Source organism: Typopeltis vanoorti, chromosome 2, assembly GCF_054136105.1.
Source record: "Typopeltis vanoorti isolate ZY-2024b chromosome 2, IOZ_Tvanoo_1.0, whole genome shotgun sequence".
Lineage (NCBI taxonomy): Eukaryota > Metazoa > Arthropoda > Arachnida > Uropygi > Thelyphonidae > Typopeltis > Typopeltis vanoorti.
In genome coordinates, this window is record NC_143550.1 from 37200798 (window position 1) to 37489155 (window position 288358).

Consider the following 288358-nt stretch of genomic DNA (forward strand, 5'->3'; position numbering starts at 1 on the left):
AAATGTAGCACAGGAATTCTACTTCAGGATGCTATTGATATATAGACCTAGGTATCTTATCCTTCCCTCTCCCCCCTTCTTGTTAATGATTCTGCGGTGATTCTTGTAATCGCAAGTTAAGTAGTTCCATTTTAATGTTAGCTTGCGATCTATTTTATTTGTTAAGCTGAACTACGTATATTTTGGCTATTGTAACTTTATTTTTAAGCTGTTGTTAGGAAAACTATTTATGAAGCTCACCTTAGAAGAAATAGAAAAATTGCATCACTTTGCTTTATTACTAATCGACTCATTGGCGCCACATAAATGAGTGGCCTCAAGGACTCCACTATTTAACAAGCAAATTTATGATGCAAACATGAATACATTTTACTCAAACTGGAACTTATTATCCTCCTTTGCCAGTCCGTTACTTCTTACTTTCTTCCTCGAATTTCATTCTGGACATCTAGGAGTGCTAAGTTACATTCATTTCTATTTCTGATAGGATGACACCAAGGAAGTAACGATCCTATATGCTTCTAATGACACTGATCCGACCTTGGTGGTTGCGTGCTTAGAAACACTCAGCCACCGTTCAAAGGTTATTGTAGATTATATGTTAGTAAAACCGTAAGAAGTGGGTGAGGCCCACTTGTGGAATTGTTGGGAGAACGGGGGGGCGTTTATCATATTTAAGGGAAGGAGCTGAAAACTAATGCATATGTTACCTTATAGCAATCTTAATTTGCTCCTAGCGACTTCTGTTATGATCTCTTAAAAAAAAGCTGTCTCAGATTTACTACCACGTATTTTTCCAAAGTCTTCGTTTAATGTTTGAAAATACATCTCCGTTATGAATAAAGAGAAGACAGTATAAGTAACTAGTACCCGCTAATATTTAGTATATAAACTTTAACTTCTTTTCTGTTTTTGTCAAACTACCCACGAAAGATTAAACTCCTAACAAATTGAATATCCTGAATAGGTTAAGAGCTCTGGAATCTCTACTGCAGAGACTAAATATAGACTTTTTTTTAACTATTTCAGGGTTTCGATAAGCTGGGTGGTGGTGGTGGTAGTCTCATATCCAAAAATGTTAAGTATTTTTTATTTTATTTCCAAACAGGCCCTCCCTAGGAACATAAAATATATGCTTCTCTATTTCTAAAAAGTAATAATAATGTTGTTCTTATTTTAAGAGCGTCCATAGTTCAGCAGATGCCGACGATGTCCTGGGTTCAAATCCCATTTGGGACACAAAGAACTTTATAAGGGTGTTTTCGACTGAATTGGATGCAATAGATAAACGTAGCAAACTGTGTAAATATGATTAACCATCCTGAGCCTATCATAGCAATAAATTTATTTTAATTTTTATAAAGGCAGATTAATTGATCGTAATAAATTGTTGAGCCTAACGCGCTTATTGGAATGATGAAGCTATTCGTATTTTATGATTACTTTTGCTTTATAGTTCATACTGAAATAAATCCTAATAATCAATGCAATGTTGTTCAGGTAACAACATTGCATTGATAAACGTAGATAAATGATTCTGACATTAAGAATGATTAATTTTGTACTAATTGAGTTTTGGATTTACCCAAGGTACGGAAATTTGTTGTTAGATACAACGTAGATACAAATTAAAGTTTTGCAAAGATTTTTGAAAAGCTGTTTCTCAGGTATAGAGACCGTTTTTTTCCCTCCTTTTTCAAAAAAAACAAAAGAGAAATAATATGTAGTTTTCGATTTATTTTGTAGGATGTAAAAATGAACTGAATAGCACTAAAGTAACAGATTGGATATTGCATCTCTATTGCAGATTAATATACTGTCAGTGCATGTGACAGAATATTTAAATATTAACTTCTCTTACATTTGTATTATGATGAATGATGTGCAACTGGAGTTTCAAATGCTTTAATTATTATGTAAACCTGAACTGTAAATATTTAATAATTGGCACGAAAGTATTAGAAATGAAAAATGGAACGTGTTTCTATAAAATTGAATTTGCTTCCAGAAATGAGCTGAAAACTATATAAACATAAGGAACATTACTTTTTTTTATTACTTTCTAATCAAGACCGAGTTAATATTTTGCAGCGACTGTGCTTGTTCTACCCGATGTTAGTCCCCCCCCCCCCATTATTTATCCTAGAAATAGGCAAACTGGTTGGGAAACACACGCAATTGACAGATATAACAGATAAAAACAGGCCGTAGTAGCAGGAGTGCCCATCGCCGCCTTTGGGTAAGTTGTCATAATGCATTGCACATTAACAAATCCTGGTTGACCACTTATGTGTAATTAACATAACTCTGTACCATCCAAAGTTTTTTTTTTTCTTTTTAGATTAGATCCCACTCAGTTTGTTCTAAGTAGTCTTTCAAATTTTTCTGTTGTTACATATTTCCTATCAGAAAAAAACTCAGAGAAACAGACCTCTTTCATCATCTTTAAAATACTCTTATTTTCATAAAAAAAAAAGAGAAGAAATAAACAAATAGATTATTTGCGCCGACTTGGTCTTGAGTTCAGAGGTTAATTACTTTATAATGATTTGCTAAGTCAGGTTTCAGATCCATCTACTTGAAAGTTTTTGAAAATTTCCATTTTCAATTATTTGTTAACTTCTGAGTTTTTCTCCCCCCTGTTTTATCTCAAGAAGATAGGACAAGTTTACTGAGACGTTAAAGATACCAAGCAATTTTATTAACTTGGTTTTAATCCTTTTTCCCAAGTAAACAAACAGGCGGGTAAGTTAAGTTTGAGCCTGAAGTATTTTCTATAAACCTGGTTTTAATCCTTTTTCCCAAGTAAATACTTCAGGCGCAAACTTGACACCTGTCTGTTTGTTTACTTGGGGAAAAGGATTAAAACCAAGTTTACAAAATTGCTTGGTATCTTTAACGTATAGTATACCCAAGGGGAAAAAAAACTTTCTACGGGTTTACTGAGAGTCTAAGAGACCGAGTGTTGGAAAGATTTTTCGTGCCTTCCAGCGAAAATATGCTAAATGATCTAATAATGCTAGCTCATTTATTCCATAGTTGTATCTTGACCTCCCATCGCGCTGCACTCAAGTTAGCTTTCCCACTAGCTCCGCCCTAGTTCCGCCTCAACTTGTGATAAGTATTTATTTATTTATTATTTTCCTCTTTGAAAGCAAGGGTATCGCAGACAAAAACGAATTTCTTTTTTCTCGCTTTGGTGATGTTTGAGCCAGATTTCAACGAAGTATTTAATCGAGTTTACGATATTAATGGAAGATTTCAAATGAGATGAAATGACTTCAACCCCCCCCCCCCCTTCGTTTGTAGTTTTCCTTGAATGCGCTCATAAATAATATTATGTATTATTATGTATTATAAATCTCATTACATATTATCAGTTACCTTCGTGGATGTATATATGTGAAACTGGGGAGCTGCCCCTTGGATATCTCCATCCAGTTTTTATTATTATTATTCCATAGCAGTTCGTCATGTTATTATTATTATTATTTCATAGACAGCAGTTCGTCATGTGTTATCACAAACTCTTGAGGCAGTTATCAAGTCAGGGCAGTGACAAGTTGTCCATACAAGACAACCTGCGTTTCTAATGACACTATGATGTGTTTGCATATTTTAAGATTTTTAAAAATCGCCGGGCTCTACAGGAGAAGGTATAAGGGCATTTGCCTCGATCTCTTCAAGAAAACATAGCGTAAAATATTGTGAATTTCAATAACAAGAAAGAAACATGCTGTATTATTTTTAGAAATTGAATAAACATTTAAATAAATTATATAAGTTAAATTTGAGGCAAGCTACTTTTTTTTTAAAGGCCTGTGTGGATATGACGTTTGGATTCATGGCACTATGTCTCCGGAAAATTAAAGCATTTTAAAGATGATTCTATTCGGTTCGATTCTAGTCGCTGACTGAGGAATTTTTTCTAAGCCTTTCTTCGACTGGTTCCAGAGTTAGTCGGGCAAGTATGTATAACTTACACTATTTCAGACAATACTCTATAGTGTTAGAGTGAGAGACCACGAGATGGCGGCAGTTGTTTGCGTACTCTCATCCCCGAATGCGTATTAAAATCATTGGTAATCTTGGGCCAATCATCTTTAATTTCTTACGGGTGGAGTTGGCTTCCCCTAGTTTCCGAACCTTAGGTCAAACGGCCTCTCCTATTTGCGGAATAATAGGCTTTAGCGGATTTATATTAAAAAAAAAAAAAGTCAATAAAACAAGCGTCCTTTTCACTCGCTTAGTCCTGCTTTTACTGACCCACACACACACACACACACACACACACACACACACACACACACACACACACACACACACACACACACAAAAACTAAAGTGGTTGAGGACAGTTATCTGTTTTATTGAACTAAAAATTACAAATTTCTAAATCCAATTGAAATAGCAAGGAACCTTATATCGTTTACTTTTTTATTTTATTTTTGTTAGAATAGAATATTACTTGAGCATTTTAATTAACTAACGCTATTTCCTTGAGTGTTAGAATTGTGACACCCTCATGCAACAGCTGCGACACTCCTGCATACTGCAGTAACTAGTATGAATCTTGTTGAAATCACGGATTCAGAAACTACTTTCATTTCTGTCTTTTAGTTTTACATCTTATATTTTCAAGGTTAAATGATGAATAAGCAGCTTTTACGAAAGGCATAGAACGTGTGGCAAATGTTTTTCACGATCTGGAATTTCATAAATTTAATGTTTTGCAAGAAGCAGAAATTCTGCAAGAACCTGTTTTAACGTCTGACAAGTACCAACAACTTTGCAAGAACGAATTTAAATATAAATATATCCGTTAACTATTAAGCTACGTATTTAAATTCTGTAGCTTAATAGTTAACGGAATTCATTGCACGAATCAAAACAAGGTTTATGTAATTCCTTTACAATAGGAGTGCCAGTAACATGTTTGTAGAATGAATATTATGCATTTGATTCTGTCACTTTAATTTCTGCAATGTTAGCTGCACTCACTGCTTATGAAAGTACATAGTGAGAATTGCTTTTATTTTTCACGTTTTAGTTCTTCAGGTTTAATCCATCTTAAGTGGGGAAAAAAATTAATTAAAAAAAAATACAAATCTCAAAGCACGTTCTCACCTATCGGTTTGAGTACAAGTGAATCATTATAAATCACCTCCCTTTTAAAGCAGAAACAGTGAGGAGAAGTTTTGTTTGTGTTGTTTTCAATCACTAAGCAAGACCCGAAGCTACGATTAAGGCAAATAATGATCAACTTAATTATGTAGTACAAATGCGAAACTTTAGCCTCAGGTTGTCGGCGACAGATCTACTAAACACCGGTCATCAGTTTTATGATGCGAAGGAAAATTGGAAGAAGAAGAAAGGGTGGGAAAAGGTTTTCAGGCATCGTTGATTAACTGCTTTATCAAATGAATTTATCAGTCGTAAATGGATAAGAATTACTTTGCCAAAAAAAAAGTGAAAATTAAAATGCATTCAGAAAACTAATTTTTATCGTTACAATTTCATAGTATTATTGACTTGTTATTTAGTTAGTTTTCAAAGGAATGCTATTTATTTAGGAACGTGAAGCAATTTAAAACCGGTCTTGTAGACAGAAAACATTAGAAATGCAAACGAAATCTTGTTTTAGCCATTGTGTTACATAAGAAATATAAATACGTAAATGCGTTGTTTAATGGAGTTAGATATTCACATAAATATTTGTGGTTACTTATCTTTTTTTTTTTTTCTACAACTGATACACTGCCTATCCCTTAAAAAAAGTCTTACATCATTTACAGAATGAAGCACAATTAACCTAAAATTTCTCGGTAGATTACATTAAGGTCACCAAATAACGATAAACTAACATACAAACGAACATTATTTCGTGTTATCTTTTGTCTTTCCACTTTGTTGTGGCTAAATGATAAGTATCAATACAGAAGAATGTAGGTACGATAAATTTCATGCATTCGCGAACAAGACAATTCAAACCAAATGAAAGTGGTAAAGATGACGAGTGTGACCCTTTGCCACTTCATAAATGCATCAAGCTGTGGTACCGTAGGAACTGCTATCTACAGATCGCCGCAGCGAGCATTAAGAAATATTAATGAAGGGGATCATAAATTGCTTGTGACTAGCGTAACCTGTTGCTTATTTATCTACTTTTCTTTTTTTTTGGGTCTGTAATGAGGGTTAATATCCGCCAACTATAGGAATTTTTTCAAGGCTTTTTTTTCAGCCAGTTCCTGGGTTATTTGGAAAATGTCTGTAGGGTTTTTTTACCTCTCAGAAAATCGGGGTTTTGATCCCGCAACTCATAAAAATCGACCGTAAATCTCATAGTATTTAACAGAATAATATCATTTAGGGTGAGGAACACGAAGTAGTAAGAGCTGTCTACTGCACTTTCTTGTCATCTGTGAGTCCACAAATCTTCGGTTAGAATGAACTCGGCTATCAGTAATAATAATAGTGGGGAAACGAGAGATCAGGTGCTGACTGATTTCCAACAGTTATGGATACAAGAGTACCCTGCTCCCTTTTACACAATGGAAAGGTGTTAGATAATTTATTTTTATTTATTTTAAAGGGGGGGGGTATCGTTAGCATCAAAATATGCAACCCACTATGCTACTGGACAAATAAAAAATTGCATTTGCAGATTTAAAGCATAGTGTAATCCTAGTGTAAACCTTCAAAAAGAAGATATTTTATTAAACATTATTGTAGACAGTGTCGGCTCGAGCATATGTGGCGCCCCTAGACCAGTTTGTGCCCCCCCCCCCCCCTCGGTCAGATTGTGACGCCCCTAGGCCAGTTTTATCAACGCATTGTAAGACAAGACAGGCATCATAAAATTCTGTATTGTTAAAAGCAGTTTATAGTTATTGTCAAAAAAGTGCGTATAGAGCATTTTGAGGAGCACTGCTCGTACCACCAACGCTTCGACTCTCTGGTCCTCTTTAATACTATCACTTTTTTTACGATGTTCTTATAAGAATCAATATGATTCTTATAAGTAAATTATAAGAATCAATATAAGTAAATTCTTATAAGTAAATTATAAGAATCAATATGAAAGACAGAAAGTGTTATTAAATTTGGTCATACAAATAATAAAAATGGCATTATTATTCTGATCTACGTAATATTGCTAGTTGCTTAATTGCTTATGTATAGCAGTAATTCTGATTATAAAAACAAATAAAGTCGGTGCCTAGTTGATGTACACCAGAGAGTACAATGCAGCCGTTGTCTTACGGACGGTTAGAAACGACTTCATGCATACTAACAGGGATTGTAAACAAGATAGAAACTGGATATGCAGTTTGAAATACGAAAGGCTCAGTTAATAGTCGTATGAAGGAAGTTATCCATTGACCTCGCGATACGCACAACGCACAGCTGAGCTTGCCAGTTAAAGATACAGAAACAGTCATAAAAAAGCAATCAAATTATCTTTGTGTCGTAAAAGCACTCGGGAAATGTACAGTCTAATGACCGATTCTACAAACAGTTCGAGTACAAGGAGACTGACTTGACCAGGTCCCGACTCCACGATTCTCGTCCATCAAATCTTCGCACACTATAAACTATTAACTTCAGCCATCATAAATGTGAAGATCGAATGTTTAGCTTAAAAGAAAGAGTAAAAATCTATCCTTCGCCGATAACTGAATTATGTTAACTTCCTAAATATTTTATTTACCAAGGATAATCATTTTGAAGGTTTTTAATATTCATGAAAATAAAGTGATACGATATTCATGCCTCTCTCGCAATTTTCGATGTTAAGGTCTCATTGCTCAAGTAATAATGTTCCTACGCTTTGGCTGAAAATACATAACTAAAACTTCCCAAGGTTTACTTGTCCGAACTAAAACTTCCCAAGGTTTACAAATTCAGCCATCCGCAATCAATCTATTCGTTTCCTGCTGCAGTTATTGTGAAACGTGCGTTGTATTGTAATGTTGTATCAAAGATATTGCATTCGTGATCAGAGAAGCTTCATGCAACATCACGTAAGTCCATTCTTGCAAAATGTACCAAAAAAAAAAAAAAACCTCCGAGAGGGAACATGTATTTAAAAGAAGGAAATAATCGGTGATAGAAAACATCAGAACAGAAGTATCCGGAAGTTTTTTTGTTAGGTGCTGTAATTAACAGGCCTATAAAGACCTTTTTTTATAGGCATAGATTAAATTAAAATTAATATAAAAAAAACGAATATTTGACACTGTAAATTTTGATAGTGTCCTTTACTATTGACTTTACAGTCTAATACCTAACATTCAAAGAAAACTCTTTTTTTTGATTTTGTTTCATTTTAGCTCACCGATGTCGAAAAAGAGCCCATATTTGTGCAAAGAGCAGAGGTATGGATAAAGGATATGGATATGTTACGTAATCTTTTTATACTGCTTGTTTATAAAACACAATAAAAATCAACATAACCGAAAAAGAAAAAATAATTAAAACCTAACACTTTCAACGATCATATGTCCGCTGTTATAAAATTATCATAAGCTATCTTTTTTTTTTTTACTTCTTGACCAGGTAATTTACATAAGGATATAATATAAAAATGATTAGATACGTCAACGACATTAAATCACCTAGCTTGAGGAAGGATGGGAAGAGTTCCGTGGATCTAAGTTCCATGCTATCCGTTGCTATGGAAACGTGGAATTAATATGTCATACCAATCTTAGTCACCAAACAAACAGAAGTAATTTTATATTATAATAAAACTATAATTCGAAATGTTTTAAGCTTACTAAAGGGGTAGGTGTATATTTGGGGGGGGGGAAGAGGGGGACATTAGCTTTCATGCAGTGATTCCATTTACTATACTTCGATATTTATTTCAGAAGTTTTATCTGAAACAATCGGAATATTGTTAATATAATGGTTTGTGAACAAAATATGTTTTTTATCAGTTGAACTACCGTTTGTTAACCTAAAAATAAATCTTAAATTGTAGATTAGAGTTTAAATGGTGACATCGATGGTATGTTTTTATTACACGTGGTCGATTCGGTACTCTGTTTCATAAATAATACATTCAATGTGCCTTTCATTTTAATCAGATTGTTAAACTATAGCCTGCAGGGATTGTCAGTCGTGTTGGGCTAATTACTTCACTAGCATACATGTATTACTGTGACAGCAATCGAATGCTTCTAATCAGTGCAACATGTGATAATATATTTCTATTCGTTAATAGGACTGAGCTGTTACTTTTCATTTAGAGTGTAACATCTAGCAACCAAACTGCAAATTACCAGCAGAGCAAACTTAATCGATAAAATGCAAAAGAAAAAAAAATAGTAACAACAATAATCTGGTTTGCATGCGCGTATTTTCCTGATATCTTTCAATACATTAGTATATTGAACTGATGGCAGCCAGTTAAGTCTCGCATTAGACTTTAAATTTTCTAAACACTTTAAATAACCATGCAAGGTTATTTAAAGTGTTTAGAACCAACTCCAATTACCGTAAAAAATGATGTGCAACAAAGTATAGATCTCATTAATCAACAAACAGTTATAATATATCTTGTAAAATTTATTGACGATAACTTCTCCTGTTGAAGAAGGTTTTCTGGTCAGTTAAACATGATTTAGTAGGTGATCCTTTAACAGTATGAAAATATATGCGAGAACTGGAAGCGGCGCAAATAATACAGGATTAAGGCCAATGGACGCCCAGGGCTGAAAATGAAGATCTTCCTAGGACAATTGTCATATTTCAGTATTTTTGACTCCTTGTGGTGCTAAGATGCAACAGCTATTTTTCTTCCAGTTAATATCTTTCAAGACAAACGCAGATGTATTCTCTTAACTATCCCCCAATAATCATTCTCAAATACGAGGGGTTCTGATAGTCACCTAGAACAAAGATGATATTAAAGCAACTGATATAATCACAAAAAAGAACATACGAGGATATGAGAATATAAGTAACCTTCATAACTCTGCTACTAGTATGTCCTTTCTTGTGGTTATATCAATTGCTTTAATGTCGTTTGTGTTCTAGGTGTTTATCAGAACTTTCCAGAGGACCCCCCCCCTCGTATTTAGAGTAATCAAATATAAACAAACTGGAAACAAAATTAAGCCCAATTGCAATCTTAATCATCTGATCATATATTTGGATTATTTATTCTTAGAGACAGTAATCTTCTAGTGATAAAATGTCGAATTTTTCTCACAGATCAAGTTTGGCTAGACAATGTAGCGAAATCATGTAGATGCATGTGAAAAATCTCAAGAATGTAGAATACGATTAATATTATTCCTATTGGGGTGGGAATCACGTAGTCCAACTAAGCAAACAGCTTAAAATGCAGTAATGTTCACTTCACTGCCTTTTCAATGTATTCAGAGGGGGAAAGAATAATGCCTAAGGCTAGTTTTATAAATGAGCCTCAAGGTTTCAATATTTGAAGGGCACATTCTTGCTTGTGTAGAAACTCTGCTGAACCTATTTTGAAATAAATTGCGTGCAATGGATTTTCTTGAAGTAGTCTCAGAAACTGTCCCTCAAAAAATAAGAATCCATTTTCATGAATATGGCGACTAAGATGTTCGTACGAGCATAAACTATTGTTCTACAAAGTTTTTTTTCCAGTGTCTATAACCTTGCATTTTGTTTGCTGACATCTTTCTAAGAGTTAACTTCCCACTTGCGAATCCATCAACATCCCATTCCCCTTACAACGATAGGATACACGATCTGTTATAATTAGATAAAGCTGATATCGATTTGTTCATATAGGGTTGGAATCACGTAACACAGTCCAATTAAACAAACAGCTTAAAATGCAGAAATGTTCACTTCACTGTCTTTTCAATGTATACAGGGGGGGGGGAATAATGCCTAAGGTAGAATTGATGTTGTAGGAGCGCGCTGTTAGGATTGATTTGGAACTTGACACGATTTTTTATTTGATAGCCTACTGAATCCAAAATTTCCCGGTATCCAAAAAAAGTCTCACATAGATTTCTGTATCCTTACAATGGTAAATAATTCACTATCTTGTTTGCTTTCATCCTTATGAACCGGTTAACAATCCCCAAATTACTTTACGGGCTAAATTAGGGTTCTTTAAGTTTTGCCACTAATTTTATCGACATTATTTTGGAAACTTGCAGGCGGATTTAATTTTTCTGTACTTTTTTTTCCAGTTTTAATATTGACATAGTATAGCTTGTATATGAATAAGTTTCTTTGTATAGCTATTGAGTGAAATCATTCATAATAATAAAGTATTTGCGGCAAAACAGTACTTGAGTGATAGAAGAAAGAAAAACGGAAGGTAGAGGGGTGAGTTCCAGTAAAAGTAACTTGCATCATAGGATTGTTAGTGTTGACATTTGAGTTTACCAACTAGTCAATGAAAAAGGCTTATCAAGGTAGTCAGCGGTCAATTGCTACTATTAAAAATGACAAATATATATATTTTTTAAAAAATCTATTTTTAAAAAATATTTATTTAACTGTGTAAAGAATCGAAACAACAATTAACTACCACCGTTAGCTTATACAATACTTCTCTTATTTCTTTTATTTTTCTTACTTTATCGATCAAAGTAAGAAAGTAGAATTCGAATAATATGCTCGACATCAGCACGATACGTAAGGTAGTCTTAAAAAGACAGAAGAAAAAAAAACGTTAGCTGATCTAGGATAGCCGCAGGCACCACGTTGGACACATTCTTATGCTAAATTTTCATAAAGGGTGTACCAAATTTACAGCAGCAGTCAGTCAAAATTACTGACCTCCATTATATATATTCTAGTACACAGACTTTTGCATATGCAACAGTAACGTCAGTATTGCTAATACGAGAAATAAAATGGATAGGGCAAAGGTGTCATTTGTATCACAAACGCAGTATTTCATCCAGAGACATGCATAGCAAGGAGTTTCGGAGGTCACTCCTCCTATGGACGTCTGAGAAATTATGGTTTCTTTCTAAGCCAATAAATCCGCTCTGTTTCCTGAGTAGCTGGTCACCGACCGGTTCCGCCTCTATGCCCTGAATTTACTCATACCCTTAATCGCGGTTTAAAGGAAGTACCACACAATCCCCTGAGGAGGTTACTCCCCTTTATCACTCAATTTTTTGTTGATTTTCTTGGGTAGCTACGTATGATTCGTATGTTGTGATGCTGGTGTTTTTACCGACTTTAAGAAAACTGCCATGTTTTTGTTATTATAGAAGATTATATATCAAATAAGATATTTTATAGTTCAAAATGCTTGTGAAGAACGTTTTCGAATACCATCTAACAAAGAGTTTTAAATCTATATTAAGAAAAAAATTGATAAATGCGGTGTGAGATTTCTTTGAAAGAAATATAATTACAGCGCAAGCGATTATTATCTCATTGATCATCCGCTTTAAAACTACGATACACGAGGACAAAAGTGACTTTATGAATAAATGTTAGAAACAAATTATTAGTTTCAAGAAACATAAAAACTTCCATTGGATTAGATGAGTCTACTCAATTTCGAAGAAAAGCATAGTAACAAGGAGTGCAAACAACTAACTTCCCAGAGAGGTCCGAACAGTGAGACGTGAAAGGTTGTCTAGGTATACGAAGTTTTGTGTGTGGACATGGATTTCATACGAGGTTAATGGTGCCAAAAATATGGGACTAACTTATCTTAGGTTGAAATTACCTTATAAATGTGCCTTTCGCACTCCAAAGATTCCAATTGATGTCTTACTAATCAAAAGGAGAAATGAGATCCAATAACTCGCAAATTCCCACATACTGTACGGAATTCATCTCGTAATCACACTGTCAAATCTACGTGAGCAATTTCTTGATTTTGCAGCCTTCTTCAGAGGTTGTTTTTATGGAAAGGCATTGTTTATAACACGCACGTTTTTCCGATTACAGTGTTACACCTGCTTCTCAGATCTTTCAGTGTTCTCATTCGAACAACTGGAGGTCACTGAGCCTGTTCTACAAAAATTCTTGCCAATATATGATTCTTGATTCTAAAAGTAATCCTGTCGACAATGTATCAGGCATGATTCAATCTAGTGTTCCTCGAACTCAGAACACTTTTGAAATCGTGCGGAAAGCCAGACTAGATTAAGTTAATATTACTGTCCTCTCTTGATAGTATGTGATGTGTCAGTCTGCACAAGACTACCATATGCAATCCTTTAATTACTGTTCAGGCTTCGATTTGTGAAGAACTAAATCTTAGATGGTGGGTGCTGCTATCTTGTCATTACCATTTGCATCTAGGGATGGTTGCTAATATGTGTATTAGAAAAGACCAGATCTTTAAGACATAAATTAATCTTTGGTTGAGTAGAGATCTGAAGACTTTCTAATACAGATTCACGAAGCTGGATATCAGAAGTTTTGGAAACCAACAATATCTATGATAGTTATCCTTTGTCTTTTCTATCTCATTTTCTCTCATTGACAGGCATATACACGTCATTGGAATTTACATGTAAACGTACACATATGAAATATTAAGTTTAAATTTTATTTCATTCGAATAATAAAGAATTGCAAAAATTTTATTATTTCTTTACTATAGAAAATCGTAAAATAAACAAAAATTTGGCAAAATTATTAATAAAAATATAAAAATGTGAAGAAAATGAATGTGAAGTATACCAAAAGAAATTAAAAGTTTATAAAAGAATTGGTTGTAATTTGATTAGGGGTAATTTGTTTAGAATGAAATATTTGCTGCACATTTGTTGCCGTAAATAGGCTAAGCGTTAGGTAATCTTTACCAGTCAGGTTGGCTGAGTAGATAGTCCGTTCTTCAGCCTACAGACTGTGAATTCATTTCCTATAGAATGTACGGATGTTTATCGCCAAAATTAATTAATTTTGGCGATAGATTATTTTCATTGGCAGGTGTGAGACAATCTCCTGTTTATTGGAAGTTGTCTCACACCTTTGAAATGTTCTTGATAATCAACATGAATCTTCTCAAATACTTTGAAAAGATTCATGTTGATTATCTGAAGAAGAATTTATGGAACATCTTTTACTTAACGCACGCAAGTAATAAATAAAATAATTTATTCCACTAGAGTGAGATTCACATAAAACATACTGTTCAAGCCATCTTAGGCCTCTCATAAGTAGAGTAGTGATCTCACACCGAACGATGAAAATCATCGACGACTAAAAGTCATTCAGGAACATCACATTGGAACTCGAATTTGCAGCCTGTCAGTTAGAGAATAGAGATGTTAACCAAACGGCGAACCAGACTTGCTAATTTACCACATAAAAAATCGTACAAAAATTATAATAGAATTCTTTGAGAATCTTAAAAAGGACACCTTCGTGTCTAACACAGGCTTAAATTGCCACATGTATATAAAATTGAAATCTAACAAATAATAGTCTCGCAAATACCAACCTTCAATCTAAGTAAATATCCATGATTTTTTAAAATACTGTATTGCTAGTATTTAATAGGTATTACCTGTATTATCATGTATACCTTTTTTCGTGTAGAATTTCGTGTAGCCTATATTGCAGAGTAGGCTACACGAAAAAAAGGTATACATGATGATATTTTTGTATTATATATACGTTACTCATTCTGTTACAAAAGCCTAAGTTATATAGCTTTACCAATCTATGAATTGGAAAAACCCGTTCACAAATTCTTATAATTCATATCTAAAATAAGCCTTTATTCTCACGTGCAGTCGGACATAAAATACTCAGTGGAAAAAATTAAATTAAATTAAAATTGTGCAGTGAGAAATTTAAAATTTATGCACTTAAAATATTAGACAGAATATAAAAATATCTGATTGGTTAATGAACTATGTTTAATACAAAATAAATAATTTATTAATATTATTATTATCATTACACTGGCTCTTTCATGGATTCCGAGATTCATCGTGGACGGTTCACTCGACACATAACTGATATCATGTGTCGTTTTTATTTTTGTGTATTTTTTATCTTAATTTCGTCTTTGTTTCAGTCTTCTTATCATCTTATTTGAAAATTCCTATGTACCATGCGCACCAACAGCTCTGATTCATGTCGAAACTGGTGTTCATAGAGTGCAACACTGCATATAATAGCTTGAATGGAACTTAGACATACTTTGCGGTCTGATTTGGAATTTGGGGAGGAAAAAAAGAAAAAAGAAAACTTATAATGTACCCCTAAATCGATTATAACTATATGAGAGAAATTATTTGAATAAAAACTCTTAGAAATAATATCTCAATTAATAAAAACAAGTCGCCTCTCACCCCGTCTTACTTAGTAGATCATTATACAAAGTGGTCGCTAAGTCACGAAGGGGATTTAAATATTTAATACTTTTTTACTTATTAATTATTTTTATTCGTTTTTGTTATAATGAAATACAAAATCTCACGATTTTTGTATTAGTTATAAAAAACAGCATCACGTAAATGCCTTCCATTTTCCGCTTCATAAAGACGATCCCTTTCTACCACGTATTCCATGACAGCTGTTAATGTTTCTGGCTGCAGCACTCTAATATGGAACTTCTTTACCTATATCTTTTCCTTCAGGTAATCCCATAAAAATAAGAATTCGGGAGGCGTCAGATCTAAAGAACGTGATGGCCAATTAATTGCAGATATTCGCGAAATTATGCGAATGGTGATTTTCAAAATAAAATTACCCGATTTGGGTTCGTTGTTAGGTTGTAAACTTTTTCAATTATTTCCCAAATGTTTCTTAGAATACCTGACAAAAATAAAATGGAAAAATATTAATAATAATTAAAATTCACATTTTAAATCCCTTCGTGATTTATGGGTTACCCTGGACTAGATCCAATGTCACTAGATCAAATTGGCATTTCATAAACCTAATTTATGCTATTCTGACTGGCTAATCCTGTCTGCAGAATGTGTACTGTCTGCTTATATTCTCTGGAGTTTTGGTTATTTTTCAGGAATAAAACCTCGACGAAGAGCAGTCTTGCCACCTTCGGAAATTTACTTGCAGTTGAAAATCTCTAATAAATGTTTCTCGCGTTCTAGAAGGGATTCGAACCCAGATCTTTCCAACTAAAGGGGGTTATCACTACTCACTGCACTATGGAGGCACTTAAATGCCTAATATTAATAATTTAAGTTTTTAGCGTAAAGAAAATTTTTTTTCCTCTCTCTCTCTCTCTAGCGCGCGCGTGCACACACACACACACACCGCTTCAGAATCTTTCCTACTTTTGATGCTTTACTTCTTCTACAGAGCCTTTATATCCATAAGCCAGAAGAATGACCATTCTCCTAGAGAAAAGCCCAGCATAGAACTTCATCTTTATAAAAGCATTTCAAGTGAAGGTAAGTTAGCCTATATCATCAGTAGTGATTTTATCCTTACGGAAACTTGGGTGTTTCATCCCGCAAAACAGGCAAAGTGGCAGAAGAACGCACACTTAAGAGACTCGATGTACCCCTTTGTGGCATAAGTAGCTTTGGTGTTATCATAATCAAAAGCATTCCTTTTCTTCTAATAATATAATAAAGTTTCTCCATAGTGCACGTGAAGCAACCACATCATACGCTCTTGGATTTGGGTGAACCCCCTCGTAATATAGGAACCGCTGGAATAGGAGAAAGTTGTTCGAGGTAAATTTTTCTTATATTTTGAGCAGAATGTACTACTTCCATTAGGTCATGCTTATAATTAAAAATATCGTTCTCTTATATTTGCTGATGAGTTAAATTCCTTCCTTGCTGAACACTCACGTGTACCTGTATTATTCTGTGAATGTGGTCACATCTGAACTAATTTTAACTTGTTTTCATACAATGCATTTAATTTTTATTGTGATTTGATAACACATTTTTAGAATATGCATTTAATGTATGAGAATATCATGATATTTTATTGTAAATTGAACAAATACCTGGGGAAAACGTCTTTATTAAGCAAAAGACTTAAGAGCATATTTCATCTTGTACTCGTTTCACGCAAAAACGTTTATAAATTATTATTATTATTATTACATGACACCTTCAAGGAGTCCAAAGAGCCCTCAGTTACTGAGATAAGATTCTTGTTCATGACTAAGCCAGTGCCTATACAATGTAGACAAATTCACGGATGACCACTCGAATCTAGAAAGTAGCCACAGCTCAAGGACTAAAATTCAAACTATTGGATTTTTTATTGACGAATTTTAAAAAGAATATTTCGAACTTCTATAATCTTATACGCAGCCGAGTTCTTTATTTCACATAAATTATACTGTTTTGTAAGCACAGATTATTTAAATCCCATTTCATCTTCCATTCGTGTTAGGCTCAATGGCCTGTCACGGCCAAGTAACTTGGCTTCTTGGAACCCTAATAGAATTGCAAGTCGAATTACTAGTAAAATAATTCTTCTTGTAATTTTATTTCGGAACATATTTTCTTACGAAGCCTAAGGATTTGTCCATGCAGCCTAACATCCAGACGCCATTCTGAATTAGTCTCAGTTAGGCAGAGGAAAGCATGAAGTTAAAATAATAAGAAAAGTGAAGAACATATGCATTGAGCTTATAAAGGTTCTTTTAATTTAATATAACAGTCTAAATACAGTTTGATAAAGAATATTATCGCATATTTGGAAAACTGGTGAGAAGCATTCCGCAATCAGGAGAATCAAGTCATATGAAGTTTAAATGGTAAAACTTTAAAAGAAGAGATTCGTAAAAAAGGATAATGTTATGGAGCCACTACGGGAGAAATACATGGTGTTTCAAAAAGAATGACCCGATTTCAAATAATTATATTTAATAATGAAAATGTGGTACAGTTACAAAATAAATTACCGAGTATAACGTAAGGCCTAATGTTTCACTCACCACAATTACAAATGCTCAATGTGTCCTCCACCTGCTGCACGGACAACATCAAGCCGATAACTGAATTCATCCCAAACGCGTCTGAGAGTGTCTTCTGTCACATAATTTACTGCAGCCGTGATTCTGGTTCTGAGCTCATTCAAGTCAACAGGTAATGGAGGAACATAAACAGTCTTTTACGTATCCCCATAAAAAGAAGTCACAAGGTGTGATGTCTGAAGATCTTGGAGGCCAAGAGTGTAGTGCCAAGTCGTAGGGTCCCGTGCGTCCAATCCAACGCTGAGGCAATGTTTCGTTTAGAAATCGACGAACTTGGAGGTTCCAATGTGGCAGTGCTCCGTCTTGCTGAAAAATGCAATTTTCAGATTCTTCATTCAGCTGTGGAAGTAGCCATTTTCAAATCGGGACATTCTCTTTGAAACACCCTGTACTATGAGCAGACACATGTGCAGTAATACAGAAGCGGAATAGGCGAGGAGAGTGGTAACCAGGGTGAGGAAGGTGAAGTCCAAGAGAATTCATTCGCTGTGAGATGGGTAAAAGGAAGAATTACCTCAAAAGGATATGTTCAGTGAATTCGAGTAGTAGAAAAAGTGTCAAATGCACAGAAAGTAGCTGAATTGTTAAGTAATCACTTTCATAAGCTATATATTTCTGACAGACACATTAGCTCCCTGAAAGCTGAGGTGGAACCAGACGAAAGTATAGAGATGAAAGAGGGAGAAGTAAAAATATTGGAAGAATATGATGCAACACAGTAGTGGGATCAGATGGGATATCGACATGGTGCTGAAGGATGCGCCTGAGAATTAGCAATGTTCCTAATTGTTTAACAACCTAACCTGGTCGTTTAACTTGAAGAGCTTCCCTAGCTCATTCGGTATTAACGATACTCCTTGAGTGAAAAGACGAGTCTTCGAATTCTGTGTGTAGGGTGCGAAGAAACCTTCTGTGGGATGTGGGTAGTTAGACGGTCTTATATGAAGATCGTTGCACAGAAACTCGAGTTTTTTTTATCCAGCAAACCATGCAAACGGCTAAAAAACACATAATTAACAGACAAGTGCCTCATAGCTTTGATTACTTCGGTCGTAAATTCAAAACAACAAGAAAAATTAACAAGGCTGGAACTAGATCCAACAGCAGAGATTTGGATGACGGCAGTGGATATACCATAATACTATTAAATTTTATGAAAGAATTAGAATCGTCTTGGAAGATAAGCGAGGATGTAGTCAGGAAACATGTGGAGTTCACCAGTCAAATTGTTGTTTTAAATAATATTTGTTGTTTAAATAATATTATTTAAATCTTGTTTTTTGACTGTGTATCAATTATATGAATAAATAAATAAATAAATAAAATAATAATAATATATTTGTCCATGCCAGCCAAACATCCAGCCCGGAGCCTGAATGAGATTATAAATATAGTGTTCTACTTGATTTAATATTTCCAGTTTTTTTTTTCATAACATTATGTTTGTTATCGAATATGATTACATTTTTGCAAACTGGAAAAAACTAAATATTTGTGAAATTCCTAAATTTATTTAAATTGATTATTTGCCAATTCAGAAGAAATGTTATATTTCTAGCATTCAAACAAGATAGTATATGAATATTTCCTTTTTTTAAAATATATAAACAAATTGGCCTATGTATTGCCTGCTTATATTTTGTTTGAGTTAAATACAGCATTTATTTTATTATTTATGATTTCTTTCATTATCTGTATTTGATTTTAATTTATGTTTACGATTTTAAATTAATTATTAATAGCGCCACCATGTGGTATTGATTTTAGCGAACGATCAACTTGCGACATATTTTTTAATAATAGTTACTATTTATGGTTTTAAAAGTATCTTACGTAACCAGTTAGTCCATGGATGGAAATAAATTGCTAAGTATATATATAATAAATAGTACAATATAATCGTTATGATCGACTAAATGGAAATAGCATTAGCATATTTATTGAATGTTTGCTTGCGGTTATTTACTCTTGTATCAATTATCGTTATTGCGCTTATTAGACTGGGAAAAATAAAAATCACATTAATAACGAGCAAGTTCCCCTGTTTTTAGGTTTGTAGAACACTCTAATTACTGTCTAAAAATTCTTGCTAGTTATTGTATGTTTTAAAGCAATATTTTAAAATACTATTACAACATTTTAGTAGTTTTTCTTTTTATATCACAGGTCATAATTAAGCCTTATAGATCATCCTCTTTATGGTCTGAGTTACATGTTAAGCTATTTTATTATGCAACGGAGCACTCACCTATCGTGGATTATAAAAGTAGGAAGCGGTACTTCTTAAGATGATAATTAATAGTCTTCTGTAATGAGAATTATAATTAGGTAAACAAAAAGAGGCGTAACCGTAACCTGTTTCGTATTTATTACATGATTTTTCATAAGAAATTAGCTCCCTCCAGTGGCGCACTCAGGATTTAATCTTGGAGGGGGCCCGAGCACTCAAGATTTAATCTTGGGGGGGAGAGGAGAGTTGAGTAGACGATTTACGAATACACACTACGCATTGCATACGACCTATGACTCAGCATCTGCAGTGATCGCCAATACATGACAAATAGTATAGAAATAGAAGACACAACATAAATTTAAAAAAATCAATTTTAATTAGGAAAAGATTTTTGGAAAATTTTCTAGTGTTTATTTCCTTTTTCTTTTTTTTGGGGGGGGGGGGAAGCCGGGGCCCCTTGTCCCCCTCCCTGGGTGCGCCACTGGCTCTCTCTTTCTGTGTCACACACTCAATCTGATTTCAAGTTTACTCGCTTAACATTCCTTTGTTTAAGGTTATAAACCTATAATTCTTAACAAGAGCTTTCAGAGAATTAGTAGGCTAAATATAGAAATTTTACTCAGCTATTTCTGGCAATAAGACCAGAGGGAAAGAAGAATTAATTACACAAAGCGAGGGGTGCTGTAATAGCAGTTAAATTTCTTTACCATTACTCTTGTTAAAAATACAGTGACCAAAAATAGGACAACAAGCATGATCTTGGATGTTGTCCAGTACTAGATAAGTAGCCAATTTCGTAAACGGCCACTTTATAACGTGTCGAATACAAGAAGTATACTTCCGCTATGCTAGTTCAAAGGAATATGATTAGGTAATGATACGATTCATACAGACAATGTGGTAATCTAGGGCCTCGTAATATTTCGCAATCTTACAGTCAATAAATTGTATTATCTGATTTAGAGATTTTTTATATTATTGTTGGTCATTTGCGAATTCCTCTTGAATAAGAACGATAAAAACTTTGACAAATAAATTAAGTATTTCCAAAATGTATATGTTTGTCACTGACAAACAGGATTATTTAACCTGAAAGTTAGTCACAGATGCAGGATGACGTATTATACATATTATTCATGAAATAAACAACTCTGAATCAACAAACGGGGGAAGAGAGAAAAATTGTAGCAATAGGCCATGCTTCGTTGCTTGGAGCGTGGCGCCACCTATTGCCAGTAATAAGCAACATGCAAGTATATAAGTAATCAATTTTTACGTTACACCTTAAACAATTACACCAAGTAGTCAGTTCACTTGTCATACCTAATTAATACTAGACATCCTCTTTGGTCCGCAAAACAGCCTCAATTCATCTCAGAACATATCTTCCTCTCCCTCAGCTGGAAAATGCTTTTCCTAGAGATATTAGTACATGCAAATTCGATGAGTTTCCGCATCCCCCTTCAAAATTGGATTATGACTGATCCATGTGGCGAATTCATTCCACTTCATCTTACAGATGTTCAATTAAGTCATGGCCAGGTGACCGAATAGACTAACGAAGTATAAAGTCATCTGCATGTTGTTTCCACTTGATTTCTGCCTTAGATAATGGTTAATTAACCACCATTATCTAATTAATTAATTAGATAATGCTGGAAGTAACCAGATGGATGAAGTATCCGTAAAACGATGGATAAACCGAGCCTGGTCTTGTAAATGGATATAAGACAGTGCCTGAATATTTGCTATACTTGGACAAAATCCATCCCTACATTTTTTTTATAAAAATATTTTTAACGAATAAAGACGTAATGATAATAAATCCTCTAACATATTTTATTTTATAAAGGGAGTAGGCGAGGCTGTTTAGACCTAACTTTTGTAGACAGGGGAAGAGGTAATCTTCCCTGTAGCTGTCACTGATAACTGGCTCAAAACTTTCAATGAATTTGATAGGTATCCAGGAAGTAGAAAGCAGAAAACAACTGCCACCATCGCGTGTACTACCATTATATTATTTTAAATATGGCATATATACAAATGATATTGCACTGAGAACTATGATATGCAGCATATATACTATGTAACTAAAACGAAATGCACTGATTTCCATAAATTAAAGAATAAAGAGAAAAATATTGAGGAGGGGAAGGAAAAAAACATGAAAGTCAGATACTTTATGTAAAAACTGTTGCTGAGTCTGGTTATTGCGATGGCATAAAAGCGAACGTTTTGATGTAGTTTTCCTTTTGGTGTCTGGAGTGAGAACATGACATTTCATGATGGAAAAGTTCTTGGATATGGCTGTAAGACAATATTCAACCGTTGAATTCAGGTGGCAAGCCACCAGAAGACTAGAGACCAGCCAAAGTAAGGCGGAGGTAGCAGATAGTTGCATGTGAGACGTTCCGTGGTTCGTAGTCTGATGAATTCCAACAATTACAAAAAGCATCCTGGAAGTTCATTGAAGGAACACCATCGTCTACAACTGCAATGGGTGACCAATATCTCCGATTATCTGCTCGCCGAAACAGGACTGTCATCCCGAATCAGTTATGATCTGACCTCGCATTGCTTTCATTGTGCGTAGAAGGTTTCATGAAGCGAGTCTATATGTTAGGTAACCGGTAGTCTGCGTTTCCCTATCCCCACGCCACAGATGAGAACATTTGAAATCGGCCAGACACGAGTCTAGGTTTGCTTTGATCTGGAGAGAACCAGAGATACGTTATCACCATTCCTTTAATATCTGTGAAAGGTACACTTGTGGTGGAGGTAGAACGATGGTTTGGGGAGGAAGCTCGTGGGGTGAACGCATTGGTCTGTATGTGCTTCCTAGCGGAATCATGAATGCTGCAACTTATAGAGACCAGGGACATCCCCCCCTATGTTCGTCCGTATGCGGGTGCAATAAGGGAGACATTTATCCTACAAGAGGGTAATGCTCGTCCTCATCGAGCGAAGCTCGTAGGCCAATATCCCCAAGAAGAGACTACTGTGCGCATGGGCTTGCCAGGCAAACTGATTTCCAAGACCACACGCAAGTGGACGGAGTGCCCACTCTCAGGTTGTGGATTGGAAAAACGCTGTATCATGGATGTGTTTATGAATACCTCTTTAGGTTGTAAATAAATTTTATCGTTTCATTGCGTCGTGTGAGACGACTATCTTGCTTGGTGGAGACCTGAAGTGACTTGGAAAATATTGTTTATTTTCTAAAGCAGCTTTTCTGGATTATCTAATCCTCGAGTATGTGTACAGTACTAATGCCAGTGTACCGTAATTGACAGCCATTCATCAATGACATTCATATAAAAAATGGTATTTAGTAATGGTTATATTACTGTAATTGGTGATGAGAAGAGAAAATTATAATAAGGGCTTTTCAAGTGAAAGCCAATCCTATACTATAAATTATGGCCAACTGAGGAGTATACTGAGTTCATTGGAATGGGATTGGTTGCTGGATGGAAAGGATATCGACAGTGTATGGGAAGCATTTAAACAATATTTAAATGATACGATATCAGAATGTGTCCCGAGAGTTCGAAGAATAAATAGAGTAGGAGTCAAATGGATGTGTAATCTTATTAAGCAAGAGATTCGTAAAAAAAGGACGATGTGGAAGGAATACCGTTTGCATAAGGATGAAGTCCGTTATGAACGTTATAAGCAGCAGGCTAGAATAGTCACAACTGTTGTACGGAAAGCAAAGTCTGATTATTAAAAGAAACTGGCTCTGCGTAAGAAAGACAACCAACAAGAATTCTATCAATATGCTGCAAGTAAGAGAAAGAATGAATATGAAAGAATAGCTCTTCTAAATCCAAATGAAGTGAGGGTTATTGATGCAGAAGAGGTTGTTCAGTAATGAGTGCCCATTTCGTTAAAAGCTATCAACCTAGTGAACGCAACATTGAGCTCACTGTTACCTCTTTACTAGATGAAGGAACGCAGGTGTGTGAAGCCGAGGTATTAGAGCTGTTGCACAAACTGAATAAGAATTCAGCAATAGGGAGTGATGTAATATCAGCATGTGTGCTAAAAGAGTGTTCAGCTGAAATGATCATTCCTTTGACCAGGATGTTTAATATGAGTCTTAGAACAGGGAAGATTCCACAGGAATGGAAGGAATGTATGGTAATTTCATTGCATAAGGGTGGCGCAAAGACCGATGTATCAAACTATCGACCAATTAGTATCTCAGGAGTGGTGGTGAAGATTTTAGAAAAATTAGTTAGGACCCATATTCAGAAATGGGTTGACAGTGAATCTTTACTTTGCAATGAACAACATGGGTTTACTAAGGGAAGGTCATGTTTTTCAACTTTCTCACATTCATTGACAATGTTACCATTGAACTAGACAAGGGGAATGGAAACACCATGATACTTTTGGATTTTGCTAAGGCTTTTGAAAGAATACAACATGACAGACTGCTGCATAAATTGGAGAAAATGGGCTTGGGTTATACAACAGCATGGATAAGAGGATGGCTGACTGACAGATATCAAAAAGTGGTATACGGGGGATCTGAATCTGCGAGGTTTAAGGTAACAAGTGGTGTACCACAAGGATCAGTACTTGGTTCACTGTTATTCAATCTGTACATTAATGATATTGGGAAGGATTTGACAAGCGACATACAGTTATTTGCTGATGATGCAAAGATAGGCAGGGTAATCATGAATGCTGCTGATATGCAGTCCTTGCGGAATGATTTGAATAAGCTGGAATTGTGGGCATGGGAAAATGGGTGTCAGTTCAATGTCAGTAAATGTAAAGTCATTCACTTCGGCATGATTACCTATCCAATGTCGTATTATATTGGTGGGATTAGGTTAGAAGAAACTGATGAGGCTAGGGATCGTGGAGTGTTAATAGATAGGAAGTTGAAGTTCAGGTGCCATGTGGCAAAGATTGCGAATACAACTCAAAAGATAATTGCAATGCTCAAACGAACGTTCACATGTAAAGATAAGAATGTTATTTTGCCTCTTTACAAGGCCTTGATAAGACCTCACTTGGACTATTGTGCGCAGGTCTGGTCTCCTGGTTTCCGATGTGATTCTGATATATTGGAGAAAGTACAAAGGCGAGTGTTAAAAATGATATCAGGATTGTAGAATACAGATTATGAAGACAGGTTGAGAATTTGTAGATTGCAAACACTAGCAAATAGGAGAAACAGGGATGATATGATTGAGACTTTCAAACTGCTGAAAGGGTCATACAAGATTTCAATTGATGGGATTTTTCAATTTATGGAGGGTGGGGAAAGGACTAGAGGGCATCCTTGGAAGCTGAGAATGAAGGCTACCAAGAAAGTTGTAAGGGCCAGAGTTTTCTCTCAGAGGGTAGTGCGTGATTGGAATGGATTGCCATTGGATGTTGTGAGTGCAAGCAGTGTGAATGAATTCAAGAATAAGTATGATAGCTGGTGTGTGTGGTATGTGGCCTCCCTCGATGAGTCTCTGACTCCCTGGAGGTCTCTCTTAATCATCATAATAATAATAATATACTTGAGTGGTAAGGTTCTTCTGTTTCCTGTAGACAGTTTCATGCTCCTAAACAAACAAAGCGGCTACAAGAACACACACACACACACAAATAGATATACAACACTGCCCCTCAGCAGTGGCTGATTTGTTTGTAATTCAAATTAAAACTCCAATCCAACCAATCCTTTATCTTTACTCTGAAAGTTCAGTTTCCAAAAAATAATAAAATAAAATAAAAATTACTTATATTCAAAAGATTATATAAATATATTTAAAAATGTATTATCATTTTTAATACAAAATATTACGCATCATAAATAAAAGTATTTATACGAAGGGGGAGGCACGAAAAATTGTCTTTAGATTCGAATGCGGACAGAAAGCTTTGCGCATCACTTGAGTGGTGTGCAAAGTTTCAAAGCTTGCTGGTTCTATTTTTTTTTTTTTGTTTAATAAAAATAACTAGTTCAGAAAATGTTTAAGAAAATTAACAACCAATCTGAGAACTGCCCCGATCTCACAACTGTTATTAAATATTTGCTGTTGCTATGCACCTATTTGAATAAACCATACTTGTCAACATCTGTTAACCATTTCAGATGAAATCATAAATATGTATCAGTCATTTTAAATGGTGGTCTTCTGAAATAACGAGCGACTTATTAATTCTGAACCACTTTACACATCGGTTATTTTTGTAGTTACCCCTTCATATATTGCAAAAAAAAAAAAATCAATGTTGGATAGCATTATGAAGACTGCTCTTGAATGCACGTGAGGGAAAGAAAAAAAAAGAAAAAAAAAACTTAAGCAGGCTATCGGAAGTCGGAAATTAACATTCAGAAATAGAAAAATAAATATACTATTTTAAACGAGTTTGTCATGATTCAAAATCAGAAAAAAAACAAACAAACAAGTTTATGATTCCCCGAAGAGCAAATTATTTATTCCGCTTTTACAAAAATAAATAATTTTTTATGTTTCTGAAAAACATGTTTGTTTTTCTAAGTTCCTCCTGATAAGATACGTTTCGAGGAGGGGGGGGGTTTGCAATAGTGGAAAATTATCAACGGGAAAAACACAACAAGAGAATTTCAGAAATCACGTGTTACAGGATAAGGGTAAACGGTGCTCCTTAGTCTTTTCAAAAAAAAAAAAAAAAGATAATAGGCAAAGCATTGTTATCAGCACTGAAATTAGAATTCAGCTCTATAGTAGAACTTTATATTATAATATAATTCTACACTATATTATAGTAGAACTCTATTATAATATAGTAAAGAATGCTTTCCATTGCTCTTATGATGTTGCGTAACCAATGCCATCTAGTGTAAATAAAACAAAGTAGTACGGAGACATCGTTAATTTCCTCTTTTAATAAACCGCATTGCTAAGCTTGAAACAAAGTTATTCATTCATTGATTTCGGTGTAGTAAGCATACAAATATAAGCTGTTTGAATGTAATTCTAAATTAAAAAAAATGGCTGTCAAACAAACTCATGCTTTTCTATAAAAGCATTTAATATATATTAATAACAGATAAATTAAAGATGCCAAGAAATTATATTCTTGGTTTAATAGTTTCTCTAAACAATGTTTGTGCTTGAAGTATCTTCACGGCTGGGCTACTCGTATGCAGAGGCTCATGACTTCACATCAATTGCCTTAGTGGCCCATAATACAAAAACACACCCTTTCAGAAATGTATAATGCTGCACATTATGGGAAAGGCCACTACTCAGACTGTGTTTCGATCTTTATTGAGATATGTACAAGTGCGGGGATACACTCCAAAAACTCTGGGTGATCTACAAGATCACTCTAAATGTCACTGAGTGATCCGAAGGGATCACTGCTAAGCTCAATAAATTCTCATTGGTGGCACCACTCAGTGACAGGCAAAGGCCTTACTAAATTACTCTACCGCATTGCCATCTGTTACCCTGAGTTAATCATCCCAATTCAAAGATTTTTAACTTTAACTTTGCTGACTTAAAGGGTGAAGCAGATGCTTTTCATATTCCCTACTATCTGATGAGGGAAAACTGTGAGTGGGAAAAAATTTGTGAGCCTGTTGCTTGCCCTGAGTGGGCCTGGGGATTATTCATTGGGGTTGCAGTTTAGGATAGCTTTTGGTCTTTTATGCTTAAAGTAATCTTTTGCGTCGTAATTTGACGCTAGTTGAATTAGTTTATTAGAGTGCACAGATGCTTTTGAGAAGAACTTAGCTGCTGTAGTCTGCATGAAGGTATAGATATAGGGGACATTTGTGTCCCGGTGAAGTTGCACAGTATGTACAAACCATGGTGCGTTGAGGATCATTCTGAGAATTTATTTTGCACACGTTGTAGTTTGAGTATATTGGTATTGACAGTATGGCTCCAGGCCGGAGAAGCACAGGTGAGTATAGGATGAATCATCAATTTATATATGAGTAGCTTGATTCTGGTGCTCAATTTACTGTTCCTATTGATTAAAGGATAGAGGTGATTTTTGAAAGTCTTTAGACAGATAGTCTTGACATGGGAGCTGAAAGTCAGTTTTTTGTCCATCAGTACGCTAAGATATTTGATCTCAGTAAACCATGGAATTTTTGTGTAAAATTGGAGGATGTTTCCAGTCGGTAGCATTGGTCTTTTGGCGAATAGCACTGCTACACTCTTTTGAGGATTTACTTGGAGTCGCCATTTGGCGAAATATTGTTCGATTAGCAGTAGATTTTCCTGCAGTTTCTTGATTGCTAGATGTGGTTTTGAAGATCTGGCCAGTATCATAGTATCATCTGCATATAAGGCTTTGATAGATGACAGTGGGATATCACACATATATATGGAAAATAGAGTCGGTGCCAGTAGAAATCCTTGTGGGACTCCAGCCAGGATGCACTTTTGTATTGAGAGTGCACCATTTAACTTAACTCGCTTGCGCCTATTGTAGAGGTATGACCTGATCAGTTGGACCATTCCCAATTGTGTACCAAAAGATATCATTTTGTGTAGTAAGCCATAATGCCAAACCTTGTCAAATGCACTGGACCAGGAAAACAGCTCCAGTGCATTGACGCCAATTAAATCCTATGGTAACATCCCACCAATCTATGTATCTGTTGTGTGGTACTGTGAGATTGTCGGAATGCAAACTGCTCCTCAGCAATAATGTTTAGCCTGTGCGCTAATTCTTGGAGTCTAGTGAGAATAACTTTCTCGGCGATTTTGCCTAGGTTTGAGATAAGGCTAATTAGTCTGTAACTTTGAGGTAATCGCAGGTCTTTTCCAGGATTTATGGATTGGGATTATATCTGCTAACTTCCAGTGGGAAGGGAAATATTTGTAGCGTAATATGGAGCTTATTATGTTAGTCAGATGAACAATAGCTGTGTGGGGTAGTAGTTTTCTCACCTTATTGGTGATTTCATCAGGTCCAGGAGCCTTTCTGTTTTTTAGCTTCTTAATTATGTCATATATTTCTGCAGGTGAAGTGGATGAAATTTGGCTAGAGTATGGAATAGAAGATTTGAGTGTAGATCTGACATGTTGGTTGATCTTGTATATGTGATTGAAGTCGAGGTGGTCGTAAGAGAGTTTACATTGGCTCTCTAGATTTCTTGCTATTGCCTCGGCTTTATCTGCATCAGTATGGATGAAGCCAACATTTGTTTAGAGAGGCGGAAGAGGTTTGTTCTTGCTCTTGATCTTCCTGCTTAGATTCCATATGGAGTGGTTATCAGGAGAGATAACCATTGATAGAAGTCAATTTTTCCTCCCAAACTTGACTTCTATCACTGTGCAGGCATCTCTTACTGCGGAGTTGAATCTATTCAAGATTCGTTTATCTTGAGGTGCTCGGGTGTTGTGATATCTCTTTCTTGCCCTGTTCTTCTCTCTGATCAAGTTCATGATGTCTTCTGGCAAGTGATTTGGTCTGCGGGTAGTTGTGGAAGCAGTAACTACTGCAACGGCTGTGTTAATTTGTTTAGTTAGATCCTTTACAGCTATTTCAATTTCATCTGTTGATTTTATTATCGGCACAGGACCAATATATTTTGCAAGTACCTTGGATAGCTTGTCCCAGGGTGTGAATGAATCGCGGGGGGGGAACAAATTCTCTTGGTTTCCCAGCTTTAATAGAATGGGATTGTGATCGGATGATAGACCATTGAGTGTCATTATACTGTACTGTAGTCTTACATTTTGTGGGATAGCTATGTCCAAAACATCAGCGCGACCGTATGTGTTATGATGGGTTGGCTTGGTGGGGGCCTGCCACAACCACGTTGTTGGATCCTGAGTAGTTTGCTAGTATTTGTCCATTTTTGTTGACAGAACGGCTGTTCCAGTCAGGATGCTTAGAGTTAAAGTCGCTGGCCATGATGACAGGCTCCCAGTTGTCGAGTACAGCGTTCAGATCTCCGAACAGTAATGTTTTTTGCAGAGGATTGTAAATTGCGAAGATTTTTAGATTACCCTCCGAACACGTAGGAATTTCAATGCCTGTAATCTCAAGATTAATGGTGGATGGATTTGTAGAGTGATGATTGATGTGATTCTTTATGAAAATAGCAGTGCCTCTGCAGGATAATCTATCTGTTCTGTACAGTTGATATCCCCTAATTTTGGAGTTATCTGAAGGTTGCAGTTGGGTCTCGTTCAGTAAGAGTACACCCGGCTGTTGCCTATGGGTGAACTCTTGAAGCTCCAAGGTCTTTCAGCTTAAGCCATTCGCATTCCATGCGATGATATGTAGAGAATCTGGATTTATTTTGTTTTTATTCGTGAGCGAGCACTGAGATAATGGCTAGTGTATCCTTTAGAAATCTTGTAGTAGAACATGGTGAGGGGTTGGATCTGCTAAAATCTAATAACACATTTGCCAGAGAAGAGGTAATGATAGCTGTCAGACTTGTATGTGGTTGGTTGCTGAGTTGTTCTTTTGAGAACCTCTGGCTTCGTCAGATGGGCTTCTAAACCTTTATGATAATCTTTGAGAGGCTGTGAGTCAGTAATCTCTGATGCAGATCTGCTGAAGGAGGAAGAGTGTGTTTCTATCTCTAATTTTCTATTTTCTAGGATTATGAGTGCATCCTCTGTAGTTGACAGTGTGAGGACCGCCACAGTTGGCACATTTAGCAGGAGTAGTTTTTGGCTTAGTGCATGTATTTGTTGGGTGGCTGTCCCCACATTTTAAACATTTAAATTCACCCTTGCATATTTTCTGGGCGTGGCCAAACTTCTGACATCTGTGGCACTGCCCTGTTGAAGCGCTTTTCCTTAATGGTTCTAGGATGATTTTCAGTCCACAGATAGACGTCAGGTTGTATATGTGTTTATAAGTTGGACTGATCTCTACTAGTACCAGTGGCATCGGAGTCTTGTCTTTTTCGGTCATTCTACTGACCTCAATGGGTCAGTAGAATGATCGAAAGTCCTGTTGGTGCAGTTCCATAACCACTTCTTCTATGGATACATCCTCAGATACACCTCTGAACACTATCTTAAGGTTTTTCTCCGATCTAAGTGAATAGGTATGGTACTGGATGCCTCTAGCATCCAATTCACCTGTTAGCCTTCGATAATACAACACTGTCCTGGGTTGAATTTTGATACCATCTGCGACATTCTTTGCATGGCTATATGAGATCTGGAAATTGGACATCGTAGTCCTCACTGACATCCATTTCTGCTTCTCATGCAGAATAATCGGAGGTATCCTTCATCTAGTGGAGGCAGAAGAGTCAGGAACAGGACCGTCTTCTTCCATTCCATCCTCTTTGGGTGGTTCTGAGGCTGCAGTTTTGCACTTCTTGCGTGCGTGGACCTCCTGGTAATCACTACGGTCTGTGAGGGGATAGTCATCAGCTGTCGTTGCTAGTTCGCTGGCGCTGTCTTGAGGAATACTAGGGAGCTGTTCTAAGAGTTGAGGGTCATCTGTATCAACTTCTTTTATCTGGTGAATTACGACTTTTCCTGGCCACTTGGTATGGAGTAGATTACCTACATGTTTGAATATTGCCAAAAGTTCTTTGAAATTAAGTTCTTAATATAGCGTATCCATGGCCGGAACCAGACTCTGTTCCATGGACCAGGACTTGCCTTGTCCTCAACACATTAATAAATCGACAGCTGCTTATCAAGTATATAAAACAACAATGGCGATACTAGTGGCAGTAGGCCTAGCATATCACCCTTGTAAATTCAGTTGACTTACCTGTGTAGCTGTTCTTCAATATATAAATATAAACCGTTTGTTTTTAGTAGCAAAGACTATTTACTACTAGTAAATTAACTAATCAAAAATCTCCAGAAATCACATTTTTCTCAAACTCATACACGAACTCGTGCTAACACAAAAATCTTAAAACTCTTCATTCCCAATACCAAGGTAGGACATATATGGCGCAGAAGGTGAAGCTTGATGCTTTTCATATTCCCTGTTGTCTGTTTCGGCAGCGGTGATGGGAGAGATTTGTGAGCTATTTTAGTTCGCCCTAAGTGGGCAGACGTGGTTATTCGTCGTTGAGTGTTAGGATGGCTTTCGGTCTTTTGTGTTTCCAGTCATCATTACCGTCATAGTTTCTGGCTTGTTGTATTAGTTGGTTTGGATGCGTAGATGTATTCATAAAGAATTTTTCTGCTAGGGAGCGTAGTAGTGGAGAGATGTAGGGGATACAAAGGTTGAAGTAATGCAGAAATCATATATTATCCATATGCAAGTAGTCAAAAGGTGTCACACCTTATTACTAAAATACTCTGGATTAGGGACAAATGTTGAAAGTTTTTTTACTAGCTATAAATATATTAAAGATGCCAAGAAATTATATTCTTGGTTTTTCTCCAAACAATGTTTGCACGTGAAGTATCTTCACGACTGTTCTATTTGCATATAGAGGCTAATGATTTCACACTTGATTTAGTATCCCAGAACACAAATCACACGCCCAGCTTTTCAGATGTATATAATGCTTGCATTATTGACCCAAAATCGTCTAATCCAGTTTTTTTTCCTTTTTAAAGTAATAAGCTCTTTTATCTCTAAGTCACTTTCGGAAATCAGTGGACAGGCAGTCCACTGATTTCACAGTCAACCACTAGCCGTCACTAATAGTAGTTGCGCTGACGACTATTTTATGAGTTTCTGAGATGAAAAAAACGTTTCCACGACGGGGAAAAATTATTTCGTTCTGCCAGTGATACTGGCTATAAAACGTCTAGAAAAATTCCCTCTATTTGCTACTAGATTTGAACCAATTCGAGGGCTAATATTTGTAGACTTACGGGTGCCATTGTTACTCGTGAGTCTACCAAATCTTCTGTAGAAATGAACTCTACCATGATGGCGAGCAATATTCTGTCTAATACTGTATTTTGCTGGTCTGTGTGCAAGTTTCCATTCTGAAACTATGCAATACCCTGTGCTTACAATTGTGAATGTCACAAGCCACAAACTCTTAATTGGTTACGCCTAAAATTGGTGATAACATCTTTGTTAAAATATCATATATTGCACGCCAATATTACTATAAGAGCAACCTAAATGCTTACTCCCAAGCTACTTAATTACTTGCATATACATGTAGTTTATAAACAAATTCGGTTACATTTCTCAAGCCACTCAGATATAAACCAATCGCAGTTCTTTTCCACCTTAATTTTGACAGTGATATTTTGTGGACTATTTTGCTCTATTATATGATTAACTTATAAAGTTGAGAGCATTACGTTAATTCGCTTAAAGTCGTGTAGCTATAAAAATTCATTACTGTTTGCATGGAGTCAAGTGATTTACTTTCTGGCAGTAAACACCCTAAATAAATATGGCTCTGCAACTTCTGACGTCATCGTTTCAAATTGCCCAAACTTTTCTTTATTATTATTATTATTCCTCCAGTCGATTTGGTTTCATTAATCTTTGAAGCAGAAAAGTATATATTTTTCTTATGAAAAGAAAAACAAACAAAAAAACTTTTTAGTTCTTCAACTCCTCCGAAGAATCCACTGTAAAACACTCAGAAGATAGAGACCAACTTCCAACTGAATTTTTAAAAAAAGTTCTAAAGATAAAACAATATCACCCATTTCTGCTGATAAACGGAAATGTGTGTGTGTGTGTGTGTGTGAGTGTGTGGTGTGTGGTCATAATGAAAGAGGTGTTCAGAGCACTCTAGCGAAAACTGTATTAGACGAAATTCAAACCAAACTCTGGAACTTGGGGTTTTGATTTACAGAAGATATAAATAGTACAAAATTCTGCCACCAGTAGACATTTGGCGCTAGAATCGCGTGATATTTGCATAATCTGTTTCTACTGATGGGATGATTATAAGGAAGATCGAAACGGATTCGCGTCATTCTGAAAAGAGCGAAGTGCTATAGATCTCACCTTACTGGAACGTGTATTGCTAATCACGCTTTACTATCAACATTAACGCTAATGCTACGCTTCAAAAATTCCAGAGTTTGAAGGATAAGGGAAAAGTTCCAATGACAATAACAAATCTTAGAAAAATGATTTTGATTTGAAAATAGCGGATCCTGGCCTCAGATCCCTCCTTCTACTCTTGGCCTCACTCCTATAGGAGTGAGGCCAGGAACGAGGTTGAAAACGAATTATTCCTCAACAAGTTGACGAATTTAGAACCTCCGTCGTGGAAAACGGAATGAATAACTCACAAGGGAGGGTCCAGCAGTGCTCTGGCAATATCAAGGCAACTGCTGCTTGAGGAAGTTGTCTCCTAACTGCTCAATAAATTCATTCTTCTCATGAGATTTTACTGCTACCCTATGAGTCTTCAGAAAATTAAAATCCTCCCATTATTAATTATATGAAGAGCCAAAGGCTTTAAAACAATATGGGATGTAATATCCCTTAACTTTAATAATCCTCCCAATATGATTACTCGTTTCAACCCTTCCGATTTTTTTGGTAATGCATTTCTCCATTACTATTAACCGATCTACTAGGTCTGCAGCAACATCCCACTATGTATTTGATCTTGTTAAATCACATCATACTCTTACTAGACCTATGACTGTATTACTAGTAACAGTATGATGTGATTTAACAAGATCAACCCGATACCAACCAGTATATCTGCCTTTGATAGCGAAGTCTTGCAAGTGTCTGCACTCTAAGATCTCAACATGTTCACCAAAGGCATATAGAGACATAATCAGTTATCTGCATTCTTTTCTGTATATTCTTCTCTCTGACACAGGCAAATTACAGACGTGTGTTCTTATACAGTGCTTTACTTATGTAGACATCACTGCAGATGCTTGATTTGTCCGAACTGGACGAAAACAAAATCTTTTTCTCCTCATAATCATGTCCACGATAATGTCCATTCCCCCATCGTTAACACTGTTACTTAGCATTGTTGTCTTTACACACAGATTCTCTACATTTTTTCACCATAATTTAGTCTCCCTGACTCTGTTTGTTATGTCACTTACCAATTAATAATTTTTTAGGACTCTTGATGCCAAACGCATCGTGTGTAGGCCATCGCTCCCTCTTATACAAATTCATTCTTCCCTCAAACTCACTCCACACATCCAAAAACTTGATGGATGGGCTAGTATAGGTCTTTCAGTTTAGAAATATTCTTTATAAAAAAATCATTCAGTTTTTTACGATATTGACGATGATTTGAGGTAATCGAGATGCGAACATGGCAGGCCAATGCGCTATCTCGTGATTCTAAATGAACTCATACTGTAGTCAGAAATAATATATGTTCTGTAGAATTTTCTTGGGATTCCTTGACTAAAAGACTAATTTCTGGGAGAAAAATACCTCATACTTTTCTGCACAGATTGTCTATCTCAGATATCAGCTGAAGATAGACCTGCTGACCATCGACAACTACTCTTAGATTCGAATTTGTGACGGTCTTTTTTTTTTTCCGGTTATCTATCATTATTGAACAAGAAGCATTTCCCCAATAGGCACTTATAATTCTGCAGTAATATTACTTTATTACTTCAATCTATCTTTCTATGATGAAATTATACTTATAGAATAAGTCTAATATATGTTTTCTGACTACTGAGTTTATTTTATTTTTAAACACCTCTGTTAATTTTTTTGTGGGGTAAGCATATTAATGTTTTAGAATACCCTAAATGAGCACAATGTAAAATTTTAAAAGTTGAAAATATGAAGGAACTAACGTTTGTACTTGAGCTCCAGCATCGAGGTGTAGGATATATAGATTATAAAAGGAGATAGGGAAGTTTTGTAGAAATGTGTTGCAGTGACCTAGGAAGGGAATTGACCGAGAAGAATGTTCATTCTTCCAAATTCTTCGAAAAGAAGGCTCATTCTTTCCTAATATAGTGTTCAAGTAAGCTCATACAAGCACACTACTTGTATCAGCTTAGCTGTCCTCAAATTATTTAACAGAGCAATTACTTGCACGAAAAGGATCCTTGATGTTTCTTTTGCATTTAACGGTCTCATCTAGCAGCTTCCATGAATACGCTCATATGATGATATAAAATAAATACATAAAAGATATAGTAATCTCAGATTCAAAGTTTCCAATGAACATCCCACTCTGTTGTCGATATTTGTGGAATCTGGTGGATGATAGACGAAAAGCAGCATGATGAGTTTCAAGTAAATTCACCACTCTGCTTTTAGGATCCCTGAGGTGAGGTGAGGTGGCTTAAAAATTGTTATGCTCTCTCTCTCTCTCTCTCTGGAGTTACCTTTCTTGATTATTTAATATTTAACTACATCCTCGCTAGTGCTAAAATCGCTGTACTAACTGATCTTTCGTAAATGGGACTGATTTAAAAAATAATCATAACTTGTGACTGATTCAAACCCAGAAGTTCACGAAATGACTCGTTACTGTTTCGAAATGTCCAGCGGGTAGAATAGAAATGAAATCAAGAGAAAAGATTATTGAATATTTACATAAATTTTGGTAATGAATTTATTATTATTTCAATAATAAAAGAATCAATAAAATCAAAAGATATTTAAATTATGATATAGGTGGAAATTGACCCCCCCCCCCCTCAATGGAAAAAGACTCCACTCAATTGAGTCTAAAATAAAATAGATTTTTTAAAATTAATTTATTTAACTACTGTTAAAGGGAATGTTAGATCCAACAGGGAAATTTAAAACGGCGGGTGGCGACACCGTGTAGGAGGTTGAGGATCTACTCTTGCTGGTGTCTGAAGGAGACTTGAGGATTTTTTTGTCGTGTGGTAAAGAAGATTTTTGAAAAATTTTCTCTGCCCTTTAGGTGGTTATTTTCGAAAATGGCTACCAAGAGATTTCAGAAATCGGCTATTGATTGGATAACTTTTGCTGAACGGGTACCTAAGAATCAGGTATCGATGTTTAAAGCATTTAAAGCCCGTTCCGATGCATATTATCAAAGGTAAATTGAAATATTCATGCCTCACTTAAATGACTACTATAAATGGTTATGGAATATTTCAGAAAGGTTTTGCATTGTCTTTTTTCTTCAACTTCGATTTGTTTTCAATAGGTAAATATGTGGATGCGTGAAGACATATTTTTTCAAAGCTATTAAAATTTGGCATGCATCTTTTTAGTAGTAATTCTGAAACCTTTAGTCTCTTAGAACCCCAAGTAGTTTTTCTGCCCATCACAGTTATTATAAACAATCAATATATCAAGTAGCAAACTTTTCAGGAATACCTTATAATCAAGAGAAATCAAGCACACTTGTTAGCATAATGCTATATTTAAGATTCACAGATGCAGATAACATTAGCACACCAAGAGTAGCTTATTTCTTACATTGCCTGCCATTCCTTTAAAGAGTGTTCATTTCCTGTTTGTTGTCCAAGGATTAATTAATACTTGAAGAAATTATATTGAAGATGCTGTTAATATTAGATGCAAGGACAATACAACATATATCCTTTGAGTTTGAATCCCATCTGGGATACAGGAAACCTCTATAAGGGATTTTTAATTAAGGTGAATTTAGCTGGCCTTGAATGAAACCCCCTTTTCGAGTCATCAGAATTCAAGGAGAACCGGCCTACCAGTCCGGAACTTGGGGGGGGGGGAGATTAGCCGCCGTGGGCATCAGGGGGGCAGAGCCCCCTAGTAAGATATAATACTATATAAGATATTATTATCATTATGTGACACCTTCAGGGAGTCTAAAGACTCATCGAGGGAGGGCACCTGCTCTACAACTCTGTCTCCACCACTCAGTCCATCAGCTACCATCATCATGTACACTGATGCCATCTACCCACCACCAACACTAGTATTTTTACAGACAATCACATCCATGCCCACAGTGGGATTCAAACCTATAGCCTTTTGATTGGAGAGCAGATATGCTAACCGCTCTGCCTCCTACCAGGCCGGCATGTTAACTAAGCACCTCTGTAGAGCAATAGAAAGAATGATGGTACATTGTGCTCTTTGATTGGAAAAGGCCGGAGTTTGAATCTTGAACTATTGAAAATGCCCATATAAAGATTTCTCTCATCATCATGAGGAGAGGAATCTTTATATGAGATTTTCCAATTGTTAGTTTGGTTAGCTGATTTCATATGGAGGTAGCAGAATTTTTCATCCTGTGTACAGGCAAATTGACCATTAGAACACACAAAGAAATACTGTTGCAGGTGATGATGGGCAGTAGATAGCATTGATTATAGTTGTGTGCATAGTAGGGGAGACAGTGAGATGTATAAGGTGCCTTCCTACGATGAGTCCTTGGACTTCTTGGATGTGTCACATAATAATGATAATAATTTACTTTTTTTTTGTGTGTGTGTGTACAAGAGGAAAAAAAAAACTTTTGCTGCATGGCAAATTGACTTTCATATTGGAACAAAAACATGTACATTTGTAAAGTAATTATTTAGGAATTATTAATTAAAGGAATTATTTTTTTCTTTCAGTTTTAATGATTGCTTAAGGTAAGTTGAAATTTAGAAACACACTGTATGTGGTAATTGCTGCCATTTCTAAATTGAACATGCTATTTAACATCAGCTTAAATAATTATAATTACAATATACAGTAGACAAGAAATTGAATAGAATGTCTTATCTATTGTTCATTGAAGTGCATTACTGATTTGAGCATGTAAATGCTTAAAAGCATGATGAGAGAGAGAATACTGACAACATCTTATTTAATTTGAATATGCTATCTTCATAATTTTTTATAACACTTACTCATAGTCCCATTTTTCCGTTGATCTTGCCAGTCATCTGAGATATTCATGCTTTTGATGATGTATTCTGAAATAAGTAATATTGCTTAATAATAATATTAAACAAGAGGAATTGGTACACCGTGATACTTTTGGACTCCTAAAGCTTTTGAAAGTATTCAGCATGGAAGGCTGTTGCATAAGTTGAAAGATATAGGACTGAATTATAAATTACTAGTTTAGATAAAAGGGGGAGGGTGCTTAAGGATCAAAGCTGTATAACTGAGATGAGACCTCCACATAGCCTTTAAAGGAATGTGGAGAACCGACCAGGGCTTCTGACCTAATATCCATTCCTCACCTTCTTGTGGTGCACCCTGTTAGATATCTACCAGGATACTGAATGAACGAGGATGGGCTGGAAATTTGGGATTTAGCCAACCAAATTGTATTCTTATTGGCTTAAACCACAATGTAAAATAATGGCAAAGCAATGAGAGAATTTCATGCCGGGTGGGGGCATGAAAACATCTGGTTAAACAAGGCTTCCATTGTTTTCGCCAGGGAATCAGGGTGAACAGCGAAAAGTCAGCTGCTGGAAACAAATCCTGAAGCACATCCCAAGTCATCATCACCACTACCACCAGAGTTCAAGATTGGTACTATTGACATAAGCCTGAATAGCAAAGAAATGGAACTAGCAGAAGAATTGGATAAGTACCAGATCGACATAATTGGGGTGACTGAAACAAAATCTGGTGAAATCTTTCTAAGCAATAAATACAAAATATTTATATTCAGGCAATAACAATCAGGGAAAAGGGATAGCAGCTATAGAATTCAACACTAAATATGAGGCTAATCTTCTTGAATGGCAGGCTATATCAAGTAGAATGATGTGGGCAAATATCAGAATGGGGAACTGGACAGTGATACTTATTTGTGCCTATGGTGGTCCTGCAGAAGGTTCTACTAAGGTAGAAGTGGAGGAATTTTTTGAGGCTTTCTAAAGCCTCAAAAAATTCCTCCACTGTGTCAGTTGCTTTCTCAAAAAGCAACTGACACAGTGAAAAAGAAAAGTTGGTCCTTGTTGGAGATCTAAATAGCAGAGTAGGAAATGATTGTCAGATATACAGACATATTTTTGGAAAATTTGGAGAAAAGAGCAAAGCTAATAATAGCAATACCTGTTGGATTTCTGCTCAGGACATGGACTGGTTATTATTAACACAATGTTCCAACATAAAAATGTGCACAAATTCACTTGGAGAGAACAGGCAAGGAATAACAAGAGTCTCATTGACTATGTTGTTATTGATAGTGATGCTTTCTCACTGGTGTAGGCACTACAGTGTACAAAGGATTTGAAATTGGAAGTGATCACCATGTAGTCTTGATCAGGATAAAATTGAATTTCATATTGAAAAGAAGAACATGCAAGCAATTTTTAAAGTGAATGAAAATTGAGCACCTCTCAGGTATGTGAACTGTGGACTGAAATACACAAACATTATTCAAGAAAAAATGAAAGAGTTTGAGAATAGGAACCACATCTTGGAGATTCATTGGCAAGCCCTGAAGAAAACATTGATTGATTCAGCCAGCGAGGCATATTGTGACTACAAGGATAGAAGAATCAGAACTCCATGGTGGATACAGGAAGTTAAAGAAACAGTGAAGAAAAAGAAGAAAGCATATCAAAAATTCCTGGCAAATAAGTCAGCTTGTGCTATGAGATAATACAGGGACAAATGTAAGAAAGATAAACACTGTAAAACTGGCTAAACAAAAGTCATGGCAAGAACATAGAAAATGAATATCAGAAAAGTGGCAAAATATTATGGAGGCTGTTGAAAAAGCTCAGAAATGGAGGAAAGAGTGCTGTAAAAGGAATTAAAGATTATAAAAGTGACATGAAAACTGGAGAAAAAAAAATTCTTGATGTATGAAGTAATTACTTCGAAAAATTGCTAAATGAAATGATCAGTGACAGCACAGTGGTAAAAACCACTCAATAGGCATGCAGTCTGGAATACATTTCTATCCTTGAAGTAGAAAAACACATCAAAAGCCTAAAATGTGTAAAGGCAGGAAGCGTAGATGATATTCAACCAGAAATGCTGAAGAATGAGATATAAAATGTCCATGCTTGAGCAGTATTGCTGTACTGTATAGTTCAGAAGACCTGGACAGAGGGATAAATTTCAGATGATTGGAGTAGAGCACTCATAGTACTCGTATATAAAAAGAGAAATAAAACAATGTGAGAATTACAGAGTTATTTCCCTACTGAGTGTTCCTGGTAAGATTTATGCAAGTACAGTAAACCCTAGATTTAACTGACAAAATTTCCGGTCCATATGTCACATGAAAATTAATGCCTATTAATTTTAAAATGCTTTTAACCAAGATTTGCTTATAATTAAATTAACAGGTTATTTTTTTGTTATTAATTTCCTGTTATTTTTAACAAATTTTGGCAAATAGGCTATCATATGTTGGAAAAACACTAGTAATTTAGCCGACATAAATGAGTCACCGCTCATAAAACATGTTCGCCGAATGATTAGGATGTGATCACACCAGTTGCACTGTAATTCTTTCTTTTGTTGCATGGCGTGACTTTCTGCAGTGATTTTATTACACGTTTTTCTAATTTTAGTTAGTTAATTATAAAAAAAACAGCAGAATTCAAAAGTTCAAAAAAAAAGCTTGATAGTTTTTTCAAAGCAGGATTACCTAAACCAAGCATCTCAACATCGAGTATTAACTTCACATTAACTTATCTAAAAGTGTGAAAAGTGTGTTAAAAATTGCGTGTAAAACATTTTTTTTTTATTACATTGCTAATAGTGATGAAATTGCAGTATAATGTTACAGATATTTTTATTTTAAAAAAATTCGTGATATAACTGACTTTTGATTTAATGGACACCCCTTAGCCCCTATTAGTCCATTAAATATAAGGTTTACTGTATACTTGAAAAATGGTTGAAAAGGATTGTGGAAAGGAAGCTTAGTGAAGAACAAGTGGATTCAAGCAAAATGGAGGCTGTCAGGATCAGATTTTCACTTTACGACAAAGAGTTGAGAAATCATGAGAATATAACAAAGATCTGTATTTAAGTTTTATAGCCCTGCAAAAGTACCATCATTTGAAATTTAAAGCAAATAAAAGTTGAGCAGCTCTCAGATGTGAACTGTAGAAGCTTGGTGAAGAACAAGCAGAATACACAAACATGATTGAAGAAAAACTGAAAGAGTTTGAGAACACGAACCAAACCTTGGAGATTCAGTGGCAAGCTCTTGAAGAAAATACTGATTGATTCAGCCAGAGAGGCATGTGGTGAGGTTGTCTGCAAGGATAGAAAAATCAGAGCTCCATGATGGACTCAGGAAGTTAAAGAGGCAGTGAAGGAAAAGAAGAAAGCATATCAAAAGTTCCTGGCAAATGAGTCAGCTTGTGGTCTTAGAGAATACAGAGACAAATGTAAGAAAGCTAAACACTGTGTAAAACTGGCTTAATTGAAGTCATGGGAGGACTTTGGTAAGAACATAGAAAATAAATATCAAGAAGGTGGCAAGATATTCTGGAGGTTATTGAAGAAACTCAGAAATGGAGGAAAGAATGTTGTAAAAGGAATTAGAGATGATAAAGGTGACATGAAAACAGAAGAAAAAGATATCCTTGAAGTATGGAGTAATTACTTCAAAAAATTGCTAAATGAAACAAGCAGTGATGATAGCATAGTGGTAAAAAAACATTGACCAGCCATGCAGTGAAGAATACATATCTATACTTGATTGAAGTAGAAAAAGTCATCAAAAGCCTGAAATGTGTAAAGGCAGCAGGAGTAGATGATATTCGACTAGAAATGCTCAAGTATGTAGGTATAAAAGTCTTACAGTGGCTGCACTGCATAATTCAGAAGGCCTGGACAGAGGGATGAATTCCTGATGATTTGAGTAGAGCTCTCACAGTACCCATATATAAAAAGGGAAATAAAACTGAATATGAGAATCACAGAGGTATTTCATTATAAGTGTTCCTGGTAAGATATTATGCAGGTATACTTGAGAAATGGTTGTGAAGGATTGTGGAAGAGAAGCTTGGTGAAGAACAAGTTGGATTCAGGCCAAATAGGGACAAATGTAAAACAAATTCATATCACATTTTCACTTTACGACAGATAGTTTAGAAATCATGGGAATATAAAAAAAAACTGTATTTAAGTTTTGTAAATCTGGAAAAAGGCATATGACATGGTGCCAAGAGAGAAGCTATTCAAAATGCTACAGTTATATTGTGTTAATGGGGCATTATATCAAGCAATACTTAGTCTTTGTTCGAGTTATAAGTCAACAGAATTGAAGGCAATACAGGAAGGTGGTTTAATGTTAAATCTGGTGTCAGACAAGGATGCACATTATCCCCTCTGTTATTCATTATCTATATGGATCACATTATGAAGAAAAGCGGTATATTCAACCTGATATCAAAATTGGATACGTTATAATCTCAGCTCTTTGCTTTATGTGGATGATGATATACTTCTAAATAAATCAGCTGTCACAATTCCCTGACTAAATTGAATAACTGTTGTAATAGGTATGGTATGAAGGTCAGCATTAAAAAGACAATGAAAATAGGCAGAAACATTGAAAATATCAACTACATTGTGAATGGAGAACCTATAGAACAAGTAAAACATTTCAGCTACTTAGGCACAATTTTTAGTGAAGATGGTAAATTAAATATGAAAATTGACAAAAGAATCAACAAAGCTGGTATGGTAGGAAGTCAGCTGAATAAATTTATATGGAATAAGAGAGAAATTAGCCAAAACATTAAATTAGCTGTATACAGGACAGTGTTCAAACTAATTTTAACTTATTATCCATATACAAGTAGTCGAAAGGTGTCACACCTTATCAAATACTCTGATTAGAGATGTTGAAAGTTTTTTCACTCGGTTATACTATAAATTAAAGATACCAAGAAATTATATCCTTGGTTTAATCCTTTCTCCAAGTGTAAACAACTAATGTTTGCATGTGAAGTATGAGCGCCTCTGTAGCGCAATTGGAAGAACGACGGTTCATTGCGCCCTTCGATTGGAATAGGCCTAAGTTTGATTCTCGTCGCAACGGGAGGAATCTTTATTTGGACGATTTTCAATCGAAGGTGAGTTAGCCGATCTCATATGGAGGTAGCAGGGGTTTTTTCTCCTGGAAACTCAGGTTTTTCATCCCGCATACAGACAAATCAGCCCTTCAGAACACATGCAATTTTCAGACAAAAAATACTAGTTGTAGTGGTGGTGGAGGTGGGCGGTAGATGGCGTTGATGGAAATGATTCGTAGTAGATGTTCGGTGTAGTGGTTGAGAAAGTTGTATCAATTGAGACAGTTGTAGGTGTCCTCCCGCGATGAGTCTTCGGACTCCTTGGAGGTGTCAGGAATAATAATAATAATGTTCATGTCTACTTCATGGGCTACTTGTATATAGAGACTCATGACTTCACATCAATTGCTTTAGTATAATGCAAAATGCAAAATTTTCTGTTTGTTAGATCTAATCTTTGATGGACATTATCCAATTTCCAGTTTATAAAAACAAAATTTTGTAATTCATCAGCTAGATTATCTTCTCTGTTAATGCATTGACTATTTCTATCTTCAGTTCTCTTGAAGTGGATATTATCCTATTCTGTTTATTGTTATTATTAATTATAATCACTAATTATAGAGATATGCCACATCTAACAAGAAATCAGTTGTTTTAAAACGTTTTTAAAGATTAACTAAGGTTTTTAAAAATAATAAAAAATCATTTGGTGGTTGATGTGCATCATGGTTTGAGAGTCATCTATATTTAGCACAAGACTGCAAATATTTGATCCAAATTTATACATCAGTTCTCTTTCAGGTAAAATAAATAAAATTCAGATATGTGTTTTATAATGCTCTTCTAGAACTGCATTTCTGATTTACTTAGACACAGTGAACATATTCAGAAGTCAATGATTTTTGTATTGTATTTACAAAATTTAATATTTACTGAAATATCATAATATAATTACTTGTATATGATAATAGGGTTCTAAGTTATCCAGAAAATCCTCCATCCATTGATTGGACTTATTATCGAAAACGGATCGCAAAGCCCGCTTTAGTTGATGAATTTGAAAAACGGGTAAGTGTTTAAGTACTGATTGACAAAGCAAAAATAATTGATATTGTGTTTTGCATTATGCTTCATTATTGAGCATTATGCTTCACAGATATACTTGGATGAATAATAACTTGATATATTTTTTTTATTAATTGAAACATTCATTTATGAATTCTGAAAACTCATCTTTGCTTGGTTTGATGAAAAATTTCATCAAGACTTTAAAATAAGAATGGTGATAGTTTCTTGTATTTAAAGAGGACAAGTTCCTAAGAATAAGTGATACAGGAGTTAAAGAAGCATTTTTTTATTATGAAATTTTAATAAAAAATATATTTTTAATGTTGCATTTAATATTATATAACAATAATACTGAAAAAGAAGAATGGAATGTTTCAAACTGTCAATGCAGGTATTTTAGTCTTTAATATATCTTTATTACTTCATATTAAAATTATATGTAGTAATAGAGATATGTTAGTTTTGGTAACAATTCTACAAATGTGATAATTAGAAATTATCAGCTTCTGGAGATTGACAATTAGAATTCAAGTTATTAGAAATTATATGCATTTCTGAAGATTTTGACAGGTTCAATGCATTTTTAGTTTTGTAGCACATATTTGGTGAGAGTCGTGCTATGTAAAGGCCAAAAAGAGTTGAATATACCAGAAGAATAAAGAAGTGAGTGAAATGGCATATGAGGTATTGAATAGACTTGAGTTAATATGGACATGGAGGGGAGGGGGGATTGGATGATATATTGCCACATATTATTAGGGAATGTGTAGAGCTGTTTCTGCCTTTGACTTAATTTAATGATTCTTGCAAAGGAAGTCAAAATAGTGCCATGCCACAAGGTTTGTGCAATTTCAATTGGGGTTAAGGTATGGAAGAAATTGTTGGTTAGCACTTGGATTTGATTGGATAAGTATAGTATCCTCTGTAAAGGTTAGCATGGCATGGTTTGTCTTGCTTTAGAACTATTTTTGATAGATTGAGAGATGCACTTGATGAGAGGGCTCATGTGCAGTGATGTTTGGATTTTGTAAAGGCATTTGATAGATAAATACATATACAAGTTATGGGAGAAGAAATGGATAATAGATTAATGAGTCAGATTGTCTGATTGATGATACCTCTGATAAAACATTAAAGGGTGGACACTGTTCTAGAAAAGAGTAACTAAAAGGCATGAGCAGGATTACATCCCATGTGTTTGTATCACGGCATTGCATTCATCTATTTCTTAATAATAATTCATGTTTTGACAGAAGATGTTCCATTATTGCTGGCCTGGTTGACCGAGCGGTTAGCGTATCCGCTCTCCAGCCAAAAGGCTATGGGTTCGAATCCCGCCGTGGGCATGGATGTTTGTGATTGCCTGTGGAAATATAAATGGTAGTGATCTGCAGTAGACGCATTGGTGTAGTTGTATTCATTTGGTGGATTGAGTGGTGGAGATAGGTGTAGAGCAAGTGCCCTCCCTCGAGGAGTCCTTTGGACTCCCTGGAGGTGTCTAATAATAATAATAATTCTTGTAGAAAGGCTTATACGCTGGTTAAACATGCTAATTAAATACTTAAGGAATTGACAGTGTACACTAGAAATATAAATTAAATCAACTTTAATATATACTTTCCGATTTTTCAGTAACGCCACGTTGCCATCTTCATGGGAATTTAGATAAAGACACGTGCACGCAAGTACTACATAACAGCAAATGTGAAACGGAGCGAGGAAGCTATCGTTTTCCTAAAGTCATGATGGTGCCCCGTGGTGGGCTATATTAGGTGTTCTTGGCCTTTGGGCTGATGTTCTTCTAATATATGTTTCCCAAATTTGGGGCAGTCTCATGCATCGAAATTTGTTAAGGTTTGGCATGTTCCTAAAGGCTGAGGCTGATTCCATGCATAGTCTTTCATATTTGAACTTGCTGCAGTGTATTACTGTGGCTTTCTTCCACCTTATTCTGTGGCGAGTATCCAGAGCATGATCTGCAAGCCCAGAGTGGCTGTACTGGTGAAATCGGATGTAGTCCTTGTGTTCTGAGATTCTGATATTTGCTTTCCTGCCTGTTTGGCCAAAGTAAGACAATTTACAGCTGCAAGGGACCTGGTATACACCAGGTAGGTCTAGGGGAAGTGGTTGGTCTTTAGTGGAGCAGATAAGGGATGCCAATTTTCTATATGGTCTGTAACAAGAGGTCAAGTCATGTTTTTTTTAGGATTTTGTTGATTTTTTCTGAGGCGCTTCAAATGTAGGGAATGGTGATGGATTTAGAGGAATCCTTTTTGTGAAGGGGGAAAGGTGGGTTGTGGATAACTGGTTTTAGTATTTTTTGGATTTTATGGGAAGGGGGTAGCCATTGGCTGAGAAAGTGTTAAGGGTGTGATTTAGTTCAGTAGTTAGGGCTTGGTTATTTGAACAGATTAGTTTTGCCTTGTTGAATAGCGTCTTAATAACTCCATATTGTTGTGAGGTGGGGTGGTGGGATTATTGTTGAATGTGTCTGCTTGTATGGGTGGGTTTTCTATAAACTGAGAAAACCAAGGTTCCATCAGGTTGGCGGGTGACTAGTGTGTCTAGGAAGGGGAGGCTATTGTTTTTCTCTTTTTTCCATGGTGAAGTTGATTCTAAGGTGTTGGTTGTTTAAGTGTGTCAGGTAGGAGAGGAGTGTATCCAGGAAATGTGGCCAAATAGCGAACTGACCATCAACGTAGCGAAGTCATATGGTAGGTTTTTGTGGGGCAAAGTTTAAGGCTTTCTCTTCAAAAGTCTCCATAAAGAAGTTGGCCAAGGGCGGGGAAAGTGGTGAACCCATGGCTGTTCCCTCTATCTGTTTGTAGAATTTTTCCTGCCAAACGAAATGGCCTGAGTTCATTGTGAACTGAAATAGGGCTGAGATATCGGTAGGAAATTTAGCTTGAATTAGGTTTCTTTGAGGGGACGTTTGTGAATAAGGAGGAGACGTCAAAACTGACCATTATGTCATTATGTTGGAGTGTAAAGTTTTCTATACTGGCTTTGAAGTGGGCTGAGTTTTTTATGTGTGATGGTGTGTTTCCAGTATAGTGTGAGAGCACTTTGGCAAAATATTTAGCTAGTTTGTTAAGTAGGGGAATCAATGCCATCCACTATGGGACGTAATGGCACATTTTCTTTATATTTTTGGGAGCCCATATATACAGGGGGGGTCTAGAGTTATATGGTTTTAGTCTGTTAGTAATCTCCACAGGCCAAGAACTGACCTTAAGGAGTCTATGGAGTTTTCTAATTTGTGAGCTGGAACTTCAGCCCAAAGGCCGAGAACACGTAATATAGCCCACTAGGGGGCACCATCATGACTTTAGGAAAACGGCAGCTTCCTCGCTCCGTTTCTCATTTGCTGTTACGTAGTACTTGCGTGCACGTGTCTTTATCATAAGTTCCCATGAAGATGGCAACGTGCCGTTACCGAAAAATCGGAAAGTATATATTAAAGTTAATTTATATTTCTAGTGTACGCTGTCATTTCCTTAAATATTTAGTTATCATGTTTAACCAGCGTATAAGCCTTTCTACAAGAATTACTATCATCCATGGAGATTTCTTCGCATGCAAGGCCCGCCATTACGGCAAGCTGAAGTTATCTAGACCAGTGCTTCCCAAACTTCTGGATGTCAGGGCCCCCTTTGTAAAAATTAAAATATTTCACGGCCCCCCTCGAAAAAAAATCGTAATAGAGAGATATATTATTATAATATTTATTGTATTTATATTCAATACAAAACATACACAGTAAATATTGCAAAAATCAAATGCATATATTACATTTTTTGCCTCTTATCGTTTGGTTCTGAAGACGATGTAGGCTGTTCTAGTAAAATATGAAATACTGTCCTTTTTTTTTTTAATCTGTTTCTGCTTCTACTGATTGTTCGCGGGAATTTTTTTAAAATTTTTTTATCAGCCACTTATCCATCTCAGGATTAAATTTTTTAACGTAGAATAGATCAAATAATAGATCAAATAATAATAGTAGATCAAATAATAATAATAGAATAGATCAAAAAAATGTCCAGAGAGAATCACAATAAATGGAAAGATTGTTAACAACCTGTGATATTTTGGAGATCCATAACATTATGGATCTCCAAAAACTCGTTGACAGTATGCATAGAAAGCCAAAGAATGGGAATAAATATAAACATCAACAAGACAAAATACATGATCATCAGCAAACATCCAGCCTCATCAATGAAACTGACACTCAATGGGAAAAATATTGATCAAGTGTCAAGATATAAATATCTTGGTTGCTGGCTTAATGAACGGTAGGATCCAGAAATAGATATAAAGACAAGGATTGAAGTTGCACGGTAGTCCTTCATGAAAATGAGAACACTATTCTGCAATAAAGACCTAAACATGGAAGTCAGATGCCGAATGCTGAAATGTTACGTGTGGTCTATTCTGCTCTATGGAGTTGAAACATGGACATTGAAGGCGACAACCATCAAGAAAATCGAAGCCTTTGAGATGTGGCTATACAGAAGAATGCTAAAGATATCATGGACAGAAAAAATTACTAATGAAGATGTCTTAAAATCCATTGGCATAGCTAAACATCTTGTACAAATAATCAAGAAACGAAAAACATCATATCTTGGACACATCACGAGAAACAGCAAATACCAACTTCTACAAACTATTTTGGTAGGAAGAATTGATGGCAAAGGAACTAGAGGAAGAAAAAGAATATCATGGTTTGACAACATCAAGACGTGGACAGGAAAGAGCAGTGCGCAACTGCTCAGATTAGCACAAGAGCGCAGTTTGTTCGCCAAGATGGTCGCTGACCTTTGATAGAAGATAGCACAATAAGAAGAAGAAGATCAAATAATATCACCACTTACCGATACTGGCACACCACAGACTGATAACATGAAATTAGTGAATATTACCTGAATAAGGGAATCCCCAGAGACCAGGAACATTTTTCTCTTTTGTGACTTTTCTACCTTTACGATAATTAAACCTAACGCGAAACACAGCAAAGGCAGATTATTAAAACGTGCATATGATTGGTGCGGTATTAACAAAAGATCATGCAACCGAAAGATAAAAGCATAGCTGACAATTGAGTTGAAATGCTAACCCTCCTCAACCGAATTCCATATCTGAAACTGCCATAACATTCATTATATATATATACATATATTACTTAGTTTTAACACTTTTATGAATTTTAACACGTTCGGTTGAATTTTATTGCTGCCTTGGGAAATCGAACTCACACACATCTAATTAATAACAATAGTTTTTAGTTAGATACTGAGTTTGCCCATGCAACATATGGTTTTGTTTCAGTCTGTACAGCATAGTTTCTGTATGAGGTGACATGTGATTCATTAATTAGTGTGTTTTTGTCCCAGTTGTCTCTAATTGCACTATTTGTTGAGAAGTGGCTGTGCGCTTCGCAATGCCTGGGGAAGGAGTGTCCTAGGTTCGATTCCCGTCGGTGACGTGAGGAGCTGAAGGATCTTCCTCAGCCATAGCCAAGTTAGCCAGTCTTGGGCGTGGACAGCAGGGTTTTTCCCCAGTTTATTCTGGGATTTTTCATCCTGCAATGCAGGCAAACTGACCTTGAGAACTCAACACTACAGGCCATAGGATACACCGGGGCATAAGGCTGACCACCTTATCCTGTAAACGGAGTGAGGTCCGATGATCAATGGACCCTCGACACCGCAAGGTAAAAGAGGGTATAAGGAAGATGAAGATGAATGATATATTACACAGACTCCTCATACCTTATTCACTGGCATAATAAAAGTACTTGTTTTTATTGCCTCTGCAGTATAGTGGCTGTTAGGGAGGGTGTATTGTTTACCACTGCAAGCGAGTTACTATCTCCCCACATGAACTTGTTTAAGCTTTTTTTCATGTGTGAAGTATATGCGAAACTTTTATTGGTAACAGAAAACTAGCTCGGATGACAGCCATAATATAAAACGAGTTTTGATATGTATATAAAGTCAATATCAACAGTCCCTGCTTATGAAAGCGTGATGAAAGGGACAGGAAGATTTGGAGCTTCCCTGGAGAGCATTTGAAGTAAATACAATTAACTATCATCATCAAATTCCTGTCATGTACCCTCAAGGGGTGTACAGGATATGATAGTACTACATGAAAATAATTACATCATTACTAACTTCCTGTCTACAATTTTCCTCCAAATCAGTCTGTTACTTGTCAAGACTCCAACATTATCAGCTCTTATATTTCTATCATCTAAGGCACTTTGTACCGCCTCAATCCACCTATATCTTGATCTTCCTCTGGGTCGTTTTGCTGCAAACTTGGCAGAGAACACTTGTTTTGCTAATCTTTCCTCGCCCATTCTGTTTAAGTGACCATACCACCTGAGATTAGCTCTGCTAACGCATTCCTGGATGCTGACAATGTCAAGTTCTTTCCTAATATCCTCATTTTTAATATGATATTGCCATTGATGCCATCTGTTCACGCCTATAATCTTTATCAGGACTCTCATATCTGTGGTCTCTAGTCTTTGGTCAAGTGCTTTACTTCTGACCCAGCTCTCAGATCCATAAGTTAAAACTGGTTTGAACACTGTCTTGTATACAGCTAATTTCGCATTCCTACTAATTTCTCTCTTATTCCATATGAATTTATTCAATTGACTTCCCACCATATCAACTTTGCTGATTCTGTTGTCTATTTCTATATTTAATTTACCATCTTCAGTAAAAATCGTGCCTAAGTAGCTGAAATGTTTTACTTGTTCCACAGGTTCTCCATTCACAACACAGTTGACATTTTCAACGATTCTACCTATTTTCATTATCTTTGTCTTTTTAATGCTGACCTTCATACCATATCTATTACAACAGCTATTCAATTTAGTCAGAGAATCTTGCAGACTTGTAGCGGATTTATTTAGAAGTATAACATCTTCCGCATAAAGCAAAGAGCTGACATTAACATCTCCAATTTTGATATCATGTTTAATACCACTTTCCTTCATAATGTGATCCATATAGATAATGAATAACAGAGAGGATATTGTACATCCTTGTCTCACACCAGATTTAACATTAAACCATCTTCCTGTACTTCCTTCAATTCTAACTGCTGACTTAAACTCAAATAAAGACTAAGTATGGCTTGATATAATGCCCCATCGACACCATATAACTGTAGCGTATTGAATAGCTTGTCTCTTGGCACCTTGTCATATGCCTTTTCCAAATCGACAAAACTTAAATACAGATCTTTGTTATATTCCCATGCTTTCTCGACTATTTGTCGTAAAGTGAAGATCTGATCCTGACAGCCTCTATTTGGCTTGAATCCAGTTTGTTCTTCACCACGCTTTTCTTCCACAATTCTTCTCAACCGTTTTTCAAGTATACTTGCATAGATCTTGCCAGGAACACTCAGTAGGGAAATACCTCTGTAATTCTCACATTCAGTTTTATTTCCCTTTTTATATATTGGTACTATGAGAGCTCTACTCCAATCATTGGGAATTCGTTCCACTCTCCAGGCTTTCTGAACCATGCAGTGCAACCACTGCGAGACTCTTATACCACCATAGAATTTCTGGTCGAATATCATCTACTCCTATTGCCTTTCCACATTTCAAGCCTTTGATGGATTTTTCTACTTCAAGTATGGATATGTATTCCTGACCGCATGCCTGGTCAGTGTTTTTTACCACTGTGCTATCATCACTGCTTGTTTCATTTAGCAGTTTTTCAAAGTAATTACTCCATACTTCAAGGATATCTTTTTTTCCCGTTTTCATATCAACTTTATCATCTCTAACTCCTTTTACAGCAATCTTTCCTCCATTCCCAAGCTTCTTCAACAACCTCCAGAATATTTTGCCAACTTCTTTATATTTATTTGCTATATTCTTGCCAAAGTGTCTTCCCATGACTTTTGTTTAGCTAGTTTTACACAGTGTTTAGCATTCTTGCATTTGTCTCTATATTCTCTAAGAGCACAAGCTGACTTATTTGACAGGAACTTTTGGTATGCTTTCTTCTTTTCCTTCACTGCCTCTTTAACTTCCTGTGTCCACCATGGAGTCCTGAGTTTTCTATCCTTGCAGACAACCTCATCACATGCCTCTCTGGCAGAATCAATTAATGTTTTCTTCAGAGTTTGCCACTGAAACTCCAAGGTTTGATTCCTGTTCTCAAACTCTTTCATTTTTTCTTCAATAATCTTTGTGTATGTTAGTCTACAGTTCACATCTGAGAGCTGCTCAACTTTTATTCGCTTTAAAACTTTCTTACATGTTATTCTTTTCAATATGAAATTCAATTTTATCCTGCGCAAGACTAATTAGCGATCACTTCCAATTTCAAATCCTTTGTACACTCTGGTGTCCTGCACCAGGGAAAAAACATCACTATCAACAATAACATAGTCAATGAGACTTTTTTTATTCCTTGCCGCTTCTCTCCATGTGAATTTATGCACATTTTAATGTTGGGACATGGTGATAGTAATAACCAGTCCATGTCCTGAGCAGAAATCCAACAGATATTTGCCATTATTATTAGCTTTGTTCTTTTCTCCAAATTTTCCCAAAATATTTTTGTATATCTCATTATCATTTCCTACTCTGCTATTTAGATCACCAACAAGGTACAACTTTTCCTTTTTGTATTGTGTCAGTTGCTTTTTTTAAAGTCTCAAAAAATTACTCCACTTCTACCTTAGTAGAACCTTCTGTGGCACCATAGGCACAAATAAGTCTCATTGTCCAGTTCCCCATTCTCATATTTGCCCACATTACTCTACTTGAGACTGACTGCCATTCAAGAAGATTAGCCTCGTATTTTGTGTTGAATACTATGGCTACTCCTTCTTTTCCTTGATTGTCATTTCCTGAGTATAACATTTTGTATTTATTGCTCAGAAAGATCTCACCAGTTTTTGTCTTTTTTGTTTCAGTCATCCCTATTATGTCGATGTGGTACTCATCTAATTCTTCAGCCAGCTCCATTTCTTTGCCATTCAGGCTTCTTATGTTGATAGTACCGATCTTTGACTCTAGTGATGTTGAGTTGGGGTGTGCTTTCAGATTTGTTTTGGTAGCTGACTTTTCGCTGTTTGCCCTGGTTCCCTGGCGAAAACAACGGGGGCCTTGTTTAACCGGGTGACTCCCCAGCCGGCATGAAATTTTGTCATGTTGTATCATCATTTTCTATATTGGTTTAAGCCAATAAGAATACAATTCGGTCGGCTAAATCCCAAATTTCCAGCTCATCCTCGTTCGTTCAGTATCCAGGTAGATACCCAACAAGGTGCACCACGAGAAGGTGAGGATTGGACATTAGTTTAGAAGCCCTGGTTGGTTCTCCGCATTCCTTTAAAGGCTATGTGGAGCTCTCCTATCACTTATACAGCTTTGACCCTTAAGCACCCTATTTAAATTCTTAAGTGGATTCATATAATATACTTGAAAATTTAATAATAATAATTGAATGTGAAATACTAAACATGCAGCACAAGATAAAATTGACTATTTCTTATTTCACAATTTTCCATCATGGCTTGGTTAAATATTTATTTATTTATTTATTTTTTTTTTTATGTGACTCCTACCCATAAAAGTTGATTTGCAAAGTTGTACATTTGTACTGTGGATAGGTTAAGGATTTTTCTGATTTATTTTTTTTCTAATTTTTTATGTGGTTCAGAAAACCTGCTCTAGAAATCAAAGATTGAACTTTTTCAAGCTACTTCAAGCCTCCAATAAGCAGGGTGGTGGACTCACACTGGGTAAGGAAATTCATCTCCCATCATGACAGGATTTGAATCCACAGCCTGTTGGTTGGAGAACATACCATGCTAAAGAATTAACATGGATTGTCTGTGATACCAAAAAAAATAAGAATTATTCAACCACTTAAGGTAGTTAGCACATAGTTAGCACATTTTCATTTGTTTGGTCTTTTTGAAGAAATTGTTCACAATATGTGCTCATAATATTTGTCAGTATATGGTTTTGCATGTTAATGAGTGTTTCTTATCACCCTCTTTGTTAAAAAGAGCATGTACCTAGCATTTAAATTTAGCAATAATTATCAGATTCCTAATACTTATCCTTAAAAGATATATAGGATACTATGATAATGCTACATAAAAAATTTCCATATTATTAACTTTCTATTGATAGTTTTAATTCAGATTAATTCAGTGTAATTAGATCTTATATTTTGGTCTTCTAAGGCACCTCTTATTGCTTGAAACCACTTAGATCTTGATTTCCCCTGGGTCTTTTATCTGCCATCTTGGCATCCAACATTTGTTTTGATAACCTTTCTCATTCTCTTTAAACTGCCATATCATCTGAGATTAGTTCTGTTCAAATATTCTTGAATGCTAACAATATCAAGTTCCTTCCTAATATCTCCCTGATTAATATGATTGATGCCATCTATTCACTCTCCTAATTTTTCTTAAAACTCTCATATCTGTGGTCTCCAGTGATCAACTGATTTGTTTTTAATGAGCTCTCAAGTTACATAAGTTAACATACCAGTTTGAACACTGTCTATTATACATATACTTCAGTGTTTTGAGTAATTCCTCTTATTCTGTACAAATTTATTCAGGATTCCCTACCATATCAGCTTTTCTAATTCTGTTGTTTATTTCAATATTTAATTTGCCATCTTTACGAAAAGTTGTGCTATAATATCTGAAATGCTTTGTTTTATAGCAGTGGTTCCCAAACTTTTTTTTTTTTTTTTTTTGACACCAGAATCCAAGTGATTTTATTCAACTGCTTTAAAAAAAATTGTTTAATAATAATGGTCATACATTTTAATGTTGACACTTCTTGGTGCTTCTTCATCAGGTTACTAATTTCTGATCAAACTGTGAATAAACATCCTCTTAATTCTTCGACAGACAGCATCTTTTCTGTCTTCTTTCTTTCTTCTAATATTTGTAAGAATCTGTCTGGCAGCTTCACTTACAGAGAGGCAGTGGCAAGCTATGCACCTTGTTTTGGGACTACTGTTTTATAGGTTTGCCATTCAGGACGAAGCTGGTGTGTTTCAGTGTTCCTGCCTATTATTTTATTACGAGCTACTTCGTGGAGTCTTTAGACTCATCACGGGAGGCCCTAAATATCATGTCATGCACTATTCAACATTTGAACAGTATCTATCATACTTAGCTTTGAATTCATTCACAATCATGGCACCCACAACAGATTTGACAACCTATTCCACTCATTCACCACTCTCCAAGCAAAAAAATCTAGTTTGCTTGCTCAGTTTGCAAGAATTACCTCTAGTTTTCCCACTGCCAGACTTGTTGTGAAAAATTTCCTCTGTATTAATCTTGAAAAAAAACCCTTCGGTACTTTGTTTGTCTCAATCTTATCATCCGTTTTCTGCTTATCAACCAATTTCTGTAACCCACAAATCTTAAATGTTGTTTTCGGCATTGTTTTTGCCAGGGAACCAGGGAACCAGGGCTAACAGCGAAAAGTCAGCTACTGGAACAAATCTGAAAACACACCCAAACTCAACATTACCAGAGTTAAAGATCGGTACTATCATAAGAAGCCTGAATGGCAAAGAAATGGAGCTGGCTGAAGAATTAGATAAGTACCACATCGACATAATAGGGGTGACTGAAACAGAAAAGACAAAAACTGGTGAAATCTTTCTGAGCAATAAATACAAAATGTTATATTCAGGCAATGACAATCAAGGAAAAATAGGAGCAGCCATAGTATTCAACACAAAATACAAGGCTAATCTTCTTGAATGGCAGTCAGTCTCAAGTAGAGTAATGTGGGCAAATATGAGAATGGGGAACTGGATAATGAGACTTATTTGTGCCTATGGTCCCACAGAAGGTTCTACTAAGGTAGAAATCGAGGAATTTTTTTGAGGTTTTAGAAAAAGCAACTGACACAATGAAAAAGGAAAAGTTGATCCTTGTTGGGTATCTGAATAGCAGAGTAGGAAATGATAATGAGATATACAAAAATATTTTGGGAAAATTTGGAGAAAAGAACAAAGCTAATAATAATGGCAAATATCTGTTGGATTTCTGCTCAGGACATGGACTGGTTATTACTATCACCATGTCCCAACATTAAAATGTGCATAAATTCACATGGAGAGAAGCGGCAAGGAATAAAAAAAGTCTCATTGACTATGTTATTGTTGATAGTGATGTTTTTTCCCTGGTGCAGGACACCAGAGTGTACAAAGGATTTGAAATTGGAAGTGATCGCTAATTAGTCTTGCGCAGGATAAAATTGAATTTCATATTGAAAAGAATAACATGTAAGAAAGTTTTAAAGCGAATAAAAGTTGAGCAGCTCTCAGATGTGAACTGTAGACTAACATACACAAAGATTATTGAAGAAAAAATGAAAGAGTTTGAGAACAGGAATCAAACCTTGGAGTTTCAGTGGCAAACTCTGAAGAAAACATTAATTGATTCTGCCAGAGAGGCATTAAAAAGAGGCACTAAAAAAATCAAAACTCCCTGGTGGACACAGGAAGTTAAAGAGGCAGTGAAGGAAAAGAAGAAAGCATATCAAAAGTTCCTGGCAAATAAATCAGCTTGTGCTCTTAGAGAATACAGGGACAAATGCAAGAATGCTAAACGCTGTGTAAAACTAGCTAAATAAAAGTCATGGGAGGACACTTTGGCAAGAATATAGAAAATAAATATAAAGAAGTTGGCTTGGCAAAATATTCTGGAGGTTGTTGAAGAAGCTTAGGAATGGAGGAAAGAGTGCTGTAAAAGGCATTAGAAATGATAAAGGTGACATGAAAACGGGAAAAAAAGATATCCTTGAAGTATGGAGTAATTATTTTGAAAAACTGCTAAATGAAACAAACAGTGATGACAGCACAGTGGTAAAAAACACTGACCAGGCATGCAGTCAGGAATACATATCCATACTTGAAGTAGAAAAAGCCATCAAAGGCTTGAAATGTGGAAAGGCAGCTGGAGTAGATGATATTCGACCAGAAATGCTGAAGTATGGTGGTGTAAGAGTCTTGCAGTAGCTGCACTGCATAGTTCAGAAAGCCTGGACAGAGGGACGAATTCCTGATGATTGGAGTAGAGCTCTCATAGTACCAATATATAAAAAGGGAAATTAAACTGAATGTGAGAATTACAGAGGTATTTCCCTACTGAGTGTTCCTGGCAAGATCTATGCAAGTATACTTGAGAAACGGTTGAGAAGAATTGTGGAAGAAAAGCTTGGTGAAGAATAAACTGGATTCAGGCCAAATTGTTGAGAAGAATTGTGGAAAAAATGCTTGGTGAAGAACAAACTGGATTCAGGCCAAATAGAGGCTGTCAGGATCAGATCTTCACTTTACGACAAATAGTCGAGAAAGCATGGGAATATAACAAAGATCTGTATTTAAGTTTTGTCGATTTGGATAAGGCATATGACAAGGTGCCAAGAGACAAGCTATTCAATACGCTACAGTTATATGGTGTCGATGGGGCATTATATCAAGCCATACTTAGTCTTTATTTGAGTTGTAAGTCAGCAGTTAGAATTGAAGGAAGTACAGGAAGATAGTTTAATGCTAAATCTGGTGTGAGACAAGGATGTACATTATCCCCTCTGTTATTCATTATCTATGTGGATCACATTATGATGGAAAGTGGTATTAAACATGATATCAAAATTGGAGATGTTATGTCAGCTCTTTGCTTTATGGGGATGATGTTATACTTCTAAATAATTCCGCTACAAGTCTGCAAGATTCTCTGACTAAATTGAATAACTGTTGTAATAGATATGGTATGAAGGTCAGCAATAAAAAGACAAAGACAATGAAAATAGGCAGAATCATTGAAAATGTCAGCTGTGTTGTGAATGGAGAACCTGTGGATCAAGTAAAATATTTCAGCTACTTTGGCATGATTTTTAGTAAAGATGGTAAATTAAATATACAAGATGTCCCAAAATTCACGCATGAAGTAATTTTGATAGAAAACACAGGTTTTTAATTAAAAATTGTAATTTCTTTTTGATTCATAAAGTATACAGTATAGGGTTATGAATGGAATAGCATATTGGGTAAATGGCTTCCACGGCTTTGCTGGTACATACGCTCTCTTTTGTCGAAATTTTCCATGACCGTTTTGCATAAATGTGGCTGAATTTCGTTGATACAGCACTCAATTTCTTCCTTCAAGGCATGGGTGGTTGTGGGCTTGTTGGCATAAACCTTAGACTTCAAAAAACCCCAAAGAAAAAAGTCCAATGCCGTTAAATCACATGATCTGGGCGGCTAATGCTGATCACCAAAACGGGAAATTACACGACCAGGTAACAACTCATACAGTACTTGAATTGTTTCTCGGGCTGTATAGCATGTGGCACCGTCTTGTTGAAACCACATGTCGTCCACATCCATATCTTGCAATTTAGGCACAATAGACTGGATTATCATGTTGCGATAGCGAGCACCATTAACTGTTATTGCCTTACCAGCCGCATTTTCGAAGAAGAATGGACCGATGATGTCTCCAGCCCAAAATCTGCACCAAGCAGTGACACGTTGTGGATGCATTTGTTTCTCAACAATTACTCGTGGATTTTTTCTGAACCCCAAATGCAACAATTTTGTCAATTAACGAAGCCATCAAGATGAAAATGAGTCTCATCGCTGAAGATGATTTTGTTTGAAAAATAAGCATCCACTTGTTGTTGTTCCATAATCCATTTAACTAACTCTCTTCGCGTGTGGTCAGTAGGCTTCATTTCTTGAGTCAGTTGAACTTTGTAAGCATAAAGATGCAAATCTTTCATGAGAATACGCTGTAGAGAGCTTCTCGAAATGCCCAATTCAAGACCACGGTGCCGAATTGATGTTCCTGTACTCTCAGCAACACTCTCACGAACTGCTTCGATGTTTTCTGTTGAACGACTTGTTGAAGGATGGCCAGAGTGTATAAGATCACTAATTAATCCAGTTTTCTTGAATTTTTTAATTAATCTTTTCACAGTTCGATGAAGTTAAATCACTATTCTGACCATATTTTGTACGAAAATTGCAAACTGTAGCTGCCAAACCTTCATTATTTTTAAAATATTGCTCAACAATGAAAATGCTTTGTTGTTTCGTGTAGCACTCCATTTTTAATAACCCTGAATTGTCAGCTGTCACGCTGTCTTTTTTTTCTCAATGCCAACACTTTACAGCACAAATACCACTAAATTTAAATCTTGCGTGAATTTTGGGACACCCTGTAGAAATAGACAACAGAATCAGCAAAGCTGGTATGGTGGGAAGTCAATTGAATAAATTCATATGGAATAAGAGAGAAATTAGTCAGAACAGTAAATTAGCTATATACAAGACAGTGTTCAAACCAGTTTGAACTTGTGGATCTGAGAGCTGGATCAGAAGTAAAACACTTGACCAAAGACTAGAGACTGCAGATATGATAGTCCTGAGAAAGATTACAGGTGTGAACAGATGGCATCAATGGCAATATCATATTAAAAATGAGGATATTAGGAAATAACTTGACATTGTCAGCATCCAGGAATGCATTAGCAGAGCTAATCTCAGGTGGTATGGTCACTTAAACAGAATGGGCGAAGAAAGATTAACAAAACAAGTGTTCTCTGCCAGGTTGGCAGCAAAACGACCCAGAGGAAGACCAAGATAAAAGTGGATTGATACGGTACAAAGTGCCTTAGAGGATAGAAATATAAGATCTGATAATGTTGGAGTCTTGACAAGTAACAGACTGATTTGGAGGAAAATTGTAGATAGGAAGTTAGTAATGATGTAATTTTTTTCATGTAGTATTATCATATCCTGTACACCCCTTGAGGGTACATGGCAGGAATTTGATGATGATGACAAATCTTATACCTGTTCTTATAAGGTTCTTTCCATAGATCTGCTACCATCTTGATCACTTGCCTCTGGATAATCTACACCTCTTCCTCATCAACAAGAAACCCAGGTGACCAAATCTGAGTGCAGTAGTCACGATTGAGTCTTATCAAGGCTTGATAAAGAGGAATAATAACATGTTTGTCTTTACTTGTCAAAGTATTCTTCAGTAACTAAGTAATCTGATGAGCTGATTTAGCCGCTTTTGTTATGTGCCCTCTAAACTTCAACCACCTATCCACCAACTTTCTCAAATCTCTGGCTTCGTCAATTTCCTGTAGTCTAGTTTCATCGTGGTATACAGCTGGTAATCTTTTCACTCCAAAATGCATAACCTTACACTTTGTCATATTAAACTGACATCCATTCTCCTTTGCCCAGACTGCTTGTCTATTCAAATCATCCTGCAAAATTTAACATCATCTGTATTAACTATTGCCCTACCCAATTTTGCATCGTCAGCAAACAACTGAACAGTTCCTCTCAGATCCATATCATTAATGTACAAATTAAACAGTAGCAACCCAAGAACAGAGCCCTGTGGCACACCACTAGTCACCGGCCTTCTTCTGGACTGTACTCTTGAATAAACTACTCTCGGATATGTCTCCATCAATCATCCTCTTATTCACCTCACCAACACTATATCCATCCCCATGTGATACGGTTTATTGATTAGAATTCCATGTGGTATCGTGTCAAAGGCTTTTGCAAAGAACAGCAGTACCACTGTAAACCCATTACCTTTATTCAGCTCAGCTGTCACTGTATTATAAAACATGAGCAGTTTCTGAGGCATGAACTACCCTTCAAAACCATGTTGCTCTCCATCCAGTATTCTATTTCTGTCTATCCATGCCTGTATTTTGCTCGACCAACTTCTGAAATTCCTTCACAACAACTCCTAATATGTTAATCGGTCAGTAATTTGCTACATCACCTTGGAGCCTCCTTTATGCAATGGAACTATTTTCCCCCTCTTTCCATCCCCTCAGGACTAACCCGGAGCCAAGACTTAGGTTGAACAGCGTAGTCAAAGGCATCAACAATTCTCTAGTACCTTCATGTAAAACTTGAACCGGTATACCATCTAATCACATAGTTGTATTCAAATCATGGTTCTGTAATATGCTATCCCCCTCCATTTCATTCACTTCAGTTCTCATATAAGTCTTTGCCTCTTCTCTCGTTACTGCAATGTCTCCATCTGGATGATATACTCTTGCAAAGTGTTCCTTTAGCAATTATACTATTGTGACTGATTCAGTTATCTGCCTGCTATCGGCATTCTGTAAAATCATTCTGCCATAACCATTTTTCCTTTTACTTGCAACATATTGAAAGAACTGTTTGGGATTATCTTTGACCTGCACTGCTAATTTCCATTCATACTCATCATGTCATCTTCCTTATACCCTCTTTTACTTTGCAGTGTCGAGGGTCCAGTGATCATCGGACCTCACCCCGTTTACAGGATAAGGTGGTCAGCCTTATGCCCCGGTGTATCCTATGGCCTGTAGTGTTGAGTTCTTAAACCCAGTTTGCCTGCTTTGCGGGATGAAAAACCCCAGAATAAACTGGGGAAAAAACCCTGCTGTCCACGCCCAAGACTGGCTAACCTGGCTATGGCTGAGGAAGATCCTTCAGCTCCTCACGTCACCGATGGGAATCGAACCTAGGACACTCCTTCCCCAGGCATATGGTTACGAAGCACATAGCCACTAGGCTAACCACGCAGACCCTTTCATACTCTACATTTGCAATTCTTACCATACTGGTTAACCTTCTGGCCTGTGTCTTGTACTGTTCATGTGTCTGTTGGTCACCATTCTCCTTAAATTCCCTCCATTACTTTATTTGCAGCTCCTGCTTATTGATGATATTCATCCATTTAACTACCACTTCATTTACTCTCTTGACTCTCGGTATGCAGTCTGCAATTATCTTCTTCAAACACTCCTTTACCACTTCCCATGTACTATCAACATCCAGCCCTTGCAGTTTTACATGCTATGACACTGATTCAAGCACTCTCCTGAGGTTGTCATACTAACCAGCTCCGTAATTCCACATGTATCCCTTAACTGAAAATTCCACACATTTAACCACTTCCCTGGTCAAGACCATATGATCACTCTCATTAATTGGCACCAATGTGATCACATTGGTTATAGTCAAATTCTTGATGCAATTACTAGGGCTAGCATGCTCAAACTCCTTGTATATTCCATCACATGCCATTTCAGGTAATTATCCCTTAGTAACTGCATAAATTCAGTTTCTTTCATCCCATGTGTCCTCTCCTCCTTCCGGTCTATGTTCCCACAATTGAAATCCCCTATAATAATTACCCACCTTCCACTCATTGAGCTTATTTGCTGATGCATACTGTCTCCCTGTCATCTTTTCCACCCCTGGTCTATAGAAGCATCCAACTGTATATTTTGTTCTGCTGCACACTATCTCACTCCAGATAGCCTCATGGGTGCTATTTTCACTGGCCTGCAATTGAACTTCAGTTCATTGGCTATCATCAATACTTCCCCCCTCCCTCCATTCATTCTTTTCTCTCCATCCTCCTGAACACACACTATACCCTTCACATTCTATCCTACTGACTACATCATCTTCTGCCAGCCATGTCTCACTAATGCAAATGATTTTTGGCCAGGATGAACTAACCAATGCCAAAACTCCTCATCCTTGTTCCGAATGTTCCGGGCATTAGTGTACATGAAGTGCAAAAGTCCTTTAGGTCCATTGCTATACTACTATCCCATTCTGGTTTACCAGTGGTGCTAACTTAGTTTTTTTATGCACATTCTTACACTCATTGATATCTGCATACTCAACAGCTTCCACTCTAAAAGTTCTAGTTTCTCTGATTTTGCACATTCATTTTGCACATTCACTTCATTCAGTAACTCTTTTTCCAGACTCTGAACACCAAATCCGTTCGGATGCAAACCATCCTTCTTGTATAAGTCCTTTTGCCCATCAAACTCACTCTTCCACGTTATTCCTCTTGCATAATCAATGCATCAGTTCATTTTCATAGTCTGTCATACTGATTTCCATACTATATTTGCTGCAGTTGTTATTCAGTTTAGTTAAGGAATTCTGCAGACTTGTACTAGATTTAAGAGTACAACACTACCTGTATAAAGTAAAGAGCAGACAGTCTTCTATTTTCATGAGGGAAATGCCACTTATCTTCATAATGTGATCCATGTAGATGATGAATAACAGTGGAGATATAGTGTACCCATGTCTTCACACCAGTTTTGCATCAATTATCATCAAACTGCTAACTTACAACTCAGATTTTGACTACATATTGCTCGATATAAAGTCCCATTTACATATAATTGTTATTGTTTTGAAGAGCTTTTTTGTTGGTACTTTGACATCTGTTTTCCAGATCTACTAAATTTAAATGCAGATCCTTGTTATGTTCCTCTGACATCTTAAAATGAAAATCTGATCCTAATGATCCTTATTTGGCCTAAACCCAGTTTGTTCTTCATATTTCCCTTTCACAGTTTTTATTGGCTGTTTCTCAGGTATGCTTGCATAAATCTTGACCACAGAAATTCCTCTGTAATTCTCAAATTGTTTTATTTTCCTTTTCTAGGTGGGTGCTACAAAATCTAACTCCAGTCATCTAGAATTTGATTTTTCGTCTAGGCCTTCTGAGTTATGCAAAAGAATAATTTCTACTTTTATATGACTGCCTCCTACTTAATAGGTGCTTATAAAATTTTTATACTGGCTGCCGAGTTTAAACGTGGCCATCTCAGCCTTGATGATCCATGTGAAGGACGATACGGAAGATAAATTGAAGAGTATGGGATTGGAATATAAACCATTCACTGAGATAAACAGGTGACTGACAAATAGTATTCAGAAAGACAGATACTATCTGTCAGATAGTATCAGAACGACAGATAAATATGTGGGGGAGGGACAGTGAAATTACCAGATTTAAGATAACTAGTGGAGGTACTACCCCAGGGATCAATCCTTCGATAGTTGTTGTTCAATCTGTACATTAATGATATTGGGAAGGATCTGATAGAATATACTCAGCTGTTTGCTAATGATGCAAAGATAGGAAGTGCAATCAGGGATAATGCTAATATACACTTACAGAATGATTTGAATAGGCTAGAAACGTGGAAACATGATAATGGCTGGCACTTCAATGTTAATAAGTTAAAGTAATACACTTTGGCATGATGACATTCAGAAATTCAATTCCTCCCTTCCCCATCACACTTTTACATTAGATTTAGTTGACTGATAGACTTGCCATATAGTTACCAAAGCCATCCCCCCTCTCCCGGGCATCCCCTTCCTTTATATATATATATATATATATAAAATAAAATAAAAAAAATATTCATTTCAAAGCTATGTTAAAAAAAAAAAAAAACTCATCCTTAGGCATTAATCATTGATTACCTTCATTATTACATCTCTATTTATTAATGTGCCAGGGGTCCTTGATTTTGATTTCCATGTTCCCTGGTGACATTTTTGTATTATATAAGTACATTGATATCGGGAAGGATCTGACAGGATATGTTCAGATGTTTGCTGATGATGCTAGATAGGTAGGGCAATCAGGGATGCTTCTAATATACAGCACTTAGAGAATTACCGTATATTATCGCGTATAATGCGAAAAATTTATGGTAAAAAATACTACTTAAAGTTAGGGGTTCGCATTATATGTGGATCCTAAAAAATATAACATCTTATTAGACTTGCACACACAATATGTACTACCTAATGCCAATGCAACCAAATCTACTTGACCCACTTGCATTCGGCGACCGAGCACGCATCGTATCTGCACATAAAGCTACTTACATTACTGGCTTTATGCGCAGATACAATGCGCACTCCGTCGCCGAATGATAGAGCACAGTGAGATAGATAGAGCACAGTTAGGTATATCGGTTTAACCACAGTTCATTTTAAATATTATTCGTTAAACAAACCTAGCCTGAAAATGAGCCAACAGAAACATAAACGTTCATCTTTTGAAGCAGGATTTAAATTGTGTGTCATGCAGTTTACAGAAGAACATAATAACAGTGTTGCTATGAGAGAATTTGGTGTAGCAGAGAGTAATATTAGACCTTGGTGTAAGCAAAAAGACAGTCTTGAAAAAACCCCAAAACGAAATATGCCCATCGTGGAGGTGTAGCATCCTTTCCAGAACTCAAAGAATAGCTAAATGAATGGATTTTGACGCAATGACAAGATGGCATTATAGTAACAAGAAATGCAATTCGTTTTCGAGCTCTACCACTCAAGAATGGTAAATTCAAGGATGCACTAGGTATTTCATCTTTTCTAGCTTTGCCTGGGTGGTGCAACAGATTTATGGAACGCCAAGCATTAACATTACGACACCGAACAAAAATTGCGCAGAAGTTACCAAAGCAGCTTGAAGAAAAAGTGCAGTCCTTCCGTTGTTCTAGCGTGCATGGCAAACGGAACCAAATTAATGCCAACGGTGATATTTAAAAGGAAGAAAATTCTGAAGCATATGAAATTTCCACCAGGTGTAATTGTTCGTGCCAGTCAGAAAGGTTGGATGGATGAAGAAGGTGTACAATTGTGGCTGGATCAAGTATGGAACATACGTCCAGGTAGCTTGTTACGTCAATAAAGCATGCTATCTGGGATATGTTCTGGGCGCATTTAACAGAGGCAAGCAAAGAGAAAGCACGTGAGCTACGTATAGACCTAGCAGTCATACCAGGTGGTCTAACTTCCGTTTTGCAGCCGCTTGATGTCAGCTTGAATAAGCCATTTAAAGATCACTTACATGAAAAATGGAGAGAATGGATGTCATCTGGTTTGGTGAAGATGACAAGCCTGAGATCACCCTAGTCACCAGCTGGGTTAAAAAAGCATGGGATTCGATACCATCCGAAATGATTCAACGCTCATTTCTTAAATGTGGAATAAGTAATTCAATGGATGGATCCGAAGATCATGTCATATACGAAAGCGAGGATGACGCACAACAAAATGGAGAGCATGAAGACGATGACGACAACTGCTACACTGATGATGCAATCCCTACAGATGAATTTATAAATGAAATGTTTGATGACTCAAAAGATGAAGAATTTAAAGGATTTTGACATTTTGTTTTAAAATAAATTATTATTATTATTATTATTATTATTATTATTGTTCCGGGAAACTCCAAGGAGTCGACAGACTCATCGAGGGAGGCCCTAACATCATGTCAAGAACAACTATTCAACATTCACACAGTATCTATCATACCTCGCCTTGAACTCATTCACGGTCGTAGCACCCACAACAGACTCTGGAAGCTTATTCCACTCATTTACCACTCTCCAAGTAAAGAACCTAGCTCTAACACCCTTGTCAACCACGCTCTTGCCCAGCTTCCATGCATGGCCCCTAGTCCTCCCACCACCAGTCATATTTTCAAAAATATCTTCTGGATCAATCTTATAAATATTTCTTTCGTTAATTCGTATTGTATTATTTATAATGTTATGGAACAAGATTAACAGATCACATTATACGTGGACATGGCATTTTAGAGCTAGTTTTCAAACAAAATTTCTAGTTCGCATTATACGTAGATCGCATTATACGCGATAATATACGGTATTTAAATAGGCTGTGAAGTCAGGCAAATGATAATGGTTGTCAGTTCATTGTCAATAAATGTCAAATTATGAATTTTGGCTGGATGAGATTTCCAGAGGATATTATATTGGTGAGGTTATGCTACAAGAAACTGATGAGACTAAGGATCTCAGAATTATGGTGGATAGAAATTTGAAGTTCAGAGGTTGCATAGCAAAAATTACGAATACAACTCAGAGGATAATTGCAATGCTGAAACAAACAAAATATAAGGATAAGGAAGTTATTTTTAGCCTCTTTACAAAATATGACCACACCTGGACACTGTGCACAAATTTAGTCTCCTGGGTTCCAAGGCAATAAAGATTCTCTGGAAAGGGTGCAAAAAGAAAGAGTTACAAAGATGATATTAGGAATAGAATATAGATTATGAGGGCACTGTGAGAGAATTTGGACTGCAGGCACTGATGAATAGGAGAAAAAGGTGTGATGTGATAGATGCTTATAAACTTCTGAAAGGATTGTGATATCACTTGATGAAGTTTTTCATTATATGGAAGGTGGAGGAGAGAATGGAGGAGGAGGGGACATTGGTGGAAGTTGAGTTTGTGTGGAGGTAAGAAAGTGATGTGAGCTAAATTGCTCTTACAGAGCAGGAAGTGAGTGGAACAGTATACTTATTGAAGTGGTGAGTCCAGCTGGTGTGAATGAGTTTAATAGAATGTATTGACAGCTGGTGTTGAGTGATGTATGGCCTCCCTCGAGGTCTGTGATGATAATATTTGAGCACATCTAGTCAAATATTATCTATTCTTGCTGGCTTTCTGCATTTCAGGTTTTCAGTGGCTTTTTGAATCTGAAATATTGATATGTACTCTTGATTGCATTCGTTTTTATACCATTCTTTCTGTTTTTGTTTTATTTAGCAATCTTTCAAAGTGATTACTCCAGGCATTTAGGATACCTGTTTTATTCATGTCACTTTTATTATCTGCGATTCTTTAAAATGCTTTTCCTCCTTTCTGAATAATTTCCAGCATGTTTTGTGCCATTTTGATATTTAACCTCTAACTTCAGAATCTTCCCATGACTTTTGTTTAGCTATACTTTTGCACATTGTTTTGTTTTCTTATATTTTTCTCTGTATTCACTCAGATCTCATTACAAAGGAACGAAGACCATACTGATTACTTATTAGGAACTTTCAGTATACTTTTCTTTTCTATGACTGCCTTCTCAAATTCCTGAGCCAGTTATCTAATTTTTCTATTTTTGTAGACAACTTCACCACATGCCTCTTTGGCTGAATCAATGTTTTCTTTGGTGACTCTTCAAGATTTGGTTCTTGTTTACAAACTTTCATTTTTCTCTGGAATAATATTTGTATGTTTACATCTACAGTTCATTTATGAAAATTTCTTGACTTTGATTCATTTTAAAAACTTGCTTACACTTTTTTTTTTTTCAATATGATATTTTGTTTCATCCTGTTCAAAACTAAATGGGGCTCACTTCCTGCTTCAAATCCCCTGTACATTCTCGTAAAGTGAGCCAGCATGAGGATATTGCTATTGACAGCAACATAGACAGTGAGATTATCTTATATGTGGATTTGCATACATCTTCTTGTTGGAACATGGTATTTGTAATGACTAGTCTGTATCCTGAACAGAACAGGCACTTATCATTATTATTAGTTGTGCTCTTTCTCCAATATTTCCCAAAACATTACTATATGTCTTTTACTCATTTCCCACTCAGCTGTTTAGACCTTGAACAAGGGCCAGTTTTTTCCTTTGTTAGCTCTAAAGATTTGAGAAATTCCTCCACTTTTTTCTTAGTGGAAACGTCTGAGGGACCATAGGCACAATTAAGTCTCATTTTTCAATTTCCCATTTTTGTGTTTGGCCACTTCACTGTAGTGATCGTGGGCAACATCACTTCATTATTGCCTGCCATTCAAAAAGATTATCACCTTGTTTAGTGTTGAATGCTATAGAAACTCCTTCCTCTGTCTGGTACTCATTCCCTCTACTTTCCCTGATCTGTTTTGCCTGAATATAACATCTTTTATTTACTATTTAAAAGAATACCATGTGTTTTTTCGACTTGGCTTCTCTAATTCTTCTGCCAGTTCCACTTTTTTTTTCCCATTGATACTTCTTACAATGATGGTGTCTGTCTTGAATTCTGCTGATATAAGTTGGAGTTTATTCCAGTAGCTGACTTTTCATTGTTACCTATTTTTCCCTGATGGAAACAGCAGGGCCTTGTTTAACCAGTCGACACCCTAGCCAACATGAAATTCCATAATGTAATGGTTTAAGCCATTAAGAATACATTTCGGTGGCTAAATTCCAAATTGTCTAACCCATCCTAATTCATTCGGTATCGAAGTAGATATTTACTAATGGGATGCACCATGAGAAGGTAAGGATTAGACATTAGGTCAGATACCCCTATCAGTTCTCTACATTCTTTAAAAGGCTATGTGAAGGTTTCCTTCCAGAACTAGCTTTGGACCCTTAAGCAACTGTGTGTGTGTGTGTGTGTGTGTGTTTGGACAACAGGTAATGAGACAGAAAGTACTAGTATGTTTTGTGTTTTTTGAACAACCAAAGATTGTAGTCTTGAGGAGAACAAAGTGAGGGGGTTTCATAGAACAGAAGTAGATGGCTTTTTTTTGATAGTACATAATTATACTTCAAACCAAACTAAAAGTAAAATAGCACACAGATATTTAAAAATTATAACTTTTTAATTTATAACTTAGTAAATTGGTAAGTATTTTTAATGCTGTATTATATTGAAATAAATGAACAAGTACTGTGAAAGTTCTGCTCAAAAATGAACAACAATATTGACCATTGCTTTGCACCCTACCTTAAAAGTATCGGGTGGTACACCCCACAGTTCAGTTCGAAAAACCACTGAACTGTTGGGTGCAGAAATTCTGAACACAACAGAAATTCAAGTATTTACAAATATTCTTAGGTATATCCTTTTCTTCAATTTTTCTCCAAACGTTTCAGTTAACTTTGGATATATTTCTTACTTGGCTATTTCGATCTCCAACAAAAACTAATTTTTCCTTTTTTTTTTTTGTTATTTCAGTTGCTCTTTAATAAATAATAATCAGCAGACAGCTTTTATTCCCTTATAGGGAGTAGGCAAGGTCTTTTAACCCTATCTAGATTTTGGAGACCGAGTGGATATTTCAGTCTCCATTAGCCATTCATAGATAGCTTGCCCAAGATATCTTGCAGACTAAAATGGATAAATCTAGTTATTAACAAATACCTGATTTTCTTTGTTTTAATATTATTTAATGTATATTATTTTTTAATGTTCTTATGTGCTTATTCTCGGATTATATCATTTTTTCCCCCTCCATGTAGTATAAAGAATTCAAGATACCTTATCCACCTGATGCCAGAACTTCTGAAGTGGATACTCAAGAAAAACTTGGTGTATGTAATTTATGAAAATTTTGTTATTTAGACTAGTTTTTCAAACCAAGCATTGCAAAGATTGTATAGTATAATGGTCCTCTCTGTGTATATTATATATGGTATTTTCCAGAAAATATACTGATTAAATGGCACTTATTATTTTTAATAACAACTGGGTATCTCCACAGAATCCCAAGACTAATCACAGGAAGTTGCTTATACCCAACCATTATTCACACAATGCCTATAATATTTTTTAAATGCTTTTATTTAGTTAAGGGATATTACATCCCATATTGTTTCATAGCCGAATAAGAAACTCAAAGCATTTCATGCCGAATATAGAAACTATATAAAGTTCGCCGAGTCCAAGTGTAAGCAAATACCTGGATAGTGCAACACATATTATCCCTTAACTTAAATAATTCCACGTCACTGAATTGAAGCCTTTGGCTCTTCATATAATTAGTTTTTTAAATGCATTTGGTGAGTGTGCACGCACACTCACCTCCAGTAGCCTGTTCTACACCTCCACAAGCAAAAAACCTAGTTAGTTAGTTATCATATTCCTTTTAATCATGCTTTCCCCTCCTGCCATGTATTTTAAAATAATAAGGATAGAGATCATTTTCCACTACCCCAATCTAAACAATAATGATAGTCTAAAAATCCCATACATATGGAAGGCATATATTCGTCCCACAAATCCTTCCTCTCTAAGAACAACTATAAACAGGACTATAAAAAATCCAGGATCCTAAATCCATAATAACAACTTTAATACTGAAAAATAGAACATCACTGTTAAAATCTATAAGAAAATTTATTCATGTTGTAATTTTTTTTTTTTTGTAAATCAAAAATAACAATTGTAATAATAGAAATAGGACATCACTGTTACTGGAAGGAAAATACAAGAATATTTATTCATGTAACTAAAAATTAAATTAGCTGGATGTATTTTTTTATTTTATTTTATTATTTTTTTTTTTTTACTAGAGGTCATGCCAGTGAGTAGCATGTGATCAAATCATTGTTTTTCTAGCTTACAGTTTGAAATGTAATGCAGCTTGTCTTGTATATTTATGTATGCTCCAGATGATGATCTTGATATGAAGATCGAAACGTCGGGATAATAAAAAAAAGTTATTCTAACACGGTTGTAGAATCCATAATTTCAAAAATGAATGCTGATCACCGTGTAACACTAAAAGAAAGGATTAGAAAGTCAGCAAACTACTATATGACCTACCTTCACAAAGCTGTGCCATCTCACTAGAGAAGTATATTTCTATCCACCTATTCCTGAATTCTGCTGCAACCAACTTTTCCAGTATTTTAGCCACCATTCCTGAGATACTATCATGTCTGTGATTTGAGGTCTCATCTTAGTAATTTACTCACTTTCTATAATAATTACAGTTGTCACTTTATTATAGAAAAGGGAATGGCTATGCCAAGATATATTAAAAATGACTGGAAGCAATAACTTTGCATAAACATTGCACAATTATTCTCTCTAGTTATTTTTATTCCATATCCTGAACTGGAGTTGCTTGGGATATTAGAACATCCCAATTGGTTTAGATGAGACATCAGCTCATGCTGTCATGAAATTGTGCAAATGAATTGCCAGTGCCTTTGTTCTGATTCTTTAAATCTTAGGAAACTCTTCTAGATAATTCATGAAACCATGACCAAACATTGAACTTTTTAAGCCACTTCAGGCTTAATAAGCAGGGTGAGTCTTACACCAGGCAATAAAATTTATCTAGCAGCTAAAGTCATTCACCAACATCCATTCCCACATTGGAATTCCAATCCTGGACAATTTCTTTAGCTGGGAGATGAATTTCATTGCATGGTGTGAGACTCACCCTGCTTATTGGAGGCCTGAAATGGCTTAAAAAGTTAGTCTAGTTAGTGATTTTTGAAGTATCTAACCTACCCATTACAAAGGTATTGAAGCTTACCCATGTTATTTATGTAGAATAGGTTTACAGCCTTTTGTGGATGAGATTCACATAATGATGACTGTTAAAAACAGAGGTGGTAAATTATGAGCCTGTTAATATCTCAAGAGTTGTGGTTAAGTTTGTGAAAAACTTGGTAAAGGTTGAAATTCAGGAACGGATACAATGGATAGAGACAAGACCCTCTTGTCTCTATCCATTGTTTACTTATTTACTAATGTCTTGTTTGCTAATTTCTGGCCAATGCAAGTGTGAATTTATTGACAGTAGGGTATTGCTAATGATAGCAGATGAATTGCAGCCAGTAAGAGTAGGAGTGAGTTGGGCAGATGGCAGTTCTTTTGAGTCAGTGTGGCATGAGATTGATGCCAATAGAACAAATATAAAATTGATTGCTGCTATAGGCCTAGAGGTGCCAGAGATGATAATAGTAGACATGCATCAGCAGACTAGTATACAGTGAGTGCAAGTTGAGTAATTATTATGGGCAACTCAAGCTTTGGAGACATAGATTGGAAGGAGGAAAGATCACATGGTAGGAAGGAAATGAAATTTATACACTTACTTAGAGATAATTACTTGAAGAAGAATGTGACTGAGGGGACTTGGGATTTGAAACTGTTGGATATTGTTATAGGATCAGAATACATGTCCATAACCAAGGTGGCTACATTGTCTCCAATTTGGGAAAGTGATCTTGACTTGGGAGATAGCAAAACGTGGAAATTCCGGTTAAGGTTTATATGTGGAAGTACACTGCAGGTGATTTTGATACACTTAGGAGGAAGCTTGAAGCAGTACCATGGCCTAAAGATATGCAAGGGAAGGATGTTCATAGTGCATGGGGAATAGTCAAGGGGGTATCTGGAGGAAGCAGAATCACATTGTATACCCATGGTCAAGAGGGTAAATGAGGTGGAAGTTAGATGAGTATTATCATTAAGCATGAGCTGCAAGCAAAGAAAATGTTGGGTGTGAGTATATAAGGAGAAAGGTGACCAGCTACCTCATGAACAGTACTAGGATCAGACAAGAAAGGTGACCAGCATAGTGAGGAAGGCAAAATCAGATTATGAGAAGAAATTAGCTGAATGGATGAAAGAAAATTCCAAAGGATTTTTTTGTTATGTGGCAAGCAGGAGGATGAATGACTATGGAAGGATAACTTTAATGAGTGAAAATGGTAGAGAAGTAATGGAGGCAGATGCAATTGTTGAGCTACTGGGTGATCATTTTGCAAGGGGTATATCATCCAAGTGAAGATATTGTTATGACAGGTGACAAGGACTAATGTGAGAACAGAGGTTGAAGAATTGGAGGTACTTAGTATATTTCAGAATCTGAATTCAAATACAACTGTGGGATTGGATGGGATATTGGCTTGTGTTTTACGAGAATGTGCAGGGGAAACTGCCTCTTTGATTGTGCTGTTTAAGTCTCAGCTGTAGCAAAGTCCCATAAGAGCAGGTAAGATAAAATAATTCCGCTGCATAAGGGATAAGATAAAATAATTCCATTGCATAAGGGAGTATCTGAGTATGTGGTAGCAAATTATAGACCAGTTAGTATCTCGGGAGTGGTGGTAAAAGTACTGGAAAAGTTGGCCAGAAAGAGAATTCAGGAATGGATAATATGATACTTTGAAGGGCATCATGGCTTTGTGAAAGGTCGGTCATGTCTTAGTAGTGTGTTTATAATAGAGTGACAGCTGAGTTGAATAAAGGGAATGGCTACATGATAATACTGCTGGATTTTACAAAGGTGTTCAACAGGACATCACGTGGAACTCTGTTATGCAAACCACAACAAATGGTGATGGATAAGAAACTAGTAATATGGATAAAAAGGTGACTGATGGATAGATACCAAAAAGTGGAATATGAAAAAGCAGAAGCCAGGTGACTAGTGATATGCTGCAGGGCTCTATACTTGGACCACTGCTGTTTAATTTGTAGATAAATTATATAGGAACTAATTTGAAGGGGAATATTCAATTGTTTGCTGATGATGATGCAAAGTTGGGTACAGTAATAATTAAGATAATCATAGAGAGAACTTTGCATGATGATTTAATAGGCTGACAGGGTGGGCAGAATATAATGGATGTCAATTTAATGTGGAAAAGTATAAAGTTATGCATTTTGGGATACAAGGATTACAAGCTGTGTATTACATTGAGGGGACTGTACTCCAAGAAATTATGAAGCCAGGGATTTGGGGAGTAGAGAGCTTAGAGGGCATATTGCTGAAGTTGCCAGGGTAGCTCACAGGATTACCTGGTTATTGAAGAACAAACTAACAGGCAGAGATAAGGGTGTTATCATTCCTCTTTATAAAGCCTTAATATACCACTACATCCAGATTAATGTACTCAGATCTGGTCGCCTGGGTTTCTTAAGAGAAAGATATGATAGAAGGCATTAATCCCAAAGAAGCCTTTAAGTAACTTAAAGGCTTTTATGGGATTGATGCAGGAGAAATGTTTCTACACTTAGCTAGAGGGGGTACAGGTGAGGTGGGGGGCAGAACAAGAGGACATCCCTGGAAGTTTGGTAAGATGTGGTTAATAAGGATATGAGAACTAGATTTTAAACTTGGAGAGTGGTGAATGAAATGGAATGGGCTGCTTGAGTCAGTTTTGAGTGCTTTGTTAATGGTTTCAAGGAGAGGTATGATAGATATTTTGTTCGTAGTTTAGGACTCCTTGGAGGTGCCCATGCAATAATAATAATAACAACTTACTCTCCTTAACCCTTCAACAATATCATGGCATAGCAATGCTACTGTTGGATGTTTTAAAAGCATTCAACAGGAAAGTAACACGTTCGCTGCCACGCTCCTCGGGTATAGTTTGTTCCCACACGCCAAGCGCTTTTGCGTCTTCAATGTCACTATGAGTAATCTCGTATCCAGCTTATCAGACAGAATTTTGTTTCGTATGCCAACTACGAGTAATCTCGTATCACCTCCACCCATATATTACATGCGCTGACGAATGTGTTTGTTGCGTCTAGTCTTTAAAAGCCTTGAGTTTCGCCATGACCAGTAAAAGAAAACTTACTGATAAAGAATTAGAAGTTTACGCTAATATGAGCGATGATGAATTTAATGAATTCATCATTGCAAATGGAAGGATAAGAGGGAAGTTTTTTCCATTTCGAATATGCAAATTTTAAATGGTTGAAGCAAAACATCGGAATGGTAAAATTCAATTAAAATCAAATATCATTAGGGACTATAATTTGGGTATGCCAGGCATCGATCTTTCTGATCAAATGCTTTCTTACTATTCCCCCTTACGAAAGACAATTAGATGGCCAAAGAAATTGGCAATACGCATTCTTGATATATACATTCAAAGTGCGCATAAATTTTATAATATAATTATTGGAAACGCAATGACTTCGTTAAAATTTAGAGATCAATTTATCTCAGTTTTTGTTGGAATGGATAAGCTTACGGTATCACAGATTATCAGCAGGATTTGGGATCTTCATTGTTTGGAAATTTTCGCCAAAAAAAATATTCGCTGACAAAGCCATGCCGAGTATGTACACGAAACAAACAACAATGCAAAACTTGTTATTATTGTCCTGTTTGCCAGAAAAAAACACCATTGTGCATGGAATCATTCATAATTTGAATAAATTGGTTTTTATTTTATTGATTTCATTTTATTAATTTTATTGATTTTTATCAGTTTTAAATTGATTTGCAAATTATGTGTTATACTACGGATTAGCTCACGCTTGGCATAGGAGGTTGGTAATCGACATACGAGTATATTCGTAGTTGGCTTCTGAGGCACACACATAATATACTATATTTTAGTTGAAATTATTTCCCTTCTATCAAGCCCCCAGACGTGCTCTCCACTTTATTCAGAATCCAAGGGTCCAAATTAAGGTAATTATACTAAGGGTTAACTCGTGTTTGGCATAGGAGGTTGGTAAATCGACACACGAGTATACTCGTAGTTGGCTTGTGAAGCTCATATACGAACTACAAGTATACTCGTAGTTGGCAGCGAACATGTTAAGTAATCTTTCAAACAAACTGGATTAAACAATGATGCAAATGAACTTGGCATTGGAAAGAGAGAGTTGACAGGCAGACATTGAAGAAGTTGTGTATGCTGAAGCAGAATTAAAAAGACAAATCACCAGTAGTGTTCCACGCCACAAAGCTCTGTATTCTATCCACTGCTATTCAATTTGTACATTAATAATATTGGAAATATGATTTGAAGAATAATATCCAGTTGTTTCCTGATTATAAATTAATCAAGGCATTAGTAAATAAGTGATGTGGATATCCTGCTGGATGACTTAAATAAACCAATGTGGGCAGAGTGCGTTTTTTGTTAAAAATTCAGTGCTGTGTATTATGTAAATAAAACTCAATTGCAAGAAATTTGAGAGGCTGGGGATGATTTGTGAATGATGGTGGACAGAGTTGAAGTACAGAGGACATATTGCTAAAGTGAGCAAAATAGCCAAAAGGATTATTTGATGTTATGAAACACATTGACGAGTATGTTTCTTAATAATTAGTATCCATCTTTTTGAAGCTTACTGTTCACCTGACTTTCTTGGAGAAAGTGGTGAAGTGGGACCTGGAGGTAATCTGTTGATATGATAATAATATGTTGATTACACACATATATATATATATGTTTGTGTGTGTGTGTAATGTTCCTTGGGAAGGTAGACCGGTAAGAATTAACAGTGGCATGAGGCTTGAAGAGTGGATTTGAGTTAATATTTGTAAGTGCTTTGTCAGTAAATGGGTTCAGTGAGAGATGTAATAAGCATGGTATGAATAATGGTTAGTGTGGGCATCTAGCAATAAGTCTTCAGGGTCCATGAAGATACTTTTGTAATAATAATACTGCATTGTTCTCTGTAACATCCTGTTTATATTTGTAATTGTTTTGAACAGCATTTCTCTTGGCATTATATAGAAATAAGAGTTTTGTGTTTTTAAATATGTATTTGTAATCTAGATCTGTCTTGTATTAAGGAATTGAATGAGTTGGAATATGTACAGCAAAATTTAGTTGCGATTATCACACTAAAATTTGCAAAACATATTTATGAATTCTTGCAACAAACTCTGGTAACAGATATTGTAATATGTGAAACTAATATACTGATGATAATCTGTATGGAATGTTTCTTTTAATGACTGTAGGAATTTTGAGGTTATTGCTAATTTGTTGAGGTGAGCATTAAAAAAAAAAATATTGAAAAAAGTTACTTCCTTGGATATTTTAAAGTTTTCATTACAAAGTTGAGCACAGATCCCATCTGATCTAAACTGGTCTGGTTGGTGAGCATTTCTCATAATGCACGGCAGTATGTATATATATATACACACACACACACCGGCCTGGTTGGCCGAGTGGTTAGCGTATCTGCTGTCCAGCCAAGAGGCTGCGGGTTCGAATCCCGCATAGGCATGGATGTTTGTGACACTCTCCCAATATGGACTGGGTCACCATGGGAGTAGTAGACCCAAAACCTCCCCCAATGGGAGAGGCCTTCACTTTGCAGTGGATAGAAATATAGGCTGTTCATTTATATATATATATATATATATATATCCAAAAGGCATGCCATGAAGTGTAGTATACTGAATAATTTGATGTGAAGTTAACATTCTCTATATATGAGTAGTGTAGTCATAGTCATGAAGATACATCACCTCTTTTGTTTGCTCACACTTGGATAAAGGATAAAAACAAGAATAATTTCTTGTCAAGTGTTTGCTTTCTCACCAAGTTAAAAAAAAAATATCATCATCATCAAATTCCTGCCATGTACCCACAAGAGGTGTACAGGATATGATATTACTTCTTGAAAAAATTATATCATTACTAACTTCATATCTACAATTTTCCTCCAAATCAGTCTGTTACTTGTCAAGACTCGAACATTACCCGATCTTATATTTCTATCATCTAAGGCACTTTGTACCGTATCAATCCACCTATATCTCGGTCTTCCTCTGGGTCGCTTTCCTGCCAACCTGACAGAGAACACTTGTTTTGCTAATCTTTCCTCACCATTCTGTTTAGGTGACCATACCACCTGAGATTAGCTCTGCTAACGCATTCCTGGATGCTGACAATGTCAAGTTCTTTCCTAATATCCTCATTTTTAATATGATATTGCCATTGATGCCATCTGTTCATGCTTATAATCTTTCTCAGGACTCTCATATCTGCGGTCTCTAGTCTTTGGTCAAGTGTTTTACTTCTGACCCAGCTCTCAGATCCATAAGTTAAAACTGGTTTGAACACTGTCTTGTATACAGCTAATTTAGTGTTCTGACTAATTTCTCTCTAATTCCATATGAATTTATTCAATTGACTTCCCACCATACCAGCTTTGCTGATTCTGTAGTCTATTTCTATATTTAATTTACCATCTTCAGTAAAAATCGTGCCTAAGTCGCTGAAATGTTTTACTTGTTCCACAGGTTCTCCATTCACAACACAGTTGACATTTTCAATGATTCTGCCTATTTTCATTGTCTTTGTCTTTTTATTGCTGATCTTCATACCATATCTATTACAACAGCTATTCAATTTAGTCAGAGAATCTTGCAGAGGATTTATTTAGAAGTATAACATCATCCGCAAAAAGCAAAGAGCTGACATTAACATCTCCAATTTTGATATCATGTTTAATACCACTTTACTTCATAATGTGATCCATATAGTAATGAATAACAGAGGGGATAATGTACATCCTTGTCTCACACCAGATTTAACATTAAACCATCTTCCTGTACTTCAATTCTAACTGCTGACTTACAACTCAAATAAAGACTAAGTATTGCTTGATATAATGCCCCACTGACACCATATAACTGCAGCGTATTGAATAGCTTCTCTCTTGGAACCTTATGATATGCCTTTTCCAAATCGACAAAATACAGATCTTTGTTATATTCCCATGCTTTCTCGACTATTTGTTGTAAAGTGAAGATCTGATCCTGACAGCCTCTGTTTGGCCTGAATCCAGCTTGTTCTTCACCAAGCTTTTCTTCCACAATTCTTCTCAACTGTTTCTCAAGTATACTTGCATAGATCTTGCTAGGAACACTCAGTAGTGAAATACCTCTGTAATTCTCACATTCAGTTTTATTTCCCTTTTTATATATGGGTACTATGAGAGCTCTACTCCAATCATCAGGAATTCGTCCCTCTGTCCAGGCTTTCTGAACTGTGCAGTGCAGCTACTGTAAGACTCTTACACCACCATACTACAGCATTTCTGGTCGAATATCATCTACTCCAGCTGCCTTTCCACATTTCAAGCCTTTGATGGCTTTTTCTACTTCAAGTATGGATATGTATTCCTGCCTGCATGCCTGATCAGTGTTTTTTACCACTGTGCTGTCATCACTGCTTGTTTCATTTAGCAGTTTTTCAAAGTAATTACTCCATACTTCAAGGATATCTTTTTCTCCACTTTTCATGTCACCTTTATCATCTCTAACTCCTTTTACAGCACTCTTTCCCCCATTCCTAAGCTTCTTCAACAACCTCCAGAATGTTTTGCCACCTTCTTAATATTTATTTTCTATATTCTTGCCAAAGTCCTCCCATGACTTTTGTTTAGCTAGTTTTACACAGTGTTTAGCTTTCTTACATTTGTCTCTGTATTCTCTAAGAGCACAAGCTGACTTATTTGCCAGGAACTTTTGATATGCTTTGTTCTTTTCCTTCAGTGCCTCTTTAACTTCCTGTGTCCACCAGGGAGTTGTGATTTTTTTATCCTTGCAGACAACCTCACCATATGCCTCCCTGGCCGAATCAATTAATGTTTTATTCAGAGTTTGCCACTGAAACTCCAAGGTTTGATTCCTGTTCTGAAACTCTTTCATTTTTTCTTCAATAATCTTTGTGTATTTTAGTCTACAGTTCACATCTGAGAGCTGCTCAACTTTTATTCACTTTAAAACTTTCTTGCATCTTATTCCTTTCAATATGAAATTCAATTTTATCCTGCTCAAGACTAAATAGTGATCACTTCCAATTTCAAATCCTCTGTACACTCTGGTGTCCTGCACCAGGGGGAAAACATCACTATCAGCAATAACATAGTCAGTGAGACTTTTCTTTTTCCTAACCTCTTCTCTCCATGTGAATTTGTGCGCATTTTTATGTTGGAACATGGTGTTAGTAATAACCAGTCCATGTCCTGAGCAGAAATCCAACAGATATTTGCCATTATTATTAGCTTTGCTCTTTTCTCCAAATTTTCCAAAAATATTTTTGTATGTCTCACAATCATTTCCTACTCTGCTATTTAGATCCCCAACAAGGACCACTTTTTCCTTTTTCATTGTGTCAGTTGCTTTTTCTAAAGTCTCAAAAAATTACTCCACTTCTACCTTAGTAGAACCTTCTGTGGGACCATAGGCACAAATAAGTCTCATTGTCCAGTTCCCCATTCTCATATTTGCCCACATTACTCTACTTGAGACTGACTGCCATTCAAGAAGATTAGCCTTGTATTTTGTGTTGAATACTATGGCTACTCCTTCTTTTCCTTGATTGTCATTGCCTCAATATAACATTTTGTATTTATTGCTCAGAAAGATCTTACCAGTTTTTGTTTTTTTTTGTTTCACTCACCCCTATTATGTCGATCTGGTACTTATCTAATTCCTCAGCTAGCTCCATTTCTTTGCCATTCAGGCTTCTTATGTTGATAGTACCGATCTTTAACTCTGGTGATGTTGAGTTGGGGTTTGTTTTCAGATTTTTTCCAGTAGCTGACTTTTCGCTGTTCGCCCTGGTTCCCTGGCAAAAACAATGGGGGCCATGTTTAACCGGGCGACGTCCCAGCCGGCATGAAATTTTGTCATGTTGTACCATCATTTTTTATTTTGGTTTAACCAATAAGAATACAATTTGGTCGGCTAAATCCCAAATTGCCAGCCCATCCTCGTTTGTTCAGTATCCAAGTAGATACCCAACAGGGTGCACCACGAGAAGGTGAGGATTGGATATTAGGTCAGAAGCCCTGGTCGGTTCTCCGCATTCCTTTAAAGGCTATGTGGAGGTGGCCTCTCAGTTATACAGCTTTGACCCCTAAGCACCCCTAAAAAAAATATTGCTATGACAAATATTTGCTTCTAAGATTACTTTGTTTTATTAATGTAATTTAATTTGATTTTTCCTTAATACTATTTTTGAAATTTTTTGACTTTAACCAACATTCAAACTCTGTGCTGCTTTTTTTTTCTGTTCAGAAAAATATCCTTAAAATATCAGTCATGGAGATACATCAAATGCCTCTTTTGTTTGCTCATACTTGGATAAAGGATAAAAATAATAATAATTTCTTGTCAAATGTTTGCTTTCTGACCAAGTTAAAAAAATATTGCTATGACAAATATTTGCTTCTAAGATTACTTTGTTTTATTAAATATAATTTAGTTTGATTTTTCATTAATATTATTTTTGAAATTTTTTGACTTTAACTAACATTCAAACTCTGTGCTGCTTTTTTTTTTCTGTTCAGAAAAATATCCTTAAAATATCCTTATTAAGTCTGAAAAATAATCAGAAGCATTTTTTTGTCATGCTTTTTACCAAAGAAGCTTTGCACCGTCAGCATTATTAAGACATCAAAGTAACTGAATACAAGAACATCTATGGTAATGGCATTGTTCATATTTGATTATTTCAGATGTCAGCAATTAGACATACTATAGATTTCTTTTATTTTAGTGATAAAATATCATCAAATTCCTGACACTTATCTTTATGGGATGTGCAGAATATTATGATAGTGCTATATGAAAAAGTTATGTCATTACTAACTACTGACAGTTTTCCTCTGAATTAGCGTGCTATCATTGAACATTCCAGTATTATTAGATCTTATATTTCTGTGTTCTAAGACACATTTTTACTGTGTCAATCCATCTACATCTTGTTCTTCTGTCATCTTGACAAACAATTGTTTTGCTAATCTTTCCTCTCCCAATCTGTTTAAGTGGCCATACCACCTGAGAATTAGCTCTGCTAGTACATGGTAGTGTGGCCAAGCAGTCTGAGTGATAAAATAAGTAAATGAAAATCTTAAGAATTAAATATATTTAACCCCAAGTGAAGTGCTGATCAAATCCTCTTAGTATACTGTTATTCTGAACTAGCATTTTTGTTATTCTATTACACATCTGAGTCAAAAAATTAGAATAATCAAAGAAAATGTGTTGAATGATTTACAACTGTATAGAAAATAATTATTACCAAATATGAATCAGCATAATCTAAATCTACATATTTTGCAGATTATATAACCATGTAAACACATAAAAATATAATATAAATTATAAGAAAACTGTTATTTGAAATTATTTCACAAAATTAGAATAATTTTTAACATGGCTCAAAATATTAAAATATTCCAGATTTTTCCGAATGGTTTTGAGGAGAGCATAGAAATAGCATATATTTCAGTAGCTGCGGAACTGACTCGTGTGTGAGGAATCATTTGTGTGTGGATTTCAGTTACTCATTTGCTAAACATGGGTTGAGTGATATATTGGAAGCTAAGAAGTTTTGTATGGTGTCTCTACACAAAGAAGGTCAAACTCAATAGTTTATAACTAAGGAATTGAAATCTTCTCAAGCAAGTGTGAGTGAAGTATTGAGAGTATATTCTAATAACTAGTTTTCAAAATAATTGCTACAATAGAGGTTGAAAGGCAATAACTACATAAAGAGATGAGAGGAGATTGAAGAATATCATGAAGAAAAACAGCTTCCAAAGTGTAAGGTATTTTCACAGGAGATGGAAAGAACTGTGTGTGAATGTGTCTAAATCTATGATGTTGAGACGACTTTGCAAATTGGGTACCTAAGATGAAGCCACTCATGACTTCCAAACAAAAGGCAGCTAGAGTGCGATGGTGTAAGCCAGGGGTCGGCAAATGTTTTAGAACATTGACACTTCCATGATCCCTCAACGACCCCCATGTTAAATAAATGAATAAATGCTATCAATAATAAATTTCTCATAATAAATGAGAAATTTATTATGAGAAATAAATAAGAAATATTTAAAGAAAATACCTAAAGAAATGTATAAAGAACATTAAAAATTTACTTACATTTTATTAATTTATTTGGAATGGTTAATGAGAAGATTGTGTTTGATGAATAGTTGCATATTTAGTGTTACTCAAAATCATTTTAGGTGTTTATTGATCCCTAGACTTTTATTGACCCCTTGGATAACCACATCAAGTTGTGAGGTCAAGAGGACTGGAAAAAGCTATTTTTTAGCAATGAAAGTATGTTTTAGGTGTCCTATGGTCATCAAGGGATACATGTTTGGCATTTTAAGCAAGAAACATTTGATAAAGAATGCATGAAATGTTTGGTGAAATTTAGGCTAGGCTGTGTATTGTATACAAAAGAATCGATTCCAAAGTGTACCAAGAAATTCTTGAGCACTTTATGTGATGGTGATTTCCTTTTTTTTTTTCAGCAAGATTTATCTTCTTATCACACTTCCAAAACCACTAATAGATGGCTGAAAGGCAAATCAATGTAATTCCTTGGCCAGCAAAATCACCAGATTTAAACCCCATTGAGAATTATGAAGAAATGTCTTCAAGAAGTTGCCCCAAGAGACAAAAATGAACTTTGTTTCTAGTTTGTATGGACATGTTTTGATTAAACAAAAAAAAAGTCTGTAAACTGCTAGTAAATAATATGCCTAACCATTTATGAATGGTCATAAAAGCCAAGGGGGGGGATGCATCAAAGTACTAATTATCATATTTTCCTTTGACTGTAATTTTTGTGCATTTCTTTTTCCATTATTCTAATGTGTTTTCAAATAACAGTTTTCTTATAATTTATGTTACATTTTTGTGTTTGCATGGTTATATAATCTACAAAGTATGTAAATTTAGATGATGCTAATTCATATTTGGTAATAATTATTTTCTATGCAATAAATTAGAATTGCAAATCAACACATTTTCTTTGATTATTCTGATTTTTTAATTCGAAGGTGTATAACAAAATATCTCTTCCTGTAGTCCCAATCAGTCCCCTTAAGTGAAAGTCATTTGTGTGTGTGTGTGTGTGTGTGTGTGTGTGTGTGTGTGTGTGTGTGTGTGTGTGTGTAATTTTACTGATCTACAGTATAGTTGAGTTAGGTTAACAAACACTGTCAGATACAATTTTTCATTCCTAGAACTGTTTCTTTAACTTATTTACTATCAAGCTAGTTTTCCTAAACAACTTCACTACAGGCTTCCTTCACTGCATCTGCAGTCAGCTCTTACAGAATAAGAAACTCATAGGGATTAAATAAAAAATAGTTTGTTATAATAAAGGGCATTTTGTTTGGTTTTCTAGTAAATATTCACTTTCTCATCAAAATAGTTGTTTTTATGAGTGCAGTTTGCACCTGTTCAATTTTGATTCTATTTATAACTTTCTTAATGTGTTCTTTAGAATGTGATACTTATTTTTATCCCACTCAGATCTTGATAATCAGATTCAATCTTCCTGTTTCAGATTATCTGAGTTCTTTAAGTCCTACTTACATCACATAGGACCAAAGAACCTGTAACAGGAAGATCTGATCTGATTACATTATTGCACTACGTTACATTGCAATGTAATGTGGTGTAAATACACATAACACTGGCCATGAAATTAGAAACCTTTATGCAGATGTACTTAAACGTCACTTATGCAGAATATATGCAAAATAATTGGTCACATGCCATCACCATGTGTTCTAGGTGACTATTTAAGAATGCTGCTGTCAGTAATTGTCAATAGTGTTAATCGCAGTTGGAAATACAAAGAATCTTTCGGAGTTCAATAAAGGCTTATTGTCGGTGCCCATCTGACTCCAGCCAGATTGGTGTCCGTCTGGCTGGATTATTTATAGTGAATTATATTCACTATATGATTCATTATAAATAAGTGATTTATTACTTATTACCTTAAATTAGTTAATTAAATCTGTGATATAATTAGTAAATAAGAGCAATAAATAAGACTTATGTTCTTACATGAATTTTTACTCACGTGTAATAACAGATGTGACTTCTGTATGTAGAACAGAGATTCAGCAGCCATTTACCATTATTATTTCCTCTCCCCACTACCTCCCAAGTTTTACAAAATATTTTTTGTAAGTCTGGGAATAATCTAGTCTTTTATTTAGATTCCGAACAATAATGTCAGTTTTTATATTGCATTTTTGAGGGGGGGGGACCTCATGCATTTAGATAAGTCATTTTGTCCATCAATATGAAAGTTATTCTGGAACCCTAGCTAAACGTATTTGGAATCCTTACAAATTCATCATGGTATTCTAACTGGAATGTTTGCTATAATGTGATCAGCACTGATAGATGCAATGGATTATTTAAAATTCAACAGTGATTAACAGGGCTTACCAAAAAATTCATACTCCTGAATTTATCAAGGATTTTATAAAATTACATCAGATCTGCAGAGATAGTTCCATATGATGTTTTTCCTGCTCTTCAGGGAATAGTTGTTGAGAACTGCACAAGGGAATAGGTGTAGTACATGGTAAACTGTACTTAATCTACACTAATGTAGATTAAGTAAGAATTTTATGGTCATTCCACTATGTCAGGAACAATGATACAAGAAAACATAACTGTTTTCTTGCATCATTGTTCCTGACATAGTGGAATGTGCTAAGCCATATTTCCTGACCTTCAAATTATTTACCTGCTACATTTGAAGCAATTACTATACCAAAAGAGAATCTAGTTGTATAATTGGTGATACATTTTTTTATATAAATGTTATCCATGAAAGGCATTTAACTGATAGTATACAAGTATTTAATACTGTGGGTGGCCTAAGGGTTAGGTATTTCAGAAACCCTGTTCTAGAAGCCAAACATGGAACTTTTTGAGCTACTTCAGACCTCAGTATGCAAGGTGATGGTAGTCTCATGCTATCATGAAATGCAGACATTCACAAAATATTCAAACACACAGCTTGATTGGAGAATGGATATGCTGACTACTTGTTCAACTAAGTTCAGCAGTGCATTGGGTAGATTTTTGTAAACCACTCTTATAAGTTTGTCATGTCTCCATTAAGGAAAAAAAAATTATTTATAGTTTATCATTTTTGCTAACTCCTTATCACTCAATAATCCAGTTACTGTTATCAGATTTAAGCTGTTAATTATTATTATTACAGGCTACTTCATGGAGTCCTTAGACTCATTGGGGGGGGGGGGGCTAAACATCATGCCAAACACTATCCAACATTTGCACAATATATATCATGCTTTGCTTTGAACTTATTCACAGTCATGATGCCCACAACAAACTCTGGCAAACTATTCGACTCATTCATCACTCTCCAAGCAAAAAATCTAGTTCTAACACAGTTGCTAACTATACTCTTGCTCAGTTTCCAAGGATGTGTTCCCCCTCCAGTTCTCCCACCACCTGTACTGAAAAATTTCCTCTGTATTAACCTTGTAAAAACCCTTCATTACTTTGTCTCAATCATATCAACCAATTTCTGTAACTCATGAATCTTCAACCTGTTCTTGTATGGTTCATTCAATAGACCTTCTTACTGTGTTGATCATTCGCCTCTGAATACTCTCCACCTCTTCCTCATTGCAAAGAAATCCAAGTGACTAGATCTGTGTCCAGTAGCCAAGATGTGTGTGTGTGGGGATCTTATCAAGGCTTGATAAAAAGGAATAATAACATGCTTGTCTCTGCTTATCAAAGTATTCTCCAGTAACCAAGTAATCTGATGAGCTGCTTTAGTCACTTTTACTATGTGATCTCTAAGCTTTAACTCCCTATCCACTAACACTCCCAAATCTCTGCTTCATTAATTTCTTGGAGTACAGTTCCATCGGTGGTATACAACTGGTAAATTTTTTACCTCAAAATGCATAACCTTACACTTTGCCACATTAAACTGATATCCATTTTCCTTTGCCCAGTCTGCCAGTCTATCCAAATCATCTTGCAAAATTTTAACATCATCTGTATTAACTATTGTTCTACCCAATTTTGCATCACTGACTAACATCTGAATAGTTCCTTTCAGATCTTATATTGTTAATGTACAAACTAAACAGTTTTGCATCATCGGAAAACAACTGAACAGTTCCATACAGATCCTAATCATTAATGTATAAATGAAACTGTAGCAGCCCAAGAACAGAGCCTTATGGCATGCCATTAGTCACAGGCCTTCTTCTGGACGACTCTACTCCTGAATACACTACTCTCTGGTCTCTCTAAATCAGCCATCTTCTTATCCACCTCACCAACCCTATATCCATCCCCATGTGCTGCAGTTTATTGATTAGAATTCCATGTGGTATCCTATCAGAGGCTTTTGCAAAGTCCAGCAGTATCAAAACATGACCAAGTTATTGAGGCACGATCTACCCTTTACGAAACCATGTTGTCCCCCCCCCCCAAACAGTATCCCATTTCCGTCTGTCCATTTGTGTATAATTTCTCCAGTACTTTGACAACAACTCCTGACATGCTGATTGGTCAGTAATTTGCTACATCAGTCTTGCAGTGGAACCATCCCCTCCCCCTTCTTTCTACCCCTTGGGACTAATCCAGAGCTGAGACTTAGATTAAACAATGTGGTCAAAGGCACCGTCAATTCCCTAGCACCTTCACGTAAAACTCGAGCTGGTATACCATCTAATCCCATAGCTTTATTCACATAAAGGTTCTGTGATATGCTAAGCCCCCTCCATTTAATTTATCTCAGTTCCCATATAAGTCTTTGCCTCTCATTACTGCAATATCTCCACTTGGATGATATACTCTTGCAAAATGTTCACTTAGTAATTCTACTATTTTGACTGATTCGGTTACCTCCCTACCATTGGCATTTATTAAAGTCATTCTGCCATAAACATTTTTCCTTTTCTTCATTTTTTTATAATTATATTATTAGTTACAAATTATAATTAACAAGAAATGTTTTTTCTTTCATTTAAGGTTACACGGTGGTCAGCATTTAGTGAAGAATTTATGGAGACACAGCACAGATACTAGAATAATTACTTAATGTTAATAAAGTAACAATCGATGTTTCGCCTCTGTATTGAGGTCATCATCAGTTAAATATACATATGTACAGGATTCAAGCTACATGACACTGCACTACACAAACGTAAGATGAATCTAAATTATTTTAGTTAAGGGATATTACATCCCATATTGTTTCATAGCCAAATAAGAAACTCAGAGTTTCATGCCGAATATAGAAACTACAGCAAAACCCCTTTTTTACACTTTTCAGGGGACTGATGGAAAAAAGTGTAAATAGCAGGAAATTTAAAAAAAACATTAAAAAAAAGGCTAAAAGATGACTTACTGCTATATGTGAGTCTACATACTAGATTACAAAATTTAATAACTGGAAATAAATGAATTTACAATTACTTACATTTATCTATTTATTTGCTTTTTTTTTTTTTTTTTTTTTTTTTGACATAGCACCAGATTGCTTTGCACTGAGTTCAATGCTTGACCTGTTTTTTACTATCGTGTTCAAGGTGGACACGGAGAGTCCAAGATCTTTTGCTAAATGTACACGTGTTCTGGCATGCCAATCTACATGTCACGGAATTGCCATCTTTTCTTCTACCGAAATACATTTTCTGTTTTTTCTCCATGGTGGATTATCCATGTTACTAACATGGATAATCCACCACCACAACTTGAAAGCAACTTTCTCATGCTAAATTACGTAGCAGAAATTCTGCAATATCAATTCGTACTCTGATTGAAAAATCACGGTATTGCTCATCACTACATTACTGCTGCAAGCGTGTAAGTCACCATGATGGAGGAAACGAAACTAAGCCGAAAGCAACGCCATCTGGGAACAGAAATGCACAGATTTTGGCAGAAATCGATTTGAAAATCAGTATTGCCACCCGAGAAAAAAAACACAAATCACAGGTAATAATGTCCACATCAAGTTGTTAATGGCGGGAAAACAATATATCGTAAAAATAGGCCTTAAGACGGGACCAATGGAAAATGACATAAATGGCAGGAAAACGTAAATTGTGGGAACGTAAAAAATGGGGTTTTACTGTATATAAAGTTCGGCGAGTCCAACCGTAAGCAAATACCTGGATAGTGCAACACTGAGGCAACTCATAGCAAGGGTGGAGCAAGCTCTGATCACTGTTCTTGGTATTTACCAATAATGTGAAACCCAGCTCCTAGGAGCTGTATTACTGTTCTACATTATGAGAGAAGGTCACTACCCAGACCAGTTTCAACCTTTATTGAGGTCTCATCAGTGAGTAGGTAGACCTAGATAATACCAAATTTGTAGCAAACAGAACTTCCATACCCTACTATAAGAATTGCCAAGAAGGTGTCTTAATAAATTACTCATTATATTATTATTATTATTATTATTATTATTATTGTTCCGGGAAACTCCAAGGAGTCGACAGACTCATCGAGGGAGGCCCTAACATCATGTCAAGAACAACTATTCAACATTCACACAGTATCTATCATACCTTGCCTTGAACTCATTCACGGTCGTAGCACCCACAACAGACTCTGGAAGCTTATTCCACTCATTTACCACTCTCCAAGTAAAGAACCTAGCTCTAACACCCTTGTCAACCACGCTCTTGCCCAGCTTCCATGCATGGCAAGAGCGTGGTTGACAATATGAAGAGCCAAAGGCTTCAATTCGGCAACGTGACTTATTAACTTATTATTATTAACTTAAATAATTTCACGTCGCCGAATTGAAGCCTTTGGCTCTTCATATAATTAGTAATGAATCTAAATGTTTGTTAATCGTTTACCTTAGCCTGACCTTTGGTGAAAAAAAAATCGAACTACATTAAACAATTTCTAAAGTCCTCATATTGAGATTTTCTTCTGTTTGGGGTTGTTCTGGTTGCTAGGCAGGTTGATGATGGGTCCTCCACATTCTTTGAATAATTAATCCATCATTTTTTGTTCAGATTTGGATGATGTTTCAACATTTGTTTGAAATTTTCTGATTTTCCAAACCAGATTTTAGTGCTGTGTAGGGACTTGGTGCCTTTCCAGTCGATTCTGTGGCATATTTGGAGTGCATGGTCTGATAGGCCTGTTTTTACCTTAGTGGAGATATTTAATGGCATTTGTGTTCTTCTTTTCTGATTGGGATGGTGTGTTTTGACCTGTTTCCCCTATGTTAGGTAGGTTACGGGTACATTGATTTTGTTAACCTGGTTGGGCAAGGTATGGAAGAGGATCTTTGGAGGTCACTTTCTTAATTTTGCTGGGGGTTTGAAAGAAAATTTAAAGAAGCTTGTGAAATGCTGAAACATCATCCAAATCTGAACAAAAATGATGGATTAATTGTTCCAAGAATATGGAGGCCTCATCTTCAACCTGTACAGCAACCAGAACAACCCCAAACAGAAGAAAATCTCAATATGAGAGGACTTTAGAAATTGTTTAACATAGCTCTTTTTTTTTTTTTTTTTTTTTTTCACTACAGGTCAGGTTACAGTAAATGATTAACAAATTAACAAACATTTAGATTCATCTTACTTTAGTATAGTGCAGTGTTCTGTAGTTTGTATCCTGTACGTATGTATGTCTTCCTGATGATGACCTCAATACAGAGGTCAAAATGTCGATTGTTACTTTCTTAATGTTAAGTAAAGTAATTATTCTAACACATATGTTGCTCCATAAATTCTTCACTAAGAATAACAAGAAATGTATTCCTGTTTTTATTGTTTACCTGAACATGTGTAGTATTTTCACAACTAGGTTACTTGTGCATGAAGCCAGATGACTTCATGTCACATTGCTCTACTATTTCATAATGTACATCATACTTCCTTTTGATTGTGCATATTGCTATTCAGTTAAGGGTCACTGCCCAGATCAGTTTTGGCCTTTGAGAGCTCTATTCATGGAAGTATTGGTAGCTAACTTCCACTATTGATCTAGCTGTCACTATCTCCACAGGTCTTTACCACTGATGAGATGCAGTAAAGGTTGAAGATGGGAAGTGATTGTTATCACAATACATTTCAAAAAGGAATGTGCTGTGCATTATGAGATGCTATGGCAATATGATGTGAAGTTATCCAATTCCACATACAAGTAGTTTAGCCATGAGCAGTTTAGTCTTCACATGCTTACCATTCTGTAAAGGGAGAGAAAAACAAGAATATAATTTATTAAAGATCAAAATACACAATAACCACAGTAATTAACTTTAATGAAAGTACAGATGTTTTATACCAAAGATAATTGTACATCATCAGTATGTAGAAACAAGCAAATCAAAGAACAGGAAAGAATTGGTTTACAAATTGGTTGCCTTGAGCTAGAAATTAATATTAATAAATAATATTAAAACATTATTTAACATCAAAAATGGTTTTGATATTATTTATTGATATATACCACAGGTACCTTTAGAGATTAGACTTAATTGCTTGTTAAGTATCTTTCATCTATTGCTGCCTCCTCTTCTTTCAAATGCTATCCTAAAGCAAAAAGTGCAGCATACTTGAGTGCACTGGGGAACAATAAAGCACATCCATTACATCCTGATAATACAAATTACTTCTGAACATTTAAAACTTAATTGCTATATTCTTATGATGATGATCATAATTTATCTTTCTTTTGATTGCTGCAATTTTACATTGAGAGAATTCTGAAATTTGATTTCTAGACCAGGGTATCCAGATTTCCTCACTCATAGGTAATTTACAGGCCATTTTATAACCTTTTTTTTGTTAATGGAATTCACATTAAAAAAAAAAAACACCTTCATTTGAAAAGCTTTGTTGAATCTTTGCATTCTTCAGTAGCATGATGCTATAAGTTCAAAGACAAAACCAATTGAAAGGAATTGAGTAAAGATTGATTAAATGTGCTTTTCTATTACTGTTTTATTGTGTGTGTGTGAGTGATTGAAAATGTAATTTTAACATTGCTTTCTTATATTTTAAAATATAATTTCACCATTTCCTGGCTCTAATAGATTTTGAAAATGTTCCAGATAGTTACAATTGAGGTTGACTGTGGTGTATATTTCTTGAATATGCAACTTTATTTTGTTGCCAATTTTAACTTTGTCTCAAATTTTAATAGGAAAAGAATACAGAAAAATTTGTGAGTGAATCAATTGATCGTATTGAAAAGTTACAAGAACAGGTAACTGTTTTTATTTTTGTAATCTAGAAATGATCAAACAGTATATTAATAATAGACCTTCAATATTAAGGCATAATTTCTGGCAAATAAACTTCATTCTACATGTAAAAAAAACAGCTAATGCTTTTTTGTTCCCATATAGGGAGTAGGCGAGGCCGTTAAGACTTATCTAACTTTTGGAGACTCAGTGGGCAATTCAATCTCCACTGGTAGCCAATCAGAGATAGCTTGCCCAAGGCTATCACTAATTAATCGGCACGCAGTGAAGAAGGCAGCTAATAAGTTCCGCCATCTGGTGGTCCCTAACCCTAACACAATGTATTTAATGTCTGAAAATAATGTTGGTTCTACGGCTGATTTTCTTGAGTTTCCAGGACGAAAAACTTGCTAGCCTGTGCTAGAGATCGACTAACTCTGGAACCAGTCGAGAAAAGTCTTAGAAAAAGTTCCTCTAGTCGGCGACTAGATTCGAACGCCTTTTGTTGTGCGGTCAAGCACTGTAGAGTGCAAACGCCACTTCTACTGAGCTACACAGGCTCTTTATAACACCAAATTATATTTGTCTTCTTCTTCCTTTACATGTTAGGCCTACAGGCCTGTTACAGAGCTATCTTAAGCCCTTATAAGTCATACCCATCCCGAGGATAAGTTGACTCACCCTATGCCTTCCAGTATATTCTGTGGCTGGAGCTGCGTGTGTTCATGGGGCCGGTTTGCCTGCTTGCGGGAGGAAAACCCCCAGATAAACTGGGAAGAAACAACCCTGATGTCTCCACGCCCAAGACTGGCTAACTTGGCTATGTCTGAGAAAGATCCTTAGGCTCCTCATGTCTGTGGCCGGAATCGAACCCAGGACACTCCTTCCCCAGTCATATGGTTGCGGCGAAGCACATAGCCACTAGGCTAACCGTGCAGACATAAATTGTATTTGTAATAAAAGTAATTTTTAGAAAGTGCTTGAAAAGGCTTTAGCTGCTTTTATTAAAACTGAATTTAAAAATTTTGATATCAAAGATTCTTAGCAACGGTCATTTCAACAGTCTTGCAAGAAAGTACAGTACTGAGACATCTTGTTTCAAAGGCTGAGATTAAGCTGCAATATCTGTTTTGATCAGCAAATTTAGTTTTATTTTGAAAATTTTTGTTTGCCACTGGTTGATTAGAAAATAATATTTTTTTATTATTATGATTATGATTCAGGCCTTTATGGAGTCACAAGACTCATCGTGGGAGGCCCACCCTAGAAAACGGTTTCATACCACTCCTTGAACACATTGACTGTTTGTGCTCTCACTACTCTATCAGGCAATACATTCCATGGTTCAACCACTCTTTACCCTCTTGCTTATAACTTCCTTTCATAACTTCTAGGGATGTCCCCCCCCCTCATCAATGCTCCTTCTCTCTATTCCAACAAATGAAAGAACTCCCCAGTGTCAACCCTGTAACTATCTCTCAACAGTTTAAGTCTCAGTCATATCACTTCTCCTTCTATCTACCAAACTCTGCAGTCTAAATTTGCTCAGCCAATCCTAACTAACATTGTACAGTCCTGATTGTTATCTGCATCTGCACTCTTTCCATGGTTAATTATCCCCTTCAAATCCTGGGGACCAAATATGAGCACAATAGTCCAGATGTGGTGTGATCAGGGGTTTATACAATGGAATGACAACTTTTTTATCTATGCAGATCGGCTTCCTACACTTACTAACTGACAGCCATTTTCATTTGCCCAAATTTCCAGTCTATTCAAATCATTTTGTAATTGCTGAACATTAGTAGCATCCCTGATTGCCCTACCTATCTTCACATCATCAGCAAGCAATTGCACATCTGATGTTAGATCTTGTCTGATGTCATTAATGTATAGATTGAACAATAATGGCCCAAGGACTGAACTCTGAGGTACACCACTTGTCACCTTAAATCTGGCAGATTCACACTCACTGTATACCACTTTTTGATATCCGTCTGTCAACCATCTCCTGATCCAAGTCAAGAGTTTATATTCCAATCCCATATTCTCCAGTTTATGCAACAGCCTTTTGTGTAGTATCCTATCAAATGCCTTAAAAAAATCCAACATTATCATAGTGTATCCATTCCCTTTATCCAACTTGGCCATTACATTGCTATAAAACATGAGCAAATTGCTAAAATGTGACCTTCCTTTAGTAAACCTATGCTGTTCCTTGCAGAGCATAGCATGCTTGTCTACCCATTTCTATAAGGAGTTCTTACCAATTTCTCTAAAATCTTCACTACCACACCAGAAATACTGATAGGTCAGTAGTTAAACACATCAGTTTTTGCACCACCCTTGTACGATGGAATTCCAATTTTCCAATCCCATTTCTTCCATTCCTGTGGTATCATTCTTGAGCTGAGACTCAAGTTATACAAACGTGAAAGGTGTAGCCAATTCGGCTGAACATTGCTTTAGCAAACAAGCTGATATTCCATCTGTCCCTATAGACAAATTCTTATCCAAGTTATGCAAAAGCTCTTCAACCTTATTTTCATGAACCTGTAACTCTTCATTCAATGTAACATAGTGCACTGTGCATGTTACATACACCTGGTTGATATATCTTAGCAAAGTGAGCACTCATTAACTGAACAATCTCATTAGCTTCCGACACTCGAGTACCATCTGCATTCAATAAAGTTATTCTTCCACATTCATGCTTTCTTTTGCTTGGGCATAACTTTAAAATTCTTTTGCATTGACTTTAGCTTGTAACGACCAGTTTCTTTTTATACTCTGATTTAGCTTTCCTCACAATACTTGTTTTCTGTCCTGAGCTGTATATATTTCACAACTCCTTTCACTCTTATTCTCATGATATTCTTTCCACATCATCGTCTTCTTGTGGATCTCTTGCTTAATAAGGTTGCACATCCATTTCACTCCAAACCTATTTATCCTTCGAACACTAGGGGTACATTCAGATACTGCCTCATTTAAACAATTTTTCAAAGATCCCCATGCATTGCTGACATTTTTCCCATTCAGTAACTAATACCACGGGACCAAAGATAGTATTCTCCTAAGTTGATCATAATTTCCAGCTTTGTCGTTCAGCATGTAACCTGTTTTAGTCGGAGCATCAGTACAATTAGGTACTTTCATCAGTTGGTGGTAAAATAGCTATATTCTTGACAGAGACCCCCCCCCCCTTCTCATGCTATGAGCAAATCCAACACTCTTTGACCTTCAGTTCTTTCTTTCACATGCTGCTTGAGAAAGTCGTCTCAAAATAATTCAATAAATTCCTCTTCTTTCTTATCTTGAGATTTCTCTTCTATCTATCATTGTTAGGAAAATTAGTCACCCATAATGATTATTCATTTGGTATCCATAAGGCTAAATTGACCATGCATTTCTTTGTCAACACCCCACCACATATTTCATTCTGTTAACCTCCACTTCATACCAGATAGACTCAAACTCACCACTACATGGAACATTGTTACCATCATTGTTTTCTTGTGTTTCTACCATAATTGGACTTGGTCATCTCCTCCTTCTCTGCTATTTCTTCTGTCATTCCTAAAAATAGTATACCTGTTATACTCTATCTCACTTACCATATCTGATTCTGATAACCAGGTTTCACTAATACCAACAATCTTAGGCCGCATCGTACAAACTCAGCCCCTTTGTTTCTAATTTTTATTTGTGTTTATACACAAATCCTCCTGGTATTTGTGTATAGACATAATAAATTACCACCTAGCTTATTCTATACACACATGCCAGGAGCATTAGAATCAAAGGTGTTGAGTTCGTTGTATTATTGTATATGATGTGTCCTAAGATTGTTGTCATTAGTGAAACCTCATCATCATCAAATTCCTGCCATGTACCCTCAAGGGGTGCACAGGATATGATAGTACTACATGAAAAAAATTACGTCATTACTAACTTCCTACCTACAATTTTCCTCCAAATCAGTCTGTTACTTGTCAAGACTCCAACATTATCAGATCTTATATTTCTATCCTCTAAGGCACTTTGTACCATATCAATCCACCTATATCTTGGTCTTCCTCTGGGTCGTTTTGCTGCCAACCTGGCAGAGAACACTTGTTTTGCTAATCTTTCTTTGCCCATTCTGTTTAATTGACCATACCACCTGAGATTAGCTTGCTAACGCATTCCTGGATGCTGACAATGTCAAGTTCTTTCCTAATATCCTCATTTTTAATATGATATTGCCATTGATGCCATCTGATCATTCTTATAATCTTTCTCAGGACTCTCATATCTGCAGTCTCTAGTCTTTGGTCAAGTGTTTTACTTCTCACTCAGCTCTCAGATCCATAAATTAAAACTGGTGTGAACACTGTCTTGTATACAGCTAATTTAGTGTTCCGACTAATTTCTCTCTTATTCCATATGAATTTATTCAATTGACTTCCCACCAGGGGTGCTTAAGGGTCAAAGCTGTATAACTGAGAGGAGACCTCCACATAGCCTTTAAAGGAATGCGGAGAACCGACCAGAGCTTCTGACCTAATGTCCAATCCTCACCTTCTCGTGGTGCACCCTGTTGGGTATCTACTTTGATACTGAACGAACAAGGATGGGCTGGCAATTTGGGATTTAGCCGACCAAATTGTATTCTTATTGGTTAAACCAAAATAAAAAATGATGGTACAACATGACAAAATTTCATGCCGGCTGGGGCGTCGCCCGGTTAAACAAGGCCCCCGTTGTTTTCGCCAGGGAACCAGGGCGAACAGCGAAAAGTCAGCTACTGGAACAAATCTGAAAACAAACCCCAACTCAACATCACCAGAGTTAAAGATCGGTACTATCAACGTAAGAAGCCTGAATGGCAAAGAAATGGAGCTAGCTGAGGAATTAGATAAGTACCAGATCGACATAATAGGGGTGACTGAAACAAAAAAGACCAAAACTGGTGAGATCTTTCTGAGCAATAAATACAAAATGTTATATTCAGGCAATAACAATCAAGGAAAAGAAGGAGTAGCTGTAGTATTCAACACAAAATACGAGGCTAATCTTCTTGAATGGCAGTCAGTCTCAAGTAGAGTAATGTGGGCAAATATGAGAATGGGGAACTGGACAATGAGACTTATTTGTGCCTATGGTCCCACAGAAGGTTCTACTAAGGTAGAAGTGGAGGAATTTTTTGAGGCTTTAGAAAAAGCAACTGACACAATGAAAAAGGAAAAGTTGGTCCTTGTTGGGGATCTAAATAGCAGAGTAGGAAATGATTGTGAGACATACAAAAATATTTTGGGAAAATTTGGAGAAAAGAGCAAAGCTAATAATAATGGCAAATATCTGTTGGATTTCTGCTCAGGATATGGACTGGTTATTACTAACACCATGTTCCAACATAAAAATGTGCACAAATTCACATGGAGAGAAGAGGCTAGGAATAAGAAAAGTCTCATTGACTATGTTATTGTTGATAGTGATGTTTTCTCCCTGGTGCAGGACACCAGAGTGTACAGAGGATTTGAAATTGGAAGTGATCACTATTTAGTCTTGAGCAGGATAAAATTGAATTTCATATTGAAAAGAATAACATGTAAGAAAGTTTTAAAGCGAATAAAAGTTGAGCAGCTCTCAGATGTAAACTGTAGACTAAAATACAGAAATATTATTGAAAAGAAAATGAAAGAGTTTGAGAACAGGAATCAAACCTTGGAGATTCAGTGGCAAACTCTGAAGGAAACATTGATTGATTCTGCCAGAGAGGCATGTGGTGAGGTTGTATGCAAAGATAAAAAAATCAGAACTCCCTGGTGGACACAGGAAGTTAAAGAGGCAGTAAAGGAAAAGAAGAAAGCATATCAAAAGTTCCTGGCAAATAAGTCAGCTTTTACTCTTACAGAATACAGAGACAAATGTAAGAAAGCTAAACAGTGTGTAAAACTAGCTAAACAAAAGTCATTGGAGGACTTTGGCAAGAATATAGAAAATAAATATCAAGAAGGTGGCAAAATATTCTGGAGGTTGTTGAAGAAGCTTAGGAATGGAGGAAAGAGTGCTGTAAAAGGAATTAGAGATGATAAAGGTGAAATGAAAACAGGAGAAAAAGATATCCTTGAAGTATGGAGGAATTACTTTGATAAACTGCTAAATGAAACAATCAGTGATGACAGCACAGTGAAAAAAACACTGACCAGGCATGCAGTCAGGAATACATATCCATACTTGAAGTAGAAAAAGCCATCAAAGGCTTGAAATGTGGAAAGGCAGCAGGAGTAGATGATATTCGACCAGAAATGCTGAAGTATGGTGGTATAAGAGTCTTACAGTGGCTGCACTGCATAGTTCAGAAAGCCTGGACAGAGGGACGAATTCCCGATGATTGGAGTAGAGCTCTCATAGTACCCATATATAAAAAGGGAAATAAAACTGAATGTGAGAATTACAGAGGTATTTCCCTACTGAGTGTTCCTGGCAAGATCTATGCAAGTATACTTGAGAAACGGTTGAGAAGAATTGTGGAAGAAAAGCTTGGTGAAGAACAAGCTGGATTCAGGCCAAATAGAGGCTGTCAGGATCAGATCTTCACTTTACGACAAATAGTCGAGAAAGCATGGGAATATAACAAAGATCTGTATTTAAGTTTTGTCGATTTGGAAAAGGCATATGACAAGGTGCCAAGAGAGAAGCTATTCAATACGCTGCAGTTATATGGTGTCGATGGGGCATTATATCAAGCAATACTTAGTCTTTATTTGAGTTGTGAGTCAGCAGTTAGAATTGAAGGAAGTACAGGAAGATGGTTTACTGTTAAATCTGGTGTGAGACAAGGATGTACATTATCCCCTCTGTTATTCATTATCTATATGGATCACATTATGAAGGAAGGTATTAAACCTGATATCAAAATTGGAGATGTTAAAGTCAGCTCTTTGTTTTATGCGGATGATGTTATACTTCTAAATAAATCCGCTGCAAGTCTGCAAGATTCTCTGACTAAATTGAATAGCTGTTGTAATAGATATGGTATGAAGGTCAGCAATAAAAAGACAAAGACAATGAAAATAGGCAGAATCATTGAAAATGTCAACTGTGTTGTGAATGGAGAACCTGCGGAACAAGTAAAACATTTCAGCTACTTAGGCACAATTTTTACTGAAGATGGTAAACTAAATATAGAAATAGACAACAGAATCAGCAAAGCTGGTATCGTGGGAAGTCAATTGAATAAATTCATATGGAATAAGAAAGAAATTAGTCGGAACTCTAAATTAGCTGTATACAAGACTGTGTTCAAACCAGTTTTAACTTTTGGGTCTGAGAGCTGGGTCAGAAGTAAAACACTTGACCAAAGACTAGAGACCGCAGATATGAGAGTCCTGAGAAAGATTAGAGGCATGAACAGATAGCATCAATGGCAATATCATATTAAAAATGAGGATATTAGGAAAGAACTTGACATTGTCAGCATCCAGGAATGCGTTAGCAGAGCTAATCTCAGATGGTATGATCACTTAAATAGAATGGGAGAGGAAAGATTAGCAAAACAAGTGTTCTCTGCCAGGTTGGCAGGAAAATGACCCAGAGGAAGACCAAGATATAGGTGGATTGATACGGTACAAAGTGCCTTAGACGATAGAAATATAAGATCTGATAGTGTTGGAGTCTTGACAAGTAACAGACTGATTTGGAGGAAAATTGTAGATAGGAAGTTAGTAATGATGTAATTTTTTCATGTGGTGCTGTCATATCCTGTACACCCCTTGAGGGTACATGGCAGGAATTTGATGATGATGATGATGATGACTTCCCACCATACCAGCTTTGCTGATTCTGTTGTCTATTTCTATATTTAATTTACCGTCTTCACTAAAAATCGTGCCTAAGTAGCTGAAATGTTTTACTTGTTTCACAGGTTCTCATTCACAACACAGTTGACATTTTCAATGATTCTGCCTATTTTCATTGTCTTTGTCTTTTATTGCTGACCTTCATACCATATCTATTACAACAGCTATTCAATTTAGTCAGAGAATCTTGCAGACTTGTAGCGGATTTATTTAAAAGTATAACATCATCCACATAAAGCAAAGAGCTGACATTAACATCTCCAATTTTGATATCATGTTTAATACCACTTTCTTTCATAATGTGATCCATATAGATAATGAATAAAAGAGAGGATAATGTACATCCTTGTCTCACACCAGATTTAACATTAAACAATCTTCCTGTACTTCCTTCATTTCTAACTGCCAACTTACAATTCAAATAAAGACTAAGTATTGCTTGATATAATGCCCCATTGACACCATATAACTGTAGCTCATGACACCTTGTCATATGCCTTTTCCAAATCGACAAAACGTAAATACAGATCTTTCTTATATTCCCATGCTTTTTCGACTGTTTGTCGTAAAGTGAAGATCTGATCCTGACAGCCTCTATTTGGCCTGAATCCAGCTTGTTTTTCACCAAGCTTTTCTTCCACAATTCTCCTCAACCGTTTCTCAAGTATACTTGCATAGATCTTGCCAGGAACACTCAGTAGGGAAATACCTCTGTAATTCTCACATTCAGTTTTATTTCCCTTTTTATATATGGGTACTATGAGAGCTCTACTCCAATCATCGGGAATTCGTCCCTCTGTCCAGGCTTTCTGAATTATGCAGTGCAGCCACTGTAAGACTCTTATACCACCATACTTCAGCATTTGTGGTCGAATATCATCTACTCCTGCTGCCTTTCCACATTTCAAGCCTTTGATGGCTTTTTCTACTTCAAGTATGGATATGTATTCCTGACTGCATGCCTGGTCAGTGTTTTTTACCACTGTGCTGTCATCACTGCTTGTTTCATTTAGCAGTTTTTCAAAGTAATTACTCCATACTTCAAGGATATCTTTTTCTCCCATTTTCATATCACCTTTATCATCTCTAACTCCTTTTACAGCACTCTTTCCTCCATTTCTAAGCTTCTTCAACAACCTCCAGAATATTTTTCCACCTTCTTGATATTTATTTGCTATATTCTTGCCAAAGTGTCTTCCCATGACTTTTGTTTAGCTAGTTTTACATAGTGTTTAGCATTCTTGCATTTGTCCCTGTATTCTCTAAGAGCACAAGCTGGCTTATTTGACAGGAACTTTTGATATGATTTCTTCTTTTCCTTCACTGCCTCTTTAACTTCCTGTGTCCACCATGGAGTTCTGATTTTTTTATCCTTGCAGACAACCTAACCACATGCCTCTCTAGCAGAATCAATTAATGTTTTCTTCAGAGTTTGCCACTGAATCTCCAAGGTTTGATTCCTGTTCTGAAACTCTTTCATTTTTTCTTCAATAATCTTTGTGTATTTTAGTCTACAGTTCACATCTGAGAGCTGCTCAACTTTTATTTGCTTTAAAACTTTCTTACATGTTATTCTTTTCAATATGAAATTCAATTTTATCCTGCGCAAGACTAATTAGCGATCACTTCCAATTTCAAATCCTCTGTATACTCTGGTGTCCTGCACCAGGGAGAAAACATCACTATCAACAATAACATAGTCAATGAGACTTTTCTTATTCCTCGCCTCTACTCTCCATGTGAATTTGTGCACATTTTTATGTTGGGAAATGGTGTTAGTAATAACCAGTCCATATCCTGAGCAGGAATCCAACAGATATTTGCCATTATTATTAGCTTTGCTCTTTTCTCCAAATTTTCTCAAAATATTTTTGTATGTCTCACAATCATTTCCTACTCTGCTATTCAGATCCCCAACAAGAATCAACTTTTCCTTTTTCATTGTGTCAGTTGCTTTTTCTAAAGCCTCAAAAAATTCCTCCAATTCTACCTTAGTAGAACCTTCTGTGGGACCATAGGCACAAATAAGTCTCATTGTCCAGTTCCCCATTCTCATATTTGCACACATTACTTTACTTGAGACTGACTGCCATTCAAGAAGATTAGCCTCGTATTTTGTGTTGAATACTATGGCTACTCCTTCTTTTCCTTGATTGTCATTGCCTCAATATACATTTTGTATTTATTGCTCAGAAAGATCTCACCAGTTTTTGTCTTTTTTGTTTCAGTCTTCCATATTATGTTGATCTGGTACTTATATAATTCTTCAGCCAGCTCCATTTCTTTGCCATTCAGGCTACTTATGTTGATAGTACCGATCTTTAACTCTAGTGATGTTTAGTTGGAGTGTGCTTTCAGATTTGTTCCATTAGCTGACTTTTCGCTGTTAGCCCTGGTTCCCTGGCAAAAACAACGGGGGCCTTGTTTAACCGGGCGACTCCCCACCCGGCATGAAATTTTGTCATGTTGTATCATCATTTTCTATATTGGTTTAAGCCAATTAGAATACAATTTGGTCGGCTAAATCCCAAATTTCCAGCCCATCCTCGTTCGTTCAGTATCCAGGTAGATATCCAACAGGGTGCACCACGAGAAGGTGAGGATTGGACATTAGGTTAGAAATCCTGGTCGGTTCTCTGCATTCCTTTAAAGGCTATGTGGAGGTCTTCTCTCAGTTATACAGCTTTGACTCTTAAGCACCCCGAATGTTTATTCATGTTATTATAAATAGAATTTTGCTTGATGTAGTTTCTAAATAATTAAAATTTTTTTTTTTCACTAGAGGTCATGCCAGTAGAATAATTTGTGATCTAATCATTGTTTCTCTAGCTTACTATATGTAATGTAATTCAGCTTGTCCTTGTACTTATATATGCTTCAGATGATGATCTTAGTATGAAGATCGAAATGTCAGGAAATTAAAAGAGTTTTTATAACACGGTTGTAAAGTCCATAATTTCTAAAATCAATACTGATCACCATGCAACACTAAAATAATGGATTTTTGACATATATGCCTTTTCTAGACCTACAAAATTTAAATCTAGGTCCTTATTATATTTGTAGGATTTCTCCTATTTATCAGGCAAAAATCTAATAGTGACATCCCCTATTTGGTGTTAACTTAGCCTATTCTTCCCCAATTTTTATCTACAACTTTTCTTAGCTTCTTTTCTAGTATACATGTATAAATCTTCCATGAGACATTCAATGGGACAATTCCTCTGTAATTCTACCATTGTTTTATTTTCCTCTTTATTAAATGTACTAAACATGTCTGTTCTCCTCCCACCATCTGCAATTTGATCATACTTTTTGACTTGTGCAGTATCTACTGTAAAACTTGTATACCTTCATATATGAACATTTCTGGTTGAATATTATGTACTGCATCTGTCTTTCCACCTATTAGATTCCAACATCTTTTTCTCCCTTCAGTACCAAATTGTACTTATAACTATGTTATCTGTTAAATTTGCAATTATGCAAATTGAGATTATTGCACTCAAATTCATTATTTGTTATTTCAGTCTGAGGTATTTCCATTCTCTGTACTTACCCAGAACTGAGAAACCATTTTGAATGCGAAGGTATGGCTACATACCGTGAAACTTCACAAATTTTAGAGGTTAGGTGAATTGGAAGGAAGTCTAATAAAAATTTAATTAAAGGCCTCAGTGGACTCATTGAAACTTTCTTTCAGGAAGTCCAAAAAATTTACTATTTGAATGATAGACTTAGTGATGGTGGTAATGAATCAGTAATGAATAGCTGGTTAGATGAAAATAAAATACAATAAAAAAATTAAAACTGTTAACTTATCATCCATGTGAAGTGCACTTGTTGATATAATTAAATATATTTAAATTCAGTTTCCACATTGTCCCCTTTCTATTGATTTTTCAATGGCACTGTTCAGCAAACTAGCATTCATTATGCCTTGTTACCTAATATCTCTCTACAATTCTTCTACAGTGGTAGTACTGATTCACTAAACTGTTATTACCATTCATTTTTCATTCTGTCTATCTTTTTTTTTTTTCTCTCTGGAACCGTGATAAGAACCCTTCTCAGAAGCCTCTAGATCTTCAAAAAAAAAAATCAATAGATTACTTTGATTCCCTACCTAAAACATGACATTTGTTTGCAGGCCTTATGCCTGTAATTCAGTACAAAAAAAAAAAAGAAGAAGAAAAAAAATAACTCATCACAATTATTATTACAGGCAACTCCATGGAGTCCTTAGACTCAAGAGAGGCCCTAAACACCATGTCAAGAACTGTCCAACATTTGTGCAGTAACTCTCATACTTTGCTTTGAACTCATTCACAGTCATGGCACCTACAACAGACTGGCAACCTATTCCACTCATTCACTACTCTCCAAGCAAAAAACTTGGTTCTAACACCCTTGTTAACTACACCTTTACTCATTTTCCATGGATGGCCCTTAGTTCTCCCACCACAAGACCTGTTCTGAAAAATTTCCTCTGAATTAATCTTGTAAAAACCCTTCGGTAATTTGAATGTCTCCATCGTATCACCCCTTTTCCACCTATCAACCAATTTTTGTAACCCACAGATCTTCAACTTGTTCTCGTAAGGCTCATTCCATAGACCAGCTGTCATCTTGGTCACTAGCCTCTGGATCCTCTCTACCTCCTCCCCATCAAGAAGAAACCCAGGGGCCCAGACCTGCATACAATAGTCAAGATAGGGTCTTATCAAGGCTCGATAAAGAGAAACAATAAATAATTATAAGTCTTTGTTTGCTTGACTCTGCTCATCAAAGTATTCTTCAGTAACCAAGTGAACTGATGAGCTGCTTTAGCCACTTTTGCTATGTGGCCCCTAAACTTTAACTCCCTATCCACTAACACTCCGAAGTCTCTGGCTTCATCAGTTTCCTGGAGTACAGTTCCACCAATGTGGTATGCAGCTGGTAATCTTTTCACCCCAAAATGCATAACCTTATACTTTGCCACATTAAACTGACATCCATTCTCCTTTGCCCAGTCTGCCAATCTATCTAAATAATCCTGCAAAATTTTAACATCATCTGTATTAACTGTTGCTCTGCCCAACTTTTCATCATCAGCAAACAACTGAACGGTTCTCCTCAGATCCTTTCCTATATCATTAATGAACAAATTAAACAGTAGTGGTCCAAAAACAGAATCCTGTGCTATGCCACTCGTCACAGGCCTTCTTTTGGACTGTACTCCTGAATAAACTACTCTATCTCTCCATCAAACACCCTCCTATCCATTCCAATGTGCTGCAGTTTACTGGTTAGAATTCCATGTGATATCCTGTCAAAGGCCTTTGCAAAGTCCAGCAGTATCACTGTAAACCCATTTCCTTTATCCAGCTCAGCTGTCACTATGTTATAAAATGTGCACAAGTTACCGAGGCATGACCCACCCTTCACAAAACCATGCTGCCCCTCCCATACAGTATCCCATTTCTATCTACCAATCCATATTTTGCTCCTGACCAACTTCTTCAATACTCTGACAACAACTCCTAATATGCTGATCGGTCAGTAATTTGCTACATCACCTTGGCTCCTCTTTTATGCAGTAGAACTATTTTCCCCTCTTTCCATTCCCTCAAGACTAACCCAGAGCTGAGACTTAGATTTAACAATATGGTTAAGGGCACTGACAGTTCCCTTGACCATATTTTTAAGGAAACTCAAGCTGGTATACCATCCCATCTCACAGTTATATTCACATTGAGGTTCTGTAATATGCTGTGTCCCTCCAGTTCATTAACCTCAGTTCCCATATCTCTCTCTCTCTCGTTCCTGCAATGTCACCATTCTGGATGATATACTCTTGCAATGTGTTCACTTAGTAATTCTACTATTTCAACTGATTCAGTTACCTCCCTATAATTAACACTCATTAAAATCATTTTGCCATATACATTCTTTCTTTTACCTGAAGCATATCCAAAGAGCTGTTTGGGATTCTCTTCAGCCTACGTTGCTGACTTCCTTTCATAATCTGCTTTTGCCTTTCTTACTACACTGGTTACCCTTCTGGCCTGTGCCTGCAGGTCTATAGTTATGCTTTACTATTATGATGACATTTCTCCTTGATTAATAAACAGCTGACACCTCTATATTTTGAATTTCATTACTGATATGTTTTATGTAATAATGCAATTTGATGTATATGTTTATGCCCTCCATAACTTAGTTGGTATTGATGATGCCTTTCATTTGGAAAGCTCTGGGCTGGAATCCATTAGGATATGAAGACCTTTATCAAGGCTTTTCAACTGAAGGTGAGTTAGCCTGTCTAAATACAGAGGTGGCAGGATTTTTGTATTGAAATTTGGGTATGTCATCTTGAAAAACAGGCAAACTTGCCAGAAGAACATACAATTTACCAACATACCCAAACAATACAAATAGGCAGTGGGAAAGATGAGATGGAATATGTAGAAATGCAAAAATATTTCAAATGAAGCAAAATAATATTCGATGTGGCATATATCTGAAAGTTCTTGATTTTTTTTTAACATGTTTTCCAGATTTTTTTCTGCAGTATTATGAATATCTCAAGATCTAGTAGAAGGTGTAGCAAATTTTTCTCTCTCTTTCCCAAATAATCAGATTTTCACTAAATGCTTGGTTTTATCTAAGCTACTATTATCACTGTTGCATATTGATATAATTTGCTTATAAGCATAGCTGTGTCTCTGGGATAATTTTTTAGACTGTCAAACAAAGTTATTAGCACAGTTTTCATATCACTCATTATTTCATAGTATCCTTTATCTGTGATTATGCTCTTCTTGATTAACAAGCAGCTTAACACTTCATTTTGAGTTTTATTACTGGTATGTTTATTGCAAATGATACAATTCACATGCATCCCCCCCTTTTTTTTATCACATTAGTTCTGAATAATTAAGTTGGTCTAGTTGGCTAAGTAGACAGCGTATCCAGCAGATACCAGAGAGTAGTTTTTTAAATCCACTATGAGTTAGGATGTTTGCAAATATCATTTGGTGTTATATGTTTGAAGTGCTGGAAAAGTTCATGTTTTGGTTTCTAGAGCAAGGTTCTTCAGATTATCTAATCCTAAGTCAACCATGTTGCTGATGCACTATGATTTCAATTTTTTGTGGGTGGGATTCACATAAAAATAATAGTTATGTGAATATTTTGATTTGTGGAATCTGTGCATGTATGTGAAATTGAGTATTGCTGACTAACAGCAATAATTTGGTTTGGTAGCATTTTGTTAAGAAAACAGTTATATCTATGTGTACCGTAATCTCTATTTTCTAGTTACATTGGGAAATCAATTTGCTGTTAGTTTACTGAATGTATAGTTACATAGTGCTGTTGCAGAATAGATTGTGCTAACCCATTGAAGGACAAGCTAACTGATGGGTTGATTATTTGAAAATCAGATAATCGGAAGATTGTTTGTGCATTCATAATTGATATACAGGATCTGGTCACTTGACCACTCATTGCATAAGAGAATACTTCTGATAGATAGGATAAGAGAGTAAAGTAGTAGTAACATCTGGTTCATCTGTTAGGTCGAATATTCACTTATTCTGTGAATATGAATACAAGGTTGAAGATGTGGTTGTAGTAGCACAAAGTAATTGAATGCATAAAGGTGAGGATGAGATGGGTATGAATAGCAATCAGATCAGGAAAAGTGGAGTGGTCAGATCCAAGAGAGAGGTGTTGTATAGCAGCTAGAATAGAGAATGTTGACACTGGCCAACATTCTCAATATTCTCTAATTGCCTCAGACAAGGATTATGTTTGTATACAAATGTAAGGAGTATTTGAAATAAGAGAAGTGAGTTTGTTGCATTTATTGAGTCAATAATCCCAAAGATAATTGGTATAATTGAAACTTGGTTGTCTGAGGATGATGTGATATCATGAATACAAAATGGATGTACAATTTTCCAGAAGGATAGGAAGGTTAAAAGAGGATAGGAAATGCTGTTAATGATTGCAGATGAATTATGTCCACAAAGTGTGGAAGTTGATAGCACATGTAGAGATTTTGAATCTGTGTGGTGTAAATGGAAATTAACAGGCTGCTGTTATAGGCCTTGGAAGGTAGAGAATACTGATTGTGAAATGTTCAGACAGATCAGTTGAGCATGGAAAAAAGGTGATCCTGATGAGAGACTTTAATTTCAGCAATATAGAATGGAAGAAGGAGATAGCATATGGGAACAAGGAGAGTGAGTTTGTTGAATTTCTGAAGGATAAATATCTTAAGCTGCATGTAACTGAAGCAACTAGAGGATTTAGTGTTTTGGATTTTTAGGTGATAACTTCATAAGATGTAGTTGTTAATGAGCTATTGACACTGCTGCCAGTTTGTGAGAGTGATCATGAGGTACAGGTTTGGGAAGCGGTGAAACAAGTAAAGGTTACTGCCAAAAACAGATTTATGTGGAATTATAAAGTGAATGATTATAAGGAAGCTCTGTAGTCATCTGGTATCAATACTTTGGGTAGATGAGCTGCACAGAAAAGATGTTGACAGTGCATCTAAATTCATAAGACAGTATCTGACACAAGCAGTGTATAACTGCATACCAAGGGTTAAGCAAATAAATAAAGCAGGATTGAAATGGATGAACAGTGAAATCAAGCAATGAGAGTAGAATTGGTGGTCAGGCCAAGGTTAAGTCTACGACATTCTTCTACTATATGACAAGCAAGAGAAAGAATAATTATGGCAGGTTGATACTGGTGGCTAGTCATGGCAGCAGAGTGACTAGTGCAAAGGATATAGTTCAGTTATTGAATGAGCACATTGTCAGCATATACCATACTGGTGTAAATGATGCTGTGCAATATATAGAAAGGAGGCAAGTATTAGGAGAATTCTAAGTGAAAGAATCGGAGGTGTATCAGGTGTTAATTGGGTTAAATGTTAATAGATGCATAGCATCTATTAACATCTAACCCAATTAGATGCTATGCCCTTGACCTGATTATTTAATGAGAGTCTTGCAATGGGTAAGGTTCCTAAGAAGTGAGTTTGGAAATATAGTACCACTCCACAAGCATGGTTCTAGTTCACTGAACAAAGTTTACAGAAGTTTCCAATTATAGACCTGTCTGTATAACTGCAGTTGTAGTCAAGGTGTCATAACAAGAGTGAATACAAGACTGAATTAATGGACATAGTATTCTTTATGATAGTCGGCATAGATTTGTAAAAGGTAGGTCTTATTTTAGCAATTTACTTGCATTTTATGACAAGGTGATGAGTGTATTAGATAAGGGAGAATCATATGCAGTGATATTCTTGGACTTTGCAAAAGCATTTGATAGATTTCTACGTGATAAGTTGGTGTACAAGCTGCATACGATAAGAATAAATGGTATATTGGTTAGATGGATCAGTGATTGACTCTCTGAACAATACCATCAAGTTGTGTATGATGGAATCTCAAAAAAAGGAGAGCAACCAGTGGCATGCCCCAGGGTTCTGTTCTTGAGCCTCTGCTCTTTTAACTTGTTTGCAAATGATATACCATGTGGACTGACTGGGGATCCTCAGTTGTTTACTGACAATGCAAAGTTGGGTAGAATTATAAGTAGCACTGCTGATATTAATTCCTTTCAGGAAGATTTGAATAGACTTTTGACTTGGACAAAGGAGTAGAATTGTAGTATTAATAAGTGCAAGATGTTGCATTCTGGAGTGCAGAAATATAAGGTCATGTGCTATATTGATGGTGCTGTATACTACAGGAAGTGGATGAGATTCGGGAGTGATGGTTGACAGTAGACTGAAACTTATAGGGAATATGCAAGTGTTGCAAAGACTGTATGTCGTAATGCTGCTATATGTTTCAGCAGTAACCGTACTTGGATGATATACCCTTGCAAAGTGGTCACTCAGTAACTGAACTATTTTATTTACTTCTGTCACCTTGTCACCATCACTGATTAAGGTTAATCTTCCATAGTTGTTCTTCCTCTTACCTGCCACTGAACGAAAGAACCCTTTGAGATTTCCTTTTGCCTGTTCAGCTAGATTCTTCTCATAATTTGATTTTGCCTTCCTTGCCATGCTGGTCACCTTTCTTTTCTGAGCTTTGTACTGTTCTTGAGTTTGCTGGTCACCGTTCTCCTTATATATTCTTCACAGCATTTTCTTCATCTGCCTAACTCCTAATTAACCCTCCTTACCGTAGATATACAATTTAATATTGCTTCCTTTATGCCATGGCACAAATTTAAGCTTCCTCCTAAGCTTGTCATAATCACATACCTTATAGTTCCACATATACCCCTTCTTGACAGAATATTCCTCATGTTTTACAATTTCTGAAGTCAACACTGCATGTTCACTTTTGCCAGTTGGAGGCAATGGCCATTTGGTTATAGATAGCTCTTATGAACCCGTGACCAGGTCCAAAACTCTCACACCCCAAGTCCCTTCCATTACATGTTGCCTCAAGTAATTATCTCTCAGTAGGTGTATAAATTCCATTTTTTTCCTGCCATATGATCTTTCTTTGTTCCAGTTGAAGTCCCCCATAATAATTACTCAACCTTTATTCCTTGTACTAATTTTCCCAAGCATGTCTTCCAGATCATCTATGAAACTCCCTGGCCTATAACAACAACCAGCCATATATTTCGTCGTACTGCCCTTAATCTCACACCAGACTGCTTCAAATGAACAGCCACCCTCCCACCTATCTCCTGTTCTTTTTGGCTACAATTCATCTGCTATCATCAGCAGTACCCCCTCACCCATCTATCTTTATCTTCCATGAAAACACTAAAACCCTTCACATTCTATCCGTGTAACAACATTAACTACTGTTAGCCAAGTTTCACTAATGCCTATAACTTTTTCAGCAAGGTTGCACTAACCAATGCCCAAAACTCCTCCCTCTTGTTCCTGATACTTCTGACATTAGTGTATATAGAACCTGCAGCATTCCTTTAGGCCCCCACCCACCTTTACTTCCTAAATTTGACTACCCTATTCAGTATTTTTGCTTGAGAGACTAGATTCCGCACTTTGTCATTCTCATACTCACTCGCCTCATAGGTGCTTTCACATGAACTTCTATTTCTACCTTAATTGCTTAATTTACATTAAGGGGATGTTAAATCCCACATTGTTTCAAAACCAAATAAGAAACTCAAAGATCGGAATCAAAGAGTTTCATGCCGAATATAGTAAACTATAAAATAAAAGTATCGGCAGATACTAGTGTAAGCTAAAGCACGGAGTACAAACTAGGGCAACTCCTAGCAAAGGTCGGTAAAGCTCTGATCACTATTCTTAGTATTTCCCATAATGTAAAACACATCTCCTAGGAGATGTATGATGTTATACATTATGGTGGAAGGTCACTACCCAGACCGGTTTCGACCTTTATTGAGGTTTCATCAGTGAGTAGGTAGACCAAATTAATACTGAGGGTATAGCGAGAAGAACTTATATACTCGGCTATATGAGTTTTCAAACAGGTGCACCCATTAAATTACTTAAATAAAGAGTCAATGGGCTTAATTTCGACGATGTAACATTATTTAAATTAAGGGGATATTAAATCCCACATTGTTTCAAAACTGAATAAGAAACTCAGAGATCGGATTGAAAGAGTTTCATGCCGAATATAGTAAACTATAAAAGTATCGGCAGATACTAGCATAAGCTAAAACACGGAGTACGTAGTACAAACTCGGGCAATAACGTTACATTGCCGTAATTTAATGGGTACATCTGTTTGACAACTCGTATAGCAGAGTATATAAGTTCTTTTCGCTATACCCTCAGTATTAATTTGGTCTACCTACTCACTGATGAGACCTCAATAAAGGTCAAAACCAGTCTGGGTAGTGACCTTCCACCATAATAATGTATAACATCATACATCTCCTAGGACAGGGTTTCTCAAACTGTGTTCTGCAGAAGGTGAATAGGTGTTCTCCGAGAAGTTGTGGAATTTGTCATTTTAGTTTTCTAAGTATTTTTCATGAATAAATATTTTCTAGTAAAAATATTCTGAGGAGAATAATATTTGTGAATATGTCAAAACGCCCAGACCCAGAACACCTAATAACATCTGTGTATCGTTAATTTTCACACATCGAAACCTTTCAACATTTGGGAAAGGGAATGCCGCTGTTTATGACGGGTCATAAAAATTGCCTGCAAGCCCATTACAACAATTAGTGTCATATCCTCCGTTCTCAAAACTGAAGGAAATGACATCTGTGTAGCAAATGTCAGTGACCAAGCAACATATTTTTAAACATGGAAATATTCATGAATTATCGTTAATTTTCACACATTGAAATCTTTCAACAATCGGGAAAGAGAATACCGCCATTTATGACCGATCATAAAAATTGCCTGCAACCCGATTACAACAATGGGCGGCGTGTTCTCAAAACTGAACGAAATAACATCTGTGTTGCAAATGTTAGTGACCAATCAGCAAGGAAGTATAAAGAAAATTTTTCCACTGCATCCTCAAGCCTACGAAGATCTCCAGGATGTACAAAAGGAGTGGAAAACTACCAGCACACAGGAGAAAAAGTCTGCATTCACTCATACTTATAATAATATTATAAATATATTTAGTGATCAGAATGGGATATGTCAATGAAAATCAGCACAAATTAAACAAATTAATTTAATGATGTTTGCCTGAAGAAACTATGACATGCTACAAGATTTCATTAGTCCAGTGATTGATAACTAATTTAAATGTAATTTATATTTGTCAACATGCCACACCCTATACATAAGTGTACTAATACCCTTTATGATTATGCCATAATTAATTATCAATAATTATGTTAATGTATGAACTTTAAAAAATTTTGGAAAGGTATTTAGGAGTAAATTTGTTTGGACCGGGCCCTCGGGGAAAAAAGAAATCAGCTAATGCCTTTTTATTCCTGTACATAGGGAGTAGGCGAGGTGGCTTTTAAAAAAAAGAATTCTTCTTACTTTTTTAACTAATTTTATAATTAATATCTGATTTATTTCAAACTTTAATTATTGTTACTGAACATTTTATCAAATCATTCTTATTACAATTGCTTTTACATTATTTGATACGGTTTAGTACTTTTCTTACAAGTATTGTTACAATTCATATTTACTTTTGTGTGTTGCAGTCTTTTTTTTTACTATTTTGCATTATTAATTTACTTTTATATTATTCAACATTTCTTATTTATAATCTTATTGTTTTTCATACTAAAGTTACCTTTACAACACAATTCTATTTGTTTTTATTATAGCTCTGACAAATATTGGAATTTGAATATTATTGAAAAAATACCCATGGATCCTTGTTTAAAGACAGGAACTTTAACACAAGGAGGAGCAAGTACTTCTGCTGACACATCTACTCGTATGATTGGAGAATATATGGAATTGCAAACTGTGGTTTCTTCAAAAGCTAATATTAAAGAACAAGAGTCATCTAAGAACAGACCAAAATTGAAGTACCATGAAAGTTATTTAAATTATGGATTTACGTGTATTGGCAATACACATGCTTCTGATGTTTTATGTAATAAAATACTAGTAAACAGTTCTTTGGCTCCAGCTAAACGTCGTAGGCACTTCAAAACGAAACACACTGATTACAAAGGAAACGATATACATTTTTTTAAGAGACGACGTGACTCGCTAGAAAAATCTAAACTTCAAACGGCTACAATTTGCTTCAACTGAAAATGCAACAGAGGCGTCTTTTCGCGTGAGTTACCACATTGCACTTCATGGTGAAGCTCATGCAATTGGTGAGACGCTCATTAAGCCTTGTGTGAAAGACATTGTATCATGCATGTTAAACGAGCAGGTTGCTAAAAAAATAGATGCAGTACAATTATCAAATGATACTGTTTCACGCCGCATCAAAGATCTTTCTGCTGACATAGGAAAAGAGCTAATTCATCGACTTAGACTTTGCAGTGAATATTCATTGCAAATGGATGAATCTACAGATGTCGCAGGACTCGCTGTATTACTAGTGTTTGTTCTTTACATATTTGATAAAAGTATTGAAGAAGATTTACTCATGTACGAATATCTACAAGAAAAAAACTACCAGAGAAGATAATATTCAACTGTATTAATAATTATATTACAAAACAGGAAATTGGTTGGGAGAAGTGTATTGATATTTGTACAGATGGTGCTCAAGCAATGGTAGGAAAGATGAAGGGAGTTGTAACATGTATCCTGCAAATAGCTACAAGAGCCACCAAAAGTCATTGTGTTTTGCATAGACAAGCACTAGTAACAAAAAGAATTCCTATATATTTAAAAACTATTTTGGATGAAGCGGCAAAAATGATCAACTATGTAAAATCTCGACCACTTCAAACCAGATTATTTAAAATTTTGTGTGATGAAATGGGTAGTGCACATAACACACTTTTATTACATACTGAAGTGAGATGGCTATCCAGAGGAAAAGCATTATTGAGGCTTTTTGAACTTCGTAGTGAGTTAATGGTCTTCTTGATGTCACATAATTTAGGACAAAATTTTATTGAATTATTAAGAAATTCTTCATGGTTGATGAGTCTTGCGTATCTGACAGATATTTTTACAAAGTGTAATGAAATTAACTTATCATTACAAGGAAAGAATATTACAATTTTTAATACAAGAGATAAAATTGCATCTTTTGATAGGAAGTTGCAATTCTGGATTTCTACAGTTGAACAGAATAATTTTGATTGTTTTCCCACTTTGCATGAATTTTTGACTGAAATAAATTCTAAAGTAAATGAAGTATCTAATGTAATTTTAGAACACTTGCATGACTTGCAATCCAACCCTCTTGCAATATTTTCCAAAATCCAGTGTGGACAATTCTGGGTTCTGAATCCATTTACAGTGACAGCTAAGCCAGCAGGCTTCAGCGCAAGTGACTATGAAAATCTAATTGGCTTAATTAGTGACTCTGATTTAAAACAAAAATACAAAGAACTGCCAATAAATGATTTCTGTACAAATTTAACAGAAGAGTACTCCAGCGTGTCAAAACTAGCTATTCTTGTTTTACTTCTTTTTACAACGACATATTTATGCGAGGCAGGATTTTCATATTATGCTGCAACCAAATCAAAGCCCACGAACAGACTCGATGCTACACCAAATATGAGAATTCAACTTTCTAATATTGTGCCTGATATCAAAAGAATTTGTAATTCAAAGACCCAAAAACATTGGAGTCATTAAGAACTTAATTTGCAATATACATTTTACTATTTTTATGTGTTTTGTTTTTACTAATTAACATTTGACAATGTTTTTTCTTAACGCTTAGATTTATTCATTTATTTTATTTATATTTACCTACCCTACAAAACCAGCACACAGGAGAAAAAGTCTGCATTCACTCGTATTTATAGTATTATAAATTTTTGGTGATCAGAATGGGATATGTCAATGAAAATCAGCACAAATTAATTTAATGATGGTTTAATTCACTTTTAATTAATAAATAATTATCAATTATTAATTAACAATAAAATAAGCTAAATTACCAATTAATTAATACATTACAAAATAACCAAGGTGTTCCGTGAACATTTCAGGATTTGTGAAGTGTTCCATCATAGAAAAAGTTAGAGAAACCCTGTCCTAGGAGATGTGTTATATGTTATGGGAAATACTAAGAATAGTGATCAGAGCTTTACCCACCTTTGCTACAAGTTGCTTAGTTTGTACTCCGTGCTTTAGCTTATGCTAGTATCTGCCGATACTTTTATAGTTTACTATATTCGGCATGAAACTCTTTCATTCCGATCTTTGAGTTTCTTATTTGGTTTTGAAACAATGTGGGATCTAATATCCCCCTAATTTAAATAATGTTACATCGCCGAAATGAAGCCTATTTGGCTCTTTATTTAAGTAATTTAATGGGTGCACCTGTTTGACAACTCGTATAGCAGAGCATATGTTCTTTTCGCTATCCTCTCAGTATTCATTTGGTCTACCTACTCACTGATGAGACTTTAATAAAGGTTGGTTTGGGTAGTGACCTTCCACCATAATGTATAACATCATACATCTCCCAGGAGATGTGTTTTACATTATGGGAAACACTAAGACTAGTGATCAGAGCTACCCATCATTGCTACGAGTTGCCCTAGTTTGTACTACATACTCCATGTTTTAGCTTACGCTAGTATCCGTCGATACTTTTATTGTTTATTATATTCGGCATGAAACTCTTTGATTCCTATCTTTGAGTTTCTTATTCGGTTTTGAAACAATGTGGGATTTAATATCACCTTAATTTAAATAATGTTACATTGCCGAAATGAAGCCTATTGGCTCTTTTTTATGTTTGATGGAAAGATGGATTTGTATGATGCTGAAGGACTGCATCTAAATGGTTTGAATGTTAGATGTATAGAAAGAGATAATGCTTTATTCACAGAGCATGCTGAAGTACACATCAGGAAAACTTAAGCAATTAATTACTTCAAGAAAGAGCCAATAGGCTTCATTTTGGCGATGTAACATTATTTAAATTAAGGAAATATTAAATCCCACACCATTTCAAAACCAAATAAGAAACTGAAAAGATCGGAATCAAAGAGTTTCATGCCGATTATAGTAAACTATAAAAGTATTGGCAGATACTAGCGTAAACTAAAGCACAGAGTACGTAGTACAAACTAGGGCAACTCATAGCAAAGGTGGGTAAACTCTGATCACTGTATTTCCCATAATGTAAAACACATCTCCTAGTATTTATGTAATGTAAAACTATTTATGTATCTGTCTATCTATCTATTTATGTAATGTAAAACACATCTCCTAGGAGATGTGTTTTACATTATGGAAAATACAGTGATCAGAGTTTACCCATCTTTGCTATGAGTTGCCCTAGTTTGTACTACGTACGCTGTGCTTTAGCTTACACTGGTATCTGCCGATACTTTTATAGTTTACTATATTCGGCATGAAACTCTTTGATTCCGATCTTTGAGTTTCTTACTCGGTTTTGAAATGGTGTGGGATTTAATATCTCCTTAATTTAAATAATGTTACATTGCTGAAATGAAGCCTACTGGCTCTTTATTCAAGTAATTAATTGCTTAAGTTTTCCTGATGTGTACTTCAGCATGCTCTGTGAATAAAGCTTCTCTAGACATCTAACATTCAAACCATTTAGATGCAGTCCTTCAGCATTATACAAATCCATGTTTCCATCAAACATACATCACAGATCCACAAATTCTACATCATTCCTTCTGTACAACCTACATATTGATTCCTTTGCTACCAGTCAGGAGATTTAGTCTTCACCTTCTTGCTCTTCAGTTTTGCTTCTAATAATATTTGCTATATTCTTCTTCTAATAATAATAATATTCCAATGACTGGCTGATGAAGTTTAAGAGGAAACACAGAACGCAGCACATTGTGGTAGCACACTCCTGGTATGTCGGAACCTCTCAATTAAGGCAATGATGACACTATTGCTTGAGGCACCCTTACCGAAACTATGAACAAACTGTTCACAAACATGTTGTAGGCGTGGACCATTTGCTCTACCAACTCCACATGAACGAAAATAATGATCAACAATAAATGTCTTTTCTTCCAACATCAACACTGTTGCTATAGCTAAGTGTAATATGGTGTAGACTCTAAATGCATCTTCTATTAATGTGCATACAGTCAAATGGCATATCTCATAGCATGTATACTGAAGGGGATGTCAAAGTTCAGTACTTTTTTTTTTTTGAGCCATACCGTAGAACCAAAATCTTAATTGTTTACCTAGTTAGTCTAGTGGTTAGCATATCCACTTTTCATCCAACAGGCTACTGGTTTGATCCTGGCATTAAAGTTTGTCATTGTCTTTCGGTGAAAGATGAATCTAGCTTGTTGAAGACTAAACTGACTTGGAAAAGTTTTCCATATTTATCTCTGGAGTATGGTTTCTGGATTATGTGAAAAATAAATAATGGAAAAAATTTTAGTCATCCACGACACTAATGTACTATGTGTTTATAACGTGTGTGTTGCAGCTGTTAGTTTGCACTTCCTAAAGATGTTTTGCTGACTTAGATGAAACTTTGGAAGAATTAAATTAGTTTTCAATCCTTTCCCAGTGCTGTTAATACTCCATTAAACCTCAAACATGATGTACTCTTAGCACTAGCCTTAACACATGGAAAGTATGTAGAAGAGGTGAATCTGTAATTGCAGCGAAGGTATACTTCAGCACTTTAAATATATTTTCATTTAATTTTTGCAGTGTGTTTGTATGCATGGGTGCACACATGCAGGTATTTGAAAGTAAGCTAAGATGTAGAGGATTTATTTTTTCCTATTTTTGTTTAACTTGAAAGTCATAGCCATGTGTTTCAGATAGGTAGATCAGCCACTATCCATTTAGATCATAGGTTGCCAAACTTTTTCGGGCCACCGCCCACTTTGAAAGACATAAATTTTGTAACCCCCCCCCCCCCATTTTTACAATAGCAAAAAATGAATAAATTTTTTAAGTATATAAAAAATAGAAGTTAAAATATCCCATGTGACACGTTCAATTTTTTATTTTGCACGCAAGCGCATTTTGTTCGTCTGACCATGACATTGTCTGAATAATTATAAATAATAATTAATAAATAAAATAATTACACAAGATATAAACAACAAACCTACAAAACATAACCACAGAAAACAGTATAATAAGTTTCGAATAATATTTGCTTTGTTTTTTTTCCCTCTAGTTAGCAATATAAGTTAGTACTAACTAGGCTAACTAAAATTTACGATTTTATTTCTTTCTTGCCATTATTATTTTTACTTGTAATATTAAATTATATAAAATTGGGTTTATTTTTGTACAAATCAATTATAAAAGTGGTTTTATATATTTTATATATATTTTGAAAAGAAATATAACGAATATATTTACTACTGTAAACATGATAAAAAAATTAATCGTGTAAGACGGGCATGTGATGAATTAAAATGCAATATTTAAATTTTAAATGATTATCTAATCGCAAAATCACGAAAATAATTAATTTTTAAATATATATTATTAATTTCTTCTATAAAGAGCCACTGACCCCTAGACTGCCTGAACGTTCCCAAATGCTTCTGATCCCACTATAGCCCCCCTAGAAGGCTTCAGCGTCCACTGGGAGGGCAGTACAGCCCACTTTGGGAACCTATGATTTAGATGAACACAAAACTTACATCTGCAATCACGATTGAATCTGGTCTTGCAGACCATGTATTGGGTACCACTCACAGGATCTTTTGGAAGAAACCTCCATGTTCCATTACAGTAAATTGAAGAAAGAAAGAAAGAAAGACTATTTTTGGAATCTGCAGTGGCACTCAGAAAGCAACCAAATTTAAACAAATATGGGAGCAAAAATACTTCCCAAATTTTGGAAACATATGCGGTCCCAATTTATACCTTATGCCACCTACAAACGTCCATAGATGGTGCACCACCTAGATAGAACTTCAGAGTAATAGTCATGTGTTTCATTGAGTATCATGTTGTCTTTGTGTTGTGTTATTTGTAACTTTTTTATCCCTGAAGATGTCTCAATGATGGACAAAATATGGGAAGCATTAAATTAGTTTTCAATCCTTTCTTAGTGCTGTCAATACCCCATTAAAACTTCGTCATGATGTTCTCCCAGAACTTGAGCCTTAACACAGAGAGAGAGAGAGAGAGAGAGAGAGAATATATATTTTAAGTTATTAATGAATTCTGTACTGATTTTTTGTACAGTACTTTTTTCATGTATTTAAAGTTTTTCACTATTTTTATCTTTAAATATATGTAAACTGTAAAGCTAAGCATGAATTCCTTCCACTGATGATTCATGTTTTAATTACAGTTGCACTGGTTTAAATGTCTAATTCCATTTGATCAGATGACTATGGAAGACTTCAGAGATGCATTCCCAGATCTTGCCCTTGATATGAGCAATCGTCCAACTATGTGGCCTCATGATGAACCTTGTTCAAATGATCCTAATGTTCGTGTAATTGAAAATGATGCAACTCTTGCAGCTGCAAAACATTAATATATTTGGTGATAGTAGGAATCATACAATGACTTGATAGTGTACGATAGCTGAAGTAATATAAATTTTATAAATACTTTAGTGAACTGTTTAGAAGTTCTCACTTCTCTTTGCTTCTACTTTAGATTTCATTTATCTTGTGAAAAAGTACATCATTCTGAATAAAAAAAAATAGCCTAGTTGCAGTAAGTGTTTTAAATATAAAGCCATTAATTGCTTAGACTGATTTCATATAATGAGATTTAATTTCATACATTATGACAGATTTTAGTTCAGATCATTTAGTCACCATATTAAAAGAATCATTTGCTATTTTCCTTGATTTACTTGCTTCACTATTTTTTCTCTTATATTATCTAAAGCCAGATGAAATTAAGTGTGATGCAGATTTGTTCATATGCAGTAGATGTTAGCTCATTCATGACTTTTCATTAAGTGACCATGTTTGTGCTGCCAAGTGACACCAGGAGAATGTGGAAAATGTCACCCGACTGAACATAACGATCCACAGAGGAACACACAAAACACACACACATCTCAAATTTTTTTCACTAACCCAGTATATCCACAAGCATTACATTACACGTGTGTATTGCACTCTTCTTCTCAGGAGCAGTTATATACTTGATAAGTGTTTAATTTAGCATCCCAAATGTGTGTTAGTATCATGGTTATAAAAATCCAATTAGTGAATGAAAAAGGAAAGCGTCAAGTATCAAGGATAAGCTTGAAATAAAGTGTTTTGAAAGAAATAAGAACGTGATATGGTGAAAGCAACTGGCCTAAAGGAATCCAATATTGAACATTACCAGAGATGATAACAGAGACGATATCATACATTATAGTCATTTTGTTTTAACTTTCTTGCAGAAATCAATCGATAATGCCTTTCTGTTAAATATTTATGAAAGTTTTTGATAGCTGTTTGAAATCACACAAACTAGTAGTTGAATCATTGTTTCCTCGAGCAAGGAAACAATCATTTATTTTCAATAAAAATATATGGTGCAGTAAATCTGGCTTCCAATGTAGATAATACAGTAATATTTGCAGACAGAGAAGATGATTTACAAAGAGAAGTATTTTATTTTCAGCTGATTTTCCAAAAATGCAATATGGAAATATCAGGAAAAAAAAAAACATAAACACTTGTGATTACTAAGCACCTAGCCTGGTATAAGTTATAAAAATAAATAGAAACATAATAGAAAAAATATGAATTTTAAATACTTTGGAAGGTTAATTCAAAACCAGAAAATGAATTTTAAAAAAAAATGACCACTTAAAGGAACATAATTTCTGGATGTTTATCAGAACAATGTAGAACAAAATATAGCAGTAAAAAATTAAGATCAGTAAGAAATATGAGAGGATAAGAAAAAGCTCTTTTAACCTTGTGTGTATGGAAAATTGTCAGAGAAAAACAGAATTTAATAAGATAGAAATGGGAAAACAAAATTCCTGTTGTAAGGCACATTTTTTGTGCCTTGTAACAGGAAATAAGATTGCAAATAGAAAAAATAAAATATCAAAAACATTGTTTCAGAATGCAAAAAGATAGCATAGAAGAAATGACACAACGTTCTGATGATTTCTAATAACCGAATCGATGCAGTCTATTTTTTATCGAGTGACACACACACACACCAGGTGCATATATTCAGGGTGTGCAGTGCATGCGCACCTGTGGAATAGCAATATCACATATATTATTTTTGCATTTATTCCTGTTAAAGACTACTGTAATTATTTCCTGGCTTCACGTGATTCCTCAAATTCAACATAATATACTAATGCTTCATGAAGAGGACACTTTTTGATGGATAAACATTGCATTGTATTCACGTTAATAGCCCAGGTGAGAGAGATCACAAATGCAGACACCTTTGAGCCTTTTGAACAGATGCTGCAGCAGGTCAAATTCTTAGCATACCAGTGGTTTTAAACCATCCAGAAGGTGGCGATGAGACAATAGCACTCAGAAATCAGTGACTGTGATTGTGTCCAATCCAATTGAACATTGCCATTTGTTGTGGGTTTCTATTTTTGTTTTCCGAGTTTCATCTGTTTTGCATGCGTGAAGTGTGAATTGACGTGTTAGGACACCTATATAGACAAATAATTGTCTATAAATAATTTATAACTTTTATTTTTGCCCATATTTACAATGGAAAACAGTGTTGACGATCTACTGAATGTCTCGTTTTCTACCAGAGCTTTTGCAGATTGTATGATTATAGTTAAAGAAGGTTGGAACATGGTATAAATGTTGTTGAATGTATAGAATGTTGGAGGTTAGTTTAAAAGTAAGAAAGTTATTTCTGCCTTTCCTAGGTTCAATCTGGAAAAATAATTTCTTAAGTCATTACTTTTTCTGATTTCTGTGTGTATTTATATGGCTGTATTGTAGTGTACATATCAAAATTCAAATTATCTGTGTCTCACTCTAGTATTTGCCAATGATAATCTAATCTCACCACCAAGCATAAACCTATTGTGCTTCTCACATAAACGCTGTGTGTGAAGCATAGCTTTCGTTGATTTGATCTTTATGCTTTCCATATTTAAAATTATATTAATTGATAAATTAAAGTATTCAGAGTTATTCTGCAATTAATTGCATTAGACCAATTAGGATGAGCACATGTGGTCAAATTGATGTGACTTTTGTAGCGCAGGCTGCATAAGCCACATGACAGCACACCCAACCTACATGGATATGGGATGCCACTGATATATATTAAAAAATCTTAGGTACTTAGAGAAAGCTCATGATTAAAGCAGCCTGTTGTAATTTGCCTTGCTGTTCAATTATTGTCAGTTTAGTTTAAAATTAGAGTGCAATGTCCTCAAAAATGTCTGGAATGATGGAAAGTGAATTTAAGAATTAAATGTTCTTCAAGATGCATAAATCCTTAACATCAGAAAAGAAGCATGAAAGGTTTAGCCTTCAGAAATCTGGAAAGAAATTGATATTTTTATATTATCTTATAGAGCAAACCATTTCCAGGAATGCAAGTCCTGACCCATACAAACAAGACACTAATGGTTATGAATCTAACCTTTTCATTTCCAGATATCTGGAAAAAAATAGATCAGATAAGAAAAAAAATCCATATAGCAAGATTTTTCACTTAGTTATGAAATAAATTATATTCATGACAATGACCTTACGGGAAAATGAAGAATTCAATAATGCTTAATGATGCAACCATTTCCAAGAACTGTTTAGGTCATAAACACAGTCTACTGTAATTTACATTTTGACTGAAAGATATGTTAATGCTGTTTGTGGTTAATAATGTGGCATGAAACACAAACTGATATAATAACTATAAAAAAAACTCCCCAGAATGAAACAGTTGAAATTATAATAAAAATTTATCTTTATGTTTAACCTCTCTACCATCCGAGGTGGATGAAATTGTGAGACCAACTTGCACTTCTTATCCATGTTATTCAATAGGTGTTACTGAATCGTATCCAGATTTATCTGGATGTATATATACGTCCTGGCCGGTTGGGGTGTTAATGGTAACTTGTAACACCACAAGAAAAAGTAAATAAGAGTATAATAAAGGTACTCTAAATATAATATGATGCAGATCAGAAATTAAGTTCTGATACTGGCAGGGTAAGTAACAGGAGCATGGATGCATTTGCTCAGTGATGTCACAAGTTACAAGAGGTATATGATGAACATGTTGTCAATTCTCAGTCTATACATTTGCCATTTCATTATAAAATTAAAAAAAAAAAAAGATTCTGAAAATTGAGGTATGGTCAGTGATAAAATTTTTGAATGCCAAAAATGTTCATTCTGTTGAAATTTATTGGCAAATTAGTGAAGTGTATAGAGCCTTTTTTTTTTTTTTTAAATATCTGATCCACACACCCACAAGACCTATAGCACATTAATGCCATGTGTGGGCAAGAGGAATAGAAGAAAGGAGGAATCTGTTCACATTTTGCTTGAACAGCTGGGGATTGTAATCTTTGAGGAAGGCTGAGTGTGGCGGGGAGCTTCCAAAGGAGGAAGTAGATGAAATGAAAGAGGAGGCAGTGAAGTTGGTTTGGTGTTTCAGGATGGACTGTAAAAGGGTGTTGATTAGCAGTTGCTCACTTCAATGATTTTGGAGGAGAGTGGAGGAATAATAGTGGCCAATTCAGCAGAGCCCTGCATGATAGTATCTGTAGAACAGGCACAAGACCAGTGGCGGCCCGTACATAAACACTGCAGCACCCCCAAGGAAAAAATGAAAAATTTAAATTTTGTTTGTGTTTATAAATAATAACAATGCTGACAACATTATATAAATGCAATACAACATGTTAAAGGTTACAGCTTATGTTTTGACATTGATTGAATAGTTAATATAAAATAAAGAACTTTTATTATTAAAAGACCAGAAGATAAATGATAAAATATACAAAGAGCCAACAAGTTTCACTAGCCACTGTCTAGCATTTTCAAGGCTGAACTGGTGTGAAAATAAATGCATTAAGTTACATTTCAAACATACACTTTAGTAACTGTTAGGCCGTTACATTTGATCATTCTGTTTGAAGGTGTGCATGTGTTCGAAAGCTTCAGTCAGATTCCAGTACATGACCACATGTTGTGTAGTTTTTTGCATATTGTAATTCTGTCGAGCTGAGAGAGGTGATGAGATTTTTCCATATGTCTTTAAGAATAATACCCTGATTTCTATTTAAATTATTGCCTGTGCGTAGTACCACAGCTGCTTCTTTTAAAGTTCTGTATCTGTAGTCATTCTCGATGTAAGGCATAGAACTGTTTTTCCAATCTATAACGTGATTTGATGTTGAGAAATGATGAGCTAAACCAGATGTGATGATTCTATTATGATTGACATCCCCACATGTTCCTTCTGTCTTATTTCAAAACTTCTAGAAGTCTGACCATTGTAAGAAAGGCCACACGTGCATGGAATTTCATATACTCCAGGAATAGTTAATAATCGGAATTGTTCCATTAACGCTTTAGATTACGAAACAGATGTACTGTGATCTAACACCGATATTCGTTGGCACTTGTGATTGCATGTTTTGTCATTCAGACACTCCCCAAACGGCAGTGTATTTTTAGTATCCTTATGCATGTTATTTCTGCGAGATATGAAATGTTTATTATTGGTGCGTGTGCGTGGTGAACTATTTTTTGTCAATATTATTTTATTTTGTTAAAATAACATATAATTATTTATTTATTATAGATACAAGGCTGAATTATGGTGAGTGTCACTGTTGAAAATATGAAAAGAATTATATTTTTTCGATTATCGTTACACGAAACAAATGCACTGTGATCTAACGCAGATATTCATTTGCGCTTGTCATTGCTATCGATATGAAACTTTTATTGGTGTTTGTTCGTGGTGAGGATGAAATATTTTTAATAAAGCAATTTTTAATATGTAAATTTATTTATTAATAAATTCATTACTGATTTTTTTTTTTTTGTATATGCAACACCCTCACTTAAAATTTTCACAGACTGCCACTGCACAAGACAGAAACTGAACATTTGTTAGAGAGGGATTGAAGTGGCTGTGTAAGAGTGGGATCATTAATAGCTAGATTGCCCCCCTCTGGATAGAATTGAGCAATCCTAGAGAGAATTTTGGTGCACCATCCCAAAAATGGAAGCAATATTTCATGGCTGTGTGGATTTGGGCTATGCATAGAGTTAGCAGCTATGAAGGTGTGACGTAGTGTCTGGTTGTGGTAGATCTTGAGGATCCCAATACTTAGCACTATAAAGTTTATCAAATGAAAAGGAGGAATAGTGTACTGTCATTGGCAAAACTATGAATAGGATTGGAAGTTTTGCCAATGAGAGCAGTTCATTTATATACAAGAGGAAGAGAGTGGGTGAAAGAACAGAATCCTGAGTACTCTTGCATTGGTGGGGAAACCGAGGAGAGGAAACCATCCACCATGACACGTAGCGAGCTACCAGTGAGAAAGTTAGCGATCTAGTTGCAGAGTGTGGAAGGCAGACCATAGGATAGCAGTTTGCTAAGTAGGTCCCTGTGCCAAACTGGATCCAGATGCCTTTGAAATGTTAAGGACAACCACTTGAGTTTCTCCAAATTTTTCCATGGCTTAACTCTAGAGGTAGATGGTGAAAGCAAGAAGATCAGCTGTAGATTGAGTGTGGAATCCACGCTACTGGTTACTGATTGGTTGATATGTCTCTAGATGGTTCAAGAGTTGGCTGTTAGAGAGAACAGAAGTGAGAGCAGTTGGGCAGTAGTTTGTTAGTTGACTTTTAGCACCTTTCTTTTGGATAGCCTGGATGTGGACCTGTTTCCATGTTGTAAAGTAGATGCTTGTTAAATAGGATAGATTGAAGAGTTGATACAGGATAGGTGTTAATTCTGGGGGCACAGTTTTTTAACACAATAGGTGGGATACCATCAGGACCAGATACCTTATTTGTATTCAGGTTATTGAGGATTCGTCAGATTTATTTTTGTCAGAAGATTATGGGAGATACGAAGGGAGCCATTCTTGGTGGAGTGCAGGGAACTTTGCCCATGTTATCAATGCAGGAATTATCAATCCACTTATCCATCCAGTGGCCCTTCATTTTGATTTTCATGTTCCTTGGCGACATTTTTGGATTATAATCCACATCTGGATGTGGCCTTGACAAGACCACATCCAGATGTGGTCATGTCAAGGCCTCTTTTTACAAGGCCTTGACAAGACCACATCTGGACTACTATGCAGATTTGATCTTCTGGGTTCCAAGGGGTTAAAGAAGCTGTGGAAAGGGTTCAAAGAAAAGTTAAAAAGATTATATCAGGATTATGGACTTTATATCATGAGGATAGATTTCAAGTATGTGGATTACAGACTCTGGTTAACAGGAGAAAGAGGGGTGACATGATAGAGGTCTATAAACTTTTGAGAGGGCATTATAGGATATCAGTTAATAAAATCTTTCATTATAAAGAGGATGAGGGAGAAAACATGTTGAATCAATGGAAGTTAAGTAAGGGGTAAGAGCTAGAATTTTCTCTTAGGGATCAATGAGTGAGTGGTATAGTTTGCTTTTAGAGTTAGTGAGTGTATCTAGTGTGAATGAGTTTAAGCATTAAACTCATTCCTTTAAATGAAAGTATGATGGTTGGTTTTGGTGATATGTATAGCCTCCCTTGACGAGTCCTTGGATATTCCCTGGAGGTCTCGCATAACAAAAATGTCTTAGCTACCAATCTTCTGTTATCCATTGATGCTATATCAACAATATTAGTATAATAAAATACATTTTCTTGCACAACAAATATTCATAAATAGTGGGAAATGAAAACTACCACAGATTAACTTAATGTTATTAACTACATAAAAAAAGGTTCACCTGGAATTCTGCTCTATTTTAATCACTCTTGCCATCTGATCATCTATAGTGATTATAAACATCAGTAATTCTGCTGTTCTTAACAGATATTATGGGTACTGGTTAACATGAGAGAAAATTCTAGCCTTAAAATGTTCTTCCCCCCCTTCAAATCTTAAAAAACATTTTGTGGAAAGAAGAAAGAGAGAACCAAAGAAATTATAAAAATTATAACAGAATGAAAATTAAAATGTCTATGTAAAAACAATTCAAGTTGCAGCAGCTAATGTCCTCATTTCTTGCATGTAACTTGAACACATGGTGGGATGTGTTAAAGTTATATATACAGGGTGTTCGGGATAAATTTGACATATTTATAATTAATTATATTTTTCCGTAAGTTACATGTATTAACACACACTTCTCTTCATTTAAAAGTTTGGACCCTTCTTCATTCATATACAAGATGTCAGAAAGGATGGATAGCTGGAACCCACCTGAATCATGGAAGAGAATAACTTGTATCATGATGATTCGTGCCCGCCATCAAAATAAGGATATTACGACTGCTGCCCAATGCTCCCTGAATACAGTAAAAACAATTAGGCATGAACTAGAGACTTGCAATGGTGACTACGAGGATGTAGCAAGAAGAAAGATCCCTAGCAGACGATCTGATTGCGTTCGTACAGCAGAATTCCTCGCAAATCTGCAGGAACAGGTGTTGAAGAACCCTGGCATTGGAATTCGGGCTTTGTTCGTGGAGTTGCTAACTGTAGTCAAGCCCTGGATAACAAGGGTAGCCAATGGTAGGCCGTATGTATGGCAGCAGGATTCGGCCCCTTGCCACACCTCTGGGAAAAGTCAAAAATGGTTGTCTGAAAATTTCTACGACTTCACCAGTCCAAATGTTTGGCCTCCAAACTCCCCAGACCTTAACCCCATGGATTATTTTGTATGGGGCGCAGTTGAAAAAGACACCAATTGCACTTCCAGTAATACAAAAGCCCAGTTAATGGATAAAATTAAAACAGTTTTTGCGGCCCTTCCCGGGGAGACTGTAGCATCAGCTTGTTCGAGGTTCCGAAGCAGAATTGAAGCTGTGATCGATGCTAATGGTGGTTATTTTGAGTAAATCTTGTTGATAGTATTGTAATTAACTCTGCCTGTAATGTTTTTTTGTCAATTCATTAAATTTAATAGATACAAAGAAGATTTTCTTTTTCCTTACGAAACTGTCAAATTTATCCCGAACACCCTGTGTATATATATATATATATATATATATATATATAGGAAACACACACCTTTGAAAATTATCTTGAAACTTGTTTGCATTCCAGTTTTAGAGGGAGTAATCATAACAAAAGCCTACAATTTTCATTGTTTTAACAAATTAATCCTCAGAGCAGATATTTCTTATGGACTGAATGATTAGACAGTATATTTGTTGAATCTTTCTTGGCTCTGAGGAGAGATTGATGACTGAGTCTTAGTTAATAGATAATTTTGGGATGAAGTTGTTTGTAACTACTCGGCCAGATGGCCTGGCTGGTTGGCCGAGGTTAGCATATCCAGGCAAAAGGCTGCGGGTTCGAATCCTGCCGTGGGCATAGATGTTTGTGATTGTCTGTGGAAAAACTAAGTTTTCCTGCCAACCACCACCACCACTAATGGTGGTGGTCAGCGGTAGATGGCTTTGGTGTAGTTGTGGTCAGTTGGTGGAGACAGCTGTAGAGCAGGTGCCCTCCTTCAATGAGTCTTTGGACTCTCTGGAGGTGTCGAATAATAATTATAAATATATTTTTCCTTCTGGCATAGCTGTATTAACCATATTCTAGGTTATTTGAAACATTCATTCATATTGAGATTCAGTTGAATTATTGTGCCCTCTTCTATTTTTATGAATCCTCTTTTATGTCAGTTTGGTCTTATAGAAAGTTTTCATTTTCCCCCTGCATGGTTACAAAGTATATTATACTTAACAACAAATGATATTATTACTGTTATTATTATCTCAATATCCTTGTGGGTTCAAAGACTCATTGCAGGGGGTCCCTTTGTCATACACACACAGCTCATCACATTGTGCCTTAAATACATACATGTTCTCTGCAGTGCATTCCAATAATTCACAACGCTATGCAAAAAAAACCGCTTCTCACTTCTTTGCTCCTTATACAGCTTCCAGGGATGACTTCTTGTTCTCCCCCAATCTCCCACCATTTTATGAAAAACCTCTTCAACGTTAATCCTATAAAAACCCTTACCAACTTCTACATCTTTGTACTGTATCACCACTCTGCCTCCTATCCACTAAACTCTACAAAATGCATCTCAGTCTTTCATACTCAACATTCTAGAGACCAAAAACTACTTTAGTCAATTGCTTCTGGACACATTCCAGTATCTCTTCATCTTTTTTGAAAACCAGATGACCAAGTCTATATACAATAGTGCATACGTGGTCTAATCAAGTCCTTATACAATGCAACCAGAATCTCCTTGTTTCTACAAGTCTGAGCTCTCTGCATCATTGCCAGAATTTGTTATCCTCACAATTTTGGCATTGTGTCCTCTAAGTTTTAGATCCTTATCCACAAATGATCCCAAGATCTCTAATTTCTTCTACTGCCAACAATATATCCCTACCAAGCCAAGAGCAAATTCTACATTCCATCTTTGTCTTCCAAATTTTAAAAAAACCTTGCACTTTGCACCATTGAACTTCCCCATTCACTCAATTTATTCAAGTCTTTTTGTAACACTACAACATCTGCTCTACTCATAGTTCTTCCCAACTTTGCATCATCTGCAGACTGAATATCCTCATTTAAATCTTCCATAATATCATTAACATACAGGTTAAACAGCAATGATCCTAAAACTGACCCCCTGAGGTACATCACTAGTAACTTTCCTCTTCCATGATATTGTCACACATACACAACTTGCTGATAACTTTAAAGGTACCTATGGCAAAATGACAATAAATTACACGATAACCACAGCAGTTAATTTTAATGAAATATCTGCACTTTCATTTTGTTAAAGTAAATTACTGTGGTTATCGTATAGTATTGCTGATAGCCAATCTCAGTCCAGTGCACTAGTATAACATCCAACCCATCTGCATTAGTTTCACTATCAACTTATCATGTGGTAATATCATGTCAGAAGCCTTTGCAAAATCTAAGTATACTGCTGTGTATCCATCTTCTACATTCAATGCAGCTGTCACCTATTTAATATAAAATCCTTACCCAAGCTTGGGTAAGGATTTGATCTTGTGGAATAGATCATGCAATGCATGGCTGATAATTCTCTTAATGTTAATGCATCATAATGTTACAACTTAATGCTGTAATCTTAATCTTCCTACATATGTTTATTTTGCATACATTGATCAGCATCTGTTAAATTGTGCCCATTTAATCCTATATACTTCTAATTGTAAAGGGGGGGGAGGCATGGTGGTTTTAGATCCTTGGATGTTTTGACAGTATTGGTGATCCTTGAGTGTGTGTGTGGATTCTAATTGAGGCAGTTTAAAATTTTAATTATTATTGTACTGACTTTTCATTAGTGCCTTTAAGGTATAGGATGCAGATTGTACTTTTATAGTTGTCCTGTTGTATTGGTTTTTGGCTGTAATAACCATTCTTGAGTAAAGTATTTTCTATTAGAGTTCATGTTGGACGCCACTTTGTCCTTAGTCATGTTCTGATGACTCAAGGTTTTTTATTTATTATTATTATTATTGTTATGTTTTTTTTTGAGAGGAGTGGGATTGGGAGATGATGTAAATTCAGATTTGTGAGTAGATCTTCTGTTCACTAAGAGGCCTGAGTGCCTTTATGGTAAGCAGATTGTCAAATAATGCAAAACATTGTTCTTTTATGCTTGCAAAGTGTGGTTATTTGGACTTTTGAGGCAGCTAAACCAAATTGCACATATATCATACTTTGGATTTGAGGAGAAAAAGTTTAATCTAGATTCAAAGTCCTCTAAAGACATTAAAGAGGGTGGAGAGTGGAGCCCAATGCAATGCCTTCTTTCTGTAAGGAAAAAGTACTTTGTATTCTCTTACGGTCAGAAGTAAGAGATAAAGGAAATGCCAGATTTGCCTGCCTGTAAAAAGAAATGTTGTCTGAAGGGAACGAATTCTTTATTAAGGAGATTGTTTTCATTGGTAGGGAAGGGACACCTTAATAGAAGAAAACATTGTCAAAACTGATAGTTGGACTAAAATATCATCAGTGTGGAGTATGGTAAGTTTTATTTTATGGGAATCTTTGATTTAAGAGGTAATCATACTGACTAAAAATTTTAGGACAGTTGTCGAATGTTTACCTAAATTTTGAATTGCGCTAACATTTGTTTGATGAGGAGAAATGGATAATTTTCTTTGTGTAATTTTGAAAGGCCATAAATGTGCAGGGAAGAAGCCTAAGATTTGTAACCATTTTTGGCAATCTGGAAGTGATTCCATCCAGAAGTATACATACTTTGTCTTCTGTTAGTTGGGTTATAGTCTTATTTTCCATCTATATTTGCCAGCTAGTCCTTCCATTTTTCTGTATCTGTAGGATTTTATCAAGGATTACTGTGGTAGTAATGGCATTTCTTTTATCAACTTCAGTAATGATTATTTGTTAGTCCCTGCCTCCATTATGTTTCACCTATTTTCCATTCCATCACCACCACGACTGGGATCCAATGTTTTGTGGGACCATTGAAAGGAAGAAAGGACACATGGGGAAATAAATGATTTTGACATTTTCCAAGCATTGTATGTATGGCTGGGTTAATGCCAGCCATACATACAATGGCTAGATTTTTCTCCCAGCTGATAAAAACATTGATATATTATTATTAAAGAAAGATCTCCAGGGAGTCATGGACTCATCAAGGGAGGCCACATTTTACACACACCAGCTATCATACTTAATCTTGAATTCATTTACACTGCTTGTGCACACAACATCCATTGGCACTCATTCCAAGCATGCACCACTCTGAGAGAAAAATCTAGCCTGCACTCCATTCTTAGTGGTGTGAGGGCTAGATTCTCAGCTTCCAAGGATGTCCTCTTGTCCTTTCCCCACTCTTCACAAAATGAAAAGTCCCATCAGCTGAAATCCAGTACGACCCTTTCAGAAGTCTATAAGTCTCAATCACATTGCCACAATTTCTCCTGTTTGCTAGTGTCTGCAGTCTGCAAATTTTCAATCTGTCTTCATAATCTTCTTAATTCACTCTCCTTTGCACTCTCTCCAGTATATCCGAATCGCCACAGAAACCAGGAGACCAGACATGTGCACAATAGTCCAAGTGAGGTCTTAACTCCTTGTAAAGAACATGTGAACGTTCGTTTCAGAATTGCAATTATCTTTTGATTTGTCTTTGCTACGTGGCCCCTGAACTTCAACTTGCTATCTACTAACACTCCAAGATCCCTAGCCTCATCAGTTTCTTTTAACATAATCCCACCAATATAATACTGCATTGTATATTTAATCACTCCAAAGTGCATGAGTTTACATTTATTGACATTTAAACATTCATTTTCCTGTTCTCACAATTTCAGCTTATTCAAATCATTCTGCAAGTATGGCATATCATCTGTTCCTGATAATGGCATCCCCTTTATCTACCTATCTTTGTATCATCAGCAAATAACTGTATGCTGCTGAATGTTTCACTGTTGTTTATCAGTGGCTGTTCGTGGCTTGAAATCGTAGGGGGGGGGGGTGTACTGCAACTTTCGAAATATACATGTTTGGATAAAATATCAAAATTTTTACAATTTTGATTTTACAATTAAAAAAAAATTAAACATAAAAAAAATTGTTTATTATTGATTTTTTTTTTATCGATAAAATTATACAGTTTGGTATAATTCAAAATTACTTAAAAATAAAATATATTCTTATTGTTTTGTTTCATGAAAAAATATTGTTTATTATCCTTAAAATTATACAGTTTAGTATAATTCAAAATTACTTAAAGATAAAATCCATTATCATAACCCCAATAATGTTCTAAAATAAAAACTATTTTAGAACATATCCTTGCGCGCGTAGCAATATGACTGTGATAAACACAGTGCTGCTAGTGTCCTTCGTCCTCCTAAGTACTACAAAATGGATTTTTGTTATTTTTTATACAAAATAAGAGGATTGTTGATGATAAAATTAAATATTACAAGCAAATATAAATAAATGAATAAATATATTTATATATCGAGAAAATTTGGGAGTGCTGCAGTTCCACAGTGCCTATGCACGAGCCGTCCGTGCTGTTTATGCCAACATAGTACACTGTGATCTTGATAAAAAGAATTCTATATCTATCTTTTCTGCAGCATCAATCCAAAAAGGAAATTAAAAAAGTACATATAGTATGTATATATATATATATATATATATATATATATCTCTACATATACATGTATAAAACTAATTGGTAAACTCATCATCATCATCATCAAATTCCTGCCATGTACCCTCAAGGGGTGTACAGGATATGACAGTACTACATGAAAAAAATTACATCATTACTAACTTCCTATCTACAATTTTCCTCCAAATCAGTCTGTTACTTGTCAAGACTCCAACATTATCAGATCTTATATTTCTATCGTCTAAGGCACTTTGTACCGTATCAATCCACCTATATCTTGGTCTTCCTCTGGGTCGTTTTCCTGCCAACCTGGCAGAGAACACTTGTTTTGCTAATCTTTCCTCTCCCATTCTATTTAAGTGACCATACCATCTGAGATTAGCTCTGCTAACGCATTCCTGGATGCTGACAACATCAAGATCTTTCCTAATATCCTCATTTTTAATATGATATTGCCATTGATGCCATCTGTTCATGCCTCTAATCTTTCTCAGGACTCTCATATCTGCGGTCTCTAGTCTTTGGTCAAGTGTTTTACTTCTGACCCAGCTCTCAGATCCATAAGTTAAAATTGGTTTGAACACAGTCTTGTATACAGCTAATTTAGTGTTCCGACTAATTTCTTTCTTATTCCATATGAATTTATTCAGTTGACTTCCCACGATACCAGCTTTGCTGATTCTGTTGTCTATTTCTATATTTAGTTTACCATCTTCAGTAAAAATTGTGCCTAAGTAGCTGAAATGTTTTACTTGTTCCACAGGTTCTCCATTCACAACACAGTTGACATTTTCAATGATTCTGCCTATTTTCATTGTCTTTGTCTTTTTATTGCTGACCTTCATACCATATCTATTACAACAGCTATTCAATTTAGTCAGAGAATCTTGCAGACTTGTAGCAGATTTATTTACAAGTATAACATCATCCGCATAAAGCAAAGAGCTGATATTATATTGGTAAACTTTATCTATTAAATGGTAGTTATTAATGCCATTGAACAACTTGCGTGGCATCCAGTCTGATTAATTAATCAGAGAACGGTTCAGATATTTCTTCTCAGATTATTTAAAAATAATAATGAAGTAAAAAAAAAAAAAAAACTTCGTAAATAAACTATCTCAAGTTTCAGAATATTTACATCGGAATTTTTTCCAATGTATTGGAAAAAATTCGATGTAAATATTTGCTTTTATATTTGTTTTGTAATGCACACACATGTTATCTTCTTCATTTTACCATGCAAGAAATATTATGTGACACCTCCAGGGAGTCCAAAGACTCATTGAGGGAGAGTGTGCCAACAGCATCGAACGATTAACCTCGTCCAACTACTAACCGCGCTCAAACTTGCTTAACTTTTTGCGTGAGCCATTAGTAGCAGAGGTTCTACCAATCAACCAACCTTAAAAGCTTTTCTACTGAGATTGAGTTAGCCAGTCACATGTATGGAAGTGATAGGGTTTTTCTCCAGGAAACTGGGTTGTCATTCTTGCTAAACAGGCATATTAGTTGGGGAATATATGCAATGAAATTTCACAGATATAATTTTTCTCGCATCCTTAGATGCTTGTCACATTCATAAACATCCACAGTGTGCTGCTCAAATTGCTTATACAACTGATTCATTAGCTTGAGAATTTCAGTGCATCCTATTTACAAATATACTACAAAATTGCAATCAATAAGACAACAAAAAAAATTCCATTTGATTTCTCAGGGAGAACCAGTTTCCTAGATATTAGGATTTGAATTACATCAATAAGCATTATTCAATGTTTTGACCACCCGCACCCCCCAATAGCACAGATGGTCCAAAGTATGATTTATTAACTGTATTGACTTTTAAGGTAATGGAATCAGTAAAGGCCATAGAACAATGATTTTTATAGTTGACATGTTAACCTAAGGAAAAATATATATATAGAGAGAGATCTCAGTATTCATAATTTTACCAGTACTTCATAATACTCAAATTGTGAATGCATTACTTAAAAGATTCAAGTTGAATTTCTCTTATACTTTGGACTACATTGGAAATAAGTATAATTTCGAATTAACGTGGCTTAAGTAATTGAATGACCTAATTACAATGCATGGTACGTATTAAAAATTCTATTTTCAGGTGCATAATTATCGTCTTCGACTAAAAGTATTTCAATAGATTAAAAAAAGTAACCACTACGATGTTAACCATTACGATTTGGCCAATTTTATTAGCATTATATTCGTAAATTGTGTTAACAATTTTTCACTAGGTTTCATTTGGGTTTTTTTTTCCAATGTTCGGTAGTTTTTCGGATGCAACGAACGTCTTTCAGATGCTCTGCATTATCAAAAGCACTTATTTTTTGTTCTGCCTGGGAATATACGTTTTGCTCAAATTAATTTTTTCAGATTCACAGTCAGAATTTTGATTTATTTTGTAGGCTTTCCTATCCACAGAAATAAGGTCTTTATCTTGGTTATTAATCCCCCGACGAGTTACGATAACAGAAGGCTGCCATGAGTTTTTCCTGTAATCATGATTTCCTATATTTCTTGTGGAAGAATTATTCATAATGGATTCTATGATTTCTCTTTTTCCCTTTTGAGGTGGATTTAGTTCAAGATTTCCAATACTAGGTGATGATTCTTTGGCAATTTTGATATCACAATGGCTGTCTGATCTTCTTCTCTGTCGTTTACTATGTATAGATGGTATATTCATGAATCCTCTGGAACAATCATGTGCAGCTTTATTATAGTTCAATAAAAACAGAGCTTTGTTCGATGTCTGTTTTTCTTTTCGACTACAATCGCATTCACCATCAGAAATTGGATTTTTGTTTTGTTCTACAGCTGCATGCCTGTTTTTCTCTTCCAGGTATAACTGTTTATACGTTTTATTCTGCAATAATTTCTGTGTAAACGGTTGTAAAGATTTCGATGTAACCTCTTCATTATCAGAAGTGGGAGGTTTGATACAATGGCAAGACTTTAAGCATGAAACTGCTCTATCAGTTTTGTGCCTGTATGGAATAATGGTATTTTTAGAGGATTTTATCTGTGGTGATGGAACATTTCTAAAGTCTTTTGATATATGGATGGGCATTGATTTCTCATTTGGTTCCCCATCTTTAATCATATTAGGTGCTTTAATTTCTTTTACCACTATAATTTTAGAACAGTTCTGTTGCATTTTACTATTTAATGCGTTTATTGTGACGTCTGGTCGAGTTGAAGTCTTCTTGCTAAATATGCATTTACTGTGTTTTCCTGTGGGTTTACAATCAACTGTTTTACATATTGCAGATGACACTCTATTTTCTCTACACTTTCCAAAAATTGCATCCGCGTCATGTTTACATATTGTTTTAGAATTCCTTTGATGGCTTTTCTTATTAGCAACATTTTTTGAAGCATCAAGTTGGTTTGTTGTTTTCCTGTATAAGCTACTTTTCGTTTGCTGCTCTTTCAAAAGTTCTGGAATAATTGAATTGATATCTGAATGAGATTTGTTTTGGATTTTAGACTTCAGAAATTTTATTCTCGAACCATTCAGTAATTCTATCGTGGAAAATGCAGAGCTTTGGTTTATTTTCTTGCGATGGATGAATTTAGCATTATCTGAAGCTACACTGTTACAGCAATTTGATGTAAAGGTGTTTATCGCTCTGCAGTTACCCTCGTTATTCACTTTCGTAGAATATAGTGGTGCATACATTTCGGTGATAGGAGAAACCGTATTATCACTTGAATTGCTAGAATTATTTTGGGTGGAAATTTCGATTGTGTCCAGAGAAGATATCTGTAAGTCTAATGTTATTTTCTTTTTGTAATTAGATATCGCGAAATGTTTTAAATTCTCTCCTGAGTTTTTCCTTTTATCTGAAGATGAAGATTGAGATGCATTTGTTTTAACAGCTTCGATTAAATTTGGTGTAATTAACTTCCAAGAATCTTTGTTTGAAGTGCATAAAGATTTTGTCTCAAATCCTTCCCTATTGGATTGCGCATTTTTATGCGATTTAACTGATTTTTTTAAAGTTTCATTTTCACTGCGCGAGCATGAGTGTTGTCTAAACTGGCGACATGATAGTAAATTTTTAGTTTTGTTTTTTGAATTAACTATAAAAGATTTTCTGCCTTTAACATTCCTTGATTTTGTTTTGTTTCTTATTTTGCGGTAAATACTTTTCACTTGTTGAGTTACCGAGACTGAATCACTGGCTGTCTTTGGAAGTGTGGCATTCACGCACAACGAATCCTGGGAAAATGATTCTAACGAATCATGAGACATTTGTTCAGACAATTCTTCAGACATTTGTTTTTTGATCACTGGCATAAAATTAAGCTGAATGAGGGGACAGTGGGCTGGAACTTTAGTCTCGGAAGAGTTAATAGGCAGTATCATCTATAATAACTGAAGAAATTGATATGCTGCAAAAGACATTAAATGTAATTTATTTTCATAAGATTTAAGTTAATTTTATAACATAACTAAGATATAGGATGAAATAGCACAGAAAGAGATCAAAATACGAAACAATATATGAGTCTTAATTCTGCAATATAAAAGTATATGCTGTAGAATGAGCTTGTGTAGCTCAGTAGTAGTGGCGTTTGCACTCCATGGTGTTTGACCGCACTAATGAAGACTTGGGGTTAAGTCTAGTCTCCGACTAGCAGAACATTTTCTAAGCTTTTTTTTTTTTTCGATCGATTACAGAGTTAGTCGATTTCTGGCACGGGCAAGCGATTTTTTTTATCCGGGAAACTCGGGTTTTTCGTCTAGTGAACTCAAGAAAATCAACGTCGAACCCACACTCTTTTCAGACATTAAAAATATTGAGTTAGGGACCACGAGATGACGGTACTTGTTAGCTGTCTCTTCACTGCGTGGCGATTAACTTAGTGATAGCCTGGGGCTGTCTGTAAGGTCCTGCGAAAACGCATTCATAGTGCTGCTGGGCCGTACGAAGAAAGATTGACTAGAGGAACTTTTCAGCCGGTACTCGAGTTAGTCGGTCGTTGATATAATATAAAAACACTCATATTATCTCAACGTTTCTTTTCCATAAGAATAAATTAATGAATATTTATTGAATCTTATCTTCTCAGTTTAAAACTGTGGCCTTACTAAGTTAAGATATTGAACCAAGAGCTACTCTTTCTGGAAAACCTACAGCAATTCATTAGTCATGCTCTGACTGTACGAAGGCGCTTAATGGTAGCGCACACAATTTAAGAAAGCTATGAATTTTCGTGCAGCAAATCCTGATGTGTGTATGTTATATTGTACAAATTGTTCGGATATTATATTTCTCAAATGCTGTGACAAACCAAGTGATATAGTAAGGTATAAAGCAGTGGTTCTTAACCTGGGCGGTACGTCCTGCTGTGAACGCTGAGGAGGGAGGTAAGTGTTATAATAATACTAATGTAATAAAAGCAAAAAAATCCGTATTTAATCTAGCATCACTATTTAAATTGGATGACTAGCAATACTGTTCAAATTTATTTGCTGCTTATTTTTTAGAATTTTTACATTGAAAGTTCAGTAATTGGACCACTTTTTGGTCTGAATTTTCTACATTGAAAATAATTAATTTGGTCTATTTTTTGGCAGAATCCACTACTTTTATAAGCTTTATCTGCTACTTTTCCTAACGCCTATCTGACAACCCCGGTTTGCAGATTAAATCTAGCCAGTGGTATCATGTGGCGCACTTCGTTGATATTGTGTTGCACCATAGTCTATTAAAACGAGTGAAAAAAAGAAAGTGTCAATTCAAGTGGATATTTAAAATATGGAGTTATTCCGCTTATAAATAATGAGCAGTTACCAATGTGTTTAATATGTAAATAAAATTTCTCAAGCGAAGGAATGAAGCCTTCAAGAATGATTGAATATTTAAGAACAAAGCATCCAAATCCAGCAAAAATGGATGTGGAGTATGCGAATTAAAACTAAATTTAAAAATCGTTCTGGAGATGAAGGGTTGGTTTCAAAACAAACTAATCAAAAGAGAATTGACTTCTTGTGTCTTACAAAATTTCAAAATTAATTTCCAAATGTGAAAATCCACATACTGTTGGTGAAACTTTCATCTTGCTATAAATGAAGTTTTAGATACGATGATTGGCTCAGGTAAAAGTAATGTGACGTCGTCACTTCCTCTCATAGTTCAGTATCAACAAGTGACGAAAACGCAAAGAACAATGAAAAAAACTGTGTGTGATTTAAAAATAATACAATTTTCTCCACAAAAGCTTTGATATGATCAAACAGAGTGTGCACTAGTTGATCTTTGTATTGCAGCCGCGTATTTAGGTCATTCATATGCAACGAGATGTCGGTCACAAAGGCAAAGTCTGTCATCCACTTCAGATCGTTAAATTCCGCAATCGGATTTCCCTTGGTTTGAATGAACTGCTGTATTTCGCTCCTTAAACTCTTTTAAGAACCTTCCCTCTGCTCAACCAACGCACATCACTATAATAAACCACATCGCCGTGATCCGCTTCGCACTCTTCGGTCAAAAACTTTTGGAATTGACGGTGATTCAATCCTTTTGCCCTAATAATGTTGACGACATTCAACATAACTTTCATGACATTTTCAAATCCAATAGTTTTCGCGCACAAATTCTGGTGGATTAACCAGTAGCAGTGGACGAAATATTTTCCTTCTGGTTCCGGTTCTTTCCTAAGCAGCGCAACAAACCCTTCGTTCTTTCTCTTTCCCACCATAGCAGGGGCACTATCAGTTACCACACCCTGGAAGTTGGTTAAGCTGAGGTCGAAACGCTGGAGCGTTTTCTTGGCAGCTTCAAGAATATCGGTGCCTTTCGTCGTTCCCTTCATAGGTACGAGCGCTGGCAGTTCTTCTGTCACATTGAATTGTTGATCAATGCCACGGACAAAGATAGCCAGTTGTGCTCTATCCTTCACATCTGTGCTCTCATCTAAAGCAAGTGAATATGACGTAAATTCGGACGACCGTTTTTTTTTTAAATTTCTTCAATGTCATTGGTAAGTTCTTCGACACGTCATGCTACAGTTATCCCAGACAAACTCGGTTTTTTAAACACTTCCTTATCATTTAAGCACAGAATTTCTCCAGCAGCGATGAGACACTCTTTTCTCTCGCCGTCCAAGAAGGCTTTTGATTTTTTAGCAATTTTTTCAGCTATTACATAACTTACTTTCACGCTCGCTTTGCTCTCTTCCCTCTGCCTTTTAAACATACCATGTTGGCATTTTCTATCAATTTGGAAATGGTTTTTTTTGTCCACACGAAGTTGCCCTTGAAGGTGATCGAAATTGGACATGCTTTGTCTCATAGTGTTGATTTATATTGTATTATTTTGATACTGACACAGACTGACGACAAATTAAACACACTAGCTTATCATCGATCGGCATCAAAAACCGACAAGAATCACTTGAATATTTCTCACACTAATAAAAAAAAGTCTGGCAATATAAAACCACCATAAGCTATGGCTGACAGGACGAACCTGCGTGCGCTTATACACGAATATCACACTGTTCACGACTGACTAACTGACTGTGGATGAGATCTTGTATTTATATGAAAATAACGAAGTTTCGAGAACCTTCGAGATGTATCTGGATGGCACTAGACAGTGCACTCGAATGAAGAAGCATGTCTATTTAATATTTATTTTTTATAGAATTTTATGTAAAGTATCAAATGCACAGCGTTCCTTGTGAATCTGAAAAGCATCTTACAACTCTAAATACCGCAGTATAGCTTAGTGGCCAGTGGGCTTCATTGAAATTATTTTTTAAAATGGCCGGCTGGCCACGGCAAAGAGCTCCACTGGCCACAGATGTCCCACTTGCCATGCGTTGAAGATCCCTGACTTGAATAATGATTTTGAAGATCAAGTACAATTACAACAGCGTTGGTATGAAAGATTCTGGCCAAACATGCAATGCAACTATCCTCAGCTTTGCCAAGAAATAAAATTACTGCCAATTGCTTTTCCTTGTTCATACTTGGTCTAGACAGAATTCAGCGTCGTGTTGCAATTGTTAGCTAAGCAGCGAAATAGATTGCAAATAAGTGAAAGAGGAGACTTGAGACTTTGTTTTTCGAACATTCAACCTGATATTGAAAAATTAACAGGATCTCATCAGGCTTAGGGTAGCCATTGATGATTGGCTTATTAAATAGAGTAAGTTTATATTATTTTTGAGTAAAATTAATTTGTATCAAAGTCATTAATTATTAATTAACTATCAGTTCGAATATGTTGATGGTGATTTAGGTTTGAATAATAATATATTATAAGTATCTTATTGAGTCATTAACCTAGTGTAAAATTGAGCAGGGGGCGACAGGCCATACAAATAATTGAAAGGACGCGCCAGGGTAAAAAAAGGTTAATAACCACTGGTATAAATTCAGATACAACTGCAATGTGAAAGGTTTGTGGTTGTGTATAATTCTGAAAATCGTGCGGTTTTGAGGTTTTTTTTAGTGGCAGTGGAATGTTAACCCTACCTAAAATTATTAGTTTCGAAATATTAACTCATATAATTATTGTAATCTATAATTTAGTGCGACTGTGGATGTCAAATTAGTTGTCTATAACTTGGAAACTTCATAGTAAATAATGAAAAAACTCACCCTCAATCTGCTAACGCAGCATAAAAGAGAAGCAAATACATTTACTGAGTATTTACAGGTCTTCTTAATCTGTTGCACTTTACGAAGCATAGTCAGAATATTTCGAATGAAAAATTACAGCATAAACAATCACTGCTTTTTTATTTCTTCGGTGTTACCTGTTATTGTTAAACAATTTGAACTGTGATTTGTGTTTTATTGTTAGAATCAAAGTTCAAAATCTGTAGCCGAATAGATCGTATTTTATAACGATAATTTTTTTTAGCAACTGGCTAATAAGCCAATACGTAGAAATGATAATTAAATACTTCTAAATGATAAGAATATTAATCCAAGACATTAGCTGATTGCTTAATTAATACTGAACAAGTATTCTACTTATTTATTTTTCTTAATAGAGATGTATTCAGTTTTTTCCCCCGATTTAAAAGAATGCATAATAATAACAATCATATGCATCATCAAAATTCTCTGTATACAGTATTATACAAATTTATGTGTTGACAATTTGAGTTATGTTTCGATGCAGATTTTTCATTTTTTTAAAAAAATTCTGTGCAGTAAAGAATAAAGAAAATTGAACATAGGTAAAGTATAATGGAATCTTTTCATAAGTTTGATCAGATATATAAATAATTCTTAGTTGCTAGATGTGTTGCCCAATACCAATGCAAACCTTTGCATTGATATTGGGCAATTTTATATTAGCATTTTACAAGATTGTCACAAAAGTTGCAGTTTCTTCTTGAACTGCTTTATTATTATTATTATTAATAATATTATTATTATTGATGAGACATTTCCCCCTCAACCTCTAAGGTAAATTTATTTTCTGTTGTTTAATAAGAAAATATCAGCTTTTCAAATTTCGCTCAATGGCCTTAACTTCAGTAAATCTAAGACCTTTCGTAAACTGTTGTTGAGATTCGGGAACATTAACAAAAACATACAAACATACGAAAAACACAAATGAATGAATTTGGAGTCTGTTGTATTTGTGATATTCAGTTTTTGACGAAAATGCAAGTCGGCGACTAGACTTAAGTTCAATTCTAGTCGGAACATTTTGTAAGCCTTTTTCCACCGGTTCCCCAGTTAGTCTATCTCTTTCACTGGCAAGCAGAATTTCTCTTGGAAACTCGAGTTTTTCGTCCCATAAATTGAAGAAAATCGACCGTAGAACTCGCACATTTTGAGACAAGGACATATCTTGTTAGAGTTAGGTACCAAACGATGGCAGAACTTGTTTACCAGTCTCTTCATCGGTTGTCGCTTATAATTGGTGATATTCTTGGGCCAGCTATCTCTGATTGGTTACCTGTGGAGAACGAACTGCCCACTCAGTCTTCAAAAGCTAGATAGGGTTAAAGGCCTCAAACTATATAAGGAAATATTTTATTTCCTTATAAGGAAATAAAAGGCGTTCGCTGATTTTTGATTTTATGCGCTTTCCATGACTTTCGTCACTGAAACTACGAACTCTTCCACTACGTCGCAGCTCGGTATCGCATCCGCATCTTAAAAGAATTACGGTGGGATCTTGAGCACGTTTTTGTTAACAATTTATGTTTAGATTTCTTTACGGAAACGGGATAACACGTGCCTATGCTTTCGAATATTTTTAGAATCGCAATTGATTCTTAATAACATAATTTAAGTAAACTCTTTCTATGTAGGTTTACTATTCACGTTCAGAAATGTATATGAACTGTGACCAACATGTTAAGACTTCAGAATGACAAAAATGGGTGTTTACATTTGGTATGCATCATATTAGTATTTTCCTCCTTTTATTTAACACTGGACAGAACTATGCGCACTGTATCATTCGACAACTACAGTTTTTGTCTTCTTCGAAATAAGCTGTTGATGGACCCTGGGATCTTGAGAATTTTAATTTGGACTCTCGTGTTTATCCTCCCTCTATTTCCTTATTCACAAGTAATCCTGATTGTTTCAAAAGATCATTTCATCAATTACGATAAACTGGCGCTTATTTCAGAAGTAAAACATTTTACTAGAAGTTTTTATATTTTATTTTTACATTTCATTTCACTTACAGTTTTATTAAACTATTTAATCTCGATTTCTAAGTATAGCGTTCGTTAATTTCTACCGAGGTTGCTTTTACAAGATTGGCATTAAATTTTCACAATTCATGTCTTTATATTGTATTATTTTTCATTTTTTACACTCATATTAAATAATTATATATGTTCTGCAGTCAAATTTATTAAAAAGCTTCTTGCGAGAAAAACTGTATACACAAATCACTTATGTTTAATGATTTCCTGAATTTATTGTTTAGAATGAGGGGTCAAAATCATCTAATTCGAACATTTTATGTCTTTGAACTTCAGCATGCTGTAGCCGAACATTGTTCGAACTGTATGCGAAAGGAAAGCAGGAACGTCGTCAAGAAAATCCTTGTGTTTGACTGTTTCTAAACGACATTAATTTAATATTTAATTTAGAAATAGGGCAGTAATTTAGCATTATATTAGTATAATTATCATAGCAGTATAATGTTTATAGTTTATGATTTATTGTACTAAAATAAACGCATGAAGCTAAATATTAAAACGAATTAATAGGATTTTGAATAATTCGAAATTAACAAAAATTTTTTTTGGGGGGTAACTACTTTTACCCCCTTTCTAAGGATTATCACACTCACAGGTTACTCAAACCCACATTCTTATCAGTTATTTCTGATAAGTACACGCCTAAAAAGCAAATATAAGGTCTGTTACGGCATCATATTTGAGGAACTAGAAAGAGAGATTTCTTATCATTTCAGTGAATGAAAAACACAGGAAACATAAGTGATAAGCTACTGTATGTCAAGATATTTACTTGCTTCTTCTTCTTCATCTTCCAGTTACTTTGAATAAGAAGGAAAAAAAAAAGTCGGAAAAATTTTAATCCTTTATCTTTCACAGTAATAAAAACACAAGAAAGGGAAACCTTTCTGTACATGTTTTGTATTATAGACAAGAGTAATATCACTGTAATGATCGTATGCAATTCCTAGAATAAAATCTTACAAAATAATGAAAACAGAAAGTTTAAATATAACTGTAGGTGAGATATGAATATCATCACCCGAAGTGAGACAATCACTTTTCTGCTTATTGTTTTGAAAAACTGGCCTGAAAAGTACAATCAAATTTAGAGTAGGATATACATTAAAAATCTGCTTAATAGTTTGTTCTAATTTTGAACAAAATGAACAGATATATGGTGTACACTTGACAGTTGTACACTTCGCAAGCACGGTCGCCATTTTTCGATTGTTGATAACAGCTACATATACTGTTATCGTAATAGACTGTGCTGCCACCTAGATTCATTTTATTCCAATTCACTGAGTAAAAATTAATTCAGTAGATGATGGTGCTAGTCGTCCGTTGTGACATTGCTCACTGGAGGAGTGAAATATGGGAATGATATATATTCATGACAGAATTTGTCAAAAATTCGGAAACATCTGGTACTCTCTAAAGTTTTGGCTCAATCTTAAGTTGAATTGACAAAGTGCATCAGAAATTTCATTCCTAAGACCAGACCACGAAGAAGACTGTTTACAGAACCATTTTTTAATGTTTTCCTTTTGTGGTTAGTCGGAAATGGACTCAAAAATATTAATTTTTTTTTAATGCAAATGACTCTGAATCTTCAGGACCTCTCTGCCAAGAAGCATAGCAATTTTATGGTTCCTTACCATCTTGGAATCACCTAAATTAGACCCTCTACAATTCTTTTTCTTTCCGTACTGAAACGCTTTGAAGCGGATATGATTTCAAGATGCCTCATGTACATTTGAATACAACATAGCCTTAGCCAAAACAAATCTAACAGAGATACATTGAACAAAAAAGGAATTACTGCATACATTTAGAAGCATCTCACCGATTCAGGGCATCTTGTATGTGATTTAACTTCTTACAAGAACTTCTGACTTGAATAATTTTCAGTCTTCGTATTTAAATATTTACTGCCATCCGAAGTGTGTTTGTGTTTTCACTCCAAGAGTCAATAATCACGTGGGATGTAATGGCAACATAAGATTAGATGGATAGACACGTGTTGTGTCGACATAGCATTCCAGTTTCAAAGCAAGGTGATTCATGGTAAAGAGCCTGAACATTTCGTGAAGTGTTCTAGTAGAATGGGTAAAACATTTATTTTTTCAACTTCAGTGCATTTGAGTCATCCAAAATCAAACATTAGAAACATTTTTTGGCGAATGAGACAAGATCTCGTGGCTTTTCTTGTAGTAGTCGCACAGGAGAATGCCATGACTACAACTCATCCAATAATCATTAGAACAATGTTTCTTGCTTCATTAGATCTGATATCATGGCTGAGTAACTGCTTAGAAATCTAAGCTATTCTGTCATTTCCATGCAGTGACTTACGCTTTAAAAATCTTGAAGTAAAGAATAATTTGAGGGAGAAGAGTTTACTGAACATAATGTACATTAGAAGACAGTCTTCAGAATGTTTCCAGGATGACTGGGATGTTCGGTTACATTGTGCTATTAAGCTATTTCGGTTGGCTTCGATCTATTGGTTGAACATAATTGAACAAGATATTTTCATGTTCTAGCATTGCATTGAACGTGATATCTTTTTTTTTTTTTTAAATTTGACATATTTCGTCTTCATAACAAAGTCTATTTTGATGTTTTCATTTCAATAACAAAACTGCTTGAAAAATAATAATGCATTTTAGCAGAGATGTTACACTGAGGTGTGTGTGTGTGTGTGCGCGCGCGCGTGCGTGCGTGCGTGCTTTCCCGTAGACAACAGTCTTTGACTGTTCTACCTGGTGAGTTGCACAACAGACGCCAATTTATGGAAATCAGCACCCATTTCATCCATCATACGACTGACTCCATGATGATATGAACAGTACCTGTGATTGTCATGCACAAGTACACGCTTTACCATTTTTTTATGCTTGTATTATGAGTTAAAGCGTTTATGTTTTTATGCGAACTGTTTTAGTTTCATGTATATGTTGAGAAAAAGTTCAGCAACTTCATAAAACTGGTGAAAAAGAAAGAAAGAAAAAAAATTTATTGATATTGCATTACTATGAGTATTTTTTCTAAAATTATATTTCTCTTTATATTAAAATATCCACTGATTAAGCTGCATTAAGTATTTTGAGAATTGTTCCCAGTCTTTTGATTTCACTTTTTGATTTAGAGTGGTCTCCTCTAATCACAATAAGAGGCTTTCAAAAGGTTAAAAGGGTAAAAATGCATATGATCTCTTGTCTTTTATTTTGCTTGGCAATTCCACGATGAAGTAATATCACAAGTCTTCAAGAAAAAGATGCCTTTATGAAGCATTCCCCCCCCCCCCACACACACACACAATATCTTATTTTCTTTGAGCATATTTATGCCCAAAGTACACATTGATAACAACTGCATAAACGTCTTTTATAAGATAAGAGCGGCATCTTCTAAAATTAGTTAAGTTTGTTTAGTGCAGTTAGATTATGTCTACTTCTTAAAGAAGTCGTTTAGTCCATTAGCACCAATGTTGCTTTTCTTTCTTAAAGCACTTCATTATTCTCACTTTTGCTTGCTCATAGCAATGGTCGATCCCCTAAAAATAAAATAAAAGTAAAATATTAACTTATGATGAACAATGTCGTCAAGTAGATTTAAATATTTAACTTGTAGAATAAAATAGGTAAATATGAACATTACTATAGTATAATGAAGATTTCTGGAGTGCAACGTAATACAACGATTATGTAACTCTCATCCACTAGCCACAGGGGGCTGTAAATACAAATATTCACAGCCCGCTGTAGGTGATCTCCTATTGAACTGAAATTAGAGAAAATCAAAAGATCTAAAATGGGGAAATCCTGAGTGGAACAGGGAGCAGATATTTAAACTATTTTCTTGCAGGGCCTTAAATACTACTACTACTAAAAATAATAAAATCCTGCAAACTTGGTAGGTATCCTATAGGCATCGTATCACCCATAATCTATTCATTCCTCATCCGTCCAAAACGGGTTGATTTCCCTGATAGTCAATTAATGCAGTCAGCTTGCCATTCCTCTCCTCTATTTCTCTAGGGATAAGTATTTCATGTCTGTAGAGCTGTGTGCCCACGAGGCCGGTTTGCCTCCTCTGAGGGACGAAAATTCCGAAGACAGACCCTCTCTTCGTGTGAGATTGAAAACACCTGATAAAGGTTCTTCATAGATGGGATTCGAACTCGGGCCTTTCCTACCAAAGGGCTGGTCTATATCAAATGGAGGCTACGGAGGCTCCCACGGTGCGTGCTAGGTCTTGCATAGAGTGCAGTACTTCAAAATAGCAACTAGCTTAAACAACAGGAGTGCACAGATTACATCATTTTATTCCAATGTGACAGAGATTAATAGAGCCCTCCTGTACAAGTTGTTTTTATTTATAGGGTGACACAACTGGCTTTAAAGATCATCCTAAGAGTGGGAGAGACATTCTTTAGGTGAAATAAAAAATACGATTTTTTTAAAATGAGTGATAATTAACTATTATGATTACGAAACAAACTTATAAGATTGGGATGCTTAGAATGTATCACTCCACTTACCACATTTAACACTCTGCTTCGTCCGAAGCGCGTCTTTCTTTGGCATAAAGTACAGGTGAAGACACTGCTCCATTTCTATCGTCTGAAGTTTTCCTTTCTGCACTTAAAGATTCTTGTTGATCACCCGAAGACTTCCGTTCATTTGTTTCATTCTGTTCGTCAGACATTTGTCTATCAATAGAAGGTCTTCTTTCTGTCGGGATTCCTCTTTGAATTGAGTCCATACTGGGACATTCTTGTTGGGTGGGATTATTAAAACTTGGTGATTTTGGGACTTCGCTGATGAGCCGTTGGTATTCGTATAAGTCTTTGGGACTACAAAGAGGAGTCTGCACTTCCTGAGTCGCATTGAATTTACTGTAATCCACAACGTATTCTCCTGTTTCTTTTCGAAAACCAACAACCTGATCAAAGCGATGACCCCAAAGAATCTCAGCAGGTATGTACGATGATCTTGCCTGGATAGATTGACCAGTGGATTCAATTGTACCTTCTAGGATCACGACTATTTCATAGCGCTCTCTCATCATATCTTCGGCTGACTTCAGGTAAAACGGACTGTTTTCATTTATTTCGTGTACAATGGTCGCTGGCCAAATAAGAAATACGTTGTCTCCACCATCATCAAAGTGTACGTCTATTCGGGTATGATAATATGGTATAATTTCGCCTTCTGCTGTAATTTTTCTCCTGATAACTTGCGCACTGATCTGAGAACCAATGATGTGAGATTTTCTCATATCCCCCACTCGAAACATAAGCCTCATTGTTTCATCCCTTAGACAAATGCAAGCATATCTGCTGAACATTAAAGTCTGGGATCTCTTTTTGGGACGAGACAGCTTGGCGAAGACGATGCCTGCCATGAAACACTGGATCATAACTCCTGTTATAGACTGGATGCACATAATGAAAATGGCTTCTGGACATTCATCGTTCGTATAACGAGATCCATAACCAATGGTATGTTGTGTTTCTACAGAGAAAAGAAAGGCAGTAGAAAAAGATATGACATCTTTCACACAAGGTTCCCAATTCTCATCACCAATATGGTCGAAATCTCCATGAGCCAAACAAATTAGCCACCATATAAGAGAAAAAATGAGCCAACTTAAAATAAAGCCCATAGCAAATACTAGAAGATTCCATCGCCACTGAATATCAACTAAAGTTATAAATATATCCTGAAGATAACGCTGGTGACGTTTAGACACGTGCTCTTTGGAGAGATTAACTGTTCCATTCTTTAATATGACTCTTTTACGCTGTCGACTAGACGTTGTTCTACTGAGCGGATATTTATAAGTGGATCCTTGGCCATCGGTGGTTGTACTCTTCAGAGAATAATGACTCGATGTGCTTTTAGTACGGAACAGCGTACGATCACCAGCCATTGACAGAGTGGAAGTAGAGCAAGCATCAAGGTCAGTGGTTGGTCGCGTGCCCGGAAGAAGCTCCTGCCATACTCCGGTTGTTTCTTCAAAGTATTTCATGATGCTTAGCGGGAAACTCTTGTACTTCTAGTTCAGGTATCTGTTGTAGCTTTCCTAAAGAAACAGATTTTATGATTGAGTAAAAAAACAAAATTATGGAATGATAGAGTTAACATTTTTTCATTCATCTACATATAAAGCAAACTACACTAAATGCACTGATAAGCATATCTAAGATTTGTTTTGAGAGAAATTAAAGCACATAAAGCCTATTCTAAGCTTACTTCTTCTAAGAGTGGAATATTCCTGATTGTATACAGCAATTGTTAATGTTCCTGTAGGCCTAATTTGGGAAGCTTGCTGCTGTCATGTTGTTTTGAGTTGTATTAGCGATATCATGAAATCATTTTTTCTTCTTCAGGTTGATGTACGGCCTTGAAAAGAAGGCGTTTCAGGAGAAAAACTTGGGGAGTGAGATGAGCGAAGGGAAGCCATATTTATATTTATATGTAGATTGGTGAAGAATTCTTAAAAAATTAACGTGTCATGTATGCTTATTGTCGTTTACAGAAATCATGGTATTATAAGTCTATTTGTGAGATTTTTCCTGAAACTGCACCGTGAGTGAAGAATATTTCTGTAGAAATATGCTGTCTGGTCTAGAGAAAGAGAATCCTGATATATCAGGTTAACTACATCATAGAGAGAGACATATATTGCTTAATATATATAAGGTGAATTGTCTCGCTTCCTTCTCTAAAATTTCTTGCGTTGTGCATTCGAATACCGCCAATATTTCTTCTTCCCCACACACACACTTACTCACCAGGCTTTATTTAAAGCCCGCTACTTGCTCAGATGCCTTTAGGATAAAGCGGTTGGTCTTATACCTAGATATATATTCCTGTATCTAAACCATGCCTTTTCCTGCTTTGCGGGATTTAAACCCTCATTTCCTGGAGGGAAAACTCTTCACCTCCATATGAGACTCACCTCAACTGAAAGACCTTGATAAAATTCTTGGTGCCCCACACAGGATTCGAACCCGGGTCCGAAGGTACTCCATCAAAACCGATCCAACTAGAGCTCTTTTTATAGATTTCTTTATTTAGTTAGTTTTGTGATAGGTAATTTTAGCAGATATCGCCAAAAGATACCAACATTATAGTGCTACTAATTTTACTGTACCTCGAAATACTGTCAATACAAAAAGTTCTGTCTTGGATGCCTTGTCCAATCCTCGCGCGCTACGCAAGACGTCTTTTTTAGAATTACACAAGAACAGTAATAAAATATTCCTAAATCAAAATAACGATTATTTAATTTTTTTCCCCATTGTATAGATCGATGGCCATCTTCATTATGATTTGAAGGCATACGTTTACATTAACATTGTAGCAGAGTTTCATTATAACTGAAGTCCAATTGGGGTTTATTTAAAGAAATAATATAGACCTGTTAAAGTAAGTACACACACACACACACACACACACACACACACATATATATAAGTGGTATATTCTTACTTTTCATTGTATTTTATCGAGTGTGATGATAATGGTCTGGACTTACTTAATTTGGAACCACTGAGTAGAAGGGAGGATCCCGTTCATGTATAGTCACATATTAAATAGTCTGTTTGCTGTTCAGAAATAATATGACTATTAATTAGTGTATAATGTCCTTAGCGGCTAAAATTGCAGATCACATGATTGCAAGTTAGCGTAGACACAGCTGGAACCAGCACATACTGAACATACTGTGTCCAGAAGTGATCAAGACATTCCTAATCTCGAAAGTAAGCAGAGAAGATAATATGGTTTCATGTCACATTTTGCATATTCACTTATTAATAGAAATGCATATTCCGGTAGATTTTTTTTAAATTATAAACCTAAAGATCTCACTCATTTCTGTGAAACATTAGAGGTAAATTTTGTAATCCTTCCAAGCTACAACAAATAAATAATTAAATTAAGAAAATATTTAGTAAAGCTATTATACTATCTGGATGTTCTTATCGCATTAACCAAGAAATAATAATATTGAAATTGCCAACGTATTCTTTTAACTTATCTTTAAAAGAAGAAGTAATGGCCATCGCCTTCCTTTACTGTGAACAGTTTGTCAATTGCATACAGTGGTAATGAGGAAAGTATTGGCTTTATGTGAGACATTTATGGCTGTAATGTTACTTATCGTCCTGTTTCTAAGAATTTCTTAGCACTTTTTATAAGAGCTCACGGCACCAGCATGGATAATTTGCAGGAAATTGAGGCTATTTCCTGACTCTAATTTTTGTGAAATGCTGTATGATGTCCGAAATTATAATCAATTAGTGGGAAAAGGAAAGATAGAAAGAGAGAGAGAGAGAGTATAAAAAAGTCAAAAGTGACGGACCATCACACTTTGGGGCATTTAAACGGATGATATTGTAACGCACAAGGACTCCATTGTCACACTGAGACTAACATTTAATCTTTTCCTTAAAAACTTGATGGCTTCCATTTCCCAACTGACTTCACTTTTATAAGTAGTAACTTCTTCCTGCCTTTCAGGATAAACTGAAGCCAACTGGGACGAGAAATAATTTGTTAAGCCACATGAAACCGAAGTATAGAAGAAATATTAGAGAAGACGTTTATATAAATAAATAGCAATATAAAATTAACGTTGCAAAAATTAAACACAAATCTATTAAGTTGTTTAAACAAACATAAAGTCTTTATATCTGATGAATCATGTGGTAATTCAACATTTTTGGATTCACTCTTCCCAACAAAATTAAATTTCCATTTTCCAAGTTTTTCAGAGTTTATGTCGTCTGCTTTGAATCTTCATGATTTGACCGCTAGGGGAAGTTACATTCATAGTGACTTTGTTCATTTCTGTGTTGTTTGTGGTACTATGTAGAATATAAAGAAATACAAGTAAGATTTTTTTTATTTCTCTATTCGTACCAATGAATATCTTTCTTGATAGAACGTTCGTAATTAGATTTGACAGTTATTTATAATTGTCGAAGAATTAACAATCTTTTATACAGTGCATTTTAAGCAGAAAATAAACATCAAATTGTGTTTAATTTAATGTAATGATAATATCTAACAAACCAGTAACCACGTCTGCATGCACTATTTCAGTTGAAGATTTATTAATTTTATATTTTTCTTTCACGGACTGTGAAATCCTTAGTCAAACATTTATATCATGATATTAAAATTTAAACATTGGAGTAATATTCGGGGTAGATAATAATAGTTTTTGACGGACACTAATAATGCGGAACACCCACCAACATTTTCTCGTAACAAAATCTATCAGTCACCGGCAAATTAGCCTACGCTCTTAAGTTTTCCAAGCACTACGTATACATGTCTGGTAATTTGTCAACAGATATTCTTGTTTAAAGGAATTAGAAGTGACTAAACAAATTATAAATAAAACATAAAATAATTATTAAATAAAAACTAAGTTAAAGATAAGAAAACCATTTATTTCAATATGAAAATTTTCAAAATGTATGTTGTTGGTGATTATTTTGCGAAAATTTATCATCAGTATGGAGATAATGCAGTAGGATTTATATAAGAATAAAGGTAGATGATGTATGGAGACTTTGATATTACAAAATCTGATTTGAAATACGGTCATGTAATTACATGGCATATTGGCGATACCTCTTAACGGCTGTTTAAGTCTCAGCACTTGCAAGTACTGGGAAAACCCAAGGAAGGGCAAAAATAGTTCCATTAAGTATACGAGTCGTCTAGACTGAGGTATCCAATTATAAACCAATTAGTATCTAAGGAGTAATAGCTAAGGTATTGAAAGTTGGTTAGTGATTGAATATGATACCTCAATGGAGCACGGCTTTGTGGATGGGGGGGGGGTTGGTGTTAGTAATTTACTAATTTTTTTACAATGAAGTTTTAGTCGAGTTACTTAAAGGAAATGACTAATATTATCATATTGTTGAACTGTTCCAAACATTTTGTAGAACTATGAAGTAAACGGAAGCAAATAGTGATGATTAAAAAGGGTGGCTGACAAACACATTAGTGTGTTGGAGGTGAAGCAGAGGGAAGACAAGTGACTCGTGGTGTGCCACACTGGAAGACTGTAATTGGTTTGCGTTTATGATACTAGAGATGATAATTCGAAGGATAATAGCCAGTTGTTTTCTGATGACTAAATGACTTTTGAGGCAGTTGTTTTCTGATGACTAAATTTGTAAGGACAATAGTAAATAGAAGGGATGCGAAGCAGAGATCTTGTGCTAACTGGCACTGAACCTAGAATAGTGCTGCTGCATTGTAGTAACGTGTTGAGTTACTAAGTGAAAATATTTTAAGCTGTCAATTATATTGATGACATTGCATTGCCACAAATTTATGAAGCTAGGAATTTGGGAATGATGGTTGACAGAGTTGAAGTATAGATGACATATTGCTAAAGTGAGCAAATAGCTCAATGGATTACTGGCATGTTATAAACACATTGACAAGTAGGAATAAGGAAATCATTATCTTCATAAAGTTTAATACTATCAAATGGAATTACTGGGTTTAGATCTAGTCGTGTGGATTTCTAAAGGAAATGGTGGTAGAGAGTCAAGTGGGTCAAATTTTATAATACTTGTATGCAGTGGTGAGCTATGGAAATTTCGAGCAAAAAAAAAAAAAAGCCGTATTTCACACAGAAACTTTTATTAATAACACTTGTGTACAAATTCCAATCAAAAAGTATGAGAGGACAATCAACCTCTAAAGGCTATCGTTTTTAAACAAATATTTCATGATCTAAACATGAAATATTTGCACACTGTGTTAACTGTGTTAATTTATCTTACATAAGGAAAACAATTTTTAACTATCTAAATATAATAAGAATGAAATATTTTATAATCTTTTAAAAGACATTTGATTGGCTACTGGTTTTACCATACGATGAGCTGCCAGAAGGGAGAAGGGTAAAGATAGCGCATGCGCTCATTTTATTTTCAAACTTGGGCACATTCGTTATAGAAGAGTTGAAACAAGAATTCCAAATAATCTGTACACTGCCGAGTAGACTAATTTTTGTTAGGTTACCCTATGAGTTTGTCGCTTAAATATGTTTCAAAAAAAAAAAAAAAAGTAAAACAAGAACAAGGGGCTCGCAAATTTGAGAAAAATTTAACGAAGGGCTCGCCAAAGTCCCCGCGAGCCCCTTATAACTCACCACTGCTTGTATGTATTATAAAATTTGGTTGATAGAAGAAAAGGGACGTAGGAGGAAGGAATGTCTTAGAAACACATAAGTTATTAAAGAAGTTTTATAGGATTTATGTAGAAAAACTATTTAAATATGTGACAGGAGACAGACGTTACCTCTCAATGTTCTTATTTGCAAGATGTGGGAGGACTAGATTCTTTGCTTGAACAGCAGTAAACGAGTGGGATAGGTGTTGCTCGAGGTAGCGATATATGGTCAGTTAATGAGTTCAAGGAAAAGATACGATAGGAGCTGGGCCCTCCTACTACGAATATTCGGACTCCATCTATACGCCTGGTTGGGTCTGCTTATCCCATGGTGACCTACTCCATCTTGGGAGAGTGTATATTTGTATTATACTGTGTGTGTGTTTATGAAGAACAATCAAGAATGGATGGCGTGATATGAATCCGTAGTCTTTTAGCTCACATGCTAATTACTCGGCCAACCAGGCCTCCAAGATATATATGGAGGGAGCTACACTAGTAATATCTCGCTTGCAGTTCTTTTTGTTCTCTATTTCGATACATACGGTCCCCACGGAAACTAACAGGCAAGTAATCATCACGCCATGGCACATTTCGTACTGATAAAGAACATAACTATAATCTCTTCACTCGAAGACTTAACCGATGATAAAAAATAAATAAGGCCTTATTATCCACTACAGTAGGGGTATGCTAATATACAGTACGTACAGTAGGACCAGAAAGTCAGTTTTGAAATAAATGCATTATGAGACAGAGGGTAATAATAGCAATTCTTTTTTCGACTAGTTTCATCCAATATCTGAAACAGGTTATATTGCATGGTGAATTTCCTGCAATATATCAAGTTACGTTTCCTGTAAGGTGTTTATTATAGCAATATAATGAAGGAAAATATACACAAATTCATTAATTATAAATTTACATCACTTTTGTAGCGTAGATAAGTTTCGGTTCTAGAACTTTTGTTAACGCAATCACAGCTGAAGTAATGTAGGGTGTGATGCAAGGAATGACTCAGAGACTGTGCAAGGGTGGTGCTGTTACAGAAACAGGATCATTAAAGTAAACAGCCCGATTCTTAACTCTTAAATCTTGGACTGTATTCGTGTGTACAATACATTTATCAATATGCACATCATTATGTTGATTTGAAATCGTTATATGCACCTTTTCTTTCTTTTTTTTTATGCTTTATTTTGTATTTTCTGGGTTCCGTTCAATAGTGTCTTGCGAATGAATAGTAGGGATCTATTAAATAGGTAATAATGGACCTCGATTAATTTACATAAATTGTTTTCTGACACAGAATGAATAATGGACAACTGCCAAACTCATTAACAAATGGGAAAAAATGAAGCAAATGCTAACGTAATTAGCAGCAACATGCTGAGTTTATTACATAAAACAGTTTAATTAAATTAAAAGTAATTAAAAGTAAAAGTAATTAAAAGTCAGTTGGATATTGAGCTACATGTCATGCATATCTTTTCCTCTAAAACTTCGTTACATATTTAAAAAAATAATAATTTTCTGTGTTTCTATAAATACAAAAATAATCGCTATGCATAGATATATTAACGTCTTTTGATTGAACCACTGATTATAATTTCATTATTTATTTTGATGTATTCGTTCAGGTGAACTTCAGTGAAACGCGTCCCTTCTCATGTCTAAATTTTGTAACACTGTTTGCAGTGGATTCTAATTGAGCGGGGGGGGGGGGGGAGTGCCCTTAGTCTTGAGCGAGAAGGATAGGTCTGGTAGGCCAAATGCTGTAGGAGTGTTCATAAATTAGGGGGAAGGAGAGATGAGGTTTCGGGGTTAGAAAAAGCTACGTGACATGTTTTTATTTATAAACCTAAAATTAAGGAAATGATTTTTATCGACCAGTGTGACGCATTGTTTTACTTAGTGAACATCTGAAGTTGCTTGAAAAAAAAAAATGCTTTATATAATCGTTTACTACTCAGATGTCAATAGGTGTACGACCTTTTGTGGGTGGAATTCCTTTTTACAAAATGACACCTATAGAAATTCGCCAAATATTATAAATATGGAATTATTTCTTTTCATCTCTTTTAAAAGACTACCGATAATCTCCTCACTTCGGACACTTTTTTTTCAGTTTCATACAAAAAGCATTAAGACGTAGTCAGTATGAATAATATCATTTGGTTCAATTAACTTTTTTTTTTTTTAATATTGATATCCTTTAATTATAAACAGGACACGACAAATTTCGTTAAAAGAATCGATTGTATCTCTCAAATATTCCAGCTTCGAATAGGGGTGGGAAAGTAAAGACCAAACGATATGGATCGAGATTGGTTATCTATGCTTGCTTTTTATGCAGACAACTCGAAGAAATGGCTGAGGTATCTGTGGGGATAAGGAGTATTCTAGTTTTAATCCGATGAGATCTGTAGTTATGTCAAAAGCAACTATATTTATTCAGTTATTTTCACTCTGATCAATTTTTTTTTATTATTAATCAGATTTGAAGATTTAATTTGGCAGGCTGTGTCTTGAGTACTTTTGTTGAATAAGAGGGATGGACCGATAATATTCAATTTATAACCCGAGTAACAGCATGTCGAATTTTGAACCCAGTGATTCCCGTAACAACAGTAGAACTTTGGATTAACAATCCCCGCAATGGCTTGATCGAATGCTCCAACTTCAAATTGGGCTAACATACCAAGTGTTGCTAATAATAATTTTATGATTATTATTGGTTTTAATTTACCTATACGTTGACACCTTCCGTTTGTTGATGATATTGATAGTGAGTAATAAATAGAGATAACGTTATTCTACAGAAAAATTTAAGTAGATTGAAATATTTGTCTGAATTATTTTATTTTATTTATTTATTTTTTTCAAATGGAAGACAAGCTTTGAATTCAAGCAACAGAATTAATAGCTCCCACATCTGCGAGATTATTTCTGACAGGTGGTAATGCCTATCAAAATAACCATTACCTGATGGGTCTTAAGGAAATAGTTTGTCATAAGCAGCTAAAATAAACTTCCTTTTGGGGTGATAACACTGGCAGGCTAAATAAATCCCAAGCAAGTACGATAATTATTTATTAAAGAATTGAACGGCAAAAATAAGTAGAAGAGAAATCAAAAAAGTCACATGTGAATATAATAGTCTGTCTCCGAAAAAAAAAATGATCAGAGGTTTAAGTAAAAATTTCACCAAGACTTTTTATTGTAGATAATTATTAATAAATAGCCTTGTAAGAAATTTTCGGATACATTTGTAACTTAGTATTGCAAATGTACCAAAATTTCAATAATTTAAGAAATTCATAACATATAAAAGAACCGAAAATTGACTCTACTAGATGGTAGGTGAATACCTCTCCTCCATTTATTTCCTTTAAAATTTTAAAGAACTTAAAGCATAAGACGATTGTCAGTGTGTGTGTGTGGGGGGGGGAAGGTACTTCTTTGCGGACTTTATAGCAGTGTAGACTAAGCCTATGAAAATGTCTTTGCTTGTTTTTTTGATTATTCAGCATTTTGCCCTGCAATTGCTGAATATTGACAGCGTTGATAAGTGAAGGAATGGCCTCCAGAAATTTCTCGCAGTGATAATCAGCTCCATTGAAGAGATAGGGGATGTTATCAGCAGAAAAAAAAAAAAAAAAATCCGACATTGGACTACAGGATACTTTGTAATTGGAAGCAAGTGGCACTGACTATCCGCCTTCTTTTATAGCCAATCTTCCAAATCAAGGATGGGTAAAACGACACTTCAGGGTGGAGAATTATGATTTGATTTTAGTCCCATCGTAGAATAAGATTAAAGATGAAATAGGCAGTCGCATGAGCATAATTTTGACATGCGCAGAGCAGTACTGAGTAAAGGCTAGCGGAGACGATTACATTGGAGGCCGAAACGGTCTTCGCAACCGGAGATAAATCGTCGAATCAGACGCCTTTATCAATCAAAAATATCTATGAAAATGCAAGTATGTTTAGCACAATTTCATTGTGATAAACAAAAAAATAAATAAAATGATGTTTTCATTAGCGAGTATATTTCATTGTTATAATTTAACTTACTTGCGTTTTGCCCAATTTTATTATAGAATACGAAATCGAGGCTACAGGTGATAACTCTTAGTATGCTGACTTTAGATGTAAACTTTCTGCATATTACTTTCTTAATGGTAACTTTTATGTTAAGGAAATTAAACTCCTGTAGTAATGAGGGAGTTTTATTTATCGACACGCTGGCAACTCACGCTTTTATCGCACAGTCATTAAGTCAAATACGCACTCCTCTAGCGAGGGAGCTGTTGATGTGATAGTGTCTTCATCCTGTTCGGATAAATGTTTAAGATACATTTAAGAATCTTAATCCAAATTTAAGATGATTTAATGTCCTTTTCCATTTCTCTTAATCTTCAAATTCTCCATTAAAAATTTGAGATCGTTAAGTATGAGAAGTTAAAGATTTAGTAGTTTAATTATCAAAAGGCTTTCCCTGGTGTAATAAAATGATTCTGAGAAAAACAAATGACACTAAATAGGGATTAAAATTACTGCTAGGGTTAAGCTCCATCCTGGAACTTCAGGTTAAGTGTAATGCGTTTCACTTATTTTTAGATTTGGATTAATTTCAGTTAAGTCTACAATAGCTGACACAAGCGTTTTTAGTTCCCTTGGATTATGTCGCCAAATCTATATTTGACTAAATGATAGCATTTTGACTGAGGTTTAATTCAAATTGAAAGATGTTCCTTCCATATACGAGTATATAAGGAAAGAAACGTATCTTAAAGATCCACGTTCTTGCACCGCAGTTACTTGTGTTAACACGTTAATAAATCGGACCTCTTCTGAGTTGCTTAATCTATTTTTTTTCCATAATTTTAGCTCTGTTCATTGCTGAGTTATTCTAAATTTCACAATTAATTGCTCAGAAAACTTATTTTAATCATAAACAACATACTTACCAGCTTAAAAAAGAGAAATAATCAATAAAAATAAAGAGATTTTATAGCAATTCAAGAAGTGCAACAGAAAGTCCAATCAGACTTTCTGGAGTATTGAATACCTTTTTATAAACAGGGTATGTTCTGAACCGTCCTATCATGCATCGATTGCTGTACCTGCAGAATGTTCACAGAAGTCAAATGACCTTACTGAGTTATAAAATAAAACAAATGAAATAAATATCATAGTGGAATTCAACCCCTTGCGACTGTTGACGGTCGCGAAGGGCAGTAGTTCACATTTGACGTCTTACGTAAGCTCAGATGCGTGATGTAGCATCAGATATCAAATGGGAACGTTACGTAGGGAATCTTTATTGGCAATCTAATGGCGCAAAAGCAAGCGTCATGATTATATGGTCCATTGGATAAACAAGGATGTCCTCACAGCTGGTTGACTCTGCAGATTCTGTTGTTATGGGAAGTTTCAGACGTGGTTCTTGAATTTCGTCTTCCTCGTGCGAAAAAAAAAGAAAAAATAATTAAACCCGCGAGGACAAATTAAATGCAGTATCACTTAATAATAGTAAGAAAAGTGTCGAGAAATAAATACAGGAACGATTGCAGTAACATAATACGTTGATAGGAAAATTCCAGGACATGCTCTTAAGTAGCATCTTAGCTTTTTTCTTTGCAATAATTGAAGATGAGTCATCCGGTTTCATATGAAGAGGGAAGTATTTTTCGTCCACGAAACTCGAGTTTTTTTTTTTTTTTATCCCGTAAAATTGTCAAATGGCTAGAAGAACACAGAAATTAATAGATATAATGCATTCTTTATAGGCATAGTTTTCTGCCATAATATTCAAACAAACAACCATTCGCTTAGCTGCCTATACAATCTAAACAATCAACAGGGGCAATTTTGAGTTGTGCTTTTTCTACCTCATTTGATACAGCATAACATGGATGTGCTTATTTAACACTAACTCATGCTTTCACAGTTTGTTTACCCTCCTCCTATGTCTTTTTTCTCGCAACTGATACCAACTCTATCCTTTCTCCATTTGAAACACGTTTTCCAGTCTTTCTTCCATCATCTCTCCACTTTTATGACTGTCTAGATATTCAGTGGTTGCATATACTACAATCTACGAGTACTAGTGGCAGGTTCTCTTACGATCATTTATTGTATTCCTCGAATAAGTAGCTTATTTTTATTTTACCTGTACAGACCAAACTGTATTTCACTTCTGCCATCTGCTACTATCTTCTAAAATGATTTTTATCCTTTTATCTGTATAAAAGATATACAGATACCTGTAAGATATCTCTATATCTCCACTGTCGTCAACTGAAAAGAACCCTTTTTTTTCCCTCTCCAGGACTATATGAAAGCTGCAAAAAAAAAAAGAAGTCATCCTAATCCCGTACAGTGTCCTTGACAGTAGCAGTAACAAAATATATGCATGACTGAGATCCACTTAAAAAGGAGGTAATAATCTTCATATACATTAATTGGAGGTGTATTATTGTAGTTGCTACACGAAAAGCGTCATCCTAATTTTGCATGAATATGAAGTACTTGAAAACTTCTTGCTCGCAAATAGATGGATCTCATAATTAGGCTTATTAATCAGACTTAACGCCCTCAAAATACGCAAACTATCAATAGAAACACGCACACACAATCTATATCTATAGCAGACTAGAAGGAATTTTAAATCATCATCTAGCATTCGCTGAAAGCAAGATCATCCATTAATCTACTGTGAGGACATTCGTACTTAAAGAAAATCGAGTAACATGATAAACAGCAGCAATGAAAATATTCAAGAAGAAAGAATAATGAGACAATTATTCTTTTGGTTATGAAAATAATGAGACCACGGATTCCATTTTAAGTGCTTTTCACAAAATATATAACACGTTAGATTGTTATATGTATCCATTCAAATCATAAACCTGTTGAAGAGATTTTATTCGTATTTGGGTTTGATATTCAGATCACTCCTAGCCTAAAATTTACCACATCATTTCAATTCGGGTTCCAAAATGGACTGTTTTAAGTGACAAATTAAGAAAAATGATTTGAAGCGATACAAAATTAAATGCCGCTAATCTCTCTCGTTCTCTCTCTCTCTCTTACACACATACAAAATAATATAAATACATAAAATACAGCCATCCTTATGGAAAGATATCAGTACAGTAGGATACTATTGCAAAATATAGTTTTTATGGTTGTCTCGGACTATTTCCGTATATACTTGTATACACTTTGGATATCGTATGAAGTACTTGTAAAGTGCAAACACAAATTTTATCTTTCTACTTAGTGATGGATCCGAAGAAGGAAAGTACTCTTCTAATGCAGTGTTAGATTACAGGAACTTAATATGAAATAATCGTATCAGTATTTAATGTCTCAAAGATGACATTGTGTATCATAAGAAAGGATTTACCATTTTTGGACAGCTTTACTACAACAAAGTTTAAAATTAATGTTACATTAAACATAGATTTCGTAAACACCATGTTCAGATGCCATAGCATGACCTGGAGTATCATAAAATGAATGTTTCTTAAAGAAGTACAAAGGCGACTTGGACCCCAGTAACCTCTTCCACACACACACGAGTTTCCTATTTCATTATTCTGACCATCAACTACATCAAAAAGTAACTGTGCCTCACATTGTTGTGTTTTGCCTTTATAATTTATGATAAAAGTAAATAAGGATGCAATATTTACCAGAGAAAAATGTTTTAAACCCTTTGTCCAATAACAGATTTTTATTGCCTATGATATTTTATAAAAATCATGAAGATAATAAATATTTACATTTTTCTACAATTTGTTATATATTATGTAAAATCACTCCTAAGGTTTCCAAATATAAAAGATTTAGAGTTTGTATGTTGTCGTTTCACTCAGTACACTGCACACCCAGTAGAGACGTTCAGCACATACACCATAACGCCAAAATAATTAATATTATTTATTAATAAAAATAAATAATATTATAATTAGCAATACCTGCATATTATGTCCAAAAGGCGTCATATGCAGGACAATTCAATCGTAATTATAGGGATGTGTTTAGAGAAAAAGATGTATATCGCTCTCTAGCAAAAGATTACAATGACAGAAATGATACATGACATTCCTTTTAACAAACTACGTCATTATATTGAATATTTGATACTAACTGAAGGAATTTTGGTACATAATATTAGAAAAAGTTAATTAAACGTATACAAGTTCGACCTCCCCCCCCCCCTTAGAAACATCTTACGTACTTCATTGGTGGTATTATTCAAATATTTTACTAATATTTTAGTACTTAAGACGGTATGTTCCACATTGGGGATGACGCCGTTCGCATCAAAGGAGCATGATTGGCTGGAATGATGGTTGAAATATCTAAGGTGTAGAGGTCACAGTATTATATCTGTTCATTGCATGTGTTCTCCGAAAGGTTTTCCTACTTGGGAGGGGGGGGGGTGATGAGTAAGCAGCACCACCTCCGTGTGCTCGTTACTCTCACCCACAGTTGGGAAAAGCCCTTATAATGGTTCCTTACTTCCTAAATGAGATTCGAATCCTCTCAGTTTCACCAATTCAAGTCAAGATGTTGTGCTGTTTTGACTGCATTATGAACGCACTCATCAAGATATCTGATTTTCAATCCTGGGAGGAGAGAGGCGAATGATGTCTAAGTAACAGTTTAAATCCACTGTTTACAACTTAGTACAGTTATAACGCTATGCATCTGAATTTTAAGAAAAATTAAGACTAGTAGTCTTTTCTTAAAATTCAGACGGCTAGAGGAGAAGCTCTGCGAATTAAAGACAAAGAAGGCAATGAAATTCTAAGATGGGAGCTGCTAGATAAAGTTTGGAAACCACGAGGCAAAAATGTTATTGCCATTTAGGGTTAAACGGCTTTAATGGGAAAGAGTGTTTGCATACACCTTGTAACTGCTTAAGGAAACGTCCAAGTTAATATCAAAAATATTTCGGCTTTATTTATGTAATGTTTTCCTGCGTCCTTATTGTGTAAATCTTATGTACGGAAATAAGGACATTGTCATGGTGACGGAACAGGCACTAATACAGGGTGTTTCGTAAAGATCGATCGATTACAATATTTATTTTTTGTATCTCTAATGCTGCTTTAGAGTTAGCAAACTACTAACGCTGTATAGATGGAGGAGGGGAGTATGTTGAAGGGGATGACAATTAGGTTTTACAATTGAATAATAAACCACATTTTTGCATCCAGTCTCGTTATTTAAGCCACACCTCGTATAATCTATAATTACTGCTGTAGAGGGAGATTTGATACTTCTGCAATACGATGTTAGATTTCTTACATCTGAAGCATTATAAAACGTTAGATGCTTGCATTCGTCCATGTCTTTACCTCTCTCTCTGCTAAATTTCGTTTAGTAGAGACAAGTATTAGGTTTTTATTTCAAGCAAGAAGCAAGTATTTTTCTCGTCTAACATCAGCGCCACAAGATTTCGTTGAGTCGATTGGGATATTTTGGCCTAACTTAGCTGAAGAACTCTCTCCCGGCATTGCAGAATTTCGCGGTATGGTTAACTACTCCTGTACAAGGATTTTATATAGGCATTTCTAGTGTCATGAGAAATATTCATCTTTCACCGGTACGATGGCATCGTGAATGTGTTCTTTCATTTCGTCAAGTGTTCTTAGTGGTGGAATGTAAACACTTCTTTCACCTACCTTTCCTCCGACCCTCTATGAAGATACCTATTGGGATAAGGGCAGAAGGCTTCTGATAAGGAAGAAACTGGGCCTTTGATTAATGAGTGCATATTTTCTTGAAGAGTGACGATTTTTCTTAACTTTCATACAGTACGAGGTGTGGCTATTAAATAACGAGACTGGTTGCAATTTTTTATTACAATTGTACAACTTAATTGTTATCCCTTCAACATACTCCTCCTCCTCCATCTATACACCGTTTCATACGAATTCTCCATTGTTCGAAGTCATCAGGTGTTATCTGCTTCAGTAGCGCTGCCGTTTTCTCCTTTACCTCATCCACTAACTGAAACTGGGTGCCCTTCAATGCTGATTTCAACTTTGGAAAAAGGCAAAAGTCGCATGGAGCTAAGTCCGGCGAGTGAGGTGGATGGTCCAACACTTGAATCTTCTTATCAGTCAGATACTGCTTTACAGACAGTGCATTGTGGGCTGGAGCGTTCTCCTGATGGAGAATCCAAGCGTTGTTCTTCCACAGATCGGGTCTCTTCTTCCTCACTCGTTCTCTCAGCTTGGCCAGAACCTCAAGGTAATAATGTTGGTTAACCGTCTGACCCTCTGTTACCCATTCGACCATTACCACACCATTGATATATATATAAGATCAGCATTGCCTTCAAGTGACGTGGGAGTTTTCCAATGCATCGATTGTCTCTTTGTTTCTAGTTCGTACTGGAAAATCCATGTCTCATTACATGTGATGATCTTCTCCTGTACCCATTTTCAGTCGGTGGATGAGATAAAGGAGAAAATGGCAGCGCTACTGAAGCATGAAATGACTTGCTTCCAACAATGGAAGCACATGCAAGTCATGTGCTTCCATTGTTGGAAGCACATGACTTGCAGCACTGCTTTCAACAATGGAAAATTCTTATGCAACGGTGTATAGATAGATGAGTGGAGTATGTTGAAGGGGGTAACAAATAAGTTGTCGTCGTCCGGTAGCATCCTCTAGCAAGAGGGTTACAGCAGATGAGCAGCTCTTCTCCATTTCTCTTTGTCTGTTGCTTCCATCATTCTTAAACCAGCCCATTCCACGATGTCATTAAACCACTCTCTAGTTGGTCTTCCACGTCTTCTCTTCTCCTCAACTTTCTCCTGTAATACAGTTCTTGTCAGGTGGCCCGAAGAACCTCTCAGAATATGTCCTGCAAATCTGGTCTTTCTTTGCATAATATTCTTTAGCAGTGTTCTTTCCATCCCAACTCGTCTTAAAACTTCTTGGTTTGATATTCTTTCTGTATAGCTAATCTTTTCCATCTTTCTATAACACCACATTTTCAATGCATTAATTCTTTCCATCTCTCTCTCTTTCTGAGTGTCTGACTCACTTCCATAACTTGCAATACTCCAAACTGTTGCTTTAACTATTCCAACTCTAACGCTTATTTTAGTGTTCTTGTTTATTAAAATTCTCTTCATTTCCATAAATGCCGATTTAGCTTTGCCTATTCTATTTCTAATGTCCAACTCTGAAGTTCCTTTTTCTGAGATCCAGCTACCTAAATATTGAAATCTTTCCTCCACATCTTATTTTTACATTATTTCCTATTTTTCTACCCATTATCATTATCGTGGTCTTTTTTGTGTTAATTCTTAGTCCGTACTCTTTACAACAGTTTTCAATTCTTTGAACAATTTGTTGTAACCTATTTTCACTTTCTGCCATCACCACTACATCATCCGCATATCTTAAGTTATTAATGATTCTTCCGTTTATTTTTATCCCTTCTTCTCCATCCTCAAGTGCCTCTCTAAGTTCACTATAAAGTTTAAACAATAATGGTGATAATTAAGTTGTACAACTATAATACTAAACCACATTTTTGCAGCCAGTCTCGTTATTTAATAGCTACACCCTCGTATAATCTATACATTATAATTACAGCAGTAATTATAATCTATAATTACTGCTGTAGAGGGAGATTTGATACTTCTGCAATACGATGTTAGATTTGTTACATCTAAAGCATTATAAAACGTTAGATATGGACGTTAGAACCATCTATATCTTGTTGAGACGCTGTTTGTTGACAGCCGCTGTCCACTGGGATTGTTTTACCTTATATTGTAGGTTTATTTATTCATCATTGGTTCTATAATGGAACAGTGTTTTAAGCCTTGGATTATTAATTAAAGGGACATCATTTTAGTGAATGAAAGAAATTGTGATAATCATTGAATTTCTAATAAAATTTGATTTTTTCCCCACTATAATAAGAGAGAACCCTTTCTTTTTTTGTTCAGAATTATAGCCATAATCGATACTTCTCATAATTATTTTGAATTAATTATAAAAAGTGTAATTAATGAAATAGGTAGCAAAGCTAATTAACGAAAAACTTTTAGAAATTCACTGTATGTTTTTTTAATACAGAATGCATATTACATGACAGCAGTTTTTTTTTTAATTGCGGATACCAGTGAGTATAACAGGCATATCATTAAAGGTTATTTATCAGTAAAAGCTGTTTAAAAACCACAGGATTGTAATAACTTATTTGTAAAGATGTCTCAAACAAGTGTCGATATTCGTTCTCCGTGATATAACATTATCACTGCTAGAAATTACTCGATTTTTTTTTTTATGGAAAAATAATTCGGCAAAAGTAGTAATACTAGATTTAGATGGTGCAAAAAATACTGATGTTACAAACAGATTTATACATTATATTATTTATATACCAAAAAATAAAATTACTGCAATAATCTATCTGTTTTTAAATAAACTGTTAACTTAAGTTGAAAACATTGATATCGCACCTTGCTATAAGTATTGAACATTCCTCAAGTCTTTTTCGTAGTTAATATAAAGTGCAAAATACATTCATTACTTTATAAACCTATCAATTGGAATGTAATTTAAGCAACCAATTGAAGAGGTTTCTGTTTTACATTGTTATCAAATAAATGCTTCTGATTGATCGCTGGAAATATCGTCTGCTTACTATCAAAATTTTCCTAAGAGAGCAATGATGGTAAGCAGACGATATTTGTATTGGCATGCGTATATAACATATTCATTAAATGTTACATATTTTTGCGAATATTGTTAATTATATACTTGATTATATAATTATTTTAACCTGATAAAAAAGAATTATTAAATACTTTTTTTATTTGGTTTGTCGACTACAAACATTCGAATAAAGAAACTGACACTGTACATACAAATCACGAACCTAATTTAATCGATTTTCAACTCATAATTATAACATACTTACCTTAATAGATCTTTTATCTAAATCAGTAACGATACCGCGAGTTTCCGATTGTCACATGGCTTTAAGAGTTAGTTGTTCACTATCGGCAACTCTTCAAGCATCACGCTAAAAAAAACTTGTGAAGATTGTAAGACAGGTAATTCCTAGGAATAATAAACTCGATATCTTTGACAAGCCCTTCAAGCACACATAGCGTGTAGTTGGCTGTTCTGTAAACTTTTACGTTTACCATCAAATTATCTACGCTCTTCAAGTGCTGCTTGATGCTGAATGTAATCCTCGCCTCCTTAAAGCGCGCATGCGTACAACTTTAAGAAAACTTCGCCTTATGTACTCCACTGTAGTGGTGTTGCACACCGCTGTAACTAATCTTTCGCGGCAGTAGCTGCAGTTTCAGACAACCTGCAAGAAAAGCTAAGAGAGTGGAAAGCTGATAGACACGACAGGACTAATCGTCTTCACAAAACTAACAAGAAAAGAAGGAGGGAAAAAATAAACATGAAAGGAGTACTGAGATAAACATGTTAAGGGAGTCGTATTAATTTGTAAAATGCATTCGTTTAAAACGTTCAAGACTCGGTTTTTACTTCTCTTTGTAACTAAATTCAGCTGTATTTTTGTTTATGATATTTAATTAATTACCTCTGAGGTTCGTTTTTTGTGCATTACAAAAACATCAACCATCGGAACTGAAAAATTAGTGTTTTTCAGGTTAGAGCAAGGTTCCTGCATATATGTAACCCTTAGTCCTTGCACTGTTACGTCATCGGTGTTTTGTAGTATCTGTTCTTGTTTCCAGTTGGTATTTCTGATTTGTAGTATTATCATATATTCTGATCTGCATCTTTATGCTCCGTGGAGATTTTTCTCATACTTTTGATATAGAAATGTTCAACAACACTTCCCTGCTTCTAATGACAAGTTACACAATATTTTTGTTAGTCTTTTCTCGTATTTACTGTGCTAATTAGCGTAACTCTTGCGCAATATATAATTTCTCTTATTTTACTTGTTTCCAAATTATTTATTGATATTTGTTATTATATCACTTAAATATAATAGCATTCCGTAATAAGGTTTAACTGGCTACATGGTCTTGATTGCTTTTCAGTTTTTATCGCCTCAGTTACTGTTATATATTTCTATAATGAGTGAGACGAGACTTCATGGTACAGAATTGTGTTTAAGAACTTTTGTAAATTACTTATCAGAACTAATTGACACATACTCCTACTTCCTTGACCTAACTCGTGAAGTTAGGCCAAGGTAGTACAATATCGAGGCTGCATATCGTACTACCTTGGCCTTCATATAGGAACAGCACTATCATGACAGAAGTAATTTTTACATGAATCCTTTCCCGAGCATCTATCATTTTCTTAATACCTCAAAACAGGCAATATTTAAAGGGTACGTATGTGAGATGGGGGGGGATAGAAGTGTTTTCTGACATCTTGATTGATGCGACACTGGAATTCGTTGCACGACTAGGTGTTTTTCTAAATGGCGGGGGGAGGTGGTCTGAGCGTATTCAAGGTAAGGCGTGATGTGCATCCATATTTTAGCGCCCTCAAGCGGTGAGTGCATGAACTCTTCGAGACCATTCTTATTTTGCAGCGAGTAATATCAGTGTTTTTGCGTATAAGTAAAAATACAAACAAAAGCATTTATTTGGTAATATGCTTTGCCCTTTGTTTAAATGAATTTCATCGGCCTGTTGAGACTGCATTCGGTAACTGAGAAAACTTCAAAGATAGGTAAATATTGCTGATTCATTAGCCTAAGTAGGTTTAAAGGTTATAGGCTAAGAGTCCGAATGTCACACACAAACAGTTTTGCTATTTTTCATTTGATTCCAGGGAACTGGGTATCGTCCTTAGGGGGAAAAAAATATTGGATTTCAGCTCTAATGACCTTCTGAATTTATCACGTTAACTGTTGCAATATCCAAAAATACAAACAGTGTACTCCAGACCCAACATTTAAGCCCAAAATTTCATGCCTAAATTATGAGAATTTTCGATAGATATGAAAGGCACCCAACATTCCTTTGAATCGCTGTCAATTAAACCTTGTTAAATAAGCCACGGGTTCAAAATTGATTGTATTTTTAACAGCCACATCAAATGGCATACAACTGATAAATTAAAATATAATCCTAAGAAAAATTTACTGTAATGAAGACTTTTTCGTATATTTATTTTATTTAAATTAAGCCATTGAAGAATATTACACTTTCGTGGCTTCAGTTTTCTACTAAATTTTATGTTTTGCCTTAGCAGATAAACAACCACGATTTTTAGTTTTATGTGACAAACTAAAGCCGGAATGTTGTTAATTTTACATCCTATCATTTGTTTCCGGTATCTTAGCTGTATCAGATTTACAATTTCGCATAGGAGAACTGTTGAATTGCAGAACAGATCTTATCTTTTAATTTGTATTAACTAACTTGAAGCTACTTGAAAATTAACTGAGCAAATGGACTTTGTTAAAAGACTAACTTTGAAAATCTGAAAGTTTTCACGCTTTCCTTGGCAATTTGAGCTGCATTCCTTTTAAATACGTACTTTAGTAGACCTTTGATCAAGGCATTTTACTCCAAGGGTGAAAAAGCTATTCTTATTAACATAATATAATTTCTCTTGTTCCAAACACTTCTTAAAGACCACAAATGCTGAGTGTTTTGTATTAGAAGTTTTATATCAGGCTATTCGAAGCACATATCCTCAATTAATGAAGAGGGTTGTCATCGTTCTTCGTCCGTCAACTCTTTCACGTTGAATGGATTATACGTGATTAACAATCCCATCACGAAATAGTTTAGCATAAGCTCGAATATAAAATGATTTCGAAGAGAACTCGAAACTTAAATATTTCGGGAGAAACAAAAAAGAAGTATGTATTCTTCGAAATAGTCGCCCAATAGAGTTTACAGACGTGCTATTCAGACTTAAGGAATTAAGCCCATTATTATGTCCGGTAGTGGAGTTAGATTATGTTGGTAAGAAGCGATAATTTCTTTAATAGTTATGATCGAAAGCTATAAATTTTAATGAAAGAATTGAAAATACAGCGAACAAAAACGCATTTATGTATCGGCGTTGTCTTATTCGTAAAGATGCGCAACTGAACAAAACAGGTTCTTCTCTTTAATACGTAAAAGTATTATTTCTTTAAACTACTTCAAAAAAAAACGACACATCTTTAAACGATACTTCAAAAACAATACTCAGCAATACTTCAAAGAATACTTGAAATACTCATTAAACAATAATTGAAACAATTAAAGAAGAATATTTCTTTAATCATAATACTTAAAATTATTTCTTTAAACAATATACTTAAAATTCTTCAAAAACAGTACTTAAAATACTTCAGTAATAATACTCAAAAATATTTAAACAATACTTAAAATTCTTCATAAAATAATACTTTAAATAGTATTAAAATACTATTTTAAGTATTAAAAATAATTAAAGTACTTTAAACAATACTTCAAAAACAATACCTGTGTAAACAATACTCCAGTAGCAAAACTTAAAATTCTCCAAAAAAAAAAAATACTTAAAATTCTCCAAAAAAAAACAATACTTAAAATTCTCCAAAAAAAAAAAATACTTAAAATTCTCCAAAAAAAAAACAATACTTAAAATTCTCCAAAAAAAATAATACTAAAACAATACTTCAAAAACAAAATACCTGTCTAAACAATACTTCATCAGTAGACTTTTAGTCATTAAAGATACTACTATTAAGTTAAACTATACACAAAAATTTACAAGAAGCAGCAAAATGCAAATTTAAAAGAACACATAAAACAAATTTTTTAAAAACAATAAACCTTGATTGATGTTGGTTGTTTCTGCTAATTCCTAAGAATGGCTTATTTTTATTTTATAAAGATGAAAATTAAATAACTTCAGTGTGTAAACAAGCAACGAGATCTCACACTAGAACATTATTAGCAACTGTCTTTATTTCCACCTGAAATCTTATCGTTTAGGTATGCAAACAGTTTTTATGACTATTTATTCAACCAAAGCCACCTCTCGCAGAAGATCTATTTAAGTTGCATCACTGGCCTTCCTTCTTTTATTCGTTGCTGCCTTTGACCTTTTTTTAAGTTTGATTCTACCAATGAATATGAATGAGACTGGAATATATTGCAATCTCACGAAGTGGGTCATAAAAATGTTCCCGCGCGCCACGTTTTCAGTGCATTCACCCGACATACCACTATCGTGTAGTTCGTCCAAGTCATCGTTAGATTAACTGCATAACTGCGTGGTTCATATTATTGTGAATTTATAATGAACGTGCTTCATTACTTGGCATTTTAATTACATTCAAATTCAGTCCAAAATGAACCTGTAAAATATTGTTATTAATACTGTTAAGAATTTCGCTTTTCGACTTTTGTTTCTCTATAATTAGCAATGAAATTGGCAAAGAGATGACGTCATTTTTTCCCTACTTCCGGCTGAACTAAACGCCTGAATGATTGTCAATTTGAAAAGTAGCAAACGAAATATTGTTTCCTAGTCGACGTTACAATATGATGTTCGTTGCACATTAACAATGTAAATTAACATTAAATAGGTCGGTTTTGTTTTACAACTCATGGTGTTGCTACTGTAACAAATAAAAACAAAATAACTGAAATACATCGAATAATGAACACTTTTCTAATTAATTTTAATAATAATACATTTAATAATTCAGAAAAATGATTTCATAATTACAAAAGAACGAATTAAATTCTTCAGGTGTTATATGCCTGACATATACGGAAACATTTCAGATGGGTTGCTTGGCATTGTACTAAGTGGCTTTTATTTAGTTAAAACTATCATTTCTTTGCCCCAAAATGTGAAATTATTTCAGTAATTCATTTTATTCAAGCCATTAACAAGTTTATAAATTTCATTCAGTCATTTGTAATTGTAAGATGGTAACCTAGGCATCGAATCTTTAATTATAAGATTAGTATTACTCATATGAGTAGCCACTCACACCATACATAAATCAGATCGTTCTTTCTCTCATAAATATTCAGTTAATGGTGAGTTATCTGGTCTGATATGGAGATGGTAGCAAGTTTGCAATTACATCACATCAGTACTGTGTAGGCATATCAGCTAAATAGTATATCCACTGATAAAAACAGTATTCTGTGAGTATTGGATTTACGGTCCTATTATGGTATTAGTTAGATATAGATATCAGGCATTATCACAACATTAGTTATGTGTATATGAAACCAAGTTAATTTGCCATTACAAGCCATTTGGTCTTTGAAGGAAGATGAAATTTGAATACGTTCTACACTTAAAAGAAGCAGCCCCCCCCTCCCCCGACGTAACGTTGCTTTTCTGTACACATATTTTAAGATTTCATGATCTGACAACACTTTCGGGTATTTTCAAATGAAATCATTTTAAAATTAAAACAATGCACCTACTGAATTAAGAAAATGCTTTTTGAGTACATCAAAAAAAGTTGCATATATTTTCACCATCAGTTTACTGTTTTCTAAAATGTACTGAACAAATTTTTATGTCTCTTCAACAGCTGTAATCTTATATTTGGTTCATTAACCCACATTTAACCAGTCGCTCTTATAGAATGAAGATGCCAGTTGTTATTTATTCTATTAACTTGAAGTTAAATGTTACAGCAGTTAGCTCTTTCAAATGAATGGTATAATTGTATGCAAGTGTCACATAAATTATTCCTTAAGGCAGATTACATACGCAATAACATGCGATAGATTTGTTTCAGCTAAACACTTATGCGAGTAACTACTGGGAAAAAAAAAGTTAGACGTGTTTTTAATGCACTGATACACCCATTAATTGTCGGACTAGACGACACAAGAATCACCATGGTGGTCGTTATCATTCTAGAGATAAAAGAAAAACAAAGGGGGTTTATTATCTACAGACCGCTTGAGTCTGTCTACGCCGCTCACGGAGGCGGCGTTCAGGCAGTGTCCTTGATGCTTGGGAGTTTATTTGGGAAAAGGAAAGATGCTGTAATGATAGAAAGGAAGACGTGATTCATACGTTGCCTATCAAACTACCTCTAAAAACAATGGGCGGTATATTATAAATTAAAACTTTTTTGTTTTGATCTACCTCTTTAATATATTGACACAGATGTAAAACACCTTTTAAACGTTGAACAAGACAGGAATAAAAATACGGCACGATCCAAGCTATAATTCGAAACCTGTGTTGCAAATCAAAATTTCTTGCGACACTAAAAAAGCAGATTTTGGAGAGATTATTTCTCCTTCTTACTTTGCCTTGTTTGAGCATTCTTTCTAAACTTTTCGAATTTTGAGTTCTCAAGAACCCAATCCTAAAATAAAAAAAATCCTTGTACTTACTAAATATTTCTATGCGAAATTAACAAATAATGCTTTGAAAGTTATTGACTGTCTTTAATAGAGAACTGTAATTGTTTCACCATTTATTATTATTATAGCGTCTCTCCATGGATTCGGAATTCTCATTGGGGAGAAACATTAATCACACAATAACCATCATACAGCTCCTTAAACTTATTCACTGAAAAGCATTCATAATCACCCGTTATCACCCTCAAAAAAAAAAAAAAAAAAAAAAAAAAAAAAAAAAAAACATTGTCCTTCCCCCTGCTAACTACATTTTTAATTTCCAGGGATGATATGATCTATTGTTTATAGGATTGACAATCCTATAAACCCCTTTAATATTTTATGTGCTTCTATCATGTATTCTTTTCACCTACCAGCTACTCTTTGAAGCCCACAGACCAATCTATTCTCACAGGGAGTATTCCACAAACCCATCACTATTTTTGTCACATGTCTCGAGATCCTTTCCAACCCTTCTTTCCCACGGAATCTCGAGTGCCAGATCTGTTCGCAGTAGTCCAGATGTGACTTTATATAGGGTATCAATAACTTCTTAATATATGTTTGTTCGTATGTTCTTCAACAACCATGCAATCTGTTGTTTTAGCCGCCTTTGCAACATGTCTGAACTTCTTGTCCACAATTACCCACCGAATTCCTGGCTTCATCAGTTTCCTGTAGTTCATTTCGATCAGTATAGTATACTGCTTGTGATCTCTTCTTTCCAAAGTGCAACCTTACACTTGTCCACGTTAAACTGGCAGCCCATTTACCTTTGCCCAGTCCATTTGTTATCCTGCGGGATCTCTCTACCAAACCCTGATTGATTCAGCCAGAGAGGCATGTGGTGAGGTTGTCTGCCAGGATAGAAAAATTAGAACTCCATGGTGGACACAAGAAGTTAAAGAAGCAGTGAAGGAAAAGAAGGAAGCATATCGTTCATTGACTGTCGCTGTTCCCAGCTTTGCGTCTTCAGCAAACAATTGAATATTTCACGTCAAATCATTTCCTATATTATTGATGTGCAAATTAAACAGCAGAGGATCAAGTACCGAGTCTTGCGATACACTGCAGCTCATTTGCTTTCTATTGGACTTAACTCCTCCGTAAACCACTAGTTGATATCTGTTCACTAGCCTGTGTAATGCAAATCACCAGCTTCATATCTGACCCCCATTCACTCCTGTTTTTGCTACAGAGTTCCGTGTGGAAATCTTTTAAATGTTTTCAAATGTCGCTATATTATGAAAAAGTAAACAAATGACTAAGGCAGGACCCTTCCCTATAAAAATCATTTTGCCTCCGTATAAAGTGTCCCATAAGTACGAGTGTTCGATTCCTAGTCGTGTTCCATTAAAAAATAAAAGTATTTGGAATATAAATTCACACAAACAAAATCCTAAGAATGCACTAGTTGTTGGAATGTCGAAAATAATTTTAAAAAAAATACAGCAATCCCTCGATTAATGCGCCTAATGTGTTCATGTGTTCTTTTAAACAGCCGCATTAATCGAAAACTCACTAATCGAATATAATAACTTATGGGAAAAAGTATAACTCGTTCCTCAAATTTCTTTTTTGACCCTTCATTTTTTTTTTTTAAATAAAAGAATTAGGGTATATCTCAAGGCCTAGTTAAAGGAAACCATGAAGCTGAAAGACAATAAAACATATTCAGAATATAAATTTATTATTCTACTTCAAAGAAGTAGAGATGATGTAGTTTTAACTTTAAGTATTAACAAAGAATTGAGCTAACGTAGTTTGGTGTACATTCTGTTTCTTTTTTTCATACAACTGATAGTGTGGCTCTATGGCCTCTTCTACTTCTGCAAATTTTACTGCTTTTCTCTTCATCGGGGTCAGCCTCGAAGCATTGTTGCCGAAAAATTTCGATTGTGCGTAAAATGTTTTCAAATTATCTCTTTGGGCTTGTCAGTGATTAAATTTTCTTCATATTCTTCAGGATCTTCCCAGATCAGAATCACTCAGTTTCTCAGAATGAGATTAAATTAACTTAGATTCATTTGAAAAACCTCTAAAATCGTTTGCATAATGTGGAAGAATGTGCTTCCAAGCGGCTCGCATATTGCTAGCAGTAATTCCATTCGACTTTGCGACTTTATAAGCAGGCTGAGATTTCTCTGATTTGGTCAGAAAAGTCTCGGAAGGCATTCGCTTCCAAAAAAGAGACCGGTTTCATCGACATTAAATATTTGTTGGTCATAATAGCCCCCTTCTTCCACAATTTTCTTCAAAATCTCTGGATAATTTGCGGCCGCCTACTTATCTGCACTTGCAGCTTCGCCTGTGATTAGAACATTATGTAGGCTATTTCTCTTTTTGAAACACTCAAACCACCCAGCACTAGCTTGGAATTCTTCTTCTTTTCCATCATTGATAGCCCTTTCTTTCAAGGTTGCAAAGAGACTTAATGCTTTTGATTTAATAAGGTCAGTGCTTAGCGGGATCCGTTTTTGGTTACTGTCCAAAGAAGTCTCTAATACTTTGATTTCGATTGGTCTGCATGCATGATGAACTTGAAGCAGCTTACCTTTCTCTTTATATTCAGCAGCGTTGCTTAAAATTGCTCTTATAATAGATCACTTAATCCACATTGTATAGGATATAATATTCTTTTGCAGTTTAATTATTACATCTAAAAAATGGACATTCTTGTCTGTCAGATGTCTTATAGTTGATTCACCCATTTTGTGTTCTTGTCCTATATTTGTTCTGGACTTATCTTGTTCATTTTTCTTTATTATTTCAAAATTTTCTTCCAGTGAGATTACTTTTCGAATCTTTTTCACACTTTCATTTCATTGCTCACTAATTCTTTTACTCATGATGAAAGGTTGGAAAAATACTTTAAAATAAAAAATAAGGAAAACAATTGCAAAGGAGGCACGAAATATGATCATCAAAATGCTATGTAATTAGCAGACGACAAATTTTGGCGGTAAATTTGGAACATGGGGTACATGGAAATAGTGTAGTATGCCATTAAAAAATAACTTTGTAAAATGTTTCAAATCGGTAACTAAATTATTTCATCCTGGTGAGTAATTTGTTAAGATGTATATATAGGTGCACCGATCGAATTTGGGTATAGAAAAAAAAATGACGCACTAATCGGAGGTGCATTAATCGAGGGTTCGCTGTATCATCTCATTCTTCTTTCATTCAATGTACACTACTCAAAATAATTAGTGGATATTTTGGTTTTCTTGTAAATTATAAAGTTATAAAAATAATTTAGAAATGTAACACATTTATTTTAAAATATTAATATACAACGGTGTAAAACACTCAACTACGTACAAAATCGTGTTATGACTTGTCGAAACGTTTCTTAGCCATATTAGCATGTGGGGGATATAAAAGCGTGGCTTGTTGCGCTCGCTTCCACAATGCATAATTGTCATTTTAATAGTAAATTTTTGTCACCTACCACCTATTATTTTGTTGCAAATGGCAAAGCAACATGATATCCCGGAATCCATGGCTTGGAGAGCCATTGGTCGATTAGAAGCTGGACAAACGCAGCAAGTTGTCGTTCAAGCGTGTCGTGTATCTCAAAGCGTAATTTCGCGACTTTGGAATCGCTTTCTGGAGACGGAAAATGTTTGCCGAAGACAAGGTCGCCCACAACAACAACTCTAAGAGACGATCACTATTTGTCATTACTTGCCAGAAGAAATCGAACACTTAACGCAACAGAACTTCGAAGCGAACTTGCCGCAGCAACAGGGAAGCTGGTATTCACACAGACAGTACGAAATCGTCTTCATGCCATAAGTGTATATGCTCGAAGACCAATGGTTTGCATTCCACTTACTGCAAATCACAAAAGAGTTCGAAGAATTGGGGCACAGGAACACCGCAATTGGACAAATGAGGATTGGGCTCGTGTACTTTTAAGTGACGAGTCCAGGTTCAATCTGCAACCAGATAACCGACGTATCTTGATATGGCGTGAAAGTGGAACAAGAAATAATAAACAGTTTGTTCGTGAAAGACCCCAAAATCAAGGTGGGAGTTTGATGATATGGGCTGGAATAAGTATAGGTGGCGATACTGATCTCTATTTTATCAGAAACGGTTCCTTAACAGCCCAAAGGTATCGCGATGAGATTTTGGAACCTATAGATCTTCCATATGCTGCTGCAATTGGCCAAGAATTAATTTTTATAGATGACAATGCTCGTTTACAGCGTGCAAATTTGGTACAAGACTGGTTTGAGGAAGAAGGTATTGAACGAATGGACTGGCCTGCCTGTTCACCGGATTGTAATCCAATCGAACATGCTCGGGAGGCTTTAGGTAGGCGCGTTTCTGCTCGAATGGTGCCACCACGATCGCTTCAAAAACTCGAAATTGCTCTCACAGAAGAGTGGGGAAATGTCCCAAAAGAACTGTTTGATCATCTTATCCGGTCTATGCAATCAAGACTGTTTTATTACGCTATTTTGGCTGTTAATGGAGACCATACGCCCTATTAAAAAAATTAAAAGCGTTTTTGGCTATTCTTGTTAAAAGTATTTCACGCTAAAATGTATACTTCGTTAAATTTGTAATAAATATCGATTATTTAAACAATATCTCATCAATTACACCCTATCCATAAGTAAGAAATTTATTAATGTATAAAGTACCGAATAGTTATAATTATCCGACAGAAACTAAATTTTCCCCTAATTGTTTTGAGCAGTGTATTATATATATATATATTTTATTTTTTTTTTTCCCCTCTGGCAGAGAAAACCGGTTGCGAAAATTTTCACTTCGTGCTGTACTAGAATCAAAGTTGTATCACGACCATGTTTATTATTATTATTTATTTTAAGCATAGGCTATTTACTAGCTGTCCGCGCGGTTATCCTAGTGGCTGTGCGCTTCGCAACCATATGCTTGGGGAAGGAGTGTCCTAGGTTTGATTCCCGTCGGTGACGTGAGGAGCTTAAGGATTTTCCTCAGCCATAGCCAAGTTAACCAGTCTTGGGCATGGACAGCAGGGTTTTTCCCCCAGTTTATCCTGGGATTTTTCATCCTACAAAGCAGGCAAACCGTCCCCTTGAACACACACGTTCAGCAATGCTAATTTTTCTTTGACACCAGAAAATAGTAACGTCTCTAAAACTACTATACAAACATAAAATCTTTAACATTAACACTCTTAAAATCTGTGCTCCGGAGGGATACAAGCTTTCCTGGCTGCAGATTACAATTAATTGCGTGCATTCATCTGCTAGCTTCTCTTGTAAATCTTGTAAACAATTCGCAAAAATTTTGCTACAGATTTCTAAGTATCATTTTCTAACAATGATCGGATAAATTAATTTTTCATTGGATAAATTAATAATTCAATGGAATTATCGTCAGGCTGCTAGCGATAATTCCATTGTTACAAGGTGGTAACAGTGGAATTGTTGTTGTGAAAACATATTGCAGATTATGCAGACAATGAAAACTAACTTCATAATTGTTTAATTTTTTTAAAAATAATTTTTATGTCAACTCCAAACGCGAAAGTTTGAAATCTGTAGCACATTTTTGCTACTATAAATGATGGACTAAGGATTAGGTATCCGAGAGCTTTGGTGTATAGTCCAAACATAGCGGGGTTGATGGTCTCGCGCCGGACGATGAAAATTATCTTTCGGGGATAGACATTCACTAACATCCATGTCCACGTTGAGTTAGAATCTACAGTATTTTATTTGGAGAGGGGGACTAGCCGAGTGGTCGGAAGGTTCCCCCATATTTTTCATCCTCTGCTTATGCTTATAATTGAAACTTAATGTAAACTTATGTTAAAGAAAGTTGACGAAAAAATAAAACGCAAAAGGAGAAGTCGGTGTCACAGAAATATATATTAACCTACTCGTGCCTTAGTTTAGTTCACCTTTCCTGCTTTTTAATAGACGGCAATCTTTGAGGTTATTGCTCTTTCAAGCAGGAGGCCCTGTTCAGGATTTCTATTACATTTAAACATTTTATTAATGAATATCCTGCCTCTGTGCACTTTAATTCACAGGATGACGCGTGTGTCACGATCTTTCAAGTCATTCTTCCAGAAGTAAAAAAGAAAAAAAAATGGACTACAAAATTGAATTAAAAATTAAACCATTGTCTAATAAAACTTATCCTCTTTCATTTTAGAGACGTTTATTTCAGCAACGACGTATTCAGGGAGAAGTCAAAATTCTTAGGGTAGTACAGCTTCTTGAAACACTATCAGCGTTATATTATTATCTTAAATCAGAAAATTCAAGTAAGTTCAGCACTCGTCCGCTTCCAAATAAATAATTAAATTAAAACCCAATCATCAAGACTACGATATGAAGTTAATGAGCTCTGGATTTTCATTTGCTATTTTGATTTTAAGATTCAAACCGGCTTCAAAAACATTCTCATTATCAATCAGCTTCATATCTGTTTTTCATAGTTCATTTAGTAAGAAAAGATAGGCAAAGAAGAATGATTGCAGGAGAAGGAGGAAACATGCTAGCATAAGTAACGTCTTTGAAGGAAATAAAGAGATTTAAACTCTTCTATAATTTTTTAAGTCTCTCACTCATGATCCTCAGGTACAACATAGCGATGATGTCGAGAAACTTCAAAAGAATGCGATATTTGCAGTTGTCGTCATACTTCTCAAGCAAAGAATAAACTGAACATGAAATGAATATTTATAGACGTGATTCACGTCAAACTAATGTCCAGTAGTTATTCATGTTTTTTTTTTTTTTTATATTGACGTAAGAGAATTGGCTGAAGGTGCAGATACGTTGAAAAATAAAATTATTTTTTTTGACGGGGAAAACGTGATGTTATGCACTTAGTAATCCACAATTCAACAATGAATTTAGTTATTATTTAAAAATAAGACGATAATAATAGAAAGAAATTCACGTTTTCTTCTTTATACAATCCCAGTGACTTTTTTATTTAGAAATTTTCGAGAAAATTCAACAATTGTAACTTGAAGTTTCCTTGCTCATTTTGACAGACATCAGTTATGAAGAAACATAACGTAATGATGATAAAACTGACTAAATAATCCCTAAATGGAAACTTCCTGTTTTAAGTGTATTAGAGTCAACTGCGGGTCGCATCTGCAGTAACTTTTGCTATCCTATTCCATGTGTCGGTTATGTTCTAACTATTAGCATGAAGGTTAAATGACTTAAAGTCCGACAATTACAAGCGGAAACTGTTGGTCATAATAGTACTTCAGCAACCAAAGACAAATTAATATTTTCCGTTGTGTCCGACTGTGCCTCGTTAATCTTAATTTAGTTCGATGTTAACGCGTTTGCTTCTAAACAGAAAAATATTTGTTTTCCTGTTCTTGCTTTTCCTGTGCATCGGAACAATTCTTGATTTCAAATCTCATTTTAAGTTCTTTGAAAAAAATTTACTTTTAAGAGATTTGTTTTTTTTAATATATGACTAAAATAATGTTAGATGAATTAGAAGTATTCATTGATAGGCTATTAATATCGTTTCTTTTTTCTATAATTATTGTCTCTAAAAGTGAGTCAAACAGAAAACGAAAACAGGAGACTTACCTCATCCGGTTATCGCTTCGGATGTAAATCTCTTCCCCCCCCCCCCCAATCCCCTATTCAACTCCAGCAACACAACAACAATAGTAGTAAAATAGTACCAATAATAGAACTTGCTTCTAAACTGCAATCTCTCAGATTTTTTTTTTTTTTTTTTTTTTTTTTTTTTTTTTTTTTTTTTAAATGAGGCATTTTTAAAGATGGAGACTGCTGCTAAAAGTGAATTGCTTCTTGTTTCCTAGTTTACCATGCTCGGAATAGCGATTATGTTTTCTAAACATATTCATAAAAACAATTTTATATGCACGTAAAAAAAAAATCTAAATCTCGTGTTGATAAAATATTTTCAACTTAGAAGTAATTCAACTCGTGTCAGAAATACCTCATGTACATTGCATTTAGCACAAAACAAATTGAATAATATTTCAACAATCAAATCCCATGACAATGCTTACTTTGTTCAAGTTTAGAATCTCTGTTTGTTAGCAGTGTTCTGTTAAAAACAGTAGCGGTACCCGTTACACGGTACTTAAATTGATTGTTAATCCATCCCTTCATTTTTAACAGAGATCTAAAAATCTGCTCAGTAAACGTATACCACTTTAGATTAGCTCAGCTCCATTCTTCCATGCTAACAATTCTAATCCTAAATCTTATCTATTTCCTGCGAACCTAATTTTAAATCTAGAAAAGACATATGATAAGGTACCAACAACAACAACAAAAAATGTTTCCAAACGCTACAATTGTATAAGGTAAAGGTACTATATATTATTCTACATAAATGTGCCTTTACCTCATACAATTGTAGCGTTTGGAAACACTTTTTTTGGCATCTTGTCATATGTCTTTTCTAGATTTACGAAACTAAAATACAGAAGTGAAAATCTGATCCTCACAACAAACCCTGTTTCGCCTAAACCAAATTACTTCTCCAGGTATATCTTCCACAATTTTGCTTAATCTTTTCTCAAGTGCATCCTGCATAAATCTTTCCTAGAACACCCAATAGTCAAATTCTTCTGTAATTCTCACATTCCGTTTTATTTCCCTTTTTTATAGATGACTACTGTGAGAGCTTTACCGCAAGCATCTAGAATTCGACCCGCTGACCTTCTCTTCAGAATTGTGTTCTGTAGCCACCTTTGAAAAACTTTTATTATAAAACCTCCCTCCATATTCGAACATTTCTGGTCGAATATCATTGACTCCAACTGCCTTTCCACATTTGAAGTCGTCGGTGGCTTTTCTACCTCAAGTAAGACTTCAAATGTGGAAATCAGTTGGAGTCGATGATATTCGACCAGAAATGTCCCAATGTGGCGGTATTCCTCCACATCTTGATTCTTGATTTCATTTGCATTCCTCTTAAATGATTTTCCGCTGTGCTCGCTACTTGTTTTATTTAGTGATCTTTCAAATTACTTCAGACAGCTAGAATTTCTTTATCAGAGCACCTTTGTCATCTCTGATTACTTTCACTACACTCTTTCCTTCATTTCTAATATTTTTCAACAGTACATTTTGCCACCTTCCTGATAGTTTTCCATGTTTTGATCATGTCTTCGCACGAATGGCTTTTATTTAGCTACGTTTACAATCAGCTTTCTCTTTCTTATATTTTCTGTGTATTTTTTCAGGTCATCTACTGACGGACTTGTTAGGAAGTTTTATCCTGCTCGAAACTAAACGATGTTCACTTCCCACTTCGAATTCCTTGTGTAATGTTATCCTGAACCAGGGAGATAGTATCAATAACATAAGATTTTTTTAAAAAATTTCTTGCGTCTTCTCGCGTGTGAATTTGTGCTCATCTTTATTTACATGATGACTAGGTCATGTCCTGAACAGAAATTCTGCAAGTACTTATTAGCTTTGCCCTTTTCATCAAAATTTTCACAGACATTTCTGAATGTCTGGCATTAATTTACTAATCCGCTCTACAAGTTTTACTTCATTACTTAAGTTCGAATGGTTGAATAACAACTTAATGGTTGAATAACAACTTAAGTAATGAAGTTTTACTTCATTACTTAAGTTGTTAGCTGCTCTTTCTAATGAATCAAATATTTTCGCCACTTCCTCCTTATAAATTACTAATTTATCATTTTGAGTTTTGCCTTCCTTCTTATTAAAATTTTCTAAGACAATTCATGATTATTTTTTGTTTTATACCAATTTTTGATCAGAAGGAATAGCTATATATATATATATATATATAGCTATTACTTATTGGTCAAATACAACATTTTATATTTATTTTTTAAAATAATCTCAGTTCTTTTCGAATTTTTTATGTTTTCTAACATAACATAAAAATAATCCAAATAGAACATGTAAGTATTATTGCAATGAAAACTGTTGATACAGTGTAATCACGTGAAGCAGTTTCTTATTATAAAACACAGAATTCAAAACTTTTGCTTGAGGAAGAAATTATGAGTCATTTATAACAAGCTAAATTTTTTAAGAATTATTAAGTTAGAAGTTAGGTAATTTAAAGAGCGATATGACCTTAAAATTCATGATTTCGTAAGAATATTATCATAATTTTAATTATTTACGTTGAGTATTTATTTATACATTTCACGCTAAAATACTGTTGTGCCAAATGTTACTTCGAGTGTGATTTTATTTCTTTATTAGTTAAATTTGTATTTGTCGGCAGCCAGCAGTTGCGCATGATTTGTTGTGGTGTAATTGCCAGCATATATATATAATTTCGTTAGTCAGAAAATGCATTCATAATGTCTGAAGCAATCATTGAATTGTCTTACTTTTTCTACTTTCCCTGTTAAAGACAGAAAAATTTATTATAATTCAAAGCTCAATAACTGACATTAGACTTTTTAAAATTATCATTATAGACGACAATGCTGTAGTTAGCATAAGGTTAATTGTGATCCACACTATCGGTTTGAACAGATACGAGAATAAACCATTAGATGCATTTTATGAGAGAACAGAACAGTTTTTAGCGTTGGATACTTCGCTAAAAAAAAAAAAAAAAACTAACGATAGGCCGCCTCACATACACACTTGTTTACCGTAGCAACCGTTGCGTAGTTACTGTAACAAGCATGATATAGCAAAAGGAAAGAAGTTACCGATGCCAAACGACCTTCCCTCACCTCCCAAATAGGATAACGTGTACACGTATGATGACTGATATTACACAAATTCACACGCACTTCACTCATGAATCCAGTGGAGCATAGATCCTTCCGGATGTATTTTAAAGGTTGGTGATTTTCATTATCCGGTGTGAGCCATCATTGACTCTTCTTCCTGAAAAAAAGTTCCGTGCAAGGATTATCGGAGTTTAGGATTATATATACTCTTTCGTCCAACCACAAAATTTGAGTACGATGGAAAGAATATTTCTCTCTCTTTCTCATATTCAGTATTTATTTCTTACACCAAAGTGTCTTACAATGTATTGCTTGATCCCTTTCTTTGCTATAAACTTTATTTTTGATTTCAAAAAAAAGTTGTCTGAAGATAATTCGTTTGTGAAATAAATTGTGCTTTTATTTTCATTTATTTCAAAGAACCAATCATGCAGATATTTGATTGTTTTGCTGCATTTCAGTATAGTAAGATGAATATTAGTAATAAAAATAGTTGTGGACTTCGGAAATAGGCAGGTGGCGCGCTTCGCGATCTGGTAGGCACATCATTTAATTATTTCATATAACGACACTTTATATCTAATTATGTCCACCTTATACCTATATATTTTCTATAAAAGTCCTTAATTTAATCAAGGCTATATTGGTAGGAACCAATGTGTAATTTCTCAGAAACATTTCCCCAATACTTGATAATAAAAGTCTTAAAAGTTATTTCGATTGGTATTTCTTTGTCGCGTACAGAATGTACGCTACAAAGAAGACACTTCAGAATGAAATCTAAAAGGTACTTTAAATATTTTATAAAGCAAACGAAATTAATTTCACAAGCTACATAAATAAATGTGCATTTTCCACCCTCAAATGCATCGAATGTTTTAGAGGGATAAATCTGCATTTGTACCGAATTTCTATTCGCAAATTTACGTGCACTGTTTAATTTCACAAAGTTGCACGGATAGCAAAGATAGGGATTATGAAATCTTCGCTGACATCATTAGCTATCTGAACTCCTTCATGATCTCGTCCGACCTTCTACACGAAGCCAATTTACTAACAACAGAAGCAGTCACTTCTGCTGAGTCATAAAACTGAAATTAACTGTTAAAAGGGGCTCTGTTAAATACATCAGTGTTGCAGGTTGATTTGTATTTCCAATTAATAATTTCAGAGAGTATAATCGCTACAAAAAAACTGTGCTATTTAATAAGTGTGCACACGACAGAGCTGTTTAATTATATTTTCTTTATCGGTAGAAGAAACTCCGAATTTAACAAGGTGTATGTCGTCACACGTCCTGATTTTTTTTAAATTACTGCTGTAATAAGTAACATAGCACATGAAGAAATATCTTTGTATAGGAAACTGCTCGCATTCACAATTACTTAATGTATTAGATACGTGTTAAGTAAATTGTTTTTTTTTCCCTGTTTAAATAACATTTAACCTTACATGGGATTTTTATACTTGGCATTAATGTACGCGTTTTGTAACAGATACGCAGAAGAGATTTATATATAAAAAAAATCTTAACGAGAATATTTTATTTTCATACAAGTACATGACGGCATATTTACAAAACATTGACCCATTCTTCATACGAAAGGATTAGCCTCCCAACGTTTTCTATTTATCGCACATCTCCGATAATAAGAAAGCGCCTTTTGCCGGTAACTTTTCGATTTCTGGCTTTCCTACGCCCTGAAAAAAAAAAATGATAAAACATAAAAGCCTAAGGGATAAGACTGTTTTTCGCGTTATTGTTCACATGAAGGGTGGCAAACATATAGAAATATAGGGACGTACAATTTCAAAATTACCTTAATATCTTTTTTTTTATCGAATTAAACGCATGATTCCGATTTATCTAAACCATTATTCATAAACATCCTCATTTCTATTTCTTTCTTTTTTTTTATATTATGTACATGCATTTTTTCTGCGTGGTCTCCGCTGAGAACTAACAGTTGGAAACAGCTGTCAGACCAGCGAAACCTTAAAAAGTGCTAATAAAAGACAAACATGCCGGTTCTTGAAGAGAGTTTGTGTCTTTAAGCTATGCAATACCAAGGCAACAACTCCGACGCTGAAAGTTGTGTTATCATAACTCTCAGTGCCGTTGCTAGAGCTTTTGCCGCCCCCTCTCAATACATACCAAAAATACTACAAAAAGTCAAAACGATGTATAGGGTAAGATTCAAAGTGTCGCCCGGGACGCCCCCCCCCCCCCCCAGCTACGCCATTGATAACTACCAGTCAGTTTTGAAACTTAAGTCTCAAAGTCATGATCAGTACTAAAATATTTCTAGTTATCTTGACTTTGGTTTAAATCAGACTAATTTCTACCGCAAAATTCCTTGGAAGAAAATACAGAAGTAAATATTTCAAACAACAATGAATAAACTATAATGTACACACACACACGCGTGTTATATTATTATTTCCATACTTATTAATATTATTGAATAGTGAAAATGTACCAACATACGAAGTGATGTCCAAAAATTCGGGGAATTTGACAGTATATAGGAAAAAAACCCTAAATTTCCACCATCTCCTTCGAAGTAGTCCTTGGGCATGTATACAGTGACCCCAGCGTTTTCTCCATGATTCCACCCATCCCTGGAAGTCCTCAAGTTTGACTGCGTTGAGCAACTCGTACGATTCTGCCAGAATCTCCTCGATAGCGTCAAAATGATACTGTTTCAGCCGGAATTTCATCTTGGGAAACAGGAAAATGTCGTGGCGGGGCACCCCCCACCACCACCACGAGTTTTTCCTCTTTCCCAAGATGAAATTCCGGCTGAAGCAGTATCATTTTGACGCTATCGAGGAGATTCAGGCAGAATTTGAAACTAGTTATTGGCACAAATTTTGCAGCAATGCGCGTTGCGTTTAAAACGTCAATGAAATACGTTGAACAGTCCCATACGACAATCTCACAAACACCATGGATAGTTTGCCTACAATATGCAAGAATAATCTCGTCCACTTCTGCGATGTTTCCCGATGTTGCTTGTGTCTACGCCGTTCAGATCCCTCATCGTCGTCGATAGACGTTCGTACACAAAACAGTTTTTGCTTTGGCTCTAGCATTATCACCAAACACGACATTATATATATATATATATATATATATATATATATATATATATATATATATATAAACACCTCATGTAACCTAATAACTCAACCTCTCAACTTGCCGGCTGTTGGCATACTGATTCACAAAGGGTACTGCTCACCCCTTTTAGCGGTGAAAGGTCGTACTACAACCGGTTCGCGCGTGCTATTCAATTCCACTAAACTTTTGGGTAGCACCTCATATACCCAATCATTTATTATCACTGTCTATTGAAGTGTTCTTAGTTGAAGTGGGGGGGGGGGGGCGGGCGGTTGTATCCAAATACTTCAGTCGTTTAATTTATATTGCAGTACTTGTGATATTTATTCACGACTATTATTTCAATTAAATGATATTCAAAGAAAATATCCATATCGAAACCTTAATTCCCAAACTGTGTGTTTTTATAAAGAGTGAGTGTTGTGAATTGTAATCCTGTTACTTCTTCCGCGGTTTTGTTTTTAATGCACCAAAATTAATAGAAATTATTGTTTTATGAAATTTGCCTCCTTACACCCAGATGGGGCAACGTGAAATTATAGTACCATTCGAGTTGTATTTATTTTATATCTTAATAGAACGTTAGTCCTCAAATATATCGACTTTTAGTACATTTGAAGGTAAATAAAGTGGTTATTGCGCCAATTATTCGTATAAAAAGCATTTATTGAGGAGAAACGCGAAGGAAAAAAAAAAGTGACGTTTGTTAGATTGGCAATCTATACTATTTTTGTTCCTGCATCTGTAGTTTTAGAAAGGGGGGGGGGGAATCAAATTTGAATGCTGATATCTAAAGTATCCAAATAACTAACCAGTATCGATTCTTGGAGATCACACGTTAAAGCAAGCAAATGATTTCTTTATCATAAATAATGTGCATAATAATTATAGTGGATTTTTTTAAAGAGCTGTTGACTGTTGGGTTCTCTTCGTTCATTATCATGGGCACCGAATCACCCGATAATTAAACGAAAGGTTATATGTGGCCTGCAACAATTATGAGCAGGGTATTGTAGTCGAGTTATGATCAGCTGTTATTGGAAAATCGAATGCAGTCGAAGAAAATATTCTCCAAACGATGTAAGAAAGATGTATGCGCCACCTACCTTTTTCTTCATCATATTGAGAGTTTTGGAAATATTTCGGATGACGGAGTCGGCCACATACTTGCTGAGATAGTTGTCAAATCTCGGGTGGGACATCAGAACATAAGCGATTTTCTTTCCAAAGAACCTGCAATGATTTTTATGTTTACAGACATTTGAAATGAATACAAAATTCATCATAAATATTTCGTTTATCTTATTATTTAACGAAAATTAATTCCTGTCCACGATTTTATCTCCCAGAATATCGGGCTCTCTCTCTCACGCAGGTAACAGGCATAACTTACTTGGCCACCTAGCTTTGGTTGTGTGTGTGCGTGCTCTAATTCAAAACTGTTCTTATTTCAATATAAAATTAAAGTAAAACGTACACATCACGAAAAATAAGTTGTAATTAACTTTTAAAGTTTAAAACTAATTCAAGGATGAAATTAAAAAAAAAAATATAAACCTGGTCACAGGCGATCCGTCAATCATAAAATTGGTGACAGACATGAATAGGGTTTCTGTCAGTTTTTTTCTGATTCTCATGCACTTGGACGGTCCCATCTGGTTCACCAACCTCGTCACGAAATAAGCCGTAGTTTCTCTCACCGTCTGATTTATATGCCTAATTACAAAATAAACGAAATGATCACTGGAGTATACAAAAAGTAGTAAAATAATTTAAAGAACTCAACAGAAAGTATATCAGAAACAACAGAAAGTATTATAAAGTTTAATTAATACATAACCACACCCAATGGCGGGAGTTGATAGTTTGATTCAAAGTTAATTTTGAATTAAGAAACAGAAATCCTTGTTAGAAAAAAAAAAAAAAGCAGAAACTTGCTCGAAGATCGCGATTCCAAGAACAGATATCGTCATGCATTTTTGAATTTATACAAAATTTGTTTTGCAAATAAATAAATAAAAACTAAAAGCGTACTATACTGACAATAATACATATTAGACTAACCTTTCCCAAACTTTGATAGGGATTGGTTTATACATATATATCGCATCCACACACACGTGTGTGTGAATGCGAATGTAGTAAGAGTTACATACTTATATAGTTTAGCTATACAAGTTTAACTATATAATAGAAGAGATTAATTTTATGAATCAAGAATTAATGTTCCATATTTGAATTTTATAGATTTTTCTCTGCCCTCCCCCCCTCTCCTTTTTTTCTCTTCCTTCCAAGAACGGGCGTGTGAATTGTACTCTACGATATGCTAAGGTTTCTCAGTGACAAGTCCTTTATAAGAATAATCAAGATCCTTCACTTGATTCTGCACCGAGTAACGAAAATATTAGAGACAATCACATAAGTTATGACGTCTTAAGAGTTATTTTTAGGAGAATTATTATTTTCGCTCTCTTTAGAAAGTTAATTCTGGAGGAGAATTTTGAACCAAAATACTTTTTTTAAAAACTCTTTTGTGGCTATTCAAGCAGTAAACTGACTTATAATTAAGTAAACTTGCGCACTCGATTTAAACGTACGAAAAAGTAGAAAAGAAAGAAAGCGAAGAAGTCCATTGAAGTAAAATTAGAGGAACTTTACTGAAAACCGAGAAGAATATATTTCAAAGTAGCTCCAAATTAAAAAATCGACTTAAGTAATAAAATGTTTACGAGTAGATCCACGTAATGAATACGAATCGTCTACGAGGCGCAAACTCCTAGAATAAGGACCAAATATTCGTTTATTTGGACCTTATTCTAGGACAGTGGTTCTTAACTGGTGTTCCCCGGAACACTTGTGTTCCGCCGGTGAAAGATATCACATGACATTTTTCATAAACATTACCAGCAATATTAAAGCCTGTACCACACCAAGTTGTAAATATGGCAAATTACATCAAGCCAATACCTTTAAAAGCAGGCCTTTTGTTTAAAAAAAAAAAAACTTTGCATATCTATTGAAATCAAGTACGAATCTTTGTTTTTTTCGTACTGAAATAAGATGGTTATCCGGGGGATAAAGTGCTATTCCGAATTTTAGGACTTAAGAATGAATTATTGGCTTTTTTTAAAAAAATGAAGGTATAGATGCTTTTGTAAAATGTATTCAAAATGATATTTGCTCAAATGGCATATTTAGCCGATATTTTTAATGACTTAAATAGCGTTAATAGAAGTATCCAAGGCACATCCACTGACAAATTGTCAGCTTTTCATATAAAAGTAACTCTTTGGAAAAACCGCATATCAGAAAAAAAATTCAGTAGATATGTTTCCTTCGCTCCATAATAAAAATGTCGAGGGAATTATTTCCGTTATAACAGAACATTAACAATATTGGAAGAAAATATTCCAAGTTACTTTCCTTGTTACCTTGTCAACGGATCGTGCTCTAAAAATGAAATTCTCTGAAATAGCTCTTGAGGAATTTTGGATTTTTGTCCAAGCCGAATACCCAGCTCTTCCAAAAGGGCGTTGAAAATTTTGGTACAATTTTCAACATCATATTTGTGTGAGCTTGGTTTCTCAGTATTAACAAATATAAAAACTAAAAACCTGAAAGACTTACTAATACAGACAAAGAGATGAGGTTAGCTATATCACATATTAGGCCTGATATTGCTGAAATCTGCAAAAGTCAAACAAGCTCAAGTACCGCATTAAAATAAATTCCATTTTTCTAAAAGGCAAGTCCATGCATGTTTTTATTGTTAGTTTTATGACCGTAATGCTTTTGGTGTTCCCCAAACTTTTCTTATAATTGAAAGTGTTTCATGACTTAAAAAAAGTTAAGAACCACTGTTCTAGGAAGATTGGACAACAGTTAGAACTTAAAAACCGATAAAGTCAGGTTCGAACTGCTGTTCCGTTTACACTAATAGTAAACAGTAAATAATGAAATATTGAAACATGACAATGACAATAATGAAATAGCTTATTTATTTCATAGCGATATTCCTTATTTGTACATTTTTTGTTCCTTAATGCTGTTATAAGAAACGCGATTTTCTCTCTCTTGTTCATTTTGAAAAAGAAACTAAACTTCAAGCACGGAATGATGGTTAGTCGCCTTCTAGCCGTTGCTACTCTTAAGGCAAATCACTCTGCTTTATCCGTCGGTATTTCTTCGGCCAGTGTGTCTCTTTACAAGAAGAATTTCTTCCACAAAACGACTCATTTTCGGAATATCTGTCGCGTAGGCCAAGTCTCCGTTTTCACTATTGAGATATTCGCAAACACAGTCATCCTGCAAGCTCCATTGCGATCTGCCAACTCATCTTCCCTTGGCGAAAGACTTATTAAAACTTCGTAGGCAATGCTCGCAAATTGGAAATATATGAGAAATTGGCAGGGCGAGAGATTTTTAATGTTCGGCTTCATGCATTTCTACCTCTGAAGATTGAACCATCGATCGGAAATGTGAATAAGTGTGTGTGTGTGTGGGGGGGGGGGGGAATGCCAAGCTAAGAACGCACCAAACTATATCCATCTCCCCTTCCCTAAACATCTCATTACAGCGCTAGGTCAAGCGTGTTATAAAAACATCTCCGAAGTGTAATTTACGAACATTATTGATATTTGTCAAGTAAGCGCAAACTTGTAGTGTTTAATCGGATGCATGAATTCCTCTATACAGAAACCTGTGGAAAGGTGGCTGGACGCAAGCCAACTTTCAGTGTACACTCGGGTTGTCATTATTAACCTTGTAAAAGGAAGAAAGAACGAATAAAATTATCCAAACTCGGATGACAAAGCAGGGAAATGCGGTGTGTTCTATTAGATTTTCATACGCGCGAACAAAAGGCAAAATAACGTGGAGTATTTGGATTAAAAGAAGTTCGAAAATGCGATGCAACTTTTCTCTCGATAACGAACTTATTCTATTAATTTCACTTTTAAAAGTTCAAGTAATGGAATTCATTTCAGACATTATTCACTGTTTAGCGTACGTTTGACTTCGGGAACAAAATACATTGCCGAACGTTTATATTAAGTTATTCTATTGGAGTTTTTAAACGAGCACACGAAAATGGAAGCACTCACCTTGATCCAGCGTTCAAAATGGCCAGAGCAGCTTTCTGGGGGAGCACGTTTTCTACGATGTTGGAAAGAGCTCTCACCACAACTTTGTATATACAAGTGGTCGCTTTGCTTCCAGACTTCTGTAGAAGGGCTTCAGCTACGACCGATAGCTCCTAGAAATAAATGCCTGTGGGTTTTACATGATTTAATTTAGAGATAGCAAATGCATTAGTTTGTAACATTTCTACTTGACGAATGTTTCATTCGGCGCAACTACACGCGTATCCAGGGCGGTTATTCGGGATGTTGTGCTTAAATTTAAACGATTTTTTTTTTACTTTATTTCTCTTCCCGCTCATCCCCCCCCCTCTCTTTGACGAACAACATTCTAGCAACTTGAATGTCTCCTTCAGCCTCTTCGCAAACTCGAATAAAGATTACGAAAAGAAGTCTGTTTGGAAATGTGTCTAAAAAAGGTACAAGGAAACAGAAACCTTGCCCTCGACGGCTTTGATTACATCATAAAATGCCTCGAACAGGTACGGTGAAAGCTAATTAACGTCAGCGTTAGCTGTCGGGAAAAGTCTTGGAGCGTCAGGTGATTACCGACAGCCTTGTCAAGCTGCCCATCGCGTTCCCTGCAGCGGTAATTATTTCATCTTCACCAAAGAAACAATAATCTAATCTGGTAGATTAAATAATTAACTCCCGACATTTTTATACGCTAAAGAAAACGCATTTTAATATAGGATCCATACACGTTTATGTATGTATGTTATGAGCGAATAGTTTCCACGATCTACGGCCACCACATCAAAATGGAAGACGTTCCATTCTTGAAAATTCACGTGTTGACCTTATCACGAACTTAATTATTAGTTAATGTACGATTCGGATTGAAATTCTTTCCGTATTTCGACCAAGGTCATGAGGCCATTTTAATCCATTCGGAATGAAGGCGCAAAATTCTGTTCTTTCTTATCCTTTACAGATTTATAAACTGTTCACTATATCTTATCGGCATCATAAAACGCAATACAGAAATATTTCACTCACTGGTTCCATATCCCTTTTGAGCTGAACAAACATCTGTCCCAAGGTGATGATGGCAGCTTCGGCAACCGACGGCCTCATGCTCTTGACCTCCTCAATGAGCAACATCACGATTTGATGGCGACTTCCCTGGAGGATGTGGACGTGGAATCTTGCCAAGCGCAGCACATCTGTCATGACTTCCAGCTTCACTTTCCTATCAGGATTATAAAAAAATAAAATAAATAAAAAAATCGAAAAAAAAAATTTCATGTAACCGGGAAGTTAATAATATTTTCTAAAGCCTATGACTCAATGATACTCCCAAAAATATGGCAGGTGTTAGAAGAGCTGGGAATTCCTCGAAAACTCCGAAAAATTGCGCAGGTGTGCGTAGCTGGTTCGAGAGTAAGAGTGAAAGCAGAAGGTGACCTTTCGAACCCGTTTCAAGTACAGACCAGTGTGAAGCAGGTTGATGGACTTTCTCCGATTCTCATCAATCTAGTGTTGGAAAAAGTAATCAGAAACACACAGCAAGTGGCAGGTGGAGTCGACATCGGGGTGCAAGTTAGGATTCTTGGCTACGCTGACGACCTGAACGTTGTGGCGCATCAACGGGACGACGCGGTGGCATTGGTTACTGCTATTGAAGAAGCTGGCCTGAAAATAAATGCCGAGAAGACAAAATACCTTTTTATGAGTCGCCATGCTGCTCAAGATCCAGAGGGAGCTGCACAGTTTGAGAGGGGGAAGGTATTTAGGTACTTGGGTTCTTTCGTGACTGAAGACAACAAAGTTGAGGCTGATGTCCACAGTCGGGTAAATGCTGCGAATGTGGCCTATTATCAGGTGCGTCCCCTTTTCGCCTCGCGCTTGCTGTCTTGGACTACAAAGGTGGGACTATACAAGACTTTGATCAGGCCTGTTCTCCTCTACGGTGCTGAAGCGTGGACTCTCACGGCGAGACAAGCCGATCACCTGAGAGTATTCGAGAACAAGATGCTACGACGTATCTATGGAGGGGTCATGGCACACGGAGTCTGGAGGAGGCGGTCCAATGCTGCCATACACGCTTTATACAACTCGGCAGACGTCTTGATGGATCTGCGAGCCCGGTGTCTTCGGTGGCTGGGGTACCTGTACCGTATGGGCCCCGAAAGGACTTCGAGACAAGCGTGGGAGGCCCGACCCCGATCAAGGAGGCCGCCAGGGAGATCGAGAAAGAGATGGGCGGATCAGGAGAAGGAAGACCTGCAGGCTTTAGCACTATTTTTTTTAAAGATTTTATTTTTTCACCTGCAAGCTAATGCTTTTTAGTCCTTATAAAGGAATATCAGCGTGAATATCTGAAATAATTCTCATCTATTGAAAATGTAGTTAATGGCTTCCACTCCTATTTTGATAGTGTATGTCTTTAAAATTGTTTTTTTAAAAAGTAACTCGGTGTAATCGTACTCCAGTACTACAAATTTGGCAATCGGCAATGCATCCACGATCGCTTTAGACATTCCAAAAAAGATATGCGCTTGTATGTGAGAAAGAGACATTAGTTTCATGAATTAAAGGGCATTCTACGTGAGAACATTCTGGAATGAATCTACTTTCAACAGCCGATAGATTATGTATTGCACTACTCGCATGCTTTTCTGTTGGTTCAAACCTTTTCCCTACTGTTTGCTGTTGTTACCGTAATACAATACCGACATTGCAAGTAGAGAAACTTATCAACGCGATGATCTCCAGTGTCGATTGAACACTAAAAGGAAGAATTCTAGATGAGAGTCTCAAAGTGGAAGATTCTAACGTCAGGGTCGTTTTAGGTGTCTTATCAAGCGGAAATGACTACAAAGCGTTAATAAACTGAGCCAAAGACTATACTGACAATAATGATTGCCGTACGTAGTGCAGTATATTCGTTAGCCTTATCCGTTATTCACTGATGGTTCTGATCTTGCAATAATAGAATTGCCGAACAGATGGATTAAGAAAGAAAAATTCTTAATCCATCTGTTTACGATTAATTAAGATATTAATCGTAACGGTTCAGTTAAAACTTACCAGTCTTGGGAAGAGATTAGTTCAAAAAAATCTTTCTTTTTTTGAATCATGATTTCGTTATTTGGAAATGGCAAAAGATTTTCAATGCACTCCTCAAATTTATTCGGAAGGGTCGCTTCGTATCGTCGGACTGCACCAGCGCTTTGTTCTTGTAACCTGGAGGAAGGATAACACAAAACCGTTACCAAAGTATATATAGGAAAAAAAAAACTCTTTATTTAAAAAAAATTTTATATTTTTCTTTTATATATTTACTCATTAACATTAGCATGGGGCTCACTGCTTCTCGTTTAACACGCAGCAGGAATGCAGTCAACCTCAGCGATGGCGTGAGATAGAGACTGGCTACCGGTCGATTTAATTAGGTTTAAAACAAAAAAAATCACTCAAGAATAATTAATATTAGTTTATTAATATTTGGTAAATAATCACGTATTTATGTAACTTTCATCACTTAAGACTAGCGTATCCATTCGCACATCTTTACATATGAGAATGATACAACGACAGCCATTTAGCACTATTTTTTTTATTTTTATTTTTTTTTAGCTTAATTTATTTGGTGGTCGGCAGTTTTAAACTGAACTTGGTGTTTCTATATCCGCTGATACGAAAAGCTTCTTCCCTCGATTTTAATGGCTTCGTCTGTATTCTGTATGTATTTGCGGTTCAAGAGCGCTTTGAAGTTAAGCAAATATTTTAAAGTAGGTCAAATAACACTTACAGGTTGTCTTCGTCTTTTTGGTGGTAGAATTCAAATGGCAAAGACGATTGCTTATGTTCAAGAGGATTCTTCCTGCTTTCTTTTTTCACCGGAGATATCTGTGGAGTGCTTGTGCAGGGAAAAGTAAATGTCTGGCGAAAAAAAAAAAAAAGATAAACTGTTATTTTATTATATTTTGCAATCTGTTTGTTATACTCACCTAATTTGTGATTTAAAAAAAAAAGAACCAAGTTGTGTGCTAATGCACACACCTGAAATCGCAGTTGTCGGTAGTTATATTCAAAATGAACATAATGTAATTATGTTCAAAATTACAAATTAACGTCATTTTATCGTTGTCTGAATTATAAAACTAATTTATACTGAATAAAATTTCGAAAATTTCCCGCTTTGTACATTCTTTCAATTTCAAGGTGCTGCATTTAAAGTGCATTGTATCATGACCAACAATATACATGCTACTGCCTGTTGCAAATTAGATGGTTATAGGTGTCGTTTGGACAGTACGGCTCTCCCGTTTCCTTGACACAGGCCTTATCCTCCCTGAGGACACTCCCTACAGATTGGCAAACACCCATTACAAAAAAATAAGGATATTGTCATCGATGCTTTATAACAGCTACAAATTTGGCTTACTCTTGTGCTGCCATCTAGTGAGCGAAACTAAAGTTTCAGTTGGTTTAATATATTTTTCTAATAAATATCATATTATTATTTCCAATTCGACAATTTTATTCTGAAATCAAGGTTTGAATCCGTCATGAATCTTCAAGCGCTTTCCAGCTGAAGGGGAGTTAGTCACCTCATTGCGAGTATTTGCAACCCTGACTTCATCTTAGTTGGAAGTATAATTATCCAAACAGCCACTTTTATTTTTCTATTTAATTTTAATAATCAAATATTTCGTAATTAAAAACATTTCATTCTGTTATTAAATTAAGAATTGTTTTTCGATTGATTGATTTTCCCTTTCAGCCGTTTCCTACCGTAGGTGACTTTGTAGGCATTGCCCACAAAGTATTTTTTACAGGGTAGTTCACCCATTGCCCCCCCCCCCCCTCCCCCCAATTTTATCTGGGCTCAGGACCGTCATATGGCTGGGACATATTATTCATGACTGTAATCCATGTGTGTTCACGGGACCAGTTTTCCTGTCCTGGGGGAAGAAAAACCCGAGTTTCCAGGTGAAAAAAAAACTCAATTCACCTTTAGTCGAAAGAGACCAGATAAAGGTTCCTCACGTCACTGACGGGAATCGAACCCAGGTTTTTTCCACCGAAGGTCTTCGTCTATACTGACTGTAAGCTTTTGTCACAATCTTATTTTTAATGTAACAGTCCCCTTTTGTATGGAAAACCCCATTACTCTCGTTTTTCTTCAGATATAGAAAAGGGGTAGTTCTCGATATAAACACGTCTTTAGTTGATCAGTTCGAATTTTCATCAAGGTAATGATATGAAAATGATATAATTGAGAATGCGTGCACATACATCATGTACACTACTGATCGAAATTATCAGCACGCCTTCTCATTCCAAGTCTCACTCTAATATGAAAGGCTTTAATATGAAGTTGGTCCACCCTCTGCTGCTATAACAGTCTTTGGTCTTCCACTAGATTTTGGTACGTACCTGAGGTAATTCTCTTCCATTCTTTCAGACGAGTATGGATAGGGTTGGTCACTGATGTCGAGAGAATTCCGCGAGCCATCGGCGTTCATCTAACGGGTGTTCGTTAGAGTTGAGATCAGAGATCTGTGCAGACCACTCAAGTTCTTCGACACCCATCTCGCCAAACCATGGAGGCGTGGCAATGTCATGCTGTTGCCACAATGTTGGAAGAGCACAGAATCGTCAAGAATATTATTATAGACCGCAGCTTTATGATTCCCTATCATTGAAAGGAGGGGAGCCCCAGGCTATTACCCTTCTTCCACTAAACTTCATAGCTGGCGCAATACTTTGGAGTTGGTAGCAGTTTCCTGGCATCCGCTAATCCCAGATTCGTCCGTCGGACTGCAAGATTCATCTTTCCAAGAACGCGTTTTTTTCTCTGCTCAAGAATCCAACAGCGGTGAGTGTTACCTCACTTCACCCGACACTTGGCGTTGCCCTTGATGACGTTAGACTTTTGGGCCGCTGCTGCACAGCCATGGAAACCCCATGTTCTTCAGCTTCCGACGAACAGTTGTGGTGCTGAACCTTGCTTGCAGAGGCATTTCGGAACCAGGTAGCGATCGTTTCGCCCAAGAACAGGCGATTCTTCACCACGAGGCAATTCTGCTCCGCGATTTTATGTGGCCTACCGGGTCACGATTGCGCTGATGATTGTTGCTCCTGGGCATTTGCGCTTCGCAATAATCTCACAATTACAGTTATTGAACTGCTACGGCAGGGTAGAAATTTGCCGAACTCAGTTGTTGCAAAATTTGCATCCTTGGGTAGCGACACGTCGAAAGTCACTGAATTCTTCATTGACGCCTGTTTTATTGCCTAATCACCTTTCTCTATGAAGATTGTAAAACCGCTACTACGAAGGGGTGCCGTATATTTTTGATCAGATAGTGTATCATACGCGAGCTACCAATTTATTTATTTATTTATTCATTCTTTTTGTTGTTGCTCGCTTTTGTTTATCATATCTCATGCATGTGTGTATCTAATGGTTCGGATCGAATGTCACCATTCTTTGACGGCGTCGTAATACTCGTTCCGTTACCAACATTATTATGCCACGTGCATTCTGGGTTACATAACGTTTTGAAACGTGTCTCGGATCCATTAGTTAATGGTTTTCAAGTATCTAAAGACGCGGTGGCCAAAAAAATAAAGCATTTTATGATCAAAAGGTGTAGGCATAGGCGAGGAAAAAGAGACCAGGGGGAATTCCAGTCGTAATTTATTGTTCTTAGAATCAGTGGTTTTTGCACGGCATTCTGTTTAAGGGGTTGGGGGAGAGGGGTTGTTGAATTAACCCTTTCGATTCTAAAAGTCAGAAATAATAAATTTCCTACAGGGTACCTCAATACTTTGTTTTTCAAGTAAAAAAAAATGGAGATAGTTTGATTATTGCGATCTAGAAGATTTTTGAAATGCAGCTCTTAAACAAAATTATTTTATATAAATTTTTTTAAATAAAATAATTTTTCCGATCACATAAAAATAAAATTTTTATGTGACTCCCACTCACGAAAAGTTGTAAGTACCGTGAGTGGACTAAGGGTTCTCTTTTTTTTTATTTTTATAAATTATATGTATTTTTTTCGTACTTTTTCATGTTATTGATTTTTATACATAGTCCGGACACCCTGACCAAACTTTGAACTTTTCCGAGCCACTTCAGGCCTCCATTAAGAAAGGTGGTTTTCTCATACGGGACGATAATATTTGTCTTCCACCTAAAAATGGGTTGGAGAGTGAACACACTAACCACAGGCTAGTCAACCTGATATTTTTAAGATGAAATTACATTCCTGGAGTTTTTATTCATCTAAAAGTGACCATCCTGCTGTGCTTCTAATTCCCTATTTCCTCCTTTAAGTTGAGCCCTACTTTCCCTTATAAGTACCTACTAATACTGATTGACTATGCAAAAGCAGTTAGCGCAATTGTAATTTTGTACAGTAAAATTTAGATCAGGAAATACAGCTCTGTTGTGAATCCAAAAGCAACATCTACATAAGAATTGAGGTTAACTTTCTTTAGCACAAAAAAGGTATTGGTGTGAAGTTTATTTTTCTTTTAAGGAAAACGATAAACTTTCACCCTTTGTTTTTTTTTTTGGCAAATAATTGGTAATAATCTTACAGAAACGTTCGATAATTCAGCAGGAAGTGATTTTCCCATACCTCAGTTCTGTTTAAGACACACTTTGGTTCGGTCGCAATATTGGCAGGAGCAATTAAGAGCCATGAGGCCAGTGTGTTCTGTGGCATGTTTGCCAGGTTTGCAAGATGAAAACCCAGACTTTCTGTGAGAAACAATTTGTTAAAAAATAACTAAACTGTAGACCTTTCACACGATGACGTAACATCTACCGAACCATTATTAAATAAACAGGGATAATTGTACGCAAGTTTAATTAACACTGATATCCTTCCCTTCCAATCCGGAAAGAAAACCTCGCTTAAAAGAGAACGTCAGGTTTCTCAGATTACGTAGTTAATATTTTAGTGTTCACAATTATTATTAACCGAAAAAACTACCCTGGCATGATATTAAAATCTAACCCTTCCAGATAACTGGTAGTTGTCGATTCGGTTTTTTTTTTTTTTTTTTTTTGTGTGTGTGTGTATTTTTCTCGTTTTGAAATAGAACGCAGTTCATTTAAAAATATATATATAATCTTAAAACTCTTCAAGGGCTTTATTTATTTATTTTTTTTTTGTTTGTTTAATTTTATCTATTTTTAAATAATTATTATTTTATTTTTTATTTTTCGAGTTTCTTTTTTTATTTTTTCAAGTTTCCGTTTGTCGTATATTTTGGAAATGGGAAAATTACAGGCTAAAACATATTTTAAATTACGATAAGAAATTTAATCCAAAATTGATTCTGTTAAGAATATATTAACAAACATTAGTAAAAAATATAAAAAATAGTAATAAAAATACTGAAAAATAAAAATGATCCAGAGTTTCTCTGCTTTTATACTAGATGGCAGCACCATATTTTGGTAAACTCATAAAGTAAAACACACACACAGAATAAATAATTATCGGGTTTTTTTGTTAATTTTATTTTGAAAACCACACACACACACACACACACACACACACACACACACACACACACACACACACACACACACACACACAAAGAAACAAATACTATACCATTACAAAGAATTATGTTCAAAGGGAGAAATAAAAATATATAGCAGGGAGGGAAATAGAATGAAGGGTAAAAATCATTTGAACGCTATTAGACTCCTGGAACAGATATTTGCTAACTTGGTGCTGGTAGGCAGTGCAATGAAGATACGAATAGGTGCTCGGGCATCTAACTTTTTTTTTTCTTCACTCCCACGATTCCCGTGTTATTACTTGTGGAATTTTGCCCGTAATCACGTGCACACAGAGGTGATAACACTTTATCTAAACAGCCGCTACGGTACCATTACGGGTTGCGAACTCCTATAACTGGCTTCCCACCTCCTCTTTCGTCGCTTTCCTGCGTTACTTGTAATTCCTGCAAATGTTCGACCGAGGTCGTTATTTCGTGGAAAGAAAGTACGGGCGGGGACACCTTCACCATCTTTCTGGACCATATTAGAAATGCAGTTTTCGGTTTCAACAAATCATTGGATGCCTGACCTCTGCTTATCATTGCCACAATAGTTTTATTTTGATTCCGAGTTTTAATTTAATTTTAATATTTTTATCATTTTCTTTTATGATTTACATCATTTTAAAATCTTATTCCTAAACGACTCTCTTCGAATGTACCTCAACCCCAACGAAAACCATCACCCTTAATCATGTATACTGATATCATCAGCCTACAAAGGTAGGCGGTGCTGATGTCACTATAGCATTATTTTTTCAATAAATTCCATCTTTATTGTATTATATTATTGTAGGGAACTACGTATTAAACCAAAGCTTCCTTAACATTTTTATACTGTTCAAGTTAAATAAGTTTTATATGTAAAAAGATATGCCATCAACTTCTCTGATACCTGGAATTGCCTGTTTCCATTTTTTATTTGGTTGCTAGACTATGTAATATAATTTGTAGACTTTAATCTACCCTATATATATATATATATATATATATATATATATATATATATAAAATGATAAGCCCTTTTATGTCACGTTTTTTGAAACGTCTTGAAACTCAGGGGCTACCCTGAGTGTCGAGTCTTCAAAATTCGAGTCACCAGAATTCAAGGAGAACAGGCCTACCAGTCCGGAACTCCGGGGGTTGGGCGCCGTAGACCCCCCCCTAGTCTAATATAAATACTGTCCAAGTTAACAAATCTTTTCATGTGAAACACACGTGAACTTATTTTCAAGTCTTTTCTTTCAATCACTCCGAGTTTCAATGCACTAATTGGCATTCTTTCAACTCCATATAAATATCCCGGAAGAGTATTTTATTGATATATTAATGTTGGTGTGTCATTTCACTCCCACCATCTGTTGGGTAGTTTACAGCACGACCCGTTCAACTTCACTAAAAATATTTCAAAAAGTTCCAACAGAACTTTCTGTTTTGGATTACGTGCCCACCCACCCACGTACGATTGTAAATAAGGCAGGCGATGGTGGACTCACACTGGGAGATAAGATCATCTTACACCTGAAGTATCTGTCGAAATTGTATCCGAATTAGATGTATATTTCGCAAGCTGGTGTCACTTGTTATAATCTAATATAGTAGCCCGTGATGACGAAGGTATTTTGGTTCGGGCCTTTTTTTTTTTTTTTTTTTTAAGATACCTGGATGAACAGAGCAGCATGTATTATCTTTTATTTTAAAATTGACAGAACCGCTAGTAAAGAATAAGAGATTCTGGAAAAGAAACGTATGGAGATGCTGTTCGGAAGGGTTCTCAAGAGTCTTTGATTAGTTCCGTAGATTTAAAGAAGACAAAAATTTCAATCGGAAATAGTTTCCTTTCAATCCCCCTCCTACACTTTGGATGTATTTGGGAGTAGAGAAATGATGAAACTATAGGGGAAAAAATAGCTCGCAGTCTTTAATGGCTATAATTATAAAGACGATACGAACTGCGGTAGCCATTGAAACCATACTAGACAGATGCACAAGAGGTTGTAATTTCCTTTAAGTTAGTGGCGCTCAGTTTTAACCGAAGATCGGATTTTAAAGGCTCCTTCATCCCAAAACGGAAAAACCACAATCACTGCAACCCTCGTAATTGTTCCATCTAGTTTTCTGTGCGAAGTTTTTTGTTGGTTTCCGAAGTTCTCCATTTTCGAAAAAACGACAGACACGATGATGTTAAGATCATTAAACAAAATTCGACAAAGACATTTTTGAATATCCCAAAAAATGTCCTTCGATCAATGTTTCCGACAGCGGCAAAAACGAATGGGCGAAGTGCTTTGCTGCAAAAAAAAAAAAAAAGTGGCTTACTTGGAAGAAAACTAAACTACTTCTGCTAATTCTTTAAAACTTGTACTCAAGTACTACGTCTTTGAACTACATCTCGTACTGCATAGCGAGCAGAAGAAAGAGGCACTAAAATGTTGTGTTCGTATTATTTGGATTTAATGGAAATAAATTCCCACGTAGTGATCAGCATCCCCATTCGCGTGACCTGATTTTAACTTGCAACCGGAGGTGAATTTTCTTGTCTCATACTTGAGATAGTAGGATATTTTTTTTCTCCTGGATAACTTGAGACTTTTCATACTAGAAACATAGCGCACTCACACCCTGAATGTGGGGATGTGAGGAGCAGTAGTACTAAGGGATGGGGACCTCTTAGATGTCCACTTACATTACTTGCATAGCACCTGAGTTAGGTCTAAAATATCAAACTCTTGATCTGAGATCTTAAAATAGGAATATAAAGTAAGTGTCAGCCTCATCGGCCATGTTATTAGCATATATACCCTCCAACTAGCAAGCTCTGGATTCAGATCCCTGTAGATACGGGTGTTTTATGAATATTTTTGTAATAGATGAAGTTCGTTGCCAGTGTGAGGCCGTTGTCCTGTACATTTGCAGGCCTTGAAATGGATTGGAAAAAAAAGTCCAATGTTTGGTCTTCAAAACAAAGTCCCCCTAATTATGTATTCCTGAGCGCACCTAATCTGCTCTCTTTGGTGATTAATGACTATAAGATTCATATTGTACGAGAGAGATTGGAGGCGATCTCTTCAATATAAGCATCTTTTTCTCTGTGCAGTAACCAACTCAAACATTAAAGGTAAATATATACAGAATATGGAGACAAAATGCAATAATTGTTACTGCTTAACAGAGAAAATGCTGTACACATTTCAAAATTCTAATGCAAAAGAAACGAGCACGAACGTGAAATTAGAATGGCTATTTCTTAAAATAATTTTTGACATCTTATAATTTATCTTCTTTATTCGTGGATGCCGCACGTGGCGTTAATCATTGCAGTCAATTCGACCACTGAATCGTTTTAGTTCAATGTTCTGTGATGCGAGTCTCGTCTTGGTTCACTCCACTTTTACGAGGTGGTCATGCTTTTCAGACGTGGCCAGAGCAGAACGTCTAGCACGCGAGCACAAAATTCGAAAGGGAGGGAAGGAGGGTAGTTATCAAAATGTTAGCGTAAGACTTCTGAACCCGGACTGTACGAAATCTGTTGACAAGCCCCAATGAATTGCCTGTGGGTCGCAAATATTTATGCAGCCTGTGCAGTGAGATAAGTGTTGGGTGTGTTGATGAAGAATATATGTGGGGAGGGGGGTTGTAGTTCGCATTTTTTCAATGATTTGGTTGCCTGTTGTTTCAGCTGTAACAACAGGTAACGGTTGAGGTTTGAAACATAACTCCACCACTGGTTGAAAGAAAGATGAGAGAAAGGTCTAATGTTCTCTTCTTTATGAAGTCATCAATCATGGAGCTTTCTTTCTTTCTTTCATCCCAAATCGCTCTTATGTCACGCATTGAAACCTTTAACACCTAGCAATGTTATCGATTCAAAGGTTAGCCGCTGTTCTGACACTTCCTTTACCACGTTTATGATGGGCAATTTTGATTTTCTTATGAAAAGTATTTTTGATGTTGACCACAATACTGGAGTGTTCTCTGGTGAATTTCTTTCTTTTTTTTTATGCGGTTATTTATGCCCTAACAGTCTCTTCACTTATGTGCATGACAAGATTTACTGTTTCGCACACACACCGATTACTTTGATGTGATAAAATTCGTACGAAGATCTATTTTAAACACAGTATACTTAATGTGCTTCAAACTATAAAAAGAAACGTTCCGAAGTGTCTTTATTGGTTGTTTAACACACAAGTTAGACGGACGGCTAAGGTGCAGACTCAGAAGGTTAGATTTTCCCGTCATAATTTTTTTTTTTAAATTGACCGGAACAAGACGAGCATGTCAGGAAGATATCTATCAAGCGAGTCATTATTTGAGATATCATAATTATTATAATGCGACTATCAGCCAGTGTAAATGCATGTCTGAATCCATGGTGTACAATATATATATTAACCAATGTTGTCACAATAACACAGATCGTTGTGCACTTGTGTAGCGTGGTTCGTACACGGGATCTCCTGTGGTTGGAAAGACCTGGATCCCAGTGCTCTTTATTGACTACTGATGAGCCGATATCATAAACACATCATACAGTTTCTCCTTCCGGAAACGCTGGTTTGCTTCCTGCAAAAACATGTGAAGTTACAGAAGCATGTATTCAGAGTAGATATAATACTCTTCCCATAGACTTCGTTACTTTGTTGTAGGATTGCTACATGACAGCTACCTGAATAATGTAAATATAATTCAGAGGAAATTCGATTTGTTAAATCTAAATAGATCTATTTAGCAAACCCAACTTTAATTTTTTTTTAAAAATCAGTACTTGAATGTAAATATAACTCGGAGGCAGTAATAACGATCCTTCCTTCCCACACACAAATTACCTTCTCGAAATTTCGGAACAATACAGTAATTGTAGAATACTTGAACTAAAATAATTACATATAATTACGCTAAAATTACTACATTTATTGAATCGGTAAACTCACCAAAATTTTTCAACTCACCTTGTCAAGCTTACTGAAACTCCCGTTATGGCTGCCACCTTCGCCTTGACTGGCATCACTGCTGCACGATAAATTCCTTTTTGTTTCAGCAGTACCAGAAGAGTCTTTGCTGTCAATGGTGACCTCATGTGCTGCTGGATTGAATTCCACCTGCACTTTCCATCCTCCAAGTGGAGATTGGCAACCTATCGGACTTGCATTACCTTGTGTTGCGCAACTGGGAGGTGTGCCTTGAACAGATACTTTGCACTTCGTAAGGCCACTAGGTGAGGTGCTCCCCAGTGGAACATCTCTGTTGTCTTTCCAAGGGGAACGCATTCTTTTACTGGTTATAAAGAAGTTGGTCGGAAGGACGCTGGCATAGTGAATAGCTCCGTCTTCGTTGCAAGTCGGTAAGATATTACGGACTACTCGTGAGTCAATGACACTGATGAGACCGTCGACATCTATATCACAAGGCAGAAACATTTCGGCGACAACTGACCGAATGGGGTTCCTCTGGGGCTTCTGCATAAGATGTGATAAAACCACAAGACATTCTATGGCTGCATGCCTTACACCAGGAGTTAAATCTGCAAGTGCCGAGACTGCGGAGCGACAAAGGTACGTTAATTGAAAACTATAGCTTGGGAAAGACAAAAGGGCAGCAGTAACTCGGTTGATAATCTCTTCCCTTAGGGTAGAGTTGTGACTGTTCCTACGAATTATCAAAATTTTCAGTATCAGCATAGGATGAAGTTCACTCATCAACAAATGTATTAATCCTGCTGTCTTGTTGCGTAAAATTATTTGTTTTTTGCCAAGATTTTTGGCCAGAGAAAGTATCATAGGTCTCAAGTTTACCGAAAGAAGGAATCCGATTTTTTTGGCAAGGGTCTCAATAAGTCCAATGAGAGATAATCTTATTTGCAAGCTAGGATCACTTAAGAAATTTATCAGAAGGGATAAAAAACTTTTAAGATGTGGTATAAACGCTGATAAATCACACATAGTTTTAATAACATGTTCAATGTGATCAACCCCTTCTTTACGGGTCATCCAATTATCGTCTTTAATTTTTTCGAGAATGTGCATGTCTATTATCCCGAAACCCAATTCCATTCGGTCTTCATCGGTTGTAGTCGGACTGTAATCGCCACGTCCTGATATCACATACTTGGCCTGTTCGGAATTAGATTTAGTGATATTTTTATAGACGTTTAATGAGTGACTAGATACACTATTTAACGATTCATAAAAGATGGTGTCGCCTAGAATTTCATGAAGCGAATTAAGAGCAAAATATGCCAAATGAAATATCAGAGTCTTAACATGCAACATTTTTTTTGCCAGAGATCTAAGCAATAACGCTAAATTTTCTTGGCAAAAATCATGGTCAAAAAGTATCGCCACACACATTATAATAAAACATCGTGTGTCTGCATTCTCGCTTTCAGTACCCCATTGAATGTAATATCTTAAGAAATTTTGCAAGTTATTGGTCGTCTGAAGATAAAGATATAGAAAATCTAGTGTAACTCGTCTTAGTTGCTTTTTTGCATTCCCTATATTGGCCAAAATTTTAGGCATCAGTGGATGTACAAAACCATCTACGTCACAGCTCATCTGAGATATTAATACAGTGATGGTTTTTAAGCATTCTAGTCGAATATCTGTGTTTTCATTGTCTAATAGTTCACCCGCTACATTTAAAGCCCACTGTCTATGAGGGGTTTGGAAATTCAACAACCCAGAATTTACATTGCAAGCCACTAAGCTTCTCAACTTGTAAAGTAAAGACCATTTCCCATCATTAGGCTTAATCCACGGTTGTTGAGAAGAATTTTCTTCCCTGTTGCATTCTGGATTTGTCATATTCGTTCATTAAGCAAACGATACGTTTATTTTAAATATAAGGAGACACTTCAGCCAGTTAAAATCGCATGCTTTTAGCAAAAATTACATTTTTTAAAACCTGATGTGGAACTTACTTGGCTTTGTAAAATAGCTGCATTCGAAATGCTTCAAGAAAAGAAGAGTTAAAGTACACACTTTATTTCAAATAGTAGAATACTTGCATAATATGCAAAAAATACAATCACGAGACACGCGATATGCTATGCTGTTATGAGTGACTGTTTCAACAATACTGCGAAATGCAGTGAAAGAAATTAACTATTATTCATTTCTATATAAATTGCTACCTCGTTTTAATTCATATTTCTATTAATTTTATTATCACTTGTGTTTTGAAATGATATTTACACGAATTTATTCTAGCTGTTTTCATGAAGCGGTTAATGAAATAAACAGTAAAAAGAAATGGATATATCTTGAACTAAAAGTTCCATCAATGACAATGCATGTTTTCCACTAAAAAATTAAGACTACTTAATATGCAGCCATTGGATTTTTATGGGGGTCTTTAAAAGATCTGCCTTAAGGATATTAAGTCTTGTTTCAAGAACATGACATGGATCGGTTTTGAATCTTGTTTGCCTGGTTGGCCAAGCGAATACCGTCGCTGCTGTTCCAAAAATGAGCTGTGGGTTCGATTCTCGCCTTGGGGCATAGATGTTTGTGAGTCTTTAGATGACAGATGAATTTCGTCTCGCATAAGACTACCAACTTCTTATTGGCGACTTGTAAAAGTATTATTCTTGGTCGGTAGGGCATGATTTCAGGATTATCTAACCTTAGTCCATCTACGATAGTAAACGTAGTGTCGTAGAAAAGTTATGCACATTACTGGACTTCGGAACACTGTTGACAAAAAGGAGGATTTGTCTCTATAAGAAATATATCTTTACTAAACGTTGAAACCATGTAATAAAATGAGAATCATTAAAGTATAGCGAGCAGTTCTATGACAAGGAAGTTCACTATTGATATAGATTAGTAATTGGAATTACACGATGAAAGCAAAGAGCTTCAGATGTCCTTGGGAATTGCTTATATAATTCAGTTCTGGAGTCATTTGTGCGAGATATTATCCCTATTTTTCTAAGAAAGAATGAACAAAGTGATGCAAGTCATGATTTCTTGTAGGGACCTATAGATACAGCCGATGGTGAATGAGTTCTGGGATGGATACTCACAGCAAAATCGTCTGTGCTGTATTTATATTGTATATTTTCCCTAAACTATATGTGGTTAGTCTATTTTGCCATATATGATACATTATTAATCATTACTAAATTACATTATTATGTAATTTAGTAATGTTTTGCAGGCATTAACATTTTTATAGTATAGAGAGATAGTAATACTGTCAACTTGACGGTGATATTTATTGGAATAAAAATTGGGCTGAAAATCTCGTACGTGAAGTCATATTTACTGGTTGATAGCCTTTTATATATCGTTCAAGATTAAGTAATCAATTCATTGGATTTTGAGTCGAAGTTAAAAACATGTTATGCCTTAAATATTAGATGATTTGGTCAAAGAAAGATGAATTTATTGTTTTCTTATTCTCTCCTTCCATGGAAGATACTGTACTCTCTCTCTCTGGTCAGCAGGGGAATTTACTTAACTTTCTACTGTAAGAATAGTGGCGCTCATTTCCTACATAATTCTTACAAAGTGGGTAGTTTAAAAGCTATGGGAATATGTAATCTTCACTGTGTGCTCTTTGAGCATTTAAAGAAGCGATAAAATGCTCAGCTCAGCAGCTCATTAAATCTTCTCATGAGTCTTGCTGAAACTTATGGTATCACAAACTCATAACGACCTCTTAATTGTCAAATTAAATACCAGGTTATTAACATCTAATAGCCCTGTGATTTTTTTTTCCCGTCTGAGTTCCACGCTACATTAATCTGGCTGTAAAATGTATTTATTATTTTAAATTTTTCACTGAATGTGCTCATTTCTTTGTGTACTTTGGAGATCAGCATATTCGTTTTATGGTGGGATTCTTACATAAACTTCCATATTTCTGAAACAAGGGAAAATTAAATCTTCTTTTGTAGGGACATTTACTGCAAATCAGAAAGTGCACCTTAGAAAACTCTAAAACCTTCTTAGAATAATTAATGAAACCTAAATTAATGAAAACAGCTGCTGGATAAACGAGGGAAAGTTAATTATCGATTGAATAAGCTCACCGTGGTCTCATTATTCAAGATAAATTCTGAATTTAGGGAAAAGGAAAAATTTAATTCACTCAATTCTGGAGAACATAGAACTTCTAAGGTCGTTTTTAATTGACCAATATGTTCCTGCTGATGCGTTGAGATTTTCTTTAGCTTCCAGAGTCTATATTTGCGTATGTGCCACTATCTGAATATTACTTCTCTGGATAGCTTTTTACACTAATGAATAGACATTTTTATTATCACTCTTCTCGCACAAACGGTCATAAAAGATAGTACTGTTGAACAAAATCAAACCGAAACCACGATTGGTTATTTGCTTTGTTTACTTAAAATTAACTGACAAAATCAAGCTATGGGCTTGAGCGTTTTTCTGATTAGTCTGTTTTTGCTGGATGAAGAACTCTTTCAATGCATCGGAAGGTTTTTTTATAATTGCTTACTGATTCGTCCAAAGTGGTTGCGCTTCACATAGCAGATTGGAGCTTAGACAAGCAAACTGGAAATGGAACGTGCAGTGCATTCTTTCTGATTATCATTTTTTTGTGTCAACCCTTCTAGTGTGTGGGAAGAAAGGGGGGTTGAAGGAAGAGTGTTGCTTAGAACGAAAAAGAATACCAAAGTTTTTTTAAGGTTCCATCGAAGGTTTATGGACGTGATGTGTTTGTGCCAAGATAAGCTGGATGTGAAAGTCAACTCAAGAAGAGAAAATCCATCCACGGTTGGCAATCGGAACGTTATTAAAAGTAAGGGGAAAGTGAAGGATGACATTTCTTTCGAGAACTGAGACAGGGTTGGGTTTTGGTAGCATTAAAATTCACTAGATTGTTCTCATCTTACTTGAGAATGGCAAGGAGATCGGTGTTTAAGTCGTTGGTTACAAAAAGATGTTGAAGATTGAGTTATAAGATCAACAAACGTGTGCGATTGAAGAAGGGAACGATCACTAGCAAAATCTATGAAACAAATTGGATGTAAATGCGAGATCATCGATGGATAGGAAGAAAAGTGTAGGTGAAAGCACATGACCCACTTCCTCTGTGGAAGATACGTCTCCCGAAAATGAAGACCGTATCGAAGGTTTTTTACTTCTAAAGATCCGAATGTTTCATTTTAGACGGATCGAAGTACTTGTAGATAGTGGGATCAAGACAGCGTAAAACTTCCGGCTTTATAGTTTGTTCGGTATTTATTTTCTTACTATAATTTTAGGAAGTATTGCAATACAAAGTAAAAAACTCGGTAACTCTTGTATTTCCAGAGTCGCAACACATACAAACATGTTAATACCCTTCACAACAAACGTTGTATCCATACACATGCACACGAGCTGTTATTATTACCGAATTCTACCCAGACATTTTCGTTGCGATGATCATGGTTCGATTGCTTCTATCCGTTTTAACGTAGAGAAATATCCTAAAATAGCAAACTGATGAAATGTAGTTAAGTGAGTTTCTCGTTCCCAAAATTCAATTTTACTATTTTCATTTGCGAGAAAGCCCTATTCACATTGATATTTTGAACCCGAAAATGCTTTTATTTGAGACAACTCTCATTACTATGGGATATATATGGCAGTTCACGGTTTTCTAAAGATCTCTCTCTGTTCTTTACTTTCTAGGCTTTCCGAGTCGAATGTCAGTAGCATTTGTGATGGCTCTCAGTACGGGCTTAACTGTTATCCGACTGAAATAATGCCCGAAATACCTGCGTGCTCACATATACCCACTTCAGCAAATGGCTTTTGGTCCACACAACAACGCAACTGGCTTTTTCCAAATAAACTCGGGAAGCCTTTATTTGAAGAAACCTTTTATATTAGGCGGCTGTTTTTTTTTTTATAGAAGTTATTTCCCCATGAGCAGAATGGTTTAAGTGAATAGGCCTTTACCTAAAACCATGGTGACGCTCTACAAGAAATTAGGAAATATATCGGAAAATTAATATATGGCAGTTATTGGGAACAAACAGTATTATAATGCATAGTTCAGAAATATGGCACACACACGTCTAATAGCCTTTTATAAATTCTGTAAAATGCAGGTGATTTGAGATTCATATCATCTACCATCCAAAGAGTCGTATAAACATCTATGTCGCAGTCTGTTAATGGCAAAGAATACATGACCTACAATAAATCCCATATTTTCTTATGAATTTGGCCATTCCTGTATAATTGTATTCTTTCACATACCCTGAAGCAAGCAAGCTTTGCTGACAGCAACAACAAAAGGGTAATGGGAAAAACATTTCAATGTAGTGTTACATAAGGCTGCCCATAATAAGCATAACCAAGAAAATTATAAATGTGATACTTTTAGGGCATAAAAAACACAAATAGCGAAGAGTGAAATGTGTGAAAAGAGATGAGTAAAAAATAAGAACATTTCTCTAGAATAAGACTGAAATTATGACACAAAAATAAACCTCGAGGCATTTATTAAATTGGACAGAAAAAAAAGCAATAGTCTCAAATGAATCTGAAAGCGCGTTGCGTAGAATGAATGAGATGCAATACGGAAATGTAAAAGAATGGAAAAATAGGAGATTGGGGATGTTGTGAAAATAAATTTTACCAGTCCGTAGTAAGTGAACGATATTGCTAACGTCTGTAATTGACCTATCATTGTGGAGTGTTTGCTGTATCTTTGTAATGAATGGTACCTCATTTATTGGGGTTTATATCGATCCCTAAACTCGATAACTTACTACTTTAGGACTTCTTATTACTTGAGATCGTTACAAGAAAAAAGGCAGCTGAGAGGTAATCGATGTACGTGAGAGACTCTCTTCATGGCCTTCTCCCTTTTCTGTGCATGATTTTTATTAGTTTTAGTCACTCGTTTCTGGCAAAGTTCATTATAAGTATTCTCAAGTATACATACGAGGTTTGTTTTATCGGAATAGATAGAAAGAATGCGAAAAAAAAAAGAAGCCAATTTCTATTTAATCCACAAACGTGCTGCAAGAATAGGGCACATCTCTGACTCTCCAATAATAGGAAAACTTGATTGGGGTATGTGGGTTGCGAAAAGATAAATCCTTGTTTTTATTTCTAGCAATACGCTGCTGGTTTTCTCATTTGTGGAAGAAATTTTTCGTTCGAAATAGGTTGAAGGAATGCAAAGCATATTAAGTAACTGGAAGATTAATTAGACTGTTTATAATTAGCCTGTTAGCATGCTTGGGATCTCTGTAAACACTTGGTAGCGATGAACATTTTTTTTTATCCTGTTTCTCATTTGAATGTTCTCTTTTGTTTTCTGTTGGTGATGGTGGAACTTAAAACTCACTTTATTATCTGTTAAGTGGATTTTTCCCACAAACCGTGTTAGGCTTTTCTTCAAGAAACTTGAGTGATTATACTAAGCCATTCTAACTTTGTTAGTACTTAATCTGAATTCTTATTTTTTTTTAATTAAAATATAATCATCGGTAATTAAAAATTAAAGCACGCATCTTTAGAAAAAATTGGTGTTGGTGTTTAATTAAATGGAAGAATTGAAACATGTTTAACTGGATAACACAAAAAAAGCACAAATGGGTCACGTGATTGGTATATGAAGCTTTCAAATATTTTAACATAAATGATTTCCTATATAATTCATAAATAATAGCCGTTTGGCTTTCAAATTATGTTATAAATGATTTCCCTTGTTTATTTTCAAAATGGCGTCAGTCCGTGACGTGTCTGCACGTGTTTGTTGATCAAGGTGAAAGTTACATTGTTATGGGTAAATAACTTTCACATTCTGATTTGTGGTATATTTGTGACTTATAATATTAACATTTTGTTTATATCTTTACTCACGTAATTTTGTATTTTGTGTGCTCCACCTATCGGATAATTTTATTAATTGTCAGTTGTATTTTAAGATGAGCCGTGTGAATTCCAAAAAAATTGCTATCCCATACAAAGCAGGCTTTTATCAGTAGCCATGTTTTGCGTAATCCTGCGTGTTTGGTGATTACAGTAGGCCTAACTTTTCATTTGGCTTACTGTAATCACTATACTAATACACTAGATGCGACAAAACTTTCCCAACAAAGAATTCCCTACAAAGCAAACATACTTGTTCGTGACCACAGCTGATAGATATATAGCCTCGTGCATGGGTTTACTATATCGACGTTAATTCTAAATAATCCAAAGCTTTGTCTGTTCCCAAAGAAATACGAACCTCGGTACACGTCTGACTTTGAAACAATAATTAGTTTTTTTTTAGATGTTTTCGTCATGCGTGTTAGCTTATCAGCTTTTCTTTGTTACGTAATTGTATTTTTTTTTTTAATTTAATTTTTTTTATTTATTTTTTTATTTTTTGATCGCTGACGAAAGAAAAATTCTAGAACTTTAATTAACGTGATATGGAGATCTCGGAATTGCGAATATCTTTTTTTCTTCTTTTTTGGTTTCATTATTACCTGCCGCGCGTATTACTTAAATACGAAAAAAAAAAAATTAAAAACATCAGGCTACTAATACTTTTGTTTTTAGTTTTAAGGCTTAGATATAATACGAGAATCAAATTAACATTTCTGATTAACCGTTATTACCGACAGTTTATCTGTGAACATCGAAAGGGATAATTTTTTTTTTTTTTTTTTTAAATTCAGTCATTGCCTTAGCCTTTGACGTCATACTAAATAGTCGCAACTCAACAAAACAACTGAAACATTCTCTTTCCTCTTAAGTATCTGGACCATAAACTTAGTGGCACACTTAATAGTAATGACTATGTCATCTGACTACATAGACCATGGGTTCGAATCCCGAGAAATATTTCTGTAAACACCAGAGATTGGGTCTAAATTTTCACACTATGCAAAAAAAAGTATTTTTGTGTTTCTCTACCCAACACAATCTTAGCAACGTCTTATTTTTCATGTGTCACACAGAAAAATAGGCTTCTGTTGATTAAAGGAATTTGTAGCGGGATTTAGAATTATCCAGTTTTCCTCTGTTTTATTATAGCGTTTAATCATGATCACTGATATCCACCCTGTGAAGATGATTTATCCTTAAGCTGTCGGATCTTTATCTCTTCAGCGATAAGACTTAAAAGATTTAAGTCTTATCTTTCGAAATGTTATCTTCATTACAAGTAATCCTTATTTTCTTTTGATAGCTGAAGTAGAGAGCATTTCTATAGACGTAACCGATTATAAATGCTTATATCTGTAATGCTGCCTTTCGAAGAAGTAGCAAATCAAATGTCATGCTGAGAGAAGGTATCAAGTTTAGGCTGAAATGGCAGCTGCTAGAAGCAAAATGAAAACAATACACTGAATATTCTCCATGTTGCTCTAGAAGCGAACGTATCGGACTAATTCTCGGTCAATGTTAATCAGCAAGGCAATCAAAACCAGGATGCATCTTATTTGTCGATTTTATTTGCTCGTTAGTCGGTTTTACTTATATGGAAGAAGAGGAAATTGCCTTTTTTTTATCTGTGTGAGTGTGTAAACTACAAAATATTTCTTGACTGACTTTTTTTTTTAATTAACAGGTTTGTGTCGTTACTTAGTCAACGTCATTATGAAGTAACGAATATCCTGCGACACTAACACTGTAGTATTGTCCTGTGATATTTCTGTCTTCTAGATACATCTGATTACCTTAGTCTACCTAAATAGATCTTGGTCTTCCCATGGTCTGTTTTGTTAACGTTCCCTCTCCCATTCTGTTTAAGGAAGGCCATACCACCTGAGATTAGCTCTGCTAACACATTCCTGAATGCTAACAATGTTTAAGCTCTTTCCTAATATCTTTGTTTTTAATATAATATTGCCATTGATGCCATCAGTTCACTCTCCTAATTTTTCTCAGCTGTTTTATCTCTTCTCTCAAGTCTTTGATCAACTGTTTTATTTCTAATTCAGTTCTCAAATCCATAAGTTAAAACTAGTTTGAGCACTGTGTAGTGTTTTGACTAATTTCTCTCTTATTCCATATAAATTTATTCAGTTGACATCCCTCCATACGAATTTTGCTTATTCTGTTGCCTATTTTCATATTTTATTTGCCATCTTCACTAAAATTGTTTGGTACTCAGCATGGAAGACTGCATGGGAAGAGGTCCGTTGACTTCTTCCGAAGCAGTGTATCTTCGAAATGGCGTATTTAAAAAATTGTGACTAAATAGATGAAATTTTTACTCATTCTGTGGGCTCTGCACTGAGAATGTAGTTTAAGTATTACATATTTCTTCCTAGTTTTGGCTTTTTATTGCTTTTATTTAATTTGTATTTTTGTTTTGACAAATTTGTCACAGCTGTTATTCAAATGAGCTTTCCTGGAAACTTGCACTACATTTGTTTAGGAGTGTGTCAACATCTTCATGAAGCAAATAGCGAAGTTGGATATCCGCGATTCTAATATGTTTAATGCTACTTTTTTCCATAATGCGATCCATAAAGATGACGAATATCAGTGGAAGCAGTGTGTACCCTGTAGTGTGTACATCTTTCTGTACCTCCTTCAATTCTAACCGCTAACTTACAACCGAATATAGGTTGTAGTTCGATATAATGTGCCATTTACCCCCTATAACTATAGTGTTCCGAAATGCTTTCCTCTGCACCTTGTTATATGCTTTTTTTCAGATCTACACAACTTAAATACCAATCCTTGTTATAGTCCCAGAATTTCACAACTGTTTGAATTAAATTGAAAATCGGATGCTGATAACCTCATTTGGCCTATCTAGTTTTCTTCTACTTTTTCTTATTCCCCCCCCCCCCTTTCTTCTCAATTATTCGTGCGTAAATCTTACCTGAACACTTAGTAGTGAAATTCTTGTAATTCTCACCTTGGCTTTTCGCATTTTCTCACATTTCTCTTTTTTAAAGATGGATAGGTACTATGAGAACTCAACTCCAATGATGAGGAAATAGATCTTCTCAATTATGCGGCCACTGTGAAATTTTTATACGTATTTGAGCATTTCTGGTCGAATATTATCCGCTCCAGCTGCCTTTTCACATTTCAGGCTTTTGATGACTTTTTTTTTTTTAAATCTCAATTCAGTCTTTCAAAGTAATTGCTGGAGACATCTAGAATATTTTTATCTTCAGTTTTCGTGTCACTTGTATTTTATTCGATTCCTTTTACTTCATTTCTCCGGAACATTTTCCACCTTTCTTATCTTTATCTACAATATTCTTTCCAATGTCTTCCCAGGACATTTTTTCGGCGTTTTTAGACATAGCTTAACTCTTACATTTTTCTCTGTATTCTCTTAAGGCATCTGACAACTTATAGGAACTTTATATTTTTCTCCTTTTCTTTTCCAGGATTGTCCCCTTAACTTCTTGCATCCATCATGGAGTTGTGATTTTTCTATCCTTGTAGCACCACGTGCTTCCATAGCTGGATCAATCAATGTTTACTTCAGAGTTTGTCACTGAGACTCCCAGGTTTCGTTCTTGTTTTCGAACTCTTTTTCATTTTTTCTTCAATAATATTTCTTATAAAATGAAAGAGTTTCATTTAACAGTCAAAAACGTTTATGTATATTTTTTTTCTCTGAAATAAACAATTTGTTTTCCTGAATCATTCGACTGTATAACTTTAATGTTTAGTTTAACATATTAGTAATAGATGGCGCTACCGACTGCGGTAGTAATTGTATTGTGTTCGCAATAATTTTACTTTGAACCAGTAAGAGATTATTGAAGAACTATAAATATTATATTTAAACATACACTATATTTATGCTTTATGCGAATATTATTTTTTAGATGATGAGGTGATTTATAGTATATTATAAATAGGATATTATAAAGGAAATCTGTATATTATAATTTGTGTACAACCTACAAGTTACTTCTGTAAAGTTTTTTTTTTTTTTTTGAAGAGAATTATTAGTGTAGAAACGATAATCGGTTACTTAATGTTACACGGTTCTGGTCAACTAATGAACTTAGTTTTTGGACTCATTATCGGAAGGATTTCATAAACATTAAATTTAAAAATTGTTCTTCCATTAAAGTTTAGAAATAATAAAAAAAAGCATAATTATGTTTTAACGTAACGATATTATCAATACTACAGTGAAAGATTTTTTTTTTTACTTTTTATATATATAAAAACGTTTATCCATAATTTATAAAAGCCGTAACCAAGTATTTTGTGCAGATAGTTTTATTTTAGTTTGACTAATGCAAAATAATGTACGTATACCCACATATATAGTATATATACTAGGCATGCAGAACGTTACTGTCTATAAGGGTGAAGCATAATGCTTTTAATCCCTGCTATCTGGTAGAAATTTTTGAGTTACATGCTCAGCCCGAGTTGGGCAAGTTATAGATTCTGAAAGGGAACTAGAATGGCCTTAGGTCATCTATATTTGCATAATTCCGATTCATCAGAATTTGCTGCTTGTTGGACTAATTCATTTGGATGTGAGGACGATTTTGAGGAGTACTTTACTGCGAGAGATTGCAGGAAAGAGTAGATATAAGGGACATTTGTGTCTCGATGAAGTGGAACATTTCTGCTGTACCATAGTGCATTTAAGATCATGCGTAAGCATTTGATTTGCAGTTTAAGGATATTTTATCTTGAAGTATGGCTCCAGCTTGGGGACGCATAAGTGATAATGAGACGAATTATCACTTATACAACTGGTAGAGGAGCAATTTGATTTTAATATTTAGTTTGCTGTTCCTATTGATAAGAGGGCAAAGCTGTGCTATGACTTTTGATGCCTTTGCACATAAGGATTTTGTATGCGGGCTGAAGGTCAGTTTTCTATCAAGGAATATACCGAGGTATTTGGCTTCTGTTTTCCAGGGAATTTTGGGAGATATTGAATTATTTGTGAACAGCAGAGCACTGCTTTTTTGAGGGTTTACTTTCAGTCTCCAAGTGGAGAACCAGTGTTCCAGTTTCAGAAGGTTATCTTGTAGTTTCTTTGTAACAAGATGCGGTTTAAGAGATCTGGCCAGTATTGCTGTATCGTCAGCACAGAGGGCAATGATAGATGACATCGAATTATGTGGGATGTCTGCCATGTAAATCGAGAAAAGTATCGGCGCCAGGAGGGATCCTTGAGGCACTCCAGCCAAGATCCGTCGCTGGGTAGACACTGTCCCATTTAGTTTAACTTGCATGCGTATTCCAGAAAGAAAGGACTTTATGAGGTGGATCGGATCCAATGGAATGCCCGCTAAAATCAGCTTGTATAGTAGTCCAAAATGCCATAATTTGTCGAAGGTCTTCTCTAAATCAAGAAAGACTGCTCCGGTGTATTGATGCTAGTTGAAGCTGGTGGTAATGTATTCAACTAGTCTATAGATTTGTTGAGTAGTGCTGCGGAGTTTGCAGAAACCAAACTGCTCTATAGGAAGGATATTTAGCTTGTTTACTGAAACTTGAATTTTGGAGAGGATGACTTTTTCAGCGATTTTGCCCAAATTGGAAATCAGACTAATGGGGACGATAACTTTGTAGCAGCTGTGGGTCCTTACCAGGCTTATAAATAGGGACCACATCTGCCAACTGCATAGGGAAACATCTGCATAGGGAAAGTATTTTAATCTAAACATGGCATTTATTATTGTTGTAAGATGCACGATGGCCTTTTGGGGTAGCAGTTTAATAACTTTATTAGGAATGCCGTCAGGTCCAGGAGCTTTTTTATTCTTTAAATTCTGTATGATGTCGTAGATTTCGGGCTGGAGAAGTAGATGAGAGTTGGCTGATACAGGTATCATGCCGTTTTAGCACGTTGGATTTTATAAATATGATTGAGGTTCAGGTTATCATATGAAGGGCTGAACTGCTTTTCTAAGTTTTTAACTATAGTTTATACTAGGAGCGCAAGCATAACCTTTTTATATTAGGTTATATAATATAATAAAATTCTAGGTGTACTTTAGGAAAACTAATATGCTTTTTAATACGCATCTAGTTTTTAATATAAACTAAAATTATGTAATAGAAAAAAGATTAATGTGATATTTTTAATTAAGAAACTATTATTTCAAGACAATTATGGAATTTTTGCAATCTTTAATGGGAATGATCTCCATAAAAATACTCGCTTTACAAAATCAAACTTCAGAATTTTATTTTTTTAGTATTAAATTTCGAAAATAAGGCACATGTAAAAATCACGAAAAACTTTATCCCGAAAAATAATTAGCGTTGAATACTTATTTTTCCTATATTTTTTTAAAGTATTCGCTTCAGGTGATGTCATCATATACGGACCCCATCTCCTGAATATAGTCTTTCCCTACCATAATATGTCTTTGTGTATCTTTTATTCATTGCCTTCATCGAATCTCGAATTTACATAGTAAAAAAAAAGCTACATCTAAATACCAGCTGAATCCGTTTAGAACTGGTTTCATATAACATTTATTGGTTCCATGTAGTCGGAAGCCCATTTTGCACTTGGCCAGACTATAATAAATCCAGTTTTATCCGTTATCCAAGTGTGGGCAAGCAAAGTTTGCGCCTGAAAATATCTTCAGGACTGGGGTAAGGTGGTACATTTGTTGGCAACTCGTAGCAAAGGTGAAAAAAGCTCTCATCCCTCCCCGTCCCAGCACCTCCCACAATGCAAAGCACATCTCCCCGTGGACATGCACAATGCTATGCATTAAGAGAAGAGCCACCACCCAGACCGTCCCCGACCCCCATTGAGATCTCGCCAGTGGGAGGCAGACCCAGAAGAGGGATGAGAGCTTGGTCCACCTTTGCTACGAGTTGCCAACAAATGTACCACCTTGCCTCAATCCTGAAGATATTTTTCAGGCGCAAACTTTGTTTGCCCACACTTGGATAAGATTAAACTGGATTTATTATGTTCCATGTAGTCTAACAAGCATTGAAATTGGTTTTCTAATGAAACAGAACTTTGTTTTTCTATATGATATTAAACTGAGTTAATTGAACAACCAGTGAGTTAGTACTAATTCTTGAATACTACAGGATGTTGAAATCTTGTAATATTCAATTCATGAATTCTTATGTCAAAATCGTACAATTATTCCTTATAACACATGCAGATAAAAATAGAAAAGCTTCTTCCAGCTTGTATTCAGCACCTGATGAAAAATGCACCTGAAGGGGCATCAGTAGGGCATTTTTCCCCTCAAAACAAAACAAAAAAAAAGGTCCAGTCATCTTCATTTCCACAAATTTAAGAACAGATTGATGCTCAAGTATTTTTTGTAAGAACGTGTAAATCTTATTTTATATATTACTATGGTATACTGAAAAAGATATTTTAAACCATTCTATGTAATAAATGACGAATATGTCCGTTGTTATATGGATGGTGAATGACATGAGATGCTCGGGTGAGAAAAGTTTTCTGAGGAACGAAGACATTGATCATATGAGAACCGTGTTTTTTCCAATTTTTTTTTTTCAACAGACAAATCATAGACAGAAATAAAACCCGAGAAACTGAACTTCATAGAGGATTACACTTTGCCCTTGTCCCCCATATTTGGAGACAAGAAGCTTTAAGATAGAACAATTAAACATATATTCAGTTATCATTTTAGACGCTTACGGACACAAATATAGAATCGTTTCCGCTGACAGTTTCTCGACTTCCTCCTGATGTGGCAGTTTTTTTATCCCACAAAATAGACAAACCGGCTAGAAGAATAAACGCAACTTAGACATAGTGCACTAGTCACATAGCCTTAATTGCTTCGGCTCTAAATCCAAAATAACCAACCAACCCCGTGTTGCTAAAGTTGAAATGTAATATTATTTCCGCTTGACACTCTTAGTCCTGAATGGTATATCTCAAGAATTATTGAAATTTCCAAAATACGCCACTTTAATATTTAGAGATATCTACCTGGTGTCTGAGGAGAGTCAACAAGCTTGAAACAATGCTCTTAGAACAATGGCCTTTAATCAGTGTGAGCCTCCGTAGATCGGGATATCGAACGTTTGGTTGGAAAGATTCTGATCCAATACCATCTAGGAGAAGAGGGTATTGGATCGTAACCGAATCTTAATAACCGAAATTCTTTATAATGCTTGGTCTGTATTCAGGAAGTATCTGGCAGACACCATAACTCGTGTGTATTCCAAAGGTCAGGAGATTAAATAAGGCAGGATTTAAAATCGATGACTGAAAAGGAGAAGTTAGTGAGGACAAGGATTCAGAAGTGGGTGGACTGCAGTAGAATGCTCTTTAATGGGCAGCATGGGTTTGCTAAAGGAAGATCGTGTTTTATCCATCTCCTTATTATAACAAGGTGACGAAACATTGGACAAAGGGGGATGCATAATACAGTAGTATATTTAGATTTTGCAAAGGCTTTCGATCGATTGCTACATGACGAACTAGTAGTTAAATTGCAACAGATGGGGTTGGATTGGAAATTGACTGTCTGATAGTTATTAGCAGTTTGCGTATAGGGGAGTGATATCCTAGAAGAGGAAAGTCACTAGTGGCGTGCTCCAGGGATCTATTTTGGGACCATTGTTGTTTAATTTGTATGTAAATGACGTTGGAAAAGGCTTAAATAGTGATACAGTTGTTTGCAGATAATACAAAGTTGGGGAGAGTTATGAGAAGTAGAGCAGATGTAGTTTTGCAAGAGGACCTAAATAGACTGAGTGGACAAGTGTGTGGGAATGTCAATTTAATGTAGCAATAAGTAAGGTTTTAAAATTTTGGGAAGAAAAGATGGGATGTAGATTATAAGATTGGTGGGATATTTTACAAGGGATGGGGGTGGTGGAGAGGAACTTGAAATTTTGTTAATTGTGTGGAAAAAATGGATTATGAGAATGATACGGAGAACACTTACGTGTTGATTTCAATGTACAAGACTTTGATCAGGCCACATATGGATTACTGTGGACAGATTTGGTCGCCAGGTTTTCAAAAGGATGATGAGATGTTGGAGAGGGTTCAGGACGATTGACTAAGTTGCTCTCTGGAATATGAGGACAGATTGAGAGAATGAAAATTGCAGAACCTAGTGGATAGAAGGAAGAGAGGAGACATGATCGAGACGTATAAGTTGGTAAGGAGTATTTACCAGATGAGCATGGATGAGATTTTTCATAGAATATGTGGAGACAGGAGGAGAACGAGAAGCCATTCCTGGAAGCTGTATAAGGTGGGGATGAGGAGTAGATTTTTCGCATGGAGAGTGGTGGGTGATGAATGCATTGCCTGAGAGTGTGGCGAGTGCAGGAGCAGTGAATGCTTTAAAATCGAGGTACGATGAGCTGTGTATGGAAGACTGGGACCTCCCACGATGAGTGTTGTCTCCATGGAGATCTGTTGATAATAATAAGGGCTCTTCAGTTGAATTCACGAGAGTAAGCTGGTCTCATATTGAAATGGCAAGGCTTTCCTGCCGTAAAGTAGGATTTTTTTTATATCAGCAAAATAAATGAAGCAGCTAGAAGCCGACATGCAATTAACAGAGACGTAACACTGTTCTCACAGCATTAATTTCTTCTACGTAATTTCAAACACCAGCAACCTTAAAGCACTAAGAAAAAAAGGCAATACGGACTCCGTTGCAGTAATAATAAGACAAGTCTTTTGAAGGTGGTACACTTCTTGTCCAGACGAAAATCTACATATAGAATATTGTATTTCAAACGAAACATATGGACGGAAAAAGTCAGTCAAAGATTAAGTTGTTTTCGTAGTAGAGTATTCATTTTCCTACGCCATATAAGTAGATTTTTCTCTATGCTTTCATTAATAACAGCATTTTCTGAATATTTCAAATAATGCCAATGAGCGCACTGTTGTTTTCACAGTCAAATTAATGGCTAAAGAGGTCTTTTTTATGTTAGAAATTATCATTTGACCAGTAGGAAAATCTTAAATTTCTTAACTGTCTTTTCTATTGGTACATCGAGATGATGTGCATTAGTAATAACTTGCAGTACTAAGAACTCTACCCAGTCTTCTCCCCCCCCTTTATTTTTTTTTAAAGAGATGGAGAAGCTTCATTTATGGCGAACAATACGCAGATAAGATGGGACCCTGAACATACTCGTGCAAGAAACAAAGAAGTGCAATTGTTGGTAAGTATGCTGCAAGATCTCATTGTCTCCAAACTGTTTCCCACACTCTGCTAGTGGTGTTTTTATTATTTTCCATTACCGTTTACTATCTGCGACAGGTGAGCCGTGACATCAGCCTTCCTGAGCGAGCCTCTAAAACAATTACTGGTTCTCCGCGGGAGGTCGTTGGTTCGCTCGCAACCGTGAGCAGTGAATCGTGTCATTCAGGGCAAGAGCGTGAGCCAGTGCTGATTGATGTGACTGAGGAGGGGTCATCGTGTTTGGCTGCCGTTACAGAGAGAAAGAAGAGAAAAAAACTTGAGTTCTCTTGCATAATCTGATAGGGATAACTTAAAAAAAATTAAAAAAAAAACTTTTTTAAAGTAAAGACGAAACAACGCAGTAAAGTGACGTACTTTGTCGAGGGAATAGCGAAGATGATTCTGAAAAGACTTTTTGAATAACAGCAATAAATTTTTACCCGTTTTGTCTCTTTTTGTTTGTGGCGTGCCTTGCATACATAACATGCGAGCTTCTTTTCAACTCAAATGAAAGTAGTTTATTAAAAACTCTGCATTGTCTGTTAAAATGTACAAAAAATTGATATTTAGAACGGCATTTGTTTATGCAAATAACAGAATCATTTTTGATAAGTACTGTGTGGCACAATTTCCTTCGTACTCTTTATAATTGCTGTGCAGATTGGAACAAACGTTGTTGCATTCGACCTGCTGTTCAAAGTCAGTTCATTTTAATTTATAAAAAGAAGAAGGCACCTGCTCTAAGCTTCGTATAGCAGGTGTTTAATGTGCTTTGGTTTGTCAAAACGAACGAGATCAGAACGAGATAGTCACTAGATTTCTTTACAATAAGTCTTAACGATCTATTGATCAATTATTGATGGAAAAAATGTTTCATTTAGTAGTAAATCTTGTACAGTAATTTATTCAAATTTCTTGGATTCAGTTGGTAACTAAATTACAGCGAATTCTGCATTTAAATTGAATTGTTCTTAGGCCATTTTATGCTGTATTGAATTGTAGGCTATTAAAGCGTACAGAGGGAAAAATTCTGCCACTTTTCTATGAGATTCTTCAACTCAATTTTTAATTTCATCTAAGAGAATGTGTTTTCCGACTGCACCAGGGAGGATTTTTTAAATAGGATTGGTTCATCGAATGATAATCCCAAGTGGTTCAAAATAAGTGGCACATTTTGCTAGAGAAAAAAATAGCAAATCCACTTCGGAGTATTGATAGATACATATTTACAGCCTAGAAACACGTATTAACAATTGTAGGATTCATCTGCATCACGAACAAAACTAAAATGAAACTGAAGTCAGCACATAGTAAGATTTTGCAAGGAAAAAAATCTAAGTTTAATACGTAAGAGTATTTTCCAGTGAAGCTATCACGGTAAGTTAAAATGTGCCCTTAAGAAATCTTCAGTTTCGCTATAATGTACTACACACATTACAGAAGTATATTTAGAAAACATAAAATCACCAAAATCCTCAACGGCCTTTTGCTCATGTTCTCTGTGGCTGATGTGCTTGCAACGTAAATCCAACTACAGCTGCATGCAAAAGATCACTGGATTCTTTCACTAATGGGACACTTTAAAGCCAGTCACCTATATTATCTATTATCAGAACAGCAATTAATTACACAGTTTACTTGTAATTAGCAAAAATTTAGTAGCAAATGACTGAACAAAATAATAATATGATGTATTTAAAATATCCAATGCGTTATCTATTTCATCACTGCCGTTTAATATGCGCAAGTAAACTCAGTGTTACAAACAAGGCAGATTGTCCAATTCCATTGAAAAGAGAAACGATTCCATTATATCTATAGAGAGAGATATTCCGGTTAATGAATGTATTTATTTCATTAACGAATGCTTGATGAAAGTAATATGGTGATAAGAAGAGATCGAATTAGTGTGACTCGCAGCCAATCACAATTGGAAACTTCAATTGTTTCTAAGAAAATATACAGAGTAAAATGTTGCATTTCATTTATAGCTAATTTATAATCATAGCAATTATGATTTTTGACAGTTTCATCTATCGGCGAAGTACTCCGTCTGTTATCATTTTTGGACGTCCTATCTCCACACGTGGCCCATGATGCTAATAAAGCAAACAGGTTAGAGTCGAATTGCTGATCTATCCTTGGTGACGTTGGTAAAAGATTGCATCACTCAGAATCAACGGTAGGCAACATTGTCAGACGATGAAAATGTGAGGTGCACCATCTCGGATTGAAATAAGCCAAGCATCCGCATGGCGATCAACAGCTCAGATTGTACTGTTGTAAAGAGCATTGCGATTAGTCCGTAGAACTAGGAGATCAGTGATATGGAGCAGTGAATCACACTGACTTTTTCCGATCAGATTGACTAGAGACGATAATAAACAGCTTTTGCACGAGCAACATCTCATCTATTAAGCGTAGTGTTTGGAGAAGTTACTGCAATGTATGGACTTTGACTCTTTGATTATAGTGTCTGGAAGGACGAATCTGAAGACAATGCAAGCATTCCAGATAATACTATGCATCCTGCATTTCAGTTTTTATCATGAAATTTGAGAGAAATGTGGTAGAACCTGACTGGCCTGCACAGTCCTTATCTTAACCCAGAAAAATACTTTGGGCATGAAATGAGCCCTGGGTCAGGAGTCCAAATACAGTGCAATGGGAGCATTGCATAACCGGAGCCAATACTTGAGAATGTTCCAAAATAGCTGATCAAGCATTAGAGCCAAAAGAAGACCACACAAGGATGTGTGTGGAAATTTAGGTTTTTCTCAAATACACGCTTTCCCTAACAGTTTAGGGGTCTACATAAGTATGGTTTTTATCCTGTCCAGAGAAGTTGGTTTTCCTTTATTGGCCACATATTGCCCTCTTGTGTTCTCAGTTTTATGGCTCCTCGTGCGTGGGATTGATATTAAAAAATGCTCGCTCTACACTTCGAAAGTTTTGGCATGCTGGAGTATTGTAAGGCCTTTTTTTTCTTGATTTAGATAATATCTGGTCCCACATAGCTTTGACTATATTTATGGTAGAATGTATTACACGATTTGATGTCCCACACTACAGTACCAGAGCGCACCTGCGGTCTAACCTAGCAGCTGCGTTCAGAATCAAACTATTAATTTCTTTCACAAACATACACGCACTGCGGTAAACTTCGACATAACTCCGTACATTTTAAGCGGAATATTTATCGGAATTCAATGGAAGACATTCGTACAACTACAGTCATATATTTCATGGAATAAGAACCAAGAAGAGGGAGGGTGGTAAAGATTGTCGAGACGTCTATGTAAACGGATATATTTTCTGTGTTTTTCTAATTATATTTGAGATATAAAACACTATCTCTTGAAAAATTGTCACTTATTACATAATTATGATTCGAAACATCGTAATAGTCTGAATGACATGTGATTTTTCTTTTAGATAGTTGGAATGAAAAAAAAAAAAAGAATGCACAGTCCCACTTTTCTAGGAAGAAGTATTTAATTTTAAAGAATTACAATAAAACCATGACTTAGACAACAGTGGAATGTTACTATTTTTCTAACATTAGGCCATTCCATTTGTAATAAAAGAAATGTGCGGGGATGGTCTTGAACATTTATATACCATAATTCATAAAAGTTCCGTAAAACAGGCAAGTGGATCAGAAGAACAAACGCAAGACTTAATATACTGACTCCTTGGCCTTAGGCTCTATGGCTGGAATTTCAGACATTAAATGTCTTTTAATGTAAATAAATATAGACTAAATGATTTCTCCAATCTTTTTTTGAATGAGTCGGAGTTGGTGCAAAAATGCAGTTCATCCTAGAATAAATTTCGCCTTAGAAAAAAAAAACTTTTTATCTTTAGTTAACAGGATGTGGGGAGGGTCTTCACGTCTCTCTCTGTATTTTGAAGACACAGATCTGAACACGTTATATTCATATCCACTTGAACTATTATCTTTCTTCGAAAAGTGGAAATATTAAAACCCTCGCGCTTTATGTTATAAAAAAGAAATATATCAAGCTGTTTGCGATATATTAAGTCAACTTTTCTAATTAATGCCTTCAGTAAGACTTTTATCAACAAATCATTCAATAGTTAGTTACACGTTTCTTTTGATCAGGCAGAAATTGCTTGCATTCCACTAACATATCAAAAGAATAATGAGAATACACTCTCTAAAATTGTCAAGCATCTTAACATTTGTGTAGCATTCCTTGCTCTTATCGCCTATCTCGTTTTGGACAGCGTGGAAGATTTGATTTGTTCACTCTTTCTCCTTCATTTAAAGATAATTCCATGCAACAATACATTTTGTTTACTCAAGTACGCCCACAGATGCGAGACCCTTCGACACTTGTGCGCATGTCAGAAGGAGAATCCATTTCGATAATAGGGTAATCAATCCCTATTGTGGGATGAGTTGTTTATTATTACACGTCAGAAAATTAACTTTTTTTATGAACATTGTAATTTTTAAAGTGGTAACTATTTTGCTTGTATAGCAGTTGGAAAATTTTACGTATAAAGCACGTGATTTCCCGTGTTGGTGACCAAATCGTACATCCTTTTTCTTTCTCCCCTTCAGCATGAATTGACTCTTCTTGGCAATCTGCCAGCCGTGATTCTATGAACTGTGAGCGTACATTACGTATGCTAAGTGGCAGAGATAGTATGCATTGTCATCTCTGAGATGACAATGATATCAGCAATATATTTACGAAATAACATTTCAGCTTGTTGTGCACCGAAGATCGTAAACATAGGCGTTTATCAAGTATATATAAACATATATAATTTGAAATTTGGATAGTTTTATAGCGGATCACAGCATATATTATGTATTTTAATATTTTTTTGTTTCTTTGTGAATTTTCCTCATGTAGTTGAAGTGTTTAATTAGCAGTAGGAGAGCAGATATTGGTAGTCCTTTTTTTGAAGTCTAGTTGACAATGTGAGGGATATGCAGACTTCATCTCTTCATAGCACAATTGGCACAAAATTTCATGAAATTTACTAGTTCAAAGCAGTTGAACATCGCGATGTTATAAGCCATATAGTTTTCTTCTAAAACTCGCTCTTGTTTCATTAGACCGTCATGTGATAGAAAATATATTCTTTCAGAAACTAGTCTCGAAAACATAATCAACAAATACGTTGAGGAACTTCAATAATGAAGAATATTTGAAGGGCTGGAGATGCATTTCCTCTCTTTTGGTGTAGTATTTGAAATATCATCCATGAGCCTTTTCTACACTAGTACTAGAATTTAAGAAGAAAAATGCAAATATACAGTTGACACAGCTTCGATTACGTTCGTCTCTATTGCTCACATATATTTTGACCAGAGAAATATTTAAAAGGATAAAATTTCTATTCACTCCTACCTTGTAAGCACGTTCTCAAGTGCTCTTTGCATACTGACTACATCCATTCAGTCACTTCTCTGATGTATAACATTGCATTAAAAATAGTAAACTTTTATGCTACCTTATCTCCGAGTTGCTTTTATATTGAGTCCCACTACACATTCTGTTTGATATCATTACTTTAGTGCTCTTCAGAATTCCCAACTACGGCTTTATTCACTTCCTTTTCTTCCCCATTTTTTTTTTCTGTTCGCATAAAGCTTCATCATTCTCTACAGTAGCAACAAAGTTTTCAGACTATACTTCGAACTTCGGGCTATAGAAAGCCATGAGCTTTTAAGAGAGTTTTAAGTTGCCATGGTCACGACACGCTCAAAAACATGGTCCATTTCACGTCAGTAGGTATTTATAGTTTTTCTGAGACGAGAGAGGTCAGTAGTAGGATTTGGATCTATTCACTTCTTTACCTGGCTTTCTACGGTAATGTAAGATGACGTCAATAATAGAAATAAATGATTAAAACTGACTGGCAGCTGTCTTGATATCCAGCAACCTTAGCCCGATACTGGAATGTAGGATTCGTAATTAGGGGAAGATTTTGTTTAAAAAAATAATGTTTATTTTGAACCTATCTTAGAAAGTTAAATACTATTTTTTTTTTTTTTTTTTACTAAGTTTCCCAAATCCTTTGGCATCTGTTGGATTTTTGTCCTTCCATACGCAGGTTATTCCAGAAAATAATTTCTGGAATAACCCGGTAAAACACATAACCTTCTAAGAGGTTTGGGATAGATCCAATTAATTATTGTTTTCATGGCTACCAGCAGTGGATGTTTATTGTTCATTTTAACGATGGCCAAAAGCACAAGTTAGTTATTACTGTTAAGAATATTGATGGTGAATTGTTGGCCAAAGGAAAGGACAACATGAAGTTGATCATCATCATTGAAGCCAAGAACGATGCTGCATTGTTAGCTGCGCTAAAACCAGTCATTGTTGGCATCGTTCATGATGCATGTTTTGCATTATGGGATACTAAGGCATTTAATATGAGGTCAACAGCCTCTATTACAAGTAGCCAAGTCGTAAAGATACTTCACGCGCAAAGTTTGTTTGCTTACACTTGGATAAAGGATTAAACTAGGAATATACTTTCTTGACATCTTTAATAATTTTTTTTATAATCAGTATAAATCTAATTTGTGAATTCTTACGGTTTTAATATCTACAAACTTCTATAAACAGTCGTTCTAACTTGGCGTAAGCATATATTCAATTTTTTTATTAAAATTTCGCGTGGACTTGTAGATGAGTAGATCAAAAATTTCCCACATGGTGACGCTTTGGCGTCTACTTTCCCTTAACATCTTTGGGAAAGTACACGTAACAACGAGAAAAATTGAAAGTGATTGAAAATGAAAATCTTATCGGCTGCCAGTGAGGCACGATCCGGTTACCGCACTTTGTTTAATGAAGCAGTAGTTTCCATGGTTACTGTGATCCTAGGCAACGATCGTGCATACAGCAATGAGGATAGCAGTTATGCAAGTTTGAAGGAGGTTTTTTTTATTATTATTTTTAAGGGCAGTCTTGAACGAAGAATATTGGTTTAAAATATGCAACTTTTATCTATGATAAACAGAATTGTAATTTAGACAAACACCGCATGGTCCCGAGTTTCTTGTCGCTAAGGGTCGTGTTCAGAATGCTGATGAAATTTTTATATTTTCATTGAAATTAAGATACAAAGTATTTTTTCTTTTCTTTACAGATGGTTTCTTTATATGGCTTTGCTTACAAAATTTTTAAAGTTAATTTTTCTTAATTAAACCGACTTCGTATTAATCTGCATGAAACTATAAATAGCTTTTGAAGATAATTAGGTAAATTATAAAAATAAAACAATATAAAGAACTGTTGGAAATTCTTATCCTGATAATATCTTTTCACTGAATATAGATTAATTAAATAAGGAATTACAAAGAATTTAATAATTTTCACACACCTTTTTCTTCTTTGTATGAAGTATTAATTTGAGTAAGCAACATACCCAACTTTATGTTCTGAAATTGGGGAGGTAACAAAGTTCTTTTTAGGACTTCCAGGGTAACAGATGCCAATGAAGTTTTAACTGAGGCTCGACTAATGCTGTTATTCAGCCATGATAGAGCTTTTAGCTCAATACATCCTATCCACACAGATATTATTCATTCAGATGAAGGGATAAAGAGCCAAGGACTCAGTCCATCTCCCAGTCCTTATTAGGATTTTATGTTCTTTAAATACTGAATTTTTATGGAATGCCATGCTTTTATTGTTTTACATTCGGGAAGTCTGATACCGATATGCTAACAACAACAAGAAAGTGACAAATTATTTTAGTCAGGAGGTCAAAATATAAGTTGATTGCTTCTCCAAAGTTAACCAATCAGTTTTCACGTAGTCCATCCTTGTTTTCAGAAAAATTGCTTAATTATTAGCTGATCTGCTTTATTAATAATTTCCTGGTCCAGTATCTAGACATGGAACATTTTAGAAAAATGTTTTAAATGAAGTTCAAGATTTTAGACTAGTTATTAAGGTTATTCTCTCCCCACCACAAACAAACCACTCGAGGAATATACTCGTTGACAGCCACCAGACTTTACAGATTAGATTAGGTCAGGACCTAATACGTAACAGAAAATGTTTTGTATATATTAAATGACAAATTCAGATCAGTTCCTTATGATTTTTTCTTAAAGCATTTTTCAAGGTCTCACACTAAATTTCACCAGAATCCGTCAGACGGTGGTTTAGAATTCGAGGTCACATAAAATTCTTTTGTACTACCACGTGCTCCGTAAGTGTGCACATAAACTTGGCACGTGCCTTTTATTGTTCTATTTATTTATTTATTTTTTTAAACAGTTATTCGGGATTTGACATCTATAAATAGAAACACAAATCCTATTCTTCACGAGATCCACATAAGGAACTTCCAAAATGATATTTTGAATTTAAGACAAAATAAAAATATGTTTACTGCTCAGATATAATTTCGTAAACATTTATCGATCTCCCTTTCATTGTGCAACAACAAAATGAGAAACAAAAAAAAAAAAAAATCGCGCTTACTCTCCGACTTTTTTTTTTTTGTTCTTGCAATTCTCGCATTGGATTCCAGTCTTCGCTCAATCGAAGAGCAGACACGAAGCAAAAAGATCACAGCACACCACCGATGTATTGAAATAATAAAATTTCCGCTCCTGTTTAAGTGAAACTTTTGACTGCCACGTCCCCAGCACGTTTCAGAATGAAAGAGCACGTTCTCCAAATAAACGCAACCATTCCCGCGGAATACTTCGTGCTACGGAGCGAAAGTTAATACACTTAAACCGAAGGTCGGAATTGTGACAAGAAATTACTGCGGCAAGGCTTCCTGATGAAAAGGGACAGCCAAGAAAATTGGTCTACATCAGAGAAATCTACGGAAACTTAAGAGAGGAAAAAAAAAATCACGTCTGTCTAAACAAAAACGAGTCGACTGTATTCTCGGGCTACTACGTATCGACTGGGAAGTCACGTTCTACCGGATGTGTATCCCGCAAGCGAGACGAGGCATGTGTTTGAAATTTTTTCATTCATTTGATCAAGAAGATTAGCAATGCAGAAAACTAAAGCAGTCGCCTGAGGTTTTGATAACCAGGAAGGTGGGTCTTCATACTGGTAGACATCTGTAACTAACTTCGAAACTCTCTGGTCTTTGTGTGTTCGGAGTGGTGCAATCAATTGCACTTGGGGAATTTCTGCTCTTTTGTGATCGTGTTTCGGGTTTACATCTTTGAGAAGACGTTCTACTATTAAATCGTTTAAAATTATGTCTGTTGCTCTTCATCCTGGGATTCCAAATGCGTCTGAATTATTGACGAAAAAGTCAAAGAATTGGACTGTTATTTGGGAACTCTCTGGCGAAATAGCACGCTGGTAAACCCAGGAGGTTTTCTTGCAAGGAAATTAAGTTTCTTGTTGATGATAAATGTTTGGATTTCTACAAGGAAACCACGGAAATGTGAATTATTAAAATTCATTTTTTCTGCTAAAAATAGCAGATATCGCCTACCAAATCACCTTATACCGAATTTCTCAAATCTGTAGATGGTTCAACTAGTGAAAACTGCAGTGAAGCAATTTCCATATTTAAATGATATTCTATTAACCAATTCAACGCATGATAACCTTCATTGAATTTTACTCTCTTTCACTCTTTTCCCTCTTTCTTACACTATTACAGACTTGTTGATTGCAATCTGCAATGCTTATTTTAATTTGTGTATTTTCTAAGCAATGCTTTGAGAAATTCACGTTCTTATATACGCATGCACAAGTGCTCTACAGTTTAAATTATTAAGGGTAGAAATTAAGCCACACATCGTGGGAATTTCTGTCTTGGTTGAATGATTATGTTCGTGATATCGAAGTGTGTAATGATAATTGTGATGTTAGAAGAGATTAATTAGGTAAATGAGGAGGAACTGCTTTGTTATTCATTGGAAAATAGATGATTATCGGATTTAAAATACATTGGATTCGTATTCCAAAGAGAAATTGAGACAATGTGGTGCATAATATGGTGTCTATAAGCTGAAAGTGTTACCGTAGTAGAGAAAGTAGTAAGAATACATGTGCCAGTTGCTTAAAAATACTTTTCCTTATCTCTTTAATGGGAGATTTTAACATGGTAGATATTGCCTGATAGAAGGAAAGAGCCGATAATGCAACTGATAATTTTTTGGGGGGAGAGGGCAACGTCGTCAGTCCAAACGTTGCGCTAAATCCTTCTTCTAAAGCAACTGCATTGGAATTTGAAAGAAAGTGTTAATATACTGATAATAAAATATATAAAATATACAGCGTATTGAAGGAGAAAATGACTAAGCTTCAGAGATTGATGAGTCTTCTTGATTTCAAGGAAAAATATTTATATTCGCATGAATCTGGAGATAAGGCGATCTTAAGAAAACAAAAAACAAATTTTTGCAGGTTGCCAAATGTTTTAATGTCGTCATAAAACTTACTCGTAAGTTGAAAATCAATTTCGAGAAATCATGAATGAAACTGTTATCCTAGTTTCTCAGAGTGTCTGCCTTCACCCCATGCAATAGTCTAAAGGGTTAAGATCTCAACTCCAGCTGCTGGCTAACGATAAAGACTTCCTCGACGAATCCAACCAATGGTTCAATCAGTGTAAGTTAAGATCATCTGAAACCATGCCTGGAAATTCGATGACGGAGTACGTACATCGTTATTCAATGAAGAACCATCTTTCAAAAAGAACTGTTAGTTCTCTTTGCAAACTGTTTCCCTACTTAAACAATGCCTAAGTACGTATATATGGTACAATTAATTTGCTCAGGACACAATTTACTGAAACATCCGCAGTGGCACTTCTTTCCAACGATTGCATCAGGATTTAAGAAATCCAGAAACGATCAAAACAAGTATTATTTACTCCATCTGAGTAAATATCGATTCAGTAGTAAAAAATATATCCCCACATATTTTATTTATATTTGGATTTGTGATGACAAAAAAATTTAGTTTCAGCTTGCAAACAATACGGGCGTAAACTGTGTTCACCAAACAGTTGTTTCTAGAACTTCAAGGAATGCTGATATTCGTCCAGTTTGAAAACTTCGCCGGCAATTTTTAATTAAACATGGTCAATTAAACAACATGCAACTGAGCTTTGTTAACATACTCTGAGGAACGAGGACTACGACACATACACAGTCTGGCAACGATACAATTAGTAGCAGTGGAATTACGAAATGACCGTATATTCCCACTCCTCTCGAATCGGACCGACCTATATATATTGATATATTTTTAAAAAATTGCTGAAGGAATCAACCTGTAGTTTGGCAGATTTCTCCAGGGACATCCTGTATATTAATAATGCAAATATTTAACTTGCTATCGTGACCCTTTAACTCTCAGGGGGGACCTTATAACCCCTGGAGAGCGCGTCCCCTGGGTGGCGAATATACTGAATAAGGACTCGTGGACCAACAGGGCAATAATGGGCAATCATCTTGATTGTAAGGGAAGTGGAACTCCCATGCAATAAAAGGAAAGCCTGTGAGATTTCTTATCATTCGTAGACGAACTGCTTTTCGATGCCTCTTACCTTACGTGAGCGTGCTTTGTTAGTCAAACTCTATTATCAGCGGAATAATAATGCCAGTGCTTGTCTTCGTGATTTTCGGCGTATGAAAAATTTATGAAAAGGACCGATTAGCGTAACAAACTTACGAAAACTGATTCGGCAATTTGAAACTACTGGAACTCTAGCAGTGCAGGTAGGCAGGGGACGCAAACCAATCAATCATCAACAAGTTGAACGAGTTGCAACTGCTATTGTGGAACAAGAGATGACGAATGTGCAGGGTACCAGCAGTGCACGAGCAATATCCCAGCAAACGGATATCGCATACACAACGGTGTGGAAAATCCTACATCAGATGTTGAAGTTTTACCCTTATAAAATCACTCATGTTCAAGAATTGCTCCCTAGTGAAGCGACCACACGAATCGACTTATCTTTGAGATTCTTAGCGCGCATGGAAGTGGATGATGCATGGCCGTGGCAGATTTTATGGAGTGACGAAGCACACTTTTATTTGAACGGCGATATTAACACACGCAACTGTCGTATTTGGGCTGCAACTAATCCGCACGTGTGTGTGCAAATGCCTATCCACTCGCCCAAAGTAACAGTATGGTTCTGATTTACGGCATCTTTTATCATCGGTCCATACGTTTACGAGGAAAATCGCCAAAATGGACCAGTGACCTGTTCCGTCAATGCTAACAGGTATGCCAGTATGCTACAGAACTTTGTAGTTCCACAACTGCAGCAAAGAGGATGTCTCGATTCGACCATCTTCATGCAGGATGGTGCCCCACCCCACATCGGACTTCAGGTACGTGTTTTGTGACAACATTTCTCTGACAGAAGAATCATTAGTCGTGCATTTCCCACGCCATGACCACCGAGATCGCCTGATCTCAATCCTTGTGACTTTTGGCTGTGGAGATTTCTTAAAAGCATTGTGTATCAAGGACATGTACCCGATGTTCCAACTTTGAAAGATCGAATAACGTTACACGTGAGACAAATCAATTCCGATATGTTGCGAGCCACTGTGGAAAATGTCGTACACCGTATGCAGTTCCTGGAACATCGAAATTGATCATATTGAACCTCATTTGTAATTAACAATAAACGTCATGAAATTGATGTGTGCTGTCTCTCATTTGCCATTTAGTCATTCATTAGTCACACCTGCTACAATTAATTTGCAGCGCCAAATTTCCCCTGTTGGAGACTTTTGGTACTATTTTTTTTTTTTAAATCGAATCTCCATGGTCCACTGTGTACGTCTGCTGAATATTGGTGTGTTTCGTCCAATACATTACTCGCTAGAGGGCTCTGAACACTTGAGGTTATTCTATAATCACCCAATATATACAGAGTCAATTAAAAAATATATACACACTTTAACAGATGTCACTATGGACTTTTTTCAAAGTTGGATCGAATTCGGTAGCAATGTGTAGTATGATGTTCTCTCAAATGAAGTCATTACTCACATGAATACTAGCATCAACACGTGACCGGTGAGGAGTGTATACCTCGATGAGAGTTTGCAGGGACAATGGATAGGACGAAGAGATGCAGTTAGGTTCTCCTGATTTAACACCCTTGGACTTCTACCTATGGGGGACTATAAAGGATGTAGTGTATGGTAGCAAACCAGTTACACTGGTGTCCCTTCGGTACGAAATTGAAACGGCATGCTCATCAATCCCACTGGACGCTGTGGCCAACGTTGGCCGAGCAGTAGTTCGCCGTAATAATAAGTATCTGGACGCTAATGGTAACTACTTTGAGCACCTCGTGTAATTGTAGAAGTCAAAGGTAACTTGTGTTCATCCCTTGTCTGTATAAATTTAGTATTACGATTTTTATACAGGTTTTTCTTTTGCTGAAGTGTGTATACATTTTTTGACGGACCTCTGTATATAAGTGACGAGTTTGTAATGTCTGTATGATGTAAAGAGCACCTCTTTTATGATTGCCTCGGTGCGTTTGAAGATTGGTGCATCATTCTTTGTGAGAACAATTCAATGACTCTCTTTCAGTTCAGTATTTTGTGATAGTTTCCCCCCAAAAAAGACTGTAATCATACCACTCACGCAAAAAGGTTAAGTGGAAGATTGCAGTATCAAAACAACTTTTCAAAAAAGCTAAGAGCTATGGTTATCGACTCAAGTAGTTTATTGCACATGACAATTGGCTGTTGATAGTCTTCTAACAATTTCTTTTCTAAAATGATGTTAGAACAACAACAAAAAAAATAAAAAAAGAAATGAAAATTGACATAGTTTATAATGGTTTACACATTGTTATTTCAGTTCTAGGGTGCATGGAATATTGATTTTTCCGAACTTTCTTACAAAGATTTCTCACCCTTCAAAATCTTGAATCATGCTATACAGCATCTGTAGGAGAAAAAACATTTTGGGAGAAATATTTGTAATATCTGTGTGAAAGTTTTAGGTTTCGTTTCGATGAAAATCAAAGTTTAGAATAAGGTTTTGCAATTTTAAATTTAAATCTAGTTTTTTAAGAACAAATGTGCACGTGGATAGCGTATCCACTTTCCAATAAATACAGGGTGGGTTCTAATTTCACCATGTTTATGAATGTCATTAGGTGATAACTGAATTTTATCTCCCGGTGTGAGATATCCACCTTATTGGAGTTCTACTTTGGCTTGAAATGTTCCAGGTTTGTCTCTAGGGCAAGGTTTATCTACGGTACGAATGCTGGTTTATGGTATTTTGCGAGTGGGAATCCCATAAATACTAACACAACCTGGTAAAATATATTAAGATTATACGCAAGCATACTTTTTCTTTTATAATTGTTGAAATAAATGGTCGGCTTTTAATATCTTTTTAATTTATTTACTGTAGCTCTTTACCTGAACCGTAGCTAGTTTTTAAAGCTCGACTGACATTTTATGAATAACAATATGTAAAGATGATCTCTGCCAAACTGTCTAAAATCATTCTTTGGTTATTTGTGAACAAAAAAATACCATACTTTATTATATTTTCTAAATGGCCATATTAATATTAATACACCTCCAACATGCAATCAGTCCTAGTGCTAGAAAGTGAAATATTTTTATTAAAATTAAAATAAGGTGTATAAGCGATGTTAAACAGAACATAATATTCTCTCAGAAATTAACTTGCTTTTAATTGAAATAATTTCAGCTAAATAAATCCAATACAATTTATTAAATAATTTAAAACTGAAGCGATCATTTAAACTTTTTTTTTATGAGAAAATGATTTGTAGCGTTGACGTTACGTTACAATTGTATTGTATTAAACATTATTTCCTGAGGCATCTTTACACCAATACTAACGTCGAGTCATTATTACACAGCAGACATAACTCCTTATCAAAATACGCCAAGAGGCATCGTATAAAGAAAAATGCGCTCATTAAATTTAATACTTTTTCCTTCTTCTATTTTCTCAGAAGTCCTACTTGCCTTCGCATTTTCCCTGAAGTTATACGTAAGCCATAAAACGTCTTGTGTTCCAAAAAAGAGAAAGAAAGAAAAAATTCTCTTAGAATTTCGGACTTTTTTGATAATGTTATTGATCTGAATCAACAAAGTGGTTTAGAACGCTTCTTTGAACTATTTTAGTCTTTCCGGTAAAAAAAAGTGAGAAAAGAAGTCGGTAATCTACAAAAAAATATTCTCTGAGGAATTATTTTAGGTGAGTTAAAAAATAAATAAAAACTTCGTTCGACAGAGTGTTTACTTTTATAGAGCAACATCCAGAAGCTATTTTTCTTTTCATACAACGTAGAACGTATTAAATATTTTAATCCAATTTATCTACTTAACTTGTTGACGCTTTCCAACTTAAGTAGACTGGTGAACCATGTCACATGCAATACAGTTTTCTTTAATGAAAACGGATAGCAAAAGTGGTTCATACCAAGATGAGTAACATTGCTTTGTGCTGCTGAAATTACACTTCCTGACTATTGCAAATGCCAAAGAAAATGTTTTATAGGGTCCATAAAATGTGATCTTTATATCTAATTAGATAAGTTGAAAGCAAGAAATATTTTTCCCCAGCAATTTTATTATATGTATAATGAAAAGTCTGTTTTTATGAATGTTTTAGTACGGTTCAATGTATAGGAATATTTTGCCCTTGTAACACTTTATATTTAAAGTTAACACAAAGTGATAAGTGATGTATCGCTATGAAACCATCACTTAATCGTATTCAGATCTTGTAGCGGTCAGTAAACTATACTTTCCAGCTTATTTTGGATTCATCCGGTTTTAGTCTTTGCATTTGTTCATCCTGCGCTCGTGAATTAATGTTCGATAGTAATGAATCAGTAGTGCTGTTCGAGGGTATTGAATTGATGTTTAAACCTGAAAGACAGAGCGGAAAAAGTAGTCAAATGAATATTTTTTTCATCTGACGTGCTTAGTGATTTTTTACGTTTATGTTAGTCTTCTAAAGTGTTGGCATAAATGGAAAGTATATTTGAATACGCTAGAGGTAAGTTATGAATGATATGCAGCAGTCTTAGCTTCAGCTTTCTTTTGTATATAGATGTCTTATTCAATCTAATATTTCTTTGATAATTCTAAATACGAAATTATGCAGTTTTCGCCTAATGACTTTCTTTTGCGAAATTAATTGTATGTTATCAGTAAGATAAATACGTTATTTGATTTAATTAAAAGTATTAGGATATAATATGGTCTTAAACGTAACCTCAAAAAGACAAAAGTTTTGGCATGTGAACTTAATGATTTTGAAGCAGATGGGGAGAAAATGGAAGCAGTTAACAATTTTGTGCTCCTAGGACCCCGAATTAATAAAGGTGGTTATTGTATTGAAGAAGTTAGAAGGAGATTATTACTAGGAAAGAAAGCAATGACAAATTTAAGCAAATCTTTAAAGATATTAGCCTCGTAACAAAAATCAGAATCGTGAAAGCAATGGTATTCCTTGTGGTACATGGATGTGAAAGTTGGACCCTGAGAAAGAGTGAAAGAAGGAAGATAGATGCATTTGAATTATAGGTTTGGAGATGCTTACTAAGAATACCATGGAGTGGAAAGCAAACCAATAAATCAGTGATAGACACAATAAAGCCAGATTGCTCCCTCGAAGCTATGATCATCAATCAAAAATTGTCGTACTTCGGACATATTATGCGAGCAAATGACAGTCTGGAGAAGATGATGATGCTTACTAAAGTTGATGGAAGCAGGAGAAAAGGAAGATCAAGAATTAGATGGGTGGATGGAGTTAAAGAAGCAACTGGAGTGAGCTTGGAAATTCTGAAAGACATGGTCAAGGACAGATTTGAATGGAGAATGTACGTTCATAGGATCACCAGGAGTCGAAAACGACTCGATGGAATATAACACACACACATTAGGATATAAATAGCTACTTTTCTGTTTACGCCTTTGAAAATTTTTAATTTGCAAATGTCTTGTCGGTTATAAAAGATAACACAAAATTCACATCGCTCCTAACAAAATATTAGGAAATTTTTGAAATTCTGGATGTTTTTGATGGATAAATACATTTGGTAAGGTGTATTCTCCCAGTTGAGTAGTATTAGCGATAACTGTTTAGACATGGATCACCTGATGGTTGGTTGGCAATGAGGATTAAAAGAAGAAAAACATCTGTTGCTAATATCATTACCACTGCTAACGGCTACACGAACAATAACAATAGCGTTAGTAATAAGTGGTCGAATGGAGAACTGTTTTCGTACTTATTTTTGGAGATGACAAGACATTTTATCTACTGGTAGAAAAATCGGGCTTCAAATCCCATCTAGAACCAGAGGGACTTTTTATGAGAAATTGTTTTGCTGAAGATAACTTATGTCTCATCCGCTAAATTGGATTAAACGGATATAAAATAGTAGCGGTTTAAAACATTAAACCATTATTACATTAAAACAGTTTTGTTTTAATGTAATAATGGACATAAAAAGCAAGGGGTGCTGGAGTATTTTGTGCTTATAGATTCCATCTGGAAGTCTGAATGATGTTAATCCAGAAACTGGCAACGATGCAAGTTTACTGGTAAAGGTGTAGCAAAATAAATAAAAATAGCAATAAAAGGTATTTTTATTTTCTTGCTTTTTATTACTATGTACTTAAAATGCGACTGAGATGGAGTTTTGATAGAAAAAAAAACAACAGATAAATGTCATAAGAAGGACGAAGAGATTTAGGAAGAAAAAAATCTAAAGAACAAAGAAATACATCAAGCATTAACGATGCTCAAATGTAGGAGCATCATCTCATCCAACATGCTTCGAAGAAGATTGTCAATATAGTTCTGTTGCAGGTGGATAAAAGTGTTGATATGATATAATCATTTTTCATCAGCAAAAAGAGGCAGAGTGGAGAGCAACTCCTCCCCACACAATTTACAAACACAACAATCGTCACACAGCCTCAGTTGATTTTAATCTACCTAATTAATCTACTAATCCGTATAAAGACTAACTGATACCATAGGATGATAACCATGTTTGTTTTTATTTAAATCTTAATCGCATTGGGGATAATTTCCTGTATCTACTTACGTTGAAAATTATCACCAAAGGTTTAATTGTTTTAAATGTTTATCCTAATTTAATTTTTGTAAATCTAAAGTTCTCTTTATTATTCCTTATTTTAGGAGATTTATTATTTTTTTTTAGAATTTCCTTTCATTCAATCAACAAACTCAATTCGAATAATCTCCTGTTTGTACATCGTTGTTGATACCCTTTCTTCAGCCTGCTGCAAATGAAACTTTCTTCCTACTCTCCCTACTTTCCAAGCAGATCCTTCAACGAAAATATTTGTATTTCTTCTTGCTTTCCAAAACTGCCTCAATAAATTTCTGGCTTCTTGTTGTTCTCCCAAAGAATTCGGAGGAGAGTTGATCCATATTGCTTCAGTTTTTTTTTTCCCTGACTCTGCAGATCTACAAGAAAGGCGACACAGAAAGCAAAATACTACAAAACAGATTTATCTGCTTCAGTCGCATCATGTGACAGTAACCGTTGTAAAATATAGTTTTCCCCCGAAACGCCCCCTACGTGATTTTCTGCTCTGTTATGGTTGCCGGCTGAGTAAGTACACTCTATCACTCGACTCAATGACTGTGATGCTTCCTCGTGCTCATTCACCGATGACATCACAGCGAGCATGAGGAGATACTCGGTCCGATACAGACTTGCTTACCGGATCTAACTTATGGGATACTTGATCACTTCTCTGAATTTTTTTTTTTTTTTTTTTGTTTTACTCTGATGTTTAGGTTTTTAATAAAAATCGACTTGTAATGTTAGTTAAATTGTAATTATGCGAAGTATGGATAGACCGCGGTTTGTTTTGCCATTTGTAATTTGTATTTTATTAAATTTGTATTTTATCGAACTTCTTGATCCATATAGTATTATAGGTACTACTACGATGCATTTATAAAATTTTAGTTGTGTTTCCTTCCTTGTTTTACCTTTTGTTGTTCGTCTTATAGTGCAACAAATTGCTTGAAACCGGTGTGACGTATGTATCTGTATCATTATATCAACTGTTACATCGCATCCTAAATATTGAAAACGTGTTACTGGTGTTCAGTTGCTATTCTTGTTCGTATGGGATATTTTATCCAATAATGCCATAGCGTGTGTATTAAATAAGTTAGGAGAAAGGCTATATCCCTGTCGGACTCCCTGGTTAGTTTCTATTTCTTCTACTGTGTATTCATTGACATGATTGCAGTTGTATAGTTATTTAGGCTCTTAATTGCATTTAACTCTTTCGGATAATCTTCTCGGTCTTCTATTATATTTCATAATTTTTTTCTGTTAACTCGGTCAAAGGCTTTTTCATTATCTCTGAATGCAAGGTGAGTCTGTAAATTAAATTCTCGTCTTTATTTGATGAGTAGTTTTAGTGCGAATACATCATCAATGCAACTTCTACTCTTCCAAAATCCAGCCTGTTATTCTAATCGACAATGGTCGCAAGTCTTTTATTTTAAATTTTACTATGTAATTTGTATGTATTTAATAAGCTAATACCGCCTGTAATTTTCACAAATTTCTATTTTCCATGATAGGTTTTTTTCATACTTGGGGGATATACTGTTGGTAATCCTGTATTACTTACATTTTTATTTTGTATTTCGTTGCTACTAAAGGATAGATTGCACCATAGTTGTGATGCTAGATCCATTCTTCTTTTGAGATTCCTGACATTTCTTCTATTTTTCTGATTTATTCAAATGTTTCATTAATTTATAAAAATGTTTTCGTAGCCATGTGGATCATTTTTAATATTAGTAATAAATCTATCCCAAGATTCTTGGTGAGCGTTTTCTTACAGTGTTTTTTGAATATTTCTTTTATTTATATAAGATTCTAGGGTTCGTTTCTGCAAGTGTAGCTTGTAAGCTTTTTGGTTTTCTTCTATAGCTGTTACTATTTCATTATTCCAAAATTGCAGTCCTTATTTTTTGTCTTTGTTTTTATCCTAAGAACCTCTTCTGCTGTTTGTTTTATTAATTTGCTTATGTTTATCTATTCTTCATTATGTAAGAAGAAAGTGGAATTCGAGATGAGTACTGAGTCAATCGGTTTTCATATAGATTCCTAATACTATCTTCCTGGAGTAAATAAGTTTGTAGTTTCTTTCTACATTTTTATTCTTTAGATTCTCGTGGTTTTTTTGTGATTTCCGATTTGCTTGAATTGCTATTTTTGAGACAACCAGATAATGATCGGAATATATATCATTGCCTCTACAAACTGTTGTCTCTTACTTATGAAGATAGTTTTTTGTTAACAATTATATAGTCTATTAATGATCATAATCCTCTGGCGTGCCATGTATATTTATGGATATCTTTTTTTTTTCAATAATTCATAAAATTAATGATAAATCTCTCACTTTGTTTCCATTTTGATTTAAATGTTCTCCATATCGACTTACAGCCTGTGGTTCTCTGTAAAAGCATTAGTCTCCTGCAGTTATTAAATAATCATTTTTATTACGGTATTTCATTAGCATTTCGAAGTCACTGTACAATATTTCACTTTCTTCTTTTCTTTTTTTCCAAAATACAATAAAACTTATTTTGTTGTAATATAATAAAATTTCGTTTTATAGATGTTTGAGCAATAAACTGATCTTTACAATATTACAAGGAAAAAAAAATAAAAGATTAAAAATATTAATCAAACGAGAATTTATAAGAAAGCTCTTCATAATTATTTAAAGAATATATGCTGTCATTTATTCGATAAGGTTATGAAAGAGGATTAACTGAAGAATCTTCTATTAGCATTTCTTCTCCTTCGTATACCAATGATAATAACTCTTTTTTTTTCTTTTTTTCGAAGCGTAATAAAGTATAGTAGCAGTTGGCTTCAGGTTTCTCCTGTATTCTTTAACTTTGGCTGTTTCTAATTATCTCTACACTCTAACATTTTTTCTTTTTTTTAACCTCAAGCTTGATGGTCAAGTTGACTATCGCATTGTGAAAGCCTAGGAGACGTAGTTTGAAGGGGGCAATTAGGCAACTTCAGTCTATTTTAAGCCTCGAGGGAAATTTTTGTGTGCTTTTACGTACCACGAGGAACTGGGTTGATGCAAGGAAAACGTTTCTGACTTTTACACAAAGGGGTTCGCTTTGGTTCTGCTCTTAAAGATGGATGGATGGATGAAAGCTAATGATCGCTGAAAGTACTTGATGTAAAACGAGTCTCCATTTTACAATGAACTTAGTTTTTTTTTTTTTTTGGTAATTTTATCTTTAAACAGCTTACCAAATTTGTTCATCACATGCAGTTTGGTTTGCGTCTTACTTGCTAAAGCCCTTTTCCGTCTCAGAAAATCTTACAATTGACTGAAATCCAGAACACTTGCATGAAATCACAGTTACTACTGCTGGTTCAAAACAAGAAAAAAAAAGGGGGAATGAATTCAAGTTAGAGAAAACGAATAGTCATAGCTTAAAACTACAGTACAAATACCTTCAACATAAATCTTAATCTGTACTCTATATTTTTTTTTCCCAAGAAGAAATAGAATCCATAATAGTTAGCCCTAAATGAATCTCCTCCTTCACATCTTTTTTTTTTATCTGAATACAGAAAACTGCTGAAAAAGAAAGAAAAAACGTTTTTGCCTCAATAGCCTAATTGGCAAGTTCTAGCCGTATCTCATTTTTAGCGAGGATTAGAGAAAGAAAAACTAAAAGAACGCAGTAGTAAAAGAAGAAAAAAAAAACGCCCGGTTTCAATAAGAAGTTGTAAAAATCGCAGCTGTTTGAAAAGAACCCGGGAAGGAAACAAAAAAATGCGAATTGCATAAAATCTGAATAAATTTGAAGAGAACGTGAAGGAAGAAGTAACCGCTTTCACACGTGCAATTTATTGGCATTGAGAAAATGCTGAGTTTCAAAATATTTCGTAAATCCTTAGAGAGGTAAAAATCCTAAACAAAACCAAATTTCGATTCATCTTTGATGTATGCAGAAAATTTCTTTCATATTTTGTTTTTCTCATGAAACAGTTAATGTTAAAACTCCACGATGTACATTCGTATGCACGAAGCGATATGTGGATATTATTTATAGAACATCTTCTGTTGTGCACAGATATACGTAAGGCAGGATGATCCCTCTGTATTACAAATGCCATTACTCGCGATGTATTTTCAAGAAAGAAGGCGCCTTAACACCACATCATCTGAAAAATAATAACAGACAATACAAAGCGCAAAAAGAAAGAAATAATAGTTCGAAAAGCTATAACAAGTTAAGGAGTTTGTTAGTAACAAAAAAAGATCCCTTAGTAAAATAATTTACTAACCTAAACAGTTTGCTTTATGCGGTAAATTTTTAATACAAAGAGGCAGGTTTCATAGATGTTTTTCTGCATTCTTGTAAGCTCCCTGCTCGTATGCTGTTAACAAAAGAAAAAAAGAATAAAAAAGGTTAACAGGCATTTTTGTAATCTCAAAATCTGGAGCGAGAGAACCTTTTTCTATCCTTTGTATAATGCCCTAGTACTTGTTACATTTTTTGGCCCATGTCTGTAAAAGTTCATCCTGGATGGACGAATTTGCATGAAATTTAGTACATAGGATCTATAGTAAAATTTTTCGAGCCAATTCTTTGGTTTCAGACTGAATGTTTTGGAAAAAATGGTAAACCAAACCCCTAGATCCTAATTCCTTTAATAACGTACCCAATGAACGTACCAAGTCCACTTTTATAAAACTAATCCAGTTTGCTTTTAATGCTTCTCATCCTAATACTCCACGCAATGAGAGAGCCTCTTATTTTCCTATTCAGTCACGTGTGATAAGTTATGTATTCGTTGTCTATTTTACTCCTATGTATTTTGTTGAGGACGTTGCATTTCACCAGTTGATAAGGTGGTACAAAAGCAACAGATTTTAGAGCACAGCAATGTTTTCTAAACTGTGAGTGAACTCAGCGCATTGTTTTTTCAAATGGTTACTATGTTTTTAGGAACACAAATACTTAAACAGTTTGGACCTGACTGCTTAATAAAACGGAAGTGTTAGGTATTTCTTTTGGCCTAGGGGCGCCTTTAAAAAAATACCGAGACGCTAAAGGCGCTGTGAACCGAGAAAGTTTGGGAGCCTCTTGAGTACAGTAATATCATATTGCCATTCTGTCTTGTTTTTTCTCTTAACAGAAATTTAAATAGGTGTACTTAAAATCCCGTTATGGTGACACTCTGGTACTCAGTCGACACGGGCGATGTTCTTCTTTTTGAAAAGACTTGGATTCTCTTCCGTTACTGTAGGTGAAGAAACGTTTAATTAGGTTAGCTTGCCTGTTATAGAAAAGTAGGAGAATTCATTCGGCAAACCTACTAAAGAATGCACGCTTTCCACATACGTAACCAATTAATGGTAATTAAGATGTGCTGCCACAACTGTCCTATGCCTGACGACTGATCATTCATTGCCCCGTTATGAGTATTTTTGCGGTTATGACTGCAGAGATCAAGAAAGTAAAAAGCGCTGTTACGACATATTGAAGTTCCATTCGTTCAAAAATATTAAATGAAATTTCTTTTACAGTATAGTTCATATTTTATAGCAGCTGCCAACATATTGTTGATATTACATAATTATATGTTGGAAAGACAACCTTTCCGCATGTAATTTGTATTTATTTAGGAAGGAACAGTGATATTTTTTCGACAATTGTATTGTATTTACTAGTATTTCTATAGAGAGGAAAAATTTTAGATTTACACGCAAAAATATGCTTGTTAACTGTGTGGGTTCTTCGGCTAGTTTCTTTTGTGATAAGGAAACTCCTTCGCCCTAACGAAACTGGCTAGTCATCTGTTGAAAAGTTCTGACAAAGTTTCGCGTTCTACACCTTAGACTGGACTCGAACCAACGGAAGGGCTTCGAGAAACCAGGTTGAAGTATGCTCCTAGAGAGGAATAGTAATGTTGTGTTGGGGGGGGGGGATTTCGTACTTTTCTAGAGAGGAGCAGTGTTTCTAAGGTGATAGTACGGATTCGTGATTTGCATTGTATTTCTTTATAGAAGAATAGTTATAAGATGGGAAGTATTTCTGTAGAAAGGAATGAACTTGTATTGTATTACTATTCTTCTTTGGGGAATATTATTGCATTTCTCTGGAGACGAATAGCAATCCTTTACTTGGGGGGAGGTGTATTTCTCTAGAGAGGGATGTGATGCCTTTTGGGTGAGGAGGGACTGCTCATCTCGTATTTCTCTAGAGATCTATAGTGATGTGTTTAATTTTTTTTTCTTTTGTTGGGAGGATAGGGAGAACTTATAACTGACTGATTTCAGTGTCGATCTTTTCGAGATTGTAAATTTCCATTTAGAGACTCGTCTAGACTGTTCTTAAAATGCAATCGCCTTTAGATATATGCTTACCACAAATGGAAGTTTTCTCTAATATATTTCGTTGGTGGTAATCAGTAAAATTTAGAATGTGTGTCACGGTTGTTTGTATTTTCATTATCGGTTTGTCTGTTTTGTTGAAACAGAGTTTTCTGCAAGCTCAAACCAATTTGTCAGTAGTGGAGTTGCATTTGTTTGAAAAGATCCAGTAAACGTTTTAGGTACCTTTGGGGATTTTAAACCGTATCCTCCCAAGACGGGAAAAAAGACACAGTAATGAATATTACAAGAGTAGCTGACAAAGAATTTTTGTGTATTCTGATCTGATCTGATTTTTCCTTTCAGTCGTTTCCAATTTCCGACCCTACGTGACTTTGTAGGCATGCCCACAAAGTGTTCTTGGTGAGATTTTTACAGGGTAGTTTACCGTTGCTTCCCCCCCCCCCCCATTTTTTCCGGGCTCAGGACCGGCATGTGGCTGGGACGTATTCATGACTGTAATTCATGTGTGCTCACGAGGCCGGTTTGCCTGTTCTGTGGGACGAAAAACCCGAGTTTTCGGGTGAAAAAAAAACCCTACCTTCGTATGAGACCGGCTAACTCACCTTTAGTCGAAAGAGACCAGATAAAGGTTCCTCACATCACTGACAGGAATCGAACCCAGGTGTTTTCCGAACAAAGGGCTTCGTCTATACCGGCTGAGCTACGGAGGCTTTTGTGTATTCTACTTCAGTGAAATGCACTGAATTAAGGATATTTTTGACACGAAATCACCACTTTTGTTGTTCTACTCCGTACTAAGAGTACGGTGTTAGTATATTTAATCAAATATTTCATTATCCTGGATCCAGAATAGATTGAATGGATTTGCATCTTTTTTAGACATGTAACAGTATGGAGAGAAACTTAAAACGATTCATGACATCAGTGTATTGTCTTACAATTCTAGTAAGCAAGGTCGTGGAGTTGGCAGTGCAGAGAAGGAGAGGAGGAGGAGGAAGAAACTCCACCGATGAAATTGAAATCTTAGATTCATTCTTAACCAAGTCAGGATAAAACAATGTAAATGTTTTCCCTCAGGCTTTTCATTTTGAGTAACAGTAATTGCTCATTATCAGAAGATTAAAATCCTTTCGTACAGTTACAGCCAAACGAAACAGAGATAAATGGTTTAAGATCGTAAATCGAAGGGAATATTAAGAGCCCATAACAGTCCCTTCAAGGACGCTTCTGACGTGCCCGCGAGTTATTTAAATTTCTTGTTCTGTATTAGCATCATCTACTCAAGCATTCCACTCTAAAGTTTCTTTAAGTTAGTAATTGTTGAGGAGATGACACTATGGCGGAATGTTTATAAAAGTGATTTAATATTTAATTATTTTATTTTTTTCTTAAGTAATCAACATATGCTTCTTGACATAGTACGTTTTTTCATTTTATTTCTACAGTATTGTATCCCTTGCAAGACCCCTCTTTTTATGATTCAAACTTTTAGTCGCTCATAGTATACTTAGAGACTAAACGAAACTCTCGACATTCCTGAAGGAATGATTCTAACGTATTTCTTAAATTATTTATTATTTGCCATGTGCTCACTCTGTATGATTCGCCTGTTTGAAATGACTTAGTTCAAATTAAGGAAGCGACAAACTCCATATGAATGCACTTCCGAAAATTTTAGTGTTTCCTCTAGCAAATTTCGAAAACACGCTCCGCTGACTTGCACAACATCGCAATAACGCATAGCTTTAGCTACTCAGCGATAATTAAAAACAACCCAATCCAGTTCACTTCACATATCCGAAGGCTGCAACTAAAATTTTTGTCTTTAGAACCAAGAATTAATTACATTTCTAGTACAATAAAGTATCACCTTATCCATACAGGCAAAAAAAAAAAAAAACATCAGAGAAAGGAAAGTATGTCTACTTGTATTATTATAACGATGAAATTTGACAACAAGATATTCACCACTTAGATAATATAGCCGCTTCTAATACATTTCGGTAATTAATAAAACGGGACACACGTTTAAAACTTGATAGATTGCAAATGCGACTTCCGTTGCTGTAAGGACTGATGGAGCTTCCATGACTGATGATATGAGTCGCATCACTATGGAATAGAAAGTTAAGAAATAAAAAATGCAGATTAATAAACTTAACTCTCCTTTCTCCGAGTCATTATGCAAACATCCCGTGCGGCATCGCCTTAACCAGTTCAGTAGACCAGCAACTCCATCAATCACCACACACTGTGATAGTTCCATGTCAGGTATTTGATTTATTGTACATCCAGGTAGCTTCTCTTTGGTTCCATAATTCATTGCCCGATAACGAAGACCAGTCAAAGAAAAATAAACTTTTATGGCACATTCCCGAGTTCGAACAGTGTTTCGCAAACGTTAGTGATCAAAGAAAACTAACTAAACGGGTGTATTCTGGAGGTCTACCGATAACTTTCCAAACAGTGGATTTAATCGACATCTTCCAGAGGTAATAAAAAAATATGTACTTTATTTATGAGTCCAGCATTTCCCTAACTGCCTGTAATTCATTTATTCCCATTGCTTCGACCTCGTTTTTGCTAATGAAAATTAACTGCTCAAGTTATGTGGAAAAATGAATTCAATGGGAATAAATAAGTAATGATTTAGAAGAATAATTGAATTCTCTCTGGAATTCTTAATAAGATTTGAATCATCATTTAATAAAGAAGTCTTCTCCCTGGTGTGTTCTGGTGAAGAAGTGCAATGATAGACTAACCAATCCGGGATCGCGGAGTATTTCAAGTGTGAAAAACTATAGCCTTTAAAGCAGGATCATGAGGTATTTGTCTATATTGTTTGCATGCTGTATCAAGTCGTATTTACTTTTTATCACTTCTTGTATTTTGACTATTTCATGATGCCAAAATCCATCTTATTTTGAATGATTTGTGTCGTTTGTTATCCCTTAAAGAAATTAGAGCTGTTCTTTTTTTTTTTTTTTGATTATTCTTTTAAACGCACGTTACTTTTTTTAAATAAAAAATAATGGTTCATGTTGCATGAACAATAAAGTTCATACCTTGGATGACACCCGCTGTTAATATAACCAGGTGCAAATATTTAGCCCGTTTTTTATCAATAAACTTTAATTATGACATTTTAATTCGTATGATTGAATATAAATTCACTTTATTCATTTAAATTTCATTGAAAGAACTATAGATTTGTCGATACCAAGCTAAAGATCAACGCTTACTTCAGTTTTCTTTTCCTTTATCAGCTATTAGCTGTTTGTGGCAAGAGAAGAGCACTTTGAACGAGGCTGGAGCAACCTGGTTCGATGAGTTTGTCTTGCCTCATAATACAAATATGACACTCGACCGTCGAAGACGTTAATTCCCTGACATTCAGTGGAAGAATTACAACCATTCGCCTAATGTTTATCTTCTCTTGCTCTAATTTGTTCTGTAGATGTGTTGTCAGGTGGCATTTCCCTAACTCCATTTTCTAATATCTTTAGTGTAGTTTGACCCAAGATGATTCCGATTCAAGTAGACATATAATTTTATTCTGCTTAAGTTTGGCAATAAAATAATCCCACTGAAAAAAAAATTATCCTCGTTGTAGTTCAGTCATAAAGATTTCTTTTCCCATCTTCCATTTTTAGTTATTTCTGACCTTATTTTATATATTTTATGTTATTTATTAACACTATCTAACCGTTAATTATTTCCTTCGTATCGTCTCCCATTATAATCGAAATCTTATTTTCGCACTTTTAGTTTCAATCTAATCTAAAACATCTCTAGATGTCACCACACGTTTGGGTGGGTGGTTATTCAGGCGTCGAACAGTTTACATATTGTTAGTTGCTATTTCGGAATTACAGATGTTGGGAATTTACGTATTTTACTTTGTAGATGTTCTGTTAGTAAAAGAGAAAGGGAGTTCTTAGATAGCAATAGAGAATGTCAGGAAAGAGGGAGCATTAATGCCATTTACATAATCTGTCAACCATTATTGTAGCAAGTCAGTTTATTCTTGATGTGGAATTAATCTGACGCCTGGGGAGAAAACGTGTTGGATTTCGAATTGTCATCAACTTAGACAGCAAGAAGTGAAATGACAATGCTTGATATAAATACAATATTAAAGATGAGAAAAATATGAGAAACTCGTACAGATCAAAGCTATTTTTTTGCACCTTGACTCACAGAATGGTAAGTAGGAAAGTTGCAGAAGTTTAGAACGGTGTACGATGGGAGAGAATTTGTGATACACTGCTGGGAGTGACATCAAGTGACAGAAAGCCTAGGCGAAATCAATAGAGATAGTTTCCAGTTGGATCTGTGCTGTATTAGGTTGCATTGATCGTTAAATGACCTAGGATAGTCGTTTTCTGTGAAGACTTAGTAACAGACCCCGTCACAAAACGCCAGCGTATAGAGACGCAGTGTAATGATACGTGAAACTACCTTGGGTAAGAGCTAGGGGCCCCTTAGATCACCTGTTGGCAAAATGACAGAAGCTGAATATACATACTGTACAGGAGAAGATGGATAACTCTGAAGTAGTTTGTTTAGGATTGGGTGGAAACAGAGGACAGTTTGACAGACACAAAAGTCAGTAATTTAAAGAATAACAGACAGACTGCAGAAAGAATCACACACACAAAGTTCCTTTAAAGTATTGTTATTTAAAAAAAATTAAAACGTGTCGGCCTAACATTAGTTTAATACTTGGACTGCAGTGTTGCTCCAGTTTTTGGATGAGAGTAGAGGAATTGGCTTGCCGATATTTAAATTAAAATTTCTGATGATACAACAGTATAAAAAAGATCAGAGAAATCACGAATAGGTGCCTCAGAGGATCTTTTTCCTGACTGTTATATCTCTGAGATCTTTCATTGGTATTTTGAAGAAATTTAAACGGAAACAATAGATTGCTTTCTGAAATTTTATCAGATAATATTTATTCTAGTATCATTTCAAAAATTACTGGGCTTAGTCATGCTTTCTTGTTTGCTTTTGTTTTGAAGAAAGCTTATGACAAAATGCTCCGATGCATTTTCATAATTTTTCCCCAGCAGGTGGGCACTGTGCTGATAGTTACAAAGATGGCGTCTCTTCTGGCCACGTTTGCCCGAGACGAACTACAAAAGTGAGATGCAAATTTTGAGATCCCATGATGTCATACTAATAAACTAACTTTTTTCTGTTTACGAGGTTTTCTGGAAAATATTTTCATAGAGGATCAGAAATCAGTTTTGTGAAGAGTACATACAGTATATATGGACGGATGCAGACACATCTCTTCGGCCAACAGTTTCACATTATTCCGGACATCCCTACTGGATGTTGCCATTCAGCATAGAACTGTGTGAAAACCAAAGACATGGCTGACTGGCTTTACATTTTTGAAGCTAGTTACGACATTAGTTTAATACTTGGACTGCATTTATGATTATGATTGCATGCATTGGAAGCAGGTTAATCCTCAGAGAGAGAGACCATAGTTGGAATGTAGTAACAGCATTATTTATTGGTTAAGTAGAAAAATCATGAAAATCAACTTTTAAGATTGGTCTTTCATTTAGGTGTATTCTGAAATTTCCCAACAGCAAAATATTGCAAAGATTTTTCAATGTTCCTTTCTGTATTCACATATATGAAGTTAGTGGCCCATTGCCTTATTTCCGATGCTATTGATTGGAGGTTATATACTCAAAATTCCTTAGAGATTCAATCAAAATCTTGATCAGTCGCAGCTATCTCCGGGAACAGACTGAGATAGACAACTGTTATAATTCAATTTCAAGTCCACTGTTAGGACGACCTTTGTCTCTATTTCAGTTAGGCGCACCATCGTCCTCAATCACTCATTGGTTACAGCAGATAGCAAGTGATGTGCTAAATGCTACTCTTCTGACATTTACTATATTAAGTCTGTATTATTGACATAAACCTACTCATCAGTCGATCTGTACATTTATTTTGTGATAGATCATGTGATATGACTTAAGTGCAGATTCGGCATCACATACGTATCTGGAGCATAAATCCAGGAATCCTTAGTGAATAAAAGGTCTAGTTTACGGTCTCCATTTTCTGAATGTATAGAATGATTCCTTTTCTCCTCTTTGAGGTTAGTTTATACACTTTCATCGTCACTATTGTGCTGGTTCCGGTCCCGAGGCCATACATTATGTGAAAGCTTTGAGCATTGTACTGCACTGTAACTCATTCTCTTCTGTCTTAGGCTTTTGGGTTCTCTAGATGCTGTATTAAAGATATGAAGTGCATTAATTCACACTTTAACAAGGTTTATTTATACAGTAAATGAATTAGTTACTTGGGGCATTATTGAATACTTCTTTCTCTATTAACTGATTCAGTGAAGAAACAACTACAGGCTAGCTTATCCACATTAAAAAATAATTTAACTTCCTTATATCCTTATAAGGACTGGCTTAAAGGGGCGAAGCAGGAATGCTTTTCATATTCCCCGTTATCTGTAGAGGACAGTGTAGGGATAAGGTGTTATTGAGCTATTAAAGCTCTGATCATGGCAGGAGGGTAACAGCAATAGCCGAGAGCCTCAGTTAGAACTTCATTGGCTACAGCATTGCCATCCATTACCCTCCAAGGGTATTGGATTGAATGAATCAATCACCGCATCTCACGGTCGATTGTTCCCTTCCTCCAAATAATTTAACTTTTGTCTCTAAAAATGATTATAAAACTGTTATGTGTATCATTTAAAGGTGTAATTGTATTTTCATATTTTTCGAAGAACCTTTCAAATATGTACAATATTATTTTACATACATTAAGTAAATATAAGTTACATTATTATTTCTAAGAAGGATAAAATAAATTACGTTAATAGACCGTATAAACATATTCAAAAGATTCCGAACAGTGTTTCGCTATTTTTATTCATTTGGAGAATTTGTTAAACAGGTATACTAGTGTTCTACACATCAACTACTTCCAAAGTTGAGTACCAGTGCCCGATAGTGTCAGCGGACACTGAGGCGATGTCAGCGTACTGTACAAACACTAGGTGCGAAGATACCATTTGTAACTCCATTCGATGTCAGAAAGAGGAAACGGCTGAAATCTCTGCCGGAACTGTAAATCTTTCTCGGACAGAGAATGCATCTTTAGAGAGACGAAATAGCTACCGTCTCTGGTATCTCGGGGTAAAACTGAGCAGAGAATGTCTTGTACCGTGCAGTCAGAGTCGCTGCGGTCTCTCGTGTTACGAGCATGTCACCTGTCAAACGTGCTGTAGACACAATTACGTGTTCTCGCATGCTGAGCCCACCGTTCGGTGCCGGGGGTTCAGATACCTCGTAATCAAAGATGCAATCATTTGTGTAAGGTGACCGTTGTTTCTTTCACGTCTTTAGGTGAAGATGCACAACTTCGCCATCTGCTCGGTATTTATTGTGACCGTTCAGAACAGAATACAGTGAGAACATTCACTTCCACAGTAACTAGAATTATCTCTACGAATACAACGCCATCTAACGGAGATGTGGAGGCGATGCAATAGATAATGTTTTATAAGATATGTGTGCATTATTTATTACATACCGCTATAGCGAAGAATGATTTATAATTTTTTTAAGTTCTAGACACCATTCCATCCTATATTGTGTTGCTTGCACAAGGAACAATCTTAGCACTTGTATTAATTTAACAATAGTATGAATAAAGAAATCTCGATGGCTTCGTAGTTAATTCTAAGAACAGTATTCCAAGGACCGCAGTTTCTCGTATACCTTACTCCACAATTTTATATTTGTTTGGACTTGTATGAACTGTCCAAGTCCACTGCACTACCATTCATACAATGGATTGATCAGGTAAGAGAAAGCACCAACATTGACGTACGGATCCTGGAGGCAAAATATTTTCAAAGTGGTTATATATTTTTTATTAGTGTGTATAAGAAGGGATCGAGATTCGAACTATATTTTGCGCTACTTCATCGAAGAGTTTTGACTTATATTTAAAAAATGTCAACATTGTATTAACTGTAAGCGATAGGCTAAATGTGATACATTCAATGAAATTTGATTGAATGTACATTTCTTATAAGGACTGGCTTAAACGGGCGAAGCAAGAATGCTTTTCATCTTCCCCGTTATCCGTAGAAAAACAGTGTAGAGATGAGGTGTTATTGAGCTATTAAAGCTCTGATCATGGCAGAAGGGTAACAGCAATAGCCGAGCCTCAGTTAGCACTTCATTGGCTACAGCATTGCCATCCATTACCCTCCAAGGGTATTAATCACCGCATCTCACAATTGATTTTAAATTCATAACCTGAATGTACATTCCTTATAAGCACTGGCTTAAAGGGGCGAAGCAAGAATTCTTTTTATCTTCCCCGTTATCTGTAGAGGACAGTGTAAGGATAAGGTCTTATTGAGCTATATAAAGCTCTGATCATTTGCAGGAGGGTAACAGCAATAGCCGAGACTCAGAACTTCATTGGCTACAGCATTGCCATCCATTACCTTTCCAGGGATTTCTTGCCTAATAGCTCCTGAATGTACATTGCAGAACGATACTGACTTGATGGGTGAAGCATAAATGCTTTTCATATTCCCCTCCATCTGAAAAGGAAAGTTCTTTGGGTGGAGAATTATTGAGCTTTAAGCTCGCCCTGAAAGGGCAGTGAGATTAACTGTGTTCAGCTGAGCATAGAATTGACTGGGTCTCTTGTATTTGCAGAAATCTGCTTCATTATATAGTCTGAAGCTTGCTTGGTCAGTGGGTTCGGATGATTAATTGTCTTGATGAAGAACCTTTCAGCTAGGTCATGAAGGAGAGATGTGATGTAGGGAATGTTGACTTCTCTGTGAATTTGAGAGTTTCTGATAAACCATGGGACATCTAAACTCATTCTCAGGCATTTGTTCTGTATTCTCTGCGGCTTTTGAATATTTGTGTTCGAAGTATGACTCCATGCAGGAGATGCGTAAGTGATGACTGGGCGTATTACCATCTTGTATATGAGTAGTTTGTTCTGAGTATCGAATTTACTTTTTCTGTTGATCATGGGGTAGAGCTGCGCTATTACTTTGGATATCTTTGAACTTATGTGTTCTATATGATTGGTGAATTGTAGTTTTTTATCGAGAATTACGCCAAGATATTTGACTGTATTTTGCCATGGGATTTTAACTCCTAGTAAATGTATATCTTCCTTGATTTGAGGCTTTTTTCTAGTGAACAGTATGGCGGAACTCTTCTGTGGGTTGGCTTGGATTCTACAGTCCATCAACCATTTCTCTAGTGTGTGAATACTGTTTTGGAGTCTTTTGATAGCTAGTTTAGGGCTGAGATCTTGAGATCTTGCTAATAATGCAGTGATTCTTGAGCTTGGGTTTTGACGTTCTGACATATCAGGTATATACAGGGTGTTCGGGATAAATTTGACAGTTTCGTAAGGAAAAAGAAAATCTTCTTTGTATCTATTAAATTTAATGAATTGACAAAAAAACATTACAGGCAGAGTTAATTACAATACTATCAACAAGATTTACTCAAAATAACCACCATTAGCATCGATCACAGCTTCAATTCTGCTTCGGAACCTCGAACAAGCTGATGCTACAGTCTCCCTGGGAAGGGCCGCAAAAACTGTTTTAATTTTATCCATTAACTGGGCTTTTGTATTACTGGAAGTGCGATTGGTGTCTTTTTCAACTGTGCCCCATACAAAATAATCCATGGGGTTAAGGTCTGGGGAGTTTGGAGGCCAAACATTTGGACTGGTGAAGTCGTAGAAATTTTGAGACAACCATTTTTGACTTTTCCCAGAGGTGTGGCAAGGGGCCGAATCCTGCTGCCATATATACGGCCTACCATTGGCTACCCTTGTTATCCAGGGCTTGACTACAGTTAGCAACTCCACGAACAAAGCCCGAATTCCAATGCCAGGGTTCTTCAACACCTGTTCCTGCAGATTTGCGAGGAATTCTGCTGTACGAACGCAATCAGATCGTCTGCTAGGGATCTTTCTTCTTGCTACATCCTCGTAGTCACCATTGCAAGTCTCTAGTTCATGCCTGATTGTTTTTACTGTATTCAGGGAGCATTGGGCAGCAGTCGTAATATCCTTATTTTGATGGCGGGCACGAATCATCATGATACAAGTTATTCTCTTCCATGATTCAGGTGGGTTCCAGCTATCCATCCTTTCTGACATCTTGTATATGAATGAAGAAGGGTCCAAACTTTTAAATGAAGAGAAGTGTGTGTTAATACATGTAACTTACGGAAAAATATAATTAATTATAAATATGTCAAATTTATCCCGAACACCCTGTAGATAGAAAACAGCAAGGGGGCCAAGAGTGAGCCCTGCGGCACTCCCGCCAGAACCTTGCGTCTGGTTGACACAGTTTCATTAATTTTGACTTGCATATATCTGTCTCTGAGGTAAGAGTGAATTATTTTAACTAGATTAGTAGGCATATTGAATGTGATGAGCTTGTAGAGAAGACTCTGATGCCTCACCTTATCAAAAGCCTTTGCAGCATCTAAAAAGACTGCAGCTGTATGAAGGTTGAAGCCTTCGGAGATGTATTCGATCAGACTGTGGATCTGCTGAAGTGGTTTTTTCTAAATCCAAATTTGCTCATTTGGGATTATACTTAGTTTATCCGTTTGTGATTGAAGTCTTGTGAGGATTACTTTTTCTGCAATCTTTCCAAGGTTAGACAGAAGACTGATAGGTCTGTAGCTTTCAGGGAGGTGGGTGTTTTTTCCAATCTTTTTTTGATTGCCGTGACATCTGTTATCTTTCCTGTTAAGGGGAAATACCTGAGTCTTAGGATGGCATTAATTACGTTGACTAGATGTACAATGGCTTTTCTGGGGAGTAGTTTGATTATTTTGTTTATAATTCCATCTGAACCTGGAGCTTTATTGTTGTTCAGGTGGGTTATAATATTTATAACTTCTGTTGGAGAAGTGGGTGTGAGAGGTTCAAGGTCATCTTTTTGTTGCGTTATGGCCTGTCTGACTCGGCGGTGAATCTTGTAGATGAGATTGATGTTCAAATATTCATAAGAGGGGTTGCATTGAGTTTCCAAGCTGTCCGCCAGAGCCTCTGCCTTTTCCTTGTCAGTATGGGCTATTCCCTTCGTGGTCTGAATTGGGGATAAAAGTTGCCTTTTAGTGCATAAGGTTCTCAGAAACTTCCAAATGGAGTTATCTTCTGGGTTTAATTTCGTTAGCTTAGATTCCCATTCTTGGTTTCAATGTTTTTGGAGGACTTCTCGGACTTGTCTGTTTAATTTATTCAAATTTGTTTTATCTTGAGGGGCTCTTGTGTTATGATACCTCTTTATGGGTTTTTTTTTTCAGTCTGATTAAATCCACGATTTCCTCGGGGATCTGACCACTTGGGTGAAAGACTGTAGTTTGGGTAATTGACTTTATTGTATTTTTGATTTGACTGGTAAGGTTGTTTGCAGCCAATTCTATCTCCTCTTTAGAGTGAATAGCAGGGACTGGGCCAATGTGATCAGGTAGGATTCTGGAGTGTTTGTCCAAAGATATGAAAGAGTGGGGAGGGGAGAATTGTTCTTGGGTACCGAGTTGAAGCAGAATAGGGTTGTGATCGAACAAAAGTTCATTTATTGTTTCCATCTGATATTGGTATCTGATGTTTTTGAGGACGACTATGTCAAGTATATCTGAACTTCCAGCTGAGCTGTGATGGGTGGGCTCCGTGGGTCCGGTTACAACAATAGAATGTTGCGTTGAGTAATGGTTTAGAGTTCGACCTTTGTCGTTGATTCTGGAGCTATGCCAGGCTGTATGTTTGGCGTTAAAGTCACCAGCCATGATGATGGAGTCTGTGAAGCCGAGAATGGTATCCAAGTCAGATACCAGTAATGGAATGCTGAGTGAATTATATACAGCATAGATTTTGATGCTGCCAGCATTGTTGGTATGAACTTCAATGCCTGTTATCTCTAGATTCTTGGTTTGTGGATTGGTCAGAACATTGTGGCTTAAGTAGTTTTTAATGTATATGGTTGTTCCTCCTCCGCTGCTGGTGAGTCCGTTTTGTACGTAATATAGTTCCGTAATTTGGGGTTTTTAGCTGGCCTGAGATGTGTTTCATTTACCAGTATTATGTCAGGATTGTGTCTGTGAGTGGACTCTTGTAGTTCTAGGATTTTGTTATTCAGTCCATTGGCGTTCCATGCAGTGATCATGAGAGAGTTGGGATGGAATTTTCTTTTATTCATTATTGAGGGCTTGTATATGTCAGAATTGAGTGGGTGCTTTGTAGGAAACTTTTCGTTGAGGATGGCGAAGGATTTGTCATACTGAATTCTTGTAACATGGTAGCTAGTGAGGCAGTTAGTACTGATGTTAGAGGTGAGCTTATTTGATCATTATATGGAGCAGCCTTTGTTCGTGCTGCCTCTGCATAAGTTTTGGGCATTTGTTTCTTTTCCTGAGTTGTCAAGCTGGAGATAATTTGGACCGGGATACGACTTGCACGGCTGCCTTGAGCATCGCTGAAATGTGTTGGAAGGGTAGTTTTTGCTGACCCTCGGTTATGTGGGTATGTAATGCATCCCTTGTAGTTGGCAGGGTGAAGCCCTCCACAGTTGGCGCATTTAGCTGGTGTGGATCTTGGCTTTGTACACATGACGGTCTGGTGGCCCTCGCCGCATTTTAAACACCTGTAATTTGCCTTGCAACATTTTTGGGCATGGCCAAACCTTTGGCACTGCCCAGCTAACGACTTTTTCCTTAGTGGTTCAGTAGAAATTCTGAGGCCACAGATCGTTGTCAGTTCATATATCTCTTTCTGTGCCTTATCAATTTCTACGAGTACCATGGCATTGGCCGTTTATCTGCCCTGAGCATCCTGCTTACTTTCACTGGTGTTAGGCTCCGACTCATAAGGTCAGCAGTGATTTCTTCACAGGTGACACCTTCGGTTATCCCACGAAGTACTGCTTTGAGATTCGTTTCACTGGGTAAAGCAAAAGTGTGATATGGAAGACTTTTGTTATCCATTAATCTTGTCAGCTGTCTGTAGTCAGTGACTGAGGCTGGCTGGATTTTGACTCCATCTTGGTTTTTAGCCCAAGAATATGAGATTTTACGTTCCCTACGGGCTGATGTGAGAATGGTCCATTTGTCCTTGTGCCTTAGTATAACAGGTGGAACCTTTTCGGTGTTCCTCGTGACATCTGATGTTGGTATGTCTTCATCCATCTGGTCTTCTATAGTCGTTCTTCTTTTGTTAGTGCTCTCCCTGAGAGTTGTTTTGACAGGGGGATTTTGGTGACAGAGCAGCAATGAGTTCATCTTGTGAAATCTCATTCTCCTCCTCCTCTCCATCCTGATCATTAGAGTGAATGTATTGTTTTATAAATCCTGAACAGTCAGATTCTAGCTTGCCTATAATGAGTTTCAGTATATCTAGGGACTGTTCCTTGTTAAGGATCTGTTCTTTGATGTTTTCAATGTCAAAGTGGCGATTTACTGCCAGCAGAAATTGGTTGATAGCAGTATAAATAATCCCGCAGGGCTAGGGGCCTGCTAGCAAAGTATCCTGTAGACCTAGATTTCCTAATAGCAGTATATAATCCCGCAGGGCTTGAAGCCTCCCAGCAAGTGTCCTGTAGACTGAGTTGGTCTACTAGCAAATTAAGTCTTGTTGCAACCTACTAATTGGGGAAAAGGAGTATCAATATCTCACTTGGCCACAGTTTAGAAACCTACCTCCCTATAAAACCTTAAATCCATCACTGGTCCTCATTACGGGTGGGGCCTGCCGGCCATTTGACCTCTTGCACGTTTCGTGCAGAGGGGGAGACAGTAGGAATCACACTGTGTTAGCACCAGTGCAATGTGAGATCACTGAGAAACTTTGTATGCAATGTAATCAGGCTCAGTCTAAAAAAACACGTCCGTTCTCATCAAAATCGCTAACCGTTCCCTTCGAAGAGCTAGCATGAACAGTATTCTTTTAAATATAACATAACGGTAAATAATTACAACCACGTCTCTAGAAATCGCACAGTGCAGAGGTTGAATTCCATCATTCCTGAATGTACATTCCTTATCCTTATAAGGACTGGCTTAAAGGGGTGAAGCAAGAATGCTTTTCATCTTCCCTGTTATCTGTAGAGGACAGTGTAGGGATAAGGTGTTATTGAGCTATTAAAGCGCTGATCATAGCAGGAGGATAACAGCAATAGCCGAGCCTCAGTTAGGACTTCAATGGCTACAGAATTGCCATCCATTGGGTAATGGTATTAATCACCGCATCTCACGGTCGACCAACCTGAATGTAGGACGCAGGACATATATGGCGCAGAGGGTGAAGCTAGACGCTTTGTCTGTTTCGGGAGCAGTGATGGGAGAGATTTGTGAGCTATTTTAGCTCGCTCTGAGTGGGCAGAAGTGGTTACTCGTCGTTGAGTGTTAGGATGGCTTTCGGTCTCTTTTGTTTCCAGTGGTCATTACTGTCATAGTTTCCGGCTTGCTGTATTAGTTGGTTTGGATGCGTAGATGTCTTCATAAGGAATTTTCCTGCTAAGGAGCGTAGTAGTGCAGAGATGTAGGGAATATTTATGTCCCGGTGGATCTGGGCGTTCCTGATGAACCACGGGGCATCCAGTATCATTCGCAGGCACTTGTTCTGTAGTCTTTGTAGCTTGAGGATGTTTGTCTTGGAGGTATGGCTCCAGGCTGGGGAGGCGTATATAATTGTGGGATGGATCACTATCTTGTACAGTAAAATTTTGTTTCTTGAGCTTAGTTTGCCGTGTCTGTTGATCAGGGGTATAGCTGGGCGATAACGTTTGAAGCTTTGGTGCATGTGCTCTTGATGTGGCTGTTGAAGCATAATCGCTTATCGAGAAGTATTCCCAGGTATTTAGCTTCAGTTTTCCAGGAAATTTTAGAGTTGAACAGGGTGATGTCTCCTTTGGGGGAATGCTCGTCTTCTTGTGAAGAGTATCATTGTGCTTTTCTGGGGGTTTAATTGTGGTCGCCAGTCGGTAAACCATTTTTCTAGATTCAGGATGGTGTCTTGTAGTTTTTTAGTAACGAGATGTGGTTGGCGGAATCTGGTTAGTATAGCCATGTCATCTGCATAAAGAGCGATGATGGATGTGAGAGGATTTTGAGGGATGTCTGCCATATAGATGTTGAACAGGATCGGGGCTAGCAGTGATCCTTGAACTCCAGCGAGGATTTTCCGTTGGGTTGAGACTGATTCATTGATTTTGACTTGCATCCTCCTGTGTGAGAGGTATGATTTGATCAGATGTATCATGTTTAGTGGAAGGATAGCATGATAAGTTTGTAGAGGAGGCCTTGGTCCCAGATCTTATCGAAGGCCTTTGAGATTGTCTAGGAAGACGGCTCCAGTGTGTTGATTCCAATTAAATCCTGTGGTGATGTATTCTACCAGTCTATGGATCTGTTGGGTGGTACTATGATTTTGACGGAAGCCAAATTGTTCTTGTGGAATGATATTTAGTTGGTTGACATGATTATGGAGCCTGATTAGAATGATTTTCTCTGCTATTTTCCCTAAGTTAGATAGCAGGCTGATGGGACAGTAATTTTCAGGTAGGTGTGGGTCTTTGCCTGGTTTGTAAATTGGGATGATATCAGCTATTTTTCCATGACTGGGGGAAGTGCTGCCATTTGAGGATGCAGTTTATGATGTTTGCCAGATGTGCTGTGGCTTTGCGTGGTAGTACCTTGATGACTTTGTTAGTGATGCCGTCAGGACCTGGGGCTTTTTTGATCATGCCGATTATTTAGGTAGGTGAGGTAAGCATTATAGGGCTTGGTTGACATCGGGACGATTTACTGTGAACCTGACTTTACGATGGATCTTGTATACATGGCTGATGTTTAGGTTCTCATATGCAGGACTGCATTGTTTCTCTAGGTTTCTTGCTATGGCTTCGGCTTTGTCAGCATCTGTGTATGCAAGGTGCTGTTCAGCTTGCAGAGGGGGAAGGGATTTGCGCTTGTTCCTGAGGTTGTTTAAGAATTTCCATATGGAATGATCTGCTGGGAGATGGAGATGAGCTTGTTGTCCCATTGTTGATTCCTGTGGTTCTGGAGAGCTTCTCGGACAGATTTGTTTAATCTGTTGAGGGCTGTTTTGTCCTGGGGAGCACTAGTGTTGTGATATCTTTTTCTTTGTCTGTTTTTTTCCCTTATTAAGTCCATGATTTCTTCCGGGTGACGGTTTTGTTTGTGGGTAATCATGGATACTGTGGCTGCTATTACGGCTTTATTGATTTGATTGGTGAGGTTCTTTATTGCCGTGTCTATTTCTTCCTTGGCTTTTATATGGGGAAGCGGACCAACGTGTTCTGATAGCACTTTCCTAAGTTTCTCCCAGACAATGGAGGTTTGGGGAGGAGGTGACTGGTCTTTATTCCCTAAGTGAAGTAGGATTGGGTTGTGGTCTGATGATAATTCGTTCAGTGCTTGAATGCTGTGCTGGTATTTGATGTTGTATAGGATGGCGATATCTAGGATGTCGGCTGTGCCAGGTTGGTTCGGTGGGTGCTGTTATGACAGCGTTGTTTAATCCTGTGTAGCTGAAGAGGATACGGCCATTTTTATTTGTGGTTCTGCTGTTCCAGGAGGAATGTTTGGAGTTTAAGTCCCCGGCGACAATGATGGATTCATTTATGCCTAGTACAGCATCCAAGTCAGAAAATAGCAGGGTCTTAGCGGGGGAGTTGTAGGCGGCGTAGATTTTAAGTCTTCCAATGAGTTTGTGTGGACTTCGACACCGGTGAGTTCTAGGTTAGAGGGGGGTGAGTATTCCATTGTGCCTGATGCAGTTCCTGATAAATATGGCTGTACCATCGCGTCTGTAGTCCAGTCGGTCATTTCTATATAGTGTGTAGCCTCTCAGTTTTGGATTATCTGCAGGTCTAGGATGATGTCAGGGTTGTATCTGTGAGAGAATTCTTGAATCTCCAGTGTCTTGTTTTTTAGACCATTGGCGTTCCAAGCGGCGATCTGTAGTGAGTCTGGGAGTAATCTAGTTTTATTCATTAACAAGCATTGATAATATGGTTTGAGTTTCTTTTAGAAATATTTTTGTGGAGTTTGGTGAAGGGTTTGACTTACTGAAGTCTTGAAGCATGTTTGCCAATGAGGCTGTGATGACTGTTGTCATTTTGGAAGAATTTGGTCCTGCTGGATATCTTTGGATGAGCGGACTACTTCGGCGTATGTCCTCCTCCGACGGTGGCTTTCCAGACTGCTGGTATTTTGTTGGGTGTCAGGCAGCTGGGGAGCCGTCAACTCTGGTGCCTGTGGGCATACGGTTGAGAGATCTGTTTCCTTTTGTTGTCTGTTTTATTCTTAGGGTAGTGACTGCAGCCTTTGTAGTTTGCCGGGTGGGGGCCGGCGCAGTTCGCGCATTTGGCTGGTGAGGTCCTGGGTTTTGCCCACATTTGAGGCATTTGTAGTCTGCTCTGCAGAGTTTCTGTGGGTGTCCGTACTTCTGACATCTGTGGCACTGGTCCGACGAGGCTTTTTTCCTTAGTGGTCAGTTGTGATTTTCAGACCACAGATCGTTATGTTGTATATGTTCTTGTGTGTGTTGGGTATCTCTACGAGTACTAGAGGCATTGGACTCTTGTCGGCCCGTAACATTCTGCTGACTTTGACAGGTGGGCGATCGTGGAAGCCTTCAGTTATTTCATCTGTGCAGATGTTTTCTGCTACTCCCCTGAGTACAACGTTTAGGTTTTTCTCCGACTTCAGTGACTAAGTATGATATTTAATATCTAACTCATCCATGGTTTTTGTGAGGTGTCTGTAGTCGCCTACTGTGGCAGGCTGGATTTTAACTCCGTCGTCTACGTTTTTTGCCCATGAATAGGCAATTTGTGGCTTTGCATAATAGGCCCGAGGACTGTCCATCGTTCTTTTTCTCGTAGTACAATTGGAGGAACTTTTTCATTGTTGGGTGTGGGGAGGTCAGTGTTGGGGGCATCTTCTTCCATCCCCTCGTTTATCTGAGTCTCCACTGTTTTTCGCTTTTTTTCGAGCGTGAGTTTCAGTATCGTCTTTTGGTGTGGGAGCAGAGATTATCAGGTTCATCTTTCCTTCCTCCCCTGGTGTTGAGTTATCCCCTTCTGTGGAGTCATCTGTCGCTGAATATAGGTTTAGAAACCTTGGCCACTCTACTTCAAATTTCTTCAACAGTTTTTTGAGGAAGTCGAGCGCTAGCTTCTTATCCAGAGATTGGACAAAGTCGTCGGAACTTAAACTGTTCATGTTTAAAAGTATTCAAATATGCTTAGCTGAGAAATATTTATAATGGCGAAGAGAACGGGCAAAGGCCGGAAAATTGCATCAAAAGTCAAAGTAGTACCTGTATTCCGCTATCAGAGAAGATTCACAAAGTCTAAAACTCACTAGTCACCACTGAAATCAAAAACAGTCTTCGCAACAACAATCATCATGCCGGTATTCATCTTCCTGTTCAACCTGAAAAAAAGTCAAAGTCTTACCTGTATTCCGCTTTCAGAGAAGATTCACAATGTCTAAAACTCACTAATCACCACTGATATTCATCTTCTCGTTCAACCTGAATGCCATTATAAGGACTGGCTTAAAGGGGTGAAGCAAGTATACTTTCATCTTCCCCGTTATCTGTAGAGGACACTGTAAGGATAAGGTGTTATTGAGCTATTAAAGCTCTGATCATGGCAGGAGGGTAGCAGCAATAGTGGAGCTTCATTGGCTACAGCATTGCCATATTTAAAGGTAAAGCCGTCTCTAAAAATTCGGACGATCCTTAGGCCACCGATTCGTGGGCGAAGGACCGTCCATCTCAGCGTTGGCCTTCCACCCACACGCCACCACCGAGCCGAACCACTCAAATTCCGAAGAAAAGCATTCACCGACAAAGCACCTCAGCGGGCCGTGCCGGGGAACACCTTCCCCGGAGACTCAAATTGCTCCCTTAAGGCAAAAACCTTAAGAAAGCGTACTCATAACTCTCGAATCTCAGCGCCCCAGGGGGTAACAGCAACAGCTGAACCTCAGTTAAACTTCATTGGTACAGCATTGCCATCTATTACCCTCCAAGGGTATTGGATTGAATCCTCCTCAACCTGAATGTCCTTATAGTCCTTATAAGGACTGGCTTAACGGGGCGAAGCAAGAATGCTTTTCATCTTCCCCGTTATCTGTAGAGGACACTGTAGGGATAAGGTGTTATTGAGCTATTAAAGCTCTGATCATGACAAGAGGGTAACAGCAATAGCCAAACCTCAGTCATCCATTACCCTCCAAGGAAAAGTCTCAATTTCAACCTGAATGTTCTTAAAAGAACTGGGCGATGGACTGAGTCCTTGACTCTTTATCCCGTCATCTGAATGAAGAAAATCTGTGTGGATGAGATGTTATTGAGCTAATTTTAGCTCTAGTCATGGCTGGGTAGCCGAGCCTCAGTTAAAACTTCATTGGCTACAGCATTGTCATTTGTTACCCTGGAAGTCCTAAAAAGGACTTTTTCAAAATCTTTTATGAAACCGAAATTTTCAACCTGAATGTAGTCCTTATAAGGACTGGCTTAAAGGGGCGAAGCAAGAATGCTTTTCATCTTCCCCGTTATCTGTAGAGGACAGTGTAGGGATAAGGTGTTATTGAACTATTAAAGCTCTGATCATGGCAGGAAGGTAACAGCAATAGCCTCAGTTAGAACTTCATTGGCTACAGCATTTTCATCCATTACCCTCCAAGGATATTGGATTGAATGAATCAATCACCGCATCTCACTGTCGATTGATTCAACAACCTGAATGTCCTTATAGTCCTTATAAGGACTGGCTTAAAGGGGCGAAGCAAGAATGCTTTTCATCTTCCCCGTTATCTGTAGAGGACAGTGTAGGAATAAGGTGGTATTGAGCTATTAAAGCTCTGATCATGGCAGGAGAGTAACAGCAATAGCCGAGCCTCAGTTAGAACTTCACTGGCTACAGCATTGCCATCCATTACCCTCCAAGGGTCGACCTGAATGTACATTGACTTGTCATAAAATATTGCATTCTGATGTGTAATATTTAAAGGTGTATGAATAATTTTAGAATTTTTGAAAATATTTCAATTGTATAAAGCGTTCATTTTTAAATTAGGCGTATAATTATATATACACTTAAAGTGTGTGTGTATATATATATATATATAATTATTATTTTAGAAAGAGAAGAGAGAAAATAGATTACATTGTTAAGCTTTTAGAAGAGACAATTTGTAATGAGATCAGCCAAGTTAAAACCATGGATCATTGATCCTATAGCGGCATAGTATTCAACAGAGTAGCAGATTCTTAAGAAATATTCTGTTCTGAGGAAAGGTAATGAAACGAAATCCCTCGTTTATTTCCATTAAAATTATGAAAATGGCCTATAATACTCGGTTATGCATGTGATTAGTTCGCTATTTCTTTTAAATATATTTTATAAGTAGAGCTGCCCACCGAAGTACGCATGCGTGCTAACGGTGATGGGATATGCACTTTCTGCTAGAACATAGTTTAAGTGCTAACATCGCGAATTGTATAACTTAATTGATTAAAATTAGTGAATAAGGGAATAATAAAATACAAAAATAATTTATTTATTGTTCCTTTTTATTACGAAAAACATCCACCACTTAGAATGCCCAGGCTGAATGTATGGTTTCTGTGGAAGCAAAGGATAGCATCCATCTTCTCAGTCAATAACAAACAAATTAAATTATTAATTGGAGAAACTCGCCATTCGCAACCTACATTGATGCATGTATTATCATCTGGACATCATTCTGTGTAATAATTGAAATTTTTTTTTTTTTACCATTTTCCATTCTTTGATACACTTAGCGTATTTTTTTACACGTTAATTCTAACCATCACCCGCTAGCCTTAGTTGTAGATGGATGTCTTTCCATGGTCAGTTTGCCACTGTTTCTGGGAGAAATAATCCTGCTACCTCCATAAGACCAGCTAACTCATCTGCAGTTATAAAGTCCTTGAACTTCGTTAAAAATGGAAATTAGGTTTTTCCAGGTGATATTTCTACCTCGTGAGGTATTGCACTATATGCTATTGCATATTTTTTACCGTTTATTATTTTCAAACTATTATTGCGTTTAAAGACATTTCTCAACCTTCAGAAGGTCATAACAGTTGTCCAAGACTTGGACCTTTAAAATAATAAAGTGATTATAAGATAAACCCGTTAAACTTATTGAAATAACTAATACTTAAAATTGTTTGTTCAAAACTATTTTCTTCTTTATGTCCCGCACTTAAACCATATTTATTTGTTGCTGTTAAATATAACAGTTTATACCCTAAGGGATTACGAAGACTAGTCGGACATTCTTCATTTCTGGACGGTCAGCGGAAACACCACGAGCGATGCTGTAGATGGATGAGATAAGTTCACCTTGTTGCAAAGGAACATTAGCATTTCTTTTTTTGCTTTATTTTCACAAAAAGATACCTTGTGTCTTCCTTCCTGTGCTGGATGTATTTTTTTTTCATACATAGGAATAGAACTCTTATCAGCTTCTGTTCAACGTTATGTTGGAATGGCATTGTGTGAAATACAATGCTACTGATAAGAAGGACATCCAACACATAATCAGTAGCTACGGCATCCAATTTTCTCCCGTTATCTTCGAATACTGTTACCCCGGGGGTAGCTGTCAGCGGAAACTAATATATAAGCTCCACGTCAGCTTGCTCGTAATCAAAATAACTGATCTGGGTGAGGAAACATGGAAGATGGTGAACATCGCAAGATAAATAATTACTTCTTTGCATATCTAGCTTCTAGCCATGCCAGAATAGAGTCATACCTTTGCTAATTTACGTTTAAGTCTCTTTGCGTTTAGGATTTATACTTATTTGCAAATTGCTGAAGTTTCGTGTATCTTAAGTTCTCCAGTAATTTGAGGATGTAGTGGAAAGTTTTTCTTCCTTTTTTTTGTTTTATGAGAGGTATAAATTGCTTTTTTTACTCATTATAAAGAATACTATGTACAAATCGCTTTTTTATCAGTTTATTTGCTTTTGTCGATTGATGTTTAAAGTGCGTTTTAATGACTGAGAAGAGTGATCGTTCACTCTCTGTTGGTATACGTGATCAGTTTAAGAATAAAATTTGGAATGCTGATGAGGAACAGATTGATTTTGCCCGGCTTGTTATGCAAATACTGTAATGATAAACCCGGTGATAAGCTTGCGAAGTACTGAACAATGGCCGTTTCCGGATCTACGATCCATCCCGAAACGAAGACGGATGCAGTTGCGACATTTTCCAAGGGATGATAAAGACTTGAGTTTGAATCATATGTAGGATGGAAGGATCATTATGAGGACTTTTCTGTTGATGATGAGTTAAGTCTTATAACGATGAGGAGATTTTTCATCGTTGAGAACAGACAAAACGGCCGGAGAACACACAATTACAATGGCCTCCTATCATTCGTTGCATCGGCTGTAGTTCCAACTATCCCGGAGTAAGAACGATGTATAGCCAAGTCAAACGACAAACATATGGGAACTGGCATGTGTTAGAGAACAAGAGAGTTGACTCCCCTGGAATCTGAATATAATTTGAGGAATCTCGATAAAAAAAAAAATCTTACAACCGACCAAGAAATAAATTGTTCCTGGATTCGAAAATCAACTCATTTCATACCTAAGTTTATAAAAGCTTTCCAGTCTTGGTTGGCCGAGTGGTTAGCTTATCCGCTCTCCAGCCCAAGAGGTTGCGGGTTCGAATTCAGCAAAGGGCATGGATGTTTGTGATTGTCCTACTAATCGTTTACGCCAGGACACAGGCTACTGCTGTAGCCTGTGTCCTGGCGCACTATGACCTTTAGTTTCTTTGCACTATAAAAATCAATTCCAAACGTTTACCAAAACGGGTAAGCATGATTCTTTATATGTACTTACATAATTTTCTCCTGATTCCAAATATTTGGACTGCTTTTAATACGACTATACTAAGTATTGTTACTTAAAGGCAGGTACTGAGTAAACAACATATTACATGCTGGCTCTATTTTTAAATATTATTTTGCATAAATATGATAGTAGTTCTTGATGCAACTATTAGATGAACTTCAATGCCTAGTGTGAGACCAAAACTGTCTACCGAAAGAGTTATGCATTTTTCTCTAGGGTAATTCCAGAATTAGTTTACCCTCAGTCTACTCATTGTACAATAGGATTACATTTCGTGAGTGGAATTCACATAAAAAAGAAAAAATTAAACTTGAGACGTGTTATATTTGTTAATTGTGCGGTAGTTCATGATGTATTTATCTTTTTCATGGTTGTAATCTCCACCTCAGTTGTCGGCAAAGGAAGCTCATTTTGGTGAAGGTTTGCGAAATCACTCAATACCTGAAGAATAGAAAGAACGTAGAATGGTAATGCACCTGGATAAATCCTCGACGTTTAAAAATCAACAAGTTTATTCACTCATTTATTCAAAACAATGGTAGAATGTTACATAGAAAAATAATAAGAGATCAAATCAATAAAATTGTTATAAGTTAGTAAATATTATGTTGAATACAACAAACCTCAGAAGTCTGGTCTAGCACAATACAATATTAACACTACCCATAATATCCAGTGGGATAAAGCTATTCTCATCCATAGATTCAAATATGAATGCCTTTTTAAAGAAAGTGAAGCTATTTTACACCGACCGAATTTTAATCGAAATGATTCTCTCTCTCGAAGATCTGGGAGACTTTTATTTTATGTAATCATTATAAAAAAACTCTATCTTAAATATTAATTAATTATTATTTTCTATCATTTCCTGGCGCGCGACAACTATGCATTTTAATTGGTGACCCACCGAATGTTCGTTACTTGTATTCCATTCCTATAACTGTTTGTAACACTGAAGATGTATTAGTTTTACTATGAAATATCTGTACCTTATTAATTAAAAGTTATTACTGTGGTCTTACGTGTTCCTTTAATAATTCCTTAACAATTGTCTTTCAATTCTGTTTCAGTGTTTTTATAAGATGTAAATTCATCTTATTTGGATGATTGGTTGTATGAGAGGAGGTATAACTGCTCGTTTGTGTGCATGCGTAGCCTTTGTATTTACCTTCAGTTTCACTTTCGATGCTCAAGTACATTTTTGTTTTTCGAAGTGTGAATATTTTTGTATCCTCTAAATCTAGTTTATACTTTCAGAAGCTAAATCAAGGCCCTTAATCCTACTCTTACGGAGATAAAGCTTTACCTAACGGAAACTTGGATTTTTTTTTTGGATATTGCTTCACCCGTGATATATTTTCAAGCGGTTCTTTCTGTTTTCGGAATGGTAGATGTGTCGAATTCACAGCCTGTTGATTGAAGAGTGGACACACTGCTAAATTAAGGTTTCTTTAGATAAATTCAAGGTTTATCTCGAATCCAGCTTACTATTATGAAGGATATATTTGACAGTAAAAATTGTTCTGGTGTGGTGTGTTATTCAAGTTTCGATTTCTTTGATAGACATTAAACTAGCAATTGTTGTAGGAAGTACATCTGATATCACCTGAGAAATAAATCAGACATACATAACCTCAGTTGAATATTTACTGAACGATGCTATCCCCATAATTACAAATAACTTGAGTGCTATTTTCTGTGTAATCACATTTCTTAATCTTTTTTGTTGATAAAAAAAAAGTGTGGGTTAATGAAATGTAAATAAGGATCTTGAACCGATGAATGCGAAGAAAAATAGGATGCTTAGAAATCTGAAAAAGTGGGAAAATGAAACTACAGCAAAATTGATTATAAAAAGACATTTTAATACTCCATTATACTTGATGAATATTTTATACGCGCGCGCACACCCGTTCGCAGATTATCATGATCTGAAAACTTGGCGAAATAAAGCAATCCAATTACACGATGTTATGCGAAAAAATTGCGTCCGTATAGTTTAAATAATCAACGATATTAGCAAAACAAAAACCAATATTATGACTTAAATAATTATTTAACTGCCAGAAAAAAAATAATTAAAGTTAAGCAAGTAGATACCAAGAACTCTATTTGTCTGTCGATATTTTGAAAAAAATCTCTGTAAGCTAAAAGAAATAACGTAATCATTAATTTAAAATTAACGATATTTCCGGAGTTCCTTTTGAGGCATTTGTAAGGATTGCTGAGGTTTATTTTCGATAAAATCTTTAGGGAAAGTTGCCAAGTAAAAATTCGAATTCATTGTATTGGATTGTATTGTTTTAAGATGTTCACAATTCTTAGTTGGAGAAACTAATTAACGCTGGTTTGTATTCATATTGTTACTCTAATTATAACAAGTTAGCTTACTTCTAGAAGAAATAGATAATTACAGATACGGTTTGCTTCAAACAGACATGTTCGCCCATAGCTAAAGAAAATTTTTATTAACCGACCAAAGCAATATTTTTTTATTCTAATCTGTATTGATATACTTTTCATGAGCGTGTATAAATTAATATGTACAGCAGTCTGTTGTTAATTAGTTACAGCAGGCATTTATCCCTTTGGATATGGCGTTAGTTAATCAAAGAACAATTAGCTCATCTAGGCAAACAAGAGATCTAGATTACTAATGAGGATACAATTAAGACATCTTGCATTTCGCTACATCACTTTTCTCCAGTGGGTTGACTTACTTCAAAGCAGAAATAAAATTTAATTTCTGGTTGCTGTTCCCAATGAGAAGCTCGCGTCTAGTTGATTACATTTTAAGCTGGTGTCGGCACCATCACCAACACTAGAGTTAGTTACGGTCTCGATTACATACTGCTTGTTGTTTATATCACTGCGATATTTTATTTCCCAACATGAATTATGAGTTCCTTTTATGTTTGATTTCTTATGTCTATCTTGAATAATTAACTGCGTTTAAGAATTAATAGTTAACTATTCACAACTGTAATGATGAGTAAAATAAAACAATCGGCGATTTCCATACGAACTCGGAAATAATTAATGTTAACGATGTCTTCATCTTCTTGTTTTATACTTAAATAACATACGCAAGGGTCTCTTTGAATCGAGTTTGAAGTAATAGAAACTATTTTCTAGTTATCATATTATTAAAAATACGAATAATACTAATTATTCATATGTTTTTTTCTTTCAATCATTGATTCCTGTATAAGATTATTAGATACCGAATATTAGAACTATGATATCCGTAGAACATCTGCATAATTCAAAGAAATAATGGTGCATGTGAAAAGAACCAGTGAGTTTATCAATTGTTTGAGTTGGTCCATTTTTAGCTTATGTTCTGTAGACATATTACGTTTTGTCTAATTTTCCTACAAGTAGTCCTTTTGTCAAAAAGTTTCATAACGATTGAAATGAAAAATGAACAATTGCCTCCTTAGTTGAGTCACAAGGAAGATGTAAAATTAGTCTTTATAGATTTTGAAATTAAGAGAACTCCTTCGTCCACGACATAAAAGGCAATTAACTAAGTGTAAAATCTACACTTAGTTATCACTTTTTTTTTTTTTTTTCTTCACACAGAGAAACATTCGTTAGTTTCAAAATATTTGAACAACATCCAAAGATCAGAGCATTTACCCTTTGTTTGGTAAAACGTGGTTTGTTGTAGAATTTTCAAGCGTAGATCAGTTCAATCTCCCATCATGCCCTCATAACGAACAAGTAAGGCATAACAAACTATCAAAATGTAGTTATGCATACCGAGATAGAAGATTTATCACGTGATGATGGTGGTCTCTGTATCAATGATCATTATATTAAACCAAGAATGGCAGACTGTCTCATGAAATTCATTTGGGGACCGTAAAAGTTTCATGACGTAATCTGAACAAAACAAACTGTCCACTGACCAGTATGAAATGGGATTCATTCCTATTGGTCAGTTGGCTCTTGAAATCCAATTTGTGACTTATTTCTGTGTAATCGACGAATTTATTTTCATCCGTGGGAGATATTTTATTTCATCATTATTAGATTTTTGTTGTTATTATTATTGTTCATCAGAATTATTTCATTATTTTGTTTTTTCATTTTTTCGAGGTTTTTATTTTCCGGGAGGGATGGGGGGGGGGTTAGAAACGCATTCCCAGAAAATTTACATCTCTATGTATTCATGAGCTGTATTGGAGCAAATCTTCAAATACGTCTTAGGTATATTGCAAAGAGAAAATACGAGCCTATCCTCAGGGAAGACGGAGTTTGGAAACTTGTATGCATTCCATTTCTATAAAGATTTTCAGTTTTCGTAACTGTCGATAACATTTTCATAACAGTCTCAAGAAGGGGGTTTTGGACCGAACGCCATTCCCATTGGTAACATTCTCTATTCTGAACTTTCATAATAAATTTTGGACGGCGTCGTCAAAATAGACATCAAGCACGTCTCGTGCAGGCGATGAGATGTACCATACTCCCGCCGTTGATCTTTTCAGTATTGCAGGTACATCCTTAAAATTGCTCTTTTGGTGTACACTCCATAATGAAGCCGGCGAGTATCAGCTATGACTTAACTGAAATGTTCTGCCATTACAGGGTGTTGTTATAGCGTCTGACCTCATTCAAGTGAACCCAGTAGACGAATAGTTCGATCACGACTTCCCTCTATAAAAGAGTACAGCTGGTTGTATGTTAAGGTATATATTATTTTAATTAACATAGAAACATATGTAAACTATACGAAAGTTATTGATGGTGGTGGTATAACTGTATCGAAATCCTGTTCTTAACACTAATAGTTAATAATAGAAGAAGGTGATGCTGCGGTAAAGGGATATTTTACTCAAAATTTTCCCCCTTTTTTTCTTGTTATCCTTAGAAATTATTCAGAATGTAGGATTAAATTGCAGCCCCAAAACATGACAGGTATAATGATGACCGGAGAACTATTTATTAAATTTATATTAGCAGATACCTGCTAATATAATCGATATGTTCTCAGTCTCTTAATCAATATATTATCAATTTTATGTTTAACATAAAATGATGTTCATTTTTATTTCGGCTTCCTTGTTCATAAATGAAAATATAAAAATAAAGCGAAGAATTTTTTTTTTCTAATCCTCTGAGAAAACGAAGAGGCTTGTCAATTATTTCTTCCTGTAGGGCGAACAGACTACAGAAGTATGGAAGAGACATGTTTGCACTTCTCTAGGCAAACATAAACAATACCATACGTCCATTGGGAGACGTGGATCGAGAGCTACGAAGTTTAATATTTTACCTACTGTCTTCTTTTTGACTTACCTAAGGAAGACGTTTCATATGTGAGGTCAGTCTTCTGAGGCTACGATCTTTGCTTTTCATCCAAATCACAAACACATCTCACTATAAAATGCACGCTTTTTTCTTGTATTTCGCTCTTTCAGATTAAAATTTTGAATTTACATGAGGTAGTTTGTAAAGAGGTGGTCGAAGTTTGGCGTTTTTTGCGTCGATTTAATTCAAAGATTTTGAATACAAACAACCTTTTTAAAAAGTATATTAGTAATCCATTAATTTTCTATAAGAAAAGACTGAATAAATGCAAGAGCTGAAGCTTTCATGTGTCATGTTCTGAATTCTATAAGTCGATCGATTCCTACGAATGCTATACGCGTCGCTGTTTGTTTTGTAGTTTTTTCAAGAGTTTAATTAAATGTAGTTAGTTTAAGACTATTTTTTTGTCATTGATCCTCATAACGACCATTGACATAAAAGAAAGTACAGCGAGTTTTTTTATAGTGAAAGCCGGTGGGACCAAAAAAAGTATTTTAAAAGGTAATTTTTTTTGTTATATAAAGAAAACGTGAAATTATGCTTGCATAATGCCATAAGGTTTACAGTTTGTAAAAGATAAAATTTATTTCGAAGGGAAAAAAAAGGATGAAATTTTTAGACATTTCAAATAAGGTTGGATCCTCAATTATATTTCTTACTTTGATGATTGGGAAGACATACCGACCAATACTATGAAGCAATTAATGCAAAGTTTATTATTAAGATTTAACCCGTAAAGAATGTTTATTTATTTTTGTTTTCAGTTTTGCCTCACCGGAACAAAAATAATAATATGGACTGAATTAATTTTCGGCTTGTACAACTAATATTCATGAAACATACTGAAGAATTATATTATACACCAAATTTTTATTTTCTTATTTTAAATATATAGAAGAATGCTACGCAAAATGATGAGCATATGTTTAGTATTTTGGTTCGCTTTAAATTTTGATGTTACTAGACGAAATATGTATCATGCAGAATTTCTAAGCCTTTTGTGGTATTGGCTTTAAAGCTATTCTGCAATATGGCAGGTCTGTATAGCAAACCTGCCATATTGCAGAAAATAGCTTTAAAGCCAATACCACAAAAGGCTTAGAAATTCTGCATAGAAATGCATAGAAAACCGTATCGTAATTTAATACATATATTTTTGGATTTAGAAATTATTAATTGGATGATTAAAATAGGTGCTGTGATTACAAAACGACGTCGCAATCTAAAATACTATTGCGAAACTGTGAAAGAGTGCATTTCACAATAGCATTCTATTAATTCCTCGTTAAACCTACTTATCTATTAAGAAAAAAAAATCTCTTTGAGAAATTGAAATAAACTTGAATAAGTATCTAAGGATTTCTCTGTATTTCAAATATGTGTTTTGTATGTTTCTGATAAAATTGCCTCCTTTGCAAAGTTACTGCGAGTTTAGTTCGCTAATGTGTTTTCCACCCTGAAGACACAGAAACATCCCATTTTATCCTTCGTAAAAGATATTTTCACCAGGGATCTGCTGATAAAAAGAACACCAACTCACATTAATCTTCTGCGTAAGAACATTCTTACACTTGGTCTCAGGCTTTAAATTAAGTCGGTGTTCCCAATTGAGACATGGTTTTTTGTCATTGTCCTTTCCCAGGACACAGTTGTGCTCGGCTGTCATCGAAGTCGCTTGCAACACCTAACGTTAACAGAATGTGTCAGTGAAAATCTTGTTTTCCTCGGGCACAACTTTGTCGGCAGTTAGTCTCACCGAATGGGATGATTAAATTTACCGTGGCGTTCTCAGCTTCTGCAGTAGAGTTAAAGAATGGCGATGCATTTCTTTTTTCTTTCTTTGTTTTTGTGGAAGTTTGGTAAGCGGGTTACTTAGCACTGTTTGCTGAGCTGTTCAATCAGGCTATCAATCATTCGTTACCGGCTGAAAATTCTTACTAGCGCCCTCTACACATTTAGTTGAAGTGTTTATACGATTGTTTTGGATATTAAAAAGGAATTGACAGAAAAACTTGTTTTTTTTATTAAGGTTCAGTTTATCAATCATGGATTCTGAGGGAATGCAATTTGCATTCACACCTACTAAACGATAGTATGAATAAAATAAAGTACGAAACTGCAATTGCCATCAAATTGAATAGGACATTTCATTAACTATATATAAGAACTTTTGTTTGAGAACAGGAATAATATAAATTAAATATAATTTACATTATTATTTCTAATAAAAATAATCTAAGTTATATTTTTAGCGATATTTAGAGGATTGTAAGTTATAATTTAAAAAATAGTTTCTAAAAATATAGGTAATACCTTTAAATTTCAAACATCACCTTATTATAATTAGTTCGACAAATTTTCCAAAGAGTCTGGAGTCCAGACTCTGGACCTAATGGTAATAAAATATGCTTTTATTTACAGGCAGGAAGTGGCATTAACACTGGATTTAAGAGGGAAGATAGCCCATCTGAATGGTTGTCGGGGGAGGACGAGTTTAATACCAGACATCCTGTGAAAAGAATTCAATAACACACAGTGCTTCCAGAATTTTCGGACACCTTGTATTAAATTAGAAGCTAAAGGTAGGATTTATGTACTTATAACTGAATGTCTAAGAATATTCAGTACATTATAATTCTAATGTGGAACAGTTCAACATCAAATTGTTAAAATTTTGGACAAAGAAACTTGAAGAGTTCCATTTTTTGTTTCCAGAGCACGGTGTCGGGATTATCTGACAATCTCTTTACTAGATGATATTCCCAGAAAAATGCAACAAATTAGTATTTATTTCGAAATATATTTCTTCAGTAATTTGATGAATTGTGTCAAACGTTAAATCGATTCTTCGGAATTATTTGAATTCCTAATTGAGAATAATGTGACTGGAAATTGCAAATTCTGTATGCATTATTATATATATATACGATGGGTATTCATAGGGTAGACAAAGCAAGAGAATTTTCTACTCTTGCTTGTTTTGATTATGACTAAGCGTGTTTTTTTTCCCCCATTAAAGCTAGGTTTTCATGTCTAGGGACCATTGAAAATATTACAAGACGCTATTAGTGCTGTTCACTTCTCACACATACTGAAAAGTGGTATAGTAATGGTTTTAATGTACTTCACGACAATGGTAAGAGTAATTCAAGTCTGTTCATCAAAGATTATACAGCAGCATGCCATCTTCTCTGTTTAGGTTTGAAAGTTCCATCAAATCCTCAACATTTGTGTGAATCCCTGATTGTGGGCGCTTGTGGTACAATATCATTACTATAACCTTTTATCTGAATGGTATATCCATTACTAATTTTTAATTATTTTTATTAAATTAATTTCCTTAATATTTAAAATAGATTTACGTCTTAAAAAAAGTAGTTTCTTTATTATTTCGCAAATTTCTGTTGACGCTTACTAATCAGAAGCTCTCACAAGAATATCAAAATAGACTTCTGTTATTTACAAAAGAATCTAAGGAAAGGAGTAATTGCTTGGAGAAAATATAAAAGATAATCTTTATATCCCGGAAGTTTGCAATCAGCAGTTTTATTACTTTTAGATTTAAAAAAAAGTATATTTCTTTCGAACGAATTTTAATTCGATGTGTCAAATTAACATACACTTGTTCAGTTTATGAAGTGTAAAGATTTCTTTCGTTTGAGAATCCTGGTGTGAAACTTTCACTTCTAAGAAAAAGTTGGTGCTTCCGGAAGTGCAGGAAAAAAAATTAAACTACTTTCCGGAAGTGGAAGATGATGAGTCTTTTGCAATTGTGGCATGAGAATCATTGTACGGGATGCACTTTTGAGAGATTTGATCTCCTGGAACTTTATCCTTGCAGGCGACAGTAATACAATTTAATAGATCCGTTTCCTATACTTGTAAACCACACAATACGTCTAACCATAAGAAGAATGTATGAACGTTAAAAAAAAAACAATCACAAACCCTCATCACCTTACAAATAACGATATCGAGACTCCTTTATATTAAACTTTTTTTGTTTTTATTTTCTTTTCCTCTAGAGGATCAATTCCTTCTTGAACACACCCACTCTCAAAAGCAATTAATGAAAAAAAAAGTTTAATCATTTTTTCCCTTGTCCTTGTACCCTGCTGGCTTGCAATTTGAAATCATTGGCTTTCGGTTTACTGCCTATTTTAATTTTCGAAACAATTTCCACTCCGAGAACACTTCTTCATTTTCAAGAATTTAAGTTAGTTAATTACAGAATTTTATTAATTTCATAAAAACTTTTTTAGGGGGGAGGAAATTTAAGAAAACCTCCTGGCTTATAATGCTGATCTCTCTTTTTTGGCTAATTTTAATTAAGAGAAAATCGAAAAAAGTTTTTGACACATCAGATGCATCGTATACTCTGATAATCATTTTGGTTTATTTTTTTTTTCGGAATTAATTTTTTTTTTTTCTAACAGTGATTGCTTTGTTATTTTTTTTCCTTTGCATATATACAGAATTATGTCGAATGCCATTGAATTCGATTTTAGTTGATTTTTCAACACATTTCTCTTAAGTAAATTATTACTAAATAAAGACTGGAAAAAAGCAATTAACAAATACGTAGATAAAATAGAAAAAACCTAATTGAAAAGCACTGCTAAATTCAGCAGGTAATGAAAGTCTAGGAAAAGCCAAATAAAACGGGAAAAAAAAATAAAAAATGTGGGGTGATAAAATAAAAGAAACATAAATGACTAGTAAAATATTAGAAGTTGAAATAAAATTACAAAAGTATAAGCTATATCTAACGAGTCAGAGAAGACCAAACGATCATGGAATTAACAAATTGTTGAAAGAACAATTGATTTTTCTCCCAGCCACCATTGTTTTCATTGTCACATGATGCATTTGTTGTCATGGGTACAGTGTGAACTAACTGATGATATGCAGTTTAATAATGCTATTAATAACTTATCGAAAAGTTTTCTGTCTTCATGAATAAGTTTGTTTTAAATTTAGCCACTTAGATTGGAGTTCTGTATTTACCACCTAGTAAACACGTGCATACGTGTGTGCTATCGTAGACCATTTCTTTTTTTATTGGAAGTACATTTGTAAACGACGTTAAATTCCCGATTTGTTTTTTTTAAATTACCGGTAATTTGCAGACTATATTCTCGTTAAAAAATAAAGAATGTTATTTCAAAGCTGTTTGTTCTTTTATAACTCATTAGCATGCTGTTAACGTCAATGTTTGGATATATAGATCGAATGCCTGCAGATTCACATGTTTTTCCCTTTTTAAATCGGCTTCGGTTCTTTTCAATTTGGCATAATTGTGTTTCAGTGTATTTGTGTTGAAGCGTCATTCTTCCCTGTTTCGTAAATAAAATTACGTACATTTTACCAACGTAAAAAGGTTGTTTCTTCAAACTTATTTCGTACCTCTTAGCCTCGTTATTTAGGCACGCAGTTTTACGATATTTCCAACGACAGTTTTGTATCCTCATTATGAAAGGCTGTGAAATAAGTGAGCCAATTGGTCGGTGGAATGCTTCAGATTTCGGTATTCTACAAGAAGGAAGGTGGTAATTTCAGATAAAAGAAATGTTTAGCATATCCAATGGGGTAATTCGAAATGTAAATCGCAGAGAAAACACAAATATTTAGCGGAAATCGAAACGAGATTCGTATTTTTATATCAATAATTTGCTTTATATTTACAAAACATTTGCATAAATGTTCTGCTGGCTTAGGGGTTAAATATATTTTCAGTATGTAATACTGTAATTAAAATATATTTAATATAGAACATAATTTTTTTCTAGCATTACTTTAGGTGTTTTTTCCGATTGTATGTCAGCGACATTTCACAGTTTATACTTTATGATCTAGTTTTTTTTTTTTAATCGTAAACCTGTTGTAAACCTATATATAGTATGTTAGTACCTAGCGGAGCTACGATTACAAAATTAGATAAGATTGCAGTCATCTTCGGTTCTTTTTCGGTATAAATTTCCTCACCCTTGAATCGTCAGGGGTGAGGAAATTTATAAGGACTTTTCAGCTGAAGGTGACATACGGAGATGGTTGCATACGTAAGTAATTCAGTTCTTCTTGCACTCAAAAAGATATTTTATTTTACTCACGAAAGGTTGTAAACCTCTAGTACACGAATACCTAGCGGAGCTGCGATTGCAAAATTAGATATAGCCGATAATATCACAATTGACTGGCATGTCGTCATGGGTGAGGAAATTTATAAGGGCCTTGTCAACTGAAGGGGATGTTAGTTGGTTACATTGGGAAGTGTTCTTGCACTCAAAAAGATATTTTATTTACTTTTTTTAACAGTTTGTTCAAAAATTCAAAGGGCATCTTCCATCTTAGAAATATTTAAGAAAAGCAATGATTACATGTTTTTTATAATTCTCAGAAACCAAATTGATAGCGTGAACTATAGATTCAGTTGAATCCATATGAATAACTGCTATCAAACAATGACATACTCGCTTATCTCTCTCTCTCCCGAAAATCCTCTTAAATGAACAGTAACTCTATTTATTGATCTAATATCACGTGGACTGAAGGTTACAATGTATCGTCACTGACTGTAAAGACTCATTCTTGCATGAAATGCCTCCGCTACTAGTAATCGCTTGAACATGAGAAGTAGCTAATGTCTGGAATCATTACCGATAGAATTTCTAGAGCGAAAACGAAGAGGATCTGTTTGATTAACAAGCCATCAGTTAGAATTTCTAACCACACTATATTAAAGAGATGGACTAAGACGTCAGTATACCTTAATACTAGGTTTACTAAGCTGTCCTTTTGTTCAGTATTAATAATATCTGCCAACAATAAAAATAACAATTGACATTAACAAAAACGCATTTATATTCGTATTTAAACTTAAAATAATTTAACCAAGCGAGCTAAATAATTGCCCAGTTTTACAAAGGGAAAGATTCGCTGTTAATTGCCATCTAAATCGTTTTGTTGCTCAGTGATTGACAGAGGCAATTCGTCACGTGATTCTTATCAAACGAAACGTGACCCAGTGGGAAAGAATTAAATCCTGCGAGATATTTTCCTTGACATAAAACTTTTAATCAGCTCTAGTTTGTATCATTTGAATGGGATAACAATACGTGATGGAAGATGATTATCGTCAATTACGTACAAGTCTTCCGCTAGTTAATTAGAAAACTGCTCGGTGGCTTGGGGAGAAGATAAACGACATCCTTTTCTACAATTGCTCGATGCTCTTATAGATTCACGATTTTCATAGCGATCTACTTCTTCACTCACTCCAGTGTAATGCGATATTTCATTTCGTTATACGCGAAACGTTATCTGTGACAAAGCGCAGTCATTAGGATTTCTCAGAAGGCATTTCGCCAAATGAAGAAGATTATTTCTCACTAATTACCCCCAGACAAATGGATTTCGGTGACATGGATCAGCATACAGAAACGACGCACGTAACATATTCACTGGTAATGTCATACCGTTGAATTTAAGTTTATTAAACAGACGGAAAAGGATTCTCGGCTTCTAAGTTGAACCCAATCATATGGAACGTTTTACACTATTTTTTTTTAACTGAAGAATCTCATCTAGGCTAGGGAAGTTATAGAAATTAAACATCCCACTGCTGATATCAAATAGTGAATTAAAATTGCGATAATGTTCATTTTAATTCATCAAAATGATGATTTTCTGTAGATGTAAACACCAAGGTGTATCCCTAAGGTTCGAATAGCTTTAGAAATGGACTCCAAGCAATTTTCAACGAGCAAGCTACGTCCAGAACTAAATATAGCCCTTCCATAGAAAGGAGAGATGAGATAACACAAAAATAACTTACAGAAACGAATGGGTACTGTAGAAAGCGTAATCTATTTTAAAATAGATTCTCATCAAGCTTTTATTAGATTTAACAATTGCTATAATGTACGTTAAAGATCTAATTGTTAATAGTATCAACTAATGTGAGCTGTTATTAGTAATACATAATTGTGATTGTGAAACTTACCCACATATGAACGTATACACTAGGTACGTGCTACCATTGTTAACTTTATCACATGTAAAAGTGACGGGTGACTTCAACCATTGTTAAGCTTATCAGTGTAAAATTGCACTAGTAAATCGACTATTGTTAACCCTTATCAAGTGTAAAATTGCGCTGTTAAAGTCTGCTATTGTTAACCTTATCGTGTAACCCTGCATTGTTAATTTTTAACCATGTTAACCTTTGTCGTGTAAAATTGCATAACGTTTCACGATGCAATTGCTAAACTTACCGTAAAATTGCCTTTGTTAAATCATGGTTATGTCTACTGCTTATTTATTTAAAAATTAACAGTTTTTGAAAGTCGACACTTCCGTAATGAAATGGATCAGTACTTTTGTCGTACGTAGAGATTATAATAAGAAGTATGCTCACTTACAAGCCTATATACCAATAATTTGCATCTTCGGAAGACTTTGGTGATAGTGATTCCATACAATAGTACCAACAGCTTTGCTGAGCGATTCCTTCCCATGATAAATATGTATACATCACGTTTTCGCTATTTGCACTCAGTGGCGAAACATGCTAGGAATCGAATAGCGAGCTAAAGTGGATTTATCGTTAATGCGGGCTATTTCTATCTGGTTTCCTCGCTCAAACACAGCCAGTTGTCCTCCATTGTTAGGAGGGTTTTAGATTCGCTTTTAGCATCAAGTATCTACCAGTCTTTACCGCTCGCCACCTTTCTCTTGACATTATTTTATTTGAATTT

The 288358-nt window shown here is 35.6% G+C and overlaps 3 protein-coding genes and 1 pseudogene across 5 annotated transcripts; 1 reads left to right on the forward strand and 3 right to left on the reverse strand.

Annotated features, from left to right (window-relative positions):
• The first annotated feature begins 36801 nt into the window (after positions 1 to 36801).
• Positions 36802 to 121349, forward strand: LOC150108926 (ATP synthase subunit d, mitochondrial-like). Its single transcript, XM_090404359.1, has 5 exons — positions 36802 to 37038; positions 44908 to 45004; positions 70974 to 71045; positions 93191 to 93253; positions 120976 to 121349. Exons 1-5 carry the CDS (start codon positions 36917 to 36919, stop codon positions 121162 to 121164), a joined length of 543 nt encoding a protein of 180 aa, XP_090260485.1. The 5' UTR covers positions 36802 to 36916; the 3' UTR covers positions 121165 to 121349.
• LOC150108927 (G protein-activated inward rectifier potassium channel 3 pseudogene) lies at positions 92100 to 170058 on the reverse strand (annotated as a pseudogene). Of its 2 annotated transcripts, none has more exons than XR_016549405.1 (3): positions 169847 to 170058; positions 150195 to 151741; positions 92100 to 92231 (listed from the first exon to the last, which is right to left on the reverse strand). The product of XR_016549405.1 is annotated as a G protein-activated inward rectifier potassium channel 3 pseudogene, transcript variant X2 (transcript). The 2 variants fall into 2 exon arrangements; XR_016549404.1 differs by lacking the exon at positions 92100 to 92231 and adding an exon at positions 148676 to 149207.
• An 18473-nt stretch (positions 170059 to 188531) lies between these two features.
• Positions 188532 to 191757, reverse strand: LOC150108928 (TOG array regulator of axonemal microtubules protein 1-like). The gene is made up of 3 exons (XM_090409998.1): positions 191636 to 191757; positions 191185 to 191311; positions 188532 to 188655 (listed from the first exon to the last, which is right to left on the reverse strand). The coding sequence occupies exons 1-3, from the start codon at positions 191731 to 191733 to the stop codon at positions 188581 to 188583; spliced, it is 300 nt and encodes a 99-aa protein (XP_090266124.1). The 5' UTR covers positions 191734 to 191757; the 3' UTR covers positions 188532 to 188580.
• A 3419-nt stretch (positions 191758 to 195176) lies between these two features.
• Positions 195177 to 210563, reverse strand: LOC150108929 (TOG array regulator of axonemal microtubules protein 1-like). Its single transcript, XM_090401302.1, has 5 exons — positions 208710 to 210563; positions 198974 to 199104; positions 198250 to 198405; positions 196216 to 196408; positions 195177 to 195332 (listed from the first exon to the last, which is right to left on the reverse strand). Exons 1-5 carry the CDS (start codon positions 210561 to 210563, stop codon positions 195177 to 195179), a joined length of 2490 nt encoding a protein of 829 aa, XP_090257428.1.
• Between the last annotated feature and the right edge of the window lie 77795 nt (positions 210564 to 288358).

Bases quoted from the DNA above. Each gene is read 5' to 3' on its own strand.
- LOC150108926 (XM_090404359.1), top strand. From the start codon at position 36,917: ATGGCTACCAAGAGATTTCAGAAATCGGCTATTGATTGGATAACTTTT. The intron at 37,039-44,907 runs GTAAATTGAAAT...ATATGATAATAG, and splicing joins TCCGATGCATATTATCAAAG to GGTTCTAAGTTATCCAGAAA. The intron at 45,005-70,973 runs GTAAGTGTTTAA...CCCTCCATGTAG, and splicing joins TTGATGAATTTGAAAAACGG to TATAAAGAATTCAAGATACC.
- LOC150108928 (XM_090409998.1), bottom strand. From the start codon at position 191,733: ATGGGACCGTCCAAGTGCATGAGAATCAGAAAAAAACTGACAGAAACC. The intron at 191,312-191,635 runs GTTTATATTTTT...AAATCATTGCAG, and splicing joins GACGGATCGCCTGTGACCAG to GTTCTTTGGAAAGAAAATCG. The intron at 188,656-191,184 runs GTAGGTGGCGCA...TTTTTTTTTCAG, and splicing joins TCAATATGATGAAGAAAAAG to GGCGTAGGAAAGCCAGAAAT.
- LOC150108929 (XM_090401302.1), bottom strand. From the start codon at position 210,563: ATGACAAATCCAGAATGCAACAGGGAAGAAAATTCTTCTCAACAACCG. The intron at 198,406-198,973 runs GTAAGTGTTATT...TCCTTCCTCCAG, and splicing joins CAAAAAGACGAAGACAACCT to GTTACAAGAACAAAGCGCTG. The intron at 196,409-198,249 runs GTAAGTTTTAAC...TAATCCTGATAG, and splicing joins CTAATCTCTTCCCAAGACTG to GAAAGTGAAGCTGGAAGTCA.